Source organism: Phaenicophaeus curvirostris, chromosome 2 (assembly GCF_032191515.1).
Source record: "Phaenicophaeus curvirostris isolate KB17595 chromosome 2, BPBGC_Pcur_1.0, whole genome shotgun sequence".
Classification (NCBI taxonomy): Eukaryota; Metazoa; Chordata; class Aves; order Cuculiformes; family Cuculidae; genus Phaenicophaeus; species Phaenicophaeus curvirostris.
In genome coordinates this window covers 57194753-57409691 of record NC_091393.1, presented here as the reverse complement: position 1 = coordinate 57409691, position 214939 = coordinate 57194753, and the positions used below count along the sequence as shown (strand labels likewise).

Below are 214939 nucleotides of genomic sequence, written 5' to 3'. Positions count from 1 at the left end.
ACTTTCTTCTCTCCTTAGTGCAGGTATACAGTTCAGTGCTCTTCCACTTTTCTGAATCAACTGATGTCAAGAGCAAAGCAGATTACTTTCTGAATCAGTCACAGTTAGTTACTGGGCTTCAGTACTGAGTGCCTGCTATGACCTGTGCTACATAGGGACCAACCAGTACAGATAATTCTCTACTGTCGTAAACATTGGTAAATCTTTTATTTTATGGACACTATTACTTTGATTTATTTTCGTTGACACTGCAAGATTCCAAAGTTTGCAAGGGGCTAAAATCCTGGAAGTAAAAATGTTGCCAGCTTGATATGAAGCTCCAGGTTTTGGGAGATATTGTACATAAAAGAGTGAGACAGGTGCAGGAAACAAAGCCTCGCATAAATGACGGATTATCCATAGCACATGGTAGGGACAAGAGATGGCACAGCCAAGAGAGCAGCAACATCCAGCAGCAGTTGAGAGGTCTATGCATGGGCCTGATGTGACTGCAGTTGCCAGCCTGCAACTGTGCTTGGATGAAACACTCACCACAGTCCTCATCAGGGATTTCACAGAAAACGATTCCCCCTTATCTGCTTTTACCATGCTCTTGAACTCAACATGGTTCTTTTCAGCATGGCGTGGTTTTAAACTGAAATGCTAGACTGCAGTCAACTTCTCCGCCAGGTCTGATGGTGTGAATTTAAGCCCAAAAATGTGATTGCATTTGGGGGCAGGTATGCAGCAGCATTATTTACAAGTAGTCAGACTGGACCATACTTTGGGGAGCACAGCCATCTACACTCTGTTCTGTTCATATCAGCACCCAAGCATGTCAGAGGGAAGATGTGGAGACTTTACACACTTCTGCATAAATAGGTGGGAATTTTCAGCTCTAATGAGCAGCGCCAGTGGTATGTTTAGATTCTATAGCATGATGAGCTTCTCCTGTTTTTCCAAGAAGTAAAGGCTGAAGACACACAGATGTTGTGGTGTGTTCAAGGCTCTCACTTTGAGTGGGTGTTAAAAGCTGCTCATAGAAAGCCTCTCCAGAGTTGTTTTTCATGTTAAATGAACCCCATATGATATTTGGATAAGAAAATCAGCATATGGGAATATCATGATGAAATTCATTGCATAATGTATGCATCTCCTTCCTTCTGAGCCATATCATGCAATTGACCTCGCAACTTTGTACAGGACAACTTCAAGATATATAAGACCAATACCAGTGGGTACAGAAACCTGTGTCTTTTCTCACTTGGTGACTGAATATTTGATTTTTTTATACAAAATATATCAATATCCAGGTGAGTCCTTGGCTATGACTGACCTTGCGATAAGAAGCAACACAAGAAACACTCATTTAAGACCCTGTACTAAACCAAGAGGTTTGCCAGTCTATTATATTGCCTATGGTTACTCCTTGGAAATTATACATTAGTGATATCATTCCGAAAATAGAAAAACTATTGTAGGCTTAACTATTTTCTCATGAACATTTCATGAAAACTGATATATTTAATTGATTTCTTACAGTTTCAGCTAGAACAGTTTTTTAAAATACCTTTTTTCAGTCAGTTCTATCTGAAAATTATAAATATCAAATACCAAGAAATACAGAATTTGCCTTGGAATTTGCTGAAAGACCAGGGCTGTAGGACGGCCTTGGACTCTGGGGTAAGTATGGCACCAATGCCACATTCAGCTTCTAGCTCTGGTGTCTACCTCCTATTCACAAATAAACACACCTTCACTTCAAAAATATTTTATTTGGATACACATCCATGTTATTTAGATACATACAAGTTTAGTTCTTTTTCTATTTGTTCCAAGAAAAAAAGTAGAAATATGAAGACAAAACCCTGTTTCAAAGCATTTTATATACTGTTTTCAAGATTCTATAAGCATTACTACTTTTCTGAGCAGCCTGATAGCTAAGCGGTTTGACTTTCTGATGTAAACCTCTTTTACCTAAGTTTCCTTCTACTTATTTCTCTATTAAGAATGCTCAAAATGTTGTATTTTTAAATCTTATTTACATTGTTATTTCTCTAGAAAACATATTTCAACTCATCCAACGTGCAAGAGAACTGAAAATTCTCTTTTCTACTCTTTTCTTGCTGCAAGTAACATCATCTAGTGTTCAGTTTATCTTCTATCAAATTAGAACAATAATCCTTCATAATCCTTTTTCTCTCTTTGTCTCTTTCATGACTCCCCACTGTGCTCAGAGATCACTCTTGGCACAGTGGAATGCCCATCCTCCAAGTGCTGTTGAACTTAATATAATATAATATTATAATAATAATATAATATTATTATAATATATTATGATATTATTCTAATATATAATATATATTAGAATATAATATATTATAATGATATATAATATTATTATAATATATAATATTATTATAATATAATATTATTAATATAAATTTAGTATTACTGAAGTGGAACAAAACAGCCTTTCTCTTGTCTAATAATTGCATGAATCATGAAAACTTAAAGCTTCATCTCCAGATTAAGTACTTTCAGAGAGGTTCTCAGTATGTTCAAAACTGAGTAAAGCTTTCATTTTACTCTTGTGAAGTAGTCATTCAAGTTTAAATCTACTTTATATTGACCTTACATTCAATGTCCAGTTGGATGGGGCTCTGAGCAACCTGATCTAGTTAAAGATGTCCCTGATTTTGCAGGCAGGTTGGACTAGGTGACCTGTAAACGTCCCTTCCAACTCAAAGCATTCTATGATTCTATGACTCTCTTCATAATGTAGTTCAGATTTTGTCACATTTGTTTTCTTTAAGCTGCATGGAGTCCTTTATTAAACTGATTTGCTCAGGTTAAGACATGCAGGAATCACAATGGCATGTTAATACTTCCATGTTAAATTGACTTTGTGCTCAAAGCAATATTTTATTATTTAATAAATTTGAGATTCTTCCCATTGATAAGAAATGCAGTTTCTTAGTGTCATGCATCCCTACAAACTATTACAGTAAGCATCTTATAAAAATAAGAGCAGCAACATTAAAAATCACTTGAGAGCATACACACAATACTCATCTAAAGATACATGAGTGCTGCCTGGCCTTGAACTCTCTTGTGATCATCCAGTGGTTATAACAAAAGGCTGTGTCTTGCTTCTACATTTTCTCTAGATCCGTTATGCAATCTTTTCTATTTCACCATAGCTTTTTGAACACCAATGTATTAATATGTGTAAAGGTAAGATTGGTAATATCTCAGTTGTGAAGTGCTATATTTGTAGACTGTATCTGAGACCCATTTCTTCAAGGTGTCCACTGCAATTTCCTGAGCATCTGTACACTAAAATGGATTTTGTGAATTCTCAGTAAGATATGAACAGCATGTTGCAAAATAAACTCCAGAAATGGAAAGGACGTTGCTGGGTGACCTTATTCACTAAGTGGATCAAAATGCCTGTGTAAAAACTTTTAATGAGGGTGACTTGGTACATAATTTGTCTCTTTGGGCATGATCCAAAGGTTTTTTAACTCTGTGCTGGCTACATAGGTATTCAATGATACCTCAGTTGAACCCTTTCAACCACTCCTCTTTCAGATAATCTCAGGTTCCGTTATTTACGACTTGTTTCTTGTCCTGTCTTGTCCCTTTTTTTCTGGTTGTATCTGGTGTTTCTGTATAGTGTATTATAGGCTAATTAATGTTGTTAATGATAAATGTTCTACTGAAAGAAGCCTGGAATGTTATCTCTATCTATCTTCCTGTCACCCCCTTTTTTCAAACCATTCCTTTTGTTCTCTGAGCCCAGGAGAAATTTAAAAATAAAAAAAATTCAAATATTCATTCTCACAGTAAATGGTATGCAATTTTATTCACAATTTTTTTGTAGAGACAGGAGCAAAGGTAATGACCTGTTCTAGATCACTGACTCTCACCTTTGTGTGTCTCAGCCCCACTTGAGAAATGCCTGACTGAGGCTTAGAGTTCCTCACCACGTTGAGCCCAGCTCCTGTCCCATTCCTACAGGCTGTTTAGGGTCTGTTGCCTTGGCTCCTCAAAGCTCCCCTCCAGATCTGCAATGCAGAGGCAACTGAGCTGGTATTGCACACCCCTTATGACGTGGAAGTAGTGTGGCAAGGGTCTTGTTCTTGCACTACAGAGATTCTACTGCAATATAGAGATGTTAGTTGCATTGTGGGAAGACATACCACAACAAGTGGATGTTAGCATGCCCAAGAGAACTGGGGTAATATTATAAATAACAATAAACATTGTTTAAAGTATTGGAATGGGTCCAAGACTGTTGTAATGGGTCTAAAGGAGGGCTATGAAGATGATCAGGTGGTTGGAGCACCTCCCATATATGGACAGGCTGAAAGAGTTGGGGTTGTTCAGCCTGGAAAAGAAAAGGCTCCAAGGAGACCTTATAGCAACCTTCCAGTACCTGAAGGGGCTACAAGAAAGCTGGGGAGAGACTGCTTACAAAGGCTTGGACTAGGGACAATGGGTATAAACTGGAGGGAGCAGATTTAGACTAGAAATAAGGAAGAATTTCTTCACAATGAGAGTGATGAGGCACTGGAACAGGTTGCCCAGGGAAGTTGTGGGTGCCCCATTCCTGGAGGGGTTCAAGGCCAGGTGGGATGGGGTCTTGGGCAGCCTGAGCTAGTGGGAGATGTCCCTGCCCATGGCAGGGGATTTGGAACTGGATGATCTTTAAGGTGCCTTCCAACCCAAACTATTCTATGATTCTATGAAACATAACCTTGTCTTGCTCTGAATTTGCATATAGGTGGAAAAACCTTATCAGATGCAGATGGCTGGATGTATACAAACAATATTTGAATATGTGATTAGACGTGACAGTCTAATGTTTCACACACAGAGATTTTTGATGCGAGAAGTAGTATCAAAAATTTGAATCGTGAACAAGACCTTTTCTGCAAAGCCCTAGAGTGAAAACTTAGCATATATGAATAGCTTCCCTGCTGGCCTAGTTACATCAGCTACTCAAAAAACCAGAAGTGGAGCTGACAAAAGTTATCTATCTTCCTTCTGTACAGTTACATCTTCCAAGGGGTGCCGGTTGCATAGTGTTATCCAGTGTTTATCCAGTAAGACGACATAACTCTCTGCAGTAATAGCTGACCTGTGCAACTCATTCTAGACTTTCCCCCAAAGGACCGGAATTCAGCTGGGACACACCCACAGTATTCAGACGTGTCTTTCACCTTGGCAGTTCACAGTAAGAGAGTTAAGTCAGCCTTTAAAAACAGCAACCATAGTTGTTTAGTCGTTCTCAAAATAGTCGTCAAGTATTTGACTTGGCTGCTGTGAAACTAGAACTTATCCCTGTAAAAAGTCAAATGCTTTGTTCAAGTACTGTGTTCAAATACTTCTACATCAAGAGTTGCTTCACATCACAATAGTTGACCTCACATCAGTAGATCCTTGTCCTATTTTAGCCAATAGCAGGGAATGTAGTGAGGCCAGGGAGGCAGAAAAAGATTTTAGAAAATATCTTCATTAATCAAACAATGTTGATGCCCTCTCTCTAAAACCAATACTGCTGTGCAAATAAAGTCATAAAAGTGATGGTGAAAAAACAAAGGACAAAGAGAACTTTATGTCCAATGTATATAACAGGAAGTTACTAATGTGCTCATTTTGCTAATATGTTTGTTTTGATACAGTTGATCATAAAAGCAGAGCCCTCGTCTTATCTGGAGATGCTGTACCTTTTTCTTATGTGGGTCAGGATACCCTTTGTGTGCTTTGTCAATAAGTAGGAAAAATAATATGAACTCTGGGCTCAAAGTATCTCAAAATAATCTAAAAAAATAAAAGCTGTCATAATACTTTAAGGAGAAAAGATGGGAGAGATGAGAGAGAACTGGTGGGCCATTACTGCTACAAATGCTTTCTGCACGAGCACCCTTTTGTTCTTGGGGAAGAAAAGGTATCACAGAAATGAGAGACATAAAAGTGTTTTCAGAATGAAAAAACATTCTAATTTCCTACATTTAATAATGCTTAGGCACAAGTTTGCTTTCACCTGTTTTAGATATTTAAAAAATTATCATTGCCTGACAGTTCAAATATGGAAAATAATTAACAATTATTAACAACTAACTCGACTACAACTCAACAGTTGGATGTGTGCACATAAACTTTGAACACAGGTAATAAAATGACAATGTGCTATAATAACATGATAATTAGATAAGTCAATGGCTCTTCTCTCTTCTCTAAATCAGGTCATAGCGAGAAGATGTCAGATTACTGAGATACTGTGAATGAAAAATTATAATAACCTCGTCTTGCTGTGAACTTCAAGATGGGTGAAAAAAAAATCTAGTGAGAACGGGGGTCTTCAGCCATACAAGTAATGATTTGTGCCTCTGCAATTACACATGATATCCTTAGTATTCCACAGTGTTTGTTGGAAATTGTATTGCAATTTTTAAATTAAGAACAAGGACTATCACTCTTTAGAACTAAGAGAGTAATTGATTCATTCAAACAACTATATCTTCTAACAAGTAAAACAAGGAATTATGATTAATTTACAGAGAAAAACAAGAATGTAAGAAAGATTTACACTCTCTATAGACTTCTTATACTTAGAAGACTCGTCTTATGTAGATCATTATTAAATAGAAATAGGGCCCTGCAAGCCTGTTTTTAATTTAAGGGTGACCAAGCTGAGAAACATAGTGTATGTGCAAAAGCTTGCAGAGTAGAAATGAATGATTACATAAAGAAATCAGATACCCTGGCATCAAGTTTCATATCTGCACGGTCTGCTCATTACATTTCACATTAACCCTACAATTCAAGAAACTCACTGCCAAGCAAGTAAGAATAGGTCAAGTAAGATCCATAATTCAACAAGAGAAGTAATTCCTACTCCTGCTAGTCCTTCCTAGCAGAAAGGAGAGACGAAAAGTAAGGACAACCACGTCTTGTTCATTAACTGTGGAATGGATTTGTTTAAATGCAAATAGGGAAAGCTGTCACAGAATAACAACCCAGCAGCATGTCATGCTGTGTGGAAATGTTTTTAAATGTTTCCAGGCCTATTGTGTAATTTCTCTCCAAATAACATGTTCCTTAAATTCTTTGGGAACATTTCCTCTTTAGAAATCCCTTTTTAATATTATATCCGGGATCCCAATTCACTTAAAGGAGTGAGGTTCTATTCATTTGTGAAACACAAAACAAAGCAAAATAGAGTAGCAGATAAATAGACAACGTGCTTTGTGTTAGAATCATTGTATAATTCTGCTTAACTTGTCCATTGGCCTTCTTTAGGTTTTGAAGTTCATTACACAGAAGAAGTGCTTTCCTTCGTGTCTTTTCTATGCAGGTAGGCTGCAAGTTCTTGGCAGTTACAATGGTAGTAATTTCCCCTTGTAACTGCAGACATTTCCAAGTTGCTTCTCCACTGAGAGCTCTGTGGGTGTCATTAAAGAGGTTTAATTATATGCTACACGTATGTTACAGTCTCTAGTTCCAGTCTTGATAAATGGCCTGCAAAGCCATAAAAACCAACTATTAAAGTATTTAATTTTGGGGCTGTTCAAAATGTAGATACCAGAAGCCCCCAAATAATTGTTTTCACAGTTGCTCAGAGTTCTAATGGAACACGGGTGTAGAACGGAAAATACAGATATAAGACAGTAATAACTTAAGACAGGCAGAGATGGTGAGTTCTCATCAAGACTTTGAGCAATATCTAATGACACATGAAGCACTTAAATTCAGAACCCAGTTCTATGAGAATTCATTGGCATATTTTGATCATCGTGAACTGTTCAGAAGAATAGTGAGCATAGCATGAGACAGACAGCAAATGGGTCTGCTAGTCCATCATGAACTGGGAGAAGGTCCAGATGATTTCACTCTTTCTTAAGTCTTTCTCATAGAATTGTTCCAGTGTGTTGCCAAACTCCACTAAAGGCCAGAGTTTCCTTGTATGCAACTGTTATTATTATGCTGCGTCAGGGGAGGTTCAGACTAGATATCAGAAAAAAATATTTCACAGAAAGGGTCATTGGGCACTGGAACAGGCTGCCAAAGGAGGTGGCTGAGTCACCACCCCTGGAGGTATTCAAAAGACAGGTAGATGAGGTGCTCAGGGGCATGGTTTCGTGGCAGATAGAAATGGTTGGACTCGATGATCCAAGAGGTCTTTTCCAGCCTGATGATTCTATGATTACATTCACCCAAAGTGCCTGCAAACCAAGACACAGATGATCTAGTTTTTAGTTTTAATGTCTCATCTGAAAAATCTCTGGGGCATATGCCACAACAAACCCAATTAACTGCTTGCAAAAAGATGAAGCGTTGGGTAACGTCAACAACATCAACATGTGATTCTGTGATTCTGTGATTCTGTGATTCTGTAATTATCTGTTTGAGCTGTTACGCCATGAACATGGACATTCCAGACAAATCCAGAAAATGGGTACATTTTGTGAAATTCCTTTGAAAAATATATGCTCCAGACTTACTGAAGAGGGCAAAAATCGAAGGATTACCATGCATTTATCATATAGAGATGATCATAGGAAATTTTACCTTTGTTCTTTAACAAATTTAACCAAATTAAATTATATTAGCAATTGGCATATTTTATCAGAAAATCAAATAAACTACATGACACCAGGCACTGGTATTAAAGTGTAGAGCTTTAGTTTCTAGATTTTTTTCTTAAAACCAATGTATATACTTTTAATTGCATCTGAAAAATATTGGCATCCTATTGTCTTGTTTAACGATATAGTAAAACTCTACTTTTAGTTATCTACCCGAAGATTTTACGTTCCCATTATTACTGAAAGTATCTGACCAACCTTCATGTAAAGCAATCTGAAAAAGCAAAACCTCTTTACATAATTGCAGGTGGTTTTGCCTTCTCAGAGCTAGAAACTCTTGTTAGATTTTTTGTATGAATTGGATGTTGCTCTTGATTTGCCAAGGATAGATGGTCTATGTGTCTACATAGTCTGCATGTTCATTTGTCCATCGGTCCCTCCCATACTAGGTGTTAAACACAGCTGACCAATTTTGGTCAGTCATAAGAGGCTTATAGCTTTAAGTAAGTCCTGATAAGATCCTAAAAATTCAGTAGCTGGGTTTATGATATGTGCCCAAATCCCACCACATGAAAGCAGATGAAACTCATCCATCCCACATTCAGTTGGGCAACAGTGAGACAGTACATCAGTGGTCACACCAGCTCTGGTCTGACGGTTGGCGCAAGTGTAGATCCGTGCCATCCCTAGCACACGTGGTATCTTACACAGAGACCACACCACAGGAGTCACAAGGAAGAAATAAACTTTTTTGAAGTGAGAAGGAGGAAGTATTAGGAGAACAAAAATAAGTTGCTTTATTCAGTTTCAACATTTAATTGAAAAGCTTCTTTAATTTGGGTATTTGGTTGTGTTGCTTCAGGGGCAGAATTATTGTGCCTAATTGTTTTTTTATTTTCCGCTTGAGCATTTTAAGATTAGCACTGCTGCAAAAGTGAACAAGCATTATGAATTCTCAAAACTGCAAAGTCAATGAGAGCTGAGGCTGCTCAGCAGTTCCCAGGGGAACATGGTTTGATCCAGGCAGACAAGCACTAGACTGGGCCCCAGATTCCACTTCCAGTTCTGCCACTGATTCCCTGCATCACCTCCAGAGAGAGACTTTATTCCACTTCCATGGTCAGCAGAGATAACAAGATGCCTTTCATCTCATAATAGCAATATGGAGAAGCAGGCCTGTGTGAACCTCACGAGGTTCAACAAGGCCAAGAGCAAGGTCCAAAACATGGGTTGGGGCAATCCACAGTTTCAATATAGGATGGGGAATTATGTGATTGAGAGCAGCCCTAAGGAGAAGGACTTGGAGGTGCTGGTTGATGAGAAGCTTTACATGAGCCTGCAATGTATGCTAGCAGTCCCGAAGGCCAACCCTGTACTGGGCTGCATCAAAACAAGCATGGCCAGCAGGGTGAGAGAGGTGATTCTGCCCCTCTACTCCGCTCTTGTGAGACCCCACGTGGAGTACTGTGTCCTGTTCCAGAATCCTCAACATAAAAGTGATATGGGACTGTTGGAACGAGTCCAGAGGAGGGCTACAAGGATGATCTGAGCAGCTCCCATAGGAGGACAGGCTGAGAGAGTTGGGGTTGTTCAGCCTGGAGAAGAGAAGGCTCTGGGGACACCTTATAGCAGCCTTTCAGTACCTGGAAGGGGCCTACAAGAAAGCTGGGGAGGGACTGTTTACAATGGCATGTAGTAATAGGACAAGGGGGAATTGCTGTAAATTGGAGAATGGAAGATTTAGAGTAGATATTAGGAAGAAATTCTCCAGGATCAGGGTAGTGAGGAACTGGGACATGTTGTCCAGGGAAGTTGTGGATGCCCCATCCCTGGAAGTCATAGAATCACAGAATAGTTTGGGTTGGAAGGGACCTTAAAGGTCATCTGATTCCAACCCCCTTGTGATGGGCAGGGCACTTCCCGCTAGATCAGGCTGCCCAAAGCCCCATCCAACCTGGCCTTGAACACCTCCAGGCAGGGGGTTTGGAACTATTTGGTCTTTAAGGTCCCTTCCAACCCAAATCATTCTATGATTCTATGATGATTCTTTGATTCTGAAATAATAATTTATGTTTATGATTCATTTGGGCACTGTTGTTAGGAATGCTCTAGAAAGGATCAAGTGGAAAGGAAAACTTCTGCACTAATTCCATGAAGTAACCACTAGTTAACTAACAAGGATAAAAATAGTGTACAGATGTTGGATTCTCTAAGCATACCCCACTACAATGAATGAAGCTGTGAGCAGGGGAAGAATATGGTTTTGTTATTAAGGACTGGCACACACATGCTGCCAAATTAAAGTTTGATTGCCAGACTAATTTCTGGCATTTCAATACTTTGAATGCTTGGCTTTTCAAGGGGAACATTATTTCTTGATTAAGTAAAAACGTAGTTTCATTAACCTGTCCACTAAAAAAATACCCACTGAAGTTAATCCACATTATTCTACATATATGTAGAATGGGCAGCAGTTGGTAGCATATTAAAGAGGTTAAGAGTTCACTGGATGATGTGTTCTTCAATCCAGCAGATGATTGGCATGAGAGAAACTCCCACTGCTGCATGAGGCCATGCTGTGTAGTTAATCTGTAGACTTTGCTCTCTCAGGAACCATTTAACAAAGTATTTAAACATATTAGCTTTGAGACATGAGTCTTAAGTATCACCTCAGCTTTCCTACAACAACTCATAAGTTTGACAGTAAGCATATCCTAAATACTGTGTTGGACTGATGGTGTTTTTTATCAGTCTTGTAGTTTTCAAAACCAGCTAAATTTGCTCCAGCTCTCACTCCTTTGCAAATAAATCTTCACTGTAGTTTGGACATAAAAATGGAAGAATCATTCTAACTAAAATCAGGAGTTTTGAAATACATTATTTTCAAAAATCAAAACTGCTATTAGGTCAAACTCCTCCTATTTCAAACATCTTTGATAACTTTTTGGAGGGAAGAAGCGGAAGAGAGGGTCAACTAGAATAATAAAGACTTAAGAAGACTCCTTTGAAGTAGTTTATAAGAGGCTACAAGAAGAAAAAGAAGAAAAAAACCCTTGGTTGGTATCTATGGCATGCCATGTGACAAGTTGCTGTTTGAAAAAGCTGTTTATGCTTGTTAAAATTTCATACACATCTGAGAATCAGTTTTGAAAGAAAAGCTCTTTGATCTACAGCACACATACAAGCACATCTAAGAAAGAGTTTGCTAGGTCCAGCAAAAGGAAGCAATGTCGATTGTAGCTTTGGGACATTTTAAATAAACAGCTTCAGTTCTATATGGAACTTCTATATCTGCAGTCTCTAGCTTTGTTCTTTATGCGAGTCTCCTTTGCAGGAGAAGGAATAGAAGAAAATAAGTACAAAAATAAAGGAGTGAATTGAAGAAGGGTAAATAGGTACTCATAGAACATCAGTAGAAATACCTCATTTTAGGCTACAACATTTTTCTTGTATTTTATCAAAACTAGATATGACCCAAGGAATCTATGGCATCAGCCACACATGAGACTAATAATTACAGAAGTATTTTTAATTGATAGGTTTTCATCTCAAGTTTTCCAAAGTTAGTGCAATTATTTTTATTCTGTATATGGGGAATCTCGACCAGGAAAAGCAAATTACTTTTTAGCACTACGTGGCATGCTAGCAGTGGCTGGAAATAAAACACAGACCAAGATTCTGGGATGTTGGTTTGACATTTTACACCATGGTGCCTTTCTAGAAATTAGAGATGACTTAGCACTGACGGCCAGTCAAACACCGTGATAACTTGTTTTTTTAAGGATTTGTGATAAAGTTCACTGAGTGACAGAAAATTCTTGTTAATTCCAAATAATCAATTCTTCTTCTTCCTACTTTCATTGTGAAATTGCTATAGCTATCTGTTCCTTTTCTGCAATTTTGTCTAATTTGATTTGAGTGTTTGGGAGCTCTCTTCCTAACATGATGACTCTCTGAAACTGAGGTTCTGAGATTAAGCACAGATGTGCACGGTGTCTTCTCCCTTTTTCTCCCTTTTGTCTGACTTTCTTGTCTTTAATTTCTTTAAAATTGGCAGTAACCTAATATATCCCATTTCCTCCAGATTTCCTTGCAGCATTTCTTGGTCTAGTTTTAGGAATTTATCATGCTCGCCATCTTTTCAGATTTCATTGACATCTCTCAGCTGCACTAGGAAAATCAACTACGCTAAGCTGAAGTACTCTGGAACAAAAGCTTCTCCCCTCATCCAAAGAACTTGAGAAAAACACTTGCTATCTTCCAGAGTCCTGGACTAGGAGGCAATTGCTGTCCCATAATCAAGAGTCATTAGTCACCTCTAGTACCTTAGAGACAAGTATCTGTTGGAACAAATCAAAGCCTGTTCATAGGCTGCTAGGGAACCATCATGACTGGGCTGTGAAAAGCCTCTGCTGAATTAATTGCCTGTGAATTATGTGGATTATAAAGCCTGAGAAGATTGTCTCTGACATAAACAGACTGTGCTCACAAAACAATGTATTTGGAAATAAAGAGTTCTTCTATGTAACTCATGGTACTGTGGTGAGGTGGAAAATGAGATAAAAATTATAATTGCATTCCAAGTTGTCCATTTGGAAGAATAATCCCAAACCCCACATATGCAAACCACTGGCAGCTTTACGCACTCTCTTGTCCGTAGTTTGAAAACTAGCAAATAATAATCAGTCATTAATAATCCCTAGTGTAACTTAATAGCAGGCAATAAGCCAGATGTCCTTTTCCTTGCTCATTGCTGCTCATGGCATTAGCAACATTTACACCCCAATGTTCAGCCTGATTGTTATTCAGCTTGCAAAAAATTTTTAGGGATCCTGATCTGATACGGGTAAGGGCTCATTAATTTAATTAGTTGACCTCTCTCACTAGCTGTGGAGCTTAATGAATTAAAAATAAAAAATAAAAAAATAAGCAAAACACAATGAACCTGGGCTGTTGAAACATTAGGTATGGATAACTGTAATTACTTTTGGAAAAAAAAATCTTTTAGGAAGAGTACATCATAAGCCTTTAACACAGATACTCAGTTGGCAGGACTTCTGCCTAATGTTGCTCTTTATTTCCTTTAATATTCAGACAGTTCAGAGATGTGTAGGCAATGAGATCATAACAGAATAAATAGAGATTGAGGGAATAATGTTGCACTTCAGGCAGATTGAGCTGACAGTAGCTTAGGTTTAACTGCCTGTTGCTGACAATGCAGAAAATAGTGGTGTTTTAGATGATCCCTACAAATAAAAGTAAAATTATGGAAAAATTATAAATATGTATCGTGAAAAGGAGTGAAAAATTATACAGATCACGAGTACACTGATGAAAATGGGCAATGGCCCAAAACTCACACCAGTCTGCATGACAAGAATGTCTTGGAAGCCAACCAGAGCAAGGATAGATAAGCTACTGTCTTTGTCCCTCAGCTGATCAGCCAGCTGGCAGAGGCACTTAGTGCCCATTCCCCCTTCCCCTGGCTGTCAGCTCTCCTTGAACTGAGTGGTGCTGTTCCTCAGGAAGGATCTGGCAAACAAGGCACAGCCAGCCAGAGGCAGGTCAAGAACTGGAGCACCATGATGGAGTACATGCGCATGAAAGAACATAGCTTCAGAGACACTCTAATCCTGCACACATACACAGACACACAAATTTAAAAAACAAAATAAGTGTTTTTCTCAGCAAATAATGAACCTGGAGACTGTTCTAATTGCAAATACAGTGACTGGGGAATTAATCCCAGCTTCATTCTCACACAGCCACAGTAGTCACACGCTATATTTGTATTCAAAATGTTATTTCCACTTTTTCCCTTAAAAGATGCTGAGTGAAAAAAATGCTAACATGATTAGCAAAACACATTTTGCTTATGAAGATACATCGAGTCTGAAGGTCTTTAAAGAAGAAATAGCAGATAGAACATTTAGATGGTGAGAATATGCCACTATGGAAACATATAGGACATTTTTTTCTGCCTTTTTTTAATAGTTGAGAATGATGTCAAATTGACCAGACTATTATACAAATACCTATAGAACTGAGGACCAGTGGGGGCAGTACAATACGCTGTTGTAGCATGAGCTACTAACTTTCCCTGTGATGAAGGCTGGATTATTGTTCTTCAGCCTGCAAGAAACCTAGGCAAATCTTACCCAAGCCATGTGTCTGCCTCAGGCTGAAAAACTCCAGAACTTTTTCTGGAGTTTTTCCAGTAAGAGCAAAAATGTGACTGTCCCAAGTCAAGGAAAAAAAGCCTTCCTTTTGCCTGAAAGGGTTTAGATTCCTCTACTTGGCAGCAGAATCTTGAAAACATAGGGGCAGCACAAATCAAACTACTTCTCCACAATAAACTGTCAAAATTGGTCAGTAGCCTCTGACACTCCAGTTCGAACATTATTTTTAGCAGCTGGTAGTTGAAATCAGCTGTGAGAAAGGCACACAGTTACAACCTATATATCACTATAATCTCCACTAAATGAGTTTGAATCAATTATTTACTTTAGTAGCAATATTACCTGCTCCATTACATATGGTTATGGTCTGTTTAAAGGACAGAACAGCACTAAGACTAACACAAAATACAACATCTATGGTTAATTTCATTCAAAACCTTTGTCAGAGATGCTTGCCTTTTCTAATGGGGAGAAAGAAAGGAAAGGGCATCTTCCTTTCTTCTGCCATAGCTGTAAAACTGTGCATCAAAGAATTTTCAGCTGAGGCTGTGATGAGTGAATAAGTATGATGTATATTTAAGTTTAGATGCATATTAGCTTTATTTTTAGGTCTGGTGTAATATTGAATGTTTTCATTCCGTGTCCCACAACAAAATCTAAGTAGCAGACTGCATGAGATAAAGTTCATGCACATGAATAAACTATATAAAGTGGAGTGGACACCCATAATTCTGCACTTATATGTGTAAGCAGAACAGAAACTTACTATAACATAAAGAAGGTCTTAGAATGCTTTTTGTTTCAATTTTTCTACTTTGCTCTATGTGTAAGTGACAAATGCTGCTGCTTTAAAGGGCTGCTACAAACAAAACACATTTTAATAATTAAAATGAAATATGTGGATCAACATGGACTTCTTGACAGTAGTGTCCAGTTTTAATTCTTGTAACTCTACTATGTAATTTGATATCTCTGTTTCTAAGTCACATATTACTTTAGTCATACTTCTGTTGCTCCAGATATGTTCAGTGTGGTGCAGGAAAACTATACTTGACAGCCAAAATAAGCTGAGAATGATAAGGATTTTAGATAAAAATGACACAAAACATTATGTTGATTGAACAACATAAATATAATTGGGAGTTTCTAGTGCTTTCCAGTACTATAGTTTCTGAACTGGTTTAAAACACATGAAAAGCTCACATCTGATTGGTGTCTACTCCAGTCCTCCCTTGCCCAGATGGAGATACTACCAGTTGCTGCTAGAATAAATCCTTTCACGTCACCCCACCTTCAGCTGCTCACACACTTGATATTTGGTTCCAGGCACAATTAGTTAAAGACCATCATGCAGGCCATTGCCTAGACTTCTTTGCTGATGAGAGATCAATATGACCCTGAGTATGTGGAAGAGATTAGGTGGAGGCATTGTGGATGGAAAGTAAGGGTCTCGCATGGAAGAACCTCTGTTGGCTTCCTAGCCCGTAGCTTGGGAGTACTGAGAACAATCATGGGATGATTGTTGGAAAAGGTGCTGGGGGAATTTAGGGAAATTGTCATACAGAATGGACTGAGCTGCTAGTAACGGAAGAAGGAGTTTACAGTAATATGACCCTCGGTATTTGACAAACTGTTCCATCTTGCTTCCCTGAATCCTGGTCAATTGCTGTCCTCCTTCCTGGCCCACAGTCTTCAGACCTGCAATGTACTCTACAAGTATTTTTTTAGATTTTCCAATCTATATTTAGGATTGTCTAATAATTTTGCCTGCAGACACCCAAGATATACTTTACAAGTGACACAGACACAGTAGCTGTGTTTCTGCAACCACATCTTTCAAGCATCAGTAGAATTGTCCTATATGTAGGTTGTGCATGTATTACAGGTTCAAGTTCATAGTATACAGTTAAATTTATGGTCAGGGCACAACAGTATACCATAACATCTTGTAGGACAAGAAGCCCCAGACAGGCTAATATTAGTATATGATCTCAGCTTTCTGTTCATGTTTGCTCTCATACAACCAAAGAAGAATATTTGCAGTAAATAAAAACTAAGCATGCATCTGTAGACTTTAAACTCATATATAAGTTTCATGTAAAGTTAATTCAGCCCTCTTCTGTATATATGTGGTGTTGTCTAGTGTTCACTTGACTATAGCAACATTTTTCCAACAGACCCCCCAGCCTTGTGTACTTACCTGGTTCTCCATTGTCTGTACGTTGCCTTCACTAAAAGCAGTACTTTGGGCCATTTCCCTGGAAAGCCACTGTTAAAAAGAAAGCATTCTGTCACCTACGGTGGTCCAGGGAGTACAATGTGTCTGTTTTAACCCTTATCTTTTACAGCACAGACTTCTCTTTTCCCCTTGACTGTTGGGAAACGCTACATGGAGCAGTGGAAGTGTCCTATTGCACACTCCACTTGATCACAGAAGAGCAGGGAGACAACATGGCACGCAAATCCACTCAGTCATTATGTCCAAGCAGCTGTGATTCCTCATGCAGATACAGAAAAATCTTCCATATGACATATTTTTTCCAATTTCCCAGCTGCTCATACCACCCCATAAGCTATGAATTTCACTTCTAATGCAAGGGAGGATAAATGAAACGCACCCCTCGGCTTCAGTCAATAATGTGCCTCCTGCAGCTTTCTTGGCCTGACTAACTGGCTAAACCAGCTGCTATCCCTTCCTCACTGCTGGCTGACAAGAAGAAACATGAGGAATCCCTCATTCACTTCAGAGAAGAAAGAACTCAGAAGAACAGGAAGGTGACCGCTCCTCGAATACTGTGTTCAGTTCTGGGCCCCTCACCACAAGAAGGATGTTGAGGCTCTGGAGCGAGTCCAGAGAAGAGCAACAAAGCTGGTGAAAGGGCTGGAGAACAGGCCTTATGAGGAGCGGCTGAGAGAGCTGGGGTTGTTTAGCCTGGAGAAGAGGAGGCTGAGGGGTGACCTCATTGCTCTCTACAACTACCTGAAAGGACGTTGTAGAGAGGAGGGTGCTGGCCTCTTCTCCCAAGTGACAGGGGACAGGACAAGAGGGAATGGCTTCAAGCTCCGCCAGGGGAGGTTTAGGCTAGACGTTAGGAAAAAATTCTTTACAGAAAGGGTCATTGGGCACTGGAACAGGCTGCCCAGGGAGGTGGTTGATTCACCTTCCCTGGAGGCGTTTAAGGCACGGGTGGACGAGGTGCTGAGGGATATGGTTTAGTGTTTGGTAGGAACGGTTGGACTCGGTGATCCGGTGGGTCTCTTCCAACCTGGTTATTCTGTGATTCTGTGATTCTGTGAGTATAAAAGGGAGAAATCATGGAAAAAATCAAAAAAAAACCCCACAAACCAAAAGGCCTAAACTGAAGTCAGGTGAAGAACATTCAAGGGAATAGGAACTAAGAACAAACAAAAAACCCCAAACAAACGAACAAAAAAAAGGAAGATATTAAAGAGTTGCAGTTGGTATGATGAAGATAGAAGAGAGATAAGGCAAATGGTGTTCTGGAGGAAGTGGAGCAGGGACTAGCATGGAAAGATTAGAGGATGCAGTCTTGAAGGAAGAAAGGTACAAAAAGACATTAAGGATCAGGAGGAAAAAGGAAGTTACAAGCAAAGCTATTTCACCAGTCCTTTGATAGTCACTGTGTAAGGATCATTAGGCTACTAAAAGTTCTGAAGCATTTCCAGTCAGCAGCCAGTACATCAACTGAGCTGCTGCTGGAAGCCAATGTTCTGACATGTGGATAAAGTGATAATTTAGTAAAGGACTCCAGTGGATGGAATGCTAATACCAGCAAACAGCAATTGTGAAAAAAAAACCCCAAACGGCTAGTTTTCATTCAGACTAACCTTCAGTCTTCAGGTTGAGAGGATACAAAAACCCTGTTTTGTAAGATTTACATTTTCTCTTCCTCATTTCTGATATCTCCAGTGAAGGGAAAGAATAGAACAAATAGCTTTTACAATTGCTATTTGAAATAAGAAGCAGGCACCTTATTTAAAGGCAACCAATTAGATAAGCTACTTAAAATGGCACAATAATAACCTCTTCCCGCTCTTCCAGTATTGGCAACTGAAGGTAAGATATAATAATATAATCCAAATTACTGTACTATGATGCTAGCAATTCTTGCTCACTAAAGGATTTTTGCTGACATTCAACTGGTAAAGAGGAGTAAGTTAAAAAGTAAAATTACATGCGAAAGACTAAGTGACACCAAAATTTAGCTAACAGTAGCTCAAGATTATTTCCCCTGCACTAGGCAGTTGGTCATTATATTTTATTCTATAACCTTGTACATGGTTGATTACACTGCACCACAGAGAGACAGAACAGTAATAACAGGACTGCAAATGACTGAATTTTGCCAAGCTGTTCCACACAGATATCAGCCAGCTTGAACAAAATGAATAATAATGAAATTAAGGCAAATCATTAGTTCAGGCAAGATCCACTGTTATATGGCATGCTGTAATGTAATTATATCAGATCACACTATTAATTGTGGAATATTATCAGTCACATTTTGCCCTTGTTTCTGTTAGTGACTCTTCTGTAAACTGGCTATGACTTGAATACACTTCTTTGTTTTTTGTGTTGGTTCAAATTGCTCAAAATCAGTATGTGAGAAATACATTAACCTACAGGCTTCTTTTGTACTTTTGACAGCAAATTTGAAGTATATTGAGGTACTCATATTCAGTTTACTAACAGTAGTGTAGTTGCTCACTTAGTTCTCTGGTGTGCTCTATGTTTCCCTACAACATGAGGAGCAGAAATGAAGGAAGTAATGGGAGTAATAAATCTCTATGGCATGTAAGACAAAGAGGGTAATAGGCAGGCCGAACAAATGGTAGCAAATGCCTAAAATTTCCACCCTATCTATGCAAAGAAAATTTATCTAATGATATGAGCAGCTTGCAACTAGAGTAAGCAAGCACTCTCCTCCACCCCACTATATAATGGCAGAATGTGGCTAGTAATCAATCAACATAACTCTCCTGTAAGGTAGTGAAGTACTATAATCAACATCTGATGAGTACAGAATGAAGACACAAAGACTACAACCATTTAAGCCTGAGGAACTAGGCTCCTTACATGAGTATGTGACAATTGACTTTCAATTCCACCTTGTTTATTTTAAGAAGGAGAGAAACTTGGGCATCTATGTGGGAGGAGGTCTCCAGCACATGCCAGCCAGATCCTCTGTCTGGAGGGACTGCAGCTGTGCACACAGACATCAGTCTAGGTACAGCTACAGAGGTTTATCAGAACACACAGTGTACCTGAAATAAGGTGTCTCACATTCATCTTCAATCTCACGACTAATAACAGTGTTTCTTGTCTATCTCATCTCTTGCCAGAGAACCTCTGCTAACCAGCACCACCCTCCATCCAGAAAAAAAAAATCTAATTTTTGAGTAAGTTTTCACTTGGTTTACTTTCTGATGATATTACTTCTGTTGGAAAGTAAACAAAGATTAGAAAAATTGTCTTGAAGTGAATATAGCATAACAGTTTAAATTCATAAATCTAACTCAAAATCTCTAAATACGTTTTTCCAAGAAGTCTAGCTTTTTTTTGCCTCACTTTGCCAAACAGCTATTCTCTCCACCCACTCTCATCTACATGGTCTGTATTGCCTTTCTGTGACATGGAAGTAAGCATTCCCCAAGCCAACTGAGAAAGTCTGAATTGTTTTGCAGAAGCCACTAATTTAAAGCATAACACAGGAAACAGCAAATGCAATAAATTATTGTAAAGTCAGGAGTAAGTAATGATTGTTTGCCAAATCAGTTACCAGATATTTCAATCACTACTTAATTTTCCACTTAAGGCACCCCTTCACTCTTAATCAGATCTTTATTTGGACTCCTAACTTGTGGGCACACATGCTGACTAGACAGTCACATAACATTTTCTTTCCAGAGCAGCCCTCATTGCTTCTTGGTACGAAATAGCTCTGGTAAGGAACTTACACGATAGCCAAACTTTTCAGCACTAATCTTTACCACTTAGCCACACAACTCCACCCTATCATAGAATCATAGAATAACCAGGTTGGAAGAGACCCACCGGATCATCGAGTCCAACCATTCCTATCAAACACTAAACCATGCCCCTTAGCACCTCTTCCACCCGTGGCAAGGACTGATGCCTGGAGCTGGAGTGTTTCATTTGGAGAACACATTAGCAAAGACGGATTTTTTTTCCCCAACATTTGCTTTCCGCCTACATGGTCCTAGGGATGGGAAACTGAGTTTAGATTGGGTTCTGACATGCCTGTTCATTGCCTGATGACACTCATTTATCATGAGTGATAAAATATTTTAATTTAGGAGCAAGGAGGGAACTAAACTTAGTTGTAGGCGTTTGATGGCAATCCTGCAGATGAGGAAACGATTTCTTCCTCGGTTACCTGAGCCTCTTACGCACAACAGCTCCTGCTACACCACTGCTTTTGCCTCCACCCTTGCGCTGTTTGCAGAGGGTGAGCTCAGCACCACTTTCCCCCCCACCCAGCTCCTGCCCTACCGCGGGCTCTGCCAGCGCAGGGAGGTGGCCAAGGGGACAAACACCCGGTGCTCTCCAGGCCCCAAGCTGGCTCCAGGTGCCAACAGAGGGGTGATTGTGGTAGCGAGTGTGGGTTACTGGGATATCCCTGTTAGCAGACACCCTCATGAATCCCTCTTTGCACCACCAAACTCTTCGCACCTTGAAGAAGAGAAGGGAGACAACTCGAGTGTTTTCACGGAATCATTAGGTTGGAAAAGACCCACCGGATCATCGAGTCCAACCATTCCTAGCTATCATTAAACCATGCCCCTCAGCACCTCACCCACCCATCCCTTAAACACCTCCAGGGAAAGTGACTCAACCACCTCCCTGGGCAGCCTGTGCCAGTGCCCAGTGACCCTTTCCGTGAAAAATGTTTTCCTGATGTTTTCGGAGAAAGGGCACCCCCCGAGACTTCACCAAGGGAAAACTTCGCCGCCATGGCCAATAAGAGAGGGCAAAGGAGCTGAAGCTTTCCCGGGAGCTGCGCCCGGGCAGAGCCCTCCCCCCGCCCCTCCCCGCTCCTCCCCCGGCCTTTTATAACGCGGCGGAGTTTCCGCGTCCTGTGACTGCAGTCAGGTGGTTGCGGGCTTTCCGTCCCTCCTTCCCTCTCTTTTTTCCCACCCCTCCCCTCCGTCCTTCTCCGTCTTTTCCCCGCGCCGGCCGAGGGAAAGTTGGAAGGAAGTTGTCGGCTGGGAAAGTTGTGAGGCAGGCGAGCGGCGCGGCCGGTTCCCCGCGGGGCGGAGGGTCGAGGATGGCCGGCGGGGAGGGGGCGGGCGGCGGGGTGCCCGAGAGCCGCGAGCATCTCTTCAAGGTGCTGGTGATCGGGGAGCTGGGCGTGGGCAAGACCAGCATCATCAAGCGCTACGTGCACCAGCTCTTCTCCCAGCACTACCGGGCCACCATCGGCGTGGATTTCGCGCTCAAAGTTATCAACTGGGACAGCAAGACCCTGGTGCGGCTGCAGCTCTGGGATATAGCAGGTGAGGACCGGCGGCGGGCGGCTTTCTGCGGGGGGAGCCCCGAAGGGGGAGGAGACCTGCGAGCCCGGCTGCTGGGGGTCCCGGCACCTCCGGAGGAAAGGCTGTTTGGACTGCGAAGTCTGTCTGCTTGTTTTTCTCTTGCCCTCCGTTCCCCGCAACCCTCCTGCCTGCATTTGAGGCGTAACTAGACGGCACTCTCGCTGTGGGAGCGAAGTTTTGGAGTTGTAGGCTGTGTGCGCTCCTGCCGGGTGGTGTTGTGGGGCTCTTGGCTGGACCTGGGTTCTCCAGCACTCCTCAAAAAGCTGCTCTGCCCTGTTTGCTGGCTCCAGGGCTCCCAGAGCGTTCCTGCTTGTGCTGCTCCTCCTGACCTGCTTGCTTAGGAGCTTGTTGCCTTGGTTGTGACTGCTGCTTAAATCAGCTCGTGGTTGTGCCTCCATAACGATTCGAGAGGGAGCAAATATCTTTTCCAAGTAGCTTGTGTTTAGCGAGCATGGGTTAAAGGTAACTCAAACTGCTAAAATCATCCTTGAAGGAGTAAATAACCTGTGTCCCTGCAAAGTAGTAAAACAGAGTGGGACTTGTGTTATTGTTAGTTTTACATTCAAATAATGAGTTTGTCTATCAAAAATATACTTTGAGCACATGGAAGCACGAAAGCCGTGTTCACTTGTCCAAACTAAACATCGTTCCTTTCCATATGTAATTCAAGAGTGCTCTTTAACACCTCTGTCTTAAAGACTCCAAAGGTATACCACCTCTTGTGGTTAACTTTGCCCGCACTGCTGTGTTTAAATACCACTGAACAAACTGTTTTGCTGTGGCTTTGTGGGAAGTCTGCTTCCAACTCCTTACTCGTGTCAAGGTGATATTGCATTTCTAGTTTTGTGTGCAGCCCAGGTGTTAACCTGCAGCTGCCTTCATCCCTCTCTACCACTCAGAATGTCTCCATGGATATGAAAGTGGACTTCATTTCGACTGTTTGTGTTTACACCTACAGGATTGGAAGCTGCTTGGGTAACAACTGATAGTTACTGTTTCTGTGAACTCTGGGCTTTATCAAGTGGAAGCTCAGAAAAGAGGAAGTGTAACATGTGGTTGTAACCCTGTGACAGGCCAGCTGTACATCAGCTTCTGATATTTCTGCTCTAAAGGTTATCTTTAAAAACGCTTCAAATGTGATTCCTCACACTAAAAACCCTGCTGCTTACTGCAGTGTGCTGAAGCATGCCATAGGTCTTTCATCTGCTTACCTGTAGGGAAAAGTGGAATATTTTGACTGCTATTTTGGAGAGCAAGTAAAATGTTAATAAGCTTTCTTTTCTGATGTTTTCCTTTTACAGGTTGGCTTTAACTTTCTTTGAATCAATAGGCAGTATCAGTTCAAGCGGCTACAAAGCTCTGGATGCAGTGTAGTGATTCCTGGGGCTTTAAAGTGGGGAAACTATCAGGATCCTGGGGTTTGTCAGACTGCTGTGCTTGTATTTAAATTCTTCCTCATCCCTCGGTTTCTGAGACTGGAGTAGGCTGTGTGGTTTGCTGAAAGTAATCTGTTTCAATAGGCTAGGCAGAAATTTAGCTGTAACTTGTAACAAAGTTTGGACAAACCTGTTTACAATATGAGAAGTCCTGTCAATATACACATGCCTTAATGTCAAGAAATAGAAGGCAGTATTTTTCACTCTTGGTTATTGCTCTTAGTGTGTCTGGGACACTGCTGGGTGAAAACTGAAATTAAGAGCTGCTGAAAAATCCTTGGAGGCTTGTACTAATATTGCTGATAGATTGAAGAATAAAATTTTTCCTGTTGCCAACATATTTTTTCTGTTTTATGGTGTGTTGTATAGTTTTCTGTGAAACACCTGGCAAGCTTTTCCCTAGTGAAAATGAAAAAGGAAGAAAACTGTTTTGCAATTTGTACTCCAAACTCTTATGTCTAATATGGTAGTTCAGGCCACTCTGTTTTCAGTGACCTGGGGATCCTTCCCCAATCGAAAACCAAGGCCAAGTGCAGAAGTAATCTTAGTATTGGTGATTTTTGTTTGGGCTATGCTTAGCTGGTGTAAGAGTAACAGTTCAGACTCCTACAGAACTCAATTAGGTGTTAATCATTAAAATAAAAGGGATTCTAGTATCCATAAGGATTGTTTAATGGTCTTAAAACTGCTGAAGTCCTTAGCCTGCCAATGTGTTCTACAGATGCCTGTGTCTATACTCATTAATATCTCTAAATACCTGAGGATGTTAACAGGTTTATATAGAAACTATTAGGTTAGAGAACCAGGTTGGATATGGCTTCTATACAGTCATGATGTGTATTCCCTAAGGCACTTTATTTAAGTATGTAATAAAGTATCTGAGCATGTGATAGTCATTCCCTTGTAATTCATTGGTCCCACTGTCTTCTGGCTCATGCAGATAACTTTGTCTGCTGGTGTGCTCAAACAGCTTTAGATCTCCCAAAGAGATCTAAATCTTATGGTAAATAACATTACATGTGACTTCCCTGGAAGCAATATAGAATCATAGAATGGTTTGGGTTGGAAGGAATCTTAAAGATCATCTAGTTCCAACACCCCTTGCCATGGGCAAGGACACGTCCCACTGGATCAGGCAGCCCAAGGTGCCATCCAGCCTGGCCTTGATCACCTCCAGAGATCAGGCAGCCACAACTTCCCTGTGCAACCTGTTCCAGTGTCTCACCACTCTCATGGTGAAAAAGTTCCTCCTTATGTCTAGTCTAAATCTGCCCCTCCAATTTATAGCCATTCCCTCTTGTCCTATCACAACAAGTCTTTGTAAATAGTCCCTCCTCAGCTTTCTTGTAGGCCTTCTTCAGGTACTGGAAGGCTGCTCCAAGGTCTCCTCGGAGCCTTCTCTTCTCCAGGCTGAACAATCCCAACTTCCTCAGCCTGTCCTTGTATGGGAGGGGCTCCAGCCCTCTTATTATCCTTGTAGCCCTCCCTCCTCTGGACTTGTTCTAACAGTTGGATATCCTTCTTATGTTGAGCATTCCAGAGCTGGACACAATACTCCAGATGAAGACTCACAGGAGAGAAATGGAGGGGCAGAATCCCCTCCCTTGCAGTGCTGGCTGTGCTTTTTTTGATGCAGCCCAGGATATGGTTGCCCTTCTGGGCTGTGGCCACACATTGCTGGCTCATATGGGAGCTTCTCACCAGCCAGCACCCCCAAGTCCTTCTTGGCAGGGCTGCTCTCAATCACATCATCCCCCATTCTATATGGAAATGGTGGATTGCTCTGGCCCAGGTGTAGGACCTTGCACTTGGCCTTGTTGACCCTTATGAGGTGCTTTCATTCAGAATTTATCTTGATACATTTAAAAATGCCTCTGAATTAAAGTCTAACCCTTAAGCTTTTTTTTATATCAAAGCTTCTACTTAACAGTTCATCATAAAAAGTGTTCCAGCTGGGTGCTGCAACCTAAGATTCTGTATCTAAATCAATTGTAAGAGCTAACCATGTAGTTCAGTCATCAGCTATAGATTATAATGCAGATACTGTGCTGGTTTCTTGTGTGATTGTAGGTAGAATGATGAATGTTGTATGTTGCAATGCAGCAGGTTTCTGAGAAACTTCAATTTCTTGTGCCACCAGAGGTTTGGGGGTTTTTTTGTTAGTAATTAGATAACTATCAAATAGGGCATGACAATGTTACACTGCCAATGCTATTTTTCCAGTGAAAATAGCCTTCCTTTTTGAAGGTACAAATTAATGCAAGTTCCTGCAGCATAATCAAAGAGGGGGTGGGGGGAGGAGGTGTGAACTAGTGAAGGGGGATGAAGTTGTGCCTAGACTTGTGTATTCCAGAAACACACAGGCATTTTAGTTTTTAGACACAGGTTGTAGATTGTGGAATAATGCAGATGAAAAAGTCTGGAAGTAAGACTGATCAGTTGCTGCCAAGTTGTCTTGGTTGCAGCATGAAGTATTCTGAAGCAAGCAGCTAAACAGATTACATGCATGTTCATACAGGAGTAACACTTGTAAACTTTGGCTGCCCTTAGGCATTACTCTTGGGGGTTTTTTTATCTTGACGTGCGGAGTTACGATAAATCTCTCTTCCTGAGTAAATTCTGAAAGTGAATCTATGTTAATGCCCTTCATCAAATGATGTAAATAGCTGGCCAAAGTAATAGAGATAGGAATGTGTCATTGTAATAAATACATGTAAAACAAAGGAGTCTTAATGATAGGGAAGTGCTTTTCAAGTCCATTTCCACGCTCTCGAGGTTCCTACTTGACAAGCATGCTGTTTAAGTATACTGCACTGACAACAATGTTGTGTAGGAGTTGAATATAACATATTGATGAAATTCAGTCAAGCATCACTGAAGGAGCACTTTAAGGGCTTTCTGTATCATAAGGTGTTAATCTGATCTAATAAGACCAGCAACTGAGTAGTGTTAGCTGCTGCTTCATAATTACATTGGCTATCACTGTCAATCACATCATACTATACAAATATGCAATTCTCTAGTGGGCAGGAGTGGTAAAAGTTGCAGTTGACTGCTTGAGCTTGGTTTCTGAAGAATGTTACTGATGACAAGTGGTAGACAAATTTTGTTTTTAAAGCTTTGACCGAGATTCTACAATAACTTCAGGGTGATAAGCACCTTTCTTTCAGGACTTTATACACTCTTACAAAGGAAGCTCAGTTTTAAAACTGAGGTGCTGCTTTAACTGGAAGAGCGTGGCTATGAAATTGACCAAATAGTAAAGAAATGAATGTATTTTAGTGTTCTAAACATGCTCTATACAAGCTTTCAGAAGTTGAATGGTAAGACTTGTAGCATGTAAACTTTTTATTAAATTCCTGTCTGTCTTCTTGAAAAGATCTGACCTTTAACTTCTTAAAAGTATATGCCAGTCCCAAAGAGGATGAAGCAATCAGATGAAGTATTTAGCTCAGATATGAAGTTGAGAAGAATTGGAACATTCCATCTTTTCTATGATGACAAATGAATCTTAAATATGTGAGTTGATGTTAAGCTTTTAAGTTTTTTAGGAAATTAACTTACTTTCATCTGTTGGAAGCCATGTGAAGTGGAGAAATGTGTGCAGGAAACCATGGATGTGGAAGAGCGAGGGTTTAAACTGAAATGAGCACTTGCAAAGCAAGATAATTGAAGGGAAAATACAAACTTTCTCACTTAAATAAGTAGGTGTGTTGTTGTGCCTAATAGGTCTTACCATTTCCCACTTTAATGGAATATCTCCTCTAGAAAGGTGAAATAGTTGGTTGATATGCACCTTCTGTGGAACATAGCTGTGTAGTGTTGTGTATTTTGGTGGCTGGGTTTCAAAGGCATTCAGGCTGTTCCAGTATGGTATTGTGTACTTGCATGTGAGAGAACTTGTAGCAGCTGTATATTTCAGTTTCTCTCAGTCTGCATTTGTGCTACAGGCATGTCAGAAGACTGCCAAGTTGCTTCTATGTGCATGGTCATTAACTTGTTTCTTGCATCATGGGCTGATTCTATTTCTTTTTAAAAATAAGGTCTAAAGCAACTTTTAAGTGGTGTTAATATATCCTTGAAAGACTGATGCCCCCTTACAAGGAGCAATCAGAAAACTTCTTCAATTTTCTATACATAATGTAGCTCTGTCAGAGGCTCCTTTTCAGAGGAGTTCCTCTGAAGGATGGAGAGGTTGGCGGTAGTAGGCTTTAGAAGTAGTCAAGGTAGTCTTGTAAAAACTTGTCCTTACCCACAAATATTTTGAAGATCAGTGTAGGGATTAAACTGGAAATTGCTTAGCTGTGTGCCTAGTACAAGTGAGTGTAGGGTGGAGGCTGGAGAATCTAGGCATAACCTGCCCCAGCTGTGTGTTTTTCTCACTTGTAATGATCTCTAATGACTGATTTAGGAATGTTTTCTGCTTGCATACATTTAGAAACAAATCTCATAAGAAATTACTTAAGGATGATATTGGCTGGAAACATGCAAGACTGGCAGTTAAAGTTTGAGGAGGGGAAAGTAGAAGGCCTACTTGTGGATTGGAATGCTATCTCAGCAGCAGTAGAGGCAAGAAACAGAACAGAAAGTGTGCTCAGTTTCCTTCTGGAAGCCACCCCTCTGTGGGAAATCATGTGTGGGTGTCTGTTCTTGTGACTCTTCCAGAGCAGCTGAATTAGTTATGATATTTTAGTTGAGAATGGCTTGTTGTATTTGCAGCTCTACAGCTAAGTATCCAAATAAGTGCTGAACACGTTAAACTTGTTTTTTTAGTGTCTTCAGTCATCTCTGAATACAGAATTTGGTTGTCAGCGTGCTTCCTTTTTTTTTTTTTTTGAATTCTTGTATTTAAGTGACTTTTTTTTTTTTATGAAATGCTGTCAAGTAAGGTATGGTTATTGGTATTGTGGTTGAAGCGAGTTCCTTGTTTTACTAGTAGGGTGCCAAATTATTCGTATTGGTGAACTGGTACTATATTATATAGCAACTCAAAGTACCTTACATGTTTTCTTAAACTTCTTAAAGCCTATGTGCTGATTGGAATTCCATAAGAGTACTGGAAATGTCACTGACTTGGAGCTGGTGTTGTAAGGCCATTTAGTATAGTAGTTTTGATTGTGCAAGATGGGATAGTTCAGTTAAATGGTAGAATTGAGACAGATGTTCTTTGGGTCTCTTGGAAGCAAGCTTGGAATTTCTCTGTAGGCTTTTCTAGGCATTAAAAATGTGATCTTAAAAGATCACCTGATCTAGTGCATGCTTAAAAGAAAGTTTGCTATATTGATCTTGTGGGTACTCTTAATTTCTATCCATGATGGAAACATGACTTAGTGCTTGAGGTTCTAATTGCTATGTAATAGATGGAGCTTCAGCCCTATTTTTTCAAAGGGAACATTCGTATCATATGTAACCGTTGCTCATAAGCTCTAGGCTGTCTACAAGATCACAGTAAAAATACTTCTGTATCACTCTACACAAAATAAAGGATGGATTATTATCCATTAAATGGGTGGGTAGGGGCTATGTAAGATAACTAAGTTATTTGGTGTGATACAGCAGATGGGAGGAAAAACAGTATATATTGCGCAGCATAATAACTTCTGGGTCAAATCATAATGCAAACTAGAAATCTGTGCAGAAATCCACTTGCTTAGATTGACCATAAGTTTTTTTGAGGTATGTATTGGCTAAATTCTTGTATGTCATGTAATTGACTCTAGTGGAGTAAGCTGATTTGCTAAGTTGGGTGCATTACCATTCAGAGACAAACTAGTGCTGGCAACATTATCAAAGAATCATAGAATAGTTTGGGTTGGAAGGAACCTTAAAGATCATCCAGTTCCAACCCCCATGACATGTACAGGGACATGTCCCACTAGATCAGGCTGCCTGAGGCCCTATCCAACCTGGCCTTCTACACCGCCAGGGAGGTGTTCCTCCTCGTCCTATCACTACATGCCTTTTTACAAAGTTCCTCCGCAGCATTCTTGTAGCCCCCTTCAGGTAATGGAAGGTCTCTGTAAATTCTCCCTGGAGCCTTCTCTTATCCAGGCTGAACAATCCCACTTCTCTCAGCCTGTCCTCCTATAGAAGGTACTCCAGCCCTTTGATCATCTTTGTAGCCCTCCTGTGGACCTGTTCCAACAGTTCCATATCCTCCTTATGTTGAGGGTTTGAGAACTGGGCACAGTACTCCAGATGAGGTTTCACAAGAGAGGAATAGAGGGGCAGAATCACCTCTCTCGAGCTACTGGCTATGCTTCTTTTGATGCAGCCCAGGATACGGTTGGCCTTCTGGGCTGCGAGCGTGTATTGCTGGCTCATGTCGAGCTTCTCATCAACCAGCACCCCCAAGTCCTTCTCCGCACGGCTGCTCTCAATCACATTGTTTCCCTTCCTCTATTGAGACTGTGGTTTGCCCTGACCTGGGTGTAGGACCTTACACCTGGCCTTGTTGAATCTAATGAACCTCATCAGTGTTGCAGCTTCCAGGTCCTGCCATCTTCACCTTATTTACATGTCCTTTTTGTCTCTTACCAGTTTGCTTTTCTTTGTGTGCACCAGGACAGGGTACTGAAGTACGTGCACTCAAGTACAGTTTGATTTAGCACATCCTGTAACAGCATGATCTAAACTCATTTTCTTTACCCATGTAATGAAATGCAGGAATCCTAGCTGTGTTTCCAAAAAACACTCCAACACAATGCGTAAACTGAAATTCTTCCCTTCAGTAGTGAGCACAGGCATTGGGATTCGGTCTCACTGCTGTTGCAAATAAGAGTACTTGAACTCCAGTGGTAGCCATTGCCTTTGTCTTTGAAGTTCCCTCCAGATACTCACTTTAGAAGTTCTGCAGCATGATATGCCATGCCAGAACGAAGTGATTTACAATAATCACTATTCTTATTTTCTTTTCTTATTTTCTTATGAAGGCATAAAAGTAACTTGTGAAATTCTCACAGGTGTTAAAGCTAGCATGGCCAACATTAAGCAGTGATTCCGAAGCATAATATGCTTCTCAAGCTACCAGTTGTAGAACATTAGATGTTCAAAGTTTTCTGGCTATGGAGCCATGGAAAAGTGAATGGGGTGTCAAGAATAGGCTTTGAAAAATGATGGGGTTTCAGGCTTGAGCTTAAGTCATAAGTATCAACTCTGCCTAGAGAAAGCATAGCTCATTTTCAGTAGTAGTAGTGGCTTCTAGATAAGCAGCTAAGGCAGACCTGTATTCCTTATTGTATGGATTGTAGCAGCTTTTCAAATAATATATTAAAAAGCAACCTCTGAGTGTTGCTGCAAACAGTTTGTGGGAACTTGTTCTTTAAATTCTCCCAAGCTAGAGTGCTATGGATGGCAGTGGCAGATATTTAACACAAAATTCCAATCACGCACAATGTACCATGACACAGTGAACATTTTAGTGATTAACATTTTTTCAGTCTCATGATAATGTTATTCTCAAGACAAACTGACTTTAGAATTGTTCTCCTGTGTGCTGTGAAATGCTGTAGTCCTTGCAGCATCAATGTTAAGTATACAGTACAGCTCTGGCTCCATTTCCAACCATTTCAGAATTAAATACTAACTTCTAAGAAGATATGGAACCTTTGTGTTGTGATCTAAACAATATACTGTTGCGGATGAACCAATATTCTTCAGTGACTTTTGAATGACTGCAGTCTCTCATACTGTATACTAGGTCCAACTAAAAAAGACTAATCCTATAGCTCAGGAACCAAGAGTGGGAGGGGAGAGATAGAGATGGTGATAGAACATGTTCTAACCTGTCAGTGAGACCGGGCTCAACCTGATCACTTCACTTAATACAAGTGGACGTGTGTTCAAATATAGATGTTTTCTTACCCTTGGTTGGAAAATGTCAATGTGCAAGAGTGAACAGTGAGAGTAGAAGATGTGACAGCAAAATTGATGGTGTTCCTCAACAACCTTTCAGAAAGTGATCTGTGGAAGAATTGCTTTGAGCATTGGGGGCATCGTATGCAGCTGTGTGTCAACTCAGAAGGGAACTATTTTGAAGGTGATTATATCTTAATTTGTTAAAGAGATACAGGCATGTTCTTATCATTTTTGTCAGATGTCTCATAGTATATTGTGGATGTTGGGTCTCCAACCGTGTCTCACTCAACAGAACTGCTTCAAGTGCACTCTGTCTAACATAGACATAACCAGAGTACCAAAGGCTATCTCTTATGGTAAAATGGGGGTCAGTTGAACAGGGATTAACTGGATAGGTACCTTTTCCCCTGAAGACTGTCTTTCTGAAGGGCTTGGGACCATTCCTATTGGGAAGAAGCCCATTCAGTGGTCAGTTAACTTTTCCACACTATCCTTAGCAGGAAAAAATACTAGCAATTCAATTAAAATCATTTGAGGCTGCTTTTGTCTGCTAGAAACTAAAAACTGCATTTAATGAAAATATTTCTAGTTCTGTCTAAACAGGAAGATGCAATGTTCCTGTAGTTCATAGTTCTTGCTTTTTACCTCTTGGTGTTTGTCACCAGAACCACAAATACCAAATATTACTTCCACAGTGATGGAAAGTAAAAGTCAGTGTAGATGTGCCCTTAACTCTTACAGGTTTCTAATATGTACTGGAGTGCTAGTATAGTTCAACACCTCTGTGGCTTAAGCCCTTGTTAAATTTGAACTAATAGCTTAAATGGATAAGAATGAGGAGCAGAGAGACACCTAGCACACAATTAGAGCCTTTTTGCTCTCTCTATCTATGGCTGCTGCCCATGTGAAAAAGCAGGTAGACACACTTGAGCATGTCCTGTAATATTGATAGTGGTTTGGTTAACCTACTTATTGCTGAATAACAGATTCAGTCTAATTGGGCAAGACAGTTCTGGGCCAAGCTGTGCTGGTTTAGGGAGAGTGGGGAATGCTGTAAGCAGTGGTAGCTTGCCAGTAACACATTAATAAATCTGGGTACAAAGGACTCCAGTTGGCTCACACCTTACCTAGGTAGTGATAAAATGTACGTTAGAAATCTGGAGAACTAAGAGATGCATCTTCAGGGCAATTCTGGATATCTGCTGCATTTGGCCAAACATCTGGCCAACAGGCACCTTGAGTGTAGTCTGTTATTCCCTGTGCCTCCTAAAGGACATAGGTCACCTTTGAAAGGGACAGCAATTCTAACTTAGAGGGCTGGGCTGCATGGCTAGCCATTTTGGATGGCACTTCAGTATAAACCTACCACACTGAATGACATGAACTTTGAGAGATGGACTTGTGGGAAGGTGCCACTCAGGTTTTCCTCAGTGTGCAAGCCTGGTTCTAGAAATCTGGGGGCTTGGAGGTAAGGCAGCACAACTGAAGCAGGAAGGAGAGTGCTCATTATGTTAGGCCTTCTTTTGGTGTAAGGAAAACTGGAAGAAGAGGTTTCACTTACTGTTGAATTGTATTTTTCTTGAGTAGGATGAATTAGAACACAGATGTCTCATGGCCTTGAGTTGTCTGAAACAACTTTTAGACTTTGGACACTAAAGTCTAAGCAATAGCACTGTGCTTGCACACTGTGTGGCTAATGAGATAAGAGTAGTTGATAGCAAGGACCTAAGAGCCATGGTCCTGGCAGTCGAATTAGAGTTATTCTGACTGTCACTAATGACCCTTCTTGTATTTTGGAATGACTAATTAAATATTAGTTGTTGTGGTAAATATTTGATCCGAGAACCCTTCTCACAATGGAAGGAGAACATTCCAAGTATTCCCAGACAAATTGACTTATTGTGACCAATTACTATGGCTTAATAAGAATCCTGTAATGCCCAAGTTCACTGCAGAGTATAGTACCTGTTGATAGAAAAGTGTAGTAGCTGAAACACTCTAGCTGGATGCATTAATTTGATTCACTAAGTGTCCTGATCACTTTCTTAATTATTGTAGTATTGTTGGATGATTTTTTTTTGGCTCGATTTATAGATTGGGGTTTTTTTTCCCTCTGTGTGGTGTAGTCCTTCTTTCTGTCAATTTTTTTTAAACTGCCTTTTAAGCTAACTGAACTCTGAGCTTCAGCATTCTGAAGGACAATGTTAGCAAGAGCTGCTTGGCTTTATCTGTATGTTGAAGATTTCGTGGTATCTACCAGGCTTTTGACAACTCTATTATTTGGTTCAGGGTAAAACTTCATTGCAATGGTCATCCAGTTAGCAGCAAACAACTTTGTTATAAAACTCTTCAGCTAGTTGTACCTTGACTTTTGGATGACTTCAGTCTAGACTATACATATCTAGTTTACGATCATTTGATGTTGAACTGTCAAACCTGTTAAAATCAAATTTTGAGCTCTGACCAGCCATTAAGCCGATTAGCCTGTCAAAGATGACTTGAACTGACGTAACTTCAATAAAAGAATCTATTTGTTCCATCATTCTTCCAGTTGTCAGGCTTTTATAACTTCTGGTTACCTTTCTCTTGTCATTAATGACAACATTTGCAGGATGCCAGAACTGCTAGTCTCATCTGAAAAAAGTTAAACTTTGTCCAGTTGTCCATCAGTAAATCTGATGTTGAGGGTTTAGATGCAACTAACAACTCCGGTTTCCAAGTTGCGTGGCTTCAGGATAGAATAATCTTGCCTTTTTTCATAAGGCAGGGGAACTTGTGCTACACTATTGACAGAGGTGAATCAAAATTTACCTGCACAGTAAAAAGTATATCTGGGGAAGCTTCTTCTAAGAAGTTATTAGGCCATTTTATTCTCAGAGTAGGTTCATGTTAATTTGTATGAAATACATGCTCATATAATCATAAAACGGTTTGGGTTAGAAAGGACCTTAAAGGTCATCTAGTTCCAGCCCCCCTGCCATGGACAGGGACACCTCCTGCTAGACCAGGATGCTTAAGGCTCCATCCAGCCTGGCTTTGTACACTTCCAGGGAAGGGGCATCCATAAGTTCCCTGGGCAACATGTTCCAGTGCCTCACCACTGTCATCCTTATGTCTAGTCTAAATCTGCCCCTCTCCAGTTTATAGCCATTCTTGCTCGTCCTGTCACTACAGGACTTTGTAAACAGTCCTTCCCTGGCTTTCCTCTAGCCCCTTCAGGTACTGGAAGGTTGCTATAAGCTGTCCTCAGAGCCTCTTCTTCTCCAGGTTGAACAACACCAACCCTCTCAGCCTGCCCTTGTATGGGAAGGGCTCCAGCCCTCTGATTATCCCTGTGCCCTCCTCTGGACCCGTTCCAACAGCTCCATAACCTTCTTATGTTGAGGATTCTGGAACTGGGCACAATACTCTAGATGAGGTCTCACAAGAGAGGAATGGAGGGGCAGAATCACCTCCCTCAACTTGCCAGCCACACTTCTTTTGATGCAGCCTAGGATATGGTTGACCTTCTGGGCTGCAAGTGCACATTGCAGGCTCATGCTGTGGTTCTTGTCAATAAGCACCCCCAAGTCCTTCTCTGCAGAGCTGCTCTGCATCGACCCCTTATCCTGTATTGAAACCATGGATTGCCCCGACCCAGGTGTAGGACCTTGCACTTGGCCTTGTTGAACCTCATGTGTTTCATACAGGCCCATTTCTCCAGCTTGTCTAGGTCCCTCTGGATAACATCCTGTCCTTGTGACAATTGCGCCACTCAGCTTGGCATCATCTGCAAACTTGCTGAGGGTGCACTCAATCTTGCTTTTGATATCATCTATAAAAATATTAAACACTGGTCCCAGTACAGACCCCTGAGGGACACCACTTATCACAGATCTCCATCTGGGCATTGAACCATTGATCACTGCTCTATGAATGCACCCATCCAACCAGTTTCTTATCCACTGAACCATCCACCCATCAAATCCATATCTCTCCAATTTAGAGAGAAGGATATTGTGGGGGATTGTGTCAAAGGCTTTACAGACTTAAGACTTCTTGGTATGGTAAGTAGTCTAGAAGAAGAAACCTTGACAATCTCAATATTGTGTAGTTCCAGCAGTCATTTGTTCATTTAACTTGCTTTTTCCAGCATTGATTCCTATCACTTAGGAGAAGTTAAGAGCAAAAATAATGATGGGAGTATAGGCTATCTCCTGCTATCTAAAAGCAAGAACTGCCACAATGATAAGTCACGCTGCTGAGATAAACAGGACTCTTGTTTATTCCTTACACTGTGAAAGATTGCCTTGAAGTACATTTTAAATGTACACAAGGTTGGCATTGTCTGAATCTTATGATGATAACTTATCTTCTGAAGTGAAGGACAAAGATAGAGCTTCTAAAGTCAGACCTGGCTATATTTTTTTATGTTGTTTTTTAATGTATGACTTAGTCCTGTTACATTGTAAACTGTAACTGTAAACTTCCAAGCTCTGATACAGTTTAGTTTATCCTAAAACTTAACTCCTGTATTGCAGCTGTAGGGAACTGTATTAGTTTGTGGTGTGTGACATTTTGCAAGCATGTCACTTAGTTGTTGCAATTACTGGAAAATATGGTGACAAAATGTGCTGATTCACTTAGATGTGAAAATGTTGCAGTTGGAGAATGCAGAACTTTACATTGCATGTCGCCACTTCCGTATCCTCAAAAGCACCTGATCCCTATGGCTGCCGTCTAGCTTAGCTCCTCTTCTATACTTGAACCACTAAAATTGGGAGAAATAATACCTTTGGTACTGTCAGGCTTACATTAAGGCACTAGAACTACTGGAATGATTAATCCTCTGTCCTTTCCATTCTTCTAGAGTAAGCAAGTAATTTTCCTGCCTTCTTCCTTCCATGATTATACTTGCTGGAGACTTTAAGTCTGGTTTCATCTGATCACGTCTCGCTTTTTTTCTGCTTTGGAGTATGATCCACTTTCTGTAATGCTTGACACTATTCTCGCACTCAGTAAAATCACTACAGCAAAAATTCTGGTGGACGTAGGAAAGGGAATGACAAATCACTGGCTGAAATGAGCATGGTAAAAGAGTCAATTTACTTTTAATACCTAAATAAAGAATGATGTTCAGACTCCAGATTTTGGGGGAGTGGTATGTTCTATAGTTACATTTTCTGCATAAGTTTTTGCAAACAGAAAATTACTTGCAAGAGCTTTGCCTGAAAGTCCCTTTAAATTTTCAAAAGGCTGTCTAGAATGCTTTCCATCCCTTACAAGAGGCTCAGCCTAGAGCATGTGCACTGTCTGTAATAACAGGATTGTAAAGAAGGTCTACTCGGTTCATACTGAATTCTTTCTGCCTCTTTCTGCCTCATACCATATAATTTTTACCATAGGAAATATTTATTTTTTAGGCACACTGTGTGTTACTACTGCTGTCATCTCTATGGAATAAAAATGGATATATCCATCCTTTTAAGACCTCCAGACAGAACAAAAGAGCAGCCATAAGCTACCGCAGGCCAGGCCTAATTTTAGTGCATGTGAAATCTAGGGGTGAAATCAGTTCTGTGTAATAAACTGTTTCGGAGTTTGGGCTGTTTCAGTAAAGGGCAGCACTCATATTGGAGACATTAATCTGTAATACTATAGCAGAGTTAGCTTGTGCGTCGTCTTAGGAGGAAAGGGTATCAAATCTGTTTAATGTAAAACTTAAATCCATTAAGATAGACTTCTATGCCAATAGTCATATATATGCACTTCTGTTGTCTACTTTCACTCAAAGGTAAATTACAGAAGAATATGTATTAATGTTTTTTTCCAAATGTGCAACTTATAACAGCAAAAACCTTGGACTTCTGAGCAATAAAGCCAGCTAGAAGTAAGTGTGATTTTTTTTTTTTTTTTGGACAGCTGAGGCTGACTGCTGTAGATTACAAAGTAAAGTACAATTTGGTGTAGGCCAGAACTGCTGTCTTCTCACACAATGAGAAAAGCTACTGTACAAAGCTAACCTTGCCTTCTAAGTTACTCCAGAGCTCCTTAACTTACCGGTCAGCATGATCCCACTTACAATAGCCTCCCCTGCTCAGGATCCCATGATGGGATCCAGGTAGTCTGGTGTTCCACTGTAAGACCACTGTTGCCTTTCTGCATGGTGTTTAAGCTTCATGTGTGGCTGGGGGATACTGGAGTGTAAGAATTCACCAATGTCAACAAAGCAATTGCTGAGCGATCTTGGTTATTACTAGTCAAAACAGCTCTCTAGCTCATTTTATAAAAAGGCATTGGGCTTGGTGGATGGGGAAGACTGACTATGGTAAAATGATGGGAATTCTCTTGGCAATGGAATTACCACAAACTTAGATCAGTGATGACCAGACTTCTGGACAAGGCTAGGGCCCTTGTTATTTCTTTAAGGAAAGCAATTTGATGTTTGGAACTCTTAAGTTTGCTTATGATATACTTTGATTCTTTTCTTTTAAAGCTGTATGTGATGCTGTACTACTTCAATCACTTTGGTGCAACTTAAATGCACTCTCTTCAGGTTTCAGCAAGGCTTATTGCTATATGAGGCTAGTATGGCCTTGTTAACTGTTCTTTAACTTTAAAACTTTTTCGGATAGGAAAGCAGTAGACAGGAAAGGATTCAGTTGATAGTAGTGTCCTTCACTGTGGTAACTGATCACAGCCATGTTTACCTAGAGCATGCACGGCTATCTGAGAAATGGTAGCTGCCTGGTAACCTTTTCTGCAATGCCCAAATAACTTGTTTTTCATATGTAGTGATGATGCTGTCTCTACTCCTTGCTGGTAACAGTCTAGCTACCTGTTCTGTAACTAATCAATACCACTTAGTTTTCTTATGTAAACATCTGTCATGATTTTTGAAAAACTTACAGCCTTAATTAAAATAAAGACTAAAATCACCACAGATCTCAAACAGCCAAATAAGTAGGATTAGAGGGGCCATTCCCCTCACTGCTTCAGTTTAATGTGCAATCTCATCTAAATAACAGCAAGTAGTGCCCCTTTCTAGACCATCTTGGGGCCAAACTGAAGAAATTCTTCTACTGAAGACTGGTACAGAGCACTGGAGGCCTTGATTATACTGTTTGTTTTGTGGGGCCTTTCTGTGGTGTGAAGGGATGTACTACCTGAATTGGACGCATCTTCAGTAGAATTGGAGATATTCCTATGAGGAGTCAATGGTGAAACTGACAGCTAAACAAATGGGGAAAATGAGAAGTAGCTCCTCATAGCTTGTGTGGTGCCATATGCAGCAACTGGCTTTATGTAACTAAACTTTACTCTGTGCAGCTCCATTTAAAAAAAAAAAAAAAAATCCCCACCATCTAAAGTTAAAGCCGCTTTAAATGCTGCACACTTGATCTACAGAAGTAGTAAAAGCTTTCTGGCCAAATTCCTACTTAGTGGTGTTTGATTCATGAAAACAGTGGGCATGTGGTACAACAATTTGCAGTAAGGCTACACTAAACATGCCTTTTAGGCATAAGAATCCAGCCCCTTAAAGTCATAGGGAGACAATGTGAGTTACTTGTATGCAAGCTCTCTGTACACTCTTGAAAAGACTTGTATCAGCAATGTGCCTTGTCCAGTGACGTAGTCACTGAGGTGCAGGCTTGGTGCCTGGCTTGTTCACCTTGAGTCTGTGGCATAAATGCTGCTTCCAAACTTGAGCTTTAAATGTAGAGGGAAGAGTTTTCTTCCTGCATGCTCTTTGTTCTTACTCAGGAGATAATGAGCTGGTAGTGAAGAAACTCTTCACTACCAGGTGTAACTTCCACTCTTCAGAATATGCTGGCTTGTGATTCTGTTTTATGCAGCATCATACTTTAAAGTTGAACAGTCAGAAATAACGTCTTCTTTATAGAGCTTTAGTGTTCTCTGGGATTTCACTGTAGCTGCTGCTTTCAGGCAATTCTAACAACTGCTTAGTCAACCTTTTCTGAAAATGTCTGTGGGGAATGAGTTAATTGGTACACTGGAGTACTGATATTAAAATAAGCTAGGAAAGCTGTTGAAAGGATCCCTTGTCAAGTTCTTTCACCTGATGAATTTCTTGCTCTTTGAAAAGATGATAATACCCAGTTCTTGTAATTGTCCTTGCTAATCAAAGGTGGACTTGAATGTTTATAAACAGAGGAGAACTGCTTCCAATTAATATTCTTACTTTATCTATTATAAAACAGCATATGCACTAACTGCTGAAAGCTGAAGTGATGATACACTGTCAAACTAAATTATAAAGGGCAGGGACTACTGTTCCAATGAAGACTTCTGAACAAAGCAGAAAGCTATTTTAGTAGCCTGAACTTCACAAGCAGCATGTTAGCAGTTGACACTGCCATGCCTATTCCAGTACAAATGCAGCATGATGGTCTGACCTTCCAAACAGAAGAATAACTGAACTGGCACTCTAATTCTGCTTTTCAAGTGTACTCACTACAGTAGTTTTACTTAGCAAGTAGTCAACTAAAGCCTTTTCTTAACCATTGGTTTTCTTGATTGATTTTTTTGTGAACAATTGTACCTTATTCTGATAATCTTGTACCAAATTCTAGGGTTGCTGTATTTGGAAGTTATTCCAGAGAAGGTCTTAGACTTAAAAGATGAAGTCAAAGATAAAAAATTTAGCCAGAGGAAAAAGACCTATAATACAGGTGACTACTTCAGAAGATGATTTGAAGGCTTTTAGCTGGGCAGCTTGTAGAAACCATTGTTACTCACCCTACAGGAAAAAATCTAAGATTCTAGGTGAAGTTACTTAGCTTATATCTAAATCTTGCAAAAGCTTTTTTGAAGAAATAATGATTTGTGTACAGCTATGTTGGTAGTCTTTTTAGGCATTACTTCTGCAAGAATACTTCTCAACAAATAAGTTGAGGAAAAAATCAGTGGTAGTTGAAATTGCAAACTGCTTTTAACATCTGACTTGTGTGATAAATATAATGCTGTTATGATAAGATAAGGTAGGGCGGAAGATGCAATGCTGTATGAACTAGGTGACTAGATCTAAATGCTAAAATTTTATGTACTAACCTAGTACAGAAGTCCTATTTACTTTGACTGCAGTTCATGCTTAAATAAACCTACTGTGTCACTCTTTCAGGCCAGGAACGCTTTGGAAATATGACCAGAGTATACTACAAAGAAGCAGTTGGTGCTTTTGTGGTCTTTGATGTCACAAGAGGCTCCACATTTGAGGCTGTTTCAAAATGGAAGCATGATTTGGACAGTAAAGTACTACTTCCAAATGGCAGCCCTATCCCTGCTGTTCTTCTTGCAAACAAGTGTGACCAGAAGAAAGATGGCACCCAGAATCCCTCTCAAATGGACCAGTTCTGCAGAGAAGGTGGCTTTGTTGGATGGTTTGAAACATCTGCAAAGGTGAACATAAAAAGGAAATACATTTTAACTCTTAAATTAAAGGTAGTCATTTAGGGAAGCAAATTATCAAGTATCAGAAGTGACAGCCAAGTCTCTAGGGTGTGGCAGAAATTGGAGGACTTAGAGTGTATTTTCTGTAGATTATAACTGCATTTTCAATTCAGAAAAACTCTAAAACTAACTGTAAAACTTGATTAACTGACTTTGGTACGGTTTTTTTCTTGCATATGTCAGGATAAGTGTTGTTGTTCAGATGTTAGTACTACTACTAATCACTAATCAAGCTATCAGAAAGATACAAGTAATCTTGAGGTGCAGATTTTTCAATTGCAGCTTCTGTCTTTACTGTTGCACATAGGAAGTTGTAAGACTCTAGAAGTGGACAAGCTGTTTCCTCATTTCTTACCACCCACCCAGATAATACCATGAAAGCATTCTTTTATTTTATCAGGCAGTGTCAAGACTGAACTGGATAAAAAAGAAATTGCTCTGTATTAACTTAAGCTAAGATAGATATCTACTTTATTCAAACAGGTAACTTTGAGTAACTCATACGTTGTGCAGTTTAGTCTACAGACTCGATCAAAGCACAGGTAACTTGAGCTTGCAGTGACTGAACTTTAAAGTTGAATTCAACAGTTTATTAAAACCCAATTGATACTTAAAGATTCTTCTAGATGAAGGCAAATGTGACTAAAAGACTAAATTACTTGTCTGGTTAACTTTGTGTTGTAAGCTAAACTTGAAAGTCCCTTGGCTTGCCTACTTTCTTTAGCTGTTGCTTGTAAACTGCAGAAAGTGACACTTAGACAACACTTACAGACTCTCTCTTTAAGAGGAACATGATATGAAATAAAGTAACAAGCCTCTTGATCACTTGAAAAGTGAATAAGGGTACACAGTTACAGGAGTTAGTCAGCTAATAATTTGTTTGCATTTGAACAAATAATTCTCAAACTCACCTGTTACTAAAACCTCACATTAAGTCTCTATAGTCAAAAACAATATGAAGGTTCTGCTTTATGTCATGTCTTCCCTGAAGCTTCGTCTGTCCATAACACAGCTATGTATAAACTTCAGTGTGATGTTAAAAATAAATGCAAGTAACTTTGAGCAAAACCTAACATGGGAGTGTAGTGATAGCTTATACTTTAGGTGGCATTTAAGCCTTAATGTAAAAAAAGGCTCTTCCTGCAGAGAGAAGTCCAGACAGTATTAGTCTTAGTTCAGTTACAAATTTACTTATTTAAGGCTTTGAAGAGGTGTAGTTAAAATAGCTTAGCAAAAATTCAGGTAGGCTTTCTTTTTTCTAAGTGTACCAAGTCAGTTTATGGTTTTAAGTCCTGCCCACTTAAATATTCTGATAATCTGCTTTTGCCTTTCTGCTGGAACTGATACTTGAATCTTCAGTCTAGTCATCAGTAACACAGGCCCTGCTCTCTAGATTGGAGAATATTGAAAACAAAAGAACTGCAGAGAGTATAAATATTCATAGAAATATCTTACAAACATCCGTACACTAAAATGAGAAGAATCCTTCTCCACTCTGGGCAGAGGAAAAGTGCTCTGGGAATGCTCTGGGGTGGTATTTCCTTTGGAATTGAAGATTTGCAATTCCAAATGTGGCAACCCTGTGGTGAGCTAACAGGTGGCCCAGCTAGGTCGATGCTGTGTCCATAGGCCCCTCAGTAGTAGCCAGCTTGCCCCCTCAATAACTAAAGATACTTGGAGGATATCCTGATGAAATACCTTTAGAGCATATGGGAAATTTTTCAAGTCTGCACAAAAAAATCTGGAGTGGCTAGATGAGGCACCCTGATTTAGCTGGGGTTTGAGGCTGATAAAAAAGATCATTTTACATGAATAAGTGCATCCAAACTACAACAGAATTGGAGGAGGGTCCCATAGAGGTGGAACACTACAATGTAGTAATTGCCTCTTTTTTTTCCTGATGCACAAATGCACTTTGGCATTTGAGTTTTCCAAATGCAGGTGACACTTATCCCCTGACTACATAATAGATTACAAATAGGATACTTTAATGTGAGTGAGTAACTTTTTCAAACCTTTCTGGTAACTTTTTTGAAAAAACGAAGTGTATGAGTAATGATGTGAGGCACTAAAGCGATTTGTGTTATGTTGATTAGACTGCAGAGGAGTTTTTGTATTTGCCTAGTTTCTAACAGGAATGTCTGACTTTAACAAAAATCACTGACTTATTTGTTTTCAATGTTTTTAGGACAACATCAACATAGATGAAGCTGCTCGATTCTTGGTGGAAAACATCCTTGCCAACTACAAAACCTTTCCTAATGAAGAGAATGATGTGGGGAAACCAAAACTGGACCTAGACCCATTGAAAGCAGAGAGTAAATCACAGTGCTGCTAATGCTACCACTCTTGAGTAAATGTTATGAGATGAATGATAAGACTGTTTCCTTAAATTGGACTGCTGCTATGGTGCTGCATTGTGACCATCCATGTGGGGTGTCTGGTATTATCTAAATAGGTGATTCTTGTGGGTGTTTACATATTCTTGTTTAGCATGAAACTGAGTATCTTGTGAGATGTCACTCCACTTGAGTGGCTGTGTCTAAGTCTGGTTAGTGTCTTCTTACTTGAGAACATAAGGTAGGTAGTGTTTACACTCCTAAAACAGAACAAAGGTAACATTCAGTGTGTAGTTTCCTTCTAGGACATTTGCTACATTCCAAATAGGACTCATTTCTCATGGTTTTAACTGCATAAACACTTGCACCTTTAAAGTAAATTTTTCCTTTGTCACCAGTAAGGTCCACTTCATCAGTCTCGCCTATGCACTTGTCCCTATTTATTATCCCCCACCATGAGGATCTATCTCATTGCTAGTTCTCCTGGATTGAGGCATCCCAGAAATCTCAAGGGGGCTAATGACCAATGGAAGGTATCTATCTTAGTGTGTCCACTAAGGGTGAGTGAAGTAGATGTCTTTTACCACTGAGTGAAGGGTAAATGATTGTACTTACCAGGAGAAAGGCATGGTTTTAGAAATACTAATAAAAAAGCATCTCCAGCAATTTAAGGCAGAATGTTTTCAGCTAATACTATATATATATGAAACACGTTAATGAATACAGTTGTAATGCTGGCATATAGTTATGGTAACTTTGCCCATATGTGCATCCAGAAATAAACATACCATAACCTTTTTGTGCACTAACACTGAAAACTTTACCGATTCAAAAAGTAATCTGTCTTACTGTTCTGTGACAGTGAGCTTGCTTCTTTCTCCTTCTGTCTTGAGGTGATTCTGAATACCATGAGGGAGGGAAAAACCCAACAAAAAAAAAAATAACAAAAAACCCACAAAAAACCAAAACAAAACTCAAGCTCTTGCGTTTTTCAGTTTTACAATAGTGCTGCACTCTGACTACTTGTAGCTGGTGAACTGGCTTACCAGTTTGTAACTCTGTATACTGAAATGCTTATGTTCCCTTGTTATAACTCATAATTTTGGCAGCAAATAAAGATCAAAAGGATTAGAGATTTCACGGTTCTTGAATACATTCTGGAACTCTGGCTCTGCTTGGCTGAAAGGCTTTGAAGCTCCTCTGTTTTAAGGGTTTCTTCTGTCCTGGTACCTCACTGCTACTGACTTAAGAAGTCTTATCTTGCTTCATCTGATGGTGCTGGTGCTTACTTAAACATCAGCATGAAGTATATGCCAGATTGTATATACTTTAATCTGTATTGAAATTTCCTAGGCTATCTTTTTTTTTTTCTAAAGAGAAACATACTTTTTAAAAGAAATAAATATATTTGGGCATCTTACATGTTGTTGGTGTATGCTTTTGAGAAAATGAATCTTTACATTGTGTCCCTCACTATACGCAAATGCTTTCACTGATATTCAAGAACAACTTTGTCTTCTACTAGCTGCTATGTTAAAGGCTTATTTTAAATTACCATACTAAGGCTTGTCATAAGCTCAAACTGGGTTTAGCTAGCTTAGGATTGTAAAATAATTCAGATAAAAGGATTCTTTGGAAATCTTCTAAGTGAACATCCTTATCTAAGCAAGGTGACAACTAGCATGCTTAGACTTTTGTGTGGTCTGGTCTTAAGCCTTCAATAATGGAGACTGTATGGCCTTGGGAAAGTTGTTTCAATGACTGTCCCCTGAAAGTTTATCTAGTCTGAACTTTTAGCTTCAACATGTCTGTGATCTCTCATCCTCATACTGTGCACCACTGTAAAATGTGTCCATTAGGATTGTGCGGATTTATTGGATGCTTAAAGTCTGATTGCTACTTTAAAACATTTTTGAAAGCCTTGTAGCATTGCAGAAAGGAAGTTGCACCCATCTGTTACTTGCTTAGTGTCTTGTTTGCGTTGTTAATCTTTCTACGTAGCCTGGAACTACCATAATCATCTTATTCAGTCACTTGTAGAACTCCATTTAGACTGTAAGCTCAGTTTTAATAAGCTGTTAAATCTCCAGTGTACTGTCTTTCTAAACTTTAATTACAGCTGCACTAATCCAGTAACTAGCCAGTGGAGCGTGTGTATCCTGTTTATGTGCTTTTTGACTAGATCAAAATATATCTAAGTGACCAGTCAGGTGGTGCAATTTCATGTTCACTGGGCTTCATTTGTAAGTTTATTGAGCCTATGCAATTTAAAATGAAGTTTGTCACTAATAGGCAAAAAAGGGCCAGTTCTTAAGTATGTCTGCTATGGCATAGAAGGCTGGTCTACATTCAAATGCTAGTATCTTAAAATACCTACTTTATTGGGGAAACTGCCAACAGAGGCACACTTTTTTTCTTCCAAACCGCTATAGTGTTTTCTTGGTTTTTTTTTTGTTTTTTTTTTCCAGAATCAATACCAAAATGAAAAATTCTGAAGCTTTGAGGTGCTACTTAATTAATTTCGTTTGAGTCCTGCCAGTGACAGTATAATCCTATGCAAATCAGTTTCAAGAATGTCTAAATTTCTGCTTGAAAAGCTATTGCTACTATGTTTAAGCACTGTCCTTATTTTGTATGTAGCTTGTGTTCTTTTAAAGCTCTACCTGCATGTAGAATGGCCATGACTCTCAAACTATTGAGGAGTATACTAATTTTGATATGGCTCTCGCTAACTGGAGAAGCTTAGAGAGCCATCCAGGGCATTTGAGTTGGTTTTGTATAGTTGTATATCTTTTGTTTTCTTACCAATATCTTCCTTCTATTATTGTTGCATTAAAGCTGTTTTAAAGTTAGTTTCCAATCCACAAGACTCTCTGATTTCCCTTTTCCTGTAAGTGGGAGATTTGGGCTAAAAGCTGCCCAGTTCTAGCTACTGACCTAGTGGGGCAGAGGAGGGACTAAACCAGGACATCATTATGTTTGAAACTGGTGGAGAGAATTGGGAAGCCTGATCAAGCCAGAAGGTGTAGGAAAAGGCCAGCAGTCTAGCCTGAGAAAGGGAATGGGAGCAATGCCCTGGTAAAGAATGGGACTGTAGTTTGTGGAAAAGTGCTTACCTCAATTAAACCTGTCATGACCTGTCCTAATTAACCAAAGAACTGTGATTTGGAAAGATGTGTGGAATTTTAAACAGACCCAATTTAACTTTGGACTAATAAGTGAGCTAAGTGTCAAATAATATTTTTTACGTGTACAGGATATATAGTAAAGTGATGCTTCATCTCAATCAGATGAAAAGAGGCCCCCATGCTATTTTATTTCATTTTCTTGCAGTCTGCATTGTCCTTAAATGAGCAAGTACCTGACTTCTTAGTCCTTACATTGAGATTAAAAACTTAAGTAAAAATCTGTAATCAGTGCCTTCCCTGGCATGTTTCCATTAGCTAATTTCATAAAGACTGGACATGGCATATAGTCTTCCTGGATTGCATTTGTGCAGTATGTCTGTGCAGCTAATGAAAAGTCAGCCTCTATTCATTTAGAAAGCTTAATGAGGCATTACAATTGCTGAGAAAACTAGAAAGGAGTTAGACCAATTAGTGATCTTTCAGTATGGGATTTTCTAGGTGTGTCTTAATTGCAGTAGTAGAAAAACATGAGCTATTCCAAGCTCCAGAGTTTTCTTTGTTTAAACTTTGTGCCAGACTATTGACCTGTAACAGCGTTCAGTCTCCTTAAGTTGTACAAATCCTTATTTATCTGTAGTGATCAATTGCTGTGGAATCGTTTGAGTCATTCTTGATATATTGTGATACGAGGAAATGGTTCTAAAACAAGTATGTGCGGTAAAATGATGGTATTGAATAATGAAACATTTTGCTCTTAAACTGTTGCTTCCTTTATTATTCTAGTATTAACATCTTGCTAGTGACTTTGGTTCCAAAACAGAATTGATGACCTCTTTCTTTGTCTACAGAACACCTTATTTCTTACATAGAATATGCTTTCTGCCCCAAATACCTAGCATGGGTATTCTGCTAATTCTATTTCTAAAGTCTTCTGCCCTTCCTGATTTGTCCCAGAATAATGGACTTTCAACCTGTTGCATTCAGATAGGTTTGCTTTTTAACTTCTGTATTTCAAAAGTGTTCTGTAGACACTGGTGTTGAGGGTTACTGTGTAGTATAGTACTTGGGCCACATTATCCATTTTCATTGTTCATATTATGTCAGAGCATTTTTGGTTATAATGAATGAATTTTAATTGACAGTGCTATATTGGCACTGATGTAGCAAAATGTCTCCCCACCAAGGTTCATTCAGTATTAACTTTAAATTACTATGCCTTAAACATGATTTGTACTCTGTCAGTATTTATTCAGCATAGTACAACATAGAAATATTTGTATTGTGCACAAATATTACTTCTAGTCTCTATTCCCTGGACAGTGGCTAATCTGAGTGTGAAGTGACAGGGCCTGATTGGCAGACCTAGAGCAGTGTGGGTTGACCTATGGATAATTTGTATTACTTTACTATGCGTACTGTTTAACCTGTAACTTCTTACATCGCTATTATAAGTGGAATTGTGCTGTGCTACTCTTGGCACAGAGAGCGAGAGAGGCAGTAACCATCTGGGGCCAAAGACTCTGCATTTTAGGGGTGATGTCATTTATTTATTCAGCAATATAAAAGCTAGAACCCTTGCAGTGATGGATGGAGACCTCACCTACAAGTGGATATACTGTGTGGGACTCCCCAGCTGCCAGGACAGCCTCTCCAAACCCTTGCTGTGAAAAAGGGGCTCCTCTGCAGATCTGGATGATAATGATAGGGCAATTGGTGATGTGTCTTTCTTAATTACTATGCTTATTCTCCTGTAGTAATGATTAGACATGTTGCCTCTAAAAGCTGTTACTATTAACTTGTTGATCACTACCAATCATTTGTTACCTTTCTTGCTCTAATAAGTTGAGTAAAACTTGGTTTCACAAAGTATTTGAGGGTTTGGGCTTTTATGCTGAGTGTGCTTTATGCTTAGCACCCTGTGATAAATGAGTGCTAACATGTTTATGGATATAAGAGTACATATGGTCAAACTATCTTGCTTAAAGAATTCCTATTTCAACTGTGCTTTGCCTTAAGGTACCCCAAATCACTGCCTTCTAGTATGTAGTAGTTTAAGGAGCAAGGGCTTTCAGTTAGATTGTTCATTGGGATGCCATTATTGTTTTAAGCACAATTAATGAGACCATAGCTCAATTGGTTATGATGGTATTTGTGTAATATATGTGATGGCATAATTGTCATAATGACCGTGCATCTTTCCTGAGAGTGTGAACTGCATTGTAGGAGTACTTTTATTTAGGGAAGATGATTTGATTTTACTTGGTAGACTGGAAGAATAAGTTTGAAGACCTAGCTATACCTATTTATGGTTTTGTTCCTGATTTTTCTTGAAGAATGTTAATCGCATATTACAAAATATTTATCTAGCAATCTTATTTTGTATTTTTAAAAGTCTTTGCTTTTTAGCCTATATACACAACTGCAATCCCGCTTAAAGCTGCACTGAAATTAATCACTATTAAAAAAGATTTTCTGTGGTCTGCAGCATGCCATGACTTAAAACAAGACTTAACTATTTAAATCTCCTGCAAAGAACAAAATACTGAAGTAAAATAGTGTATTAAGACATTTAGTAGTCTTTAGAGTTCAGTAGTTAAAACTGCATTAAGATGGTATGTTCTCATTCTAAAAAGAGAAATATCCTTTCATCCCTCAGGCTACAATCAAAATTAGTCATCTCTTTTAACAAAGATTTTTTTTTTAAGAGGTAATGCTACTTCCTCTGTCAGTATCCATATTTTTTAACATTTCCAATAACTAGAATGCCACAGTTGTCCTCCAGACTTCAGATAGGGTTTTCACACAGTATCAAAACAAGGGGAACGGCTTTCATTTTAACACAGAAAAACTCTTGTTAAGAATTGCCAAATGTAAATTTAGAAAAGAAAGGCTATGGCCCTGCGATACTTCAACTCTGAGGTACTTCAGCTTTCCTCTGCTGTTTACTCTGACTGCTTCCACTTTATTCCCTTCTACAGTATGTGGAAGTTTTCGGCAGGGCCAGCATGACTGTTAGATCCTCTTGTGTTAATTAACCAGGTGGCTTTTGCTAAATCTATATCCTGATGGTTGAAGGTTCCAGCACCCACTGCTGTCAGTGTAGCTTCTAGTAGTCCATTGTATCAATTCATTTTCCTGGAGGCTGATGCACGACAAGGTAAGATTAGAAGAAACCCTGGGAAATGATGTAGTCCTACACCCCTGCTCAGAGCAAAGTCAGCTTGATTATGTCCAGTTTGATGGAGACTCCACAGTCTACTTGCAAAAACTGTCCCACTGTTTGACCACCCTTGCTGTCATTAAAAAAAACAACAGACAAACAAAGAAAAAAATACCCCACTCCAGTAAAACCCCCTTGTTTTTAAGAGGAATTTCCTGTATTTAAATTTTCACATTGTCTCTAATTCTCCAGGCACCTTTGAAAAGAATCTGTCTTTAGTCTCACCATCAGGTATTTTTGCACATTAAGGTTCACCCCTTTCCCATGATCACAGGCCTTCTCTTAAGGCAAAAATATCCCCCTGTTGTGATCTGGAGTTGAGTTTGAACCTCAAAACTCCTAAGAGAAGCTCTGATAGTGTTTCTGTTCATAGTTACTATTTTTCTGTTCTCTCTAACTAGTCTTGGTAGGTGCAAAAATATGCAAAGTGTGTGGGGCTAAAAGGCTGTTTTCCTTTAAGTGACTTGTGTGTGCTACAGCCATTGATGAAGTAAAAAAAAAAAAAAACACCCAAACCCAGTGTTTTGAATGGTTCCTTAGAACAGCGGTGACCCAAATGCCACCCATTCATTGCTAACCAGTACCTGGTATCTTAGTATCTCTTTAGTTTTTTCCAAATGTCTTCCTAACATACCACTGTACTGTTCTCTTTGTTTTACTATTTTATATATTTATTTCACTTTTTCCAACTGCAATGTGCCTCTACGCTAAAAACTTTTCCCTTCAGGGAGTGTCTGTCAGATACACTTCATGGCATGAGACTCTAGGCCAATGAAGCAGCTTATTTGACCTTGCAGATTCTTTGCCAGTTAGAAAATTAGCTTTTTTTTAAAATTCAGATTAGCTTCTCTTTCCAAACCAGTTGCTCTTGTTGTTGCTATTAGGTTATGGAATTCTAAATTAAGTTCTTGGATAAATAAAAAGATGGAACTTGATGGATGCAAAACTCGAGCTCCTTTTTTTTTTTCTTCACAAAGCACCCAGATATGTGCTTTTAATGCTGTCACTCTGCAAATAAACATATCATAGAATTTTATGGTAAAATGTGCATTTCTGTCCTTCCTTCACCACCGAAAATGTTGACAGATGCACTCAAATTTCAGCTACTTTTCTGTTGTCTTTCCTATAATTGTCTCAAGAATTACATTGTCTGGGATACTGCAAATCTCACTGGTCATCTGCCCAGGTATCAGGAATGAAATTTTCCTACTGGGAAAACATTAACAGGTGCCTTTTTACCTCTATGTTTCAAGATAATTTTCCCTAAAAGTTTCTCTGTCCAGTGAGTATAAGGAAAGAAAAGGGGATTCAGAGGAAGAGATGGTAATCACAGATTCTCTGAGGTGGCTTTATCAGTGTTCTAGGGCATGACCTCAGTCTTGTAAGTTCCAGCCTCAGTCTCTAAGTATGTGTGAGCATCCAGCATGGTGTGAAGGTTAACAGCTCTGTCTGGTACTGAAGTGGTAGCCAGCTGTTTAAACTTACGCTGTGTCTGCTATTATTCATCTGCATGCCCTTATCAATATTTGGTAACATAATTGTCTGAAGAGAAAACAGCTGCTCAGTTAGAAAATAAATAAATAAACCTCAAGTGTTTATTTGGTTCTCAAGTGAGAAGGATCCAAGGTACCTTGTTTAAAATGGATGCTGTTTGACTTAGTGCTGAAGGAAGTGCAAAGATGTGGCAGATTCTTCCACTTTGAAATTTAGAAGTGTATATATGTCCTTCTGTCATCTTGATATAAACCAAGATCACGTGATTAGAATATTCCTAACTGCAATGCAGTTTAAAAATGTTTTGAGCTTTTCTTTCAAATAATTGTATTTAGAGATCACAGAACTGTAGAATGGTTTGTGTTGGAAGAGACCTAAAAGATCATCTAGTTCCAACTCCCCTACCGTGGACAGGGACACATCCCACCTGACCAAGCTGCCCAAGGCCTCATCCAACCTGGCGTTGAACATCTCTAGGGATGGGGCAGCCACTACTTTCCTGGGCAACCTGTTCTAGTGCCTCACCACTTGAAGATCATAGAATCATAGACTGTTTTAGGTTGGAAGGGACTTTAAAGATCATCTAGTTCAAACCTCCCTGCCCTAAAGATCCTTAAAGCATAACCTCAGCATGCAGCATTTCATCACCTTGGAAGCGAAACCTTTTCCCACAAAAGGCCAGGTTGTTTGTTCCTTCAGCACGAAGACAGCTGTGAGGTAGGCGTTGGTTTCTTCTCCCAAGTGATAGGTGATGGGACAAGAAGGAATGGCCTCAAGCTGCATCAGGGGAAGTTTAGATTGGACATTAGGAAAAATATCTTCACCAAAAGGGTTATAGAGGCTGTCCAGGGAGGTGGTTGAGTTACCATCCCTGGAAGTATTTAAAAGACAGTTAAATGAAGTGCTTAGGGATATGGTTTAATAGTGGTTAGGTACAGCTGGACTTGATGATCTCAAAGGTCTTTTCCAACCAAGTGATTCTATGATTCAGTTAGTTTCAAGTGCCACAGAATTATTATTGCTTGTTGATGTGGAATGACATGAGTACGGGGAAAGGAGGGTAGAGTATGCTGTTCTGAAACTAAATACCTATTCTGCTATGATTTTCTTGAGAAGACTCCCTTCAGCGTTGCTGGGTTCCCTCTCTGAGGAATAGTCATAGATAATTTACAGGAAGAGTTATCGTCTTTAAGAAGAAAATAGTATATTTGCTCCCTAGACTCTGTTCACCATATTGACAAGGTCTTCCTTGCTTACAGAGTGGGTGAGTAGCTAATATATGACTACAGACTAACTGACTGTGTTTAACTTGAGAGAGAACACTTCCAGTACCTTGTGGGCCCGTTTCCTGTCTCATTAAATTTTAAGTCTCTGAAAAACTTAGGTTGTAATCAATCTGCAATTTTTTTGTTCTTGTTGCCTTTGTCTATCCTGCCATTCCTTTTGCTTTTTTTTTATACATAGAATAGTTTGGGTTGGAAGGGACCTTAAAGATCATCCAGTTCCACCCCCCTGCCATGGGCAGGGACACCTCCCACCAGCCCAGGCTGCCCAAGGCCCCATCCAACCTGGCCTTGAACACCCCCAGGGATGGGGCAGCCACAGCTTCCCTGGGCAACCTGTGCCAGGGCCTCACCAGTCGCATGGTAAAGAAATTCCTCCTTATGTCTAGTCTAAATCTGCCCCTCTCCAGTTTCTACCCATCGCCCCATGTCCTATCACTACAAACCTTTGTGAACAGTCCCTCCCAGATTTCCTGTAGCCCCTTCAGGTACTGGAAGGTGTTTCCTCTGTTGGCACTATGTCAATTATACCAGCTTTCTGGGAGGAGCCGCTTAGAGGGTCAGAGGTGAGTTAGGGTTATCAAGGGTTATCAAGCACCGACAGAGGCTGCCCAGGGCATTGGTTGAGTCCCCCATCCCTGGAGGTGTTTATAAGGCGGGTAGGTGATGTGTTTGGGGGCGTGATTTAGCAGTGGACAGGTACGGTCGGGCTCGACGGTCTCCAAGATCTCTTCCAACCCGGCGGCCCCGCTCTCGCCCCGCGGAGTCAGCGCGATCCGGGCCGGGTCTCCCGGCAACGCGTGGGACGCGGGCGGCGAGCGCGGCCATGGCCGCCGAGGGCGGCAGGAAGAGGGACCTGGGCACCCAAAACGGCTCCGCCGCCAAAGAGTAAGAGCCCCGGGACTGGAGGAGAGGGAGCGGCTGGGCGGGGGCGTGGAGGGGGAGCGGAACAGAGCCATGGCATGTCCTGGGCTGGAAGGGACCCGCGAGTCCCTGCACAGGACACTCCAGCAGTCACACCCTGTGGCCGCGGGCGCTGTGCAAATGTTTCTTGAGTGTTACCAGGCTTGGTGCTGGGGCTGCGTCCCTGGGCAGCTGTTCCAGGGCTCCACCGCCCTCCGAGTGAACCCTTTCCCCTAAAGGGTTTTCCATAAAGCACAAGAGTACTCAGTCCCCGCCTGTCGAAAATCGGGCAGGGAAGGGAAGAGACTGTCCTGGCTGAGTCGAGACCTGCTGGTCACAGAATCACTAGGTTGGAAAAGACCCACTGGATGATCGAGTCCAACCATTCCTATCAATCACTAAACCATGTCCCTCAGCACCTCATCCACCCATCTTTTAAATATCTCCAGGGAAGGTGACTCAACTATCTCCCTGGGCAGCCTGTTCCAGTGCCCAATGACCCTTTTGGTGAAAGTTTTTTTCCTGATGTCAAGCCTGAACCTCCCCTGGCGGAGCTTGAGGCCATTCCCTCTAGTCCTGTCCCCTGTCACTTGGGAGAAGAGGCCACCTCCCTCCTCTCCACAACCTCAGAAGAAAAAGGGAACTGCACAGGCTGTGCAAGCAGGGATGGGTAACCTGGGATGTGTACAGGGGTGCTGCCTGGTTGTGTAGTGATGGGGTTAGGAAGGCCAATGCGCAGCTGGAGCTAAACTTGACAAGGGAAGTAAAGGCTAAGAAGGGCTTCTATAGGTGCGTCAATCAGAAGAGGAAGGTTAAAGACAACGTACCCCCACTGATGGTTGGGAATGGTGACCTCTTATCAACAGACAAGGAGAAGGCTGAGGTACTTAATTTTTGTGCCTCAGTCTTCACTGATAACCACTGTGTTCATAAATACTGTGTTCAGTTCTGGGCCCCTCACCACAAGAAGGATGTTGAGGCTCTGGGACGAGTCCAGAGAAGAGCAGCAAAGCTGGTGAGGGGGCTGGAGAATGGGTCTTACGAGGAGCGGCTGAGAGAGCTGGGGCTGTTTAGCCTGGAGAAGAGGAGGCTGAGGGGAGACCTCATTGTGCTCTATAACTACCTGAAAGGAGGTTGTAGAGAGGAGGGTGCTGGCCTCTTCTCCCAAGTGACAGGGGACAGGACAAGAGGGGATGGCCTCAAGCTCTGCCAGGGGAGATTTAGGCTGGACATTAGGAAAAAATTCTTCACCGAAAAGGGTCATTGGGCACCGGAACAGGCTGCCCAGGGAGGTGGTTGATTCACCTTCCCTGGAGGTGTTTAAGGCACGGATGGACGAGGTGCTAAGGGGCATGGTTTAGTGTTTGATAGGAATGGTTGGACTCGATGATCCGGTGGGTCTCTTCCAACCTGGTTATTCTATGATTCTATGATTCGCTCTCCTCACCTCTCCTGGGTCATGGGACAGCAAGATGGTGACCAGGGGGATAAACCCCCTCCCACAGTAGAGGAGGATCAGGTTCGTGACCACCTGAGGAACCTGAACATTTGTAAGTCTAGGGGACCTGATGCGATACATCCCAGAGTCCTGAAGGAATTGGCTGGTGTGGTTGCCAAGCCACTCTCCATGATATTTGAAAAGTCATGGCAATCAGGAGAAGTCCCTGGTGACTGGAAGAAGGGTAACGCTGTGCCTATTTTTAAAAAGGGTAGAAAAGACAACCCTGGGAACTAACGATCTGTCAACATCACCTCTGTACCTGGGAAGATCATAGAACAGATCCTCTGAGAAGCTGTGCTAAAGCACATAGAGGACACGGAGATGATTAATGGCAGCCAACATGGCTTCGCTAGGGGCCAATGCTGTATGATCAACCTAGTGGCTTTCTATGATGGGGTAACCACAGCAGTGGACACGAGTAAACAGACCAATGTGATCTATCTAGACTTCTGTAAAGCATTTGACATGGTCTCCTACACCATCCTTCTCCCTAAATTGAAGACACATGGATTTGATGGGTAAATGGTAGGGTGGATAAGAAACTGCTTGTATGGTCGTATTGAAAGAGTAGTGGTCAATGGCTCAAAGTCCAGATGGAGATCTGTGACAAATGGTGTCCCTCAGGGGTCTGTACTGGGACTGGTGCTGTTTAATATCTTCATTATTGATATTGACAGCGAGATTGAGTGCACTCTCAGCAAGTTTGCAGATGACACCAAGCTGAGTGGTGCAGTTGCCACACTGGAAGAACAGGATGTTATCCAGAGGGACCTGGACAGGCTGGAGAAGTGGGACTGTATGAACCTCATGAGGTTCAACAGGGCCAAGTGCAAGGTCCTACACCTGGGTCGGGGCAATCCCCAATTTCTGTACACTATGGGGGATGACATGATTGAGAGCTGTCCTGCAGAGCAGGACTTGGGGACACTGATCAATAAGAAGCTTGACATGAGCCTGCAATGTGCATTTGCGGCCCAGAAGGCCAACCCTATCCTGGGCTGCATCAAAAGAAGTGTGGCCAGCAGGTTGAGGGAGGTGACTCTGCCCCACTCTTCCATTCCTGTGATACCCACCTGGAGTATTGTGTCTAGTTTTGGAATCCTCAACATAAGAAGAATACGGAGCTATTGGAATGGGTCAAGAGGAGGGCTACAAAGATGGTGAGAGGGCTGGAGCACCTCCCATAGGAGGACAGGTTGAAGGAGTTGGGATTGTTCAGCCTGGAGAAGAGAAGGCTCCGAGGATACCTTAGAGTGGCCTTCCAGTACCTAAAAGGGGCCTACAAGAAAGCTGGAGAGGGACTATTCATGAAGGCTTGTTGTGATAGGCCTAGGGGCAATGGGTATAAACTGGAGAGGGGCAGGTTTAGACTATACGTAAGGAGGAATTTCTTCACCGTGAGAGTGGTGAGACACTGGCACAGGTTGCCCAGGGAAGTTGTGGCTGCCCCATCCCTGGAGGTATTCAAGGCTGGGTTGGATGAGGCCTTGAGCTGCCTGATCTAGTGGGAGGTGTCCCTTCCCGTGGCAGGGGTTTTGGAACTGGATGATCTTTAAGGTCCCTTCCAACCATAACTATTCTATGATTCTTTGATTCTAATATCCAACCTAAACCTCCCCTGGCACATCTTCCTGCCATTCCCTCCGGTCCTGTAATTGGTCACTTGAGAGAAGAGATCCTTTCCCTTGTAAAGAAGCTGTAGGCTGCAATGAGGTTTCCCTTCAGTCTTTTCCAGGCTGAACATACCAAGTGACTTCAGCCACTCCTCATATGGCTTCCCCTCTAAACTCTTCACCAACTTTGTGGCCTCCTCTGGACACCCCTCCAAGCAAGGAGGGATTGCCCGCAGTCCTGTGGGTGCAAATCACTAATGCTAAGAAGGTTTACTTACTCAACTGGATGCTTAATTAAAAGTAATTTCAGCAAGCATGTTGGGGGTTGGTTGTTGTTTATTTTCTTCGTTTAAACCAATGGCCCTGCTCGATGTGGAAGTTGTACTTTCTTCCTCCTATGGTACCTCCTATGCCCCTGTCTGGCGGCATTATCCTGCTAGAATGATACCGTGTGTATCTTGGACCACACCTGGTCTAGCAGACCTTGAGGGCTGCAATAGGAATGAGAAGATCACAGAGCACATGGCAGGTGAGTAAGTCGCTTTGCGACAGAACAGTTTCTGTGTGTGAGGGGCAGCACTTTGGCCACAGCTTACAGTACAAAGCATTCAACTTATGGTCAGGAATTGACAGAAATTAAATGCACCTACTAGTTTCATCAGGTAGAGAAAACTAGCTAGCTGAAGTTCTCAGGGCAAAATGGTTAACACCTCCTATAGCACATCAATTCTTTTACAGAGAAAAAACACCCTTCCCAACGACTTAAACATTTGCTTTATGATATAATAAATCTGCAGAAATTAAGTATAACATTAGTGTGAATTTGTACATTTCTCTAAAAATGTATGTTTCTTCCTGCAAAGGCAAATAAATAAATAGAAAACTTTTCACTGTTGCTATTTTGACCTGTGAATTCTATTTCGATGTTTTGAGCAGCTTTCTTACCCTAATGTAAGCCTGTGTTTATGATGCTGGCACGATTCGGATGAAAAAGCTATCTGATGTGTGTTCCTATGCCCTTTTCTTCCTTGCCATGAATAAAAGTTTCAGTTGTATCACCTATTTCTTTCTTGAAATCAATCTTCAAATGCCCCTTTGTTCTTACTTCATATCCAGTTTCCCACCCTTTGCTAACAAGTAGATTCTTATTTCATCTTTTCATACTTCTATTCCTTATTTCACACCTTGATTCCCAGTGTTTGTATTCCTCCCTTTTTACTGCATCCCTTTGCATAGTAACTTCGGTTTTTTGTTTGTTTTATCCACAGCCCTGCAGTCCCTCATCTTTACTGCTTCAAGCAGTTTATAATTTTTTTTTTCTGATGTAATCTAAGCTGTCAGAGACTGTTTTATTTTTTAGCACAGTTAGAGAAAAAGAAGTATTCTCTTACTTCCCAGTGTGTGTGCAACTGAATGGGCTGGCATCCAAAAGATTTTGTCCAATATTTCAGGTTTTGTCCCCTGACAGGCATACATATAGAGTGAGAATATTTTATGTTTTCCATTAATTTGAGATACATGTTTCTTTGGAGAGTATTTTTTTTTTCTATCAGCAGTCCTGGCTGCCCAGGGAAGTTCTACTTGACTGTAGGTTGGCAAATGTTACACCCATTTACAAGAAGGCTCAGAGTTCCAAGGAAATACAGGCCTGGCAGTCTGACCTTGGTGCCAGGAAAGGTTATGGAACAACAGTGACAGAGGATGAGGAAAAGGCTGAGGTACTTAATGCCTTCTTTGCCTCAGTCTTTAATTGTAAAGAAAGTTGTTCCCTCTGTGTACAAACTCAGGAGCCAGAGGAGCAGAATGAGGCTCCCATGATCCAAGAGGAGGTGGTCAAAGTCTTGCTTGCCCAACTGGACACCCACTAGTCTATGGGGCTGGATGGGATTCACCCAAGGGTATTGAAGGAGCTGGTGGATGTGCTGGCCAGACCCCTTTCCATCACCTTCCAACAGTCCTGGAAGACTGGGGAAGTCCCACTGGACTGGAGGCTGGCTGGTGTAGTGCCCATCTACGAGAAGGGTCGCAGGGAGGATCCAGGGAACTACAGGCCTGTCAGTCTGACCTCAGTGCCAGGGAAAGTCATGGAACAGGTGATCTTGAGTGCTATCATGAAGCACATGCAAGAGGACTGGGTGATCAGGTCCAGTCAACACGGGTTCATAAAAGTCAGGTCTTGCCAAACTAACCTGATCGCCTCCTGTGACAAAGTGACTCACCTAGTGGACAAGGGAAAGGCTGTGGATGTGGTCTTCTTGGGCTTCAGTAAAGCCTTTGACACAGCTTCTCACAGCATTCGGCTTCAGAAACTGTCAGCCTCTGGCCTGGACAGGTGCACACTCTCCTGGGTGGAAAACTGGTTGGATGGCCGGGCCCAGAGAGTGGTGGTAAATGGTGTTAACTCCAGCTGGAGGCCAGTGACAAGTGGGGTTCCCCAGGGCTCCGTGCTGGGTCCAGCCCTGTTCAATGTCTTTATCAATGACCTGGATGAAGGCATTGAGTGCACCCTTAGCAAGTTTGCGGACGACACTAAGCTGGGTGGAAGTATTGACCTGCTGGAGGGTAGGGAGGCTCTGCAAAGGGATCTGAACAGGCTGGACCGCTGGGCTGAGTCCAATGGCATGAGGTTTAACAAGGCCAAGTGCCGGGTCCTGCACTTGGGGCACAACAACCCTATGCAGTGCTACAGACTAGGAGAAGTCTGTCTAGAAAGCTGCCTGGAGGAGAGGGACCTGGGTGTGTTGGTTGACAGCCGACTGAATATGAGCCGACAGTGTGCCCAGGTGGCCAAGAAGGCCAATGGCATCTTGGCTTGTATCAGAAATGGCGTGACCAGCAGGTCCAGGGAGGTTATTCTCCCTCTGTACTCGGCACTGGTGAGACCGCTCCGTGAAACCTGTGTTCAGTTCTGGGCCCCTCACCACAAGAAGGATGTTGAGGCTCTGGAGGGAGTCCAGAGAAGAGCAACAAAGCTGGGGAAGGGGCTGGAGAACAGGCCTTATGAGGAACAGTTGAGAGAGCTGGGGTTGTTTAGCCTGGAGAAGAGGAGGCTGAGGGGAGACCTCATTGTGCTCTATAACTACCTGAAAGGAGGTTGTAGAGAGGAGGGTGCTGGCCTCGTCTCCCAGGTGACAGGGGACAGGACAAGAGGGAATGGCCTCAAGCTCCACCAGGGGAGATTTAGTCTGGACATTAGGAAAAAATTTTTCACAGAAAGGGTCATTGGGCACTGGAACAGGCTGCCCAGGGAGGTGGTTGAGTCACCTTCCCTGGAGGTGTTTAAGGCACGGGTGGACGAGGTGCTAAGGGGCATGGTTTAGTGTTTGATAGGAATGGTTGGACTCGATGATCCGGTGGGTCTCTTCCAACGTGGTTATTCTATGATTCTATGATTCCATGGAGCAGGTCATCTTGAGTGCTATCACACAACACACACAAGATAACCAGGTGATCAGACTCAGTCAGCATGGGTTTATGAAAGGCAGGTACTGCCAAACTAACCTTCTATGACAAGATTAGCTGCTTAATGGATGAGGGAAAGGGTGTGGGTATAATGTACCAGAACTTTAGTAAAGCATTTGACACTGTTTCTCACAGTATTCTGCTTGAGAAAGTGGCTACCACTGGGCTGGACAGGTGTACCCTCTGCTCAGTTAAAAACTGGCTGGATGGCCAGGCCCAAGGAGTCGTGCTAAATGGAGTTAAATCCAGTTGGAGGACAGTCACAAGTGGTGTTCTCCAAGGCTCAGTGCTGGGTCCAGTCCTGTTCATCTTTATCGATGATCTGGGTGAGGGGGTTGAGTGTACCATTAGTAAATTTCCAGATGACACTAAGCTGGGAAGAAGTGTTGATCTGCTTGAGGCTGGGGAGGCTTTACAGAGGGATCTGAATAGGCTGGATTGGTGGGCTGAGACCAATGGCATGAGGTTCAATGGCCTCATGCAGCGCTACAGGCTTGTAGAATAGCAGCTGGAATGCTGCCTGGCAGAGAAGGACATGAAGGTTTTGGTTGGTTGACAGGTTGAACTGAGTTCAGTTTTGGGCCCCTCACTAATTTGGGCCCCAGCACTACTGAGGTGCAGGACTGCGTACAGAGAGGGGCAACAAGGCTGATAAAGGGGCTGGATAACAGGTCTTATGAGGAGTGAGTGAAGGAACTGGGGTTGTTTAGCCTAGAGAAAAGAAGGCTGAGAGAAAACCTTATAACTGCCTAGAACTAACTGTAAGGAGATTGTAGCAAGGTGGATATTAGGTCTCTTCTCCCAAGTGGTAGGTGATCCGGTGAGAGGAAATGGCCTCAAGTGGTGCCAGGAGAGGTTCAGATTAGACATAAAGAAAAATTTCTTCACCAAAAGGGTTATTGGACGCTGGAACAAGCTGCCTAGGGTGGTGGTTGGGTCACCATCCCTGGAAGTATTTAAAAGACAGATAGATGAAGTACTTAGGGATATGTTTTAGTAGTGGTCAGGAATGGTTGGACTCAGTGATCTCAATGGTCTTTTCCAACCAAGTGATTCTATAATTCTTCTATAGTAAAATCATTAATTCTCTCTTATATCATACATAATAACTCATGAAAGAATAATTCTTGTGAACTTAATTATTTTTATCAGAATATCTAGAACATTATCTGTCTTTTTCTTTAGTACATTGTTACTTTAGGCTTTATTAAATAAGATCATGATGGATAAATCAGATGATAAAATTGTTTTCCTAGTGTCAAGCCGAGATGAGAATATTTAATTAGAAACTATTTGAATAGTATTAAATTTTACTGAAACACCTTTAAAATGTGATCTAGGAGATATACTAGGGTTACATTTGAAATCTCACATTGGACCTAAAGGAGAGGAGACATGATTTCTCTCTCACTCTGCAATTATCAGCTAATTGTAATGGAACAAATATCTAGCATATGCTAATTGAGTGTTAGTTACAAATCAGAACACAGGAATATTTACTTCCTTTACTAAGGCTATTTTACATAAAGTGCACTACCTTGAAGATGTCGTAATGGTGGCTTACTGACTTATGTTACTAGACTATGGAAGAAACTATTACAATAACCTGATTGCAATGCAGAAACTTCATAACACAGAATATGTAGCTTGTATTAATTTCTTTCATTAAACCTATAACTTTGTAACCTATTTATAACCTATAAATGTCTAAACTGTGTCTTGTCTTCTGGGTTCATCTACTCTACCAATGTGGTACGGAGTGCCCTTGTAAATGAGTAAGTCTCAGCACTAAGCATCTAGATGTTTCAGTGTATGTACTGTATACAGCACATTTTGTTGACCTGAACAACATTGAGGAGTATGAAGAGATGAAGTGACCTTTTTTTAAAAGAAATCTTATTTGGTGGAACAGCGTTTAATATACAGAACTACCTCTGTTTGTGTTTGTATCATATTTGTATCAATATTTATATTTATATGTAAACAGATATACTGGTGTTGTAAAAGGGGAAAACAGGAAATTTGTGACACAAAGATCTAAAGTTACAGCAACTCTGGTATTAATTTCCTGACTAACCTATCCCTGCTGACTTATCATCATTCTGAAGTATTACTAAGGCCTAGTTGATGATTGGATGAAACATTTGTTTTGGACAATACATGTCTTCCCAAGTTGAGCAACCAACCCAATAAAACCTGTTTAATCTGTCAGGAAAGATTTTATGTTAGCATCTGTTCAGCTGTATGTAATGAATTTAAATCAAGGAGATGTAGTGACAGCTTATTCTAAACTTTTGCATAAATAAATTCTTGTCTTGAAACAAACATTTTATGGGAAAAGGAGCCCCATTTTCTCATGAAACAGTAGAGAATGGTGCTATAATGTATGTGAAAGTTTTCATTCCGCATTTGCTATACTTTCAATTATATTGTTTTCCTATGTAAGTCATAACAGCCTTCTGAATTGATTAAAGGCTCTGTTCTACTACAGTGTTCAGTCTCAGTAAGAACTTCATCTTGTTGAAAGCTTGGTTTCCCAAATAGATTGGAATTGATATTCCAAACTCAATATCAAAAAGACATTTTATCGTTCTTGAAAGGACTGAAAAATTGGAACATACTTATTTTCTTTAGTCATGCCATAAGCCATTGGTCTCCAAAGTTTTTGATCATGCACCCCTTTTAGAGCACCCCCCCAATATATGTACATTTATTTATTAATAAATTATATATGTGCACTACTGAAGTTCTAACATTTTCTTCCTTGTGTGTGCACCCCACTTTGGACACCGCTGCTGTAAGCTATGGAGTATTTACGGAGAGTGCAAGCAGCTGGGCAGTTTTAAGTTTTGAACTACAGTCTGTTTAAGACTTCAGGAAGCTTTTTATCTGGATCAGGCTTATGGCAAAAACAGAACTACAGGTGGTGATTATTCAAAATGGAGGCTATATATAATTTTTCGGTTTTGACGTGGCTTCTAGAGTGTATTACCCTTTGTCATGGAATTTGTGATCACAGAATGGTGGGGATGCAATTGAAAGCAGACAAATTGACATGTTATTTCTTTATTTGGAAACAGAAAGATGCAGGAGTCTACTCAGGGAAAAATGATTAAGACTACTGCTCTTAGTATTCATAATTGTTGAGAAAAATTGCTGAACATGGTAATAAAACAACTGTACTGTGTAGCCCTATGACTTGGGCCTCATTTTGGTTGGCAATCCCCATGTCGGAGAAATTGTTGTGTTTCCTCAGATAATGATTTTCTCCTAGGGAGTGGCAAATGCTAGTAGTGATCATTACTGTTTCATCAAAGACAGTTTAACAAGGCTTCTTTTAATGGTTTGTGGAAATTAGAAGTAAACCTTATACACACAATGTAGAGATATGCCAGTTACTTATGAGGTATTTCTCTGATGTTTATTTACATTCATTCTGTTGCTCAGCTTGTTCAATGTGTTTGCAGGACAGAGACAACTTCTAGTGTACAAATTTTCTGTATGTTTATGAGAACTTAAATAATGTTATTATTTCTGTATCAGAAAGAGGAATGAATGTTTGCAGGCCTCCTTAGAAATTGTTGTTCTGTTTTTCTGTGATATTTTTCTGTGGTAATTGCTTGGTAGGGTTTCCCTGAGGATATCTGTTTTCTTTTTGATCACAATTTGCAGTTGCAGGAATAAAAACGCAAAAAATATTTTGTCTTTTGCCTAACATTGTCTTTCTGATAGTAAGTGCTACTTTGTTTTTAATATGTCTGCAATGATTGAAATACTAAGTAGAAATATCAGTAGTATAGGAAAAAAGAAGAGGCTGGTAGTTTTTAGAAATAGTTTGTAAAAAAAATCCTAGGAGTTGGCAATGCTTATCACAAAAAATCAGAGTGGTATAATTTCAACTCTTGTGGATAACTTTAATGCAGAAGACCTCCGAGAGTAACGTGTACAAACATCTGGGCAATATATTTTGATCACCATAAAATTCACAGAATCATAGAATCATAGAATAGCTTGGGTTGGAAGGGATCTTTAAAGATCATCCAGTTCCAACACCCCTGCCATGGGCAGGGGCATCCCACTAGATCAGGCTGCCCAAGGCCCCATCCAGCCTGGCCTTGAACACCCCCAGGGATGGGGCAGCCACAGCTTTCCTGGGCAACCCGTTCCAGTGCCTCACCACTCTTATGGTGGTGAGGTCATTGCTTGATTTCTGGTAAGATCAGCCTTTGTTTTTTTCTTTTTTTTTTTTGTTTTGTTTTCTTTTCCCATAAAAGCTAACAATAGTCAGCACAGTGCATCTGTGCCGTGGAAAATCTACAGTGATTATTGGTGGATATATTATGATGCTGGAGTGGGACCTCAGAAGCATGTGCAGAAGGCAGGAAAATTCCTTTGGACTTGCTAAGCCTGATTTCACATGGGTCTCTGCAGGATGCTGCCCTGGGTCTTTTCATTACTGTTCTCTAATTAGGTAGCAGTTCCCTTCAGGAGCTAGGAAGCTGCTAGAGATGACAGGCCAAAGAACATTAAAGAACCACTATCCTTAATTGCACCATTAGAGGCTACTGAGAATCTGATCTTTCCCAGGTTTAAATGGCTACAGTGAATAAGAATCGATCTTTGTTGGCACAGAAAGAAATTCTGGCTAGTAACAATAGATAATGAATTAAAATGTTTTTAAAATGAATTTGATGAAACTGTATGCCATCAAGCCCAATCTTCCAAATTAAAACATGAGGCATCGGCATCTGCCAGGACAAAGGAAAATCTAAATTAGGGTTTGGGTAATTAGGGGCAAAAGTGAGGAGTTAGTGATTGGTTGTAAGAGAGGCAAGTGATCTAGGGATGACTGTGGCACAGGCAGACGTCGCTCATGTGTAGGAGCAGGTGAGAGTGGTGCTGGAGTTCTTTTTAGGGAGAGCACTAACTAAAAGCAGCATTTACTGCTGATGGATCCTTAAGGCCCTGCAGAGACAGACTGAAGGCAGGACTGTCTGGAAGAAATTATTTAGATTTACTTGTGTGTCTGATTGCTGTGAGTAGCAGATTGCTGCACTGTTGTTGTACAGTGGGTTTCTGCACCAAAGCCTGGGATTACCTAGTGTTTGTTATAAGTTTAAAGCCTAGGGCAGTAAGAACAGAAAAGAATAGCTGCATTGCTAAATCATACTTGAATTCCCATTTGCCTAGGTTAAGGAGTCAGCCAAGGCCAGCATGTGTTCCTTAAGGAAGTATTCTTAAGATTTAAGTATTGCAATGATTCAGAGAATACAGGCTGAACAGATTAATTTTTTTGATGTTTTGGGTGCGGATGGTGGAACTTAAAGCTAATTCAAGGATTCCAGGATGTCCAACTGAAGAACTGAAGGGAGAAGTGTCTATGTAGCCTAAAATTTAACCATCTGAAACACTGAGCAGATTGTATAATCATGCACGTGCATACTTTGCTGACATAGTAAGGCTTGTGGGTAAATGTGTTACGATCTTAGGTTCAGTTTGGGTGAAACTCTTAAATTTGTGCTTGTTCTTCAGATGTTATTTGTTGCATCAATTCTCATCTGCAAATTCTTTTGCTGTACTGCTGTACTAATACATAAATTGTAATCTAACAAAAAATCTAAAGACATTCTTGGAGTGTTTGCATTGTCTTTCCTGAGCATAAAATATCCACTTTTCAGTTACTTTCTTTTATTGTCTGTTTTTTTTTTACATAACTTATGTTTCCAAGGCCAGTGATTTTGTTAGTCTTGGAAATAAAGATAACCACACCTGGAATTTTTAGTGTTAACATTTTCTGGCCAGGAGGAAGATGATCTTGCTTTTAGCACCCATGCTTTATTCATTGAAATGTTTCAGTATGTAAATGCAGTACAAATTTAATCTATGTAGTCAATTCGCTAGTACTTCTCCTTTTTTTCTGCCTTTAACTTCCTTTTAGTTTCATGCTTTATGATGAAACAATGGAATCTTCCCCAAGTAAATACAATAAAAATATTAAAATAGCATATAAGCCAACCACTAAGTTGAATTTTTTGTTAACTAGATTACATTTGAATTAAGAAATTATCTATTCAAATTAGTTTTCGTTGTTAATTCTAATTAAAGTAATGAACCCCTAGAGCTCAGCCTACTCCCATCTATAGATTTCAAACTGCATGGACTCATGGGCATGAAAACATTAAGTGATACACCAATGGCAATATCACACTAAAGACTGTGCTCCCTGCTAGTCTTAGGTTTAGGCTTTCCTTTCCATGCAACTTAGAGAAATGTCAGGGGATCTTGCAGGCAGACACTCTACATGAGCCACTGTTTGATTCTGTGCAATCAGACTGTGCTACAGAGGTCTAGACCTCTATGACAATGAACAGTATAATAGCGAAAAGCAGCTTTCAGCAGAACTATATAGCAGAAAAAGCACTGTCAAAAGAAAGATAATAATAATTGTGGTTTGAAACTGGAAATTATTCTTAAAATACCATGTTAGAGACGGTTTGCCATGGATTATTCATCTACTTAAACAGAATGGTCTTTACTTTTTTCTGTGAGCTCTCTGTAACCACCGAAGAAATGAGATTTCCCCATTTCCTTATCGATGCACACTAAGTGCTTTATAAATTACTTGGCCTAAATCCACAGAAGTACTGAGGTGCTCTGCCATGCAGACATTTTTAGTTTGTAGTTAATCAGCCAGGTGCCATACAGAAGGCACAAAAGGATTTTGCAGAAGCCAACAAGGAAGAAATGCCAAAGAAGGAGCAAAGCACAAGTGGTGTTCTTAAAAGATACTCAAGTACCTAACTCTAGTGTGGAAAGAGGTGCTGCAGTCTCCCCAGCATTCTTGTAGCTGAATCTAAGGCCAGCTCAGTCTTTTTAGCAGGAAACACTGAGAGAAAAAAAAACCTCAGAAAAGTTACTGGTCCTGTAATTTCTAAGGAGCTGTACAATTTTATGGGGAACCATGACATCAGATTCTCTCTTTGAATCAGACACAGTAAATAAGGATTCGGAATGAGATCCTCAGCTTCCTTCCTTGGAGGACAATTGGAATAAGTGGATGCTCTGTGGCTGTACTGTTGGTGGTTTCTCACACAGAGCTCAGTGGAATGGAACTAAGATCCCCCAAATGGCACATTCCTGCTCTTTTTTTTTTTTTTCCAGAATTTGACAGAGGTATGTTCTACTTGATGTAGGCTGTTCCAGAAGCTGTAAATCATTATTCATATCTGATGTAAAAAAAGCTCTGCTGCTAATCATGTGCTGAGTTGTCAGGTGTTTCCTTTTAATGATTTTAAACTTGCTGTGTTTTATGTTATATGCATTATTTTTCTTGTGTCATGAAAAAAGATAAATAAGACACTCTTATCTGTACATCTCAGTATTTTGTACATTTACACTTCATTATTCCTCCATGCTTTAATCTGTTGCTTATCACTAAATTTCCAAAGTTATTGTTACATTGCTAGGGCAACAGGGACCAAACGTAGTATTTCACTCAAAGAACATGAAATTGATTATACTGAGTGGCGTTGTACTAATTTTATGTGTTGGACACTCTGGTTCTAATGTGTTCTAGTGTTTTATTTGCTTTTCTTGACTGAATTTGAACAGAGATCTTGATTGATCTGTCATAGTATCACACAGCTCTTGATCTTGAAGTGTTATCATTAACTGAGACCTATATAACCTGTGGTCATTTGCTGCTAGTTGGAAGGATGATGCATTGGTAAAAATGAAATGTGGTCAGCAAATTGGACATGGATGTTACTTGCACTCAAACCTGTGACTTTTTGAAAGACTGCAAGAAGCAGCTGGGATCTTTTGGTGCCTGTGTTAGTCTGTACTCTGTTCACTTGGCCTGTCACCTCCACCATTTGAAAGCAGGTCACAATAAAGGATTTAGGCCAGCTGACCACAGTCCCACATGGAGCACAACCCAGAGTCAACTACTTTGGAAGAATCGGTCAGAAAAGGCACTCGACTTTAGCTAAGTCTTCATATATCATATTTCTGCCTGTAAAACTGGGTATAAGCCTCTCCTCTGTAAACTGTCTTTGTTTCTGTAGATTAAAAGTTCTTATTTAAGAGCTAGATATAACAAGGTTTCTGCTTTGGCAGACATCTCCTAGGATTACCCTTCAGTGTTCCACTTTTGGGAATGTAAATTAAAAAAGAACACTTATTTTTTAAGTATGTCTTTTGAAAGTCTAAGAGACCTCCGGTGGTGTAGAATATGAAAACCTGGCAAGTTAATGACTTCCAAGCCATCTGATACCTTGTATTATCAAGAGGTTTTTTTCAAATATGTAAATTTTTTTTTTCCTATTCCATATTTTAAGCTTTTTTAAAAGCAATCCACTGGCTGCATAGAATCAGGACCAGAGATTTTTTCCTACAGCTGACTCCTGCCACTGCAAATGGCAAGCTGAGCTTTTCTAGCATGGCACTCTCAGACTACAGAGTCCCAGCTTGTGCTGCCATTGAAAGCAGCAATGTCCAATCTATACTTTCTGAAGTCTGTAACTTCACCTGTGTTTGCTTCTGGTTTTGAGCCATTTATTAATGATGGTTTATGCAATAAAAGCTATTTTTCTTCCTGTAATGCAAAAATAGAAGGTTAAGAGTCCAAAATTCTAACACTACTTGAGCTTGTTATGAGCATGAAGGTTGGATTTCACATTAATTCTTAAAAAATATATGAAAAAAAAGTATTTTTGTTTTAGCTTTACTAAGATTTAGTCAGACAAGATAAAACAAATCTATTGTGATCTATATGAAATATTAATTTGCCTTTTCACTGAATTTGTCATTATTTTTTTAATGCAGCTTCATCTTTTTTCTCTTCTAACACATGGCACCAGCCTAGTGCTGTGTTCTGCTTTTTATATTCAATTTCTGACTTTGTTGTCAGTTCAAACTTTTCTATAGCGAAAAGATATAGTTGATATAAATGGATCAAAATAGAAGAAGTCTGAATTATGTTGATGAGAACTGATTCAAACTGCTTAAGAAAGAATCAAATTTAGCTGGAATTTTAAAATTATAAAGACCAAAATTCAGACAATATTTACAGGACAATAAATGGAATCAGGCTGAATATGGGGAGAAGAAACTAAAAAAGAAAAAGTTTTAAACCCCGCCGTGCTTCTAGGCCACTATTTTCCATCAGTTTTTCTTTGAAATAATGTCCATAGAAGCATCACTATGTATAAGTTTTGCAAGGGATTTGACATGTACCTTCTTTTTTCCTTCTATAACCTGGAAAGAAAACCAAGAATGACTATCTAGCCTCCTATTAATATGCAGGCAAATAGAAAGAATAAAACGTGAACTTCTGGCTGGCAAGGCTGAATGTGAGGCTAGGTGACCATTCTTTCTCAGTAAGTGTGTGCACATTTGACATAGGCTCATTCTTGACAAATTATGGAAGTCTATTAGTAGTTCATGTGATATCTACAAGGATGCCAGCTATGTTTAGAAATGAGAATATTCCACTTGAAATCTGGATTACTTTAAAAATAATATACCTGTAAAGAATAATCAGTTGGTATTGATCTTTTCTTCCTGTCCTTACTTCTATTTCCATTTTGATCTCACTTCACACAGAAAGCATTCTGTACTTTTTGAAAAAGAAATCCTATCCCAGTACACAAAAATAAAATGACCACAAAACCTATTTTATAGGCTTTGCAAGGAACAGTCATTGGAACTTAGATGCTTTACAGTTATTTGTTCTGGTCATTGTACCTGAACTTCATCCATGGTTTGAGTCTCTCTCCAACCATTAGAGCTCTGAGCATTTGCACCAGTGTATATTTCTCCTGCAGAATCCTTTAAGTTTTGGCTCCAGTGTTCAAGATAAGAGTAGTGGAATCTCACTGTAAACAATGCATACACATTTTGGTTTTATTTTGCAGTTTCTGCTGACTATTAATAATAAAGACAAGACTTTATTGCCTTACCGACTTATTAGATAATCTGATCATGACTCATTCTATTAATTCTTTTTCTGAAGAATGGCACTAGGTGTGAAGAAAAAGAGCAAATAAATTTCCAACTGATTTACTGACAATTTGTCAAAAGTTCCCATATCTTTTCCAGATTCCCATAAACTCGAGTGTTACTATGGTTTCTGCTGTGGGTTTCTAAGATATTCAGATCCTACTTTTGAAAAACTATTTCAGCGATTAGAATTTAAAAGAACTTTCTGCCATTAATAAGTTCTTTGAGTTCTGAAGAGATTAGGGAAAAAGTTAAGTAGCTTCCCCCCAGGACATGTTCAGAGAAGTTAGCCATCTGCTTGTTCCCTGCCTGCTATTTCCTAATATAAAATCCTTCAGTTGTGCCATAAATTGTTTCTTCTGACTGCTGAAGCAATCCAAGGGAAGGAGCAAATTTTTCTTTATTGCTTCCTAGTAAGTGGAAAAAGCCTCAGATTGCCATCTCCCTGTGTCCCAGTCCTAATGTTGATATCCAGTGGGAAATATGAGATGCATGATTCTTCACTCCTATCTCTTCCTTCAGATTGTTTCTACTTCTGTAGACATAAAGGAGTTCAAAGCATCCAGAGCAGCTGAAGGAAGAAAGAAGGATAAAAGTTTCAGCTCTGAGCCTCCTTCATTGACCTGCCAGATGTTAGTTACCTAAAGATCATCTGTTACCGAATCACTTCCATTGAATACTGACCATGCCAACAACTGTAGTCAGTGTGACATGAGATATATGCTGATAGTGCATTTTCTGGGGTTTGAACATAGTTTAAGCTATACAATGTAATGGTTGCAGACATTTCATGGATAGAATAGATAGAATTTAAAACACCCTCCAGTGAATGAGGCGAAAATGATGAGCTTCAAATAGATTTTTTTCTTCTGTGGTACTGTTATGATCACATTCACAGTTTATTTTTCAGTCTTTCAAACATGCTATGGGTAATGTTGGTGACCATTTGAAATACCTACAGAGACCACTAAGATGAGATGAAGTGATGGCCTGTTGGCAGTTACTTAGCAACAAATACCTTGCTGTGGAGGAAAACAAATTCTTAATAAAGTGAATCAAATGAAGACCAAACTCTCAATCACTGTGTCTACAGAAAGGCGAGCATATAAATATCTGATCACACCATGCCACCTAAGTGTATCATATTGCAAATAAAACACCTGGTTTGTTTAGACAGTTGCTGCTACAGATACCAATTCTCAGTCTTTTGATTCTCCAAAATGTGCTTTGAGCAAGCACATATATACTCCACAGCTGGAAGATAGCTAAGAACAGATGCAGAGACAGTAGAAATTCATTAAGTTAATCAAAACTTAGCTTTTAATTTCCCATCTCAATCCTTAGGCAGAGAGCCTAGTACTATGTTGTAAGTCTGTGAAAATCTCTATACCGATTTCTGATAATGGTAATATGAAGCAGAACTTAAACTTTGAAACTTAAGTAGGTTTAATAGAAATAAACAAATGAAACCTTAGTGAGAAAAAGAAACTGAAAAAGATCTAGCTGCAAAAAATATCATCTTTGCAACCTGTGTCATATTGAATGACAAGGATCGTAGAAGGAGTAAAAAAGATTGGACATACCTATATGTTAATAACTAACCAGAAATTCTGAAGAAATCATCAATATGGTGGAATCCCTGAAATTTTTTTTTCTAACATCCAAAGTACAGACATGGAGACAGAAAAAGCTGAAGCATTTTTCTCTGTCAAAGTTCCAACCAGATTTCTGAATAAAGCCTGAGAGTCATTGTGGATACAGTGCTGGCACTGCTATTGAACTATTAAACAGTTTAATCTGCTTCAAATACTCCCAATCAGAATTACTGTGAGAAGAAGTTTTATTTCCATCCTAAGATCTGCTTATCCAATCGTTCCTTCCTTTTTGGGTTTTGTTCTGTTGTTAGGGAAAGTGACTGTATAAAAATGCTAGCAAGATTATGGGTCTAACTTTTGCAAGGGTGTTAGGAAAACCAGTATTAAATCCATGAAATCTTTATCTGGAGGAACAAATGAAATACAAAGAATGATATCTTCCTGACTTCTAAAAAACGTGCCTAGTGTACCAGTTTAACAGTATGAGGTTTAACAAGGCCCAGTGCCATGTCCTGCACTTGGGACACAACAACCCCATGTAGCACTACAGGATTGGGGAAGAGCAAGTGGCTGGAAAGCTGCCTGGAGGAGATGGACCTGGGGATGTTGGTAGTCAGTGCTGAATATGAGCCAGCAGTGTGCCCAAGTGGCCAAGAAGGCCCATAGCATCTTTGCCTGTATTAGAAACAGTGTGACCAGCAGGACCAGGGAAGTGATTGTGACCCTGTGCTGGGCATTGGTGAGGCTACATCTCAAATAGTGTTCACTTTTGGGCCCCTCACTACAGAAAGACATTGAGGTGCTGGAGCGTGTCCAGAGAAAGGCAACAGAGCTGATGAAGGGACTGGAGACCAAGTCGTATGAGAGGTGGCTGAATGAAATGGGGTTGTTTAGCCTAAAGAAAAGTATGCTATCACTGTCTACAACTACCGGAGAGGAGGTTCTAGTGAGGTGGGTATTGGGTCTCTTCTCTTAAGTGATAGGCGATAGGATGAGAGGGACTGTCTTGAAGTTGTGTCTCCCTGAGGTTCAGATTAAACATTAGGAAAAATTTCTTCAGGCTGCCCAGGGAGGTAGTTGTGTCCCCATCCCTAGAGCTGTTTAAAAGATGGGTAGATGAAGTGCTTAGGGATATGATTTAATAGTGGTCAGGTACAGTTGAACCCAATGATCTCAAAGGTCTTTTCCAACCAAGCGATTCTATGATGCAGTTAGTTTCATGTGCCACAAAATTATTATTGCCTGTTGATGTGGAATGACGTGAGTACGGGGAAAGGAAGGTAAAGTATGCAGTTCTGAAACTAAATACTAGTTCTGCTGTGATTTTCTTGAGAAGACTCCCTTCAGCATTTCTGGGTTGCCTGTCTGAGGAATAGTCATAGATAATTTACAGGTAGAGTTATCTTCTTTAAGAAGAAAATAGTATATTTCCTCCCTAGACTTCGTTCACCATGTTGACAAGGTCTTCCTTGCTTACAGAGTGGGTGAGTAGCTAATATATGACTACAAACTAACTGACTATGTTTAACTTGAGAGAGAACACTTCCAGTACCTTGTGGGCCCGTTTCCTGTCTCTAATTAAATTTTAAGTCTCTGAAAAACTTAGGTTGTAATCAATCTGCAATTTTTTTTGTTCCTGTTGCCTTTGTCTATCCTGCCATTCTGTATTTCTACTGTTGGCACTATATCAATTATGCCAGCTCTCTTGGAGAAGCTGCTTAGACGGTCAGAGGTGAATTAGCACTGACTGCATAGTGTTTCACTCATTTGGCAGTTTATTCTTCCTTCTTCTGCTTTCGGGTTTAGCACGGGATTAAAAAGAGGTCTGCCAGTAAGTTTAAAATACTGTTGCATAATTAAGCTATCCAACTTGCGTATAAAATACAAGTAATGCTTTGCATCATCCTTGTGTCTGTTAGTTTGTTTCAAAGAATTCTTAAGGTATTTAATTATTCAATTCGTGTAATAAAGGAACTTCTTAATACCCTTATTCAAATACAGTATTTTACTAAATTCCGATATCTTTTTTCACTTACTGATTTTTATTTGTAGTTCAGTTAAATTGAACTACTCTGTGAATTTTTCCAAAATCTTATTGAATCATTCCTTTTGAGAAGAAGGAGCACTGAGATTCCCAACTTAGTTTGAACATCTCAGTCATGAATAGCAGTGTTTCAATGTCTTCCACATTTTTAGTGTTGAGGGTATTCTATTATGTCGAAGTATACTATAAAGTAATTTTCTGGCTTAGTGTGGTAGTAGGCAATGGAAGTCTTTCCATATCTTGTTGTTTATAAAAAATATGTGCTTTTATTATTCTATTGTTGTCCCAAAGCAGTCAGAAATCTTTCAGCAGTTACTGCAATTATTATTTAATTGTCTTTGGAAATGGCTTCAGAACATCTTTTATTATTATTATTTATCATCATCATCATTTATTATTATTATTGAGTGAAACTTCCATGCATTTCCATAAATATTCAAAAGAGCAAATGCAGTGAATTATGACACTATGACCATTTTATCCAAAATATCAAATGCTTTGCTCTACCTGAGTGGTGCTGCAAATCAGAATAGATACTCATATTTTTTCTGTTGAATCACCAAAATACCAAGAGGAAGCTATAATTCTGAAATTTGAAATATGAGTATGGTTTTATGTAATATCACTGATGATTTTTATAGCAGGATAAATATCCACATGATAAGATATGCAGTATATGAGTATGACCAGAGGTTAAAGAAGCCTTTATTCTCAAATATAAAAAATATGGATGTTGTCCGTTTCAAATCTCCTGAAGATGTCAGTTTCTAAAGAAATTAAGATTTTGTTTTTAAAATAAGTATTTCTTGGCACCAGTTTCTAAAAAATAAACCTCCAGCTATAGCCCAAACCACTGGTGTCTTCCGGTGTGTGGTATAAGGAAAGGCAAGAACATTACACTCTGGCTTTTTGTAGCAGATGTAGATAATGAAATAGAAACCATATTTTTAGGCCTTCATACACACTGGAAAAATGGCATGCGCAGATACGTCTAGTGCTAGTTAGTAGCTATGAACATGTATTATATTAGTCCTGTGAAAATCCCTGCAGTTTCAGAAAATTTTGACTGGAGTTGTGAATTCCAAGAAAAGGTTAGTGAAAGCACTGGCAGCACAAGTGGCCCTAAAAATGAAAATAACTGGAGACAAAATTGGCTGGTCTAGCAGCTCACAGGTGCCTAGAAGTGAGAATCCTTTTCCCTAATATCTATTATCCATGGCAAATTCCTTTTCATTGGTTAAAGAAATCAAGTCAGAAAAAAAAAAAAAAAGAAAGAAAAAGGAAAAAAAGAAAGCCTTCAGGTGGGTGAGTTTATTTAGATCGTGAATGCTAGGACTGGTACAGCAGAGGAAGAAAAACTACATACCTTTATGGTAGGGTGCAAAGAAAATGGGGGAAAATATGCCCTTGGATTCCGCTTTTGTTCTTCAGTTACCCCATTTGCTTCAGCAGGGTTCCTCATATGCATCTAGTGTTTTGTTGGTTTATACTTAAAAATGCCATCTAGCACTTCTGCAGGGTTGTTTATCTTAGTGACAAAACATAACTGTACTTACTACTACTAGTATTTTTACTACAATATATTAAAAAAAACAATATTTGATGAGATAAAAATCTTCCTGCTACCCTTGCCCAATATACTGTTCGGTTTTATTCATACTTCTGTGTGTTTCCCAGGGCAACTGTGTCTTCACATGTAGGTGCTTCCAATGAGAAGTGGAGATTTCCTATTTGGCCAGAATGGAATGAAGCAGATATAAATGCAGAAAAATGGGATGCTGGAAAAGCTGGAAAAGAGAAAGATAAACACATGAAAAGTCCTGTCTCTGTAAGTTAACACATATATTATTTCCAAATCATTTTTTTGTATCTGTATTTCATACAGTATTTGTCAAAACTTTGGAATAATTTGTTACTTTTTCAATTATGCATTTTCAATAAGTTCGAATAGTTCCCTACTGAAATCAAATAATAAACTAAAAGTATTGTGCATTGATTATTTGTTGCTTCTTAAACAAACTTTTAACATGTATGTGCATTGATGCATGCACATTAATGGTTAAAGATATGCCACCCCATAACCTGTTTTATAACATTATTAAAACTGGGGATGGGGGAACAAGCTGAACTGTTGTAGTATGTCAAATCAATCCCTTCTGTGGGCACTAGAGTTTCTGTAGACTCAAAAGGTTAAATGCACCCACCTTTATTATGGGAAAAATTGATGATTTGTTTTCTTTTGCATACCTCTGTTTCTGGACATGTGAAACACTGTCTGAAGTTCTAATGTGCAGAGAATGGTTTGAGGGAATATAATTATTTTGCAGAAAGTAAGCACTTACCAGATGCACATAAGTTCCTCAGTCCTTTCAAATTTGAAATTACTTTTAGATCTCATGTATATTTTTACTACTTTAAATTCATTCTCATTACAGAATGTATAGGCATTTTATGCAGATTATTAGTAAAAATATTACTTACAGATTTTCTTAAACTTAGTATTTTTAGTTAATATTTAAAATCCATTTAATACTCTGCTAATCGCCTATTTTATGTGCAAATCCTGCATTGTTCATATATTTGTTCTGTGTTTATTCTTTCATGCTATGTATATGGTAGCATATGTCTTTGTAGAATCTTTTTTTCTTATCCCAAGCTTACGTATACTGTAGCCCTTTGGGGCCAAAGTTTTAAAAAAAATATTTAGGTTATATACTGAATGCTACCATTAACTTGACATGTAAATTATTTTTCTTTATGTCTTTTTTCTGTTCCATTGCCAAACTTGATGTCCTTGGGCTGTATTACAAACATTTATTTAGCACTAATCTGTTAGGTCTGTAAAACTTTATTATAATAGATAGAATTAAAAAATAATTGTAACTGAAAATCTTTCTTCTTTTTTTAGCATAAGAGGCATTCTGAGGTGTTTACTGGACCATTCAGTTCTTCAGCCACAATTAATATGAAACACTCTCTTTTTACTTGTTTAAAGTTTTTAAATTTGTCAGTCACAGAAGATGAATTCACAGATCTAAAGAATTTTCAGATGTGGCTTCTTTTGATCCAAGAAGCTAGTCAGAATTCAACATTGTATAGGGTATTTCAGTTAGAAACAGAATTGGTGATGGCATCCAATACCTCTGGGTACACCTTGAACAAGGATATAAACTATCCTATTTTCCTGAGTGGGAAAAGGAATCAATTGGAAGTGATTTTTTCCCTTGTAATACTAAAGCTCTTTTATCACGCACCTCTACATAATAGCCTCTTTTAGAGCAGCACAGCGTGTTGATGAAATTGTGCACTTGACCTTGTCTGTTTCTCTTGTGCCTATTTCTTGCCTATCATTCTGTAAAACTTGTGACTGAGGCTTCTGTCCTTCGCCCATGGGCTCCTGAGACCTGGCAGTGATCTCTTATACCCATCTTAAATAAAAGATAAATTAAACGTAGTTTCCTTAGCCAAGTTTATCTCAACCAATAATATTCTTCTTGAAAAATTTTTGAAATTATATGCTAAAGAAAGGTGTGACTCCATTTTTGGAGCTATTTCCGTCTTCAGTTTAGAAAGCTTTAGAAATAAATGAGTTAGAAAAAGTACTTAGAAACAACTTAGAGGAGTAATTAAAAGCTTGAACAGTTTTTTTGGGAGGTTTTTCTGAAGGATGGAAAAGAAAGGAAACATTTCTCATAGACCTATTTAGACAGTATAGGCCACAAAACCTTCTCTGAACAATGTGAATGGCATTTGTTCTTAATCTTCAGCTTGTGCTTTGCAGTCTTTTTTGTTCAGAGTTATAGATACTACTAGTTACTTTTTATGCTATATTTCCCCTGAAGTGTACTGCTGCATCAACAATAAATTATTTTAAATCTTGTGGAAGATACAATTCTCTGATTAATACAAAAATGTTAAATTTTTTTCCATACACGTTTCATGTAGCATGTCTTTGAGGATCCTGAAGGGAAATTAGAGTTGCCAGCGTCCTTAAAAGTGCATTCATGGAAACGTCCACATGAGTTTTTAACAAATAAGGTAAGAAACAAGCAAGGTCATAACGAAAAACTGCTTCTTGCCCAGCTATGTCACAAGTAGAGGAAAAGTAGTAGAGGAAATGAGTTCAAAAGGTAAACCCCACTTGACTATGTGTAGTCATTCTGTTCAGGAGAACGCTGTGCACCAAGGAGTCAGTTATGTACACAGCAGCTAATATGTGCTGCACACACAGCTTGTCCTTTATGTCTGCATGCTGCTGGACCTGATGGGCCACCGGATATGCTTGCATAGCGCATTGGAAGGGAGAAGCCTGCAGGCAGCTCTCAGTTGTTACTGGCAGTTGTACCACCTGCATGTCCTTGCCTTTAAATAAGTGCAGCAGCAAGTTCTTATGTGAACAACCTTTTTGTTTTACAGTAGAAATAGTTAAAAGAGTTGTTTACTCATAAGAAAATCCTGTAATAGTTCAAATCCTCTCATAGCCCAATAATAGCAAAGTGGGGTAACTTTCTACAGATGGGAATGCTGCACGTGGGTCAGAAGCTTGTTTAAAGCTGCACAACTTGGGGTTCTCAGTATCTAAAAGTGCTAAAGGTTATCTATACTAATCCCTTTCTTTATGGTCAGCTCTAATAATAGCTTTTTAAATGATACTTTACAAAATCTGAGTGCCTTTCTTACCAGAATCATCATGGACCAGGCCCTCCTGGTGCAAAACAACGTGGTAGTCTATCCTCCCAAGTCTGCTGTGCTTTGTGACTCTGCATTCATTTAGAAGACACCTGGACAGAGAGATGCCTTCCTGTTTTAATTTGTGTTCTTGTTTTGTCACTTAAAAATCAGTATGGTGGCAAAACACGTTCTGCTTGTTCCAACTAAGACTTTCCTTGAGCAGCTATCTGAAGTCAAGTATCCTGAAACTATGAATTAGCTTTATCAGAAACAACATACTTTTTCTCACTTCAACTACTGTATTTCTCAAGTCTGCATACAGAACATGTTCATGTCTTTGACAGTACTTGTTTGGAAGGTACCCATAACATTTTAAAATTATGCAAAGCTCTTCTTCAGTTTATTTTTAAAATTAATTGCAAAGAAAATAAACAGCCTGCTGTTTCAAAGGTTAGTGTTAGACTAGCTGTTGCTAATCTAAGCTTTAAAGCATTTTTGCTTCAGATGAAATGCTGAAGTTTTAAAATGCTTTGACCACCCTTCCAACTTCTACAGGCTTGTCAATTTTCCTTTTGTCAGCTTGTCAGTTCCATATTTTATTAACAAGACACTAAATAGGTCCAAGTTTAATTTTTAATGGAGGAAGGAGAGGGGGAGGTCAGAGGATGAATTGACAAGATCAAAAAAGTAGATGAGAAACACTGCCAAAATTCATAAACTGAGTAGAAATATCTGAAAGATGGGGGCAAGAGAGCTGGCAGCCCAGAAAGCCATGGGAACAGGTATCTGTATTAAAAATCTATCTTTAGAGCATTATGAAGAAAGCATTTGTTTTCTTTAAGATTAAAATTTTGGTACTTTTTTTGGTCCAATGTATTTTGAATTAAAAAGCTATGATTGCTAGAAATTGTATACGTTGTTAAAATTAATTTAAATGTCAAGTGATGAAAGGCTGTTGAGATGGTATGTGTTGCTACCTAATCAATTAGGCAGCAACATAACTGTAAAAGAATCAAGCAATGATCGCTGAGAAGTAACGCAAGATGCACAAATATTTTTAGTTTAATAAACTTCAGTGCTCGTATGTTATTTCTAAATTGCTTTCAAAAAGAAAACAGACTGTATAAACAAGTAATAGACACCACAACTGTGTACTACTGTCAAAGTTTGATAAAGTCAGTGTTCATACTGGCAGCAGTACTATCTTAAATGACCATGAGGAAAAACATCCCTTTGAACCTTAGTACAGGGAAATCTCAAAGTGTTATGATCAGGATTTAAATGCAGAACTGCAAATACTATGTATTAATCAAGAGACTGTTTATATTATATTGAGAGAATCTCAATTTATCTACAGGATTATTTCATTTGATACTCTTTAAATCTCCTGGCAAAAATAATGATTTTTTTAAAATTCTGAATATTTACATTTTAAGACATTTTTATTAAGAAATATCCAAGCAGCTACAAGATTTGCAAATTGATGGCCTTTAGTTTTTTTTTTCTAGATAATTTAGCAGTGTACTTAACTAATTTACTTTCTTCTAGATTCCTGTGGTTGTCAAAAATGAAAAGTCATTTGACCTTTTTTCAGCAAACGAGCATATATTTTGTAGTGAGGTAGGTAGAAATACATCAATGTCCCTTTTAAAAAGTATTTTCTTTCTTTCTTTTTAACTCTTTTTAAATTTTTGGATTTCACTTCAGATGTCTACCGTGAAGAAATAAGTTGTGACAAATGTTTTAAGTAAAAAAAGATTGATGGGGATAAAATGGCAAAAAATCCATTTAGACTTGTATAATTAATGTTTACCATTTTTAGGACCTGAAAAATTAAAACCATGGTAAAAGATTTTGCAAACATGGTTTGGTTGGTATTTTTTTATTGTACAGTCTATGAAATACAAAATATTATTACTGGATAGTAGTCTCTAAAGACAAAAGCAAATAAAAGCTATATTAGAAAGGATTTGTATTTTTCTTTCAAGCTTTCCTGAAGTAATGTTCTTAGTGTACTTGCACATATGTGTAAATCTTTGTCACTCAGATCGTTTTTTCTTTCTGTTGGAGTTGAATAAACATTTATGGAATTTCTACAGATCAAGGGAAAATATAAAGCAGGTAGAACCAAGGCATCTGTGTGCCTTACTGAACGTAATATTACTTCATAATTTCTATTTCATTCACTGTATCAATGCAAATTTATAATTCAGCATCACCACAGAAAGTGTATGAGAAGAAGCCTCCAAAAACCAGATGATTTAAATTTTGCTGTCCACAAAACCACTAATTAATTTTAGGGTATGTTCTTGTAGTAAAAGCTTGTTCTCGTACTTATTTATATAAATCACCATAGCAGTCTGGTAATACTCGAGAAACTGTAGCATACATGAGAAGTCTGCATGTTAGAAAACCACGTGTGCTAAAGCATGATTAGTTAATTTAGTTAACTGCTATTTAAATTTTAAAAATTATTAAATACTTGTAATAGTTTAGGATTGTTTTTTACTGAGTACAAATAACTGGTATTAAAGCCAGTACTGATTTTTAACACCTATGTCTAGTAATAAGCAATTAAACAAGTGATAGTTTGTAAGCCCTGTGACATAATGGATTTTGAAATTGTGTCATCATTTTTATTTGGAGAATGATGAACAGTATAATTTATATTGTGCCTTTAGTTAGGTTCACAAAATTTTCTGTTATGGTAGATATTATGAAAATTTTAAAAAAACTTGTACTAATGAAATCAATTTTTTGCATGAACAGTAGCTTTAGTTTTATGTCACTGCTCCATTTAATACAGGATCTTTTTTGTTCTTCGATCATTATAATATAACTCGACTTAATTTTTCTAAAAGAACTAAGTTGAAAAATTATTTTTCTTCTATTTTCTCTGTTTTCAGCTAATGAGATGGATTATAAGTGAAATTTATGCAGTCTGGAGGTTATATAATGGAAAGACCTTAACTAAGGGAACATCTAAACCTTTTTGGAAACCCTGGGAACATATTTATGCCTTATGTAAAGCTACCAAGGAACATATGCCACTGTACAATAACCATGGAAAATACATAGTGAAACTTTATTGGATGGTGAGTACTTCCCTCCAACAATATGTCAATTTTATGCAGCTAGCATGGCAAATTTTAATAGTTGGGATAAGTATTTATTATTATTGAAAATATATGGATTTGTAGGTGTTGAAGTGTTGACAAATTTTTGATACATGTTAATGAAAATGCCTTTTATAGTTAATTTTTGTACAACTTAAAACTTGATAAAAGAGTTATTATTTGAAAAGTCAATACTATTTTTTTCATAGATTATGTAGGTTTTTGCTGATTATTAGGAGATTTTTTTTTTCTCTGTGCACTGCAACAAGGTACTATACTTGAGTTCATTTCTTTATTACACTGCAGAAAGAGATCCAATAATGGCAGTTGCTAATGTTCAAACTGAACTGTTCTTCCTGAATTTAAAAATGTCCTGAGCTATAGAAAACCAAATATTTCCTCAGTCTTTTCCTTTGCTTTTCAACTTGTACTGCTCTCTATTAAATTTTAGAAGTTACTGAAAGACAACGTCAAGTAGGCCCTTTTAAAACTTGGGAAATCTTAAGAATCTATTTTTGTCTGTTAGCAAGTAGTTTTTAGCCTAAAAATATTTTCTTCTTCTATGCTTTTCTGGTATCTTTGCTATAACATCTTGATTTTTTTTCTTCTGAAATCTATAAAACACAACGGAATTAGTCAACGGGCAACTGTTTGAATCAACAGGTTAGTTGCAAGCAAAGAGCAGTAATTTTGCCCTCTCTGATAAAATATGGTGAACATTTTAGTGACTTGGCAATTCTTTGTCATTTTGCAGATGAGTTAACAGAAGTACTTGCTATTGCCCCACTAATTCCTGTGCTTCTTGTTATGTCTTAATCACTAGGGCAGAGACTTTTTTGGAGAATGATTGACAAGATTATTTTGTGGGATACTAGGTCAATTTACCAGTGAAATATTTGGCATTGGAGCCATCAGTTTCTTGTCTTATCTGTTTGTTTGTTATCCTGGGAATATGGATATTTGTTATATTTGGTCATTTTGTGTTGTTTCTTATAGCATTTTATAACATACAGTCTTAATGCTTTCCAAGACTCTCTACCCACTGCAGCCAACATCTCCAGGTAGTTCTTGGGAAGCAAATGGGACTGCTTATATCACAAGTATTTTCCAGACTACAACCTTAAAGAAACATTTGTAAAACTGATATCTTAGTTATGCTAATTTTAAATCATTACTGTTTCTCAGGCTTCTGTTATTGCAGCTGAAGAAACGGCAATGAATGCGTGCACTACACATACCAGAGGAAATATATTTGGAAATATCTGCCATTAGATTAATCTCTGAAACAAATAAGTCAGATCAGTAATGAAAAGCTATGAATAGTGTTTCCATGCTTCTCAGTACAATATGAGAACTTATTTTAAAGCCATCTGTAATGTAAATCAGATTACAGAAATTTCAGTAGAACTGGGATCCTGGAAAAAGCATTAAAAGTTCTCTTACGCGTGTGTTCTGTTTTCAGCCCACAAACTCAGTATTATCTTTCTTCTTTCCTACCCCTCCCTCTGTCATAGGGATGCTGGAGAAAGATCACTGTGGATGATACTATGCCTTTCAATGAAGAGGATAATTTGTTACTACCAAGTACAACCTGTGAAACTGAACTTTGGCCTATGTTGCTGTCCAAAGCTATCATTAAACTGGCAAATACTAGGTATGTTTAGTCAGCCCCCTTTCGGTTTGTTTTGTGAAGTCACATGGAATTTGCAAAAAACCTTGGATTTAGTATATATGGGAAATATATTTGCTAAAAGTTTTATAAAAATAAATATACGAAGATGACACAGTGAATCAGTAAAGCAAGCTCCCCTGTAGCTTACAGAATGTGCAGTGTTTCTTTCTTAGATGTGTGTACATTCATGCACAACAATTTTACAAATAAATTGGAGTATTCTCCCTGTTTGCTTTCTCTATTTGCTATTATTCCTTAAAAGCTTCACAAATAGAAATGTCCAAGATGTTTTAATGAAGTTTTAACTGTCAGCCTTAACCAGCAATGTCTTAAATGGTACTGAAAATAGGGTATTGTAAGCTACATTGGATGCTTTTGCTATAATCCTGCTGTTCTGGGCTGTATGGAGATGCACTTCCCTAACAGAGATGTGGAAAGTAGAAGGTGGCCCATGGTGCAAATGATTGACAATTATGGCCACAGATTCCTTTGAGATAAGCAATGAACACAAAGTGCTTAAGGGCTAAGCTTCAGAAAACTCAGAACACTGCTCTGGGTAGTCAGTCTTCCCTGTTCTGGTCATATCAGGTTATGTTTGTTGGAAGAGTGATTGAAAGTACTTCCACACAGTCCAAGGAGTTTCCTAGAGCTGCTGATTAGGGAACTCTGTTTGCAGGAATGTGTTCAAAATACTGTGTTTCTCCAGAACACAAGGGTTAGTTGTGGCCAAGTGCTGTCACCTTTAGCCTTAGTCTTCTCAGGATCTACAATCGGAATCTCTCCAGAGAGTAGAAGACTATCAGTTTAAAAGAGTGGAGTCTGGAACACTGGAAATGCAACCAACTTTTGCATAATAATCCGGGTGTTAAAAGAAGCTGCTCAGGAAATAGAAGTTCTAGATTTATGTCCCTCTTCATGGTGTAGAGGATTTCAAACCCACATCTCCAACCCTGCAAGCAGAGACTTTACTGTGTGGAAGTATATATGGTAGGCTCACTAATGGTATTGAAACTATGTGGTTGCACTACAGGGAAGACTAAAATAATAGGCATGATGCAAAGGCATAACAGCAAATTTGAGTTTGTATGCTAGTAGTCAGCAGTCGATTAGAAAAGTCCTAAAATTTGTTCTTCAGCAAGCCATTCTGACTGTGTATGATCTTCCTCCTATAGAAAGCAACACACACTAGAGTACTGTGAGTTGCGTAATTTCTGCCTGCTTTTGTTTTACAGTATATGTGAAACTGCAAAAAGAGAGGTGGAGGAATTTACAGTTTTACATACACTGACTGGATGGATACCAGAAGTTATTCCTATCCAGTAAGTTCGTCTGTTAAACAAGTTATGTATTAGTTGCATAATATTTAATTCTGTAAGGCATTGTGAAAAATAATGCTGAGCCCTAAAAGTCTGTCAGCATAAATTTTAGGAAATACATGTTATTTTACCTCTAGCATTTGAGAAATGTGCCTTCAAGGAATACAATTTTATTGTGATTTTCTTTGTTGCTCATACAGTTGCTTGTAAAGCGATTTATCAATTTAAGCTGATGCCTATTCTTTATAAAGTTACGATAATTCATTTCTAACTAATATTAAACACTGTAATGAAAACAGGGTTACAGAAATCTGATTCATCTAGTATACAGATACAAAATATTTACTAGTAATAATAACAATAAATTTATATCTGAATATACTGTAGAAAATATACACCATGAATTTGGAAGTGATCAACTTCAGCTAGGATGGTGTTTTCACTTTTTAAATATGGTAATTTAAATTTGGTCAGTTGGTATAATTTTATTTCCAAACAAAACAAGTATTTCCAACCAAAACAAGTATTTCCAACCGATAATAGCATTTTTCTTGCTTCCTGTGTGTTTTAAGTTCATTTTGTGGTTTTAAAGAATAGACATTCTAATTTTCCAGCTTGACATTCTTTTTACTGAATGGATGACCAGTATACAGGAACTAAATATTTAAACACTTTTTGAAATTACAGATTTTTGCCTTGTGATGCCTATACATTGTAATGAATACATATTTAATGTGTATGTGTAATTTATTTAGCTATAATTGTTTATTTATAGCAGTATTTCAGTATTAAATATGTTCAGTCAAAGCCTATTTTAGCTCATTTCATCAATTTTTACATTCCAAGCCATGCTTGAAATTTTGGGATTTGTATAAATTTGTGTCTTACAGTAGTACATGTAGCCAATGGGCTTAGAAATCTAAATAATCTAAATTTTGTTTCTTTATGTAGCTAGTTTTGCAATTGCAACAGCAAAAAAAGTAGTACTTCATTACTCTGGCATTTACTGCAAATATATTCTGGAATAAAAAATTGTTGAATACCGCAGTCTTTGCAATAGTAGGATAAAATGGCTTTAGTTCATTGCACAATAAATTATTTTATTTTTAAGTTAAAAGAAGTTGCATTCAGTTAGCTCACATGAAGCTTATGCATGTCCCTGAATGATTCACTCAGTTTTAGATTATTTCTGAAATCACTGTGTTTCTTTGGAGTACTAGTATGGTGGCAATTGTCATGTCATATCAAAAAGTTGTTGTAGCTGGTGGATTCAGTGGAAAAGGCATGGAACTACCTGGGCTAAAACAATTGAGAAAATCTAATTTGGCAGTACAGAAAGTTTTTAATGAACAGAGCCAGAATCAATTTATTATACTTTGTAATTGCAAAATGGTCTACAAATGTCCTTACTGCAACTTTTATCCATAAAAAGGTGCTTTATTTGCATGCTTCTCTAACTACCATCTCTTTCTTTATGGATCTGTCAATAAGTTGTCTCTTAAAAAATTGGCTGATATACAAAATCAGACAAGTGTGTTTCATTCACTGAAATAACCCAGTAGCTTTTCTAGGAGTTGGACTGTCAGTTGTAGTGCAGCGTTGTCTAAATCAAAATCACACTTTCTTTTCTTATTGAAAATGTCATTATCATTGACATATAATTTTGTTTGTTTTTAAAGGCCTGGATACTTGGACAAAGTCTGGTGCTTTTTGAAAGAGTTTGTGCCAGAATTCAAGTTAACAAATAAGAAAACTCCAGAACTTGATATTCCTCAGTCAGATACAAAACCTGAAGAGATTGAAGTCTCACAGTTAAAAAGTGAAGTTTCATCTGTGAATAAGCAGTCAGATAAACCTGAAAGAGCAGAGAATACTGATAAAATTGACAAAGGTCTGTGATTTTAGGTGGTGTAGGCCAAGTTAACATAAACTCTGACTTCTAATTTATGTGGTTTTATTATGCAGCTTGCAAATCTGTGGGTTTGTTGTTTCACTGAACATGTTGCAATGGTGTAAATACAAAAAAGTTTTGGTTTAACAATAGATGTCATTAAAAGCAGTACTAGTCTCTGATTTTATGAAAACAGCTGAATTGTATGGTACAGATTTGTTCAGCTCAGTGTCGCAGCCATTTATCTAAAGACTGGTGGTTTGCAGAAGGTTAACAATTAGAGAGGTTACAATTTCCCCAAAGGTAACACTACTCTGACCATCAATAAATTATAGATTTTATAATGGATATTTAAAAGTGTGGTTAGCTTCAGAGGATTCTGACAAGTACATTCTAATATCTACCTGCCTTTTTATTTATATCTAGTTTTTGTTTATGCTTCTAGGTATAGGTATACATTTGCTTCTAGAGCTGCTAATGCTATTTTCATTTAAATGCAAAAAATTATTTTTAGAAACTTATTTGTTCTAGAATATAATTTTTTTCAATATTTATATTTGAGACCGAGTTTTCATCTTCTCATTTTTAACTTAAAGGCAAAGATGCAATTTCACAAAACTTCTAGTGTCTTTGGAAGGTACAAATCATATACTAAAATTTCTATTTCTTCCTAGATTTTCAATAAAATCCCAAATGCTTAGTCCTGATGTCAAGCACATCATAAAATAGAAGACACTTTGTTGAGGGGGTATTCTCTTTTCTTAGGAATTCTTGCTATCATTTTATGACCCAGCCACCAGTGTGGTAGATATTTCAGAGTTTGGAATGGACATGACGGGGATCAGTATTGTCATTTATTCAACAGGATGCTGTAATTTATTCCCATAAAACTATGTAAATTTAATCCTGCCTAAGACTTAGAAATTCTATGAGTAACTGAAACAGCTAAAAATCAGGAAAGATTTATGTTGCAGTAACAGTCTATAGTCTCCAACTCTGAGGCTGCAAGCTATCTCCTGATGTTCTTTCTATTAATGTCTGAGATTTTTTTAATTAGAAATATATTTTCCTATAGTCTAAGTTCTAAGGCTTGAAGGAGGTTCTGACTGTGGGAGGCTTTCTTCTTCCATGTCCATTGGGAACCTACATTTCATTTATGTTAGACTATTTTGGAAATTACTGATGCATGGAAGCAAGGACATGAAGAAAGTATTTGACAAAGGGCCAGGAATTCAGGAATTCCAAACATTATAGTAGGGACATAAAAGTTCCAGTAACTGGAATGTGGAACTGAAGCCTTTCTCTGTAAATCTGCATTTACATCTGAATAATTACTTTTTTTTAACTGTATGTCATTAGTCCTTTATTGTATCTCCTCTCTTCTGAATAGAGTAGTTTGTGGATGGTTTTTTTTTTTTAATTTATCTGAAATAACATAAAAGCATTTACATATTATCAAACTTTATGACCAAAAGTTTGTATCTCAAAAATAAGAGTATTTAATCTTTATTTTACTTAATAGATAAAGCAAAGCAGAGAGAACCAGGGAAGAAGAAAACCAGAGTAAAGGAAAAAGGCAAGTTAGCAGCTCAACCTTCACAAATAACAGAATCCCAACGTTCTCTTCCGGTCTTAACTAAAAGTAAGTCCGATTCTTTTGAAATTAAAAATACAAACAGGAGATATATGTAACACAGAGGCCTTTGCTTTTATTTGTTTTTAACTTTATTGGGGGAAAGTTAAATTTGTTTACAGGCTGCATTACAGATTGAAGTCATTATAACCTATTGATATCCTGTAACTTATAATAAGAACAGTATATGTGGAAGTTTCTAGAAAGTCATGTAGGACCAAGATTTGTTCTAGTGTTAAACTGTCTTTCTGTATTTAAAAAAAAACCAAAAAGCTTCCTCTCTAATAATTTATTTGTACAACATCTACTTTATTCAGTAAATTGAGACTGAATTAGGACTGGAAAAAACAGGAATGCTTCCTTGTATAAGGGCAGAAATATCCATTAGGATTCAATTAATTATTTAATTGTAAAATTAAATTTACTTAAAAAGTAAATACTAATCATTCAACTAGTCAATAAAAAATGTCATGCTTTCCAGCATAAAATATAGAAAATCATCAAAAAAGTCCATTAAACTGATTTGCTTTTGCTGTTGCTTATGTTTGCATATGCGGAACATACATTTCTATATGGCCATCAAAAGGAAACATTTATTAACTGGAATATTATAGTTGCAAATTAACAGGTAAGAATAAGTATAGTATCTTTCTTTGGGTACATAACTACAAAGGAAAAATGTATAACAAGAGTGGAACTCTATGAAAATTGAATTCCTGCTTCCTTATTTAAGTCCTGATTAAAATTGGTGGCTTATATTTATATTTATATTAAACCAGTGTTTGTTGTCAGGAAATACATTAATTTGAATTAGATACTTAGACACTACTAAAGTAGTTAAGTATACATATACAAATAAAATACATATACACATACCAAATACAAATACATATACACATACAAATACATATACACATACATATACATATAGTTTGTTTTAGTGGAAGAAGATGTAGAATAAGAAATGAGGCATTTCATATAAATATAAGAAATGTGCCTGGTACTCAAGCATGCCATAGGGAAAAGAAGACAAAGGAGAAGCAGAAGGATCCAAGTGATGAATTCTAGAAATTGTACAAAATGAGTGAAAGAGCATTAAAAATCATCAGGCAGTGTCTCTAAATGAAGAAACACATGACGTTTTGATCTTTCTCCTGCCATTTAAAACACACTTTTTGTGTTTTCTTTAAATTTTCACAATTTTATGCTGTTTTCTGAAAGATAGTGGCCTGTGAAGAGAAAGATTATTAGAGAAAGATTTAGAAAGATTATTAGTTAAAGGCTCAAATATGATGGTCAGAGAACTCTTATCCTAGGTATGAGCCAGCAAAGAGATTTGGAAAAGATTTTTGAAATTAGTAAGAGGTAGATATCTCAGTAATAAACTTGGTAAGAATTAGCATAAAAGTAAATGTGAAGATTATAAAGTCAGAGGCTGTAATATATGAAGCAAATTCAAGATTCTTAGACTAAAAAAAACCCCAAAACCAACCAAACCCAATAACTGAAATTTAAATAGTACTGAATTAAAAACGTGTTTCTTTCTTGTGACATTGTAGCCACAACAGAATCCGCTTGAATGCTTGCAGACTTTATGAGAAACATGGTGTGCAGAGAGTGTCTCGGGACTGAGAACCATTTTTGTGCATAAAGTAATATTTGGAATTAGGGCTAGGTTCAAGGTCAGATTCCAGAGGCAGTAGTTGTAAAAAGTTTATAAATTGTTCTTGGGAGTTTTCTAACAGTGATTTTAATGCAACAGCTTTTTTTTTTTTTTTTTTTCTTATGTAAGTAGCTTGAAAAGTGTTTGATTTCCAGCACCATAAAACTGCTTATTTCCCTACTGAGTGTGAGAACTTTAAGGGAATTGTTCTTCTTTCTGTAATAAATATTAATTATTTCTAAAGCAGTATTTAACTGTTCCTGATATCATTTATATTTTACTTCTGAAATGGAAAAATCTTTGCATTCATTACCTTGTATATTCATTACCTTGTTTAGTTTTATACACAGAATCACAGAATCACAGAATAACCAGGTTGGAAGAGACCCACCGGATCACCGAGTCCAACCGTTCCTACCAAACACTAAACCATATCCCTCAGCACCTCGTCCACCCGTGCCTTAAACACCTCCAGGGAAGGTGACTCAACCACCTCCCTGGGCAGCCTGTTCCAGTGCCCAATGACCCTTTCTGTAAAGAATTTTTTCCTAACGTCTAGCCTAAACCTCCCCTGTTGGAGCTTGAGGCCATTCCCTCTTGTCCTGTCCCCTGTCACTTGGGAGAAGAGGCCAGCACCCTCCTCTCTACAACCTCCTTTCAGGTAGTTGTAGAGAGCAATGAGGTCACCCCTCAGCCTCCTCTTCTCCAGGCTAAACAACCCCAGCTCTCTCAGCCGCTCCTCATAAGGCCTGTTCTCCAGCCCTTTGTCACACAATGACATACTGGTTACTTCTCTGTGGAAACTTCTCTTACAGGCTTTTGATTTAGTGTGCGTTATAATGTTGTGGAAGGTCAATATTGTCTGGCAGCTGAGCCCCACACCAGTTGCTTATTTACTGCCCACCAGTGGGATAGGGAAAAGAATCAGAAGGATTGTATTTCTTGCCCACTCCCAACCTACTTGCTGAGACAGCAGAGTGAGAAAGAAGGCTTTGATACTATATAAGCTCTGCTAAATCAATGTGTTATCGATGCTATTTTGACCAAATATCTAAAAGACTGCACCATGCAGGATGCTCTGAAGAATGTTAGCTCCAATACAAACATTTAAATAACAGTTCTGAAGCACTTGCACACTCAGACCAATGCCAGCTACACACCCCAAATACAATTTGAGTTGTAGGATGTGTTTAAGGTGCGGGTGTACTGAGGTACTGAGGGGCATGGTTTAGAGATTGGTGGGAATGGTTGGACTCAATGATCCGGTGGGTCTCTTCCAACTTGGTGATTCTATGATTCTATGATCCTTGAAGCATTGAACCTGTTTCTGTATTCATCCTGTTGTGTGTATCAAGCAGAAGAAACCCTTCACTTGATGAGCCAGGGCTCCCCCTGAAAGCAACCAGCTCCTTTTCCTTACCCAGCCATCCTCAGGAAGGTTTTGTATATTGTTCATATGTTCCTACTGACCCTTTTTTAACACACAATCTGCACCTTTCAACTCCTCAGATTTTTCTTCTAGTAACTATTTCTCCTTTCATAACTAGGGAGTGCATTCATTTAATAAAGATTTTTTATGATGATATGAGCTACTTGGGCCCTTTGTTCCTGTAAAAATCCACTGCTCCTTTTTCTATTCATGATTCTATACTAATGATTTTCCTCATATTTTCTGATCTACTGGTAAGGTAATACTGTATCTCTGGAGAGGGCACTAGACCAGGAATCTGGGACTTTGTTCTACAAACCAGCCATTCATTTTTGCTGTCTCCTTGTGCATTGATACTAGTTTTGTAATTAGTATTAATAATATTTTCTATGTCATCTTCTATGTCACTCTGCAATATTTATGACAATTTGGAAAAGGTAATTTTTCTGAAGACTAGAAAAATTTGCTCCCATAAGCAAAGATAATCCATGCCTAAAACGACAGAAGAGGTTAACATATGAGCTGCACACCTAATAAGAAGGATATTGAAAGCCAACTGAAATGTTTTGGAAAGTTATAACTCAGCATCAGCTTTTGTTTGACAAATATTTAAAAGAAACGTTAAGATATGGTGAGAAAATTCTTTGTGAGTCTTAAAACCCTATGATTCTTTTTTTTTAAAAAAAAAAACAGCTAAGAGCTAGTAAAACCAAGAATATTCATCCCTGCCCCTTGTTTTTTAAGTGGCTGGATATGTATATTACATAGATCAATGCAAATTATACTTACCCTTCTTCCAGGGACAAACATTTGTTCAGGTTGTATAGTACTCAGTCCCTGTAAATGAATTTTTAAAGCCACGAATGTGAAACTTAAGCAGCTACAAGGATTCAGAAATCTTTAATAAAACACTGCAGAATTCTTAAAGTAGTAGGCTTTGCTGAAGATGTTTTGTTGTGCCATATGTTATAACGTTTTTCATCTATGAGTACAATTTTATCATAGAGTCATAGAATCATAGAATCATAGGATAGTTTGGGTTGGAAGGGACCTTAAAGATCATCCAGTTCCACCCCCCTGCCATGGGCAGGGACACCTCCCACCAGCCCAGGCTGCCCAAGGCCCCATCCAGCCTGGCCTTGAACACCTCCAGGGATGGGGCAGCCACAGCTTCTCTGGGCAACCTGTGCCAGGGCCTCACAATTCTCATGGTGAAGAAATTCTTCCTTAAATCAAGCCTAAATCTGCCCCTCTCCAGTTTATACACATTCCCTCTCGTCCTGTCACGAAAAGCCTTTATCAAGGCCTTTATCAAGGTTTTAACTAATTTCCCTAGGTGCCAAATTTACGCTACACTTGGTGACAAATAATTTACATGCATCCTCCTTATTTTTTATAGAGTGAAAAGGATTAGATAATATATTATTTTTAAAAGGTACTGGCATAATTTACAAAATCTTTCTACTGTTGTAATAGTGTTATTAAAGTGAACATGATGTACCTGGTTAATCATTTGCATGGTCTAATAATTAGTTCATTACTCTTTATTGTCTGCCCTGCAGACATTTTATTTCACAACCCATCTGGACTAACTATGACAGCTTTGCATTCCACCTGGTGTTTGATTAAATACTCTTATTTGAGAAATACTTCTCACAAGCAATGAGATCGGTGTGCCTTGTGGCATGCACTGTTCTGTGAAGTATAGTAAATAATAGCTATCACTGCTGTTACAGATGCGTCAGTAGGGGCTGAGATCAGTCTTAGATTTTAGCCTTGCTTTTGTCTAAGTTGAAACCTACAGCTAACACAAGCATGCAGAGAAAAATATTAAGATTCCACTGGAAAGTAATTCTGACTTAACCATCAACTTATATTTAATTGATAAGTTGAATTTCTGGAAGAAGGTTCAAGATGTATGAATATCTTATTGCTTTAAGAAAAAAGCATTGCATACCTTCTAAATAAATGGATTTTTAAGTCTGATAAATTGTATTTTCCAAACACTTGCTTATCTTTTCTTCTCCTTTCTTTTCCTTTTTTTCTTTATATGCAGACAACATTATTTTATTCGTTTCACAGAAAATACTTATTCTTACAGCAACTTCCAGTTGAACATTCACTAAACATGGGTAAAACTCGGAAGCAGTTACCGTGTATTTGAGGTGTAGGTGAAGGGAACAAAACCAAAACATTCTGAAGAAAAACAGATGTCACAACCTGTGTACTGAAATCCTGTGTTCACATGCTTTCTTAAATGGCTAAGCAAAAATAGAGAGAAATAGGTGAATTATTGTTGAGCTGACTTTTAGGGGAAAATACAGACCTACATTTCTAGTAGTATATTTTTTAGACTTTTGATTTCCCTTCAGCACGAGTGAACTGGCTGTCAGGCAGACAACCTTGGTTTCTTTTCATCATTTGGGAATAAACAATGGCTTCTTTCACAGATACAGGTCTGAGACAATTGAGTGGTTGCCTAGTGGAACAGATTTCTAGGGGTAACAAAGTGAACATGCCCCTGCTTTTATGCATTGCCCAAGGTAAAATTACAGGAAAACAAGCTTTTATAATGCATGTGGGATTAGAGCTATGGGGTCACTCCATCACACTTTCTGAAGCAGCTGTAATTACCTCCATTTTTACATCTTGACAGAAGTAAAAGCAGTAACCCTGGTATATGAGTACTCTGTTTCTCAAACTACTTACCTCTGTCTTCATATACACTGGCAGGAGTGGCCGGAGTTCTGACTTTTGATCCTCCTGTTAGCAAGATCAAATTTTGCTTTCACTGGTGAGAAGCCTGTGGCTAGCAAGGACCAATTTGTATGTTTTTACTTCATCTACCCAGATGATGTATATTGTGTTCTTCAAGCTAGAATCCAGTATTTTTAAAATTTGAAGAAAAATAAAAGAACAATGACAAGAGCTACCTCTGGCCTATTGCATTTTTTAAGTTGTAGTTTCTGTTATTCAATTGTGTTAAAAAAATAAAATATACGAAAGTTATTGATGGCGTAAATAAGCAAGGATTAAAAAAATGGTTTTTAAGTACATGACTTCTCTTCTGAGTGTTTACAATGAACTCATGTTTCAAATTAAATAACAATGTCAGACAAAGAAAAGAATAACAAAACTAAGGCCAAGAAAGCAGAATAATTTAGGGTAAGTTGCAACAACATGTATTGACTGTTTACTGTATTCTAAAGTATGTTAATATTTTCTCTGTAGGACCTTCTGTGCTAACCAAGCCAGAAGTAGCCATGTATGCCTGCTGTATACCACTACATTTGTTTGAAGAGGATATATTTTCATTGCGTCAGATGGTAAGATTCTATGCTCTCAGAACAAGAAAGCATTATGTATTTTATTATCAAGGTATTTCATTTTGTAGCAGCTACATTGTAACAAAAATAATAACGTCAGTTAAATTTATGTTTTGGTGCTTCTGTATTTTGGTCATGCATTTTTCTTCCATGGCCCTGCTCTTTTTTTCAGTTTTACTCCACTTTCTTCTGGATCGCAGGAGCTGAAGTCTCCTGGGAGATATTAGATGTGGACTAGAAAATGCATCATGATGAGATACTTATGAATGGAAAGAATAATTATTTTAGGGGCTACTTGAAAAACATGAACTTCAGTTTTTCTCAGACTACTATTAATAACTTCTCTGATATACATTTTTCAATTTGTTCTATAAAAAAATAGCATGTTTGTATCACAGAATCATAGAATAACTTGGTTTGGAAGGGACTTTAAAGATCATCTAGATTCAACTTCCTTGCCATGGGCAGGGACACCTTCAGCAGTATTGTAACTACAGAAAGCAGATGTGTAGCATTTCCTGCAGCTGTGGTAAAAACAATGCTTAGATTTCCACTTAGTCACTCACACTCCAGAGAATGCTATTTACAATGTTAGAGCAGGCTTTCTTGAGTTGATTTCTAATTAGATTTAATTGTTATACATATAAAATCGTATTTATCATAATTAGAACATTAAAATTTAAGCTGCCTTCTCATAAAACTGATAGACTTCATAACACAGAGAAATTTGCAGAAATTATTTGCAGGTGTTATGCTTTATTCCACTTAATTCTTGCACTATTTTCTTTTTAAAAAATATACTGTGCATTTTATGCTGTTTTGATGACTAGCTTGTAGTCCGATATTGGCTTGGCAGCCAAGAAGTTTTCCTTTATTATACCTAACTGGTTGTCTTCAAAATATTTCCTAATCTTGGATGTTTTAACTTGCATTTTTAAATAGCTCGAACACGTGTGTACCCATTCGCCACTCCTGTAATATATCTTTATAAATGCAGACATGAAGTGAAGCTGATATATTGCTTGTGTATCTGAATGTGTTTAACTTGATCCTCTCCCTTTAAATAACCACAGTTACATTCTTCTCTGTAGTTTGTAATTATAGAACCTCAGGAACATTTGACAATGAGCAGAAGCAATCAGAAACTTGCTGATAAATGTGTTAAAGAAATAAGTTATGGCTGATTTACTTAGCAAACAAAAGAAGATGCATTTTTAAAATAAAAAGGATGTACAAATCTGGTAACAAAACTTTCAGTAGTGGAAAATATTAGATACTGAATCATTATGATATTAATGGGAAGAGCACCACTCAATGTCCACATCTAAAATTGCTCTTAAGTCTGTTGCTGAGGGCTTTGGTATGTGTGTCAGCTGTAGTGCCTTTAATGTGTTTTCTAAATTAGCCAGCAGGTAATAAGCTTAACTTTAAAGATGTATTGTTTCAAACTGATACTACATTATGGAGATTTCACAGATTATCTACAAGACCGGTTGCTTTTAGAGTTCTGCCACATTATTAATTCAGCATGAAGTAAGGGCATAGTCCTCAGAAAAAATATTCTTAAATATATTTATTTAAAACAATATGTTATCACTGTTGTTTTCTTATATCTTCATTCTGCTTCACTGATAAGTTTTCTGTAGCACCTGAAAGAATATGGTTGTTGAAAGAAGTGAGGAATGTATTATGAAAAGTAAAATATATGTAAACATTTCTAAGTATTCAATTATACTTTTTCTGCTGAATATGAAATCCTAATCAGAATGTTTTTAGATAGCCTCATCAGGTGAATTACTTTTGTTCATTTTTTATCCAACCTGTTAGATGCTTTGTATGCATATTGTTCTTTCTTGAGAGAGAGAGATAGAATCGTAGAATCATAGAATGGTTTGGGTTAGAAGGGATGTTAAAGATCAAATAGTTCCAACTCCCCTGCCATGCTGGGGCACCTCCCACTAGACCAGGCTTCTCAAGGCCTATCTAGCCTGGCCCTGAACACCTCCAGGAGTGGGGCATCCACAACTTCCCTGGGCAGTATCTTCCAATGTCTTACCACCCTCATAATGAAGATTTTTTTCCTAATGTCTAATCTAATTATACCCCCTTCCAATTTACAGCAATCCCCCCTCACCCTATCACCACATGCCCTTGTAAAAAGTCTTTCCCAGCTTTCTTGTAGAGCCCCTTTGGGTACTGGAAGGCTGCTATAAGGTGTCCTGGAGCCTTCTCTTCTCCAGGCTAAACAAGCCCAACTCTCCCTCAGCCTGTTCTTGTAGCAGAGGTGCTCCAGCCATCTGATCATCTTCGTGGGTCTCCCCTGGACACATTCCAACAATTCCCTATCCTTCCTGTGTTAGGGATTCCAGAACTGGACACAGTACTCCAGGTGAGGTCTTAGGAGAGCTGAGCAGAGGGGCAGAATCACCTCCCTCGACCTGCTGGCCACGCTTCTTTTGATACAGCCCAGGATATGGTTGGTTTTCTGGGCTGCAAGTGCACGTTGCTGGCTCATCTCAATCTTCTCATCAACCAGCAGCCCCAAGCTCTTCTCTGCAGCGCTACTCTCAGTCAGATCATCTTTCCATGTTTCATAGGCTGATTCTTCAGAGAAGCTGAGGCAATATGGGCTTTCCCACATATACAGCCATCCTGTCCTGATTACCAGAACTAGATCCTGTTCTCTGGTAAAACCGCCACAACCACCACCAGTTCCTCGTTGGAAGCTTTTGCGACAGAAAAAGAAGCCTGTTGTGACATCTGAACCTCAAGGTTTGTCTACCTCTGGTTTGCTTACCAAAATAAATTTGTAATTGTATTTTAAATAATATAAACATTTTCAAAGCCATACTTATATGTTAGCTTAATTGTTAGCTTAATTTCAACAGAACTTTCCTAGGGATTACTCTTTCTCTCTCTCTTTTTTTTTTTTTTGCCAATTTTGCATTACTTCCCCTTAGCCCTATTGTTTCTTAAATGCTTTGAGAAGTGTCTTAATGTATCTCTATTAAAGCAGTCTATTTAATTTGGTAGACAAAATGAAAAGGGAGCATTATCAAAGCAATACAGAAACTCTCTGATGCAGTCATGAAAGCTTCATCAACACCTTTTAAATCTTTAAGGTTTATGACTAGTCCTGCTGCAAAAATTCATAGTTTTAAAGGTAAACTTTTTCTAGCATTTGCTTATACTCATAATGGAGTTAGGTGCATAATATGAGATAGTTTGAATATGAAGGTGTTGCAGTCATACTAGCAAAATATACTGGGATCAGAAGCAGAGGAAATCTGCAAAGGCAGTGTGCTGTCATAGCTACCCTGGATAACGTTACATATAGGTTAAGCATACCTTTTGTACTTCGCAGGCTGAGCATGAGACTATTAAGCACATATTTTTTCATTAGATGTCACCTAAAGCCACCCCTGGTTGTTCTATTCAAGTGTGTGTGGTGACACTTGGAGAACAGAATTATTTAGGAGAGATGAATCCCCTATGGAAATTATTTGTCAAAATTATAATATTAAATATTTCTTATGACTATATATTTAACAAGTTGGGTTTTTTTTCCAGAGCCTGTGGTAAAGAATCCCGAAGAATATGTTGAGATTGCTAGCCTGTTTTTTAATTACAAGTTGAATCTTATCACAATACCCACAAACATGTAAGTGCTCAATGTAGTGTCAATGTTAACATCTTATTGTTAGACCATTTCACTGGCAAAGTACATTGGCTTTTGCTTACTTATGTCACAGGGGAAAAACGGCTTGGTTCATGTTATTTTAAAGCTCATCAGGATCAGAGCACTCTATTGTTTAATTGATGTCACATAATTAATTGGCAATCAGCGAATTATACTTTTAGGATCAATATCAGCAATGAAACAGATAAACCACTGTACTAGATGCCTACATAATGTTTAATAAATATCTACAAATTTCTAAACACCATTCTGTAACTAAACCCAAGAATTTCTAACCATGCCCAGAGTGGCATATACATGCAATTACAGTTACCCTCCTGGCACAATGGGCTACAAGCACACCTTCTGTCTTGGGTGTGTAGTTCCTCCTACATGCACACAACTGTTGGAATTTACTCTCCTTGCACACACCTCTTATTGGAGATGCAAACTGGGGGGCTCTAGGCTTTATATGCTGTTCAACACAATCTGCTAACATACACACTGGTGAGAAACCCACCAGGAGGTGGGCATGCACACAGCTGAGGAGTGGGTCCCTACTTGCCACGCACTATTCAGATAGTACCTTAGTTGGTTGCACTCTTGAAGGGCATCTTCCATTGAAGGCCAAGGAGTTCTGTAAGGCAAAAACATCTATCAGTGGGCCCGAAGACACAGAATATTTGATAGGTCATCTCTACCAGAAACAGGAAAATTCTTCTATATCTTTCAAATTTTTCCTCAAACTACTGTACTTTTTCAATTGTTGCACATAACAATGAAATCATTGACTTGCCAGTCAGTACATTCACTGGTGACATACATTTGGCATGGAACGATTAATATTAATGTTTATGAATAAACCAGGCTGTTCTCTGTTCATAATACTTGTTACAAGAAGCCTAAGAGAGCAGATGAAGCAGCGCATGCACAACACATGACTTTGTGCAAACGTCTTGTATGAAAGACAGTTTGGAATTCCTGTAAATGCTTGAAAAACACTGTTTTTAAAAGGGTGTCTTAGAGAAGAAGTTCCAGAAATTGATGTATACACCACTTCTAGTCAATATTCAATATTCAGCATAATACTTGCTCACTGACAAGAAAAGGATTACCTTGTTTTTTCCTATGACCCACTGCATGATACATTGCTGTCAGGATTCAGTTATGTGCATCTTTAAGTAAACTGAATAAATGATGTACTTAACAGATTCTGCATTTGAATCATAATTGGATGGGTTGGTAATGAAGCAGTTAATATTTTTTTTTTGAACAGCACCATTTGTCCATGGAACATTCTTGTAGTAACATTGTTTTGATGATATGGTTGCGTTCTACTGGTTAAAAGTAATTAAATTACCTTTGTTTCCCTAATATTAAAGGTAGAAATATGTAAGAATGCTCTAAGCAATATCCATTAAAAGGTTATTAAAAGAATGAGATAATAATAATTAAGATGTTGCAGTATTTGCATGTTAACAAATTGTATATAGTTTTTTCATATTTATATTTTTTCATATTTAACATACTTGTCAAATTACCCCTTTTGGTCAAGGAAAGTTTATTTAATGTGCAGTTTCCATGACAATCAGCTAATTTAATCTCTTGTGGTTTAATTAACAGGTAGTAACCTAAATATATAACAAGTATTAGCATTTCATTAAAGTAATAAAGCTGCTTAAATAAAATAAGAGACTTATGTACAATTGGGACTGATAACATTTTTAATTTCTTGCTTTTAGAATAATGAAATCTTTTGAACCTCTCAAAGGGCTGGTAATTGTGACTGTTATTCCTAAAGATCTTGATATTTCATTAATCATTAAGATGGGAGTTAGATAACACATGATTACATTTTTCTGTGTTCTTTATTGCTACAATAACACAATTAGGTATTTAAGTCTAATTGACACATGTGCAACATTGTTTTGGTCTTGTTCTCCTAGTTCACTTAACAAGCAAAGAGTTATTTATATTTCCATCAGTTTTCATTTCTACCTTCACTGAAGTCAGTGACAGAGCTTTCTTTTTCTATAGCCAGAACAGGCCTTGCACAGGTTTCCTTGGTTATTGTGTTTTAGGTGTCTGGTAGCTATGGAGACTCATTTTGAGGGAAAAGACAAAAAACTGTTCTGACACAAAACGGTTTTGTTTTGCCCTACCTCTGTTTAAGCAGTGCACGTTTTTTGGGTGGTTTTTTTCATGTTTATTCACTTCTGGCATTATCATCTAGTTTTCCTCAGCTGACACGGGTTTTGGGTTTTTGAGGATTAGTTAAGAGGGCAGCAGTTCATGTCTTTCAAGTGGAGATATGTGTATAGTGCCAAGCTAGTAATGATAAGTAATATATGTACCTATAAATTTTTATGCTGCCATATTAAGCTGTCAAAATAACGGAGGAACAAATAATTTTGACAAAATTCTGTTAAGAATAGTGGTTATGAAGACTGTCATTTGAAAGTAAATGTATGGATTAAAGTGTTTGCATTTTCTTTTATTTAGCCACTTTTCACAGTCTACCATCAAAAAAGGATTTCATTCCCTGTCCTCTCTCCCTTCTGTTACTGAAAGTGATGAAAATGTAAATGACAGTAATGTGAATGTGAATCAAAGTGAGAGATCCTCAAATGCAGAAGATCATTCTCAGGTAGTAGTTTTCCTATTTTTTTTAGCTTGACCTAGTTTTATATTCCAAAGGATAGTGAAAGGCAAAATAGAAAGTCTTTTCAGTAACCTTTTTTCCCCTGGTATTTAATTAACTTCTCTGCTCTTTCCACTTTAAAGCTATATTAATGCATCTGGGTGGGAAATCTTTCCTAATGCTTTTCATTTTAACCTTATTTTTTTCATAATTTATTCTTCAGATTTTAAAAGCCTATAAAGCATTTTAAAATATTTTTATTTTACTTTTTAAAATCAATTTGATGGGAGGATCTTAAGAAGGTAGTCAGGGGTCTTTAAAAATAAAACTTAACTTCATGGATTAATCCTTTGATTATCTCTACTGAAGGATGTACCTAGGCACATGGCTATATGAAAAATGTAAGTTTTATAAACACATGCCTTAAAATGGCAGTTTCATTTGGTTCTTATTTTAAAGACTTCAGGGTAGATCTAGAAAGAATTAAGGTTTAGAATCATAGAATCATAGAATAACCAGGTTGGAAGAGACCCACCGGATCATCGAGTCCAACCATTCCTATCAAACACTAAACCATGCCCCTTAGCACCTCGTCCACCCGTGCCTTAAACACCTCCAGGGAAGGTGAATCAACCACCTCCCTGGGCAGCCTGTTCCAGTTCCCAATGACACTTTCGGTGAAGAATATTTTCCTAATGTCCAGCCTAAACCCCCCCTGGCGGAGCTTGAAGCCATTCCCTCTTGTCCTGTCCCCTGTCACTTGGGAGAAGAGGCCAGCACCCTCCTCTCTACAACCTCCTTTCAGGTAGTTATAGAGAGCAATGAGGTCACCCCTCAGCCTCCTCTTCTCCAGGCTAAACAACCCCAGCTCTCTCAGCCGCTCCTCATAAGGCCTGTTCTTCAGCCCCTTCCCCAGCTTTGTTGCTCTTCTCTGGACTCACTCCAGAGCCTCAACATCCTTCTTGTGGTGAGGGGCCCAGAACTGAACACAGTACTCAAGGAGCGGTCTCACCAGTGCCAAGTACAGAGGGAGAATAACCTCCCTGGACCTGCTGGTCACGCTGTTTCTGATACAAGCCAAGATGCCATTGGCCTTCTTGGCCACCTGGGCACACTGCTGGCTCATGTTCAGTCGGCTGTCAACCAACACCCCCAGGTCCCTCTCCTCCAGGCAGCTTTCTAGACAGACTTCTCCTAGTCTGAATGCAATGTTTGCCTGCTTTTAAGTTTCAGAAGCTTTGCCTTCTAAAGGAATACTTAGTCATGAATTAGACCCTCAGGCTTCCTGAGTGACAGTGTGAGAGAGTGACATTCCTCCAGACAGGCTGGCTAGATGCAGCACGCTGACCACAGGTTGCCCAAGCTAGCCAAGCAAATGTTGGTTACTAGGTGGAAGTGTCCAGTGTAGTTTTCCAAGACAGGTAAGATGAGTCTTACCCAGGATCAGTAACACATTACTAGGATGATTTTGGTCAGTTCTAAATACTGCTTTTTTTCTTTTTGCTGTTTTAAACTGGCATGTGCCTTTTTATTTACATGTGCTATCGAAGTCTGCTTTTAGATAAACTTTTAACAAACTGTTCCTTGTAATATTTAAATCTTTTATGTTGAAGACAAACAAATATACTTTCAAAGAGTTTCTGAACGCTACACTATTTCAAAATATTTTGTATGGGGAAATAATTCAAAACATGGAGTAACAGTGACTGAAATAGTCAAACAAGCAGAGCTCCACTGAAGTTACTTTATTTGCTCAACATCTACAAAAGAACCTGATGTAGCAGTGCCAGTGTCTCATCATATCATACTTACTGCAGCAGCTACTGCTCTTTCCTTTTGACTTTAAGAAAATTGAGATAAAAGGCAGTCTAGACTATATACAAATGCTTTCAATGAAGTTATGCTTAAAATCTAGACTCAATAAATCAATTACATTCTGGGGAGATGGTAGTTTCAACTTGTAAAATTTACTACAGTTCTCCCCTATACATTTATTTTCTATCGCAAGTAAAGAATTAGTACATCTTTCATACCTGTTACATTCAATATGATTACAATATAGAAAATAATGTGAAAGAACCTTTGAAACATATTCATTCATAATGCTCAATGAAGGAAAAGCAGCAACATAGTCCATATCTGCACAATCCTGTAATAAAGATGATCTAATTATTTCAAAATCTCTACTGCTTCCGGGGCAAACTGATAAATATGCTTAGTTGCACATTTGAGGTATTTGGTTGATGTAGGGTGACTGGAGGGTTACAAAATGTGTTTGAAAACCAAAGACTGTTAAGGATGGCTTGTCATCGGGTATCTTCATGAGCAAAGTAAATATATTAGTTTGGTAAATTTTGAAGTAAAAAGGAAATAATTTTCTGTGTAATTTTTGGAGTGCTTATTTATATGTTTCCTCTTCAGTGTATACTCTTACAGCATATTTATGTTTCAGATCTGGAACTTAGTTGTTTCAAACTGTTCTCTCTCTACTGTGTGTATAGAAAATAAGCATGCATAGATATAATCATTTGGTATTTATGATTTTAAAATAAGGCAATTCTGTAGTGAAGGAGAACATTTCGCAATGGTATATATATTGAGCTATTCTGTATTTTTGTGTATATTTTATAAACAACAATCTAATTACTCTTTAATTAGTACTTTACCTTTAAAAGTCTTTTTAATAATCGCAATCAATGAAAAAATTACAAAAGCAGCAGGGTAAAATAATATGATAATATTTATATTTAATAACAATTACTATGCATTATTATATAATATTACATAATATATAATATTTATTGTTTGCATTACTTCAGTCTCTCTAGGTGTACAAATATGGATTTAGTTAGCTACAAATTAATAGATATTTATGTGCTGGAAGCATAAAATAGTTTGAAACGTCACTTTGATTTTCTCCCCTAGTCCAAGAGTGTAAGAACCATGCAATTGTAGAAAGTCGGTCTGTCACACTGGGACATGAAGTCAAGGAAAGGCAAGGGCAAGTAAGAAAATAGCAGAGAAAGAGAGAGAGAGAGAGCGACTTTGGTAAAAGTGAAATAGCTGGAAGAAGACATGAATGTGGCTTAGTCTGAGGGCAATCTGATTCTGTCATGAAATGTAAGAAGTCATGAGTAGCTAATTGACTTATACTTGAACTTTACTTTTGCCTCAATTTAAATCCTAGCTGAAAAATGCTCTGCCTATTAATAGCTGCAGTTCGTAAGTAGGACTAGATTTGTACGGGTTGCAAAAGAAAATGTTTTAACCTACAGAACCATCTTCTTTATTTCATGTATTGAGCCTCTTAATCAACAAAACTGTGTGGATACCCCTGGGAGATGCATTATGTGAGAGTTTTCTTTCAACAGTTTTAAAACTTGAAATAATAATATACATCTATAGTTTTATTTTTTAAATCATATAGTGACTTTAAACAAGCAAACCATGAAAGAGAAACTTTGGTATCTCCAACTCACTAGAGTACTGCTAATTTGTAGAATTTGTATTGCCATATGCTCAGTATGAATAACCTTGTCTCCCTTTTAAACTGTGTGATTGCTATTCAGGAGACATCTGCTTTAAAACCTTTTAGATGGATTTGGTAAATCTTCAGGATACGCCAGTATTATGCTTTATGCTTTCAGACAACTGGTGTGCCAGATCCTCAGCAAAGTTAAATTGACATATTTCAGTTCACTCCAATGTTAACTGGATTAAGTTATTATCACCGAATAGCTGATTCACTGTTCCTAAAGTCTGTTATCAGAGAAACAGAGGCTAGTGATAAATGAAAGATGAAAAGTTTAGGAGATGGAGGTACCATATTAACGATATCAGGTTGAAATACATGGCATTACCCCTCATGTCCCTAAAGAAATCATGTCAAAGAACAGAAATGCTTTATTATTGTTGTTTTGAAACCTTATTTTCCCCTGAATTTCCCATTCCTTTGATTTTCCTGAAAGCTTTGTGGGTTTGCATTAGGAAAAAAAATCTTTTCAAATATCTATTTTTGGTAGTGAAATTGATCTTGAAATCACAGTGTTATTAAGAAAATAGATTTGGTATTTTTTTTATTTAAAACTTCCATAAATTAGAGCCCAGTTCTTTCACAAAGAGCCTCATTTTTATTCTTCTTCTGTAGGAAGGTTAGTAATTGATATGTGTAAGAGGCATTGAAATGCATCTGCAAGTAGATGCTTGGCTTGTTCCATTTTGTTGGAAAAAATTATTTGTGGAATAAAGGCTTCCTGAATTAGAACGTTTTCAGAATTTGATTTTTCTTTCACTTTTTTCCCTTATCCACTTTTGTGGTCAGGAAAAAATCAAGAAGGTTATCACCTGTAAATTGCAGTGTCTTGCAGTTTTCTTGAAGAGTAATTTTAGCAAACTCTTTTGAGATAAAGTTTATCCTGGAATAGTGTTTCCTTGTAGCTCTGCCATTCAAAAGCCTACTTGAATATTCTTCATTGTGATGAATTCTTTATTACAAATTATCTCCAATTCCATTGAGAAGAAAGCTCTTTGCCTTCTCTTTGAGGAAATGTTGAACAGCAACAAAGCAAGAAAAATCTAATCCTAATATATTTACCATAAGAATTTGTAATGGATACTGGATACTTTAATAGACTGACCTGATTGATTGCTATATGAAGAAACACTAAGCAGAATACTTAGATTTCTCTTTGTGGGTTTTTCAGTGTCAAGCTCCTTGGCAATGCTACATTGTAGGGCAGAAGGCTTAAACCTGCCGCTCTCTCGGTGACATCAACACGATACACTTGCTCTGTCATGTTTGCCACATTTTTCCTACTTCAGTGAGATCCTTTTGTATTTGTAATCTCAGTCTTACCTTCTGCTTTACAACTAATAGCAATGTATTTAGTCTGCATGCTCTGTTCTATGCTTTTTTCATGTTCCCCATAAACATTCCAGGCTGTTGTGCCTTAACAAGCTTTTTCTTCTTCTCATTCTAATCCTTCTTACAACATATTTCATAAGCCCACTGACTTGCTATTGAGTCAAAAGGAAGGGTTGATAGAAAATAAAAAAAATTGTGTTTTCTTTAGAAAGTTTATACTTTTGAATGTTGCTTCAAACTGGAAAAAATAAAATCCTCTGCTTATTTTATCTCAGGGATAAAAGTACACAAGGCATGAGGAACATAAATTAAAGGAGGGACATTTAGGTGTTTGCGATATTAAGAATCTTTCTGATGAGCCTCCAAATATCCACTTGCTTAAACAGATTGGATCCATTCCATCATTAGAGACTGAATAAAAGAGAAGCTGAGTTGGCAATCCATTATTTTTAAGCCATTCTTTTGTGCCACTGTTCTTTTGTACCACTGCCTTTTTTTCAAAAGCAACCTCTGTTACCTTCTCCCACATCACAGCTAAAACTAGAGCTGATATTCAAGTCAGTGAAAACAGTGACTCAGGAGTAGGCAAAAAAAGAATGCATTCATGTGACTATACATGCAAAATACTTTGATGATATAACTCTCAGGTCAACATCAAGCCTAGACATTTACTAGAGGCTTGGATCTTAAGAAATATTTTGGTCATCTTTGTAGTTTTGGAGACAGATTTAAAATAGATTTTTAATCTTAAAAATTGCGTATTTGAAGCTGTAATCCCTCCTCTGCAATTACATCCAGATATCTTATTTTGGAAGAAGGCTGGTGTTTTTTACAGAGCAAGTGGTGTGAAAAGTTTTGCCATGCATCATTTCTACAATAGACAAGAGCACGACTTTATAAAAATACCAGCTAGATATTAAAACATAATATATGGTGGATTTGAATAAAATAGCCATCAATACAAATGAATCATTGCAAGTAACAAGATACCTATAAATTTATGAGTTACAATTATTTTTACAATTATATGTTAATGATTATAAAACGGAATAGAAGATAAATTAATTTTTGAAGTTAACTGGATAATTTTCCTCCCATTATGCATTCAAATTTCCTGTTGATTGCAGGAAGAACAATAAATAACTGAATTCTCCCTGAATCTAACTGTGTGCGTCCTTTCATGTTTCACAGTTGCATCCAAGTCTTTTTCTTTATCAGATATTGTGGCAGCAGAACTGACTTTTCAGACAATTTGTGTTCATTAAGGAGGAAAAATGCCTTTAGTTTCTCTTTCCGTGCCAATATCTTCGTCATGGTAGCTGAGGCAATAGCTTAAGAGAATGAGAACTTCTTTAACACTCACAGTTGTCAAAGAAACAGTGAGGTTTAGGTAGAGATACACATCCTGTGCCATTAGAGAAGCACACCACTTCTCTTCTATGTTATGTTTGCACTCTGAAAACTGAGTAAATGAGCCCACAAGAGACTCTATACAGATGTTGCTTGATTGTTTTCACAGCTCAGAGTGGCTTAAATAACACTACTAAGCATCCAGATTTTCCAGGGATTTTCCCCCTATGCTGGAAATTCTATTGAAGCAGTTTTGGAGGATTTCCTGTAGCTCTTCAAGCCTTTGTGCTGCCAGCTCTTAATACCAATGAAGTAGCTCTACGGTAAGCTGCCACATGCCTGTACTGGAAGCATGGATCATGTGTTCTGTCCATGAACAGTAAGTCTGGCAGAAAGTGCTAGCCTCATGGTGCAAACATTACAGTCTCCAAGGCTTAATACAGTAGATCTCATGCTTTATAGGCTTGTACAATAGATCTGATGCTTTTTATACCTTGGAAATGCGCAGGATTTCTGTGGAGAAACTTGAGAAATTGTGCGGATTATGTGTACCTGTTTGGTAAATCCTATAACACATACAAGACATCGGGCAATGCTAGAATCTTGCAAGCTTTTAGACTTGCAATATGACAGATCTATGCATGTACTTCTTAAGTCACCGTTTAAAGGAGGGAGGTAGTCCATGCATCATTAGAGATTTTTCAGACCCAACTGTTGAGATGTGACTGTCAGTATCACGTGACAGGTGATCCCAGCTTGTCTTTTGTTTTGCACAGTTGTATGTACAGAAGTCTGGACACAGAAATAAATGAGCAATTGCAAAATCCTATTGTGTCCTTTTCAGCTCATTTGCTCTAGAAAAACAAGAAATTATTATGAAAAGGGACATGTAAGACGTAATCTATTTCAACCATGAAATTGTTCAACTAACTGTTAACAATTTCTAAAATGTATGCATTTTTCTCTTTGTTGCTGTTTATATTAGATCTGTCCCCAGCTTTGACTCATGAGCATTCTTTAAAAAACCCACAACAGATGTGGAATAGAATTCAGGATTTTTATTATGCAAAAATGAGTCTTTCAATTTCCCTCAATTAAAAATACTAAAGTTATAAGCATTATATTATTTGATACTTCCTATTTTGGGACATAGGCTCTTAAGTCTGTAGTTTATTCTCTCAACTCTTTGCTTTAGTTAGTTCAGAGAAGATCAAACACCTACAATTTTGACAGAGGTGAGATTCCTGAGCCTCTTTTGGGACTGTAGAGCTACTGTAAAATGCCACAGGAAGACTTTTACTGAAGCTAGGAATTAAAGTAGAAAGGCATAAGTCTTTCCTCTAAGGAAGCATTCACAGGTTCCTGCATATAGTGTATACAGGATAGTCTGTAGCAGGAGGGTTGAGTCACACCTGGAGTTACAGCACAACAGTCCTATACAAGCTTTAGGTACTGTTGTGATGACCATCCAATCTAACTTACTTGGACTTTCTAAATTATAAGTTATGTCAGTCTGCCCCTCAAAAAGTGTTTCTAGATTGTATTGAGAAAGCACAAAAGCAGCTCCAAGTCAGTATATCTCCCACAACTCCTCTTTCAAACACAGAGCAGAAAATCATTGTGTGTGTCTAAATGTTGGCCAGCTCAATGCTATCTGCTTCAGTATGGAAGGGGAAAAGGACTTTTGCTCAAGGGCTAGCAAGGCAGATTGATAGAGCTTTAAACTAGGGGGGAAAGGGCTAATAGCGGGCTAGTAGCAGGCTAGTCAAGGATGAGTAATGGCAAGGCATACCAAAGTCTGAGGAGCTGCATCTTAATAAGATTCAGACTGCTCCACAAGGAGATGGGCACGATGAGCCACACCTGAAGTGTTTTTATACGAATGCGCGCAGCAGGAAGAGTAAGCAGGAAGAGCTGGAAGTCTTGGCCCAGTCCCAAAGAGATGACATTATTGGCATTAGTGAAATTTGGTGGGATGAATACTGTGACTAGTGTGCCATGACAGAGGGTTACAGGCTCTTCAGGAGGGACGGGCAGGGCAAGTGAGGCAAAGGGGTTGCATTTTATGTAGTAGAAAGGCTGGAATGCATGGATCTTGCAGTTTGCGATGGCATAGTTGAAAGCCTCTGGGTAAGGACTGAGAGACAGACAATTAAAACAGATTTTGTCATGGGGGTCTGCTATAGGCCAACCAGGATAATGACATTGACAAGTTGTTCTTTAAGGAACTAAGGGTTGCCTCCAAGTCATCTGCCCCTGTCCTCATGGGGGTCTTCAATTTGCCAGGTATCAACTGGGATTACCACACAGCTGATACAAATGGGTTCAGAAGATTCCTAAACTCTCTGGATGAAAATCTCATGGCACAGGTGCTGAGGAAACCAACCAGGAAAGGTGTCTTCCTTGATTTGTGGCTAGCTAACGGAGAGGGTCTCCTGGGTGAAGTGGCAATCAGAGACTGCCTTGATCACAGCAACCATAAAGCAGTCAGGTTTAGCATCTATGGTAACAGAAGGAAAACTGACAACAAGACCTCAAGACCTTGGATATGAGGAAAGCAGACTTCAGGTTGCTTAGGAAACTGCTTAGTAAGGTCCATTGGGAGAAAGCTTTTGAAGGTGCTGGAGTCCATCAGTGATGGTCACTCCTAAGAGCACAGGCCCAGGTAGTCTGAAGTGCTGGAAATCAAGCAGATGAGACAAGAAGGTCAGCCTGGCAGAGCAGGGATCTTCTACTCATACTGAGGCATAAAAGGATGGTTGATGGCAAGTGGAAACAAGGGTAGGTGACATGGGAGGACTACAGGGGTGCTGTTTGTTGCTGTAGGACAGAAATTCATGCCGACAAAGCTCAGTTAGAGTTGAAGCTGGCCAGCACTGTGAATAATAATAAAATGGGCTTTTTAAAATACATTAATAACAAAAGGCAGGCCAGAAGTTACATTGCCCCATTAATTGATGAGCACGGATGTCCCATAAACAGGGATATAGACGAAGCAGAGACATTTAATGCTTTTTTTTTGCTGCTGTCTTCTATACAGATGATGGGCTCAGGCCCTCCCAGAACCCTGGGCTAGAAGACCAAGACTGTGCAAATGATAAACTCCCAGTCAACCCCAAACTTGTGCAGGATTTGCTGCTCCAGCTGAATCCCTATAAGTCAATGGGCCCTGACAGGATTCATCCAAGGGTGCATAAAGAGCTGGCTAATGTCATAGTGAGACCTCTCTCAATGACTTTTCAATGCTCTTGGGAATCTGGAGAGCTACTAGTTCACTGGAAGCTGGCAAATGTTGTTCCTGTCTTTAAGAAGGGCAGTAGAGATGACCCCAGTAACTACAGGCCTATGAGTCTCTTACTGCCCGGTAAGACTAGGGAGAAGATTATTCTGGGAGCTACTGAAAAACACCAGAAGGACAACACAGTCATTGGTCCCAGCCATCACAAGTTTATAAAAGGAAGGTCCTGCCTGAGAAACTTTATTTCCTTTTATGACAAGGTTACCCACCTAGCTGACCAAGGACAACCAGTTGACATAATCTTTCTGCATTTCAGCAAGGCCTTTGATACTGTCTCTCACAGTATCCTCCTAAACAAAATGTCCAGCATACAGCTGGATAAATACATAACACAGTGCGTGAACAACTGGCTGGTGGGTTGAACCCAAAGGGTCATAGTGAATGGGGTTACATCGGGCTGGCGACCAGTCACTAGTGGGATTCCACAGGGATCCATCTTAAGACCAGTACTCTTTCATATCTTCATAAATTACCTGGATGCAGGACTCAAAGGTTTACCAAGCAAGTTTGCTGATGACACTCTTGAGGGCAAAGAGGCCGTGCAGAGGGATCTAGACAAATTGGAGAGCTGGACATTAGCCACCCACATGAAGATTAACAAGGGCAAGTGTTAGATTTTGCACCCGAGACATGGCAACCCTGGATATATATACAGACTGAGGAGTGAGAGGCTGGAGAGCAGCCCTGTGGAAAGGGATCTAGGGGTTCTGGTCGACAGCAAGTTGAACATGAGCCAACACTGTGCGCTGGCCACCAAGAGGGCCAACCATGTCCTGGGGTGCATCAAGCATGGCATTGCTAGCTGGTCAAGGGAAGTGATTGTCCTCCTCTGCTCCACACTGGTGCAGCCTCACCTTGAGTATTGCATACAGTTTTGGGTGCCACAGTATAGAAAGGATATCAAGCTACTGTCAAGTGTCCAGAGAAGAGCCATGAAGTTGGTGAAGGATCTAGAGGAGAACTCACATGAGGAGTAGCTGAAGCCACTTGGTGTCTTCAGCTTGGAGAAGAGAATACTGAGGGGGGATCGCCTAGCAGTTTACTGCTTCCTCACAGGGGAAGGAGGAGCAACTGATCTCTTCTCTCTGGTGACCAATGATAGGACCCAAGGGAAGAGCAGGAAAATGTACCAGGGAAGGTTTAGGTTGGGTATTAGGAAAAGCTTCATTCTGAAGATGATGGAGCGCTTAAGCAGGCCCCCCAGGGAAGTAGTCATAGCACCAAACCTAACAGTATTGAAGAAGCCTTCGGACAATGCACTCAGACACATGGTGTAAATTTTGGGATTGTCCTACACATGGATAGGAGTTGGGACTCTGTGATCCTTATGGGTCCCTCCCAACTCAGGTCATTCTGTGATTCTAATGAGGGGTTTAGGTGGGGGGAAGGATGACAAATCTTGTTAAAGTAACACCTGGGATGAAGAGAAACTTGCCTTTTAGGCTTTAATATTTATCTTTGCAAAGACAAAGCTACTCCAGTTAACCCATTAATAGCATCAGTTTCAAATAGGAATTAAGCTGGAAACTGTGGAATCTCTCTCTACTGCTCTTCATCTTTGTAAAAAAAAAAAGAGAAAAAAAGTGAGTTGTGTGGAATATGTCATATAGCAGGTTAGAGGACAGTCAGAAGGAAGGATGACTAGGCATGCATTTTAAGATTTTAATCTCTTGAAGGAAAGGACCCTATCTCTCAAAATGTAATGAGTGGACTTTCTGAAAGGCTGGCTAACTTGATTTCAGCTTTAAATGTAAGTGGATAATACATTCATATTATTTCAGCAGCTCTAGGTGGGATTGACCTAAGGGTAAATGTGTTTGTCAAAAATATTAAAAAAGAACAGGCTACTTTTTATTTTTGCAGCTGATGGAAAACAAAGAAGTAGTACCCATCAGGCATGCAGTTTCCAAGGACAATTGTGTATACTTGCACAGCAAGAAATGCTTGTTGGAAAAGGAGCCCTCCATATACTTTCCAAGAGGGGAAACTTAGAGTAGAACAGAAAATAATTTGTTCTGGAATAGCACTAATTAATTACTAAAATAGAACTTATTTTATTGTCAAAGAAGAGTAATATCAAAGCACATTTTTTAATAGCAGAGCGGTAAGCATGTGGAACAGCTTTTATCCCAGTCTCCAGATCACGTGTACTTCTCTAGAAAAACGTCATTCTATTGTCGATATATAAGTTGGTATTGTGGTGAACTTATTTATTTCTATCTTTCCTTAAAAAGTACTGCAATAATAACTTGCTAGTTTATTTCTCCACCTTAGAAAAGATTATTTTAAAACCAAATATTTTCTTTAAAAAAATAATGCAAGATCATAATCACCATTGTTGGGTTTGTATTTTTTTCACCATATAGGAAACATCCCGCTTTTGGCAGCAAAATGCAGCGACACCCAGTAAAGGTAAGTGTGTTTGAAGTTTATATTCAGACTTCTGCCATTCCCGTATTGTTTGGCTTCAATGATAACCCTCATGTACAAATATCAACAGTCTTTTTTATGAGGATTTGTTTTTACAGGAAAAGATTTTACAACACTGGTAACAGCATGTATAATTACATAGAGTACAATCTTCAGATTGGTATTAAAAAAATCTCTAATTTATGAGTATATTGTGAAAAAATAACACTTCTTATAAGTTACTTTCCAATAAAATATACTGAATTTTGTGCACAGATCTCTGCTTTTGGTGAAGATACTGTATCTGATGGAATCTGTATTATTACACTTTTCCCATAATTTCTGATATCTTGCTGTTTCAGTATTTGCCCACAGACACAAAAAATCTAAAATACACGCTGAAAATTACAAAACCAGAAAGTGAAATTTCAAATAAACATGCTGCAACTAAGTATCAAATTATTGTACAATGTATACAGGATAAATTGAAGTTGCACAGAGGAAGCTGGAAAGTTTCTTTGATCATGTGGCCGATCTTTATATTTTCCATAAAGGTAGTTAGACTTCAGAATTCTGTTAAAGTGGATCTGAAGTTAATAGATTTGTTTCCTTCCGCTTTGCAGCATTATGTAGCACTTTCTTCATAATGAAAATGTTACTTGGTTTAAGGCAGGGCAGGTATGATGCTTCCTTCTCTTTGTATGATTTTTTTCATCAAAAAATCTTCTCTCTAAGAAGAAAAAACCAACCAAACAAACCCTAATATGGTCCAACAAGTTCTACATGGATAAAGCTATTTTGCCTTTCAATTCTTCTACTCATTTACCTGCATTTGAAATTTGCTTTATTGACATTGGACTAAATAATCTGTTGTTGGTTAGATCACTTTTTCTGTTTTCTTTAAAACATTTTCTAATCTTTGAACTCATGGTAGAAAACTTGCATTTAAAGCTATCTTAAGAACCACTTTGTGGCTTGGAGATTTCCTAAGCCATTATCTCTGTACTCTGTTATGGAAATTAACTACAACTTCTGTATTTGGTTTATTAAGCGGGTTTATTAAATGGGAAATTTCTGCTTTTGCACCTCTGTTCCAATAAGTCAGACTGTCTGTTCCTTCTCATTGAAAACTGAGATGGGGACCCATTTCAATTTTGAAACATTTTCAGTGTTTTCTTTACAAGGCATCATTTTCTTGTGCTTTTTCATTTACTTGGCTAGCAAACGTTTTAATTGGGCTTTCATTGTGTGCTCCTAAAGAGGTAGCTCTGTAAATAGCCAGATACAAAGCATCCAGATACTGAATAAATGCTAGTACCCAAAACTGTAGTCACTTTGATGAGAGGGCTTGATTTCCATTTAATCACCTCAGTAAAGAGCTAGTGCTTGAAAAATTATGAGCACTTAGCCAAAATCTATGACATCATTTGATGCTAAACTGTCTTAAAATACATCTTCTCACTTTCTTAAGAATGTTACTCTTCCTAATAATTTTGGGGGCTTCATGAAGTTTTGTATTTTACCATAAAAATAGGGATTTTTGTGATAAACTCTGTTATTCTGTATTCATTTGCTACTCTTTGTTTCCCTCCCTCTTTAGATCAATTATTCTAGTTTGTATGATGCTCTTCTCTTAGTTATTGATCTGGTTTTTATTTGTCTTCTATTTTTTATTACAATGCATGTTTTGTTATTACAATGCATGTTTTGTTATTACTTCTGTACTTGAATGTTTCCCCTTTTTCATTAAGTTAATTTTTTTCTCTTGGGCTTGATTGTAACATTAATCTTTGTTGCTTGAGCTCTAAGTAGCATAAAATTCTTGAATTCAAATGTGCTTTTCCCTTTTCTGAAGCTCTCTGCAGTGATTAACTTCATAATAAGCACGTGTGATATCCCTTTCTATATGATTAGTATTTGCATTTGTTCAAGGAATAAATTATATGATAATTATGGACAATTATTTGCCAAAATTATCTTCCACATGTCAGTTTTAAAATACTATTTTATACTCAGCATCTCTTAAGATTTGCTTTGAATTTATTTATTATTTTATTCCATAAATTATACCTTCATCATACCACCCAGTGTTTCCGGTTCCTCATAGCTGGAAATAGCACTTCTGCATACAAGGTAAATGATAGTTAGCAGTTTGATTTATTCTTTTCATACAATTATATTTCTGTGTGAAATGAGGAAGCTCTGAACACCACTGTCTTTGGAATGCATAGATCAAAATGGATGAAATATGCTTTTTGATGGCTTTCATACAATATTCACATTCCTTCTTCAAACACAAGTGGGGAAACGTCAGCCACTTTGTTGATACTATATTTGCTTTCCTCTAGCTGTACTGGAATAGCTACCTTCCCTCTGACCCCAGTCTGCATACGTAATCAACAGAAAATTTTATGTATTGACTTTTATATAGGGTGGAGCATATTTTTATTTGAAAGCTGCAGAGATCTACTGATCCTATTTATTCTGAAGAAGGTCTATTGATAGTGATATAATACTCATGTTCAGAATGAACAAAGAAAAGCAATATTGAGCCACAGGAAGATGACATGGGGCATAGTTCTGCTTTGGTGACCCCTTCATCATACTCTGTGGTGTGCACATTTGTAAGCCAAACACTGTGGTTATGTAACTGGAGGCCTAAAAACAATGTTAAAGTAAATCTAAGAAAAAGCTTAGATTTTACAGCTTTCAGGCTGTTTTTCCATAGTGTAAGGAAGAACATAAACGTCTTTGGTGCATTTCCTTACTTTGCATTTATTTCCATTCTTGAAAAATAGTTGCAAACTAATTTAGACCCACATGCAATTTATAAGCTCATTATCCATCACATCACTATATGTCTCACTGATCATGAAGTATTACAAGGCACATTTATATATACATAATCTATTTTTCTCATTAATTTTCCCATTTGTTATATTTTATCTGCTTGGATATTACCTCATCTTTTTCCTTAGCAAACATTCTGAATTAATAGCTGTTTGTGTTTGACCTGTTCTGTTTTACTGTCCTCTGCTATTCTAAGCTATTCTTAAAACTTCTTTTGGGGCACAATTAAACATCCTCAATAGCTATTCATATGAATCTTGCAGAGTAAAGGCAGAGAAGGTGACATTATAACACAACTTAAAAAGTTATTCAGTAATTGCCAAATGTGTCTTCATGATACTTCTATGTTGATATTTTGGTATGATTTTCCTACAGGGAAGTTCATGTAACATAGTTCAAATCTATTTCTGTTTGCAAATATTTAGACTGACTTGTGCAAGTAGCATCACAGAGGCTAATATCTAAATACCAGAGGCAAGGATAGGTCTTAATGTCCTCCACAATCTGTCTATTTTATATCTTTTATGGGTTATAAAAAATTTATCATACCACCCCATCAGCTTTTCACTGAAAAGGAGTTTTGGACTATGGCTTTTATTTTTCTTTTATATAGGTGACTTAAGGTTGACAGAATTTGTATGTATATTCACCTAACATGCTCACATCAAAGGTTGTAGTGCACGGTTCAGTATGTGATAGTATATTCACAGAATCACAGAATCACAGAATCACTAGGTTGGAAAAGACCCACTGGATCATCGAGTCCAACCATTCCTATCAAACACTAAACTACGCCCCTCAGCACCTCATCCACCCATCTTTTAAACACCTCTGGAGATGGTGACTCAACCATCTCTCTGGGCAGCCTGTTCCAGTGTCCAATGACCCCTTCCATGAAAAATTTTTTCCTGATGTCAAGCCTGAACCTCCCCTGGTGGAGCTTGAGGCCATTCCCTCTTGTCCTGTCCCCTGTCACTTGGGAGAAGAGGCCAGCTCTCTCCTCTCCACAACCTCCTTTCAGGTAGTTGTAGAAAGCAATATGGTCTCCCCTCAGCCTCCTCTTCTCCAGGTTAAATAACCCCAGCTCTCTCAGCCTCTCCTCATAAGACTTGTTCTCCAGCCCCTTCACCAGCTTCATCGCTCTTCTCTGGACTCACTCCAGAGCCTCAACATCCTTCTTGTGGTGAGTGGTCCAGAAATGAACACAGTATTTGAGGTGACGTTTCACCAGTGCCATGTACAGAGGGAGAATAACCTCCCTGGACCTGCTGGTCACGCCGTTTCTGATACAAGCCAAGATGCCATTGGCCTTCTTGGCCATCTGGGCACACTGATGGCTCATGTTCAGGCAGCTGTCAACCAGCACCCCTAGGTCCTTCTCCTCTGGGCAGCTTTCTAGCCAGTTTGGTGTCATCCGCAAACTTGCTAAGGGTGCACTCAATGCCTTCATCCAGGTCATTGATAAAGACATTGAACAGGGCCGGACCCAGCACTGAGCCCTGGGGAACCCCACTTGTAACTGGCCTCCAGCTGGATTTCACACCATTTACTGCCGTTCTCTGGGCTTGGCCATCCAACCAGTTTTCAACCCAGGAGTATGTTTGCCTGTTGAGTCCAGAGGCTGACAGTTTCCAAAGCCGAATGCTGTGAGAAACTGTGTCAAAGGCTTTACTGAAGTCCAAGAAGACCACATCCACAGCCTTTCCCTTGTCCAGTAGGCGAGTCACTTTGTCACAGGAGGTGATCAGGTTAGTTTGGCAAGACCTGCCCTTTGTGAACCTGTGTTGACTTAAGATCACCTGTTCCGTGACTTTCCCCCCAGGCACTGAGGTCAGACTGACAGGCCTGTAGTTTCTTGGGTCCTTCCCCTGACCCTTCTCGTAGATGGGCACAACATCAGCCAGCCTCCAGTCCAGTGGAACTTCCCCAGTCAGCCAGGACTGCTGGAAGATGATGGAAAGGGGTTTGGCAAGCATATCTGCCAGCTCCCTCAATACACTTGGATGGATCCTATCTGGCCCCATGGACTTGTGGGTGTCTAGCTGGGCAAGCAAGTCTCTAACCACCTCCTCTAGGATCATGGGAGCTTTGTTCTGCTCCTCTAACTCTGGATATGTAAACACAGGGAACAACTTTCCTTACTATTAAAGACTGAGGCAGAATACTTCAGAAGCTGCATATATAAGCAGCAAGTATTTATACAGCATTGTTTCAGTCACCTTTGAGCTTTTTAGATTAGTGTTCTGGGTTTTATTTTTAAACTCTGAGATGTGGATGATACCTTGGTAAGTTTTCAGTATAAGAATGATACTGCTTTAATGTGCATATTGTTACTGTATTGTATCTGTGTGTTTTCTTATCCCTGCAGAAGAATTACAAGAGGATATCAGTTTTGATGCAAAACAAATGCCAGAAACAGCTGATAGTATGAACAGCCAGACAGGGGATAAATCAAATGAAGAAATTGAGTCAGAAAGGACTTCCGTTTCCAGGGAAACCTGGATTAGCTTTGAAGACTTCTGTGTTTGTTTCCAGTAAGAAGCAGAGGTTTTGGGTATTATTCCATAAAATATACAGTATAACAATGGTAAAAGTTGAAAAGCAATTATATAAAAACTGTGTCTTCTCAACAGATCTTTGTATAACTATCCTGCTTTTCAGGGGAGTTCCAAGGCTACTCTTCCATTCAGACTTACTGTCCCTATGTACAGTGAGTCTTATAGGTATGTCCTCCAGAGTGCAGCAGAGAACACAGCTGCCAGCTTCATAAACCATATGTCAAACTGCAATGTGTATGGAAGATGGTAGGTCATGGAGTGTACAGCCATTAGGGTGTTCACCTACCTGAACCACCACCCACTGGACAGATACATTTTGCATCTGAACACCACAATTCTAAGGCCACAAATGTTGTTGAAATGTTCTGTTGCCATCATCATAGCTCAGCTTGGTCGATGAGGTGCATTCTTTTGCTCCCTTTTCAATATAATCCCAAGGCAATTGTGCCTCTGCAAATGTAAAGAAAGCTAGCATAATTGTAGCATAATCTCTTTACCTTCTGTCTTTCAGATTTAAGAAGTCTGGTACAATATAGATCCTTTAGAGAATCTAAAATTGCTAAGGGGAGTAATTTTATCAAAGCAAATTCATCCAGTTTTTTTTCATTTGAATTTGTAACTGAGATTTCTTTGTGAAGCTTTTATTTTCATAAATGAATATTTTCTTGAGCAGTCCTAAACTCTGCTTTCTGTCTGAGGGTGCGTGCATATCTCTTATAGCAGCAGCACTACAGGAACTTTAGGAATAAAAGATCATAGAATCATGGAATAGAATCATAGAATAGTTTGGGTTGGAAATGACCTTGAAAATCATCTAGTTCCAACACCCCTGCCATGGGCAGGTACATCCCCCTAGGTCAGGCTGCCCAAGGTCCCATCCAGCCTGGCCTTGTACACCTCCAGCGTTGGGGCAGCCACAGCTTCCCTGGGCAACCTGTCCCGCTGTCTCACCATTCTCATGGTGAAGAAGTTCTTCCTAATATCTAGTCTAAATCTGCCCCTCTCCAGTTTATACCCACTCCCCCTCATCATATTACCACAAGCCTTTATGAATAGTCCCTCTCCATCTTTCCTGTAGGCCCCTTTCAGGTACCAGAAGGCCACTTTAGACCTTATTAAGGTTTGCCTAATTAATTTTAGTGAGCCCCATGTTCAGGAAGATAGGACCTTCAGAAAAAAAGCATAACCAGTGTAGTAATTGCCTTTCCTTTTGAAATCTTGCTCACAGTGCCATACACAGAGAACGTAAAATATGAACTTTTTAGTTGGTTAGACAAATGTTAAAGTACTCTTGGCATTATGTAGACCACTGTAATATTAATTAATGATTTATGAAAGTAAAATTAGTTTCTTATGCTATGAAATAGACCTAATATATAATTTTTACTAAAATTATTTCCTGCATGTTTATTTTATTTTGTCCCTAGGAACTTGTATGTTTTGCACAAGCCACATACGTATGCTTATAATTATCAGAAGACTGATATTAAGGTATATGACTCTATTGAGTTTTTTCTGTACTTTTAAATTTTTTGTCAAGGCCTTACATAATTAGATAATACTGATATCCTAAGTGACATTGGTAGATCATATAGAACAGCTGTTACTGAAAAAAAAAAAGATGCCTTATAATTACTGTAATCAAGACAAAGGCTGGGAAGAAGTGTTGATCTGCTTAAGGTTAGGGAGGCTCTGCAAAGGGATCTGAACAGGCTGGTTTGATGGGCTGACACCAATGGCATGAGGTTCAACAAGGCCAAATGCCAAGTCCTGCACCTGGGACCCAACAACCCCATGTAACGCTACCGGATTAAGGAAGAGAGGCTCAAAAGCGCCTGGCAGAGAACGACCCAGAGGTCTTGCTTGACCGCTGGCTGAATATGAGCTATCAGCGTGCCCAGGTAGCCAAGAAGGCCAATAGCATCTATCAGAAACAGCATAGCCAGCAGGACCAGGGAAGTGATTGTGCCTCTGTACTTGGCACGGGTGAAGGCGCACCTCAAACACTATGTTCATTTTTGGACCCCTCACTACAAGGATATTGAGGAGCTAGAGCATGTCCAGAGAAGGGCCACAAAACTGGTGAAGGGGCTGGAGAACAAGTCTTATGAGAGGCAGATGAGAGAACTGGGGTTGTTTAGCCTGGAGAAAAGGAAGCTGAGGGGAGGACCTTATCACTATCCACAACTACTTGAAAGGAAGTTGTAGCGAGTTGGGGTGTTGGTCTCTTCTCCCAAGTAACAAGTGATAGGATGAGAGGAAATGGCCTCAGATTGCACCATGGGAGGTTCAGGTTATATATCAAGAAAAAACTGTTTATTGAAAGGATTATCAGGCACTGGAACACAACAGGCAGCCAAGGGATGTGGTTGAGTCACCTTCCCTGGAGGTATTAAAAAGACATGGAGATGAGGTGCTCACTGGTATGGTATAGTAGTGGACAGGTTATGGCTGGACTCAATGATCTCAAGGGTCTTTTCAAAAACAGTTCTGTGTCTGTGTAAAAGTAGATATATTCTCTTCCAAGAAACTTTTCTGTTTTCTTTTCTCTCTTAACTGGTGTTATGGTTTATTGGTGCAGCGTGAGGCTTTGGGATTAAAAGACATGTCTGAAATTTGCAAGAAGTAGTGACAGTTAATTACTTACTTCCTATACTGTATTTAGGGCCACAATATCAGAAATCTTAGTCATACTTTATATAAGCCCAGCCAAACAGCACTCAATGAAAACGAAAGACAAACAAATGTCTGTTTTTCTGTGCAGTCTACTGATGACCAAATCTTCTATTATTTACACGTGGACAGTCTGATGCCCATTGAAATCCTGGTTAGCTTTTCTGCATTAGTACACTGGGATGATACCGGAGGTAAGGCCAACGCAGAACAGTGCATGTTAATGTTGTGCTTTCCCACACTTGAATATGTTTGTGCTGTTGTGTTTGGCTGTGGTGTATTTTGGCAAAGTTTGAGAGCTTAGCATTAAATATCCAAATTCATTGTAGGAAATACACTAATATTGAAGTAATACTTCATTGTTATTTAATATTGATGATGGATATTTTATTGAAAGGATTACTCCCTTTAATCTTTTTTATGATTTGGTGCAGGGTTTTCATCAATATATTTGTGGCATGGATTTCCTGTGTTTATTAGGGCTTATTTTCTACAAATTCCATTCTTGCAAGCTACTTTATGCCTTAGCTAATAAAAATACATTAAAATCAGCAATATGACCAGAGGTGTTTTTTTTAAGTGATTTTTAAACTCATGCACCTTAAGCTCTTAAGTATATTTACATCCAGCTTCTTTTAAGATCCAACAGCTTGGATGCTTTAAATAAAAATGCATTTTTTGAAGTCATAGGATGGCATTCAGAAAGGCTAATGCATGCTATGACAATCAGCTTAAGTTAATTTAAGACATTTAAATATTGAATATGGACATAATTTTAATACATCTAGAGTAAAGTACATGGAACGGAAAGAAAGCTTAAAAAAATCAAATTGACCATAATAATTAAACTATAATATAAATTTAAGCTTTGTATGGCTATTTGCTTCTTTTGCATGTAGACAGAATGGATCTTTATGGTGTTTTACAGCAACCTTAAACAACTTGGTAGATATCTGATTTACATATCCTCCTAACACATTCTTTTAACCATTATTTTCTAGTAAATAGTACAAATAACTTCATTGTGCATTTTTAATGACTGTCTCTTTTCTCTGAATTATCAAAGCCTAAATGAAGACTTCAGTGGCTGTGAAGTAAATACAGATTCTGCATATTTGTCTTAATTTTAGTGTTATTCCCCCTCCAATTGTGGGGGCTTTTTTTTTTTTTTTCTTATTCTAGGTACTAAACGAGACTATTCTAGTATTTCAAAGGGCGTGCTTATGGCTGAACGTTTCTCTTGGAAATGTGTGACTCCTGGAGAACTTGTGTTAAAGATGCATACATCTGCAACTAAAGCTACTGTGTTAAATCTTCCAGCTGGGTATGAACAAAGCTTCATTTTTACCATAACATTTTAGTCTTAAGGCTTGAGATTATCTTTTACTTTATACAATAACTAAGGGTTTATTTTCTAGAATGTAAGTTTTTGGAACGTCGAACTAATTGATAGCTAGGATTTGGTAAGACTGCAAAATTGCTATGAATTTAAAATAATTTCCAAAACCTTCAAAAATATTTTGAATTCTTCACTCTTATTTAACAGCATTAGCAAGGAAAACCACACTAATTTTATATAAACAAACTAGAATGCTTACTAGAATTCCTACTTAAACGTGTTGCTAACTATAATAGAATGCTTTTGAAATGTTCCTGGAACACCAAAAAAAATTAAGGAATTGGAATTTTCAGTAGAACTGTAAAACAATGATGACAACATATGAGTTTTCACTGCTTTTCTTCAAATGGGATTTATGAAACATGACAGTAGAAATTCTGAGGTTATGTATGAAGCCTTGTATATCTTAATTTTCATTTACCTAGTGCTTGATATGGTTTACTTCTCTTTGCACGTAACTCTAGATATTCAATGTAGAGCATTGTTTGATTGTTGAAACAAATAAACAGATAAAAGGCAAGAGCCTCTGATATTTGTTGGTTTCTGAAAATGGTTCAAGTGAAACAAGGACGATGACACCTTCATATCTTGCCATAAGCATAAATTTGCTGATTAATTCATTGAGGCCTTCTACTTTTCCAAAACCAGAAAATCACCAGTTTAATGTCAAAGAGATGAGACAAAATATACTTTAAAACAAATCAGCTAAGGTTTCAAAGACATAGTCATAGAAAGAAAATACCACAATACTAGCACATTGGTATTGAATCAAAGATCTTTAATAGTGCCTTCTATTTTTTTTTTATTCAGACTAAAAATGCAAAAGTTATATTATGTTTATAGGTTAGTTCTGCTACTACATTCTTAGTGTAGTTTCTAAAAGTTGCATATCACTGTCCTGGAGAAGCCAAAAACCTGCAGCTGCAAATTTCAAAGCTACCAGAGATACAAACAGCTAAAACTGATAAACTGCTTACCTTTGATTCACTCTACTCCAGACAGAGCCAGCAGGCTCTCAAGATGATTTAATTTGCAGAAGGTGTGGGAGACAAATGAGCTTATTAACCGGTTCCCCATTTCATTCCAAATGAGAAATGACTTGTTCATCCAGGAAGGCACTTACTTCCCTCTGTCTGTTGGTGGCCATTTCAAATTTCACTCACAAGAAGATGCAATTAAAAAAAGTGTGAGGGTGTGTGGGTGACTTTCCTTTCTTACTCTCACTGCTGGATCTCTGGTTAATGCTTTGAAGCTGTGGCCTGGATGAACTTCTCCAGCCTCATGCCATTCTAACAATGATAGAAAATCACAAACCTTCACCATTTGATATCAGCAAGCTTCTCAATGTCCTGCTTCTGAAGCAGGACACTGTTGACTGGAGAGAAGAGCATGAAACCCCTGTGTTGTATAACTACAGTTAAGAACGGATTCTTTTATGACTGGAAGAATAAGAGCAGGCAATCAAGAATGAGATGAGTGTATCCCCATATGACATACTGAATTTCTGGGGTTTGCCACTTAAGTAAATTACAGATGAGTGGTTTGTCCCACAAATGCTACATACAATGGTCATTCTGTAGTGTTCTTCTAGCCTGGCATGATTATGCATTAGTTTTTCCTGGTTTCATCAATGCAAACATGGAAACTATGATCTAACTAATACATGACCACTTGACTTCCTCTCTAAGCTTTCTAGAGCAGATGTGCTTTTAAGCATAGCGAACTATAATCCTGACTAAAAAAACTTTGGGTGTGTATACATCTGAAATAGTGAAACTATATAACTAATTTGCTAAAGAAAATTAAAATAAATTAAAATAAAATAAAATAATAGCAACTTCTCTGATTTCACCTACTGCCTATGTTTAGAAGTTCTTGAGAGGCAAGAAGTTAGAAATTCAGGATTTAGAGAGCCAGGAGATCTAGGAGAGGATTTAATTTTTGCCAAATGTATGAAAGCTAAAGCTTAAGCATTGCTGTGATTTAAATAAAAAGGTGAATTTTGATTTTTTTTTTTCTTGAATGTAGGCGACACATATTGCTCTTCACAGTAAGCTCTCCCATAGGACATGATATTCATCTGTGTAGCATGGTGCCATGTGTCTTTGGAGAAGAGGATGCTGTAATGCCAGTTCTTGAACAGGTATGCATAACCAGAACAAGTCAAGCATTGTGATAATGGTGTTTCTGACTATTATGTTATTTTAAGGTGAAGTACTGTTGGATCTTTATTAAAGTTGTTATGCTTAATTGCATAATATTAATTTAAGTATGAAATATGGATGAATGCATAAAAGAAATGTGTTTTACAGCACAGCAGGCACTGAGATGGATATTGCAACTCTTGTCTGATATAAACATGTAAACAAGCATTGGGTAGTATTGTGTTTATGTAGAACAGCAACATAAAATGGAATGTTAAAAATACTTTTGTTGAAATACATATGTCAGAGGTAATGTAGAAGCCCGCTTTTTAAGACGTGTGGTAAAACTGTTAAAATACATGTACAGATACTAATATTAAAAAATACCCACCTAGTAAAATACACTGTCAAGTCAGTAATGCTTGTTTTGTCCCATGGGATCACATATTACTCACAGGGTCCCAGAGCAGTTTTTATACTTAAAATGAACAATCAAGTAAAACAACTTTTCATAGCTGAGATAAGAGGCCCAGGGGAGTAATTACTACAGCTTTTGTTCCTCATTGCCTTCAATCCAGACAGATATCACTGCCATGCAGATTTGGATGACAAATAGCAAGCAGGAGGCCCAAATATTTGTCATGGTCACTGAGGGGAGGGAGTATAGCTTCTAGAGCACAGTTGTGCAAAAATATTTTGAAAGGTTAGTGTAACAGCAAATTTACATAGCAGTGTAAATTCAGGGTCCTAATAAGAGGATATTAAAGAATCTTATGCAAATGTATTGCATTTATTGCAGCAAAAAAAGTTTTAATGTAAGAAGTTGAGCCGTTAAAAATGTTTTGTGGCTGTACTATCCCCTTCTTGTCACGTTGTGGATGAAAAACTATTCCTCATCAAGAAAATGAAGCACAATTATATTCTGGGCTCTCCTCTGTACTTCTTTTTTTAAGACTGCAGTTTCTTTGCAGAGTATCATTTGCAGGAAAGTGTCCATATTCTTGCATAGAATTCCTGATTAATGATGCTTCAGGCAGCATGCATTTGGACATTGTCTTCAGGAGGATAGAAATACTCATCTTCTTATGATAGAAAACATGCTGAGCATTTCGGCTAGCAAGAGTCTTATTATCAGCGCAATAAAGTCTCTACATGCATCTTATTTTTTATTAGACACCGTAAGTCACATGATACAGGTAAAATAAAATCAAATCCTTAACAGGCATATGTTATAGTGCCTCTAACAATGTTGTAGCACTTTTATTTCAGTAGCTAAAATCAGTGAAAATTTTGTATGCTTTTGAATACTAGAGACCTAATTGATTTTACAGTTTATAAAATTAATAACAATGATTGGGGTGTTTTCTCTCTCTCCAGGAGAGCTTTCGATTTATAGAGCACGCTACAACTATCCTGAAAGCTGTTGGAAATGTCATAAATAATTTCAACAGTGAGCTTGAACTTTCTAAAGCCTTGAAGGAACTGGAACTAGCTCACTGTCCTCCTGGCCTTCATGGAGCTGGAATGGTTGAAGAACACTTCAAGGTGAACAATTTTAATAAACACATATCTAAAGGCTACACTAGCTGGATAACAGCTTAACATTGTCGTTATCCTTTTCAAACCCACAGCTATACTTTTAAAAACGACATCCTGAGTGCTCCAAATGTGACATTCTTTATTAAGTGAAAGCCCAAATGAAATAACTTGCAATTACGTACATTAACTATATTCTTTTAATATGAACAATTTTTAATATGCACAGAACAGCACATTCTAAATCTGAGTCTTTAATTTTGTCATACTTTGAGGCAGAAAGCATCAGCTTTTGTGTTTTATGACTTAATTTTGGATTTAAAACATGCTATCTGAAATGCAGAAAACTAGAATGATTCCTTTCTGTGTCTAATGTTGATGGCACAAGAAAACATTGTTACATTGTATATTATTGAAGACAGTTTTTTTCACTCACAGTATTTCTGAGTGGTTTTTCTTTGTTTTTTTTTAAACTGCGATCTTCTTATTCAATTTTTCTGCCCCGTCTGTGATAAATTAAATGGTCTTCATATACATGATTAAAAATTTACACTTCTCTGCAGATCTATATACTGTATCTTTTCAATACTATAAAAAGACTGCAACAAAAGTTATGTAACGCACATGCTAATTTTTATGTATATGCAGATATTGATAATGCTGTAATAACTTGATTCTTCTAGACAGTAGTTTATATATTCCAGATTCACTAACTTTCATCGAAGTATTAGAAAGCTCATGCAGTTTAGACAGTGTTTTTTAGAATACTGAGCCCATGCTCTTATATATGGGCTTGACGCCAGGCTTAAGGTCAGCCAAACAGCAGGATTAAGAAAGAATGCATCCGGGTGCACTGCTCATGAAAGGGGTGCTTTTCATGCCAAGTGCAACAGAAAAAGAGTTAGTTTGACCTCTTTGAAATAGAAAATACACATCTTAAATGTATATGTTAATATGAAATATGTGTAGAACTTGAGGAATTTAAGAAAACATCTGCAAGTATAAACATTCATATTCCTCTCTCCCTTCCATGAAGACCAGTGTATAGCTGTAAAGAAATTAAAACCAAGAAATGAGATTGCTGAGAAGCACTGAGCCAACAGGGATTCAAGAATGAAAATATGGAAATTATCTATCTTCAATGCAAACAGTGAAAAATTATTCTGAACATAAGCATGTATTAAAGAAGACTCTTTGTTCACCAGTCTCTGACATTTAAAAAATAATGTTTATTAAAATACATAACTTAGCATGAAATATTTCCAGACAGCAGAGAAATCAGAATAAGAATAATTAAAGAGAAACTATATGTGTACAAAAAGTTACTATTATGTTCTTCAACTGAAATTGTGAAACAAGCTCTGAAAAACACACTCTAAAGTTTCTGTCTTTTGGAAGAAGGAAAAAGAGACTGGATTTCTACTTCTTAAAGAGCATTGATATGTCAAGAATAAAAAAAGAGCCATCAGTTTAGTCATATAAGTAGGACACCAAATTTTCCATTCTTGCCCATCAACATATTCCTGCTTTTCCTTGTGATGCCAACTCCTAATTCAGCAAGGGTGCTCATTCAGTTGTTGGTTTCTGTTCTAAAACCTTTTAAGAAGAATGTCAGTTGTCATGATGGTTATTATAATGTGGTTTTTTGTCCTCTGGTATTTGACCTTCAACTCACCTCACATAAACTGCTGATATATATGGATGATAAAAACTTATGCTGTAGAATGAGTCCTATGTTTAATAAGCCAGGCATGGAACAGGTTTTCTCTTGATTGTTGGCTTGAAGCATTGTAGTCCTACAGTTGGGACTAGTTTTCAGATACTATGTTTAAGAAGTTAAAGGCCTAATTTTTACATTAAAAAAAAAAAAGCGCTAAACAGTTTTTGAAGCAATAACCAGAAGCAATTTAAACCAGCTTTGAAAAATTAATCATTATTTGAATGTTTTTCCTCTTTTTGGTTTTAGGTTTTCAATAGTGCATTTTGGCATTTGATCAAATATGTATTAGGCAAGAAGGATTCTTACAACTATAAATTTGCCTTCAGATCCTTAACTTCGCATTTTAAAGACATTCAGATTTCTGAGGATGACATCATGTCTTCAGGTACTGTACTGGTATTGCCAATAACTTCAAATGTGTTTGACCATCCTTATTTTGAAGGAAACCAACTCTTCTCTAATCTTCTAGAGGTTTTGCCTGTGTATGCATCATTCATTTCTTGTGAGATGCCAAGGCCTACTATTAACAGCATAGCTGAAATTCTCCAGCAAGGCTTGTCTCTGAATAGAAATGATCTTTTCCTTGTTCCAGAAAGTCTGTCAATGTTTTGTTAATTTATAAAATTGCCCTTTGTCTTCCTAACCTTCAATTTGCAGTACTGACAAGCATTAGCAAGCACCCACAAAGGCTCATACATCACTACTCACCTCTTCTGCAGCCTGTGATTAGAGTATGATGGGAAACTGAAGGTAATATTGGAGGAGCCATTGGAAGGCAAATGAACTTATTACAAGCAGGGATAATTCACTTCCTGTAGATTCTTTCCCTTATTTTGTATGCAGGCTGAAGGCATAAGGATTAAGTTTGCCTGGCAACAAAATATACACCTCTTTTCCATATTAAGAGTCGTATTTTGTAGTGGTCTTCTGGGAAGACAGTAGATAAAAGGATCCTGCAGACGTTTGGGCAGTCATGAGATGCTGAATTTATGGAGGCGTGTGATGCTTCCTGAGAAAGGAAGCATATCAGGATGATGTTACAGAAGACAAGGAGAGATAGAGACGGTCTTGACAGCTCAGTGCTGCTTGCCTATTCTCCATTGCACACTTCCTCTGCTTTCCTTGTCCTGGTTTCATTGGGCCCAACAGCGAGTCAGGTCATGAACTCACTGGAGATCTGTGGCACTGATTTCCAAGCCGAGAGTTCCAGACACTTCGACAGTCACTTAGGCACAATTCAAAGGATTCATTTATTTCTCATGGATAAATTCTAACTTAGAAGTTGGAAGTAGAATGTCTTTTGTCTGCAGTTCTGTTAAAACCTTCTGGTCTGAAATTTTAACTTATCTAGAAGTGAAGGTGTTAGCTATAAGCTTATCTGATCTGTGTATACCATATTTGAGAAGTCCTATTCCTCCCTTTTTCTCTTGCAGAACAAGTTTCTTTTTCCTCCAGAAACAAAGGTTGAGAGCAGTGATCATAGTGTTATTCTGTGTGATTGGAGAAATAATTCTGGATATTTGCTTTTCCTCACACTTAGTTTGGATTTGAACTTGAGTTCCAGTAGAACCTGCTCTGAGTTGATCCTCGTTTGGATGTGGGATTGGGCCAGATGACCTTCAATGGTCACCTCCAGCCTGTATGATTTTGTGATTAAATGCTTCTGCTTTATAAAAGTGATTGTGCCATTTGTATCGTTGAATTCTTATCTGTTGTCAGATGTAAGTGGTCTTGTGTAACCTTTCAGAGGCATTAAGTATTAAAAAGGCTTCCTGGGGCTTGGAAATGAGACAGTCATGAGAAATGATTGTTGGGAATACAGCCACATTTAACAATATTCAGAAAAAGAGATTAGATTGAAATGTGTGATCTTTTAGCTGATGACAGCAATATTTTTCTTAAGCCAGCTTGTTTGTCTGCAATGTTGCCTGCATTTTTCAATCATATTTCTCTCTTTTCTCATCCTTGTTTGTTGATACTTCCATTTGGAGCACTGTTTCCTTCTACTTATGCTGTCTCACTGCCCTTGTTATGTATCTGTGCAGTTCCAAACTGTCCTCTGGAACTGCCTCCTTTTATTGCTGCCCCACAAACCTCCCTGTAAACCCCAATGCTGATGGCTCCCAGGATGTTAATTCTAGGCAAGGATGCCTTCAAAGAGCTTATTACTAACCTGACAGAACTCACAAGTTTCTGTTCCAAAACTCCTTGGTAACAAAAGTCACAGTCAGATAAATGAGCTCTTAATTTATCATAGATGTTATCCTTATTCCATGGCTCCTTCGTGAAGCTTGAATAAAATGTTTTGAACAACATTGGCATTTAAATTATTGCTTAATGAAATGATCAAATTGAGAGAGAGACTTAAAGTCTTATGAAGCCTTTTAAGCTGTATTTGGAGTAAGGCTTTAATGTATCAAATCCTGCTTGTTTATATTTGGAGGAATATTTTGAAATGACATTAGAAGACTTGGTTTTTAAAAATGCACTGCAATAGCTGTTCATAAAGAGAGGTAAGAATTCAATTATTTGGTACTTGGAATTAGCATAGTAGTTGCATTCTGATTTTGTGTAATTGCACAGTGTATTTTGACTAATTTTATCATAATAAGAGTAAAATTTTAAGAGTGACTTTTTTGTCATAAATAGAAGTTTTATGCAGAAACCACTCTGTTTCTGGAATATAGCACTCTCATTGTTTTGTGCTTATTTGGGTCTTTTTTTAACTTCATTGCAAGTAGCTAGAGGACTATCAGATTTATTGATGTTACTCATTCTGCCCTTCTTTCAGAGAGTTTTGAGAAGAATTCCCTTAGTAGCTGGCAGAATCAAACCCCCACTTCTGAAGAAGAAGCAGCAGCTCTTAAAATTCAAGCCATCTGGAGAGGGGTTTATGTTAGGAAAGTACTGAAAAGCAGAAAACCAGGTGTGTTCTGTAAAAATGCCTTTAAAAATGTGTCATACTTCACCTTATTCACATATTTACTGAAAATATTCTGTTACTAATTAATATCTAGTTCAAATGAACTGAAATGTGCTAGAACATAACAGCTGAATGTCTAAGAATAGTAATCAACCTAACCACTTAATTAGCATACGTGGTACTAAAAAGTAGAGGAAAACTTTCCTCCTGTATTTTCAAAACTATTAAACTAGAATTTTGATTAATGTAGATTTAGCTCAGAACTAAATGTTTGGGTTTTTTTTCTGTAAAGGAAGTCCATACAAGAACCTAAGCACTATAATGTACAGTCAGAAGAACAAAACATCCAAGGCTGGTACTGTGCTTAAAAGATACTGTGCTGACACTATCCTTCGTTCTTATGTATATAAATAGAGGAATCTTACATAGTAGTTGAAGACCTGTGTTACATTTCTTATTCACAATTCCATTACCTCAGCTAGAATATTGTGTCCAAGTGCAGGGTACACAGTTCAAGAAGAAAGACAGGTAGCAACTGGGAAATTCTGGGTAGATTGTATCAGGGTTAAAGAAAGTCCTAGTACTTGCAGGCTGTTAGTTTGTAATCTGAGAAAGGGAAGATAAAGAATAACTTCACTCTACACTATAAATACCCATATAAGAAAAGGAATTTGATAGCAATAAGATCTTTAGTCTGAGATCCCGAAGGGTTAGCAAGAAGATCTTTAGACTGAGATTCAAGGATTGTGAGCTGGGTCCAGACACATTTAAATTAGAAGAAGCAGCATTTATTTTTAAAATAATAAGCTATTTATTGGAATAATCCAAGCCTTCTGTTGTACTGAAAACTTTAAAATTAAACAGATACTAATCAGATTCAAAAAGGCTTAGTAATTTGCATATGATGAAACAACAATTAATATAATATATTAGCAGGACTCCTACACAGACACTTAGTTAAATCACAATGATTCCTTCTGGCCTCACAGTATATGAATGCCTGGGGATCATGACAAAGAAAACTGCTCCATTGTGAGATATACACTCCCTCTTTAGCAGGTCTTACCTGTTCTGCTGGAAGCTCCTTCTTGAATTATCATCATCACTGGAGCACTTTCACCTACACGTTTAGCTGCTCCAGATGATCTCTGCAAACTATCTTTTGTACCTGCTTCTCTCCCAAACTATCACCTGCCGCCTAGATTTACTTAAGCATTCCTAACAAGTCCTCTAGCACCCTTCTATTTTTGTTTATAAACTGCCTTGTAAATGAAGAATTTCTGTAAACTTTCGCTAGTATTATTAATTTCTACAAGCCCCAGAGCTCAGAAGATGTTCTTTTAAGTTTAGGTTTTTTGTCATTTGAGCGCTATGGGAGTATCTCAACTCTTTTCTTCCATTGTCTACAATGTCTTTCTTAACAACTTCTGATTTATCAATAATCTGTTACCTTTAATTCTGATATTTTCTTTACAGTGCTTTAGTGTGGGTTTGTATGTTGTTGTTTTCCAGTTATGATATTCTTCTCCTCCTTTCCCTCCTTATCTATAGTTCTCTCTTATTTGTCATTACAGTAAAGTCTTATTACTCTCCCCTTTCTTTTACTATTTGTCCTCCATTTCTGCCACTAATTCCTTATACAATAAAGAAGGATTTCACCTAACTTTAGTCCTGAATAGTTGGCCAACAGATCTAAAGCAGTGGCCTAGTCTTCTGTATTCTGCAGATAGAAGTAGGTACCTTGAGATGGCAACACATCCTGTCATCTAAGAGATAAGAAACATAGGTGGGAGAAATTACCCACTCAAGATGCCCCATTCTTCTCTTTTTAGCTACACAGATTGCCTAGGAACATAGCTACCTCTTCATAGTATCTCCAAATAAAAGCTGCTAGGAGATAAACAGCATATTCTTTGAAGTCAGATATCGCCTCGTATCACTATATGTTGCAGTGGAAAAAAATGTAAACTAAAGAAACTATTGAATACATCATTTTTGCAGTGTAGTGCTGAAAAGTACAAAGGTAATGATGAGGGGAATTTCCTCTGTCAAAGGGGAAATTCTTTTTCAGCTCACTGAGACTTCTGTAAAATTCCAAATAAAAACTAATGATTCATAAGACAATTTACTTATGCAAGTGGCATTTTTAACAAATATTTGGCAGATGTATATTTAGAACAATACAAAAGTTAGGTGTTATATTTTCTAACTTAATTTGTTATTTCCAGGTACTAAAGAAAACACTAATGCTAAAGAAACCTTGCAAAAATTGTGGACTGCAATTGAGTTAAATTTTGAACAGTGTGCTGTAATACTCTTAAGGTAATCATACAATAAACTAAACTATTTTCTTGCAACCAGTACCACAGAATTGTCATAAATTGCTGGTTCACAAAATGAATGTGGTTAAAAATGTTACTAGTTTTAAAATTACAAAGCTCTGATGGAAGGGATGAGATGTTTATAGTGAAGAAATACCATGCTTTATTCTGTGTGGCCTACTTAAGTAAAATTATTGCAAGTTTAATTTTTAGCTAAGCATGTTACAGTTTTTTTCCTACAGTTTGAGCTAGAATATTACCTTTATCCTGCATTTAATGTTTTCATATCCTGTAGGCTGATTCATAAGTATAAATCTGATACTCATTCTTTAGTTAAACAGCTAACCAGTTGATTTAAAGAAGCATTTTGGTTCATGCTGTCTGTTTAGGATTGTGGTGAACATTAGAAAGGAGATAGCTGTACTGTTTGATTGTACCACAGTTCATATCATCAGAGGCACTTGCCTGAAGGAAATTTGATGTACCTCTAGGTAGATTCTTTCCCTAGTATTTAATTAAGGCTCTTGCAAAGATAGCCAATTTAATTTGAACAGTGTTCCTTAAGCAATTTGCAAGCATGACATTCCTTGGGGATCACATGTTTTGATTGTCGTTCAAAAATCTCTCTTCAAATGTTCACACAACTGATCTAGCAGTGGATCGATCAGTTCTGCAAAATGTGAGTATTGAAAACTGGCAATAATTACCGGCTATGGGTATAAGTCCTCACTCCTTATAACCAGCAGCTTTGGGAACACTCATATGGGGTATCATTTTATTTCACTTTTTAGTGTTTCTAATACTGTAAAAAATATATGTATGTAAGTATTGATTATCACAGGACATTACCTCTAAACCATCTGATCCCTGCAGATTTAGTATTTTTTTGAGAGTGAATTGCTACCAAAGAAACTTTAGTAAAACATTTTATAACATTGTTTTACTTTCGTAGAATCATAGAATAACCAGGTTGGAAGAGACCCTCTAGATCACCGAGTCCAACCATTCCTATCAGACACTAAACCATGCCCCTTGGCACCTCGTCCACCCGTGCCTTAAACACCTCCAGGGAAGGTGACTCAACCACCTCCCTGGGCAGCCTGTTCCAGTGCCCAATGACCCTTTCTGGGAAAAATTTTTTCCTAATGTCCAGCCTAAACCTCCCCTGGCAGAGCTTGAGGCCATTCCCCCTTGTCCTGTCCCCTGTCACCTGGGAGAAGAGGCCAGCACCCTCCTCTTTACAACCTCCTTTCAGGTAGTTGTAGAGAGCAATGAGATCTCCCCTCAGCCTCCTCTTCTCCAGGCTAAACAACCCCAGCTCTCTCAACCGTTCCTCATAAGACCTGTTCTCCAGCCCCCTCACCAGCTTTGTCGCTCTTCTCTGGACTCTCTCCAGAGCCTCAACATCCTTCTTGTGGTGAGGGGCCCAGAACTGAACACGGGATTCAAGGAGTGGTCTCACCAGTGCCGAGTACAGAGGGAGAATAACCTCCCTGGACCTGCTGGTCACGCCGTTTCTGATACAAGCCAAGATGCCATTGGCCTTCTTGGCCACCTGGGCACACTGCTGGCTCATGTTCAGTCGGCTGTCAACCAACACCCCCAGGTCCCTCTCCTCCGGGCAGCTTTCTAGACAGGCTTCTCCTAGTCTGTAGCACTGCATAGGGTTGTTGTGCCCCAAGTGCAGGACCCGGCATTTGGCCTTGTTAAACCTCATGCCATTGGACTCTGCCCAGCTTAGTCAGCAAAGCAGCGTTATCCATGGTTAGCATAAGTTAAAGTCAAAGATATATGTGCCCTCCTGATTAGATTTAAATACATATCTTGTTTTCTGCTTTCCAGAGAAATGTTTAAAAGAAATTGTAAGTCCATTGAAAAGTTTCCTTGTTATGAAGATGAATGGTGTAAGATGTCTTTTGCTGACTATGCTGTTACGTATGTTGATCAGCCACCAAATATGTGGTTTGTGGTTTTTAGGTGAGTTCCATATAGGCCTGTATAACTCTTGTGGGGAAATAGTATTGATACACTATTTTTTTCATTTACTTGCTTTTTAATTACTTGTGTAATTTTACATAGCTCTACTTTCCTGAAATTCTAATATCTCCTTTTACTTCATGTCACAAAAATATTTTTATTTGTGAAATTATTTTAATATAATTCTAATATTTTTTTTATTTTAGAGAAATATTTCTTGTCTCAGAAGAAATGCTTATAGTGCCAAAGGTGTATACCTCTATCCCTTCCTGTATGCTTCATGTTGTTGACAATGACACACTGGAGGAAATACCACATGTCTTTTCCAAAGTGGCACCTCATGTTTATACTAAAAATAAGGTAATTTTTATTATTAAAATGGTTGGTGGAATGAAGAATGTATATGTTCAATTAGCTGATACCACAAATTAAGGAGGAACATTAGAGGAAAAGAAAAGTAGAATTCAAGATTATTATCATCGAGTCCACCCATTCCTATCTGCCCCTGAACCATGTCCCTGAGCACCTCGTCTACCTGTCTTTTAAGAGTTTATACATCATAGCAGCCCTCCAGTTACACGAGTTGTCCCACCAAGTTTCCATGATAGCAACTACGTCATAGTCTCCTTGTCTTACAATAGCTTCTAATTCCTGCTGGTTTTTGCCCATGCTGCATGCATTGGTGTAGATGCACTTCAGCTGGGCTGTTAATCCCTTGATTCTCAAGAAGGGAATAGTGTTCATTCCCAAATAACTGGTCCTTGGATTATCTAACTCATCAGTGCCAAGAGGTACTCGCCCCCACTCACTATGGGCTAATATACTGGATGTCATCACCAGTACGCCATCTTTCAGGCACTGGAGTCCCATTTCCAGGCTCACTCCTGTCTAGCCTGGCTTCATCTCCCTCTCCCTTCGCATCTAGTTTAAAGCTCTGTTAATGAGCCCTGCTAGACTTCTGGTCAGGAATTTTGTATTCCTAGGAGACAAGCATGCCCTGTTCCTGGTAAGGAAGCCTGGAGGTTTATAGGCAGATCCATCAAGAGTTTTGACTGTTGCAAAGTTTCATAACATTAAAATTAGAAAGTTTTATTTGCTGGTATTTTCTTTATCTCCCTAATATATCTATGTAATCTTTTACTACTTCGTTTTCTATTTTAGTCTGCCGCTTATGACATTAATATTACCCATAATATTAACTATTCTAGCCATGTGTTCTCAGTTGACCTTTTAGTGAAGACAGGTTCACATTTTAGCCTTCTCAGCCTCATCTGTCAATAAGAAAGAATTGATGTCTGTTACAGTCTAACACTACAGGAATACTTTCTCATCATTCTTTTGTACCTTCCAGTTTCATCAGACATTTTTTTTCCACTAGATTGAACTTGCCTTATTCAGTATTTATAGGAAATATTAGCTGAATGTGACAGATAAGGCCTGCTACTGCTGGAGGATTATGGGTAAAAAAGGGTTGCAGACAAACATTTCATACTCTCAAGACTAGTTTGGAATCCTTAGAGATGGAGTGTGGATTCCACCAGACAGGAAAATTCAGTTTGGAATCCAAAAGTGGTGAGTGGCAGGATGCAAAAAGAAATCTTAGGGGTGAACATTACTTGCTGCTTTTCAGGAAAGTAATGGGATGTGGAAAGAGCAATCACTTCAGATTTATTTCATATCTCATCTCAGCATTTGTTCTGCTTAGCAGGATACAACTGTCTAGTTATATCTTGTAAAGTAGGATTTTTCTTTCCCTAATTTTACTAATTCTTTCTTAGATTTCCTCCAATTAAAAAATGGCCCTTTTTATTTTATTCCTATCCTTCCTATCGAAGAAGTCTCTGCTTAAAGTAGGCATTTTTATTATTATTCTCTAAATTAATGGTAATAGATGTGGTTAATATCAGTAAATAATGATTTGTTTTGAAAGTATTAAAACAGAATTTTGTAGATATGCTGTATTTTTCTACTCATTACATTTCTTAATCACTGAGTTTCTCAATAAGAATATAATATCATACTGTACAATTTAGCTTGTTTTCTATTTGTAAGTGGTTCATTAATGTTTCAGTTGATTTGCAAAAGCTATTGAAAGCTCTGTTCATGTTTTGACAAGACATTATGCAAATATCATGAAACACAGAATACAGTAGTATTATTTTAATACTGTCAACAATGTAATACATCAAGCAAGAAATTATACATTATGCCTGAATTCCTAAATGTCAATATTGTTACAGGAAAAGTCCTTTTTAATAAACCCACCAGTTAGCTTTTCGGCTTCAAAACTATGAATCAGCGCTTTACAACAGACCTAAAAAGAAATCCCATCAGCAGATATTGTTATTCTGCTGCAGAAAGACTCCTGGAATACATTTAACTTCATTTGACTATGATATTGACAATAAGGATAAAATCTACACACTAGCAATAATATTTATCTTATTTCTGCAGACATTGCAATCTATATAGAAACCAGCTACTTGCTTTGCATGATTTGGATTTTTTTTTCCCATTAAATTTTCTTCTTCCATGGTAATTTTTTCTACTGCTGGACACAGTTTGGTTTGAATTTTGGCTTTTTTTTAGTTCTAGTCTCTTATTATTCGCAAGTCTTTTGAACAGACTGTAGAAAATTATGGAGATAAGCATTCCTCAAGCTTCAGCTGACCAACAAAGACAAGAGGTTAAGAAAACATCACTAACAACATATTTAGTCTAGAAAATACAAGTCTATTTGCTCAAGGATGCTGATTAGTTATTTGTCTTGACTAGTCATACAAGGACACAAGGAAATAATCTTAATTTTCCAAAAAGTTAGTTTCAGTGATATATTAAAAAACAACCATTTCTGATTCTAGAGGCAGTGAATTGTAACAAGATATCCAAGTACGTAATTAAACCTTTCAAAGGATGTTAAGAAAGAGACATATATCTGATGGGCTTATCTAGTCATATTTGTTTATTTCTTAGTACTGACTAATTACTTGGTATCCCTGTCAGCTGTAAAATTCAGTTATTATGCTTTGTAATTGCTTATGGTATTCAGAAAGTGCCCACTCAAAGAATCTTTTCATCTGAAGTCCAAATTTTCTGCATATTTATAGTCAACATTAAGACCATAAAACCTTATCCTTATCATAGAATCACAGAATCAATAGGTTGGAAAAGATCCACTGGATCATCGAGTCCAACCATTCCTATCAATCACTAAACCAAGCCCCTCAGCACCTCATCCACCCATCTTTTAAATATCTCCAGGGAAGGTGACTCGACCACCTCCCTGGGCAGCCTATTCCAGTGCCCAGTGACCCTTTCCCTGAAATATTTTTTTTCTCATGTCCAGCCTGAACCTCCTCCGGTGGAGTTTGAGGCCATTCCCTCTTGTCCTGTCACCTGTCACTTGGGAGGCCAGCTCCCTCCTGATGGAAAAGGGTTTGGCAAGCACATCTGCCAGCTCCCTCAGTACTTTTGGATGGATCCCATCTGGCCCCATGGACTTGTGGGTGTCTAGCTGGGCAAGCAAGGCTCTAACCACCTCCTCTTGAATCATGGGAGCTTTGTTCTGCTCCTCTAACTCCTGGATATGTACACATGGGGAACAACTTTCCTTACTATAAATTACTACACAATAGAAAGTGTTTTTCTCATGCACACAATGCTGTCAGAAAGCACTTGAAGGTCTGTCTAAACCCTCACTTTTCAAGTCTACATGTTAAGAAGAGAGGAGGTTTTAAATATGTGCTTAACTAAGCATTTAAATAAGTGAGTTCTCCTGAAAGATAGCTTTGGGTACTTACTATTACCCTGTGATGATTAAAGGATGTAAAGTGCTTTACAGTTACAACTGCACAAATTGGAATCACAAATAATATATTCTATTATATAGTAAGTATATTTATTTATTTATTTTACTTATATAATATATTTTGCTTTCATTCTGAATATTCAGTAGTCCTGAAATCACAACTGGTTTTGGTATAAGAATTTTCTAACAAATATTTTTATTGGTAAACACCAATTAATTTTTACTGAAATTTAGCAGGAAACTGCCAAAAGAACAAACCTTTCACAGAATTTTCAACTGATCTATTTCTTGGGTCGAACATGAAATTTTAATAGACTTATTTCCAAGAAAAAATAACTTGTCTTCTACTTTCAGAAAGGTTACACATTTATGGCTGAAGCACGTACTGATGATATTCCCATGACAGCTGGAAGATGGAAGCTCCGGCTCATTGGTTCACATAGTCCACTCCCCGTTCTCACTCGCAAAGCTGTATATAATGCTTATTCTACTAAAGAAATTAAGGAGTATTACATACCCAATGACAAGAATGTAATGTTAAGGTAAATAATGAGAGAAGAAAGATTAAATTATGCTTTTTATATGGATTATCCCTGACAGAAAAGTATATGCTTTCCTCTTTCTTACAAGAGGAAGATAGTCAAGCAAATACTTGAATTTTATGGGCCATCGATGTTCAATACCAAATTTAACATTTAATTTATGGAAGTTTTATTTTCTGAAGTAATTGCTACCACTTAATAAAGAGCAGGTATGAAGTACACGGATTGTAATTTTAAAATCCTGATAATAACATTTTTCATTTCTGTAGGCTTGATCTTGAAATATTATCTATATGACACTAACTGAAATTCCATTGTATTTTTGAGAATTAAATATGTATTACAAGACAGATTTTGCAGCTGTGGAGGAGACAGTTTGATATACTTTCTGAGCTATTCAGATCAGGCTCTATCTTGCAGCATTGGCAGAAAAATGTATACGCAACTTATTTTAGCATGCAGATTCTTTTAGGAGAACATATTTAATAAAAACATGATGCTTGAATTTTTTAGTATTTTCCAGCTGCTTGAGTTCTAGAACTGGTCCTGACTAAATTACTATATTTAAGTAATACACTATTTTTAATTAACAGTGTATTTAGCTAATAGACTGCATTTAAGTAACACTATATGTGACACAAGGGATTAGACACTGTACTGAATCAGGCCCCATGCTGATTACATGCATATATTTTGAAAGTTAATTCTACCACATTTTGCCTTGATTCCTGACAATTTCTGTCAATATTTTGAATCAATGAATTATTCTTGTGCTAGAGATCTATTCAACAAGAAGTACCAGAGGAATCAGGTTCAATATCAATGAAGAAGACAGGTGGCAGAAATATAACAAATGCACTCAAATTCTTCTTTGATGAGTTTTTTCCCTGGTTTCCCTCTGATGTTGAGAAATCTTTAAAAAAATTATTTTAAATATCCATATATTTTTTACTCCAAATGTGCTGAAGTCAAGATGGCGGAGTCTTTGTGTGGTTGTGTTTATTGGGTTATTTGCTGAGTTTAGTCTAACAATTTGAATTTATGAACAAAAAGTAAGCTATATATGAAGTTAGAAGTCACAACAAAAATATTTAAATTTCATCCTAAGACTCTAATTCTACCATTTTTTAATTCTACAGTCTTTAAAGTTGACCAGAGTAGCAGTTGCTATCAAATGAGATTACTCTATCCTTTTGAAAGCAAATCTTTACACTTTTCTTTTTCTAAGTTTTTAATTGAAACAGTTCAGCTTCCTAATCAGCTAACTATGTTTTTCAACAAATAGTGGTACAGCAGGAAGGAAAAAGTATATCTGGACATTTCATAAGGCAGCAAAAAAAAGAGAAAAGGCAAGCCTAAGACATTTTTTTTTTTGCAGCAGCAGTTACTTTGATCTTGGATACACTGCACTAAACTTAACTACAGGAAGCTTAGACTATCAGATTGCAGGAAAAAACAGTTGACTACAAACTAAATTTTAAGTCTTTCCTTCCATGTCAGCACAATGTTTTGATACTTTCCTAAAAATGAATGATCTCTTATAGTTGGTTATATATCTATATTTTATTTCTTCCTCTTTAGGTATTGTGTAAATGTCACAGCATCACATGTTGCTACAGTGCAGGTACAAACCTCTAAATCAGATGTATTCATTAAACTACAAGTCCTAGATAATGAGGAAGAAATTGTGAGTGTCACTGGAAAGGGCCATGCACTCATCCCTGCTTTTAATTTCTTGAGTAATGAAAAGCTTTTGAGTTCCCACTGTAAGTATTGTATTCTGTATTTGATAATTTTATTCACTGAGGGATATACATTCTTACAGTAACTTTAGATATTCACAGAAAATATTTTTTCTTACTTCTTCCATGAATTATTAATTACTTTGTGGTTAAGTGAAATCAGTTACTTTTTTGAGCAATGAACAGGAGTCCTTGGACCTCAGCAATGACAGAAGGTACCAAAAGGATTGAAGTATCCAGCCTTATTTTCTTCCTCTGTCTTTTGGTCTTCTTTTCTGGTGGAGTAAAGTGTTCTGTGGATAATTGAAGTAGCTTCTCAGTTCTAAAAATTTTATGCATATTCTTGTCTTGTCCTTGAGAACTGAAATATGTTTGATTTTCAAGATCCTGCCTTTATTTGTTTGTTCTTAAAGTTCAAAAAATTGTGACTCTTAGGAGACTGATCCCCAGGTAATGGGACACAGTATATAATTCATAGATTACACTGAGCCTTCTGGTTTAAATGCACCTTCTTGAGTATCTGTTTTTTTTTTGCAAAAGCATATATTTTATTGGCTTCTCATCTACCATATGAGCCCCAGAGTACAAGGCAAAAGACTCTTGAATAAATAATAAAGTATTTATGCTTAAGAAAAAAATCCCAATTTTTACTCTGCCTCTGCTACAGCCTCACAATGCTATTCATGGAAATAGAAGACGCTGAAGGAAGAACTACTTGTGCCAGACTTGCAAAGCTCATAAATGCCCATTATGCTGTTGTCAATTCTTTACGATAACAACCGAAACACTGCAAAAGTTATCCCTTCTTAGAATAGTTGAATTTAAACAAAATTACTTTTGAGACAAATGTATTTGAAAGTTATAGCACTCACCTCGTTCACATTTAGCTGAACAGTTGAATCTGAGAAGTTTATTTGCTCAAAATTCTGTTTCTTTTTATTTCTGTTTTAAAAATGTTGTTGCCATTCATTACATTGCAGCCTTGTCACCTCAGCCCTTGTTAAAGGTGAGAACCAGTGTGTTCAAAGGTCACTTTCATTCTAAATTTGATGTATTTTCTCGAAGTGCTTTGGAAGCTGGTGAAGGGGCTGGAGAACATGTCTTACGAGGAGCGGCTGAGAAATCTGGGGTTGTTTAGCCTGGAGAAGAGGAGGCTGAGGGGAGACCTCATTGCTCTCTACAACTACCTGAAAGGAGGTTGTAGAGAGGAGGGTGCTGGCCTCTTCTCCCAAGTGACAGGGGACAGGACAAGAAGGAATGGCCTCAAGCTCCACCAGGGGAGGTTTAGGCTGGACATTAGGAAAAAATTTTTCACAGAAAGTGTCATTGGGCACTGGAACAGGCTGCCCAGGGAGGTGGTTGATTCACCTTCCCTGGAGGTGTTTAAGGCACGGGTGGACGAGGTGCTAAGGGGCATGGTTTAGTGTTTGATAGGAATGGTTGGACTCGATCCGATGGGTCTCTTCCAACCTGGTTATTCTATGATTCTATGAAACTAGGAATTTTACCTAACAAAAACCCAGCTGGCATGAGTTAAAACTGACTCTCTGTAGTCCAGGAAACTACCACTCTGAATCTACTGAAAGCCCAAGACTGGCAGGATGGGGCTGGGAGGTAAAGAAAATGAAGCCAAAATCTTCTCAGTAGTGCCCAGTGACAAGATGAGAGGCCATAGGCACAAACTGAAATACAGAAAATACCATCTAAGCATACACATCAATTCTTAATCAATCAATTTCCCTTTTATTTGTAAGATTGTATACTATTTTGAATTTTTCATTCATAGAATCATAGAATGGTTTGGATTGGAAGGGACTTTAAAGATCATCTAGTTCCAACCCCCACTACCATGGGCAGGGATACCTCCCACTAGACCAGGCTGTTCAAGGCCCCATCCAATCTGGCCTTTTCATTATATCTATAGGTTTCATTTTGAAATTGTATGTTCTTCATAAGAATTACAAGTGTGCTTCAATACAGCCATTGTTAATAACCAAGCAAGTCAACTACTGTACTCCCCATGGACACCACCGTACATCAATGTTAGAAGACACTAGTTTTCATTCCTTTTATGAAGACTTTTAAACAATAAATCTGTAAATCAATCCATTTCTGCCTATTTGAACATAGTCGGGACCAGAGGCAAAGGCAAATTGTTCAAATACTGGGTTATTGCTTTGCTAAAGCCCAAAATAGTATATTTCATGTGCTCATCTCCACTGTTTTGAAATGTTTGGTTTTCTAACATGTTCTTTAGAAAAATGTTTTATCTACATTTCCAGTGCTGTGTGGGAAAAACACCTAATTTAATCATGATTAAGAAACATATTGATTTCTGTCTCAACAGCACGTTGTTATTACCAGAAAAGTAATATTAAATACTACAAAGACCATGCTTTTAAAGTATAATTCATCAGATGACAATGTTGTGGTTTTAAAGAAAGTCATGGAGAAACTGTCGTGATTCTGTGACTGAGTTACCAAGATAATTAGCAGCTATTTTTGGTAATTGTTTTTGGAATACGGGAATAGGTTAATAAATGTAACAGTAGAAATAGAAGCAGGACAACTCTAAGATAGCACAGATTTGGGTCAGCATGACAAATACTTGAAAAAAATTGTTAAGTTACCCTCAGTAAAAAACAAAGAAGAAACTTTCTTTCGGTAAACAAGCTTGTTGGCAAAGATAATAGTCTGAAGACTGAGATAAGCTAAAAAGCACAATGAGGTGAAAGGGAAGAGAAATGGATTCCAGCAGATGCTGGAACGGAGTTGAGGGGGCAGAAATTGAAAAGGGGCATTTTGTCTTTGCCAGACTTGCAGGGGGCATGGATGAGAGGATTTTCAAAATCTCCTCAGAAATCAGACAGACACATGAGGCTTTTATCCTTTATTATTATGTGCTGTGATACAAATAATTTCTCTTGATTTGAATCTTATTTTAATCTGTTGTGGATCAATCAATGAATTATTTGTTATATTCACCTGATTGGAAATAGGAAGGCTGTTGTATCAGATTCCTATTCAGCAATGGAGTCAGTGAATTCTAGCTGGAAAAAGTGGTGATGAAAGGTACTTTATTTCAAAGAGACTTTAAAATTGTTTCTAGACCTGACAAACTGTAAAAAAATTGTTATGATTTTAGAATGTATTTGAAGGTAAAATGAATATTCTGATTCCATTTAAGTGTGTATGAGTGCGTAGAGAGCTGTCAGATGGAAGAAACAACTGTTTGTTGGGGGTTTTACTATTATTTTTACAAGATTAGACCTTACACTTAGGCCATAACATTGAAGTTCTTTGTCTATGTGCACTCGTATATGTATAACACAAAGAAGACATTTTGTGTAAGTTTTCCAAATCTTTCAGAGCATGCAAGCTATATGAGATTATTAAATTTATTCATTATAACTAATATACAGTTAACATTCAGTAAAATGGTATCAGATTACCCAACCTGCTGCATGTGTGTAGGTGTAATGTATGTCATTGTATTATTAAAGTGTGTTTCTTTGCTGTTGTAAAAAGTGTTTTATGGCTTGTACAATAGCAATCTAGGAACCTCCATACAGACTGGTGCCAAGTTCAGGTGGGGATTTATACAATTGGCATTCAATACACCAAGATACTGTCAGTATCTAGTTTTTCTCTTTAAAAAGTGTGTTTTCACAGAATAAGAAAAATCAGAAACCACTGCCATACTGTCAGCACGAAACTTGTTTGTTAAGCAAGACACTGCCCACACATTTGAGACCTATTCAGTATCACATATATTCTGCCTCTCATGGAGCTGATCGCTGTGTTGCCAGAAGTATTCTTAAGTGACATTATTATGCAAGCATCACCAATAAAACATTATCCCCCTTTCCCACCCACGATCTGTTAATTCATCCCCAGCCACAGCTGTTTTATAAATGTCTTTTATAACTCAAGAACTACATTAAACCAATTGATTTTGAACATATTTACATCTTCTGAGATGCAGCAGATTATTTGGACCTTGAACACTGACTTGCCAATAAAGGAGGTACATAGCGCTGTGTTGCCAGCACAGCTTGTTTTGTTGATACAAGCATAGCAAGCCTTTAACCACAGGTGGTCAAGTGAATTCTCAAAATCCTTTTTTTCCATAGTAGCAGTCTGATACAATCCATTCTCAAAGTATCAAAATCTCATTCAGATATTTGTTTGAACCTGGAACCAAGGTAGGTACCAGTTCCTTCTAGGCAGAGCTTTGCTTAGGAAAACCAAGACAAGTAGAAGCAGTGAGAAAAGTAATTTGATGTCGCAGCACCACCTGGAGACCATTACTAGAACGATCATTTTGGTTGTGCATGATTTTTTGGGAACATTTTCAAGTCGTTTTTCCAACAAGGGCAGGTGAGTTTTCTGGAGGATTGCACCATTCTGAGCTGAATGTGTTTTCTGGATTACTACTTCTGTTACAGCCCTTCTTTAGCACATTAGTGGTTTCACAGTTTTTCCACATCAATTCCTTCCTTAGCAGACAATAACAGAACTTTAGAAACGACCGACCACAAATAGTTCTATAGCTCTTTTCAACACTGGCTTTCTTTCAACTTCAGTTGGATATGATCTTTGTGTCAGGTTGGCATAAGAGACTTCTGTAGGCGTAGGAATGCCCCTCTCCCATCCTTCTATGAGTGCACATAATTTATTAAATTAAGTTAGCTATACAGAGGTCTCATTGTACAGCGTACGAGGCTTCCATATTATGTAATATATAACATAATGATGTGGTGGTTAGTGCAGGAAAGAAGTGTTGGTTTTCAGGGGGTGGGGGGAATATACACTTTATAAAATGTAACAGCAATTATATATACAGTCTTTCAAATTTATCATTATTTACTTTGAAACAATCTGTGATTTTCTTGCAGAGTGACATCATTATAGTATTTGGAAGAAGTATAATTTTAATTGGAAACTCGTGATCATAATACAGCATGAGAAAATGGACTATAATATTTCTTTGTTATCATCACTTCTGGGGGCATATGTTTACCTAATATCAATAATTCATAGAATTACTGGAAATTAACCCTGACATTTTTTATCATCTTGCAGCAAGCAAAACAATTATTCACAGTAGTACAAGGAAGGAATCAGAAACTGGAGTATCCAAAAAAAAATCTCATATTTCATATTTAAAGGACACCAAATCTTCTTCCAAGCCAGGACTTGTACAAGAGTGTCCACCTTTATTAGAAGATGAATCTGTCCTCTTGGAAAACTTTCAAAAGAGTCATGTTAGTCCACAACAAGTAAGTGATTCCAAGTCATTGGGATTTGGAAAAAAACCCAACCAAATAATGAAGGTATATTGATAATTTTTTTGCTACATGTGGAGATCTGATATGCTGAGGCAAGAACAAGGAATCAAAAATGAAGATTGTTGGTAGATTCTGAATGAGGCTATGGAGAAATGAAAATGTACGTATATGAATAACCAAATAACTGTCATTTTTGTTTTCCAGTCAAGGTGATCTATTCAATCATTAAATGTTCTTCATTTGCCAAATCCAGTTCAAGTATAGCATAGCTTTCAGTTAAGGGCCAAAATTGCCAGTAATTGAGCTATACTTCGATAATTCAATGCGAGTTTTCTTTGAAATTTGATATGAGAAGGCCAAATTTAATAGTTTTAATAGAGAAACACCTACTTCTAATAGGCTGAAAGCTTTAGTAACAAACAGTAGTTGTTACTTGAGAAGAGTTTCTCAGAGAGAGGTGTCAAAAATTTGTATTTTCTTGACATCATGTAGTATTATTTGTCTATCATAGAAAAATAACATCCATTTTCTGAAGCAGTTCATGTGTTTCTACCTCCAGTTGTTTCTCTACTGTGACTGTTTCCTGATAATTGACTTCAGCTGTAACAAAATATTTCAAGGGAAAATAAAGGATTATTGAGAAATAAATTCCAGAGTTGTTCCTTTGACTCAGAACTTGCTTCAGAATTCAGAAAACAGTTTTTAATAAGAATAATTTCCTGTTCAGTGTAGACAATGTTTAATATAACATATGGGCCCTGTCACCTCTACCTCAAATTAAGACATTATCGAGTTCTAGTATTAGGGCTTAAAGCCCTGAACTAGGTCTTAAAATCAAAGACAGAAGTCTTTGTTTTAGCACATGACATGCCTGGAAAAGTTACACAGAAATCTTAAAGGAATGTAGTTCTTTGTTGCATACCCCATTTTAGTTTCACTTGATGAACACTTGAGTAATTGTTTAATTTCACAAGAATTAAAATAAAATCTGTGGAATTAACCCTGATTTTTTAAGCTTCTTGTGAATACTGTAATGTGCAAGGCTGTAAATTAATTATGTGTTTTATTTGCTGAGTTCAATAGCTGGCAGTTTACTAACCTACAGAACTTTTGTATGCTTACTATAATTGTTACGTCTTCAGTGTGTTGACATACAGCATTTTCTTTCACAGCCTCACAAGTATATCATACAAGCATTTGTATTGTATAACAGTTGGCCACTTACTGAGAGTCAGTTGCTGTTTGTTCAGGAACTGAAAGAAATGGAGAAAAATGAAATCAAAGGTAGGTCAATCTCAGTATGTATTTAGTCAACTGCATCATGTTATTGATTTTTTTAAAACAATGTTGCAACAAGCCAAGACCATATGACATTTTTTTTCTTTTAGTCACTGATTGAGTGAAATAATTAAGGACTAAAGCTCTTTGTTCTGTGGTTCATAGAAATGAATTTTGATAGCATGATTCTCTACCTTCATTTCACAAACTATAAAGAAGTCAGAGAACACTGTGCATAACTCACCAGAGCTTCTTAGGGCTGCACTTTAGGTAGGGGTCTGGAACAGTTATGGAAGTATGACTGCTTCCACAGTCAGAGAGACTGATGAAATGGAATAGAAAGGCACAGGGCTCTGACAAAGTACATCCTTTGTACATCTCTGAAATTTGAAAATTTCTACTGAAATTTGAAAATATGTCTTCTGAATGCACTGACAAGAGAGGGGAAAAAAGGCTTGGTTTTTGGATATATATTACTTTTGTGTTTCTAGGAGAAGAATTTAGGCAACAGGCAAGACTAGGAAAGGTTGTAAGGACAGGTTGTGTATTCCAGCCAGGCAGGGGGCAGAGGAATTACAGAAGTTTTTCTTTTTTCTAGATTCTCCCAGCATTTCTTGTTAAGGGACAGAAAAGAAAAAAAAAAAAAAAGCTCAACACCTATTATAAGCAGTTAGAATTCAAGTCAGTATCCTAGAAATTAGATAAATGTCTCATATTTGCTTCCCCTTTTACCACTAGGGCTTACACAAAATGATTTTGATCTTAATATGTTAGAAGAACATTTATCATGCTGGATTCAACAGCCTGAGAGGCAAGAATGCTGCCACTCTATGTCCCCAGGTCCAATGATTAATGAGGTTTAAGTTGTAGTCCCAGCACGCACGCACAGAACACATACACACTATGTGTATACATATATACATTGCCAGCCATACGGATCACAGAGAGAAAGAGCACTCACTCAAACACGGAGAGCACTAATGGCCTCATCCTGCTTCCCTCTCTGTCTGGACAGAGTGGAAGACCACTAGAGAGAATATATTAATATTTATGTATAGTGGATCCTTCCAGTAGCTGGACTTAGACACCTGGTCTGCCCAGTAGCTGACCCTTGGATCCACTATGAGCTCATGAGGCTGCAGCCTTATTCCAGCCGTGCGTGCAGACCATCACACACACATGCATGCATGCACGCATGTAGCTGACTCCCCTGTGCTTGCACTCCTAGATTCCTGAAGAACCTGTTATATTACTTTACACCATTCAGTAAATTTCCTATGTCACTAATATTAAAGTTCTGTACCTCAATTTTTAAAACCTGAGATCAGGAGAAATTATTTGCGTTATCCTGCCCCATATATGCACACTTGTTAATACCCTTAAATTTTCTTTGGAAGATTTGATCTTTATTTATTAGCAGTATTTCTCACTTCTTACTCTGGTTACATATTTCTTTTTAAATGTCTGGTCGTGCTTTTTATTTTATTTCTTCTAATCTGGACTGAAGTTAGATTGATCAGCAGTAATTGCTAATATATACTATTTCATTTCTTGGTTTTCAGTGCACCATTTGAGATTTTGCAGTCTTTTTTCAGCTAGCATTACAGAACTTTACAAAGATGTATCTTGTTTCTTTACTATAGTCATTAGTCAGTTTTAGTAATGTTTGAGGAGCTGTGCCATGTAGTCTTACAGGCCTATATAGAGCATTTTCTGTGGAGATTTCACTTGCTTTTACTTTGTTGTGTTTTCACAAAATCGTCTTTTCTTCCTATATGATTCCATTTATTCTCGTCATTTTCTCTTTAATGATACACTGCTTCTTACAATAGGCATCCTATTATATTGTCTTATCCTGCTGATTTGGCTCCACAGTAACAGCTCGCACTGAACACACCAGTCATGCTACTGGTGTGTATCCTTCATACAGCTATCACCACAGTCTGTGAAACTGCAGGTCAAAGGTCACAATCTCTGAAATTTCTTCACTATTTCTCAGCTATTTTACTGAAGCTTGTCAATGTCATGACTATCCTCATGTTTAGTTTAACGTTAGCAGTATTCTAGTTCGTAGCTTTCCTTCTCTGTGTTAACTGATGCTTTGACTCATTTGCAGTCAACCAGACTCAAGCTACAGTCAGTGATGACAAGCACTTTTCTCTTAGGATTCTTTTAAAATGTTGCAATTTCTGTCTTTTTCTCTCAAAATTGCTGTCTTTCTAAATAACCCAAATCCATTTTACAGTTCATATTAAATAGTGTTTCTGTTTATGCAAGGATAACAACACATTGCATTGGCTACTGACAGAGTTTAAAATCAATGTATGTCATATTTAAACACCACCACTAACTGTATTTAGTATTTAGCATTTATTTTGTGTACCACTATTAACAGCAATATTTATCTGGAGTGCTTACTATAGTTAAGTATTTTGGAAGAAAAACCTATTTAATCTCTGAATCTTTTTCTTATTGTGAACTAGTCTTAAAGCAATTTGAAAACTGAGCTGTACCCTTTAAATCTGCCAGCACCAGTCATCAAACATTGAGATCGTGTGCTGACAATGTTGGTGTGTAATCCAAAAAGCATCCTCTCACCATGTGATTTTTAAGAAAGCTGCAGTGAGCCAGGTGGAGAATTCCTGCAGCAAATTTTCACCATTTGAGGTATCACTTTTTCCTGTAAGGCAACAGTGCCATCTGGAGTTAGTTTGGTACTAAAGCTAATTTATCATGTGAAAAGCACTGCCCAACTATGTATTAGCATTTGCTATAGTATTTTAAACTAATCTCCCTTTAAATGAAGACATGTACTGTTATCCTATCGATACTCACCTAGAATATAAATATTTATTAAGAACATTTTTGAGGAAAGTAAATTCTCTGGCATAGAGATGCTGTGATAATTTTGTATATTGTATTTGTTGATGCTTGTTCTTTTCTTTCTTCGAAATCCTAAATATTGAAGTTTGTCAGTACTTGTAAAAAGAACTGTTAGCAAAAGTTATTTCATGACCAATATTTAGTCATATTTATTACATATGAAATCTCATTAAATGTCTTATTAAAGAGCACATTGCACAAACAAAACATTAAAAAGGCATTAACCAGAAAACCCAAGTACACAGAAATTAGAAAGTGCCAGGTAGTCTATTATTTATATAGTCTACATTTTTTCCTCTCTCTTTATTTTTTCCCCCTTTCCATTGGGAATTGTTAATGGGGCAAGACTTCAATGGAAAAATTGTAAAAAAAAAAAAAATTAAGATCTGGATCATAATTCTTGTGTAAAAGGGGAAAAATTAGCAAGCAATCTTCCAACTGCTGGTACCATTTTAAGTTGCTTGACTGCACAAACAAAATTATTTTAATATTCAGTTTGTACATATGATTTTCAGCTATGCTTTTTTGGGTTCTTTGGATTTCCTTTTAATTTAGTAAGATTAGAACTTTTATTGTGCAGTTGTCACAACCCAGAGTTGAATCATCAGTGTGCACTGAATGCTGATTGCAACATGTTTTTTATATATTGCCTTAAGTTACCTCGTGAGTATCAGCTGTTGGTGAGAGAAGGCTGTCTGTCTATCTCAGAGAGCAGAAGTAGATAGGGCACCCAACTCATGTAGTAGAAGTAGCTTTGAAAAGGCAGGGAAGGCAATATCCTTTGGGAAATTGCTTTTTTACTCCAGAACTGGGAAAGTTCTCCCACAGGTTTTCTCTTCCCAATGCAGAATTTGTTGGCTTATGGCAAGGGCAGGACTTCACAAGATTTTTAACAGGATGTTCAGTTCTCTCTCTTTTTATCTCATCCCACTTTGATTGTCCATAGTCATCAATTACTTGCCTGGTGTGCAGTGAAAAAAAATAGATCCCTGAGGATACAAGATGGTGCTAGAGTTTAAAGACTTGTAGACCTCTGAACCATGCAGTTTTTAGTGTCTGGATGAGCCCAACTTTGGAAAGATTCTTGACATTGCTGTCTGTCAAGAATCCTCCTGAGGGTCCAGTCAGAGACAGGAAAAGCAACATCTGAACTTCTTGATCATTTCCTAACCAAATCTGAAAGTCTGTTATGGGGCAAGTAACAGTAGTTTCTGCCAGCTACTGGGTAATGCCACTAAATGCTTAGAGCCTATTTTAGATAGTGGGAGCATGGTGTCTTCTCATAGAAATCCCCAAAATATTGCACTGTATTTTACCTATGAATAAAACACATTCTCTGTGATTTGAATCTCATAAGTCAGGAGCAGCTGTCTATCTTGCCTAAAAAAGAGAATTGTTGTATCTCAGTGTGAAGTTATGAGTTTCAGATAGGAATAATTTTGTTTAATTATTTAGCTTGTCATAGACAAGACATCAGGCTGGATGATCACTAGGGTCCCTTCTGGCATTAGACTAAATGAATCTCTGAGTAAATAGTTGAAAAGTGGTATAAAAGCTAATTTTAAGAGTTGCTATCAGCTGTTTGTCATCATTGTCAATTGGTGTGATGCCTGAGCTTTTCTTGGTGCCATACATATACAATAACTGTCATTGAGAGTTTGCAATGATTGATGCATAAACTGTGAGCTGAAATGGCTTATTTTCTTTCTGCATCTTCTCCCTGCTTTTCTTCTTATCACATCCTCTACAAAGCATTTGCCTGGATTTGCCCTTGGAAAAGCCTTGAGGAACTACTTGCATCTCCCTTACAGTCAGTGGGCAGCATGCTATAGTGCCAGACTGCAGACAGTGACTTCTCCTGGAGTGTCTGCAGCATGATCCCAAAACTAGGGAGACTGATTGCTGTGTTGAGGGAGGGAGGAGGGCTGGGAGAACCTGGTCCTTGCAACATACTGTTACCTAAGGGAGCTGAACTGAATCCTGCCCTAGACCTTCGCATCTGGTGTTAAAGCAGGATACCTCATTTTAGCTCTGTCATTTCTTATGCTTGTTTGTTATTTACTATGTTAGTGTATGCAGTTAGGTCCAAAGCATAGAAATGTTAAAATTCTGAGTTGTAAAATATTTATAGAAGCTAGACAAAGCTTGTGGTATCCCATGACAGAGAAAGCCTTTGTCTGATATAATTTAGCTAATGACGTTGAATGCCTCTTGAGAGTTTGCATAAATAATAAATAATTTTTATTTAAAAATTAATAGTGCACTGAATAATGCATGTATACCAGCTTGATTTATGGTGCTAATATGTTATGATAATGTGAAATTAAATGGAAAGCCATTTATGTGATGATATTATAACTTAAATAATGTCATCAGAATCTATTTTATGTTTGCATTTCCTCCTGTGTTACTTTATAATCTTCAACATTTGTGGATACCACTTTAATTTTTGCTTTCATTCTTTAATGTGTGGTTTGTTAGCACTGAATCAATTTAAGCTTAGCACTTTCGTGCAATTGTATGTTATTTAAGTAGCATGAGAAGAAGAAAAGAATAATACAATTTATACAGAAATGCATGTATAATGTATGATGTAATACACATGTATATAAAATATAATACTTTTTGTATATGTAGTTATATATGTATTATATATATGTTCCTATATATTTAATATTTACAATTTTATGTGCCCATATAACATCATAGAATAAATCATGAAATTGCAGATCTGATCCAAAGCTCATTAAAGCTCATGGAATATCTTCAGAGGACTTTGGATCAAATTGTGTAGCACAGTGATTTGTCCTCAGTGGAAAGAGATTAGGAAAGCATAGCGTTAAGTGAAAGGTACCTTGCTATTATTGTCAGATTGTAAAATAGTCACTCATTTCCTCTTTTTTTCCTACGAGAAATTCCCTGGTTTTGTGTTGACTGAAAATAGGCTTTCAGCATTTGTTTTAACATTTCAAGCAGTATGAAGGTGAGGGGAAACATAGATTTCAGACTCAGATTGTTAATCTTTCTCAAAGTATCGTGGGTCCATTCTAGGTTGTTTCAATTGTCATGTCCTTTATGTGATTATAGCTACATGCTATTATAGGCTTTATTTATTTATTCTAAAAAGAATATGGCATGCAAAAAGACTTGTAAACAGCTCCCACCAGTTAAGAAGCGCAAGATTAATGTTACAAATGTCAATTCTCAGTATCTTTAATTCAAACATATGTGTAGTATACACATGTATTGATAAAATAATTAATCCAAAATGTCCTCAGATAGTTTTGAGAATTATAATTTTTAATTTCTTACATATACATCAAATCCCAAATATATTTCTTTGCCTTACCTTCCTTGCATTTTTGGTGGAATGTTATCTTCCCTTCTGCTCTCCATACTTTTAGGCTTACAAAATTATGAGGCGGTGAAAACACTGGCTCTACCTGCTTCTCACCTGCCTCGTGCAAAACACTGAGAGAGGTTATATGGGACTATAGTAGAGAAGCAAGAGTCAGACTGTGATTCTGTACATTGCAATCTTTGGACTGATCCATACACAAGGCAACAATTCAGTGACAGATGTGCAGGAACCATGGCAAAATCTCAGTGAAGCCCTGGGTTAAGTGCTGTTAGGACATATAAGGCTGTCACAATATCCACCTTGTAAGTCTGTTTTTAAAAGTTGTTTTGTCCTCAGATTCTTTCTTGGTCCAACAATAAATATTAATGTAGTACTTGAAAGTGTCAGCTAATTAACTGACTTTTTTTTTACTGTGTGTGTCTCTGTATGGCTGTTATTCCACCTGGCTATTATATTGAAAATATATTTATGGATAACAATGGCATCCTCTAATTCATCATGCATCATAACTATATCTGAACAGTACATGGAGTAAAGGACAATAAGCACAACTTTTCCCAAATGCCCAATCATTCTGAAGGACAAAAGCGGGCAAGTATTCCTAAACCAACGAAAAAATCAAAAGATAAAGCACCTGAGAAGACAGAAAAAGAGAAGTCCCGTAAAGAAAGTGGATCATTTGTACCTTTTGCAGCTCAACTTGAATCTCAGGTGAGAACAAAGCCAAAAAATAGGATGTTGAATGTGCCATCATTGTATTGAGTCAGTGCTGCTAAGCACTTCTAGTGTACGACCTGTGTTTCTCTATGCCCTTCTTTGCTGCTTTTCTAAGTTTACATTGAGAGAGATCGAATTACACATGTAAAATATATCCATCCTTCATTTAGAGATGTAATGCTCATTTATTTGTTTATGTATAAAGCAACTTCTGATTGTTCCTTTTGTTTGTCCAAATTTTGCCTCTGCTGAATGTTTATTAGATTCCATGAATTCACCATATTCATGTCCCATTAGTCCCTCATTGTAGTGGTTTTCCTGGGTTCCCAGGGACATGAAATAGGTCTTCCTCCCATAGCCCTGTCTCGTATGTCACAATTGTCCTTAGCTTGCAGACATACAGTGGCAGAAAAAATGGTACCTACTTGCCTACTTGCAAATTATTCTCATCTGTGGTGGGATAATCTGTGTTCTGTGGTTGACTGAAAGGCTACTGCCAGCCTGAATGCCTTAAAAGGAATAATTGACTTTATAGACTGCAAACAGATTAATGGAAGGCAAACAAGAAACTGACAGCTTCTCATTTAACAGTATTGCTTTTGCTGGGAATTTTGCTGCCTCATGGCAGGTAGTTCAAGGAGAGGGCATCTCCATAGATTTTTTTCATGAAGAAATCTTTACTGATTTGTTCTGTTGAATATACCTGCTGCACAGCAAACTTCCCTATGATTTGTATCCACAACTAATTATACAGAGGTCCAGAACAGTGATTTAACTCTTCTTTCAGAGTAGTATGTATGGCTGCAGTTGAGATTGTTGGCTATAGAAATTCAGTGCAGCTTCAGACTGTGTCAGTATTCTCCCTTCAGCTCCAGAAGGGGTTTGTTACGGATGCTGGGGTGATGGTTCTTGGGAGTTCTTCAACCTAACACTAAAAAAGGTGCAGGTTTTGAGATGGACCACTTGCAGATAAAGAAGATGCTCCACCTTTATTCTCAAATAAAAGCTGAATTCCTATCTCTGCTTCTAAATCTTGGGCTTAAAGCTTCTGTAGGTGGTACAGTTTCCAGAACTTTATGCAGCACAATACCCCATTCTCTGTCAGACATCAGAATAGTCTCCTATATTTCAGGCACTACTTGTATCCTACAGTTCTGGGGAAGCCATGTTTTAAGGTGGTTTAGAGAGTTTGGAAAGTGATTGGAAAGAACCTGATCCCTCATGAGACCAAGCAAGATGTATTTCTACACAAAAAGTCTCATTAAATGTAATAAGACTTCTACTAAAAATGCTAGTGGAAGGAAGGGAAGTGAAGGCAAGGAAGGGAGGGAAGGAAAGGAAAAAAGCTTGGCATGAAAAATCACTGCAAAAGTTTAGACAGAATGTTCAGAAGAACTGGGAATGTGAAGCAAAATGTCTCAAAGAGCTTCTAGACACTGCAAAGTCATTTTCCTTTAACAGCTACTGTTTATGTAGTAATGCACGTCAAAATCTATCCATGTAAAATATATATCAGTCAGGAAATTTGCGAGGTTACTGAAACAACTTCATCCTAAATAGTAGTAGTAGGTGTATACCAGTGAATACATTATGTTTACCATACTTTGCTTTCAGCAAGCTGCTTTAGACCAACCGTACTGGACTTTACGTCTAGTGAGTGAACAAAGAGAGGCAGACATTCTGGAGGTAAAGAAAGATACCCAGCGAGTGGATGAGATAAAAGCCATGAAACAAGCATGGGAGTCTGCAGAGCCAGGAAGAGCTATCAAGGTAATAATCAGAGTGAAATTTTTGAAGTAATGTTTCTTCACAAGTTCCAGGAGCTGCTGTGGTGGTAGAGCAGTAGCTACAACAGTGACCTGACTTCATACAACTGTCCTCTTCAGCAGTCTGTGTAAAAGAGGAAATTTTACACAGGTTAAAGAATCAAGTGATTATGTTCATGCATGAAATCTAGATCATCTGCTTTAGACTTCTGTAGATCAATAAGACTTTAAATTATACTTTAAAAAAACATAGAAAAGTTTCTCCTTAGAAAGTCTGCTACCACTATGCAACTGCAAGGCTGCTACTTGTGACAAGTTTATTGTTTAGCATGAACAGATTCTAGTGAAAAATACATTGTTATAAACATGCCACAAGGATTTCTCTTGAAGAACTGGCACCTGGGCATATCATCACTCAAACTGTCCCCTATTCAGATTAATTCAGATTTCAGCTGCACCTGGGCTCTTTTTACATGTCACATGCTTAAGAGGGAGAAATAATACAAAAAGTTACACTGCTGATTCAGAATTGGAAACATCATTACAAAAAAAAAAAAAAAGGAAAATAAAAGAACAAAGTGCAGTCTTTAAACTTAGATGAGAGTTACCACTACCAGTGCCGAACGTTACAGAATACTCAGCCAGAAACCCCAGCTCAGAAGCGTTTTGCATTTTTTACACCACTTTTCAGAAGTGAACCTCAGACATCGATCTTTCCAGTTACACTTTAATACTTTTTCAGCTCTCTTCAGTCTATCCAAAGCTCAGGGGTTTTTTTCTGGCATTATTATATTAAATTCTGATCTAAGGAGAGATGTATTACCTGCAGCTTTGATTTGCTGTGCTGAGACTGAAACTGCAAGTACAGCCTCCTAAAGATTTGCTGGTCATGAATCCCTTTTAATGTGTTGAGTCTCCAGAATCCTGGTTCTATCCGCATTGCCTTTTTGATCAAAAAATCAACTGAATTACAGCTAAAGTGTCCCATTTTAAAAGCCCCCTAGGTCTGTAACATTCTTCTAAAAGAGCTATCGTTAAGAGAATTGCAGCAACTGAATTTAATACACTAAAAAATAAAAAAAAAAAAAGGTCTAAATTGGAGATCTTCTATCCAGACTAAGTAGCTTCCCTTCTTCTTTCCTCCTGATCATGCTGCCTCAAAGTCTCCCTGTTCCATAGTTCACACATGCCCACTGACTTTGGGAATTAGGTGCCTGACTCCAGTCTGACTTTTGGCTTTTCTCTCAGTTCTGGCAATCTGAGCCCTTGAGAGAAAGCCCAGTGAGCCAAAGCCACCTTCTGAAAAGACAGGTAGAAGTGGTGATGTCTGGTTTTGGCATCAAAGGCAATTGAGTCTGAAAGGGTTTGCACCCATAGTTTCCATTTCTCAGAAGGAAGTCTAAATCACCAGGCTATAGCAGCTTCTAGGAGAAAGTGCTATTTCCCTAAGGAGGTGCAGTAGCTGAACATATTCTGAGCATTACATTCAGCTATGAAGGAACCTTACTTTTCAGGGTTTGGGTTTTTTTTAAAATCCAAACATTGTTTTAAACTGCCCAGAGATCAGTGATTTTCCAGTATTTAATTCTCTTTAGTGTAAGTATTCAGTGTCTCAGGACTCATTCATTGGGAACCCTTAGCATCTCCTCTGATTCCAGCCACAGGCAAAGTTGCACACTGCACTCTGGTGTTAGGTTTGTTATTGACAGCATAGTTTTCTTATTTGGGATATATACTAAATATAGCTATTATGCATTGAGTAAAGTGAAATTATTGCAAAGTGTACTGCCTACTTTTCATTCTACTGAACTACCATCTTGCAAAGATTTACCTACTGGTTCTTATTCAGATACTCATGACACGCTGCATAGAAATTAAAGATGAACGTTAATCATGAATGCTAATTTATTTCTTCTCTACAAAACACATTAAATCTAAACAAATAAAGTTTCCAAAATATTACTAGAAAAAATTGTATGTTTAATGTTGACAGGTTATTATTCAAAAAAAAAAAAAAATCCCACAGAAAGATGACTTGAATATAACTGACATGAAATGCTATCCATTTATGTGTATCTCTGTTTCTCCCCAGTGACTCACTAATGGAAATCATGTTGTTAGAGGTGATATTTTCATAGATCAGTGAAACATACTCACCAGTAATATGAATATCTCACATGCACTGGATTTGAAGACTTGCTGCCTTATTGACCACTTATAGATTCTTACTTTTGAAAATTGGGATTTAAATTATGCAGTAGAAGTTTTCTTATCTGGATTAAACCTTTGATTCCTAGGCTTTTCAGGAACGCATGCGATTTATTAACAAGTATGCTGTACGAGCTTCAGAGGAGCCCATAGCTGGGACTGAGATGGCTAGTTTGACACCTAGTTCAAAAGAAAGAGGTAAGGGTATAACTTCTCGTTAAGCATGTCTTCAGATCATCGTGTTCATAATGTTGAGCTCCTTAAAAAAGACTTCGGTATTAAATGCTCCTAGTAAATGGATAGAACAGCCCCAATAAAGGTGTCCAAATGCATAATGGCATGCTTATTATCTATCTTCTCTATCTCCTCTTTGTTTTAATTGTTGCGTTGTTCCATGTTCAGACATAGAAATGGCCTTGGCTCTTGAAAGCTGCCAAGTTACCCTTAAAACTTTAGGCACTCCTTCTGTACTAGAATTCTAACCCAAAATTAACCTGAAATTTGGGGAATTTTGATGGAAACTACCTAATCCCTCAATTCCAAGTTTGTTACCAGAGGTTATCAGTGTAGAAATAGTGAAAAAAAGTTTACCAGCTGAAATAGCATGTCAGTAAGACACCAGTACTTCTAATGAGCATTTCCTTTATGTTAATATTAATGGAAGCTGTTCATGGAGGTTGCTCTGAAAGTGAAAAAGTGCAGAGAGGCATCAGCTTCCTGTCAGCTTCCATAAATCCTTCTCTTCAAGGCTGTTCTCAATCCATTCTCCTCCCAGCCTGTTTTTGTGCTTGAGGTTGCCTCAGCCCATATGTAGGATCTTGCACTTGACCTTGTTGAATTTCATGAGGTTCACATAGGCCTGCCTCTCAAGCCTGTCAAGGTCCCTCTGGATGGCATCCCTTCCCTCCAGCATGTTGACCACACCACATGGCTTGGTGTCATTGGCAAACTTGCTGAGGGTACACTCAATTCCATTGTCTATGTCCAGGACAATAGTCCTTAATTGTTTAAAGTTATTACTACTATAGTAGGGTAATAAGAGAGTTTTTAAGGAGACAAACTACTGCAAGCGTCGTTAAATCTCATCAGATTTCACAGGCATTTTCAGCACATCCAGATGAACTGAAAGAAAGAAGCATTGGAATAATCCCAGTGCAGCTCAGCACAGTGACATGCTTAATATCAGATATATCATTGTACTGTCAGAATGCTACATTAAAGCATAACATGGTTAAAACTATGTGGTTAAAAAATTCTAACTTCAGAATGACAGTTTTGTTACAGGACCTGTTTTCTTTTTGACTGGTATTTCCCAAGCTAAATCTCTGCCCAAAAATGATTTTTTTTTTTTTTTAAACTACAGCTAGGACTGAACAATCAGATTTTTACTGATTTTTTTTCTAAAAAAAATAACGTGACTTCTTGATGATTAGAAACTGTTCTTATATTCTTTAGGTGCTTTAAACGGAATGTTCTTGCTTAGATTCACAAACCTTCTTGAGTACTGTGGCTTTAGCTAAAATACATATTAATTTTACTCTAGCATATGTGGGATTTTCGCAGAATCTTTGATTCTGTCATGAGTGCTTGAAATAAAAAGGCAGACATGTATCCTCTGCAACTCATATTCATTTATTAATGTATTTTGCTGAGCCCAAAAAGCAAAAACCTATATAAGAGTTTAGATGGAGTCTCCTAACATAGTTGAGTAACCTGTTTAATCTGTTCTGTTCTGTTGTAGATTCTCCTACCACAGGAAAGAAAGCAACAGAAGCAGTCATTGACTCAAGCTTACGAACACAGCAAAAAAAATGGGAGCCTATAGACCTTAGTCCTTACATGAGGTAAATTGCAGCAAGAACAATTAAGTCCCAATGAAACCTGAAAATCAAAGACTTGTTAAGTATTTTCATATATAGGATTTAGTAAATGTGATATCTTTTTATGCACTTGCATCCTATATGTAATTGGATGCAGCATAATAGATAATAGATATGAATTTAGACTTCATCCTTCACATGTTATTGAAGTAAGCTACAGTTCTGTCCCATACTTGTTAAAGTCACTGTGAAAATCCTGTCCCATGTTTTATCTGTCCTTTCTGTTGTGTATGCAGAATCACATAGCAGTGAATGCAGAGGTGCAAATGGCACAAAGACATAGTTTTCATCTTTGTTTTTTTCTGGCATGGTTGTGCTTTAAAATCTGCGCTTTCCTACATCCGTTTATAATTTATGTCCTTTCCTTAACATATTATGTGTCAAAGGAGGTGTATCAGTGCACTGTATGTAATCAAAACATGACACAAAAACTTGAAGAAATACCATGTGCAGGCAAATATGTTTGTTTCAGTGATCATCTCAAAAGAAGTGTGCATCACATTTGTCAGGATGTGATGCTAGATTCAAATAATATACTTAACAAATGTAATTTATTAAATAATAGTAGCTAGTAGCTGAAATAATCATATTAATGATATTTTTTATTCAAAATAACAATACATTTTAATGCATGTGCCAATATAAAACTATCTAGCTAATATACATGCACCTCCATGTTCACTGTGCTGCAGCTAGAACCCAATTCATGCTTAAGTCCATTTATGTTCAATTTAGCATTTATGCAGCTCATTGATTTTCAAAAGACCTCAGAACATGCTGAAAAAATCCCCAAATTTAATTTTAAATTGAAAGAGAAACTCATGTTATGTTGAACTGAAAAATATTAAAACAGCAGAAAATGCAGAAAAATATCTTCCACAGTCTTGAGTCTTTTTAATTATTCCATTTATCTTCAACTCCTTGACTTTTACTCTAGTCATATAAGTCAAATTATAAAAATGCATTCTCCACTTGGCTGCCATTATAGCAATGGAAAAAAAATATACAACATTTGTTTCAATTTTTAATTATAATATTGACAACTTCTGGAAATATGATATTTCTTGTAAATTACAAATAAGATTCACATGTAGGAGTTTTTCATATGCTCAAAGATGAATGTGATTTTACAAATATTTTTAAAACAGACATTCAAGTATAAGAAGATCTGGCCTCAGGAATGTACTTTCTCATTGGGGTTATATTTAAGCAAAGGAAAAGTGACTCCTTAACCATATGTAATTATATGTAATCATACTATGGTGGCATTGAGGTCTATAAAACAAACACATATAGGTGCATATAGGTGTTAAGCAAAATATACACCACCCAACACTGTATCTGAAATGAGACAAATACTTTTGTTTTGCCTTCAGAAAAACAGCGTCTGAGTCTGTGCTAAGAAATGAGTCTATCATTCAACAGCAAAAGATACGTAAAGCAGAAAAAATCAACCATTTTAGGAAACTTCGAGAGATGGCTTTGGAACAAAGAGAAAAAGAACAAAATGCCAGAGCTTTATTGAAGCAAAATATACTTGAAATGTATGAGAATCTGCAGGTGGGTTTTCAAGATTACTTTCCTGTAACTATTACTGTGATATCCCCCGCCTTGTATGAATATTTTGATCAACCATTCTCAAGACATTTGTATTCAGTACCAATAACTACAAACTGAACAAACTTAAAAAATTCACTTGGGCAAAGGTTAAAACTGAAGTTTCTAGGGAATACAATAGTACCATACAACATTTTTAATATGCTATTAGTAGTATTTTCTTGATACCTCTTCTCTTTGCAAAATACTATTTTAAGAATATCACCATGAATGGATAGTTAAAAGTGAGAAGAAATAGAGCATTAGATATCTGTGACCACGTGTGTATTAGATAAAGCATTTCTGGTTCGGCTATTTTTTTGAATTTTTTTTTACAATCATACAGGGCTTTTTGTAAAGTAATAAAGAATAAGCTGATTTACTGAGGATGATGAATTTCCCCTAATGTGTCTTACAGTAAAGCTGGAGAACATAGTTTTCCTGGAACATTCATGATGCCAATAAACAAAATATTGGAATTCTTAATCCTTAAAAAACATAGCTATAAATAACAGATCTGGTAGCATTAGTGTAACATCCATTGTTAGGATTAACTCAACCAATGCATTGCATATTAAATTGGTACAAATATCCTAACAAAATTGGCTTAACCCTTGAGTGTTAACAGGAACAAAATGTTTTGTTACACAATGGTGACACAATAACCACTAGCAATCAGCTGAAGGCCTTTCAGAGCTCTTAAAACTGGATAAGGGACAGTAAAAATGATTTTACATCAAACCAATCTATTTACAGAAATCACTTGAAAACATCTCTTTAACACCTTCCACTAGCCAGGTTGCCTAAAGCCCCATCTAACCTAGTGTTGAACACACCCAGGAATGGGCATCCAGAACTTCTCTGGGCAACATGTGCTAGTGCCTCACCACCCTCATAACAAAGAATTTCCTCCTTATACCTAATCTAAATCTACCCTCTTCCAATTTAAAGCCATTATCCCTTGTCCTGTCACTACATGCCCTTGTAAATGTCCCTCTCCATTTTTCTTGTAGGCTTCCTTTAAATACTGGAAGGCTGCTAGAAGGTCTTCTTGCTCTTTGTAGAAAATCTGTCCATTAAAGATGTTTCACAGTACTAGTTTAAAATTAGTTACCCGTGAATATGCATACTGTGCTGATTAGTAGTTTTACTGTTTTTTCATCTGGAGACCACAGAGATATATATTAAGGTATCCAAGTATCCTTGTTTTCCAGGAGGCAAATGTAAAAGAAGTTTTTGAAATGTGCCAAGTCGTATTTATCCTAAGTTTCACTGAAGGTCAGTGTGATTTTGGCTCCTTTAGTCTCTTAAAAGACTAGAGCTCCTAAACCATTTTAGCATTTCTGGAAACTAGGTTTTAAGGAACTTGTTCAAGACACCAAAGCAAACCAGTAACTGAATAGGACCTAGACCCAGATTGGTAACTAGTCTGTTGCCGTAACCTTCTTTCACACAATTAGCTTATTATGCTAGCAGTATAAAAAGGATTTTTATGAACTTTCTTTTCTTCATGGTGAAAAGATGGACATACAGCTATGTCACCATGACACCACATGTAAAAAGAAAAGGAGAGATGCCCTCTCTGTACTTCTAGAGTCACAGAGTGAAACATAACAGGAAGGATGCAGTTTCTTGTGGTGAAGTCAAGATGCATGTGTTGAGGGGCATTGCTGTTTCTTTTTGGCTAGGCATCCTTAAATGAAACACGAAAACGTATTCACAGCATTCGGGAAGCTTACAGAAGTAAGTTGCTAGAGGAAGAGCAGAGGAAACAAGAAGATCTGGCAGCTCAAGAAGCAGCCCTGCAAGCAGAGCAAGAGAAGTCAAATGCACACAAGAAAAAGCATGGAAAAGGCTTAGGGAAAAAAAAGTAATTGCTTGTGCTACTCAATTGCATTTAAAAGTTTGAAAATAAAGTTTACATGCAAAGGTGAGAAAGAATGTTTGTTATTGTCCAGCATTTTTGTCAACTATATCATATTTTATCTCTTTGCCTGTTGCTAGTGAAAAAGACTGATCCAGTATTCTTCTGTTTAGCAAACTGTTTAGTATTTTGCTTCTCATAAATGATCTGACTGCTATTAATATTTATATGTTTTACTGGAATAAAATGTTGCAACAAAAATTCATATTCTGTTCAGATTCTTCTTGCAAAATCACAGCATCTTTCATCTTCTTTTTCCAATCAAAGCTGAACCAGTCAAGAATTGAGTTGAAAAACTGAATGTAACCTATCAATTTTGAAGTCATTTAACTTGGCAGAAACATGAGTGCCTTAAGTGGATGACAATTTGTGGAGTTCATAATAATTAAATAGTGGCATACCACACATTTCATATGCAGGTTTGGAAGGCTTTCCAAAGCCTGATTCAGTAGACACTCAGAAGCTCATGTCTACATTAATATTTTTCCTTTTCATAATTCTCTTACGGGTTTTTTAATCTCACAGTAACTCTCTGTAGTGGCAAACTCAGGGCACATCCTTCTACAGCTTGTTGAATACTCCTTAAAACTCTATTACTATCTTTGTTTATCTTTTCTAAGCTGTGTTTGGCCCACAGTGGTTTTGCTGAAAGTGATCACAATAGACCCTTAGTTCCTAGAGCTTCAGCTGGAATGTAAAAATCTTTCTTAAAGATAGAATCAGTGTGTGAATAAAGTGGCAGTCACAGGATTTCTATGTGAAGGGTAGAATATCTCTTCTAAGCTCTTGCTTCCATTAGCATAGATTTCCTGTGTTTTCTGGTGTTGTCATCAAGCACAAAAAACCCCACCTGCATTCATACTCACTAGTTAGCATACTATACTCGGGAGACAATGGTCAAAATTCTTACAATAGTGAAAACTCCCTAGACCAGAGAGAGCTGTTTCAAATGGCTTAAAGAACTTTCTGTGTACACAGTCACAAGTAGCAGCTTGGGAAGTTGGACTGCCAATATAGTGTATACGTATAGTATGCCCAGGATGTCCAAGGCAACATGAGAAACCACGAGACTCACCTATTTAATGCAAATCACAAGAAATGTTATCCTTTGCATTCTGGCCTCTGGTGCTGGCTAGCTATTGCATTTGAAACTAGCATTTCTTCTGCATCTTGATGACATACCAGATGTTCAGCTTCTCATGATTTTGGTCACCTGTTTTATCACTACCCCACTGCCTGGCTTGAACTTTATTCACTCTATCAATTCTGTGATGTCTGTTCTTTTTTTATGTGATCACACCTACACACCTGCTGTGATGCCTCTGCCTCCATTCAGCCTCATTCCTCCCATACAGCATGAACTAAACTAATTGGGTTGAGGTTTTGTGTTTGAAAAGGAGGAACTGAAACCAGAGTCCTAAACTGCACTGGTGATTTTTATTTCAAAGACCGGGAGCTAAGTTCTGCTTTGACCCATAGAGGCTGCAAATAAAAAGCCTGTCAGTTTTCTGCTATAACTGGTCTGACTTTGTCCTCTCTATTTTGGAATATGGCTATACTGCTTCATAATATTCCATCCTGTTTCCATGGCAATAGCACGTGTTGGTTGTCTTCTTATGTGAATCCCTAATGAGCTTCTGTAGAGGAAGATCAAGCTGAAGTTCTGTTCTTGATGTCACTGCAAGTGCTATAATGACATTCTGTTGTGAAAATCAATCCCAATTCCAAAAGCCAGCATAATCGACATCTAAATGTCAAAAATTCAGCTAATAACCTGCATGATCACAACCCATCCTTGCTTCTAATCAGCTATAAACTCAGTCAGAATGTACGCAGATCTACATTATCAAATCTAATTCTGATGTTATACACAAGTCTAAGTCTCCTGATTTCCTCATTTTGAAGACTAATGTGGCATTGTGAGAATCTGCTGTGCGGTTTGTTAAGGTCTCCATTGGCTCATTTATAATTTCAACAATGTAGATATAGTGAAGGAGTGAATTACGGTCACACTGTTTAACTGCATGTACTTTGGAGTATGTAATGTTTTAAGAGAAGCACAGTAGCAATTCTATTAAATCCCTGTGCATATATATTCCAGAAGAGCAAAATATCCACTTACGTCATAATGGAGCCTGAGAGAGAAAAAAGCCTTGCTTGGATTGTGCCAAAGATTTACATACATTGGGCTCAAAAATAGATGACATGAAATTTCACATGCATCAGTTTTACGTCAACACAACAGCTTTTTACATGGTGCACTATATTACAGGCTAAGTTAGAGAGGAAGAGATGTGCAAAACCTAAACAAAAATGCAACTATTTCAAACAGCCATTTGCAGTAGTTAGAGGAGCTATCATATTTAGCACTTTATTGTAAGGAAAACAAACAAGTAAAACTACACATTGTGTTTTAATTGGTATGGCTGTTGCCTCCAGTTTGAGAATAAGTTTGCCCAGAAATGAAATTGTGTGTTCATATGGATAAAGCACTTTTTCCTTTTTAGAATAAGACAGCTTTTAAGCATAATAATTTCATGAAATTTAATCAGCCTTTAGAGCAAAGGAGTGTACTACCTGTATTCAGTACAAGAAATTGCTCCAATTATGTTTTAAGAGATAGGACATTTCAGAAATATGCAGTATTGCATTGATCATTCACATTTTCTTAAGGTTTACTGCAATAAAAGCTCTGGACTGCAGATAGTCATTGTTCCTGTTTATACTCAGCTTGGTCATTCGGGGCCAGACTCAGTAGGGGCATAAGGATAAGCTTTAAATGATGTGCTTTTGCATTCAGCAAATAGCTTTGGCAAAGGAGTTAAACATAGTGAAGCCCTTCACAGAACAGGATAGGGAAAGCTTTTCTGTATCAAGACATGATTGCTGGATCTTTTAAGATGATAGTCACTTTGCATGTGCAATAAAGGAATGGCTGCATCAAAGCATGCTTTAACAGGCATCTGGTGCCTTTAAGTCAGAGAGGAGAGGTTTTGGGGAGCAAGGATTGAACACTTGCCTTCTAACATTTCTTACAGAAAGTCATCTCAAAGGAATTTTGCAGTTGGTGACTTAGCAGCTCTAGTATCTGTTCATGGAAGACTGCATATGAAGAACATCTCTAAATGCTGGGAGTTTAGTTGTCTTGTGGCTCAGAGAGTTACATACTTCTTTGAAATTCCAAGTCTTACTCCTGAAGAAGAGTATGGCAATAGCTATGTCTGTACACAGATGAAGGGGGTGGGGTACTCCAACAGTTCAGAAATCCTGATCTGTCTCTGGCAGAAGACTGTGTACTTCCTTTTTTGTGCTCATGTAATTCTCCTGCACCTTCAGTACCTCCAACTCATGAGCCAAATACAGAGCTCATTCCAATCTCTGTGTTTAAAATGCAGGAGAACAGTCCTTTAGTATCTAGTTATCACTCAGGACTTGCACAAGAAGAAGCAGTTTCAGAAACCAGCACGGTGGCACGTGAGAGACAAGCCTGGCTTTCTTCCTTTGGACTAACTCTGCAGCCTGAGAGACCTGATCATCTCAGAGCTTAGGACAATACTGGAAATACTATAGAATGACGCTACATGATTGACTGGAAGCTGGGTTAAAGATTTAGAGATTCTTTCGGCAGGAGGACATCTTTCAGAGCATATTTAAGGTTGACCTGCATTTTTGTAGTGGTAAAGCAAAACCAGTTTGTTTACTGCACTGATTCCTGATATTCATTTCTTCTTCATATAAAGTATAGCCAGTTATACAAAGGACAGTTTCACTGTTGAGCAGAAGTTTTGAAAGTTTTGATGAAAACTGCAAATGCCACAGGAGAATGAACATTTTTTCAATATGTTAGACTGCAATGTGAATAATCCCTAAAGAATTCCTCAGAGTCTGCTTGCTTTACTTATTGCTAAAAAAAAAAAAAATAATGGTAGCAGGTACCTGAGAAAGAAATTCTTTGAGCTGATAATTCAATTTAATGCAATTTAATGGGAATTAACTCTGTAAAGAGTTAATGACTTCTAATAATCCTTTTTAGGTGTGTTCTGCTACGCTTTAGTAGTTTTCATTGCTTGATCCTTTTCTTTTGACCAGCTATTATGAACTAGAGAGGATCTTTTTAAAATCTATATCTAAAGTTTCTTTTTAACACAAGTAGCTTCAATAATCTCCAAATGACTTGTCCCATCTGGTTTGCTTTAATTTGGCTGGCATTTACACAATGAGTTACAGACTGAAAACCAGCCCAAGCCCATTCCACGATGCCTCACTGCTGAGACAAGCAATGTGCTGCGAAATCAGACTCAGTTCTGAGCTGCCTGTCTGCTCACCCCAGCAATGTGCAATTTACCAGCTACTTAAGGTCTCATTTTAATTCAAGGGAGAGACACAGTATTTATGCACATGCACAGCATTTCCCCTCCAAACGGCAAGAAAAGTGTCTACATATTTTGTCTGGCAGAAAACATAAGAGAATAGCTTTGCATAATCACACAGCAGTTTGCAGAATGAAGAAATCTCACTTTTAGAGCCCTTTCTTCCTCTCATTCATTTCTTGAGTTAGCCCTAACTCAAGGTAACACTGTCCAGGTAACGTTTCAATGATTTAAACCTTCTTGTTATGTGCAGAAAAACAAGATGCTGTTGTCCTCCATCTCAAAGGAGGACAAAGACTGCAAAGAAGTAGAAAGTCAGGGAAGGAGAAAAAACAGTTTGTATGGTATGAAGTGAGAAAGTAGCACAAAAGAAGAGTGTGTTGAAGATGTTACTGGCTAAAAAGACAAAAGAGACTGGGGAATAGCCAGGTAGGACTCAGGACCTTTGATTCCTGTGGCAATAAGCATGTGGTTAGAGACATCTTTCCCAGCTACCCTTGAGCTGGAACCACTATGCAATGCTCACGAGACCAGGTACAGAGTACAGCAAGAGAGAGCCTGACTCTGTGTATAAACCAACTTGTTGCAAAGCTGGAACGTGTGAGAAGGAAGGATATACAGCAGCTGCATGTTGAGGGAAGTTGGCAAGGTTTAACTTGCTAATAAGTCACATAAATTAAGAGCATCTTGCTAAAAAAATACCACTGGTTTGTGGCCTGGAGTGTCCTAGATTTAATTTCCAACCCGTAGCTGGACATTCTCTGGGTGGCAAAAAACAGATAAGATCAGCTAGGGTACCAGACAGGCTACAGGCAGTTAAAGCACTGAGCTGTGGCATGGCTAGGAGCAATCAGGACTAGTTCAGACACAGAAAATCCATGAAGTACCTAAAGGGACACAAAAGGGCAGTGAAAAATCCATTTTCTCTATATCTTCTTCTCTTTACCTTGCTATGACAGACACCACAACGTCACTTCAATGCCATAGCTTTAATGACAAAAAATTCTTTTTTTTCTGCACTATAGAGAAACCTAGACTTAGCTCTGAATACGCTTGTTAGCAGAGGCTGGAATCAGAGATCTAGAAATGCAGGAAAAACTAAAGGTGCTCCACTCCCAGCCATCTGAGTAGACAAGGGGATGAAAACTTACGTTTCACAGGGTTTCAAAAGCATTTTCCTTTGCTTTTCTATTGTTCCAGTGCAAAAGGTGGGTTTTCTGACAGCACATTTATCAGACTTCCTTCAATGGTTTTCACCTGAACCATTCAGTGTTAACAGTTTCAAAAAGTTCAGTGGCATCTTAGCTTTTTTGACTGTTTTCTTTTTTTTTTTCCCATATATATTACTGGCTTAACACATTGCAGCTGTGATGTTGCAGATGGAAACTGTTTTGATAATTGATGCTCTGAAACACCATTTCTGCATAGACTGAGCTATTCAAGTGCTGTTTAGGGTGTTTGTCCATCTATATGCATATCTGCTTTCTTAAAAGATTCTGATATATTCAGCACAAGAAAAAAAAGTGAAAACCTGGGTAAGATGAGAAGAATGAGAAGAATGTACCTTCCTGTCATACCATTTACAAACTGGATGTACAGAAAAGCAAGTCAATATAAGGGGGTCATTCTATTTCCAGTCCTCTCATTGACCTTAGCAAGAGCTTGAGGTCTATTATTTTCTCCCATGTATCTGTCAGCACATGTGTGCTGAGTATGCCAACTATATAATTTAGCACATAGTCAGCACTGGTACAACAGTGCTGACGTGCAGTGCAGAACAATTGCAAATCAAGTGCAAGACATTGTGTAAAATAAAGTCCCTGCTCAGTGGAATTCAGCTGGAGCAGAGTTCTGCTAGAGGCCAGGACTTCACCAGCAGGCTGCATAGGGTAGGACACTGTGAGATATCACGCTTGATAGTCCAGTTTTTTGCTTTCAGATACTACAAGGCCCAAAAGCCTCTTTGTTTCATCTTTTTTTATGAGTTTCAGTGTTTTCATTGCTGCTTTCATATTGTCATCCTAGTAGCAGTGTGGCTAGATGGGGAAGGAACATGGATAAAGTGTAAATGACATTGAAGAGAAATCTACACAAAGGCTGTGCCTCAGTTATTTTTTTATCAAAGATAGTACAGATAGTGTAGAGACAACACATAACTCTGGCCAATTAAATCTGGAGTCTGAGTCATTCAGCCACTTTTAAAAATTTATAATGATGATTGTTGCCTGGAGGAATTTCTAAAATGAGATGTGAATTGTGTCAATGCCAACAGGTAATAAACACTGTGAATAAAGTAATTAAGAGCATTTAGCTTACTAAAGGGCTTGTTTGTTTTTTTTTTTGTAGTCCTGATGCTGCTGTTTCCTCATGTAAAAATCTAAAATGTTTCATTTATTAAAACAAAATATTACAGCTTTAGAGTGATTATGAGGAGTCTAACACCTTCCACCCATACCAGGTATTTCCTAGTCTCATACAAACACAAAGCAGGTGAACAACTCTGAGCACTCTCAGTGCTTCTTTTCTAAAACAAAGACCTATTTTTTTTTTCAGAGCTGTTGGAAAAAGAACCGTCTTTCCACCTCCAGCTGATACCCCTGCAGGAGCCTAAGGCTCCCCAGGATGCACTAGAGCCAGATGTACTAGGGTCTTCTCCCAGATGCATCATAGAATCATAGAACGTTTCAAGGAAGGGACCCTAAAGCCCATCCAGTTCCAGCGCCCCCACACCTGCCACTAGATCACGTTTCTCAAAGCCCCATCCAACCCGGCCTTGAACACCCCCAGGGATGAGGCAGCCACAGTTTCCCTGGGCAACCTGTGCCAGTCCCTCATCATCCTCACAGCAAACCAATCTCTTCCTAACATCTACTCTAAATCTCCTGTCTTTCAGCTTAAAACCATTCTACCTCGTCCTGTCTCCACACTTCCTAATAAAAATCCCCTTCCCAACTTTTCCACAGGCAATGCAGAACGTGTTCTTCATTAAGGGCACCTCCACCCCAACAAAGGCTGCTTTACGAGCTCTGCGCAGCGGGGCTGCCGTCAGTCTGCATGTGGCTGTGTGTGCGTCTGTGTCTGTGTGTCTGTCTGTGCATCTGTGTGCATCTGTGCCTATGTCTGTGCATCTGTGTGTGCGTCTGTCTGTGTGTGTGCTTGTGTGTGCGTCTGTGTGTCTATGTCTTTCTGTGTCTGTGTTTGTCTATGTGTGTCTGTATGTGCGTGTGTCTGTCTGTGTGTTTTTCTGTGTCTATGTCTCTGTCTCTGTCTGTGTGTCCCCCACCTTCTTTCATGGGCTGCCGTACCAAATGGGGATACAGACAAGCCCAGCAAGCTACTGTGCAGAGCTGTGTCCTGGCTGGTCTCCTACCAAAGCCCATCTTAGAACAATTGGTGGCTAGGAAAGAGAAATTCTGAATTTCTAGCTGACCCCAGCTTATTTCTGAGAGACTGCAGGCAATGATAGCTGACTTTTTAGTCTTTTGTTTACCCCACAGCAAAATATGTACTCAGTTTTGAGTAGTGCTATAAATGAACAAAGTAAAAAATAAGAACTGAAAGGCACTGATGTGCAAATTAACAAAAGCTTAGTGCTTTCTGTCAGGCCCTTCAAAGCTGTGCCTTGTCTTGCCCTCTTCTGCTTTGAAAAGAGAATGAATCTGTGCAAACGCAAAGGATTTTGTGTGGCTTTCAATCCCTCTGCTCATTCCAAGACCATATGTGTAACTGCTACGCAATAAATCTCAAACACATCTCAGCTAACCAGTGGATGAAGCTTCACTGCTGCAAACCCTATGAATGCAGATGCTGTCTGTGTCTTGCTTTACTCACCTCAAGCCGTTGAGCCCTAGAGGACTTTTCTACTTTTTGCTTTCAGTACTTGCCCTTGGGCCAGATAACCGGCCTTTCTCCTCCAGCAAGGTTGACAATAGTGCACAGTATTGATCTCACTGCAGTACAGGAGGTGCAGCTGAAATACCAATAGTTGCTTACCCTGTACAGTTTAATACAGTGAACTTCCAAAAAGGTACAAGTGCTTGTTTAGGAGTCTGATACAGTAAATCATTAAAAGTACTGTCTGTCCATTCTGCCTCTTGACATTCGTCCTGCTACAGCTGCGACTTGTTTTATTGACTCATTATAAGGATATAATGCACTAGGGAGTCAGTAACTTGCAAAGGGAAGTATCTGCTGTCCCATAAATTGTCCCTCTAATTTTATAACACATTACAGTTTAAAGGCAGGTCATAATGTTTCCAATCAGTTACCAAAAGGTAGGTCTCTTAACTAAAAATTACTTGATTTTGCTAGGAGCTGAGGAACTTGCTTCAAACTGGGGCACTGAAAATCAGGCTGATTTGAACTAATTGCCGGTGGAGACTAGCTCCAAAAACATGGGCAGCTGTCTCTGAGTATAATGTTTGCCTTTAAAAACAGATTCAGGGAATGAACAAGCATAAAAATATTTCATACAACTTCAGGGTACTACTTAGTGGTGCTGACCCTGCCTGTGCTAATGAGGAGCATGATCTGAAGTCCATTGCCTTGAATGATGACATGCTACAAGTGCCATCTCCACTGAATGTGCATCTGCTTGGCATTGGACAGGTTCTTCGGCCAAGACACCAAATCCACACTTTGCATGTTCTGCAGGAAGAGAATGGGGGATCGGAATAAGTGAGGATTTTCTCTTCTCCCCACCAGGTACCTTGGCATGGACTGAGTAGCTAACGGTGCAAGTACATTGAATCATAGCAGGGGCTGCTTGGGTTTTTGAACAGTTGATTGACCTTTTCTTTCCATTTATGAATCTGGTACGCATTAGTGTGCTATTTTCTTTCAGCAGAGTTGTAGCATCGAGAGCTGCAGCAAACCATTTTCATTTGTTTTAAGTTTTGTTTATTCCCTATTTTTCAAATGTCATCAGGCACCAAAGGACTGCAGGAGCCCATCATTTCTCAGGGACAAGAAGTCTGCAAGAACCTTCTGATGTGGAACAGTCCGTGCAGTCTTCTGCCTACAATAAACTTTTTTCCCCAGTATGTGGGCAACAAGACAGAATATCACAGAGATTAAAAAACAGATTGAAGCTCTCATTGTGTTTAAGCTGCAGTATATATTAGGATATGGCATTTGTCTAATGATGAGTCTTATGGCTGAGGTGTTAAAACAGAATTAGTCTAGGCAATTTAGCCACCAGACAGTAATTGATATTAACAGAAGCCATCTGATTGACTTTGAAAGTCTCCAATTATAATCCTTGCTATAATTATGATTGTGCTTCTCTGTAGAGCACTACTGAGCCTCCACTTTTGACTCACAGCAGATTCCTACTGAAGTCAGCAGGAGCTCTGCTTGAGACAGGGCTCTCATAAGCAGTACTGTTTGTCCGAAAGTAAACAAGCTGTTCCTGTAAATTGGCTCCCTGATATGTACTGATTTCCCCTTTGTATGGCAATAGCACTAATCAGACATACAGCTTTTGCTTTGTTCTGCCACAAGAACAAAGTAAGGTTTAAGGGACTGGTGGTCTGGAGTATTTTCAGACTTGTCCAGCACTGTAGAATTCTTACCTAGACTTTTCAGGCTGGCAGATTTCGGGGCTAGTTTGAGCCTTTTGAGTCCCTATCTAGTAACTCACAATCAAGAATACCCTGCTTGCCTGTACATCTTCTCCTCATTAGTTTTTGGACAGACAGGTAAAATATCTTTAATTGATTTAATCATCATGATTAAAAGGAGGTAAGTAGATTTACTGCAAGAGAAGTAAACAGTCAGGTTTATTGTAGAAAGCTTACAAGGGAAAAATCTGTCTTCATCTCCTTACCTACTGCATTATACACTCAGGAAAACTGCGTGTATCGATTTTGGGAAAAGTTGTTGATTGCCTGGCCAGCAGTGCAAGCAAGGAAGTGTATTTGGGAAGCAGCTTTCCATTTGTGTAGAAAAATAGGAAACAGAGACCATAAGCTGGGGAAAATCTGAAATAGCAAAATTCATGAGACTATCATTATTCATTTTAAGATGCACAGTTTGAGAGGAAGGTCTTCATATTAGGATATTTCTAGAAAGGTTAGCTTGCTGACAAATTGCCCCTGTGTAATCTATAATCATTCACTAATCCGTAAAAACCATAAATCTATCATCTTGCAAGTAGATCTGTGGAAGTACAGTCCCATGGGATTCTGCATAGCCCTAGCAGCCACTTCAAGTCAGTTGAAAGACAGGGTTAAGGCTGCCATCTCAGGCTGTGTTTGTATGTTGTTGTACTGTCTTATTTCTGGGAGGACTGGAGTGTGCACCACTTCCATAGTGGTCTGTGCACCATTGAGCACATATACCCACAGTCAGAAATATGCAGAGATTTCTTCATGAAGAGTTTTCAGAAATATAACTGCAGCTTTCCTTAAACATATTGTTCTACACTTTCCTATGTCCTTCATATTTCTCTGCTACATGGATGACTGTGTTAACCTGAAGCCATGCCAGCATTTTAATCCCAGGCTTTTTTTTTACTGACTCCTCTTTCCAAAATTTGCAGTATCAAATACTTCTAGTCGATCACTCAAAATGTTTTCCATTGCAGTGGTGGCTACAGTGTGTTACCCTACAGAATGTGAGCATTTGCATGCAGGAACAGTTCCTGTCTCCCGAGAGTGGTGGTTGGCAAGGAGTTGTCTTAGTTTTGCAGAGTAATTTAGGTATTAGCAATAATACCACATAAGTATTGTGGCCTTTTAAATGTGGTGTTAGGCAGGAGGCACAGAATGGCCATGGTTTCATAGTGGCATCCTGCAAAATCTGGGGCCCTGGGTACACATACTTTTGACAACTAAATCAATACCTTCTCTAATTAATCCACAGCCATACTCCACAACTCAGTAGGAGAAACCCTCTTGACGAGTGCGTATTACCTTCCTTCCATTGTGAGGGAAACCAGAACCTCATCATTTTTTCTCACATTATTTTTGCAAAATGAAAAAATGAGGTTTCCTATTGCACAACCACTTGCATTAACCAGGCAGCAACTGTGCCTAAGAGGCGCTCAGGTAGCTCCTGCCTGGGGAGGAGACGCCAGCCAGGTTGATCTCCTATTTCAACATTTCTCCTACCTGCAGCCGGCGGAGGTGGCAGGATCATTTTCAAGAGACACGAGTGTCATCTAGTGGTGAAACAAACCCCTTCGCTCACACCCCAAGGGCCACTGGTTGCCATCCAGTGAGTGCATTGGGTGACAAATCTTGTTCCTTCTGCACTTTAACAACCCAACGCAGAATGTGCGTAGTAGCAGATATTTTAGCTTTTGTCCTTGCAGGATTTATTTTACAAGGGCTATTGGGAAATAACACAAGCCAACCACAGTGAAGCGGCAGACACTAATGGTGTTCTGCCCAAGGCTTTTCTGTCCTTGCAACGAGATACAGAAAGGGTCTGTATGCCTGGGTACTATGACCAGCAGCATCACCCTTGCTCTTCAGGAGTTAACTGAGAATTTTACAAGATAAAGAGCTGATTCAAGCTTTATTTACTTATTATTTTGTGTAATATGTCCATCGCAGGAATGGACACTCAAGATCTTCACATTTAGTCAAATCCAAAAGAAGAAACACCTTCTCATCAGAAGCATCACTAGCAGAGGAATACACAGGGAAAGGTGGAGAAATACTGGCTGGTTACATATGATTATCCTGATTTGATTTTCTGGCAGTTCACCACAGTAATTGCAATGCAACAAGCCCTGCTCAAGATGTTGTGCCAGTCTTGTGAGGAAAAGCAGACTCTGAATGCTGCAAGCCACCTAGAAACCATCATGTTGTAAAATTACTCCCACAGATGAGATCCACTTGAATGTACTCAGTGCATATTTCCAAGTGCAGAACTGGAATCCCACGTTTTTAGGACAAAGGTGAACTTCCCATATTTTCAGCTGATGCTAAGGACTGAGGCTTAAGGAACATCCCAAGTGCTAAAATCAGGAGGGTTGAGTAGAGCTTGATGGATGGAGGAAAGAAAGCTACATGGTCTCATCGCTGTGCTCCTACCATGAGCCGTGGGAACAGAGACCACAGCATCTTATTGCACTTCTCTCTTGCTGCATCAAGGTCTGTGGGCTACACCAATGGAAAAAAGACATCTGCTGCCCCTTTTAATTCAGTTATTTCACTAAGGAGGAATCATATTCCAAAATGACAAGTGCCCAATGGCCCTTTGGAACCGTCAGGGGAAGAAGGGCAGCTGGTCTTGCCAATCCCTGGGACTGTTTTTTTCTATATGTGTTTTGCCACCAATACAGTGCCAGAGAAGCGCTCCTGTGCTTAAGAAAAGCCACATTTCTAGTTCTGCCCTTGAAGCTTATCCTTGAGAAGAGGGTGCTCTATAGGCAAAGGATGTTGTAGCAGCGCAGAGTAAAAGATGCACTTCCACATCTGGGGTGGCTGGATCAATGAGCTGAGATCTGTTGCATGAGGTTTGATAAGGCCAAGTGCCAGTTCCTGCACTTCAGACACAACAGCCTCATGTAACAATACAGGCTGGGGGATGAATGGCTGGAAAGCTGCCTGGTGGAAAAGAACCTGGGGGTGAGGATTAGCTGCCAGCTCCAGTAATGTGCCAAGGTGGCCAAGAAGGCCAATAGCATCCTGGCTTGTATCAAAGATGGTGAGGCCAGCAGGAATAGTGAAGTGATCGTGTCCCTATACTTGATGCTTATGTGGCCAAATCTCCAATACCGTATTCAGTTTTGGGCCCAAGAAAGACATTGAGCTGCTGGAGCACGTCCAGAGAAGGGCAACAAAGTTGGTGAAAGATCTGGAGCACAAGTCTTATGAGGAGGGGACTGACTGGACTAGGGCTCTTTAGTCTGCAAAAGAGGAGACTGAGGGTAGGTCATATTGTTTTCTACAAGTACCTGAAAGGAAGTTGTGGTGAGGTGGGCCCAGTCTCTTCTCCCAAGTAACTAGTGATAGGATGAGAGGAAATTACCTCAAAATGCATCAGGGGAGGTTTAGACTGGGCATGAGGAAAAACTTCTATACTGAAAGAGGGGTCAAGCATTGGAATAGGCTGCCCACAGAAGTGGCAGAGTCATCATCCCTGGAGGTGTTCAAAAAACATGTAGACATGGCACTTTGGGACACGTTTTAGTAGGCATGGTGGTGTTGGACTTGATGATCTGAGATCTTTTTCAAGATGATTAATGATTCCATGCTGTAATTCCCTTACCAGGGCAGAACTCCTCCTTTCTCACCCTTTTCACCCATTCTTACAGTTGTTACCAGCCTGTGTCCTGCTTCTGTGCAGTTTCTTTTTTTGATGCCAGATCCTTTCCCATTAACTAGACACCCCAGTGTGGCTCTGCATCTGTTAGGTGCTAACTTGCCAATTCCTGCCCAGCTGCTCACCCTGTGAGCTAAGCTAGTGCTAATGCTAGTGCCAGGAGTTGGTATGGCAGTGAAAAAGGTGCTTGAACCTAAGAGCCCAGGCTCCATGATCACCACTCTCCTTCTCCTGAATTGTGCCCCTCTTTCTGTGCACTGCGCAAAGACAAACACTGCTAGTCCTAGATTTGCTCTATTTGCCAGTGCATCCTATATTGTGCTAGCAATACAGGACACACCAGTGCACAGTGAGGCTTTTGAATGGGAAGAATCAAACTGTGCCCCTGGCTGCCTGTTGATTAGCTGCTGACCCCAAAGCCCCAGTGGTCACAAGGATCATGTTGTAAAAATTTGAGGACCCAGTCCCCCTTCTGGGAGAAGAAATTAATGGCATTTTTCATCATTCTTCTAATAGCTCTTCACCTTTACTCCCTCACAGTGTTTGCTGCTAGCACAGGCCTTGGGCAGCCATGCATGTTTCTTTATCCTAGGGGTGCATGCAAGGGAAAAAAACCAAACAAACCAACAACCAACCTAATGAAAAGCACTGAATCCCTTTGCAAAGCTGCCAGCTGGCTGTAGAAGAGTGTGCTGTGCAGGGCTCAAACCAGCCAGGTAGTCAGGTCCTCTTGACAAGCCGAGGCAACAAAGCATATGGGTCTTTCCCCTGCATCGCTCCACACCTAGAGCCACAAAGGGAAAGGCAATCAAGAGCCTCCAGCTCTTGCTGTTTGCCAGCCCATTATCCTCCCTCTCCCATTCCCATAAAAGCTGACCCAGAGGGGCTTGAGCTCAGTCTTTCATTTATCAGCCTGCCTGCGTCAGCAGTAATACGGGGAGCTCAGCTGCTCATCATCCCAGCTGATAACATCTCCGGAGGAATTAGGCAAGGCATGCTGGTTTGAGAGAGAGTAATCACAGGCACAGTGATGGGAAATAAATGAGATCAGAAAAAAAGTACCTCAAATGGAGTATTCTCAGGCTGAAAGTAGTGTATTTTTAGGAGGATGGGGCTGTTCCAGTCCTAGCCGTGGGGAGCCATGGGATCAGCAGCAGATCAGCCTGGGATTTCAGCAGGGTTTGGCTCAAGGCTGCAGTGAGCAACTTGCCACGTGGCAACTAGCTTTCAGCTGTGCTGCAGAAAACATAAAATGGGTGGGCTGAGAGGCTGGGTTTTCCCATTGTCCATAGATGAGATGTGGCAAGGGGGAGAACAGGACTTGCAGATGCTTGTTGTGTCAGTCTTTGGGTGGTGAACAATTTTATTATGCATCACTTGTTTTGTATGTTCAGTTGTTGTTGTTCTTATTATCTCTCCTTTTTGGTGTCCTGTTGAACTGTCTTTATCTCAGCCCCATTATATTTAGTTTTTTTTTCATTCTCCTCCCTTTCCCATGAGTGAGAGGAGCAAGCAGCTGCATGGTGCTTAGTTGCTGGCTGGGGTTAAACCGTGACACCCAGTCATTCCCTAGCAGAATGTGTCTCTCTCTACTAAAATGCAGTAAACATTGGGAAAACGCTGTGGCAAGGTCAAGGGTGCTTTGCAAAATCTTTATCTGTGTAGCCCAAATGCTGGCCACCAACAGAAGAAGCCTTATTAGAGTGGTGCTGAAAACAAGAGCTTCAGTTGAGATTTTCAGAGTGACTGAGGGAGAATTGCCAAGGGAAAGGTGTCTGTCCATTGCATATCAGGCTCTGAAAGACAAGCCCCAAAAGGGAACACCTTGGTGATTGAATTCTTAGCCAGTGGCTACATTTGAATATTCAACTGCTGTAATTGCAAAGCCTTCCTAGAACCTAATTATTTTGCCTGATATCATGCCGACAAGTTAAATTGCATTTCATATTATTGCGCAGAAATTATCCCATACTGTGTTTTCACTTTTGGAACGTGCCTGGAGTGGGCAGGCATCCTTTGCCAATAAGCTGAAAAAGAAAAGCCAAGCTTACACAAGTTAAAATATCTCTAACGGAATTTTGGCAGAAAAGACTTCATGTCCTCTAAGGAAGGATCACAAGCTGTTGCCTATTGGCTAGCTCATAAATTATCAGGACAAAGCAGGTCTGATTTTTCTTTCATTTATAAGTATATTTAAAATAAAATTTATCACCATAGTTTGCACATTGCTGGTTTATTCTCTATAAATGATTATGCACTACAATGCCTTTCACAGGCAAAGTAGCTATTTCAATCTCAAGTAAAGTTTGGGAAACAAAAGCATTGATGACAGAAATGGAAAGAAAATTGTTTTCATCAGAAATGTCCCTTGCACGTGTGCCAGTCTTAGTGCTCAGTTTTAGCCCCTGACTGGTGTTTCTGCTGCTGGGCCCTGGGAGCAGAGGACTTCCACCCAGCCACCAGAATAAGCATTTTCCCTTAACAGCAGAAGTCTGTCATTTTATACTGAGACATCAACAAATAATCATGTCAGCTTAACATTATTATAAACTTCGGGTTGTTTGTTCTTAATTCACTTTGATTTTTGTTTGGGAAATTCAAAAGCCTATCCTGCCCCTCCATTGTCTTTCAGCCAGGCTTCACTTTATTGACCCATTTGGGAAATCTTCTGAAATGCATCTTATCACTGCCCAGCATTCCTCCATTCTGTCCAACTGAGAAGCATTTTGTTGCACAGTTTTTGATGCAACAGCAGCTCAACTCCCTTTGTTACAGGTATTCCCTGCAAGAGCTACAAACATTTCTTTTCTTTCATTTCAGCTCATTTTTTTCCCGATGGGGTTTTGCTAGCTGCAGTTGCAATAACTGGGTGCAAATACAGAGACTAGGGAGTAAGGCTAAAACCTCCCAGAGTTATCCAGGCACTGAATCCCCCGTATAACAACCCAACTAAATATTTTCAGGTGAAATTAGCATTGTGCAGGTGCTCCTAGAGAAGCTGTAACTAGCAGCTCACAGATGGAGCAGGCTTTGGTGCTGCAGGAGTGGATTTCGTGGCAGGCTGATACCAAGACTCAGAGTCAGGTGAGGCTTAATGATGACCTTACCCTTCCTCCATACAAACCTGTGCCCCCTTTGGCTCAGAAGAAACTCTTGACTAAACACTTCTTAATTTCCTGCTCTGCCCCAGCTCTGTTTCCAAAGTGCTGCATCCCTGCTCTGACCTATGCAGTGATGTGCCAGTCAGGAAGAGGGAGATCCCTCTGGGTTTGCTGTCTTGACATTAGCACAGATAAAGCTCAACCCTTGAAGAAGTTAGGGCCTTCCATAAAACCTGGGCCTCGACAAAAGAAAGCTGAATGGAGAAGGTGAGTGAGGCCTGGTGAAGGGACCACACAAAACCAAGTCTTGCCTGCAGCAATTACGAAGTGGACCTCATGGGCTTCTAACTTGGCATCGATGTATATGAAAAGACAAATCTAGGTTAGCTGCTGTGAATAAAGGAGTAGAGAGAAGAGTTAAATTATGACAGACCAGTGAGTGAGTTAATGAACTGTCCACCATACTCATTCCTTAGTAAAAAACATTTATTCTCATGTTATATAGTAGCCAGATACCAGCAAAATTGGGCTCTGAGATGACTGGGACCAGTCTGTATATTTCTGTCTACATCTCGGTATATATCTACACATACACACGCCCTCGCTCATAGACTAAACTGGACTGAAAACTTAAAAGGTTCAAGCCTAATGTGGCATAACTGTTATCCACATTTTATAGATGGGTTCTGAAGGAACAGGAGTTGACATGAGTTTCACATCATACTCAACATCTGTGAGGGATCTGGAAACTCGGCATAGCCCTTCAGGGTTAACAAAAATAAACTCACCTTCCTGGAATGGAAAGAAAGAAACAAATGCACACAGAAATAAATGGGATTGTACCTTCTTTAGCATTCTTGTAGTATTAAAATAACTTTTATTCCCTGTGTTAGATAGTCTCACTGCTTTTCCTTCATTTTGCATTCAGTAGTCTAAAGCAGGAGCTGTGACACTTATTTTTTATCTTTTTTTAATTCTCTCTTCATTTTTGCAGCAAAATCTACAATAAATCAGATTCAGGAGCTTTGTGAAGTTTGAAAAACCCATGCCCTACTCCGCTCCAGGCATTTATACATGACGCATACACTCATGAGTGCTCACTGCTGTAGTTTCTCTGCCAATCACCTTACCCGATGTGAAGATGTGTCACAACACTGAGCAAACATGGAAACAGCCACTTTAATCAACCATATTTTTCCCATCTGGTAACTTTCCTGTAGCATGGTAGTCCGGCTTTCACACAGATTTTATAGACAGAAAGTTTACAAGCAATAAAAATTAACAGCCAGTATATATGCAACAAACAAATCAACAACCCCCCACCCCCCTCAGTGTGTGCCTGAGTGGATCTAATTCAAACTGTGACTAAACTGTGGCTGAATTTCCATGAGATATTTTGCCGGAGGATGTGCAGTATGCAAAGAGTATGTGATTCATCTCAGTGAGAACCAGACCAGGGGTGACAGGAAGAAGTTCAGAGGACAAACACAGAAAACCAGCCATAAGAGGAGAAGAAAGCCACACAGAATTGCTTTGCACATGCCATGGTAACTGTTGCCCTCAGAGCAGTAACTGAGCAGGGGAATGAGGGCCATCCCTTTATTTGTGCCTAGGAATTTAGCTGGCTCCCTTCATATTTTCCTATCCTTCCCCATAATGAAAAAACAAACCAACAAAAAAAACCCCAGACCAGACAAATGTAAAATACTGCGAGAGTTCATGTTTTCAAGTCCTCTGTCTTACTCTCCCTCATATTGCTCTCCCATGCACACCTGAAGGATATTTCTATGAGCACTTCTTTCCCAGGAAAACAGGCAGTCTCTTGGGGGTCAAGGAGCGGGTGCCTTGCTAGAAGTAATTTTCTCACTTGTCCGGTTCATGCATTCTTAAGGCAAAGGCATCATTTCCACTGGCATAGATTAGGAGTAACAATGACAACAGGACAATGAACATCTATACAACCAGAATTAAACATCTCGTCATGCCATCAAACAGTTAGCTTGAAATTATAAAACATGCTGTGGTGAATGGAATCGGGCTGTGATTGATAATCTGTATGTATGGAGGATATTTTAAGATCCAATCATTTTTGCATCTCATTCAAAAATTGCAAGGACAGATGCTGGGTGAATGAAGGAGCATACATACATTCTTCTTCAGAGAGACCTTTCTTCCCCATCCTTCACCGGAGCCAATTAAACTCTCTGCTCTGGTTATTCACTTCCAGTAAGACTGTTTGGAAGGTAGAGACAAACCAAACACAGATTAGCATCTGAGAAGATAGTGGTTGTCCGCTTTCCTAACAAAACAAAAATTATCCAACAACTCTTTCTGTCTCTTTTTCTCCCATCTTCTCCTTCCTTCCCCTTGCTTTGCCCCTTCTTTTCCATCAGCTGCATGACCTCAATCAAATTTGTCAAAGGAATTGAGGGATAATATCACAGGGACAGTAGGTTCCTACAGTTTGTGCCAAAAACTGTTGCAGAGAAGGAGACCCTAGTAGTAGATACACTGAGAGAGAGGCAGGATTTAGCTGCTTGCTGCCTGGTCATTGCACACACCACTGCCATGTGTTCCTGATATTTATTGCTTTTTGTCCAATTATTTTCTGCTTTTTGTCCAATCCAGAGACCAAAGACATGTGAAGCAGTGGGATGGGATCAGGCTAAGTGTGGCAGCAGGATGGAGTGGGACACAGAAAGTGTACGGATGGATTGCAGGAATAGAAATCTGCAGCAATGGTAGAAGAGAAGCAGGGAAACTGGAAGCACTGCAGATAAGACTGAGGATATGGCATTGTATGTGAATGCAGGGCCCTTATAGTTAGCAACAAGGAGAAAGGGGAATCAAGACAAAAAAAATCTGCCTATAATAGAAATTCATCTTGTCTATTTTCTGTGCAGAACTTTGAGTGAATTAAAAAAAATAAGTCAAATGAGATGTTTCCCAATTTATGTTTCTCATGACAAATTGTTTCTGAGGAACACAATGGAAATATATTTTAAGAAAAACAAGAAAAAAAGGGAAAAAAATGAGTCGCAAAACCAAGGTACCCTAAGTATCTACATTTTAAATTACTTTTATTTCCAATTCTGTATTCAGCTGCTTAACTACTTCCTTTGATAAAATACACTTGACTAATTGGCATAATATACTTTGTTTACAACAATTAAAGGTAATCTCAAACTCAGCTAAGAGATGCTTTGTGCTCTGTGGTGATTCCATAAGGTGGACCTGCAGTAGCTACTATGCAACTTGTGGTTTTGACTTAGCAAGAACCTGCCTGGGCAACTTTTAGAGCTAGCAATGCCTGCAGAGAGGAATGCTAGCAGGGAGGAATATGTTATGAGCAGAAGAAAACAACCATCTCCAAGCATGAAGAGAATGGGAAAATATTTGGGCCCTGGGAAATATTTTTCTGGTCTATTATGGGAATACTAGGAAGATATAGAAGGCAAGAATTATTATTGACAGAGCAATCAGGGGTTGTATGACACTGATATATGAGAATCTGGGCTTTCCTTGTTCTGTAGTGGTGGAAATGATTGTTCTAGCAAAGTTCTCTGGCATGGTGGCTGCTCTGTTTGGTTGTATAGTGCTCAGAGGGTCTCTGTTTCCCTGAAAGGACTGATGGAAGACAGTGGGAAACAACTAGAAAATTCTTATTCTTAAGTGCTTATATTTTCATGCAGTTGATCAATTTGCCTCAAAACTCTTAATCTTTACTGTCCTTTGAAGAACAACATGTAATGTATGTGTGATCTAATATAATTTTCATAGTTATTAATATAACTGCCCGCTTATTATCATCTGAAACTTTTCTTCTTCATGGGATATTTCAGCATTAAACTTTGAAGCCCATCTCTGCATGACTAAGATGCTGGATGAGGAATGCTCTTTAAAAGGCTCCTCCAGAAACAGTTTAAAATGTCCAGTGATTATCTCCTGCAATTCTAACTGCCCTCTCAAAATGTTCGAAAATTTCAGAATGGCTTTCTTCTGGGGTCTTTTTTTTGTTGGTGGTGGTTTAGGTGCAGCTGAAGAAGTTGTGCTATGTCTGGACAGAGGAAACCACAGCATTTTTGCAGAGCAAGCAAGCAGGCACCAGGAAGTATTCTTATATTCTGTTTTGGCATTAACTCTCAAATTCTCCTATTCACTTTTCTGATATAAATTTTCTTGTTCTTTTGACTGTAGTAGTGCTGCACTTTTCCAGCTCAGCTTATCAGCACAAATTCACTCACCATTATTAACGGCTAACCTTTCCAAAGGTAACAAGGGAAGATGATAGTTTTTCTTTTCCTGATGAAAAAGATTTGGAAAATCTACCAAGCCTCTGACTTTCTCATTCTCTAAACACATTTTCTTTATTTTACCTGGTGATTGCTGGAATGTTGGAGAGCACTTAACATTTTGGGCTGACAAGTACCCCACTCAGTATGAGGACAGGCTGTTATCAATTCACACAGGACTTCAGCTTATTCTAGAGATTAATCAACTGAATATGAATAGTGAGTGTGATTATCACATAAATAGCCAGTTCTCTAGAAAATAACTAAACCATTTATCCTGGGATCTTTTAATTAACTTTATCAAGAGTGGAAGACAAATAAACAACTAAGTAGGTGTCAGTTTGGTAATATTTTTACCTTATAGTATAATACCAATCCTCTATGAATCCCTACTTAATTTTTTTTCTATGAAGAAAAGCCTTAAGACTTTTGTGTTTATCCCTTGACTTTGCCTTGGTACCTGACCTTTAAGCAGACACACAACAGCTGCCTCTTTGCAAAGTCCTCTTCTGTAGGCTGTTTCAAGCCCACAAGTTCACAAAACTTCTGAGTCACTCTACATATGGGTGTCTGAAATTTTCTCTCTGCAGCACTAAACCAAAGTGGAGGACAGGGCTGGCACTCAGGTCTGATCACACAGATGCCCTGACTCAGTTCTGGAGCTCACCCAAATACCTGCATTGGGCAGAAGAACTCTTCAGACTAGTTTTCTCTGGAGATGCGACCTGGATATCTGCCAGTAGGTCAGTGGTTCTGCTCCTTGCCTTTGCATTGTCTGGCCAGTTCTGGCCAAATTCACTGGAAATGTGGCACTCACAAAATGTAAAGTTTCCTGCTGCTGAAGGTAAAACATACTGGCAAGGGAAGGTGGGTCTAATTTTCTTTTGCTTTAGTTCATTTTGCTCATAAACCAATTAATGAAGAAGGAAATTACAGTACTATTCATCTCTCATCCTAATACATGCCAAATGCTTGTCCTTCACAGGGTTGTTGCTCCAAAGTCACATCTAGCAGCTGTGCCATCTTGCTTGGAAGCATGGGCTGAAAATGAGGCACCTGTAGATGTTTCTCTGTAAGAAGGTTCTCAGCACTGTGAGTGTTTGCTTTGGATCTAAGTGGCCTCAGGCTCTATTCTCTTCCCCATGAAAAGCAGTGGTATGGCCTGCGTCTTTGCTTAATTCTCCTGCTTCCTAAGCACTTATCAGGGTGAACAGGACTCCTGTTTCTTCCCCTTTTGGGGGAGCTGCTTGGAAAATTCTTTCAGTCAGCTGCATGTGCAAGTCTTCCTGTGGTCTTAGAAACAGCAGCAGTGGAGCAACATTTAATTTACTGTTTTTACTTCTTAACCTCAAAGGAAAAACGTGGTAAATGTTTATTGCATCACAGCATGCATGTGCTGGTGAGCACAGCAGTTTGCTCTGACCCTTCCTGCCCAGGGGCCAGCTAACCTAACCAAACACAGACCCAGCACAGCGCATGTACAACCCCAAGCTCAAACTGTGCTGCAAATGTCTGTGTTTATTGTTCATGTGGATCTGGAGGCAAGAAATCATTAATCATCCCTCAGAGCTCCTGATGCTAATACACACAGATATGAAAGATTGCAGGAACGCTGACACAAATCCACTGAGAAGGGCAGCTACACACTGAAGACATGTACGTGGCAATTCTTTCAAAAAGAGCCTGAAGCTGTCCAGGTCAGGCATGTTGCAAAATCTGCTTTTGAGGCCCCATTCTTTTATTTTAAAGTTATGCTGGACCACAGGGGTTTTGTTCACTTGGGGGTCTGTGTTTTTTGTTATCTAACACTGGCTGCAGAGTGCACTGGGAGTGGTGGTAGTGGGGGTACATTGCCTACAAAGGAACGATTTTGTGTGAAAGGCTGCAGGAGTAAGGCTCCTGAGTGAATTCTTCAAGGTTACAAACTCTCACTGTTGCTTCTGCCTCAGGCTTGAACATTCTTTCTCCTCTTCCCTCCTCCTTTCTCCTCACTGCTCATCCTTTGCCAAATTTAAAGCTATCACTGTGAGAGTCAAGAGCTCGAAAGGTCTGTGCTACTTTATAGTGGCTTGCAGGGAAGCTGTGATGATGGAAATACAATGAAAATTGGACATATTCTAATTAACCTCGGGAAAATTTCCATCAGGAATGCAGAGTATTCCCCTGGAAAAATGCTTTTGAGTGGCTGATTTTGTGTTTGTACGTGAAGCTTTTATCAGAGCGTATAACAGCTTTGGGGAAAGCTTGTGAGCACTGTTCTTGAATAGGCTTCCATCAAAGAAGGAGGAGTGGGAAGCCAGCTTGGATGCTGAGAGATAGTCTGTTACATTTAGGAAATACAGTGAACAGCCATATAGGAGAGCGAAAGAAATGAGAAAAAAAAAAAACAGGACTCACTTTTTAGTGGCTCAAAGGCTTAGGGGCTCCTCAGCTAGCAGAACTCAGCAATTCCAGACTGTTGAGTCCTTAATCATCTCACACCAATGAAAGCTTTTCTGCACCAGAACAAATATGAAATCATATTGCTATGCATAATGACAGAATCTGGTAAACTATTTAGGCCAAGGTACAAAATGAAGATCTGAACCAGACTGGCAGTAGACAGTAATTAGGTGCAACACTGCAGCTTTACTGCTCTTCATGATTTCTTTTATTAGTAAATTAAAAAACTGCTTCTGTGTGATTTTAAGAATTTCATTTCAAATAGCATTGTAGGGCAATGTGGGGCATTCTCCTGGACTGTCTTGCCTACCTTAGGGCTTGAGATAATGATATTTAAAATGAGTCCCCTTTCCAAATCTTCAGTTAATATGTTCCCATATCTCAGTTTGTGTGAACAGATGCCTTCATGTCTGAGCTCACAATTGCTCGCTGGGAAGTGGTTCAGCTACTAAACAGTTATAAGTGAGCAGGGGAACAATCACTGGGTATTGCTGACATCTGAAGAAATAATCTTATATCCATGACTTCACTAGTGAATGAAAAGGGACAAAAATTAGAGGCCCAGGCTGCTTCCAAACAGGGCTGCATCTGAAGTCATCTGCAGCAGGGAGCCAGCAAGCCAGCTTCTCACTGTAGATTATCTCAGACGCAGACCTACTCTGAGGACGAGTCCTTCTGTTTACAGCACTGGACCTAAGCAGGTGGACAACATCCCCACATGGACAATACTGCTGACTTTCAGTGCAGGAAGGACACTGAAAGAACAGGGTCAGTTTTGTAGCTATGAGCGTTGTCCACATGTCTTTCCACCGTGGTCTCCTACCTTGCTCCACGGTTCTCAGTTTGAAGGTTTGACTTATGAAGGAGCAATACCAGCTCCATGGATGGTTGCTTCCATAGCAAATGGATGGAGCCGTCAGGGTTGTGGGAACGTGATATCCTTGTGCCTGGGGGAGCTATTGTGAAGTGTTGAGTACTGTCTGCAGTGCAGCCAAGCTCTGCTACAGAAAATGGCATGAAGAAATAAGAACCAACAAACAAAAAATCCCGAACTCGTGGGTTGTAATGAGCCATTGGAGGGTTGCAAATATTTCTGACTCACTTTATGGGTTTTTTTTAAATCTTCAGAATAAGCAGTTAGTTTTTATAGTCTTGCATGTGTTTTGTGCATGCCGTAAATACGTCAGGTTCAGGTTTAAGTATTGAGAAGTTTCTTAGTCAAAGTAGCTGAAATAGCTTTCCACAATTTATAAATCCTTGTAGATGCAATGTCATCTTTTTGATTAAATTGTATCCAGTGTCATAAATGGAAGTCTGGGGTTTAAATACACACACAGGTATTAAAGGAGAAGAATGCCAGTTTGTTGATTCCTTGTGTCTTACATAATCTGAATCACAAAAGGATTAATTCAACGAACAGATGAAAATAAAACAAAAAATTGTGCCAGAATAGCACCTCTGCAGCATACTGGGTGGTGCCTCATCTTTTTTATCCTCTCCATTGCAATATTCTGGGTTTTTTTTTAAAAAAAAGACAACTCCAGTTAATAGTACAGGGGCTTACCTAAGAATCTTTGATCCTCCCAGGCTGATAAATCTAAACTGCAGAGTCAGTCATCAAATTAAATATTGTAATCAATGACTGTAGATCTAGCTCTAAATTCCTTTATCTCCATGATGGGCATCATGTTCTAGCATCAAAGCATTAATGTGTGATGGGACTGGAATCCCACATCTAAAACTCTTCAAACTGCCAGGCCTTAGCTTTTCAGGGTAACCACAGCTGTGAAAGGACATTCCAACTTCTGCTCCTGGGTCCAAGTTAGACTTTCCAGTTTGAGGATATGTTATATGTTTAATAGTCTTTGTCTACTTTGGAGATCAAAAGCAATCAGATACGTGTTTTGTTAGGTGGTAGGTAATAAGACTGACCTGTTTTCTGAGCACTTTTTTGCCTTTAAATGGAGAAATGGATTGGCACAGAAATTAGAGAAGTTACTTTGCTCTACTGATTCTGCAGAAAAATTCTCACTGTGTGCACACTGAATATTGTCACTCATATTGCAGATAAATGTCTGCACAAGAGTCTGTTTTGTATTACAGTAGTAGAACTCGTTGTACCGTGACTACATTGATTTCATTTCTAATGCAAAGCAGCCAGTAGCAGTCCTGTCATCAGATTAGCAGGAGGTCCACAAGGAGTTCTGTTTCTGGTTAAAAAAAGGGATTGTTAATTTTCAAGTGATAATGTTCATGATAAAATCGCAGCTATAATTCATTCAAGGAAAAAGAAATCTTTCAATGAGTGGAAATTATTACCAGTAACTAAAAAAATTGTGACAGCTTACTGATTTATTGTTAACATAAATCAGTATACAATTAGGTCCTGCAAGTCAACTTTAAACAGGGTGGACTCACAGAAATGAGTATTGGTAAGGATGGAGATATGAACGTATCTTACCACTATAAGCAAACAAGTGGATTGCTATAAAGATTACCACAGAAAGGAGGTGTTGAATAGTAAAGTATTCAAATGCTTTGGTTCAGGAGTTGCTGAAGATGGCTCCATCATGCTTAAGATAACATTGAAGCTGCTTCGTATAAAAGCGCCTCTAGCAGGAAGGAGTTTTGTGTGAGAAATTAAAAGAGGGCAAGCAAATTAACAAGTGTTTAACTCTGCCTTTCATCATATCAAAATATATTAGAGAATGAAATTATGAATGAGAAGCATCATAAGCTCATCACAGAAATGAAGACGTTGAGATAGATTTTGTGCCACTGACAGAGTCTTTGGAAGCCTTGGTGGGTATCTTGACTACCCTCTGGGGCACACACTGAACTTAACAAATACAAAAATAGCTGAAAGAATCACCTAGCCTGGCCCACGCACACTCTCATATGATCTTAGGGTCATTGCTGAATAGTACAGAGCAGAATGATATATGTATGTCTCGTGAGTAAGTCTGGACTGGATTTAATCAAAATCTGAGTATGTGACATTTCCTGCATTACTTGGAGGGACCACAGAGCCATTCTCATGCATCTCTCATAGACCATCTGAGGTGCCCTGCTGTAGTTCCCAGCATGACCAGTATCTATCATATGGTTGTGTTGGCAGAACTGGGTCCTACCCACTACTTCCCGCTGAACAGACCTCATTACCCAGTAAGCCTGAGTACAAACTCCAGGATTATCATTATGTTTTTTCACAACCTTTTAAGTGATTTCATGGGCTGGCAGTCCAGCCTGCATCTTTGAAGCACCAGCACAGAAGACATAGAATCATAGAATCACCAGGCTGGAAGAGACCCACTGGGTCATCGAGTGCAATCATTCCCACCAATCTCTAAACCATGCCCCTCAGTACCTCATCCACCCACACCTTAAACACCTCCAGGGAAGGCGAGTCAACCACCTCCCTGGACAGACCGTTCTATTGCCTAATGACCCTTTCGGTGAAAAATTTTTTCCTTATATCGAGCCTGAACCTCCCCTGGTGGAGCTTGAGGCCATTCCCTCTTGTCCTGCCCCCTGGCACTTGGGAGAAGAGGCCAGCACCCTCCACTCCACAACCTCCCTTCAGGTAGTTGTAGAGAGCAATAAAGTCTCCCCTCAGCCTCCTCTTCTCCAGGCTAAACAACACCGGCTCTCTCAGTCGCTCCTCGTGAGGCTTGTTCTCCAGCCCCTTCACCAGCTTCGTTGCCCTTCTCTGGACTCGCTCCAGAGCCTCAACATCCTTCTTGTGGTGAGGGGCCCAGAACTGAACACAGGATTCAAGGAGCAGTCTCACCAGTGCCGAGTACAGAGGGAGAATAACCTCCCTGGACCTGCTGGTCACACCATTTCTGATACAGGCCAAGATGCCATTGGCCTTCTTGGCCACCTGGGCACACTGCTGGCTCATGTTCAGTCGCTGTCAACCAACACCCCCAGGTCCTTCTCCTCCTGGCAGCTTTCCAGCCAGGCTTCTCCTAGTCTGTAGCACTGCATAGGGTTGTTGTGCCCCAAGTGCAGGACATGTTGATCAGCATCTTGTCACGGGCAGCATCATCATAAGTGATTAAATTCACAGGTTGCACCAGGCTGGGAAGAACTATGAATGTTCTGGAAGAGGATAAATCAAAATTGATTTGAAAAATGTGATGAATTGAAGACCTCCTTCACCATGACGTGAGATGTGGAAGAGTAACGTGGGTCAAAGCAGAAATACAGGAACACATATGTATTTCATGAGTAGCAGCTTTCCAGGGATGAATTCTGCTAGTAATTCCAAAGGGTAACAAGCTGACTAGGAGTCAGAAACATCACACTGAAAAGAAAATAGCATATTTCATGTTGTGGTTTATTTACTGGATCATAGCCTGAAAGATGTGAAGTAACCCTGGGCTGGATTGGTAGTGGATGTTTAAGTAGATTTTAATCAACTGGATGTCTTTAAGCATTAAATCCCTCCCTCCTCCCCTGTTTGAAAGAGCAGGACAGATGAAGAGAAAAAACGATCAACAGAGATTAATTCTATGCACTCAAATAAGACTGAAAAGGGAGAAAGTGAAGCCAGAGGCAGAGTTATTGGACTCATTTACCATCAAACTGATTATAACAGTTCAGTCTACTTCCCAAGTTCCCTTTTCGAGTCTGGGAGGAAAAGCAGGCAGTCTCCTTTACCATTACCAGATGGAAGCAGCGACATACAAATATGAACCTTGGGCTGGTTTCAGTTTTGTCCTACACACAATGGAAGGAATTGCACTCGAGTGAAGCAGACCAAGAAGAAGGGATTACCAAGGGGTTACCAAACCTTTTCCAGTGTTTACAAGCTAGTCGGCATGGCTGCATAGTCAAAGGCCTCTTTTCAATGGTATTATTAATTTCAGTCTTCTCTTATTTAATTATTTTATATCAACTCTGTAACAGCATCTCAGTAAGGGCTCTAAAAACCTCTACCACAGCCTTCAGTGAAACCCCTCTTTGGCAGCCCCAGCACGCAGAAACTTACTTACTGTTTAACTTCCAATGCTCATGCCTAGCCACTGCTGTGGTCCTTGTAATCTCGGATTCTGGCTGTACCACACAAAGCCTAACATTGTAAAAGACCCAAACTTGTTCCTAGTCTTTAAGGTAGACTTTGTATGCAGTTTCAACTCTTTATTTTTTTGCACTTTTCTTTTATTTTTCTCAGCCTCTCAATTTACATATCCTTAGTCCGTCCAAGTTTTGTCATATTAACATAGAATAAAGATAAGACAAGTAAATATCCCTTGCTTGCATTTTCTGCCAGTTTGGGTCTAGCAAACTTGATATGATGATATGATAATGTTTTACAATTGATGATAGTATTGTATAGTGATACCAGCCCCACAGCAAACATCTCTATAGTGTGTAAGCTGTAGGTGCTACTCAGCCATCTGGGGTGGCAGGAAAGGAACATCTAAAGAAGCAGCAAATCATATCTCCTGTTTGCAGCCAGCCCACATCAGCCTAACAATAGCAGGCTGAAAGGCAAATTCTTCCAGACTGCTAAGAATTATGTGATAAAGCATATTTTGCATGAGGATTTGGGTTGACTCAGCATGTCTTGCAGCTACGCAGCTTCCCCACACCAGGATCTCTCTCTCTCACTTTTTTTTTTTTAATATATCTTTGTTTTTCTTAGGGGTTCATCTTTAAAATCTTGCATGTGGCAAAGCGAATGGTAGCCAAAAAGCTTTCCCTGGTATGAGGAAGGATGATACACATATGGAAGAAATCTTCCTCATTTAGGAAGAAATGCTCCACCAAGCACGTTTTGATTGAAAAATAAATGATCACTAGCTCAAAATCATAATAAAAACAGCTAATATGCCTGAACGTGAAGAAGGTTGTTATCAGGACTTTGGAGACTGGCACCTAAAATGGATCTCATCAGCATCAGTCCCCAGTGAGTTGAATCCCTTGGTACCAATAATTGGGTTTTAGCCTCCTGAGACTGGCAGGTTCAGTGTACCTAACAACTAAGATTTATTTATTTTTTTAATTTTCTGAAAGTGACAGCTTCTCTTCCAAAGAGCTGAGCTCAGACACTGCTGATTTGAGTTTGTTTGCATACCGAAAGGGTCTTGCTTCCACCTTGAAAGGTAGGCACTCAGTTCATCAGGCTCTGAAAATCACTTAGGGTGGCAGCAAAATAGGGAGAGCTATGCGAATCTTTCCAATGCTTTGTGTAATAATGTGAAGTAGCTCAAATATCCTACAGACGTCAGAGCAATATTTAATAAGAGATTCTGCTGTCTCTCAGGTCCATAGGAAAACAGCTGAGGATTTCTTGACTTCAGAAGTCATACTGAAAATTATTTTTACCCCAAAACCCTATAAGATCACTTAAAAAGCCCCTAACAGCAGCAGTTTTCTGTGAAAAGATATTGGATTTTGGAAAAATTTATTGCTTAATTATCTGTTATGGAACCCTCCCAATATGGTTATAGTGGAAGACAGCAGATGGCAGTGTTACTCATAGTGATAAAACTTCTTTTTACAGCTGTGCAAAGTTTGCTGCATCTTTGAATAAATTCTGCATCGCTGCTCATTTTCTAGTGAAACGTCCTTGGCCAAAATTTAGGCTTTGGCTCTCCGCCTCACCTATCAAACCAAGGAAAATATTTAAGACAGATCTGGCCTTAGGTAACTGTTCGAATTCCTGAGAAAGGAGTTTGTTTGCATCTATCTGAGTACCTCTGTTCCAAAAGAAGGAGTAAGTAATGGAATACCTTAAAGCAAATAGCTACATTTTTTGTCAGTGACTTCTCTGCTCAGAAGTGGATGCTGTCAAGGATACTGGTGCATGGGCCACATAGAGTCCATCTTGGAGCCAATGAGCACTGATGAAGAGAAACTACAAGACCAAAAGTGTGCAAAACAGTCTATGCCATGCAAATCAAGAAGGGCCTTCAGTTCTAGTAGAAAAAAAATTCAAAATATATGGTCGTCAGATCACAAAAACAGGGAGAAAAGGATAGTTGGGGTAAAGCTGAGGAGCTTTGGAAACAAGAGGAAACAGCAGGAACCTAGTGCAAGCACTTGAAAAAATGAGGTAGGAACACATGGAGCATTGCAGGAGCAGTGAGACTAGAGAAAAATGGGAAGGGCTGTGACAGACACAGCAGGCAGGCAGAGAAGAGTGCCCAGAGAAAGCCAGCAAGAGAAGGCCCCTGGGTACTCATCAGTGGTTGTTCATTCCTGGGAAGAAGCAGCATGTCTCAGAAGATGGCTAATACAGCCTGGAATATTTACCTCACTGGTGCCATGGACCGAAAGAAACAGTGCATAACGCTCAATAATTTTCTTGATAATTACATCTGTCTTCATTAAGGTTTGTCTCCTAAGAGTCTTGTGAAACCTCTGCAAACAAATTCCACTTGTCACTGTTGTGCTATTGTTTCTGGATTCTGTTATTAAAATTGTGACATGTCACTTGAACCTGTCTGTTAATGATGAGTAGGCACACAGATGCAGACATAAAAACACTTTTTGTCTCAGAACAACTGTTGCTAAGGTGAAAAAAATTCTTTTTTCTACTGTTTGACTGAGGCTGCATGCTGCATAAATCATCGGGGTCTATACCTGATAAGAACAAAAGCTAGTTTCTAGGAATATTCACTGGGATGTTCCCATCTAGCTGCAACTCTTTTTGGTACATGCAAATCCATAGAGATTCAGGTCCCACTGGAGGCAATTAGAAACTCAGCCAGAGTTGAAGTCTGATGGGCACCCAGTTTGAGCAGAGATGGGGGCAGGGGAATAGCTAATGGGACTCCTTCTTCCTCTCCTCTCTCATTTTAGAATATCTGTCTTGATCTGTTTCTGCTTCTGTCAGTGTCTGCATCCCATCCAGAAGATATAATGTAAAGTCTTCTGTGCCCTGTGGAAATTTGGAGAGTGCATTCTTTCACGGGAGTCTTCACAAAGTGCTCACAACTGGATAAGTTTATAGGCAATTAAAAAACACAGAGATCTAAAAATAACCATCTATGTATAGTCTGTGTTGCTACTGTAGTGGTCACAATTTTGTCTAGTTTGCAATATACACTGTAGTTTTTTTCTGTTTAAAATAAAAAGCCAAAAGTAAATAAAGATTGCTGTAATGGTTCAGTGGATTAATGCTACGCTTTAGGCTCTTGGCTTTCTTAGATTCCACAAACAAATTGTTCATCAGCTATGAAATTTATTAAATCAAAGGATTAAAAAGACTTTCAAAACTGCAGGAGGAGCACAGGCTATATTCTCAATGTGCTTGCAGAAAAGTCTGTTGCTTGCTTGTCATCTGTCCTAGGCTTCCCTGCACTAATCAGTAGTTGCTCCATCCTTGTTTAGGGCAGGGGTAGACAATAAGGGAAACTGGTAACATGGACTGAGATGCAATACACAAAAGGGAAGAAAAATAAAACTCTCTAATAGACTTCTATTTTTATTTGTTTCTGCTTCCAAACTAATATTTTCTTACATAAGCTTCTCTGTAAAGTTTTGTTGAACTTCTAGCTGAATTAATCAGAGAAAACCACGTCCAAGGCATTAAGGAGAGGGAACTGGATGCTGGAGAGATCTCTATTTACAGACTGCTAAACTACATGAGGACCACTGCTGTACAATGTGCTGAGCATTTGTTCAATAAGAGTCGCAAGGCTGAAGACCTGCTAAAATAATTTGGAAACAAGTCACTTGCATGGCTTCCTTCTTATACCTTTAGGCAATTACATAATTAAATTTGCATCATTTCTATCTTTTCTTTCAATGAGTAAAGAGCTAAAAAAAAAAAGGCCTTTTAAAATCCTCTTCTATCAATGTCCAGTTTTAGGTTTGTATTCCTACCTAATTTTGGTAGGTTCAGTAATTTTTGTTGAAAGAAACGCAATCGTCCTGTGCATAAAGGAAGAAGCCACAATCTGGAGGTTTGGCGGGGGGGGAACACATTTTTACTATTATAGATGATGATTATAGAAAATGATTCTTCTGTATTCATTTTTAATTTTGAAAGAGAACTGCAAAGTAATAATGCTTAAACCTTTTGTCTATTTTTTGGACCAGATGAAAAAAGACACGACATAACCTCATTGTTTTGCAGCCATTTGATATCACCTAGACTGTTATGAATTTGGAGACAGCCGAGTGTATATCACTATTCTTGGTCTGCTTCGGTTTTTGGTTTGATTCTTTCAGGCTTTATAGGCCTTTTGTTGGTCAGCCTTTCTTGATATGCAGGTCAAGAGGAACAACTGCATTACTTCAATAAAAATACTAATTGCTGGATTGTAGTTTGCTGGGCAGAAAAGAATTGGGACAAGTTATCAGTAAGGCTTTGTCTAGGTGGGTATTGGTTATCTCTGGGTTCCAACTTGCAGTTTAAAAGGGAGTCAAATCTTTCTCCTCCCTCCCCACATTTAAAGAGGGTGTGACATAATACATGTAATAATGATTATGAAAGAGCTCAAGACAAAGGTTTGGCAAATAGGAGTATACAAATGAGAATCCACTTAGGCTGCAAGTATTGTCTCCACACCAAGTAACACCTACCAGCCTGAGCAGTCTTGATTAGGAGGCTGAACAACACTGGTGCTTTTGAATTTGATTTTGCCATCCTGCACCAGTGGCCCTGGATAGCACACAGTAGCTGGCTGGAGTCAGAATAGCACATAGAACAAGGAGACCTGTTGTCTCCTAGCAGGACAGCCAGGGAGTCCTCTCTGGCAAAGCCCTAGGACTCCACAAATCTGAAGGACACAGCTCCCTCTGCAAAGTGTGGAGGCCCAGGTCTACATTGTGTAAAAGCCAGGGGCCTATCAAGCCTTGGGGATCTCCAGAGACTGTTTTCATCAAAGCTGTGCTGGTCAAGACATCTGCTTAAGCACTGGTAGCCCTTTTACAGGGCTGGCATGAAATTCGTCTCCTTCTGTCAAACATCCCTGACTGGGATTTCCAAGATGTTGCGATTTGGAACCAGGGCCATCTCATCCAAGAAGATGGCTGAGGAAGATTATTTCTGATCAAAATCCCAGATCTCTCACAGAGGTGTTCTGTAAATTTAGAATAAAGGTTTGGGCTCCTGTTTCTGTTATTTTGTTATTCAGCCTTTTCCCTTCCCAGGGAAGGTATATTCACAGCCATTCTGTTTGTACAGCCTTGTATCATCAATTTTTTTGCAAACTTCAGCCTAAGGGCATGTGATCCTGAATCAATTCCTTTCTGTTGAAAAACCCAAGGATTGCTTTTAGACAAGAGGCTTGGCTCATGGTATTTTTTTACAGAAGAGGCAAGCAGAAGAGCTGTCCCAGGCCATGTTTTGCTGCAGTGTTTGGTTGGGCTGTCTGCATAATTTCTAAACTGCTGATTCATTTTTAGCCTTTGAAACTAGTGACCCCAAACAAAAACCCCCTTTTCTACCTTGAGGAACATTTTTGTATGGTATGTACACAAATGACATGTTAATGTAAATCATCAGGCTTAAGCTAGAGTTAATCTGATTTGCTGTATGGAAGGCAAACCAAGCAAATTCCTTCAAGGCTGTTCTTCAGATTCAGACATTATCTCCAGTCAGAGCATCTTTCTGTAGCTGCCAAAATGTGAGCAGTGGTCAGAAAATGTTGTACTTCAGCACGAGCTGTATAACAGCTAACAAGGGCAATCTAAGCCAGTGCACAACGGCAGCTTTGCAAGAGCACTTTCCAAACTCTGTCTTTCTCCATTAATGCTTTTGAGCTGGGGCATGTGCAGAATTCAGTGAGGCAGGAACATTGCCACTTCTCCCTCTCTACGCTTTTCCCTCTGGGGCAGCTTGCTAATGGGGAGGGGGAGAGAAGATGGGTGGAAATTAAGCCTATGAGTCATATAGGGAAAGTTCATCACAGGTCACACAGTTGTATACCTCAGCGGAAAAGGGCTGGATGCATTGCTAGCGAAACAGTCTCTCAAAATTTGGCTTTGCATACAGAAATATGGTACTGTGCAGCCACACAGGAGATGACAGTACAGAAACCATGTTTCTGAAATCAGATTAAAATGCAGTTGCAGGATGCAGTAAGAGCATGGGGTGGGTGTGTTACCTCATAGATAAGGATTTCTGAGCTAGCACATGTGTACTTGTGGGGGAGTTGCTTGCATGAGAATAGGTTAAGCTGAGAATAAACAGAATCCTTAGGAGATGTGTCACTTTGGTTTTGGACCGCATTTCCCCCTAGAAAAATGCATAGGGACTAAGCTGGTTTCTTCAGGATATGAAGGATATGTGAGCTGCGACTGTGCTTTCAGATTTTTCCAATTACAGTAAATACAGATATTGCAGAATCACCTCTTAGCTGTTTACAGGTAAGCTTCTAGATGAATGCACCCACTGTTTGGTCTAAACATAGATAAATATCTGATTAAGAGCTACTTTTGGAGCAGAGGAAAAAAACCCAAGTAATTAACATCTAGTAGAGTGCTCTTCTGATTGTTAAATGTGTATATTAGCTACCAGTGAAGCAAATACTTGCAACTAACCAGCTAAATGTGATGAATCTCTCTTTGGAAAATAATTGATTAAGGTAATAGAAATTTAAGCAATTTAAGGCTGGGTCTTGACTCCAGGTATCAAAGCCCTATGCTTTCAGGTTGTAATTTAATATGCCAGGACCCATGCAATTTACCAGGCAAGAAAACCTACACCTGTTACTGAGACTGATATCTAAGCTGTTGGAGTACAGTTTATGCTCTTCTGAAAACAAATTTGTGCAGTATATTCACTTCTATACAAAAGAATTCCTTCTTTTAACTCTTCTAAAACCACCCATATTTAAAACAGTGGAAAAATAGACAGGAACAGTGGACAGGAGTAACTTTGAGCTTACTGTTTTGGAGAGATTATCTCTGCGAAATAACTGAAGAGTTCAAGCTACTGCTCACTTTGCAATGCCAAGCGAAAGTCAAGTACCAACTTCAGTGACATGAAAGAGGAGGCTGGATTGGAGTAAACCACACTGGCAAAAAACCCAAAAGGTGGACCTGTTTAGTTATACGCTGCCATCCCATAATCTTTCTGGTCCTTCCTCCAAGAGATGCATCCTGTAAAACAAAGATGAAGCAAGAAAAAGAAGGCTTGCAGGGTCACTGCCTACAATTTTTAATAAAGAAAAATAGTTTGAATTGTCTATTGGCTAATTTCCATGGCCTACAGTTAACTTAGTGAGAGGATTAAGTATTCATCTGTGAGTTTAGAGTTCTGGCTGGACAGCATGACTATGCCCTAAAAGGAAGGAGATCCTTTGACATTATCTCAGGTGAAATACTTGTGAATTAACTAGAGAAACGTTGTCTTTAGGAAACTAGGTTGGGTGAAAAAATGATTATGTGATTAACAGATTAACTGCTGTCTGGATGTGGTTATCAATGTTTTACCTTCAAAATAGAAGGAGATATTAAGTTGGATTCTTTGTATGAAAGAGTGTTTTGGATTTCTTTTTTTTTGTTTTTACAAAGCATAAAGGAAAAATCTAATCTCGATGCTCCAAAAATAGAGCAAAAACCTGTGAGTTCAGTGAGCATTAAAATCAACAACAGAGATAGAGATCAGGTGTTAGGAAAAAAAAGAGAAAAAGAACAATTCAAACAGAACAACAATCTAAAAGTAAAGATAATAAGATATTGTCTTATATTCTGGAAGATGTGGAGGTCTTTAAGAACAGTTTAGATGAACATCAATCAGAAATGACAAGACTGAAGCTGTACTTGGGTACACACTATGTAACTTTGTCAAGTCCTTTCTAACTGCCTTGTTGTATAGTACTGTAATTTATGCATAAAGTTCACACTGGAAAAGCAACATACACATATTGCCTTCATGGTAAGGTTAACTTCTAATTGACCGAACCAGAAGTGATGTCTTTTTCTCCTAAGAAATTGGAAAATACCAAATAGATAATGATCTACTGAGTAATTCTTTCCACTACTCCATCAAATTACATGCTTGCATCTGTTAGCCATATGCCATTCCAGTCTTTCCTGTCTTAATTTCATTAATAGTACTGGGCCAAACCAGGCAGAATTCCTGTTTGTGTAGGCAGGTGACCTCTCGTTAATATCTTCTTGCTTTCTGTTTTAGTGAGTATGACCCCAATAGTATAACATTTCAAAATCACATACTTCGTTAATACATGCAACTTAGAATTAGTTCCTAGATGGCAGAAATCAAATTATACAATATATTTTCAGTCCCGTGCTCCTTGCACCTTACAGGGAACCTGTTTATGTTGCATGTTCCTGGGCTGTTTGTTCTATACCACCTCCAGCACAGTGGGGCTGCAAATCCTAAGCAGAGTTATTGTAATACTGACAAGGATCTTGGCTGACATGAATATGAACTCTCTGCTTTGTCTGAAGATAATTATTCAAGTGAATTGATCCTCTACTGAAGTGATGGCTTGACCTCCCCACATTGACTTATTCCCTTAGAAAACTCCATGAGACGCATGCAGGAGGCTGTTTTTGTAAGGCTGGATGACAGTTCAGAGACCTGAGAGGTAACAGTCCTCTGGCAAAAAGAAAATCTCAGTGGGATAGATATGCTAACAGGCCTTGCTGTTTAATGAAAAGGCACCTGAGCATGTACTGCTGTCCCTAGAAATCTTTTGGAAGATAAAGCAAATACAGCCAAGCAACTTGATATGATTGCAGTCTTGGGACAGGGGATGAGGGTTGTTTTCTCTGAAATAGTGAATAATTATCACACCCCATTTTATTCCCTGGCTAACAAGATACCACAATAAGGTTAATTATTAAACTTCCTCCCAAATATTTCTCAAGCTTTTCTCTGTGCCCATAAATATGAGCTGGAAACCCTCCAGCTCCCTGTGAAAAACCCATTTGATTGAGGTAGGTACTGCAGTGATTACACCTTTGGTGCTGCACCACTCTGAGCCGTGGGGAGCAGCCAGGCCAGGAATAGGTTTCCAGTTTTTAAATACTTGGCAAATGCTGAGAAGAGCTAACAAGGACGGAAATTTTGACAGGCACAAGAAACAAAGTAGTGTACTGCCGCAAAAATTATAGTGCAATGAAGAAGCTCCTTGTGTTTACAATATTATTCAAAGGGCTAAATCACACTACCCAAAGACAGTTCCTCCACAGGCAGGAGAAAACTATTTGGATCTACCTGAACCTCATTCATCACAGAGGATGGAAAGTTAATGGTTTTTTTTCTCTGGTTATATTTAAATTATTTTATTTACTGAAGGGATTGCTTTTTTCAAAACTATGTTTTTTCTGACCTGTCTTAATGATCAGCATAGTTCTGTAGTTTTACAGTCTCTTCACATTAACTTTAAAGTAAAGTTAATACAGTAGAATGACTCCATGCCAGAATTACTCAATATATTTTATTAAAAAAAATAAAATAAAAACCACAAAACAAAACATTTTGCTCTCAAAAGAAGAGGGATGCTCAATCATTTCACAACTCATCTAGTTGATGTGGAGGTGAGTTGTTTTTCTTTAGGAGTATTTTTAGAAAGATCTACTCTTGCCTTGTACTCAAAGCAATTTTTTCTATCCTTTCTCAGTCTTCAATTCCACCACTGACAATGTCTTTTCCTAGTACCAAGTCTCTGGTTAAGAGAGATTTTTCTACCCTTTCCCAGAACAGAGTAGATACTTCACCCTTCTAGCTATATCTCGGTTGACATATAGACTACTTCTGATTTGCAAAGTTTTAAGCCCTTTAAGAGGGAATTGCTATCTTTTTTCATGTAGATCTCCGTTTTATTCTTATCTCAGTTTTTTATCTTTATCCAGGGCCATTTTGCCAGTAAGAAAATTTTGCCTTTAAATTTCAGTTTGTTTCAGGAATCTGTGCAAAAAACCCTAAAAACAAATGACAATTCTCTTGAAATTAAAGTGTCCAACTGTTGCTTACTTTGCAAAAGTAAGACTCTCAAAGCTAAAGGTATAGGTTGCTATGTTTATAGAGGACCTAACAGATTTTGAAGTCTGATGTAACAGACAATTGTACTTGAATAAGTAATTACTTAATGTAACCAAAGTAGCAGAAAAAATATTTATTTGATTGTTGAGAAGGCAAACATAATCTTTTGTTATTCTTTTTTTTTTCACCCATTAAACTGACAGACTAAGAGCTGCATATACAAAGAGGTCCTTTTTCTTCAAGAACAGTGGGGCCAGGACAGAGTATGAAGAGGTGTAAAGAGGTGAATCTAAAATGCATTCTTCAGCTCTCAGGCAAGGGAGGATGAAACATAATCTAAGGTGTATACTTTCATATCTGCAATGCAATACCTCTGGCAGCAAGATAATTCCCTCGGATTCCCCACTCATAAGTTTAGGGAGAGGCTTTGAGTGACTGTCTTGTCATGGGTCCCTGAACTCTGTTTTCGATATGGGCCCTAAGCCTTCTCCAAATCCAGGTGCTTTTTTGTGCTGCAGGGACTAAGGGATAGAATACACTCACTCATGGTAGTACAGGGAGTGTCTGGAGTGATACCTTGCCCACATGTGGGATTATATTATTTTTACATATTGGCATGTGTGAGAATTGGGTAAACCACGCTTACTCAGGGTAGAACAACTTCTACATGTGCCTATAGCCTTACAAACTGGGAGTGAATCAGTAATTTATACTGCTTCTGAGCTAAAAAGTATGGATTTTCTGCATGACTTGATTAGAATATCTGTATTCAAGTGGTGTGTAAAAGAGCCTTTCGTCATGTACAAGCAAATGCCAGCCTGCATCACATAAGAACAACAAAAAGCCCAACACTCCTAAATATTCTTGTATGCTCATAAACTGAGCTATATTGGTTGGGTGGAGATTTCCAAGAGCAGAGAACAGGAAAGCTGAGAAGAAGGCTCAACTGGGCTAGTATTGAATCAATGTCCAAAACGCTGGACTAGATACCAGGATAAATATGGCTGAAATGAGGGAAAATTTCCTAGTGTCCTCTAATGAGACAAAAGAAAATTATGGGGTCCTTGCACAGAATCTAGGCTTTTTTTTAAGGAGGAATAATTAAGTTTTTACCTGGGGACAAAACGTGTTTCTTTACTTCAGCTATTTAATATGTTGGTGGTATGTGATGTTATTCCTGACTTTTACTTGATTAGCTTGGACTGAAATCATCTTGATACTCTTTGATCCATTTATGAACATTTGTATATTATCACTTTGTTACAAAGTAAGCAACGGAAAAGTTAAATAGCATAAAGACTCAAGTCTTAGGGTTTCAATATGACAACCTGTCACCAGTCTGTCACTAAAAACAATAGGAAGTGCAGGTCATAGACAAATGCACCTTCCCTTATCCACATTTCTCACTGCCTTTGGAGGAGTCATTCTTTTTATAAATGGGATTTCTAGAGAACTGTAGAGGGTGGTAGAGACAACTCCTCTATAAGAACAGATCATGTAATGCCCATCTGTGAGAAAAGTGAATGCACTTCAGACTGTTGAAATTCTAATTCCCTCTCTCTTTATTACATATCAGTGACATACCATTTATAGCCACATAGCTGTGGTTTAGAAGTGTATGAGCACTTGGTATGGTGCTATCTGATGGGACCATGCTAATAAATAAACAGAATAGACCATCATATTCCCATTCCCAGGAATAATCTTAAGCATTATTTAATTAATGAGACCAGACAGCACCAGAACTCTCTTTCTGAGACTCTTTACTGGATGTTCCTGGGGAGCTGCAGTGAAATGACAGAAGCTCTACTGGTATTTAGCTACTGAAATTCTGATAGTTAATTGCCAAGAAGGAAGCACAGGGAAACAATTCTCTTTTTGATTTCAAGAGATATCTTTCCTTCTAAGAGCTCTTCATCTGTTACATACATGATTTTGTAGAGATGATACTCAGATCCATGATAACTTATTCTTGAAAAAACTGTTGGATGTGGTCAACAGTGTCCATATTTATCCTGAAATCTAGATAAGTTCTGGATCTGTAGTTTGGATGTGTCTGAATTAATCTAGAAGTAAGGTGCCAAGCATCTTCAACTTAAAATGATGATAGAAAATAGACTACAAGTCAGATTAATTAATGAGATTCATGGTTTTGTAGACCTCTACTATATCCCCTTTTGGTCATCTCTTTTTCTGACTGAGCAGTTCTGTATGCTTGCTCTTTGTCGCTTCCCATCTCTGAATCTGTTCCAGACTCTCACAAGAGATGAGGAGACTGCACGTAATATTCATGATCCAAATAAACCACGGCATAACAATGGTCTCAATTTGTTTTCTGTTTATCACCAAATACTGCCTGAACTTTAACTTTTTAAGTATTGAAAAGGATTGAGCTGGTGTTTTTAAGGAGCTTCCTGTTGCATTTATATAGTTACATATTATGATCCTATTTCTGTTATAGTCTCAAGATATCCCTTCTGAGCGGTAATGGTCAGCTCAGTGGTAAGGGCCAACATTATATATGAAGCTGAGATTGTGCTTTTTGTTCTGTGTGCATCTTTTGTTACCACCTACACCGAATTTCCCCTCCGTCCTTTATTGTCTCCTTTATTGCCCACCCGGGTCCTCTGAGCCTGCTTTTTTTGTGTTGGCCCTCACCCTTAATGACAATATTTACAAAATAAAAAAACTTTCTCACTGCATTGTTCACTTTCTCTCAGATCCTTCACCATGATGAGAACCAGCATGAGTCCAGGTATAACAAGTAGCCAGCAAGAAATGACCATTTACTTCCAACCTCCGTCTTCACTCCTTTCTGTTGACTGGTTGTCTATGCTAACATCTTCCTCTTTTATGCTGTAGCTGTGTGTTTTCACCCCTTTATGATATCCTTTTGAAAATCTAAGTAGATACTATAAACTTTATCACTCTTATCCATAGAGTTTCTTGCGCCCTTCAAAACATAGGTTTGCAAGGCAGAATTTATCTTAAAATCCATGTTGATTCCTCAAAGTAATCATTCAGATGCCTGTTATTTCTGTGGGGTTTTTTATTGATGTTGCCATTAACTAGCCCACCACAAACACCAGGCCAAGAGTCCTGCAGATCTCTTGAAACTGTTCATTAAAAACTGATTTCACATTTGTTGTGTTCCTCATGTACCGATGCAAAGAGAGGCTGTATGCTATCCTGAGCAATTCAGTTATTTCATCCTTGAGTTTCTTTAGAGCTCCCGGGTGAATACCATCTGGTCTTGGCAATTTAAATTTGCTTTGTCAATTTGTTCCATAACTTATTCTACAGTCACTTCAGCTTCAGACAGATCCTCCAAGTTGCTCATTTAAAAAAAAAAAAAGAAAAGCACCTCCCCAAAAAACCCTATCATTTTTCCTTTTTGCCATAGGAATCTTCCCAGTCTTCCAGAATGAACAGCAGTGTGAGAAATAATGTATCTTCTCTTCATAGGTTTCCGCTTTTATATTATGATCAATTGACTCTTTGTAATCTTTGACAGGTTTTCTGCTCCTGATATACTTAAAAAATGGATTTATTTCTGATACCTTTATCAATTGTGCCTCAATGTATTTTTGTCTGATTCACTATGTATTTGGGTTTTAATCTGCAGGAGGTCATGATCCTTTGTTATTCAGCTTATTTGGACACACCTCTTCAGATTTCTGACTGCTGCCTCTATTAACTTACCACATAGCAATATTGAACTGCTTTTACTCCTTTCTCAAGGGTTTCTCAGTAGGTGGCATTTATTGGACCCATGTTTTCAATATGGGAGCTTTAAACAGCTTTGTGTGTACGGAAATAATTCTTGTAGTTATACCTTGTCTTTAATGAGCTTTTATTTAATTTTACATAAAGTACTTTATTTTTTGCAAGCAATTTTTCTGCTGTGGGGTGGAAGGGGTTTCAGTTTTTCAGCTCTGAGTGATCAAGTGGAGGATTGCTTGCCTTTTTACTGTGAAACTTGTTCTAAATATCAGCTATAGTTATATACAGACTTAGATCCTTTGTGGACTCACTGAATACCGGAAAAAAAAACCAAAACCCCAACCATAAGTACATGCACATATTTTATGTATATATAAAATATACATACAAATGAATAAAAGGGAATTTGTGTTTTGTTCTGAATCAGTAGCACCACATGGGATGAATTGGCTAATTCTGGAACATTTTCATGACTTTATATAATAAACGAGTTCCTGTTGAGCTTGTTCCATAACCTTTTGATGTTTTTCTGTAAGTCTCTCATTGGATAACAGTGTCTGCAATGAACAGTTCAGATAGCTCGTAGTTGCTAAGCACCAAGCAGGCCTTCAGTAAAAAGGAAGAGAGAAGTGTGAGAAATTAAAAATACACAAGATATTATTTTAATCCCTAACTGCATCATTTGATTTGAAGTTATTTGATTTTTCTCGTTCTAAAACAGTCAACTGGGAAAAGTAGTGGTCTAACCCAAGCTTTACTTTCTTCAGTTGTATACAGCATTTCTTAGAGCATATCTTCAGGAGGATCTTAAGACAAAACTAGGGCTACTCAGTGACACTTCCTGTTTATAAATTAAAATTTTTATCTGTTACTAAGAAATACAGGCAATATTATCTGCTCATAGCAGCTCTCTGCATGTGGACATCCTGAAATATTGACATCTATTTGAACCAGAATGGTCCTATGCAGTTACATCTGATTTATGGTTGATACAACCACCAGAAGAGTTGTATATGAGTTTTAAATGTAGTTATTAAGCATAAGTTAAAAAACGTAATTGTTTATCTGCTTCCCAAATGCTGACTTGTGTACTGATATGTGTATTACATAGATATCCTTATCTTCCTGTGAAAGATGAGAAAAATACCTAGTAACGAGATGGGTAAAGGAAGGCATGATGTTATTCTCCAAGCAATGACAGGTTTTGCATCTAATGCTCTGATCCTGCTGGCCCATTAGCAGTAAACTTTGTGCTCTTCCTGACTACTAAAAGTGGTCAGAATGCATTCACAAAACAAGTCCAAAAACATTCATTTGCCAAAGCCAACTTTTTTGGTCCCTACTCTGTTGAAATGCTTAATCTCAGGAAGGCCAAGACACGATTCAGTTATGATAAGATTGAGGCATTTTAGATCCATTTTAGCCACTAAGTCCTATTCTTACACTAATATAGAATTTCTAATATTGAGTATTTTAACCAGTTTTTAATGCTGTGTTGTGCTGTGACCAGAATAGCAGACGAAGTGTCATGCAGAGGACACCCACTGCGGGCACCCCTCTGAGAGCAGTGCCAAAGCAAAGCAAGCATGCCTGGGTCCCTCCAGCTACTGCTGTCATCTGAGGAAAGGAAACAGGATTGTTCCCTGTAAATAAGTCTTGACATAATATGACCAGCACTTCCATGTATGTACACTGTATTATATAATAGAGTGTGTAGGCATTCATAGAAAACTTTGCAATCATTTTCTTATTTTCTTCTTCTTGATCAGATGTTGATTTACAAGGAATTTTTCCTCTCTTTCAGTGGTGGTAGAATCATAACATTTATTCTGGGCTCTGATTCTAATACCAGCATAAATGCTGTTGCAAGTAATAGTTTGTTTTTTAGTGAAATTTAAATTTTTTGTTATATTCCATAATGGCTTGCAGCTGTTGATAGAGCAATGAGAAACCATGATGGCATTTTCAGCTACTTGAATATGACTTTTAGTGAAGTTAAATTTGCCTGCTCATTTATAAGATGCACTACATATGGTGAACTAGGATGTATTTTGCCTGAACTTTGTTCTTTGAAGCTAGTCTAAGCAAGTTGTTTTGGACATCTGTAGTTGATGCACAGAGGAAAGTACTTCCAATGCTCCGTTCCTCCTATTTACTGGGGATGCCTCCATTTGGATGTGACAGATTGTCCTGTGGAATGAGCTTTCTTTTTACTTTGGCTGCATGTTCAGCTCATAAATGGCTTTAACTTGGATGCATAAAATCAGGGGTGTAGTTGGAAGATTAGAATTTCAGCAATCTTCTGATAGTATTAGTCTATGCAAACAGGTCAAAAGACCTCCACTTCTTTCATTTGCTGTCTAAGCCATGCTGTTTGCTCAATATGGGGGAGCGCTATGTCATGTTTTCACTTCTGATCTGTGCAAAACCAGTGTTGTCCACTGCTTTCAATGTATAATCCATAACAAACTTCCTTTTAAGTTGCATCTTGTTGTGTCAGCCCAATTAACAGACTAACAGACCAAACATAAATATATAAAATATCCAATCACGTTAATATGCCTGGCTTCTTTAAACACATCATGTCTGAGCTTCCCTGCTGTATGACTGCAACATTTTTCTCTTCCTATGATTCTAAATTGCTTCTGGAAGAAGGTTCTGTTCTTCAAGCGAATGGCCTTTCTCAGGTAGTAACTTAAGGTTTGAGCATGTGTCTGCTAGGATTACCAGGAAAAGATCTCCCTTACAAAGCAAAGAGACTATAAGTCTTCCAAGGCCATTATGGAAAATCATGGGAAACATCCCAAGTGTTGTATAAACTGAAACATTCTCTCAGTCTGGACTGGCAATTTAAGTACACGGCTAGAGGTTGCCTTTTGGGAAAAGATGTCAAAGACATCTTATATCATCTTGGAGGCACTCTGGAAGGAAAAAGAACTATGCACCTCAGGGAATCACATTCCCACCTTGATTGTCTCTGCCGTGTAAGCTTTCTATACAAATATGTTTTTGTAATGAATGGTACTGCAGTCTTAGCACCTGATAGTTTGCTTCTACAAACATACTTTTGTCACCTCTCTCTACAGTCCTCTAATTATTTAGTGGTGAAATTATCAGCTTGAGTGTCATTGAAGTTAAAATGCAACAAATAAGCTTGGAGGTTTGAAAGGGAAAAAGTAGAATATATCTAACTGTCTTGTCAGTTACACCTAGTTATGCAGAAAGGTGAAAATATTTTCCATTTCTTGCCAGCAGGGACTGCAGTGATCAAAGTGATTCCTGCTTCCCCCTTGATTTGGCACTAATACACTCTTTAGGAAGGACTGTGAACATCTGAAATATGAAGAAAGTCTTCCTTCTCCAGCAGTAAAAATCTAATGGCCTCCAGCACCTGACAGCTCCAGGGATTATCGCTCTCTGTGGCCTGAAGTAGTAACAAAAGTGAGGAGTCATTAGCAGAAAATGCTTTTCTTTTCTTACCTTCTTCTTCATTTTAGTAATCACATCTATGGAACAAATGATTGCTTCCAAGTAGTTCTGTTGAGTAGGGCCTGGTATGTCTGGCTGCACTGCCAATGCATTTAAAGAAAACCCAAAACCCAGGACACAGTGTCTGTAGTTGCCTCCTATACACAATCATCTCAAAACTGGGGCAAATTAACTGGTGAGAAACCTCAAAAGCAGAAAGATGAATGTAAAACAGTGTGAGTTAAATCACTGTGCAGCAGATTATGTCATTCCATACTTAAGTACTATCTGCAAGGCAGACTATCAAGCTCGTAGGATTATATATTTTTAGCTAAGGCTTTCTTAATTACAAAGAATAAATTGCTGAGGAATTATTGCTATTGAGCTTCTGAAAGAGACATTTTCAGTTGTAAGTGGTAATTTTGAAACATAATTATACTTAATTTAATTTACATGTAAATTAAATTGTATTTCGCTTGCAACTCAAGTCACTCTTGCAAGATTATTACTAAGTGGGAAGAATGAGTCAGACTTGAAAAGAGGGTAGACTTTATGAACCGACAATAAAAATCTAAATTACATTTCAAAATTTCAATTTTAACTAAATAATTGGTGTCACAAGTGCAAGACAGTTGAGAAGACAGAAAAAGCTTTGTAATACAGACCTTTAATTTTCCATGCATTGCTTGTTATATTTGATATGGATAAAATCTGGCTTACTTAGTCACTTTTCACAAGTTAATTCCTATCATACTCAGAGGGTCTTGCTTGAAAAAGGTGAACAGAATTTGGCTGGTCTGAGTCCAGACACAGTATGCAGCTAATTAAGTTCACAGAACACCAATCCACAAAATGACTTCCACATCAACATCTGAAAGCACATTGTATTTAACATGTATACTGGAGATTTGGCATCTGAGAATAATGAAAGGGAAGGAAAAAGACAAGCTTTTAGAGCTTCAGGCTCCTCCTTGATCACTATAATGAAACAAGAAACTACCAGTCTTCTGGATTTAGATATCTAATGGGAAAATTTCCCGCCTAAGATTAAAGAAACCATGTCCCCAGTAGCCAGATGCTTATTCTTTTTTGCTAGACGCCTTTTAAATTAGTAACTAAAATAGCATCTTTGCTCCTTCTGCCTACAGTTGTAACACCTATTGCAGCAGTCTGGACAAGTTTGTTTCTCACATTTGTCTCCGTGAAGGGGTCACTTGCCCCTGAGATGACTGATCGCTCCAGTGATGTGTTGCCAAGCTCCATCGCAGTGCAGTCACACTGCCTGGTAAACTGATGTGGCATTGCTGCGTAGCATTTGAGACAGGCAGGGTGCGGCATCATCATGGTCTGTAGAAACAGCCTCAAAGCCATTCGCTCAGAGGCAACATAATTAAACTGTACAGAGCATCCGCTTGCTCCCAGACTCTTTGCTTATTAGCAAAACTGTTCTGGGAAAACTTCACCTTTTTCTTAAATCATAGCATTTGCATTCATGCTCTGATGAGCTTAAAACCTGTATTAAGTAGCAACTGCTGTGGTCCTGGAAAACCCTGCTACAGCTACTCTGTGACAAAGGCAAGAGGACCTGAAAGCCACTGAGAACAACTCTGTACAGAGAGAGGTATAAGTGTTCCAGCTGTTACCGGCTATAATAATGATCTGGTGAAGTGTATATTGTTGATTTCAAATAGCAGGTTTTGTGTTGCATAATGCAGCAACTTCTTTTCTTTGATTTTTTTGTGACCAAGAACTTTCACAAGTGGCCACAGCTGAGTTCTAGTACCTAGTTTGTGGGAGGCAGGGAACGTAAGAGAAAAGAAATTATTTTTAAAAATTCATGGGGAAAAAATCTAAGCTGATGAATGGGTTAGTTTCTTCGGTGATGTTTTGATGTTGGCTTGTTTACACTGATCATATTTACCTAATACAAGTATATGTGCATATTATATTCTTCACTTTGAGGGAAGAAAGATTTCTTTTTTTTTGGTGGCATCTTAAACTCCTAATTGTTCTTGGTTTAACTTCCTTCATTGGTGCATATATAACTAGGGTACTCTGTAAGAATACTAATTGAATCACCTTGAATCTCACTTCTGAGCAACAGGTAATGCAAACACCCTGTTGTATTATCTCTTGTACTTATTAAATTATGTGCCATTTAACGTCCTTTTAAAAAAAGCTTCTTTTTAAGTATTTCCTTCAAAATAATTAAAATTGGAAATATATACTTAAGTCTTCTCAACTTTTAATAAATAAAGAAATAAATGAAAATAGGGAAGAATTGTAACAATTTAGTGTAGAACTCTACAAAGCTGCTTTTATGGCTTAAATTTTGTTGCCCAAATGGCTCAGTATGTACAGTGCCAGACCTTTCAGCTGGCAAGTGCTTGCGTCTAATCAGTTAATGAGAGGCAGTGTTCAGCTCCTCTCATATTGGAACCTTTTGGATACTGTGTTACCATACTAGCAACATTTCTTTTAATTGGAAGTGATCAGGGAGCTTGCTGGGATTAACACTAGGACTGTAAGTCCCCAAATTGTCTTGTTTAGCAGTATGCTTATATAACTGATAAATTAACTCTATCATCAAGAAATACTGTAATAATGTAGTAATCGCCTTTAAACAGGTATGTCATGAACATGGCAATCAGTAGTCTGAAGGAGTATATATACATATCTGTGTGCATATGCAAGCACATGAGCAGATGCTTTGTGCACAGTCTTCTGCTGAACTTGCTGTTCATTTCTTTTGCACCAACAATCAGAAGACCACTTAAGATTCCCAGGAGTTCCTAACATGATTTGTTCCAAGCCTGGTGGGGCTTTTGATACTTCTCCTTGATGAAAAGGTTCCTATTGGAGTTGGAAACACCTTAATCACTACCACACAAAGCCAAAAAACTTTCACATTTGGAGCTAAGGTTCCGTACAACTTCAGACTCTACCCACCAGTGCAGTGAAGATGGTTTCTTTTCCATGGAAAGTGTCAGTCTGAGTTGGATTTTTGTCCCTTCTTCTCTTACGCATTTTGTCTCAAACTGTCATTTTATACAAAATGTTATATGATAAACTAGTTCATCCAAAGGCTAGTTGAAATTCTGGGATGACTTTGTCTTTTCTAGTTAAGGTCAAGAGGTGGGCAGCTGGTGAAACCCTGTCTCAGATGAAGGTAATAGTTGTTTTGCTATTGACTCTGAGAGACAGCATTTTTCTTCACCGTATTTTCCCTGTGTCAGAGGCAGGATACAGATGAATACTTTGAGATGTACTATGTACTGGTAATAAGCAATATAATCAGCCCAACAGTTAGTACTAATGATTGTGCTACTCATCTGGCTCAAGCCACATCTAGGTAGAAGGGAGGTAGAGAGGGGTCAGGTTTCTTTTTTCAGGGGTTCCTTCCAACAGTTTTATAGAACAAATCTAATTCCCCCCTTATTTTCTCTTCAGCTGATACATATAGACTCATTGCTCTTCATTTTCCAGTATCTCTACTTTATTTTTCTTTTTTTAAGTCCATCACAGATGGAATTAATACATGAATGGCTTTGGTAGCCCTGCATGACCTATTAAACTGAAGTAGTGACTAATGATCCACAGGTTGTTTGCAGAGCTGTATTAAATATATAATGTTTCTCTTTTCCTGTATTTGTCAGAAATTTTCAGGCTTGGTCTTTCAGTCTGAAATGCAAAGGCAGTTGGAAGAGCTTCAATTTCTTTCTAGTCCATTGTGCAACTGAAACAGATGTCTAATTGCCCTTCATAGTGTCTACTGATAGCAGAAATGTTTTCGTAGGACAGACCTGATCCTGACTGCCACCTTCTCCCGTAGGGAATGTGCCTCCTGACACCAAGGTCATGGAGCATGTGTCTGTAACAGTGCATTTCCGCATAAGCATGTCTTGCTTCCTTCATTAGATGTCCAAAACCACAGCCAGGCCTCTTGAATTGCAGTCCCTAGAGTGGATTTCCTCCTTCTTATACTGCATGACATGGAAATTTGGTTTCGCTTTGTCCAATCCAACCCAATCCAATAATAATTCAGGAAAATAGCATGTCCCTAAAAGCTAGTGCTAATACAATTGGATAAATTGGAATTCATTTGTTGGGTTTTGAGAGTCTTGTTAAAAGATAAACAACTCTTTTTGCAGTCATTAAGGAAGAAAGTAAAGAATGTCATTTGTTCATCTCACAACTTTACAGAGAAGATATTGAGATATAAAAACCTTCATAAACATTTCCAGAAAATTTGTATTTCTCTTCCTCTAAAATAACCTATTCTTTTCCCACATTTCTTTATAAATAGAAGAAAACTATGCTCAAATAATAAGATATTAAACATAATCATGCAATATCTGTGTAGTTTTGGAACTGTGTGCATTGTTACTGATAGAGGGAATAATAGACAGATGGCATTATGATGATACCTGGGGGCATTGGCTGACAGCCATCTGACTATGAGCCATCGGTGTTCCCAAGTGGCCAAAAAGGCAAATGGCATCTTGGCTTGTATCAGAAACACTGTGGTCAGAAGGACCAGGGAAGTGATTTTGCTCCTGTACTCAGCATCAGTTAGGCTGCACCATGAATATTGTGTTCAGTTTTGGGCCCCTCACTAGAAGAAGGACATTGAAGTGCTGGAGCAACAAAGCTGGTGAAAGGGCTGGAGAACAGGTCTTATGAGGAGCAGATGAGGAAACCAAGATTGTTTAGCCTGGAGAAAAGGAGGCTGAGGGGAGGCCTTATCACTGTCTACAACTACCTGAAAGGAGGTTGTAATGAGGTGGGTGTTGGTCTTCTCCAAAGCAGCTAGTAATAGGACGAGACAAAATGGCTTCAAGGTGCGCCAGGTGAGGTTCAGATTAGATATTAGGAAAAATTTCTTCACTGAAAGGGTTATTAGGCACTGGAACGGGCTGCCCAGGAAGGAGGTTGAGTCACCATTCCTGGAGGTCTTTTAAAAGATGGATAGATGAGGTGCAAAGGCATATGGTACAGCAGCAGACAAGTTTGGTTGGACTTGATGAGCTCAAAGGTCTTTTCCAACCAATCAATTCTATGATTCTATGATTCTATGATTCTATATCATGACTTTTGTGACACCCTAGCTAAACTCCTTCATATAGCACATTCTTTCTAAGATTAAGTGCATCTGTATGGGTACGTGGCCAGGTAAGCAGCCTGTCATACATTCAAATAACTTTTAGTATGCAGTAAAGTTAGAGCTTATGCATATATTGCAAGTATTCAAATAGCTACATAAGCGTCTATATACAAGTTTTACTTTATCCATCAGCAGAGAAACTTTTGCACTATTCCTAGGCACGTGCTAGTTGTCCTAATACACTTCCTGATGGGGTTAGATTCACAGCAGATTTTCAAACCTATATAACTAACCCAGTTGCCATCTCACACTGCCATTTATTACTACTAAATTATGCTGGTAGCAAGGTCTCCAAATACGGGCTGGGTAGCAGCTTCAGTTATACAAGGCTAAATGGCTGGTGTAACTTCAGAACAGCTGTATGTTCAGGACTTACAGAATGCCTCTTTGTGATCTTTCTCTGATTCTGAAATGCACATTGCCTTGAGAGAGCGGGGTGCTACCATGCTCCAGGTGAATACATTTTTT

General features: G+C 38.5%; 2 protein-coding genes across 2 annotated transcripts; both read left to right on the top strand.

The window, feature by feature from the left end:
• The first annotated feature begins 21981 nt into the window (after positions 1-21981).
• Positions 21982-44388, top strand: RAB32 (RAB32, member RAS oncogene family). The gene is made up of 3 exons (XM_069852178.1): positions 21982-22294; positions 40748-41025; positions 43265-44388. The coding sequence occupies exons 1-3, from the start codon at positions 22066-22068 to the stop codon at positions 43412-43414; spliced, it is 657 nt and encodes a 218-aa protein (XP_069708279.1). The 5' UTR covers positions 21982-22065; the 3' UTR covers positions 43415-44388.
• Positions 44389-53366: 8978 nt separating this feature from the next.
• On the top strand, positions 53367-163852 carry ADGB (androglobin). Its single transcript, XM_069850872.1, has 35 exons — positions 53367-53428; positions 75338-75488; positions 77606-77698; positions 79880-79951; positions 81238-81426; positions 82962-83101; positions 84352-84438; positions 86115-86326; positions 87849-87968; positions 94283-94377; positions 96975-97149; positions 97948-98038; positions 100559-100703; positions 112576-112621; positions 117837-118002; positions 119454-119517; positions 120791-120893; positions 121882-122023; positions 124127-124241; positions 125620-125787; positions 127745-127883; positions 130290-130424; positions 132650-132743; positions 134585-134719; positions 134926-135079; positions 138882-139069; positions 140651-140835; positions 145897-146093; positions 147275-147386; positions 154148-154335; positions 155956-156111; positions 158405-158513; positions 160057-160159; positions 161572-161755; positions 163480-163852. Exons 1-35 carry the CDS (start codon positions 53367-53369, stop codon positions 163663-163665), a joined length of 4701 nt encoding a protein of 1566 aa, XP_069706973.1. The 3' UTR covers positions 163666-163852.
• The last annotated feature ends 51087 nt before the right edge of the window (positions 163853-214939 follow it).

Coding starts and splice junctions, on each gene's coding strand:
- RAB32 (XM_069852178.1), top strand. CDS start 22,066: ATGGCCGGCGGGGAGGGGGCGGGCGGCGGGGTGCCCGAGAGCCGCGAG. Junction 22,295..40,747: donor GCAGCTCTGGGATATAGCAG/GTGAGGACCGGC, acceptor TCACTCTTTCAG/GCCAGGAACGCTTTGGAAAT. Junction 41,026..43,264: donor GGTTTGAAACATCTGCAAAG/GTGAACATAAAA, acceptor CAATGTTTTTAG/GACAACATCAACATAGATGA.
- ADGB (XM_069850872.1), top strand. CDS start 53,367: ATGGCCGCCGAGGGCGGCAGGAAGAGGGACCTGGGCACCCAAAACGGC. Junction 100,704..112,575: donor ATGCAGAAGATCATTCTCAG/GTAGTAGTTTTC, acceptor TTCACCATATAG/GAAACATCCCGCTTTTGGCA. Junction 122,024..124,126: donor GTGTTAAATCTTCCAGCTGG/GTATGAACAAAG, acceptor TCTTGAATGTAG/GCGACACATATTGCTCTTCA.